Source organism: Saccopteryx bilineata, chromosome 1 (genome assembly GCF_036850765.1).
Source record: "Saccopteryx bilineata isolate mSacBil1 chromosome 1, mSacBil1_pri_phased_curated, whole genome shotgun sequence".
Taxonomy (NCBI): Eukaryota; Metazoa; Chordata; class Mammalia; order Chiroptera; family Emballonuridae; genus Saccopteryx; species Saccopteryx bilineata.
In genome coordinates this window covers 242,441,661-242,685,744 of record NC_089490.1, presented here as the reverse complement: position 1 = coordinate 242,685,744, position 244,084 = coordinate 242,441,661, and the positions used below count along the sequence as shown (strand labels likewise).

Genomic DNA, 244,084 nt, shown 5'->3' with positions numbered 1-244,084 from the left:
TGGGATTGCAAATTGGTGCAGCCACTGTGGAAAACAGTAGGGAGGTTACTTAAAAAAATTTAAATGAAACTGCTTTGCCTGACTGGTGGTGTTACAGTGGCTAGAACATCGTCCTGGGATGCTGAGATGCCAGGTTTGAAACCCTGAGGTTGCTGGCTTAAGAGTGGGCCCCCCAGCCCTGGCCGGTTGGCTCAGCGGTAGAGCATCGGCCTAGCGTGCAGAGGACCCGGGTTCGATTCCCGGCCAGGGCACATAGGAGAAGCGCCCATTTGCTTCTCCACCCCTCCGCCGCGCCTTCCTCTCTGTCTCTCTCTTCCCCTCCCGCAACCAGGGCTCCATTGGAGCAAAGATGGCCCGGGCGCTGGGGATGGCTCTGTGGCCTCTGCCCCAGGCGCTAGAGTGGCTCTGGTCGCAACATGGCGACACCCAGGATGGGCAGAGCATCGCCCCCTGGTGGGCAGAGCGTCGCCCCCTGGTGGGCATGCCGGGTGGATCCCGGTCGGGCGCATGCGGGAGTCTGTCTGACTGTCTCTCCCTGTTTCCAGCTTCAGAAAAATGCAAAAAAAAACAAAAACAAAAACTTAATTAAAAAAAAAAAAAAAGAGTGGGCCCCCCAGCTTGAGGTTGGGGTCATTGGCTTGAGTGTGGGATCACTGACATGATGTCATGGTTGATGGCTTGAGCCCAAAGATCACTGGCTGGAAGCCCAAGGTCGCGGGCCTGAGCAAGGGGTCACTGGCTCAACCTGAGACCCTCCTGGTCAAGGCACTATGAGAAGCAATCAATGAAATGAACAACTAAAGTGATGCAATTAGAGTTGATGCTTTCCATCTCTCCCTGATTCTGTCTCTCTCTTCCTCTCTCTCGCTAAAAAAAAAGAGAGAGAGAGAGAGAGAGAGAAAGAGAAACTGCCTCATGACCCAGTGATTCCACTCCTGAGTATATCCAAACAAACCCAAAACACTAATTTGAAAGAATATATGCGCCTCTATGTTCATTGCAGTTATTTATTTACGATAGCCAAGATTTAGAAGCAACCCAAGAGTCCATCAATATACTAGGGGATAAAAAAGCTGTGGTACACATACACAATGGAATATTAGCCATAAGAAAGTGTCTGCCTGACCTGTGGTGGCACAGTGGATAAAAGCATCAACCTGGAATGCTGAGGTCACAGGTTCAATACCCTGGGCTTGCCCAGCAAGGCACAAGAAGCAGCAACTACTACAAGTTGATCCTTCCCACTCCTCCCCCTTCTCTCTCTCTCTCTCTAAAGTCAATAAATAAAATCTTTAAAAAAAAGTATGAAATCTTACCATTTGCAACAACATGGATAGACCTAGAAAGTATTATGTTAAGACAAATATCATATGGTTTCACTTATGTGTGGAATCTATAAAACAAAACCATCAAACAAAACAAACTCATAGAGAGAACAAATGGATGGTTGCCAGATGGGAGGGGGTTGGGAGCTGGGTAAAAAAGGTGAAGGGATTAACAAGTACAAATTGGCAGTTACAAAGAAGTCACAGGGATGTAAAGTACAGCATAGGGAATATAGACAATAATATTGTGATCACTATGTATGTTGTCAGGTGGGCACTAGACTTATTGGTGAATCACCTCAGTGTAAAGTCATATAAATATCTAACCACTATGCAGTACTCTAGAAACTAATATAATATTGTATGTCAACTGTAAACAAAAAATTACAAAGAAAATGTTAAAAAGAACAAACATGGTGGTGGAGCTCTGGGTAGTCTCTGGTGCTGCACCAAAACAAGGTCATAACTTTGGAGATACTTTTTATGAGAAGAAACTAGAAACCTTCACCTCTTGTCAATTTTTGGTATTGTATTAAAGGATGTTATTATCTGAAAAGGCTATTAAATAGTCCTCCTTTTCCAACGATGAACCTGTGCAGTGCTGGATTTTTCATATACTTTGACCAAAACAACATATGCAACAGGCTGAAGGCAGATGCAGGTATGAGAATTAAAGCTGTCTTCTGAAACGTTAAAGAGATTTGCAAAACTAAAAAACAATGCTACTCTTTTCACTAAACCTTTTGGAAAATAGGTATTTTTATCAACATGAGTTATGTTAGTATAAAAGGAGTCATTGTAATTTAAAATAACTTTTCTCAGTTTTAATCTTTTTCTTTTCAGTTTTAATTTCTAACATGATAAATATGAACAGATAGAGCCACATAACAAAAGCTCTTCAAGGCCCTCAATAATTTTTTTGTGTGTAGAAAGAACAAAAAGTTGAGAATTGCTACTTTAGGGAGAACGATATAAACCCTTCACTTACCAGATCTAATCCTCTCCCACATTACCCTTAACAGCTTCCCTCTCACTTCACAGCCTGTAACTTCACAGTATAGCTCCTGTCACCTGTCTTCTCCTGATGCAAACATTCCCTTGTCTTTCCAGAGTATTAGCATTCCTAGGACTTTTGTGTTTTTCCTTGTAGACCCGAATTTCTGTCTAGTCTTTCCCTTCAGCCTGAAGATCACTTGCATTTCCTATAGTATAGATCTGGCAGTTTAATTCTCCCAGGGCTCATTGACTGAACTGGATCTCTAATTCACCCTCATCTTGAAGGGTTTTTTGTTTTTTTTTTTGGTATCCCTTATTCTCAGGCAAGGTCTTTATACATTTTTATTAAAAAAATTTTTTTTAACTTACTGATTTTGGCAGGAGAGGAAGAGAGGGGGAGAGACAGACAGGAACATCGATCGACCTGCTCCTGTATGTACCCTGTCCAGGGATCAAACCAGCAACCTCCTGTGCTTCAGGGTGGCGCTCTATCCAACTGAAATATCCAGCCAGGGCTTTTATTTTTTTTTAAATTGATTTTAGAAAAAGAAGAAAGAGAAAGAGAGAGAAATTAGTTTGTTTTTCCACTTATTTATGCATTCATTGATTGCCCTGACTGGGGATCGAACCTACAACTTCGGCATATTGGGATGACACTCCAACCAACAGAGTTACCCAGCCATGGCTCGACTGACAGTTCTAAGCTACGCAGAAATCCACCAAGACTACTTTTCCCTTTTGGGAATAATGTCTTCTGATTCCTTTCCTTATTTCAAAACATGGTTATTCCTCATGGGCCATCCTCCAGATAAACCAAGGAGAAAGTCATGTTATCCTCTATGTGAATACCTATCCAGGAAAACTTGTCTCAATCACAAAATCTTACTAAAAAAATTCACACCTGTTCTCTCTTTATTAAAATTTAAATAATAGCCAACCAAAACTATGTGACCAATTTAAACATCCTTAACAGTTCTACAAATGAGGCTACTTCTCTCCTTCCATTCTCATTACTATCACCCTAGCCCAAGTTGTCATCTTCCACATGGACCCTTCTGGCCCCTCTATCCAATCACTGTATAGATTGTGGCCAGTGATCTTTGAAAAATGTAAATCTGGTGCCACAAATGCAAATCCCTATTCCACTTCCACCCATCTTAATTTCCTTAATGACTCCTCATTGATCACAGGATATTCTTAACACGGGCTCCAAAAGCAGGATTTGGTTCATCTATTGTATCGTCTTCATCATTCTACTTGTTTTGCACTATTCACAGGAACTGTGAAGCTTCTAAAGGTGAATATGCTCTTTATTTCAGGGCCTTTGCACATGCTGCAGCATCAATTTGCCATTTTCCTTGCATCCTTTATCTGTTTTCCCACCTCAGACTCCAGAGCTCAACCATCCTGTCCCTGTGGAATACACTGCTGGAAGCAATTAAAAATCCTCCGTGGTTCAACCAACATTATTTGGTATGTTACATGCCAGGCTTTACCTGAGGACTAGTTTCACTTGGAGAAGGTCTTTCTGCCCTGCCCTAGCCCTCCAGACTACTTTAAGTGCAACATACTCGCATGATGTTACTTGCACTTTCAAACACTCATTTCAACTGTAATTTAATAACTGCATAATTGTGTCTTTTGTGGTTCATCCTCTCACACTAGAACACAAACCTATTGCTGGTGGGTCCAGCACATTTCATCGCCCATAGTAGGCATCCAGCAATCAGTTGTCAAATGACTCAATTTGCAAAAACTTAAAAAGGAAAAAGAAAAAAGAACCACTATCAATACCAAGTGATCTGCAAGACAAACTGTTAGAATGAGAGGAAAGAATCTAGTGTTTTAAGTTCAGGAAAGGCATGTAGACTGTAGCTTGTGAGTCTGTGATCTCTTCAATGCCAGACTCAACCTTCTCACTTTACTAATTCATTCCTGTGCTCATGCTCTGCCCTTGTTCCCAAAACCTCAGAAACCCCACAATGCCTCCTGACTTCATCCTCCAATTCCTCCACTTCTGCTACTCGCATTCTACTTGTCTTCTACTTCATGGAGACTCTGAACCTTGATCCTTCCATTTTTCCTTAATTTAGCCCCTTCAGTGATACTTCCAACACATTTCCAAGGCTGGCTCAATGACAAATTACTGTTCTTGTTGTGTAGCTGAGCCGTATGGAGAAAAATACTATCACACAGTTTGGCATCATCACAATTCTCTACATTGTAGACAGTGGTCCTTCAGCCCTGAGCATGTTATACCCAATTTAAAGCCCTTCCAAACGCTATCCAGCATTTCAGTCCTCTGTTATCTTTCTTCCTGCCTGACCCCTCTCCACCAGGATTTTCATTCATTTCTCAATGTAACCACAATCTGGCTTCCCTCTCATTCTCACCAATACTGCTCTCCCTAAAGGTTACCATTTACATCCTAAATGGCAGGATCAAGCATTTTTCAGTCTTCAATTCCCTGTTACATTTCACATGTTGCTCTTATCTCCCTCTTGAAACTCTCTACTGCCTCAGGTTTCCCCTCCGCACTCCTCTTATCAGTTGTTCTGTCTCCTCCACAAACTCATTTTCCTCCAACTGCACCTTCAGTGTTGGTAGTCTCCAAGTCCCCCTCTGGCTCTGTGCCACTGACTCTCCAGCTTACATGCTGACGAGTTCAGCTTCAGCTGAAACTACTCCTGAAAGCACCACGCTTGTGAACGTTCACTTTCTGGACAACCCACAGGTACTGACTTTCAACGTATTTGAGAGAGCCTAGTCACCCAAAGTAGAGAAACCTGACAGCTACCCTTGATATCTTTCCTTTGCCTAATTCAGTCAACTGTCGATCCCTGGTATTCTTATTTCCTAAATAGATCCGATCTGCAATCTTGCCATCTTCTCTTTATCTCTACCACCATCATCATCCTGGTTCAGGCTCTGACCATCTCTTGAGACTATTGCATTCTTACCCTCTCCTCAACGTCCTCAGATCTTCTCTACAACAGCCAGAGTGAGCTTTCATTAATCCTTTCTTTCAAGTTTTTCTCAGGCTTACACATTAAAATTTAAGTTCTCAAAATCGTATACTTCTCTGTACTTGCTCGTTTCACCTTTTGATACCGCACTACCCACTCTGCGGCCTCCACACATTGCTATCCACTTTCTGAATCCCATCCCTCACCTCCCCACCTGACCAAACATTCTGATGATCCAAATATGCACAAAAAATAATTACAAATATTTTTAAAATAAGCTCCTGCAAAACATGCTAAGTGATTTTATTTACCAAACTTCATATTACACTTATTTAAAAAACACATGGCTTCAGACTGTCTTCTGACTTCAGGTAATTAATACTCTTTTCACCAATCCAAGTTTCAGCCTTCCACATCAAGCCAGGTAAAATAGAGGATAAAAGAAAATAGAACACATAAAATATTGCATTTTACCTCTAATTAATCAAACAGGATAGTAAGCATCTCAAAATCTGAAAATATAAAACTGGAGCTTTTGAAAATGTGTAAGAATTATAACATTTAGCCACTAAGTGGTCTACATACAGTCAGATCTTAACAAGTGACCAAGTAAGGATTGTGCAGATGAAATTTTCCTTGTAGAGCAACTCATCTGGGAGCTCAGATCCCGAGGGTGCGCTTGGCCCTGGTATTAAGTAGGTATGTAGGTTGTAGATATCAATTTACCTCTTTGAGCCTCAATTTCACCTTAAAAAGCAGCTTTTGGCACTATGCTGTACACCTGAAACTAATACAAAATAATACTGAATGTAAACTGTAATTGAAAAATTATTTTAAAAGGGAGTTTAGACTAGAAGAATTGCTTAACCTGTAGTCCATGGATTTCCAAGTCAAGTTCTTCATAGAACTGGGGTGTGAGTGACCATGAATGTCTTGGAATTGTATGCCGTTCTGGGTACAAATTTGTCGTTTCTTAAGGAGAGATTCCATGGCTTTCCTTTGATTCTCAAAGAGGATCATGAAACTTACTATCATGTGATTTCTAAGCTCCTTCATATTATGATTCTATACAGTGGGCAAAAGTAGGTTTACAGTTGTGAGTACATGAAACAGTTTACTCTGCATTATCTATTATTGTATTATTTTCCATAAGAACAACTGTAAAGCTACTTTTGTCCCACCCTTAATTTTTTGGGCAATTCACTATAATAAGTTTAGCTTTCATGAGAAACATATTACTTTTTCCTGTTCTTTGTTCCAGGATCTAAATCTTTTAAGATTAAGCTCATAACTTATTAGCGAGTTATAATCAAGACAAACTTAAGACTGCCATTTCTTAGCAGAAGAAAGGCCAGTGTCAAGGGTAAAGGCACTAGAACTATTTGATAGAAGAACAAAAAATAACTTAATTTCTAAGGTTCTAAGTGACTGACCAAATTAACAAAGGGCCTGGCTGGATAGCTTAGTTGGTTAAAATATCATCCAGATACAACAAAGTTGCAGGTTCAATCCTCAGTCAGGGCACATACAAGAATCAACCAATGAATGCATAAATAAGTGGAACAACAAATCAGTTTCTCCAAAATCAATAAATTAAAATTTAAAATAATACAGTCATAAATACAAACATAAAGGCAAAAATTTCATTAAGAAACTGTAATGCCCAGGAACTATAAAATAAAACCTATAGTCCACTTGCTTCAAGCAGAGGTAAACAGAAATTTCTAACAGATCTTGAATCACAGAGTAACCTGTTACATGTGTTTCCTTACTTTAAGTTCATCTCCAATTGCCTGCTTGACATTTGCCAACTAAAATTCAAAGGATTAAATGTTTATCACAATCTTTCTGAAAACTGAACCTACCTCACTTCATTATATCCATAATGGTGCCTCACCTCTGTTATAGTTATGCAGGCTTAAGAACAAGACTCTCTTGAGTTTGCAAGAGAGACAATGTCTCTCAAACCTACAATAAATTAAGGTAATAAAAATGATTACAAACCAAAATAACTATTATTCTTCTATTTAAAATCAACCATTTTCTTAAGAATCCAAGTACAAACAATTCAGGTTTGTTTTTTGTTTTGTTTTTTACAGAGAGAGAGAGTCAGAGAGAGGGATAGACAGGAACAGACAGGAATGCAGAGAGATGAGAAGCATCAATCATTAGTTTTTCATTGTGCGTTGCGACACCTTAGTTGTTCATTGATTGCTTTCTTATATGTGCCTTGACCACGGGCCTTCAGCAGACCGAGTAACCCCTTGCTTGAGCCAGCAACCTTGGGTCCAAGCTGGTGAGCTTTTTCTCAAGCCAGATGAGCCCGTGCTCAAGCTGGTGACCTCGGGGTCTCGAACCTGGGTCCTCCGCATCCCAGTCCGATGCTCTATTCATTGTGCCACCTCCTGGTCAGGTCAATTCAATTTCTTCATGAAAAATTGGCAAAGAAAAGGCAGATGAAGAAATCTATGGGTTAAGACCTAAAGAAAACCTCCAACATTTTGAGAAAATTGAAAATTTGAACACCTACTATTTGGTGTCAAGTATTAAAGATGTATTTATAGATGAAATAATATGATGTCTGAGATTTGTTTCAGAAAAACATGAGGGTGAGAGCAAGCGATATAGCTCAAAGCAAGCTTGGTAAGAAGTTCAGATGACTGAAATTCAGTGATGGGTATGGGGTGGTTACATAAAAAGTTAAAATAATTTTACAACTTCTTTATTTATTTATTTGCATTTTTCTGAAGCTGGAAACAGGGAGAGACAGTCAGACAGACTCCCCACATGCGCCCGACTGGGATTCACCTGGCACGCCCACCATGGGGCGATGTTCTGCCCACCAGAGGGCGATGCTCTGCCCATCCTGGGCATCGCCATGTTGCGACCAGAGCCACTCTAGCGCCTGAGGCAGAGGCCACAGAGCCATTTCCAGCGCCCGGCCATCTTTGCTCCAATGGAGCCTTGGCTGCGGGAGGGGAAGAGAGAGAGAAGGCGCGGCGGAAGGGTGGAGAAGCAAATGGGCGCTTCTCCTGTGTGCCCTGGCCAGGAATAGAACCCGGGTCCTTCGCACGCTAGGCCGACGCTCTACCGCTGAGCCAACCGGTCAGGGCAATTTTACAACTTCTAATGAGGAAAAAAAATAATTGTGTGTATACTGCATCACTGAGCAATCAAGCCATATGCTAATTGAGTCTTACAAAGGAACGGTGGGTGGGTGGTACGCAAAATGCACGGGGATTTTATGACTACTTGGTCAAGAAACTGTGCAAACTGGAATGTCTGGTCAGTGATCTTTCTATCATACCGTATTTACATTTAACTGTATCTCAGACAGGACCAATAGGACAAGAAATGCATTAAAAAAATTTTTTTTTCAGCTGACCAGGCGGTGACACAGTGAAGAGTTTCAGACTGGGATGTGGAAGACCCAGGTTTGAGACCCCGAGGTTGCCAGCTTGAGAGCGGGATCATCTGGTTCGAGCAAGGCTCTCCAGCTTGAGCTTAAGGTCGCTGGCTCGAGCAAGGAGTCAATTGGTCTGCTGTAGCCCACAGTCAAGGCACATATGAGAAAGCAATCAATGAACAACTAAGGTGCTGCAACTATGAGTTGATGCTTCTCATCTCTCTCCCTTCCTGTCTGTACCTATCTGTCCGTCTGACTCTGTCACAAAAAAAAAAATCTTCAAATACATAAAAATGTAAATTTTTGTAGTAAATAATAATTCCTATGACAAAAATTAGCTAAGGGACTAAAAAAAACAGTTTTAAAATAAGCAAGGCAAACAGTAAAAGGTTCAAACAAACAGGAATTTTGGAGGGTAAAAATTACTATCAAGTGTTTAAAATTACACAATTTAAAATGGATGATCTGATGGGTTTTATATTTGAAAAATTAATGTTTTTCCAGTTTATATCAATATTTCTGAAGATGCAGGCCAGGTGGACATTGGAATAGTAACCAGAATGAGTTTTGTGCAACTAAAAGTGGTGTGTGGGGAGGGACAACCACACTTGCCTAGTTAAGCTTCCTTCCTAAACATGATAAATTTGCTTCCTGTTCATAAAATCTACATTGCACAAAAATATTTGACTTACCTGCATTCATGATAAACTACAGTCATCAAAAATTGTCTGTGTGCTTCAGTTGCCTGCTAACAATTGAAATACTCAACATTTGGACACAGTAAGCTATATATTATGTCTCTAAAACTTCATAATTTCTTCTTCTAGAGATTACTAAATTCTGTTTACTGCATTTGTATTTTTTTTTAATTTTTTTTTATTATTCATTTTTAGAGAGGAGAGGGAGAGACAGAGAGAGAGAAAGGGGGAGGAGCTGGAAGCATCAACTCCCATATGTGCCTTGATTAGGCAAGCCCAGGGTTTCGAACTGGCGACCTCAGCATTTCCAGGTAGACGCTTTATCCACTGCGCCACCACAGGTCAGGCTGCATTTGTATTTTTTTTAATATGGATTTTTTAAACTTCCCATTCTGCCAAAATAACAATTTAAATAAGAAAATACTAAACTTTCATATTAATATATTGAGGTACTTGGAAATTTTTATATCAAATATAGCGTATCTTCTTTTCACTACAAGTCAGTAAAGATATGGTTTACTACAATATCAATGAACTAAAAATTAAGATTGAACTTTGTAAATCTCCCAATAGACCTGAAAAGGCTGATTTTGTATATTTGATGGCCAAAGCCTTAATTTTATGTTAAGACCCAAAATATCATTTTAAGATATCTATATTTTGAAAACTTTGGTTTGTATTTTTAAAGGTTAAGGCTTATGAGTTCTAGCAATATTTGGCATACTAATAGCTAAAATATTGCAACTTAATGGAAAATTCTTAAACACAGCGATTCATTTGTGATCATCTATGACACAACTTTACTACTACTGAGTGCCTACTTCCTAAAACTCACTCTAAATAGGAATCCCTAGTATATATACTTCAAGGATCCTGCAGGAACTGGTGGTTTACTTTCAGTAAGGATTTTCTCCTTTATCCTTGATGTTCCACTGGCTTAGAGTAGTGAGATGCGATTACTTCAAATCCAAATTTAAATCTCTATTATAAGATTTACAAGCAAAATACTGACTCTTTTTAATCCTGTTTTCCTTATCTACAAAATAGGAATAAAATATTTAGTAGAGTTTTTATAAGAATTAAATAACAGAAAGTATTACATGTTAGGCTCATGGCATTAAAAATTGGCTTTTTTACCCCATCTTTGTTCTTTAATATTTTATATGCTGAACTCTATATTCTTGTATTTTTTCTAATTAGTAATTTACTCTTTGATAAGTCGTATGGTTTTCATAATCCACCTCAAATCCGTTGCTGATAAAATAAACTCCACGGGGGAAAAATCCAATCTAGTTTTGTCCCACAGAGTTCACAGTGCAAAAATAAATATTATCATCATGACATCACTAGAAATAAATTGAAGCATACAAGGAATAAACTATAGTTTCTTTTTATATCAAAACGTACTCTTGAAAATGTGTTTGGCACAGTGCTAAATCATATATAGTTAATACTAAATATTTCAGGATACAATAAAACCCTGGAGTTAATTGTTTACACCCTCTTATGGGAATGAAAATAATAGATACCAATTATTCAGAAGTCCGCCTATACAAAATGTATAAACAATATTTTATGTTTCGCTTGGAAAACCAGTGATATAATAAATTTTACATAAAAGACTGCAAAATAATATAAATGGATTTAAACAGATCTTTACAATAAGAAATTCAAATGGAAACAGACAAGTAACAAAGAGAAGTAAAAAAATTTATTGCAGTATTCACTCCACCAGTTACCTGGGGATCCCTTTTCTTGTATTGTTTTTAGGGTGACCTAATACATCAAAATCTACATTTACAAAAACTCCTTCTGCAGATAGGTCATAGATACTGCATGCTTTTTTTTTTTCAACAGAATAAATTATATATCCAGGAGACTCTGCCATTTTACAGCCTGGAAAAAACAATGCTTCCCTGGAAACTGGGCTAAGCTAAAGAAAGCCATCCGCTGCTAGGTTAAACTCCAAGAACACTTTATTAAGAACATTAACAGACTAATTTCCAACATTCACTTGTTTATTTTTTAAACAGAAAGTTTTTTTTTCCAAGATATAAACAATTTTTGTTAAACTATAATACAGTGGGAGTAAAAATGAACTGAGAATCTGTTTCTGCTGCACAACAGCGAAGGGAGCTCCCACAAAAATGTTTGCCCAACATTTCCTTCTCTTGTTCCTGCATCCCAGGTTCCATTCTTACTCTTCATAAAACTGATATTTTTTTGCCAGAATGTTGATATTTCAAGTTTTTCTGCCTTTTAAAAAAAGTCCTGTAAATTTGGCTGCGTGTACAAATTCATTAGCTGGAAGTCCCGTCCTTGGCGGCATACAGGGATCGCAAAGTCTGAACAACTTTATTAGTCAGCTTATTAGCACTCGTTAGAGCAATTTTTTTGTAAATAATGTCTGACTCTTTAATAGTGTCTACCCAAGGCACCAGTTTGCGGCCATCACGGCGCTTAGCCTCAGTCCAGGAGCCACTGTAGGAGCCTGCCATCCACTGAACACTGAAGCCATTGCTGGTTTTCTGTACTACTCTTGCAATTTGTGGTCGATCTTTGTACTTTGGACAGCAAATAGCGATGACATCCATGACGTCAACACTTTCATTCATCTGTGCTGCCAACTCCGTAGAGTCTGAATTTCGTTTTGACCTTCTCAATGACTAAAACATTGGGAGGGGGGAAAAAAGACCAAGTGTTATACAAAATAATTTTAGTGAAATTATTGTTTTTATTGCTTTAATCCCTTGACGCGGGGAGTTGGGATTTCCCAGCACACTTCCATTGCCGGCAATGAGATGCACCGTGACCGCCAGCGCCAAGGGGTTAACATATACTTGTAAAACCATAAAACTCTTAATTTGTACCCGTGTCTTTACTCTTATTGATATATAAAATTATATATACATATGAACCATAAAGCTACATAAAACTTATCAACAATAAAAAAGGATAACATACATTAATACAATCCAAAGAAAAATTAATAACCCTTTATGCTGAATAAATCTCATGTTTTTTTTCTTTTTTATTGTCTTTTATGTTAAACTTTCTACAAAAGGAAGTATAAATGGTTAAGTAGAGAATCTCTATCTACAAAATGTTTTCTCTCATAAGTATGACATTACTTGGTGTACATTTAAAAGACTGACATGTATAAGCACATAAAAATCATTTTACGTAATACGCTGCGAAATACGTTGACTCCTCCTCCGCCTCACCCCTGAAGTGCCTCCTCCTCTATCCTCCCCATCACTTTCATCGTCTTCTGTCTCTGCTGCTGCATTATTTTTAGGGCTGCCTCCTCCAAGCAGCGAGGTAATTGCTTTGTTTCGAGCATTTGTGCTAGCTGACACCTCCCCTTCTTCTTCCTCTTCATCAGGGTCCAGATGTTCCATGAGAAGTTTGAACTACAAAAATTAGATATTAATTTAGAATTTTAAGTAGATCTTTCAAACAAGACTGTCAAATCCCTAAATGTATGTATTCTTTTTTAATTTTCCCCCTAAATTTTTTCTATGGCTGCTGTTTGATATGGGTAGAACATGCTTTAGGTATTGTTCAAGTCAGAGGCTGGCAACGATTTTCTGTAAAGAGCCAGAGAAAATATTTTTGGCTCTGCCGGCTATATAGTCTCTCTCACAACCATACAACTCAGCTATCGTAGTGTGAAAACAGCCACAGACAATACATAAATGAATGGGTGTGGCTGTTTCAATGAAACATCATTTACAAAAAGGCAGCGGGGGCCAGATTTTGTCCAAGTCATCAAGTAACCAGGTGATTAATAAATAATGACAAACGTTTTTAAATTTTCTGCTCCATTTGCTCTCTGCCAACATAAAAGGATACAAGAAGCAATGGATGTTGAAAAATCTTAATGAGAACTAGAATAATTTTCAACTTCAAGAGTAAGATTTGCAGCCTATGAATCATAGTAAAACCATTGTGCAGGTTTCATTCTTGGTCAAAAGAAATTTATTATTAGTTACGCTGAGCTACGTGCTTTAAGTACAGTAAAAACTTTATTTTTACTTTCAAAACAGTCTCTAAAAACATTTCTTTAAAAAATTAAATTTTGTGGTGAAATACACTGAACAAAATTTACCATTTAAAAATTTTAATCATTTTAAAGAGTTCAATTAATTCACTGGCATCACGTATACTCACAGCGCGTGGTAAAAATACAGTGCAGTGGGTGAAATGGAAAGGCAAGCTTAGAGTAATTCCTCAGAATCAGACCGGGAAATAATCTTGACAGTTCACGACGCTTGCTTTTAATGGAAAGGAGGATAACTAACACCCTCCCGAAATGTACTTTTTAAAAAAGCCATTATTGGAAGAAAAAATATTTTGATGGTACCACTCACATCTAGATACTGTTTTACTATACTCCTCTTCACATCTTCAGTGATTTTGGAATTAGCCATATCACTCCGCAGGAAGTCCAGTGTTTGCTTGGGATGAAAATGAACTCCTGTTTTTCGGTTTATCGCTTTATCATATACTTTTGCAGATTCAGATGGAGAATATTTCTGAATTTTACTGTTATGGGAAAGCAAAACCATTAACTAACACATTTTCAGGCATTTACATTTAAATTGCTTCTAGTTAAAGTTTATTTACTAATAATTAAGGTTTTTGTCATACAAATTTTAACCAGTGAACTTGTACACAAAATAAGTATAATTAAAAAAAAGAAAGTAAAGACATGAGTCAAGATTAAAAAGAGGAAGAATCTCTTGTTTTCCTCAGCATTTGTCTTGGAAAAAGGCATCATTTAAATGAAAGTAGTTTCTCACCACTATGTTTTAATACCATGATTGTGATTACAGAAGTTTTAATATAATATTACCTAACTGGTTTACTTTCTTCTACCTTTCGTCCAACAATTTATTTCCTACAGAGCCTCCAGCAGGATTGTTGACAAACCTGCTGCACAGTAACAACTCTGCTTTAAAATGTTTCAGCTCCTTAGCACTACCCCCAAACCGTATAAAGTTTTAAATTACTTCGCCTACATTTAACATCAAAATATTTGTCACAAAAATCTGGATTATATAGCTTCTCCTGAAAAAGTGGAAGCTGTGACCTCAGCATGCCCCTTCTCTTCTATTGCAATAAGCTGATGAATACCTAGATGATATCTTAGCTCTTTCCAATGTGCCTCTGACATTCCACCAGGCCACCTTACTCATTTCATTATCAGTCTCTCACGAGCATCTGACTTTGTGATTCCTAATGTCAGGTTCAGGGAATGTGGAAAATGACCACACTTCCAAGAGTGCAAACAGAAAAGAGATACCTACAGTGACTGATAGTGAAGAAAACTACAGAGCATTCACAGTAAGTAGTTCATACTTTTCTATCTCTTACTTTACAGAGTACATTAAAAACTATTGGTTCTGTCAGAGCTCAGCCTAATTGGTCTGCATCTATTCTTCATTCATAACTCTTTGAAAACTTAAATTTACACTCTAGTTTAAGATTAGCCTAATTCTCTAATAAGATCTTTTTAAAGAAATCAACAAAGTAAGTCCTTTAATTTATAATGCATTATTACCAAGTAAAGGAATATACATTTTTCCTGTTTGATAACAGGACCATTTTTAATATTAAAATAAGCATGCAATCAAAATTGGGTTTTATCCCTGGGTAGTTAGCTCAATCGGTTAGAGTTGATCTGAAACACCAAGGTTGTGGGTTCAAGCGCCAGGCAGGGCACGTATGGGAACAGATAGATGAATGCACAACTAACTGGAACAACAAAGGAAAGCTTCTCTCTCTTTCCTCTTTCCCCTCTATCTCTCTAAAATCAATCAATTTAAAACAATGGGTTTCATATTTTTTTATTAATTGAAAAAGTTTTTTCTCCCCCTGCTTACGTAACCTTACCTATCAGAAAATCCACAAAGATTCTTCAAATGTTGTTTTAACATCAGAAGTAACAAAATACCCTGGGAGACATTTGCAAATTCAATTAAGGGAGCTGAATTTTCTGGCAAACATTTCATCACCGAATTTATATCATCTTCTGAATCAGAGTCTGAATCGGAATCCACACGTTTCCGTGACTTTCGCGACCGGGACACTTCCTCTTCACTCTCGCTGGACTCATTTTCCTTACTAGGTGATGATTTTCTCTCTTTCCTTTTGTCTTTTACCATAGACTGAAAAAAAAAGGTGAAATTATTTAAAATAATTCTGTTTAAAAAATAACAAACAAAATACCATTAACAATCCACATATGCTCCATTCAACAGCTTCAAACAGCATCCTCATGCTAATATTTTACATAATGAAACTTTCTGCCTTTCCATAAACAACTTAGAGGTGTAATCTTTGAGGGAAATACTAAGTTCTAAGACTAAAGAAAATCATATACAGTGTGTCCGTAAAGTCATGGTGCACTTTTGACCAGGTCACAGGAAAGCAACAAAAGACGATAGAAATGTGAAATCTGCACCAAATAAAAGGAAAACCCTCCCAGTTTCTGTAGAATGATGTGGCAGCATGTGTGCATGCGCAGATGATGACGTAACACCATGTATTCAGCGGAGCAGCCCACGGCCATGCCAGTTGAGATGTGGACGGTACAGAGGAAAGTTCAGTGTGTTCTGTGGCTCACTAAATTAGAATCCATGACCAAAGTGCAACGTGAATATCGGCGCATTTACAACGAAGCACCATCACATAGGAATAATATTACTCAGTGGGATAAGCAGTTGAAGGAAACCGGCAGTTTGGTGGAGAAACCCCGTTCTGGTAGGCCATCAGTCAGTGATGAGTCTGTAGAGGCTATACGGGATAGCAACCTAAGGAGCCCTAAAAAATCTGTGCGTGCGTGTGCTTGACAATTACACCTAAGCAAGACTACAGTTCATAAGGTGTTAAAGAAATGTCTCTATTTTACGGGGTACAAATTACGGCTGTTGCACGCTATCAAACTGGCGGAGAGACCCACACGATGCACATTTGCTACAGATATGCTTCATGAGATAGACAATGATGCAAGATTTTTGCAGAAGATTATGTTTAGCGATGAGGTGACCTTCCATATCTGTGGACATGTTCATCGCCATAACGTCCGAATATGGGCTGCTGAACATCCTCATGCACACGTTGAGTACGAATGTAACACCCCTAAAGTGAACGTGTGGTGTGGCCTGATGCATGATAAGGTGATAGGCCCAATTTTTTTCGCGGAGCAGTCTGTAACGGCAAAGTCCTATCTTGACATGTTGGAATTGTATGCAGTGCCACAATTTCCAGAACGTGTCATCTTTCAACAGGACGGTGCTCCTCCACACTACGCCACCATTGTCTGTGAGTTTCTGGATAGAACATTCCCCCGGCAGTGGATAGGCAGGGGTTCTGTCAAGCCATGGCCACCACGATCCCCGGATCTGACGCCCTTAGACTTTTACTTTTGGGGTTATGTGAAGCAACATGTGTACATTGAACGTATCAATGACATTAATCACTTAAAACAGAGAATCACAGACGTTATTCACTGTTACATCAGACGTCTTTATCCGTGTGTGGCAAGAACTTCACTATCGTTTGGATGTGTGTAGGGCAACAAATGGAGCCCACATCGAACTGCACTGAATAGGTATGAAACTGGGAGAGTTCTCCTTTTATTTGGTGCAGATTTCACATTTCTATCGTCTTTTGTTGCTTTCCTGTGCCCGGTCAAAAGTGTACCATGATTTTACGGACACACGATATAGGTATAATCCACTCCTTCTACCTCCCTATTCCCCTAGCCCCCAAATAAAACTCCTTCTAAAATATCATTCAAAAGGAAAATATTTCTTATAAGAAAGTAATGAAATAAAGTAAGTTATAAAAGTATCAATTTGGTATATAGGTAAACCGATATAGAGGAAAAGCAGTAATTATAATTTAACTGGGAGAATACAACAGGCTTGAACATTCCCAGCTTTTATTCAAGTTCTCCCTTCAAGAACTTCTCAACAATAGGCAGTTTTTCTTAAATACTTCAATTTTGTTTCTTTGTATTTGATGAAACTGTTGTCACTTAAAAAGAAGCAGTCAGCTGGGTATAAGAGGGGGGAAAGACTAGATTACAAAGCAATTATTCAAAATGCAACTGTTAAACAACAGGAGAAACATTTACAAGCATGCACACAACAGTAAGGGAAGTGAGATAAGATAACAGGATGGCTGAAGTTCCTGGGAAAATTTTAACTTCACAAACTTCGATGTGCATATTAAATACCTAGGGATTTTGTTAAAAATGCAGACTCTGTTTCAGCAAGTCTAGGGTGGGGCTTAAAGTTTTACAGTTCTAATCCTTAGGTATTAAAATAAAATAATCTTCCTCATTCACTAGTTTGATTAGGCTGACTTTTGAGAACTGTGATTTTATAAAATGAGATCTACTTGTTTTGTCAGGCACATGAAAAAATGTACAGGATGCCAACGATTTGCCCAATGCTATACTGGTGCTTTTACAATTAAAACAATTGTATTTCCTCTTAAAAAACAAAAGACAAGACATAGAATTTATAACAAAGTTACTAAAGTTTTGGGCACACAATATATCAACTTAATTATAATGCTGGTGTTCAAGGATAAGGAAATCAATGGTACTGTACACTTCCTGTGTTTCTTTATAACTAATCTATCTCTGTATCTTCCCAAGTGTACTACTGTAATCTACAGCATTACCAGATTTATAGGATAGCAAGATACTATAAAATGGAGTTTCAATGAACATATGAATGGACACTAAACAGTTCAAGTCAGTGCTAAAAGTGAGAGAAATAAAAAAGTGGGATGGCTTGTCAACAGAGCAACCCACAGACACACGGAAGTATGTATATGATCTGAAATGGAATTTCTTAATAGAAATGAAATGGCAACCCACTGCCTCTCTCCAGTTCAAGCACTGTCCAGATTTTAGTAAGTTCACTTAGAAAGATTTTATATAACTGTAAAAATAATAAAAAGAACAATCAGAAACAGAATAGTGAAAATAGCATGTCTGTACTTTGACAGATACACTAAGAAAAGTAATGTGTGTAACTTACCTCCTTGAATGACTGCAGTAGGTTACTACCAGAAACTGAGAGTGTAATGTCTATATGATGCATTATAAACAACGGCTCTTCTTGTGTCTGGTATGGAAAACAGGCTAGATTGTCTGCTATATACAAGAGCATATTCACTTCTGTTTTCTGTAAATTAAAAAAAAAAAGTACACATGTTTAGTGGATTATCTAGAAATCCATCAAAAAAGTCGTTAGAAAAAATATTACAGGGCACTTTCAGTTAATGTTTCAGAGAACAGGGGTGGGTGGAGGGAGGAGGAACAGAAATAAATTTTATAAGAGAATCTTACTCCTATTTTAAGAGAGTTCATAATGACTTTATCATAGATAGTACCTCAAGAAGGAAAGAGGTGAAATTTTTTAGTGTACCCTAGTGGAATTTCCTCTACTCTTATAGAGCATATGGAATCTTCATGATAAATCCATAGCACATCAGAAAGCATACATGTAAATTCATAATTATTGTCACTGTGCTTCTAAGAGTTGAACCCAGTTAACTGGAGATCAGTTACACAAAGTTACTACTCTGCCCTCAGAAGTAAGTGATAGGTATGGTGCTAACATGTGGGTTAACTACCAAGTTCATAAAACCTGTCAGTTTGCTGTGCATGTGTAATTCAGAACATCAGAGCCTTCTGACGGTGCCATTACAGTTTCACATTAAAAAAACTCAGAGGTATGCAACATTTAAAGACAAAATTATGGTTACTACCACTTGTTTGCTTTAAAAAGTAACAGACCATTAGCATTTTATGATCATACACAACATAAACTGAAGGACATGTTAACACTTAAGTTCCTTTAGAACATTTATAGCTTAAAAAAAAAAGAGCAATTAAAAAACACTCCCTCCTACCATCTTTATTGTCCTGCCATCCAAACAACAGAAAACCCAACAGCAGCAGCAGAACAACAAAAATCCCACAGGACAGACGGAATAAACCTGCTATTATATTTATGAAACTCTAGCTCTATTCTTTATTTTTAAATATGTTTCAACACTTACAGTTAAAGTTGGGGAGATGCAGATGGAACACTACCTCAGTTTCTAGTTTTAACACTGTTAATTTATATATGTATCTTTCCTCCTAAAACTGAAAATGATCGACACTACTCTGAATAAACCTTTTAAAAACCTCTGAAATTCTTCAACTTTGGCCACAAAATAAGTCCTACACTGCTCCTTCCAGGTCTGGCCTACTACTCTTTAATTAAAGTCATGCTTTTGTGCCTCCCTGGCTTGAGTGTTTCTATCCACCAAATACCCATCCTATTTTTTCTTACTTCATATTCCCTTTGACTTCTCAGTAGTGTGAACACTATTATCCACCTTTCCTTAAAGCTTCCTTCCTTAGTTTTCTCTTCCAAGCTCTTTGACTATTCCTTATCAACATCCTTCTCAATCCAACTCCTCTTCAAATTGCTTTTTAGGAATAATCCTATTATTATTTCAAATGCTCAGCACAAATATATTCCAGTTATCCTCTGACTATTCTTCTCATAGTTGTATTTAATTTATTCCTCCCTCACAATGTTTCTTTCCTTTCCTACTATCCATTTTTTCTTTCCTATTGTCATCATAATAGATGAACACATTATCTCCAATGTGAACATAATTCTCAAACATTTGTGTTCCTTAAATATTTTGTGTTCCTCACATTTCTTCTGCCCTTTCCTTCTGTCCATTCTTTCCTTTCTTCCTGTCGCCATAACAGATTACCTCCAATGTAAACACATGCTAAAATCTCTTCGGCACTTCCACTGTCTATAAGATGCCTCACTATGATCTTTCTGCTGCAAATAACAACCTATTATTTCCCCCATATTCTTATCTTTGTACCCATATTCATGTTTTTACCCTTGCCTTAAATAGTAGATCCATCTCACCTACTCTTCCTAAGTCTTCAGTAATTGGTTCTCCCTCCGACATTCTTTATTGGAAGTAGTAGGAAGAAAGCACTGCCTGAGAGCTGGAGTTAGCATCTCACAGCACAAGCTCATGACATACAGCAGTATCACTGACACAAACCACCTGGCACCCAGGGTAAGCTAAAGGATCTGCTAACTTTAACTGTTAATTATTTCCTTTATTTTGTATCCTATATACTCAACTGGAGGTAAGATCCAATATTGGATACCTAGTACACTATCCCACACAAAATAAAAGCTTAGCACTGATATGATGGTGGCAGTTATTAAATTATATCCCAATTATGTCTGAAACAGATATCTATAAGATTTATCTTCTAGACTCTATGTTGGCACATACCATTTCTGACCTATTTACTATTTTATGTTCATCTCCTAGTATAATGGCTGCCAAATAATCGGTGCTGCATAAATATTTGTGTATAATCAATGAATAAATTAAGAAGTAAGCTTAAAGAATAGGATGTTCTATTTTCTTGGCTTATGGTTCTGGACAATACCACTTATACAACAGCCCAAGGGTCAAATCGTAATTACACAAATGTGGGCTCTTCATTAAGGAAGTTAAGTTGAACAAGAAGGAAATGTCAGCAGCTAAAATCCTAGAACAGTTATTCTAACAATATTCAAGTTAGATAGAAATGAGTAAAATTTCACCTTATCTATCCATCCATCCATCCATCCATCCATCCATCCATCCATCCATCCATCTATCCGTCCATCCATCCATCTATCTATCCCAAAGTGATAGTTCAGTGATACAGTTTAAATATATGCTTAAAGGAACTGTTATCTACTTTAAAAGATACTCATTATGAAGATATAATTATACTTTATCTCTCACTGTATTTATTCCCATGCAAAATTTCCTGTTCAATATTTACTGTATACCTTGTAATAATTAACACAGAAGACTCAAAGAAATACAATTTAATATTTACTAAAACTGTAATATTTAAAAACTGGTGACTACTTTAGGCATAAAATTTATAAAACATTTATTTCCTTAAAATAATAGTTTTGTGCTTACTGCAGTGTCATCAAAGAGGTTGAGTAAAGAAATGAGAAAGGCGCGTCTGTGTTGGCGGTTCCCACGGATCATGGAGTAAAGGTGTGAGCACAGAGCACTAGAGGACTCGTCTTGTCTGAAACCCCTGACAGCATCTTTTTGGCATGTGTTGATTGCCTGTTGTACCTGGTAAGACATCTTCATACCAGCCACAGCTTTCATCTGAAATCAACAAAAGCCTCATTTTTATCATGGAAATTACAAGTCAGATTAAAAATGTACTTTGAGTAGTATAGTCTAAGGCTAACTCCATTAGTTGGTTTTGTTATATAAATAAGATGATCAGAGAATCCAAGTGCTGGAAGAACATCAGAAATCATCTATTGCAATTCCAATTTTACAGAAGAAACACTCAGGACCTGGAAGAGCCACTACTCATTCCTGGGGTCACATGGCAGGGACTCGAACCCACGTATGCCAGTGTGTCCACTATAGTTTTTCAACCGAAAGTCTGCAGACTGATCTGTTAGAAATCTCGTGCCAGTCAGTGAAAAAGATTACAGACCCAATAATATTAGTCAAATTCGCTTATATTCAGGGTGATTTCTGCCTTAGTGGTCCCTTAAATAATTCTACCTTCAGTAGTCCCCAAATGTAAAACAGCTGAAAACCACTGTGCTAGCTCTAGCTCAATCTTAAGAGTGAATTTTAAACAAGAATAAACATCTTGGGGGACAAAATCAGTTAAATGCATGTTTAAGGAAGTATGAAGCAAAGTATTTTATTCTAATAAGAATATGGGCAGGAAAGCTACCAAGTAAGTGGCTTACTAAAGAAAGATGTTTAAATTTAGGTTATACAATTTAAAAATACATACATGAATGAATCCAGCATATTTTTTGTCTATTTCCACAAGCTGCTGATCAGCCTTGTTCCGCATAGCTGGTTCTGGGTCTGTGCCCATCGCAATTAAATATGGTACACACTGAAAATAAAAATATGGGATGTTTAAGATAGCACAGTAGTAAAAGCTCTATGTGTATCTTTACATGTTAAAACTTGCTGTATATCTGATATATGAATTTAGTTTTATAGGCCTTTAAATGTCATATTTTAGTGTTCTTTTTAAAATGATTAATCTTCCTTAAATTTAGCTTAAAGCAAAAAACAAAAATCACTGGCACACAAGCAAAAATACTGACAGGAAATTTAAACAATTTCAGTGTGAATTTAAGGTGCTTTAAACATAAAGCTCCCCCACACTAAGAATATCCATTTAAGACTATGATATATACTACAAATGTGTAATGTAATAATTTTTCAAGCTTGACTAAATTTGCTATGTAAAGATAAAACAGAGCAGCCTGACCAGGTGGCACAGTGGATAGAGCATCAGACTGGGACACAGAGTACCCAGGTTCAAGACCCCAAGGTCACCAGCTGGAGCCCAAGGTCACTGGTTTGAGCAAGGGGTCACTTGGTCTGCTATAGCCCCCAGTCAAGGCACATATGAGAAAGCAATCAATGAACAACTAAGGTGCCACAATGAAGAATTAATGTTTCTCATTTCTCTCCCTTCCTGTTTGTCCCTCTGTCCATCACACACACATACAATATATATATATATATATATATATATATATATATATATATATATATATATATATATATATATATATATGATAAAACAGAGCAAAAGTTAATGTGCCTTCTATACTCAAAACTTTTAGGAAAATATAAAAATTTCCCTAAAAAGTTGATTTTAGATATGGCTTCAATGACTGGATAGCTAGTGTTTGGTAACAGCCATATTTACTGTACTCAAGTCAAGAAACACCACTAGTAAATTAGGTGAATATGAGTCAGACAGCAGGGGGAGGACGGAAAAACAATGAACAAACAAAAAGAAACAACTTAAAAAAGTAGACATGGCACTGACTAAAATGGGTGAGCATGAATTAAATCCTGAATCAAAGAGAGAAAGTCCATTCAAGAATATTACTGGGTAAATTGGCAAAATTTGAAAATAGACTATATATTAGATAATAATGTATCAATATTAAATTTCCTGAATTTGATTACTGCATTATGGTTCTTAAGAGAATGTTCTTATTCTTAGAAAATATACCGGTTATACTAAAGTGTTTAGAGGTAGAAAACTGTGATATCTGAAGCTTACTATCAAATAATTCAGAAAAAACTCTATGTATGAAGAGCAAGAGAAAAGCAAATGTGGCAAAATCTAACAAATGGTAAACAGAGGTGAAGAGTATAAAGGAGCTTACTGCATCACTCCTACAATTTTTTATAAGTAAAATTTAAAAGAAAAAAATTTAAATGTAAATAATAAAAAACACAACCACCTGAGGCCATTTAGAGTATCAGTGTCTAAGTATTTAAAAAATTCGAGTCTCAACATACCACTGTACACTTTATTAGGTGATTTTGATGATGATAACCCTGAGTCATGAAATACAGGATAAAAAAATGCTGTTTAGCATGCTTCATTAGTGTGCCTCCTTTCAGGACACAGGGAAGAACACAGCACATTTATATACAGCAAATTTTAGAAAAAGTTCCACAAAAAAATAGCCAAAATAAAAATCTTGAAGGGTAAGAAGCTTTGGTTATCTAATAAACTCAGTCCTATAGCTATGACATTCTCCGGAGCCTGTCAGATGTACACCACATCAGCACTGGCTGCCAATCCTTAGTTATACTAACAGGTCTTTATTACATCATTTAGTCCTCACAGCTATGCTCGAGGCAAGGACAGATAGTATCTCTAGTTTACAGATGAAGGAACTGAGCTCAGATTATATAATTTACTTCTCTGTGGATTATATCCACCCAGTTTAATAGTTAGAGTACACTCTTTTCCTAGCTAACTCTCGACATTACATGCTATATTGGTTCTTTGGGATAAGAGTCAATACGAATTAAAACAAATCTAACATCCCTATTTAGAAAATTATTCCGCGTACATGTTCGGCTAATATAAACTGGAAGTTTGTTTAATAGAGACATTATAAATATGTGGGTATTTTGCAGTAATGACAACCTAAGAGACAGACTAAAACTTGGACTCAAGAGTTTAGAACAAAAAACAAAAACAATCCCCAAACCAAAAAACAACTAAGAGGAATAGAGAACTACTTATCCTCTAATCACAATGTCATCAAACGACAAGCCTGGCTCTCCTAGTAAGTTCTGCTTACTAAAATGTACTTACCTGAACTGGATGAATAAGACCTTGGTTCAGAGTCAACGCGATGACATTTAGGGCAAAGTGGCGTACACTTGACTGGGTGTGAAAAAATGCCTCAAGCACCTGTTTGAGGTAAAGCTGCATGATGGAACTGCTCATCCCTGAGGAAACATCACCCATTTCTTTCAAATCTTCCTGTTTTGCAACTTTCTTCCCTATGAAAGGAAGTAAACATATTAAGAAAATGTATACTAAACTGTACTTAAATATACCAAATTAGACTATAACCCAAAGCACAAAATATTATAGCTGGTGCTCTGGCTCAAAGGCTCTTAATCTTTTTCTCTTTTTTTGGGTTTCTGTTGGAGGTCCCTTTGAGAACCTAAAGAAAACTACAATCCCTTGCCTCCCTCAAAATGTTCATGTCTACACACATGTTAAATTCTAGAAACTATTTTAGGGAGTTTATGAATGCCCATAAGGCTAGCTACGGCCTTAAGGACTTTTGAACTGAATTCCTGTATCTACTATATAAGGACATGTGGGTATCTGGATAAACTATGAGCCAGAGCATTCGTAACAGCAGCCACACTGACATAAGAAATCACTCTCACTCACAGTCTCTGTCTGCCTGCTGCATGCGTGTGTCCTCTTCCTGCAAGTAGGTCTGGAGGTTTTTCAACACTTGTATCTTTAAATTTACTGAGGAGTTCTTATCAGATAAGATATTATTATACAGATTTTTCACCTCTTGCTCAAACATTAGACTTGGATGCTGAATAAAGGCAAATCCTAAAGGAGAGAGAAAAAAACCTCTTGACATATTCATATTAAAATATAATACTCAATAAAAATGTTGATAAATTATATAAAGAGCTCCTTATTTCAAAAATTAAAACTTAAAAGGACTGGAAGAAGATACTGGTGGCCTTACCTAGAGAAGGATTAGAGGCGGTACTTCTTTCCCCAGGAATTAAAAACAAGAAAGTGCATTTCAAAGGAGAATTTCACACAAGAGGAAACCTTGAGGAGGGAGCAGGGCCTAGTGGCTAGGGGGCTGGATTAGGAGTCAGGAGTCTTGGGTTCTATTCCTGGCTCCACCACTGACTTGTAGTGTGACCTTGGGTGAGTCACATAATCTCTCTGTGCCTCAATTCTCCATCTGTAAAATGGGGACAATAATATTTACCACCTACCTACCTCAAAGGGATGTTTTCAGGATTTAAGAGGTAATGTCTGCAAACATTGTTTAGATCCCTAAAAGAAGGTACTATATCGGCATTATTTTAAAAATATATTGAAATATATCCATTTGATAAAACAGTAATTCTAAAGTAAACTAAAGCTAAAAATACCTTCCATTTTTTTTTTTTAAATTTTGAGAGTACATTTCTTACAGCTGGAGACAATGAAAAACAAAAGAGGGGTTTAGGATAGAGAAAGCAACAGGAGAGCTTAGGCGAGGCTGCCTTAGCTCGCTAGAAAGACAGAGACAGGTTCTGGGGAGGAGCCCATGGCGAGGTGCCGCTGCCCGCTGCCCACTGCTCCCTGGTTGCAAGTCTCGTAGGGACCCCTTGAGTTGAGAAGATGCATGCCTGAAAGGGAAGGCATGGGATGGGTGTGCTCCTGGGAGGAAGAGTTCACCTTCCATTTATTTCTCATAGATGTTATAATGGAGCTGCAAAGATGAATTCTATAACCACAACTTAGTAGCAAAATACTATTATGCATGTTTATTTGTATAAAATGCTTATTTATGTAAGATAAAATGAGTATCTTTGATGATAGCAAGTATTACTAATTCCAAATAACAACTAAACTCAAAGCATAGAGTGATCAGATAACTAGCCCAAGGTCACACAAGATAACTTTGGCCCAGGCAAGATGTCTTTCATTAACTAGTCTAGAAGTACTATTTTTCTGGATGGTATTGCTTCTTTAAGTTAAATTTACATATAGTTGATTCTTGGATAATGTGTGTTTGAACCATGTGGGTCCACTGATACGTGCATTTTCCCCCTCAATAAATATACAGTGGACCCTTTGTATCTATGGGTTTTACCTCCATTAATTCAACCAACCACAAGTCAAAAAACAGTATTTTCAATTGCAGAGGGGAAATCTCTGAATGTGGAGGGCCTGCTGTATGCACTGCTCTATGCCATTTCATATAAGGGACTTCGGCATCATGGATTTTGGTATCTAGGAGGAGTCCTGGAACCAATGCCTCATGGATGCTAAGCAACAATTAAGTTTTGGGGGAGTCAAAAGTTATATGTTGATTTTCAAATGTGTAGGGGTAGATGCCCATAACCCCCATTTTGTTCAAGGGTCAACTGTATTTGTTCTGTGAATTACTATAATAATAACACTATTAGTTTTGCCACTTTATATAGTATATGTCAGGACTAACTATTCAAAAGTACAGATTTGGCTTAAAGGTAATACTGTACCAATATAATTTCCTAATAAGTGATATCTAAATTTTTACTATATTTGCTACATGTAACTTTCTGAATGGGTAACAGGAATATAGTAACAAAATTTAAATTTATTTAAAGAAATCAAACATTTAATAAGATTTGAGTAACTCAATCTTATTAATCATATTAGTTCAAAAGACTAATATAAATGATGCTCCATGCATATTAAATTCTAAACCTTGTTAATGCTACCAAAAGAAAGTTCCAAAGTAAGCTATTAATTATTGAGAAGTTTACAAGTATTTGCACAAAACAAAAACCTGGATAGAATACTCTTCTTGTATTGCTTAAAGTGCATTCAGGTCCTTTAATGCTATCTCTTTCATATTTCTCCTATATTCTAATGTCCTTCCAGATAAGCCACAATCCCTAACTTTCTGCAAAGCCACACATTCACTACATCTATGTTCCTGGAAAAATAATATGGGACAGATAGATATACATCCAAACTGTTTCTTTTGGGTTGGTTACCAGGTGCTTCTATATAAATAAAAGTCTGTGTAGACTGGCCACTATCTTAACTAGAAGAGGCAGGCACATATAAGGACAAAGCTTTGCAAAGAAATAGAACAATTTAAAAAACATGCAAACAAACAAACAAAAAAACATGCAACAGCAAAGTAGACTTTGCTTGGGTGGAGGAAGCAAAATGCAGTGTGTAGATGGTATTATACTGACTTGTACACCTGAAACCTGTATGGTTTGGAGAAGCATGTCATCTCAGTACTGTAAGTTAAAAAAAAAAAAAGCAACAGCACAAAATTCTCCTAAATTATTTATCTTGATCCAAGTATTTTAATGAATGTTCTTATGAAACCCTACAAAGGAGGGGAAGGAGACAGTATTGTCATCTCTATTTTATTAATGAGGAAACTGATTAACAGAGAAGCTGTGTGACTTGCTCAGTGTCACCCAGAAAGTCACTGGCTGAGCCAGGAATGGAATCCAGGTGTTTTAAACTCCAGTCCTATATTCTATACACCAGATCCTACTATGAACAGAAACATATTTAAATCAACAGTTTAGACTCACAATATTTTGTAAATTACTCAACCTCTCAAACAACTAAAACTATGATGAAATTTAGACTTAACTTACCTAGACCAATGATGGCTTTTGTTTGTACTTCTTCATCTGAATGTTTTGTAAAATACATCAACAATTCAAGTACTTTATCCTTTATGTTAACCTAAGTGGAAAAATCCGTAGTATAAAGAAGAGTAACTTAGATGAGTTTTCAACTATATAAGAAAAAAAAAAAATCTAAAAGCAAACAATGAGAATTCCCACATGCAAACTTTACTAAAGCATAAGTCACCCATAAGTTTATAAATCTATAAATTTTAGAATTGTGACATTCAAAATAAAAGTCTATAAAATAAAACAAAACAAAACAACAAAAATACCCTATTTTTCTCTCCATAAGATGCACTCCTCCCCCCCAAAAAAGTGGAGGGGAAATGCCCATGCGTCTTATAGAGCAAAAAATACGGTATTTTATTAAATATTTTAACACACCATTTGGTTCAGAGTGTTTTTTTTTTCTTATTTTCCTCCTTAAAACCCTAGGTGTGTCTTACGGAGCGAAAAATACAGTAAAGGTCTGTGACAAAGAAGCGTGTGTCAGAATGTAAATAATGTACTGCTTCCCTCGCTGCAAAAGTGAAGAAAATCAAGTCAGTTGCTGACCTGAACAGTGTGCCTATTCTAATGAAGCTGGTATCAGTTGCACACCCGTTTCCTCTTATAGACCAGTAGCAAGTTCACAGCTCAGAAGCCAGTCTGAGGACCAACAGTATTGGGAGCAGCCCCATCCAGCTCCTTAACCCAGACTAACGCTGCCTTCTTATTGGATCATTATAGTCATTTTTTGTTCACAGGGTCACATAGTTCTATTTTATTATAACATACTGAATAATTAATATTAAAATCTTTACCTTACTGTTGCCCTTAAAATCTTCCATATCAAAATCAAAATGCCGACACAGTGCTCCAACAGTGAAAAGGGATCTAAGAAGTGCTGGTTTGTTTGTTAGAAGTGAAGTGTTATTTGGATCTTCTTGGTGCTGACTTTTTAATTTTGAAATGGCACCTGATAAAGGAATATATATTTACAATAAACCCTTAATCCTTGAATTGTTATGCTCAAATAATTATTGTTAATGAATTACAGTAAGAATTTTACTAATGGTTCTACATAATTAAATATGTCTAGAATTACAAGGACACTCCTTAGAGCCTAAGAGAATTAATGTAAAAAAAAATTTAAATTTTGTTTTACATAGTTGTCAGAAAACTTACCAACATTTACTTCTGAGGAGATATATTTTTGAAATAATCATATTGGGTTATTAAGAGAATGCAAATGATACTAGAAAATACTGCTTTTGAGAGCAGACCATAGAGGACAATCACACTTCTTTCAAGTCCCTAGATCTACCCTTTATCAGACGCATTATGGACATACTGCAGACTCTAGCAGAATAATTTTAAAGCCCAGGCATTGAACTTACCATAGTATCTATTGAAACAGGCCCATACAAATTTAAAATTTTGTGTCACTTTATTTACAACTGCCCCAAGACAGCTCACACAATGTTGTACTACCTAAAAGATATAGAAAGGTTACTATTTAGACAAAAGTTAAAGACAAAGGTAAAAACATATGATTAAGTTATCATGTGTGAGTTATATACTAATCAATATAGAGATGCTTACAGTCATGCCATATTTGATGATCAGCTTCATCAGATCTTCTTCAATAGTGGCAAGGAAAGTTTCACTTGGATGTTCCATCAGCGGTACCACCAGCTCTAGGATTTTTGCAACATTGCAGATAACCATGAAATCATTTTGTGTCTACAAGGATAAAATTAGTGCTTTATGAATATCAAAATCTAAAAAGAAAATATATACAGTTTTATGTACTTGGGAATTGAAGTATTAGATATGTAAAATTTCACTTAAGAAACAACCCATCAGAAAATGGCTTTTCTAAGATATGGGGGGAAGAGCCTTAGACAGCTGTCAGGAACTTGGATTCTAGGTATGCCACTAACTTACCACCTGATTTTTGGGTCACATAATCACAATGTTACAGTTACCCCCCTCCCCCAATGCAATACAAAGCAATTCTGAACAAAGCTACAGAATTTTACCAAGGCGGTTACAGTTTTTGAGTTAGTGTTTTTCAAACTGGGCTATGTTAACCTAGTAGTTCTCAATTGGGATTAACTTTGTCTCCCTAGGAAAACTTGGCAGTATCTAGAGACATATTTGGTTGTCACAGAAAGGGTGTGGGGAGTCCTAGTGGCATCCAGTGGATAGGGATCCTACAATGCTCAGAACAGATCTTGACAACAAACAAGAATAATCTGGACCTAAATAAATGTCAGCCGTGCAGAGGCTGAGAAGCCCTACTCATAACAGATGAAAATGTAGTCTCCTAAATCTAGGTAGAAGGCTTTATTTTAAAACTTACAGTACTATGTTAAAATTTTTTTGACGTTTTAAAACTGATTAAAAACCAGTTTTTAAAAAAATTGGTAAAGCCTTTTTTCCGAATATAAAGGCATTACTAGGATTTACAGTAAAATGTCTCCCACCTCTGTCCTTTTAGTCACCCAACTCCCCCAAGATCACCAGGGTGTTGTTTTGTTCTGCAGAGTAAGGCTTTCAACATACGTCTTTATCCAGCTACCACTCCTTATTCTTAGCCAGAGCTTACCAACACTCATTTTGGATTCTTTGAGTTTATCTCACTGGTTAAAAACTTTCCCACCTTACATTCATTTAAGTATACCTATGTGATTAATATAAAAATTGGTAGTGTGAACACTTTAAGTAACAGAAATCCTGTCATCCCTGCCATCTCCCACTCCCACCCCCTTTAAGCAATAGGGGACAAGTTAAAGTGGTTCTAGGGATAGAAGAGGTTTTGTCAAATAAGATAAATTCATTTGAGAATCACTACTAAAATTTTACTTTTTAAAACAATATAGTAATTTTTTTGAAACTACTCAATATTATTGGCCTGGAAAACCAAGTAGGAGAAGTATATAAAAATTTAGGAGAAAAAAATTGAGATGGAAATCATGAAGGAAAAGAACAGGAGAATATAATATTAAGAAGAAATATTTGAAATGAATATAACAAGATGTTTCAATATCTAAAACATTTAAATTTTTAAAAAAGGCCCACAATTCAAAGGTAAATAGGCAAATGATATAAACAGTCAAATCAAGTACAACTGGTTAACATCAAAGAAAGATCCTTAACCTTCTTGGAAATCAGGAAAGGGAAAAATGAAGCAACAGTAAAACCTATCTTTACACTTGTTAGACTGGCAAACAGTACAACAGTGACACAGACTGTCATGTACTGGTTTCCAAAGAGGCTATAAAACATGTCTACCAGCAGCCTGGCAAGATTTATTTAAAACCAAAACCAATTTCCTCAACTTAGGAAGTCCATTCCTCAGAATCTAGCCACCTCAGCCCCCAAAACAGCGCCAGAATTTAAAAGTACAGTTGAGGCCCTGAACGGGAAGCTCAGTTGGTTTGAGCATCATCCTGATTCACCAAGGTTGCAGGTTCAAACCCCAGTCAGAGCACATACAAAAGTTAATCAATGAATGCATAAATAAGTGGAACAACAAATCTATGTTTCTCTCTCTCCCTGCTTCCCTCTCTAAAATGAAAAAGAACAGTTGACCCTGGAACAACTCAGGGGTCAGGGTGCCAAAATATCTGCATACAGCTTTTAAAAAAGATTTGGTTGGAGAGACAATTTCAAGCATTTTATTCAAGTTAACCCATTTCATTCAGTAACCTACCACATTGTTCTTGGCAGGCACCAGTACGACTACTGTCATTATTTCCCGTGGAGAGGACCATGCTTTTTAAAAAACAAGCTGGTTTCCATTATGTTTAATTCTCAAGTATTCTGCCTTACCAAAGAGCAACCCTTAATCAGAGGAGAACAGAGGGAAAGACTGAGATGTATAGAACTTGATCGTCATGAGAAACAATTCATAGTCCATAATCTTTCCGGGCTATGCTTTTACAAGGGACTTTTGGGAAGGGAAGGGGGCTGCTTCTCATAAATGCCTGCTTAAAACACACAGCATGCCCCCAGGCAAGCGACGTGAGCCAGTGGGCTATGAAAATTGGTAAAGCACGTCATACCTGGCTATTTAGTCAGGGAGCTGATCTCTTTTCCCTTAGACCAGGGGTAGTCAACCTTTTTATACCTACTGCCCACTTTTGTATCTCTGTTAGTAGGAAAATTTTCTAACCGCCCACCAGTTCCACAGTAATGGTGATTTATAAAGTAGGGAAGTAACTTTACTTTATAAAATTTATGAAGCAGAGTTGTAGCAAGTTAAAGCATATAATAATAATTACTTACCAAGTACTTTGTCAGATTTTTGCTAAGTTTGGCAGAATAAATCTTTATAAAACAACTTACTATAGTTAAATCTATCTTTTTATTTATACTTTGGTTGCTCCACTACTGCCCACCATAAAAGCTGGAACGCCCACTTGTGGGCAGTAGGTTCCAGGTTGACTACCACTGCTTTAGACTGTCAAATAAAAGTGACACCGGCCAACACAATAGCTATCCGTGTGAATGAATCAGAATTATACCTATATTTTTGTCAGATCATCAAAAGATATATTTTTTGGTGTCGCAGAATTTTAGTAGTTTATGTGTGCCACAAGATAAAAAAAGGTTGAAAATTGCTGCCCTATTATAACATGTAAGGAAAATCAGGCCTCTTTCCTAGAGAACAAACGGAATCCTTACGGCTCCTGGAGGTGACAGAGTCAATGGCCCTCCTGCCTTAGTCAATGGTAATGAGGTATAACGAGGTGGAGGGAGGGAGAGAGGTGGAGGGAGGGAGAGACGGTAACCAGCAGATGGTTACCCATGGTCTAGCATCTTTAGAACAGGAATATCTGTGCTGGAATACACCAGAGCTGAAGAGAGACGTCTACAGAGTCTGGGGAAAGAGACCAAGAACAGGAAAGTATGAAAAATGTACAGGTTTCCCATCGGAGGGCCCACAGAAAGGTGGTGCTACCAGTCACAGATGGTCTTGTGCTTCTCTTTGAGACAAGGGCACACTAAATGGGTTCTGCAGTTTTCACATAAAATTGGAATGATACCAGAAAGTGAAATCAAAGTCCTCCGCCCCCACTGTTCTATAAACTCTGACAGAACACCTGTGTATAAGGCAAGGGGGCAGGTGCCACAGGAAAAATAAAGCTAAGATGTGGTCCTGACTTGAAGGAGTAATATAGCAGTGGCCATCAGACTCCTACACCCTACAGAGCACTGTGCCCAAGGGGCTATGTGGAGGGAAGGCTCATTCTGGCTGGCAGGATCAGGAAAGGCATTCTCCTATTCTCTTTTCTTGGGTGTCAACATGTCCTTAAGTGCCTTTATGTGACTGCTTAGCCTGCCTGGCTCCAGGCACTTCCTTAAACTACCTTCCTTATTTTTCTTGGTAGTGTGAGAAATGGAAGCTTGAGAGGATAAGAGCTGGCCTCACTGGTGCTAATGAGTGTGGAATTGATGTGTTGAGGACATGTCACTTCTTGGTTCAGAAAGGTGGGAAAATTCTTGGGAATGGAGAGCTAAGAAGGTGGTATGGGTAAGATTGTTAGTCATAAGGTGGGAGCAAAGGTAGTACAAGCAAACTTAGTACATGGCTTAAACCAGATGATAGGGAGATAGCACCAACACAGCCAAGGACTTCAAAGGAATCTGGAATCTGTCTGCCAAATAGGTTAGTCTGCAGAATTGGAAAGCTGAAAACTTAGTATCTACTCAAGCTCAGACAGAGCATATGAAATAATGAATAACTTAGAGGGTCTTAAATTTCCAGAAAATAGAAAGATGGAATAAACACAGCACCCCCCAGAAAAGGTGGGTTGGAGGTCAAAGTGGAGAGAAAGCATTCGGATCTCTTCTTAAGTTTGTTTTTGGAGTCTGGTCTGTAAACAATCAAGATGGAGAGGGAGGCTATCCCAAAGAGGAAAGTCTGAAGGAACCAGAGTAGTTCAGCCGACCATTTATGATGCCTTTAGACTTGCACAATACCATAGCCTACAAGGACATGACACAGCCAGGCAAGCCAATGCCCATTGTGTAGGAGGTATGATGATGGTCCACCTAAGTAGTGAGTGAAGGGGCCTAGGGGCCCTAGGGTCTGATAAAGAATACTCTGAGGCCAGAAGACAACTGATGGGTAACAGCCAAAGGAGAGGGTGATAATGGTGAACCAGAACGGACTGCTTCTCTGGAAGTAACCTCATCGTCTGCTGCCATCCCTATCGCTGCAACACGTCCCTGGGAATGCCTACAAAGAGCTTGTGACTCTCTAAAAACATAACTACAGTTGGTACTTTACATCTGTGAATTCAACCAATGGCAGTTGGGAATGAGGAAAGACTGCTTTAGATTCATGGTTGGTTAAACAGACAGATGCAAAATCTGCAGAAACTAAGGACCAACTATTTATTGGAAAAAATCCACCTATAAGTAGACCCATGCAGTTCAAACCTGGGTTGTTCAAGGGTCAACTGTCTATGAATAGGAATGTTTATTAAGGAATTATTTGTAGGGGCAATCAATAGGAATCAATGTAAATACTTGTAAAAATAAGAAATGGTTAAATAAACCATAGGACATCTATAAGATGGCTACTATTGGATACAGTTAAAAGAACGAATTAGATATATGTATCAGGTGATTTGAGATAAGTGAATAAAAGAAATGTGTAATATGACCTGATTTTTAAAAAACCTGTCAACCACGTATATATTTGTGTCTACAATTACAAAAACACGGGTAAAGAATGTAAGGTACTACAGGTTGCTTCATCTGAGACTCGGAGGAATAGATGGGGACAGGATATAAAAAAAAAATTGAAAAAGGCATTTGTCATACATAAGGTAGGCTTATAGAAGCCCCCCCCATCTGTGGTTTCACTTTCCACGTTTTCAGTTACCCAGGGTCAACTGCAACCCAAAAACATTAAATAGAAAATTCCAGAAATAAACAATACATAAGTTTTAAACAGTGTGCCATTCTAAGTAGCATGATGAAATCTTGTGCTGTCCTGCTCCATCCTGCCCAGAACATGAATCATTCCTTTTGTTTGGCATTACTATGACATATACACTCCCGACCCCCACCGTTAGTCACTTAGTAGTCATTTTGATTTATCAGACCGACTCTCCCAATAACCCTTAATTTACTTAATAATGACCTTAAAGTGCAAGAGCAGTGATGCTGGCAATTCGGATATGCCAAAGAGAAGCCATAAAGTGCTTTCTTTAAGTGAGATTCATACAGGTACAGGAGAAAGCAGAGTGTAAACAGGGTTTGGTATTATCTGCTGTTTCAGACATCCACTGGGGTTCTTGAAACATGTCCCCCACAAATACGGTGGACTACTGTATTTATACAAAACTTTATATTTGTGTGAATGACGCATGTGAATTCTATACGTTTAAAATGCTTAGTACATATTTAATACAAAACAGAAAAACAGGACAGCTCTATACTTACACTACATTTAGTGGTAAGGTATGGCTGCATAGTCATGGCATGTTTAACCATGAGCTGGGGTCTTATTTTGCTGAATAAGAACAAAGTGGTTATGCAAGCTACCAATCTTCCAGAGTTCACACCTTTATTGTCAGAGTCTGGAAAGACAAACAAGAAATAAGACACTAAAATATGAAAAGGCAGTGAAAATTATACAGACTATCATTGAAATTACTCAGTATTATCCCCTGAACAGATTCTATACACGCCTCAATATAACTGGTTAACATTTGTTATACTAGACTTCCTGCACTTCACTTTTTGTCATTATAAATTACATATATTAAGAAAAAAGGACAAAGAGGCTGTGTGACAGAAGGCAAGTTCTACCCTGAGGGGAGGAGGACTGCAGTTAAAGAGTAGAATGAACTTTGGGAAGTGTAGGGACGGGCTTCTGGGGATAAACATGGTGTTGGTTATATCTACAAATGGATGAAAGTGGATATGGGAAAGTTAGCAACAGGGAACAAAACAAATTTAGCTGAGGTGATACTGTGTTTAATAATACTGGGAAAATGAGATGCTGAGGTAGTAGAACAATGTTAGAAGATGGGAGTGGGAAATTAAGAGGCTGGACCAGTGCTACATTAGAAAGAAAAACAAAATACTGTTCAGGTGAGAGGAAAATGTTGCTAGTTAGGAGATACAATGGGACAATGGCAAATTAGTTTTTGGAGGAGATTAGAAATTTTTAATATTAAGAGACAACAGTATCACCCTTAAAATCTATGATAGGGAAAACAGAACAAGGAGATAAAAAGAAAAAGAGGTACACATGGAAAATGAAAAAAAAATTAAAGAAAAACTACATAAAAATATAGAGGATATCAACAACTTCTTTAGGTACCTCGGTAAGAGGCAGCTTGCCCCCGACACTGGACACTGACCGAGGCTGACTACTGTTCCTCCTTAGTCTACCTCAGGCAATGGGACGTAATGGTAATTTTGGGTGCTTTAAGCAATAGATATCAATTATGACTTTTATAGTTTTATATAATTATTTATACTTTGATTAATAATTTCAGACTTGTCACTGACAAATAATATAAAATATTACTACTTAAGGAAGTTTAAAAATAAAAATATTAAGTTTTCTAGCTCAAGCAAGATTAAGCACATTTTTATATAACAACTATAAATGATATTAAAAATGTACTAGAAATCTTTTAAAAACTTTTATAATAGTTCAAACAATTTCATTTTGAGAGAAAATTTGTAGGAATTAAAAGATATCAACTGGTTTTTGGATGAGTGCAATTTTATTTCTGTTCACTATGACATCTAAAATTATATGCCATTGAAAGATATGTGAAAACTATGAGGCTTATGCTTTTATTATACTGCTCTATATAATCTCAATCAACCTTAACAATACAATCAAGGCTGCAACATCAAACAAAAAACAGATTCCATTTAAAAGTGAAGTAGTTCATTATTAGGCTAAGCCAGAGCCAGAGGCAAAAATGAGAAATGTGCGAAAGTATTTTAAAATACCTTATAAAATCAACTTAATGACCAATATATAAAATGTCTTACCAGCTAGAGATTCCTCATATTTAAGAATGTGCTCAACTAGGTTATCAACAAGTTGAGTACAAGCTTTCTTCACAGGTTTATATGAGGAATCCTCTTCGGACTTCAACAACTATATATGTATATATATAAAAAAAAAGATCCCAGTATAATTATTCATTAGGCAATAATAATAATAAAAACACATTAAATGTGTCCATAAGTAATAAGCTTTTCAATTTGTTATTAACAATACTGAAAATGCAATAAACAAAAATATAAAACAAATGTTTAAAAATAACTTATAAACCAGTAATTTCTAAATACTTTCAAACAATTTTAGTATGAAATATTTAAATTGCTATATGTAGGTCCTCAGGTAGGATATGAGAGAAATGAGAAAGGTGACTTTCTTTTAAGAATACCATTCAATGTCAGTTGCATCATTTTAAAGAATTATAATTCCATTCCTCATTACTCCAAGAGTTTTAATGTCTCAAAAACCTATATAATGGGTTAATTACATCTTTTATATAAAAGATGTAACTATATCTGAACTACACCTTAAATCTTGGAATGATAAAACATAAGGCTTGATTTCTCCTGTGTTTTCCTTTGCCAAGTTATTAATAAATAATGTTCGAAAAGTGTTATGAAAAATGAGATAAGAAAAAGAGATGTCTAATTATATGCAAAAAATCTCTCTGAAACAGTCCCCCCCCTAAATTCCAACCAATCCAATCTTTTATAATCATAGGTAGATAATGGTAAAGTCATCTGAGGCATATTTATTTTGTTAATAAAGATTAGCTTATACAATTCTGGGGATACTAAAGAAATGGAAATGTGTATTTGATTTCTGTGAAGAGTTCCATACTTTCCAATGTGACTTTCTATAATGATGGAAATGTTCCAGATCTGTGCTCTCCAATATGGCTACCCTGAGCCACATGCAGCTACTCAACACTTAAAATGTGGCTAATATAACTGGGGCATTAAAATTAAGTAAAAATTCAAATTAATTAAAAAAACAACATATGTGCTTAGGGCTAGAAAGCACACTTTAAGATGCATGATGACTAAACCAACTAATAGCAATCAGAGTAACATAACACATGCTGAACCCACATCAAACTTAACAAAGTAAATGAAAGCAGAAGACTTGGATTTACCCAGTTTCAACTCTGAACAGCAATTCTCTTTGTCCTACTCCATAACTTAATTCCTTAAGCAGTTATTAAAATTACATGCTGGTCTGGTCTTTTTCAGCCAGGAGTATAAAACAATCCTCTCATCCCTGATTTTTACATTTTCTTCTCCAAGACATCAAGTATACACAAAAGTATTAATCATAAATTATAGCCTGGCCTGTGGTAAGGCTGTGGACTGAGCATTGATCTAGTACACTGAGATTGCCAGTTCGAAATCCTGGGCTTGCCCTGTTAAGGCCCATACCTCAAGCAAGGAACAACTAAAGTGAAGCAACTATGAGTTGATATTTCTTGCTTCGCCCCTCTCTGTAAAATCAATCAAAATCTTTAAAAAATGTGGTTCATGACACACCATCAATACTGGTATGTGCCCCATCATTTACTTAATGATACACTGTGAACCTAACTCAAGAACAAGAATATTTCCAATAATTTATATTTCCCAATGTACACCTTCCCTTGTGTCATCTTTCTGTTTCACTTTCAAGGTAACCACAATGAGGATTTTTGCCATTTCTTTGCTTTAAAAACTTTGTCTAAGCTGTATACCATTTATAGTCTTGACTGATTTTCAACTTTGTAAAAGGTGCCATACTGGATGTAATCTACACCTTTTTACCTTTCTCATTCAACATTGTATCACTAACTGTAATCCAACTGCATTTTACCTGTTTTCACTACTTTACAACAGGCCATTGTATGTCATACTGCAATTCATTTATCCATTCTTCTGAAGTCAGGTTAACTACAATTTTAGTGATACAATGAACACTCTTTCATTTTTCTTCTGGCAAGATTCTACTGGATATAGTATACATCGCAGCAGAATTGCTAGGTCATGGGACATATGAACTTTCAACTTTATGAAATAATGCTATTTAAAAAAATTGGTTGTAATATTTTCTCAACTAGTAAGTGTTTAAGATATGCAATTTAATTAATCTCTTCTGCATCATTTATCATCTGACTTTTCAATTTTTGCCAATTAGGTGGGTATAAAATGTGGTCTTGATGTGTATTTTCCGTATTACTAATAAGAGTGAACACCATATAAGCCATATGTGCCATTTCCTCCATAAATGCCTATTCAGTACTCTTCCCTTACTATTGGTAAGTGAGGTGTTCTGTATATCTTCTTAATAATGGTCATTTCTCAGTTACTTACATCAAGTATCTTTTCTCAGTTTGTGACCTCTATTTTTACTTTCTTTAATATGTCTTTTGATTTTTAAATGTTCTTCACATTAACAGTAAAATTTAACAATCTCTTTTTAAAGGTTAATGGCTTTTGTGACTTGTTTAAAAAATTCTTCCCTCCAAAAGTTTGAAAATATATTCACATATTATTTTCTCCTAAAAGTTTTAAAGATTTTCTTTAACATATATGGCACTGATTGAGTTGCAGCAGGAATCAACTAAAAAAAAAAAAATTCCTATAGATAGCCAATTGTCCCAGCCCTATTCACTTAAAATCCTCTCCCCCCTAATCCTCTCCCCACTGCAGTGTCACTTCTGTTTGGTAGTAAGTACATCCTATATATGTGGAGGATTATTTCTGGGCTTCCTCCCCTGTGCCATTAGTCTACTTAGTACCATACATTTATTTACTTATTTTTTAAGTGAGAGGAGGGGAGATAGACAGACTCCCACATGGGCTCCAACTGGGATCCACCTGTTCACTCCTGTCTGGGGCTAATGCTCAGACTAACCAAGCTATCCTCAGTGCCTGAGGCTTATACTTGGACCAATTGAGCCAGTGGCTGTGGGAGGGAAAGAGAGAGAGAACGGGGAGAGGGAGAGGATGAGAAGCAGATGGTTGCTTCTCATATGTCCCTTGACAGAGAATCAAACCTGGAACATCTACACACTGAGCTGATGCTCTATCCACTGAACCAACAGGCCAGGGTCACCATACATTCTTAAAATGAGTTTAGGATCCTGTCTTTCCTTCTCTTAAATTTTTTGGAAATGTAGATGTTAGTTCTTCTTTAGTACCATAAAATGTAATTACTGTGATGTTTGGTAAGGCAAATCAGTATTCCTGCATTTTTCAGAAGTAACAGCTCTTTGCTTTTCCATACACATTTTATAATCACCTTGATATGTTTCATGAATATTTTTTGTTCTGGAATTTGATAAGACCTCTTTTAACATTCTCCCACTTAACATAACTTTCATTTTTAGGTTCTGTATTTTATTCTGTCATATGTTATTCCTAGTTTCTTAGAAGTTATCATGTCAGCAGATGGCAGAATTCCCATTTTGGCTTTTTGATTTGTGAAGTGACAGTGGGCAAAGGCCAAGTAGAAGCCACTACAACTACTTCTATCTAGGAATATCAAAAGCAATACTGCATTACTGGAGAGACTGCCCAGATTAGTTCTACCATTTAGGACCTGAAGGATACATCTGCAGCCTAATGGGAAGTTCCGTATGATCAGTTAACAGAGGAAGAGAAGACTTGGGCCTGGTTTATGGAGGGGTCTGCACAATATGCAAGTACCACCTGAAAGTGGACAGCTGCTGCAAAACTGCCCCTTTCTGGGACATCCCTGAAGGACAGTGGTGAAGAGAAATTCTCCCACTGGATATAACTCTGAACAGTGCACCTGGTTGTTTGCTTTCTTCTGAAGAAGAAATGACTAGATGTGTAATTATATGCTGAATCGTGGGCCAGGGCCAATGGTTTGACTACAAGGTCTGGGACTTAGAAAGAACATGATTGGAAAGTCAGTGACAAGGAACTCTGAGGAAGAGGCATGAGGATTAACATCTCTGAATGGGCAAAAAAATCATAATGTTGATTCTCCACTTGAATGTTGATAGTTCACAAAAGGATGACCTTGGCAGAGGAGGAGTTGAATTATCAAGTGAAGAGAATGACCTGTTCTGTACTATAGATAACATCTCCAAGGACATCAGCCACTCCTTTTGTCACTTAATGGGCTCATGAACAAACTGTCAGTGGTGCCAGGGAGGGAAGTCATGCATGATCTCAGCCAGCTGGACTTCTCCGCTTCAAGATCAACCTGGCTACGGCCACTGCTGAGTGCCCAATATGCCAGCAGTAGAGACCAACATGGAGTCCCTGATATGAAACCATGCCCTGGGTGATCAGCTAACTACCTGGTGGCAGTTTGATCATACTGGACTGCTTCCATCCTGGAAGGAAAGTTTTCGGCCATTATTGGAATAAACATTTATTCTGGATACAGATTTGCTATCCTTACAAGTAATACTTCTGCCCAAACCACTACCTGTGTGTTATATGTATGTATGTGTTCACATACACATACTAACAATATTATTTAGTCAACGAACAGAGTTTGGTGCATGTATTTGAAGCGATTTTATGTAATACTTGGAAGTTTCCTTAGGAAACCATATTCCATGAATTGACAATCAATGTTATAAGAAACTGACCCACAATGAAAATAATAAAAATGAGACAAATCTGAAACTGGATGGAATAAAATGTGTGTATATGAATTCATGAGAAATAGTAAGTGCACTAATTATTTCTGACTCAATTCCAATAACCCCGGTAGTCCATTCTCTATATCCTTCCTTGCTTCTCTTAAAATCTATGTATACATTGTTGCTATAACTGCTGAGTACTTACGTCTCTGTCACAAATATTTTTTTCATTTTTTTAGCATTTACTTTTCAGCTTTATCAATAAATAAGCAACACAAAATATTGTAGATAGTTAAAGCTTACAACATGACAATTTGATATACATATATATTCAATATTATGATTACCAAGATCAAATAAAAAATCCATATCTCACAGTTAACTGTTGTATATGTGCGGTGAGACTGCTTAAAGATTAAAAAATGCCTTAAGCTTACCATGCTTTCACAAGGATAAAATCAAAACCAAAACAACAAAACTAATAAATTAACAGCATTAATTTAATGTTATCCAGCATATCATTTTGGATAAATTGCAGCTCACAGCATTAATATGACCCCATAATGACAATCAGTCAATCACCAAAAAAAGGAGAAAGAAAAAGAATGGGCTTGATCAGAAGTTCTAAGGCATCTTGTTTCTGCTTTTTCTGAGGATCGCGCTATGAGCCCATATAACCTTGCTTGTTGTTTCTGATTTTACTGAGAGCAACAGAAAAAGAACGATCTCATCCCCCTACCACTGCCTCTGTCCCTAGATGCCCCTATCTGTTAACAATGGAAGTTGTCTGTCACATATATTTATATAAATATTTTTGAGTTTTCTTTCTTATATTAAACTCTGCTACTGTAATGATTGTATCACAAAGTCACAATGTCATCCATCGGTAAACTAAACTGTTGGCAGAAACTCAAGTAGGAAAGAACGGAGAAAAAGTTGAATGACAAAAGAGGACTAGAGGGTCAAGATATAAAGAATATAAAAAAAACTACTACGGTTTCGAGATTATAATCTAGTCATCTTTCTGTTTCTCACTTGCCAATAATACACAGGAATGTTATCTTACATTCTTTTTATTAATACTAAATAATAACATTTCTGACAGCTACATTTAATTATCAGATGAAACATGGAAACAAAGCCTTCTACAAATTACAATGTCCTCTTTGGAATGGCTGACATAAATATAATAAAGGTGTTCATAAGGGTCGATAATGTAGATATTTGATTTAGAAGGGAAGTGATACCAAATATGTCATGTAAAATCCTGACATGAAAGGTGATTTATGAAAGGAGTCTAAGATATTACCATAAGCTGAATAACATAAGGGAACACCATGAAGGCATCTTAAAAAAATTTTAAAGTGCCTGACCAGGTGGTGGCCCAGTGAAAAGAGCGTTGGACTGGGATGCCGAGGACCAAGGTTCGAGACCCCGAGGTTGCCAGCTTGAGCGCGAGCTCATCTGGCTTGAGCAAAATAAAAAATGCTCACTGGCTTGGACCCAAGGTCTCTGGCTAGAGCAAGGGGTTGCTCGTCTGCTGAAGGCCCGCGGTCAAGGCATATATGAGAAAGCAATCAATGAACAACTAAGGTATCACAACAAAAAACTGATGATTGATGCTTCTCATCTCTCTCCGTTCCTGTCTGTCTGTCCCTATCTATCCCTCTGTCTGACTCTCACTCTGTGTCCCTGTAAAAAAAAAAAAAAAAAAAAAAATTTAAAGCAACACACTGCTACACATCACCAGAATGGCTGAAGTTCAAAAGACTGAAAATAACAAGTATTGGTGAGGATGTAGAGCAACAGGGGCATTTCTGATGGAAATGCAAATGGTTCAGCCACTATGGAAAAGCAGTTTTGGTAGTTTCTCACTTACATGACCCAGTAATGGCATGCAGAGGAATTTACACAAGAGATATGAAAACACATCCACACAACTTGCACATAAATATTCATAGCAACAATAATCATAACAGCCCAAACTGGAAACAACTCAAGAGTCCATAAGTTTGTGAGGAAATTATGATGCTACTGATACCATTTAGCAACAAAAAGGAATAAAACACTAATATACTAGTAACATTCTCCTAATTAAGAGATGTCAAACACAAAAGACTATATGCTCTATGATTTTACGGAAATAAAGTTTTACAAAAGGTACAATTATAGTGACAAAATGTAGACCAGTGGTTTCCTAGGGTCTGGGTGAAGGGATCACTATAAAGAAGCACAAGAAAGCTTTTAAGGGTGATATTCTATATCTTGCTTGTGCTGGAGGTTATACCACTGTTATACAATTATTAAAATTAAACTGCATACCTAAAATTAGTAAATTTTTTTTTTGTATTTTTCTAAAGTTGGAAATGGGGAGGCAATCAGACAGATTCACGCACGTGCCCGACCGGGATTCACCCGGCACGCCCACCAGGGGGTGATGCTCTGCCCAGCTGGGGCATTGCTCTGTTGCAACCAGAGCCATTCTAGCACCTGAGGCAGAGGCCACAAAGCCATCCTCAGCGCCTGGGCCAACTCTACTCCAATGGAGCCTCAGCTGTGGGAAGGGAAGAGAGAGACAGAGAGGAAGGAGAGGGGGAGGGGTGGAGAAGCAGATGGGTGCTTCTCCTGTGTGCTCTGGCCAGGAATCGAACCCGGGACCCTTGCACGCCAGGCAGACAGCCTACCACTGAGCCAACCGGCCAGGGCCAAAATTAGTGAATATTTTTACATGTAAATTATGCCTCAAAAATTTTTGGTTGTTAAAAAACACACAATTAAATACTGTTTTATTACTAAAAACATTGTTAAAAATTTAAAAGTAAACAGAAACAAATGAACTTTGCTAGATAGTATATAAATTGTTGACATAATCAAGCAGATAACGTTATTTCAAGATAGACTTTTAATGGTCTTTTTTCTTTAGCCTTAAAGAAAAGAATAATAAAGGAGAATCTCATAATCTTAAATGTGAATTAAAAATATCCATATATAAAAGTAAAAATAAAAAATATAAAAAATTAAAAACAAGAAAAAAACCAACATAAATATTTATATTTACCTAAAAAAATACATATTTTAAAAAGTCCAAAGCTCTCCCTGCCAGTTGGCTCAGTGGTAGAGCGTCGGCCTGGCATGCAGGAGTCCCGGGTTCGATTCCCGGCCAGGGCACACAGGAGAAGCGCCCATCTGCTTCTCTACCCCTCCCCCTCTCCTTCCTCTCTGTCTCTCTCTTCCCCTCCCGCAGCCAAGGCTCCATCGCTGAGAATGGCTCTGTGGCCTCTGCCTCAGGTGCTAGAGTGGCTCTGGTTGCAGCAGAGCGACGCCCCAGATGGGCAGAGCATCGCCCCTGTTGGGCATGCCAGGTGGATCCCAGTAGGGTGCATGCAGGAGTCTGACTGCCTACCCATTTCCAACTTCAGAAAAATACAAAAAAAAAAAAAAAAAGTCCAAAACTCTGATAACCCTTAGCAACAAACATCTACAGCACCCAGATTATTCTCATTGAAGGGAACTAGGGTTCTTTGGAAAATGGCTGACTTCAGGGTTGGAGAGGAAATGTATAAAACAAGTTTGGGGCATTTTGTTACTCAGAAGTTACTCAGATTACAAAAGAGTAATTAGGTTGTATCAAAATGATACCAGAACACCTTGAAGGGACTAACAATGGGCAAAGATGAAATAATCTGAGCTTCATACATATATAATTGCAATACATTAAAATATGTCGAAGAGAAAAAAATCTATTAGTTCATACTGCTATTAAAAAATGAGAAAACTGATAAGTCATCTATGAAAGATGACAAGGAAACTCATTATTCTGAAAATCAGTAAGTAATGGAAAAGAATCAAGCATTTCCCCTACATTTCCTGTACAAACTATATTTCACAGTAATAGATAATTTATCAGGACAAAATTCCCCTTTAAAAAGAATCCCAGCTAATTAATATGAAACAAATAAAATAATTAGGAAAAAAATCAGTATTTTGCACTTGGATAATGATAATTTAAAACCAGTCCTGAATGACTTTATAATAGATGCATCAGGGTGACAACACCTAAACTCAGAGATTACTGAAAATAGGACAACCAAATATTATGTGCGTCCTAATGTGATGCAATAACATTTATCATCACCTGTGAAATACTACTGTCCCTACTGTCAAAACTGAACTTCAATATTATTAAGCCTTTAGATCTAAGAGGGTACAGAATAAAATAAAAAAAAGGTGGTAGAAGAACTTAAATGACACCAGAAGGAAGAGATCTATGAAATCCAGAATGTAGAACATTCTACAGAAAAACATGTAAGTGACATGAAAAAAAGGAGGTATGAGGAGTCAACTATTATAGATAATGACTTAAGAGCTATATTAACCAAATCAACTTCAAGCCAGCTATAAAAATATATTTTTGAGACAATCAGGGAAATGTGAATAGTTGACTATTAGATACTAGGAAATAATTTATTAATATTTTGATATAGATGACAATGATATTGTTTTCTGAAGTAATTTATGTTAGAGAATGATACTAAAGTATTTATGGGTGAAATGATATAAAGTATGGAAATTGCTTTAAAAGTATTAGAGCAAAAAAATTTAAAAGATGGGGGAGGGAAAGAGATAAAACAAAATAGGGAAATGCTGATAATTTTTGAAGCTGGGTGATGGGTACTTCTATCTATTTAAAAATTTCTGAATAAAAATGTATAGGGAGATAAACATTTCTATTTATGAAGGTAAAAACATGAATTGTGGTTTAATTCTGTACTAATACAGGAAATTCTACATGTTTTATAATATGCCAAATAATGTAAATACATATGCAATCTGTATGTCTATTTATAGGTCTCATGTCTATCATTTAGATTAAAGGGATAAAAAATAATTATCTGGAAGGGAAGACAGAATTTCAATTACTGATTTAGAAACTTACTTACAATAAGTAACTGAATAATGGATTAAATAGGGATATAAACCAAAATATTCAGTCTAATATATTGAAATATATTGTCTCTACCAAAAGGCAAATACTTAAGAAATAACCGAAAGGTTCTATTATATCATAAAGTCTACAAAGAACTTCTATTATATTTCATGTTATCTGTTATTAGGAGTCAAAATAACACTCACGTTTTGAAGGAGTTGCTCAAACCAGTCATATCCAGTATCTCTGCATGCTGCAACCTATGGGGGAAAATATGGTGAATTTATTCTGATAAAAATATACTTTTGTTTGGCTTTAGCCTTAAGTATATAAATGCCTCATCAATGCCCTCAATTAAAATTTTATTTTTAAAGCAAACTATTATTTTTAGTAAGAATTTTATTATAAAAATATTTTAGAAAACATTAAAAAATTAGTGTAATGTGCTACAATTAAATGTGGTATTATATTTTAATTTTTCATTTTTATTTTATTTATTCATTTTTAGAGAGGAGAGAGAGGAAGAGAGAGAGAGAGGAGAGACAAGAGAGAGGAGAGACAGAGAGAGAGAGAGAGAGAGAGAGAGAGAGGAGAGAGAGACAGAGAGAGAGAAGGGAGGAGGAGCTGGAAGCATCAACTCCCATATGTGCCTTGACCAGGCAATCCCAGGGTTTCGAACCGGCGACCTCAGCATTTCCAGGTCGATGCTTTATCCACTATGCCACCACAGGTCAGGCTATATTTTAATTTTAATTTTAATTTATTTATTTAGTATTTTTCTAAAGTGAGAAGTGGGAAGGCACAGAGACAAACTACCACATGTGCCCAACTGGGATCCACCAGGAATGCCCACCAGGGGGCGATGCTCTGCCCATATGGGCTGTTTCTTGCTGGCAACTGGAGCCATTCTAGCACCTGAGACAGAGGCCATGGAGCCATCCCCAGTGCTGCGGCCAACTTTTGCTCCAATGGAGCTCTGGCTGCGGGAGGAGAAGACAGAGACAGAGAGAAAGTAGAAGGGGAGGGGTGGAGAAGCAAATGAGCGCTTCTCCTGTGTGCCCTGGCCGGGAATTGAACCCGGGACTTCCACACGCCGGGCCAACACTCTACTGCTGAGCTAGCTGGCCAGGGCTTGGTATTATATTTTAAACAATAACTTGAATCACACTCTGTCAGAAAACTCTAAGGTCTAGAACAATAAAAGTGAGAATGTTTGCTTCATACTTCCTTCTACATAGCAAGTCTAAAGATATCAGTGAAACAGATAATCATGTAATTGATAATATAAAATTTCTTATATTCAAAATATGAAGTTTTGTGGGTCAAAAAATTTATAATTAACATGATGCAACTAATCTTAACTCATGCTTTCTGGAAAAGGAATTGCTATCTCATTTCAGGTTGTGATCCTTTGGCTATTACTGCATCTATCCATCATCCACTTCTTTACCACTCAGGTTTCAATCACTGGAGAAATTTGAAGCATTTCAGTTTTGGTGCTTAAGTCAATGAATGCCAAAAAATGGGGCTTCAGAGGAACACCAATCTCATTTTACTTGCATGGGGAAGTAGTACTCAATGTAGAGGTTAACCAGATACCTCATTATTGCCCTTCCCTTTGTAAAATGGGGTAGATCTCAATTAGGTTAGCACCCACGGGGACCATCCCCCTGTTGCAGTCTTCTTACCACGTCAGTGATGTTTAAAATTTTCCTTGTCATTGCTTCTTTGTCATTGTGTGGAGTTGGAGTAAACCAGAGTTTTTGGAATGTTTCATTTACTAATTTCTAGAAGAAAGAAAATTTCAAACTAAGTAATTGTAACAATTATGGTAATATTCTCAATCCCATATTCTATTTTTAAAGCCTAACACAAGGCTATAAATAATCAAAACATAAGCTACTGGGAATTTTGGGTATGAATTTCTCAGTTCTTAAAAAAAAAATCACCAATTTGTCAAAATTATAATTTGTTTTTAACTTGGTAAATATTTTAAATGGGTGACACTATGTCTAGCCAAGAACTTCTGTAGGATATATACTCAAATTTTTTTAACAAATGAAACGATATTTTTACTAGTTTTGGTGAAGAAGTTATTTAAAATAACCAAAAAGAAAAAACAAAAACAACCCCCCTCAAACACAAATATTTGGATAATCATGTATATCTAAATTCACTAATAAACTCAGGATTAAACTTTTAATAAATTATTTACTAATCTAGAAAACTAAGTATATACGATGTGAAAATCAAAATAACTTTAATTTGATAATAAGTTTCCTATATATAATGCAATCCCTAAATGACAAAATATTATAATAGCTGAATTTGTTAGAAAATATCAATTTTCTTAATACAAGATCTAGAAATTAATATGTATCAGTCTTTTTCTTGACTTCATAATGTAAAAATATTGATTAAATTGTAACGTTCTATATATAGGCATTGGCAAAAATAGGTTTACAGTTGTAAGTATATAAAATAGTTTATTTTTGTAGTGTTAATTATTGCATTATTTTTCATATAAGCAACTGTAAATCTATTTTTGCCCACCACTATATTTAAATCAACGAAGTCTAGACATAATAAACATTTAAATTATTTAAGACATTAAATAAAAATGATTTTCAAAGCAGTCAATGTTTTATCTTACCTTAATGCCCTCTTCATCATTAACTCTACGAATCATTTTTACACACATTTCTGTAATTTTTGGAAATGTTGGTTGTTCAATACAGATGTCTCTTAGAATCTTTATTACTCTTTTTCTGACGCTGATACCAGTATCCTAAGAACAGAAAGGTATTTTTAAAAGTAAAAAAATCGATATGCCTATGTGTATAAAATTTGATAAAAATAGAAAATAAATACCAATAAGCAGTATAGTCACTAAAACATGGTAAATATGGTCTACATATTTCTTTTTTACATGCTTTTTATAATATGGGTTATTTTATTATATTGTCCTTATTTTAAAATAAGCTATCCAATACATGAAGAAATATTAAATAGCACTAAACACAATACTAGAGTATAAACTTGCCAAAATTAAATGGGGTAGCTAACATAAAGCTTTTAGAATAGTGACTGGCACTTAAACAGCATATGAAACACTTTAACAAAAATGTCAAACTTAAGTATAATCAAATCATGTCATTATCTTGTGGTTTATAAGAAATAAAAGAAACAAAAGAACAAATTAAAACAATGAGGAACAGCCTGACCAGGCGGTCGTGCAGTAGATAAGAGAGTCGGACTGGGATGCGGAAGACCCAAGTTAGAGACCCCGAGGTCAACAGCTTGAGCACAGGCTCATCTGGTTTGAGCAAGGCTCACCAGCTTGGACCCAAGGTCGCTAGCTTGAGCAAGGGGTTACTGGGTTTGCTGAAGTCCCACGGTCAAGGCACATATGAGAAAGCAATCAATGAACAACTAAGGTGTCACAACGAAAAACTAATGATTGATGCTTCTCATCTCTCTCCGTTCCCATCTGTCTGTCCCTAACTATCCCTCTCTCTGACGCTCTGTCTCTGAAAAACAAAACAAAACAAAAAAAACCCCAAAAACACAATTAGGAATAACAAAACTGACGTGGTCAATGTCACAGTGGAAGTGTATAAAAGAATTACAGAATACACTAAAATTTAGAATATTATCAGCAAATTTAAGGCATAATTTTTGACTAGACTGTTTTTTTAAAAAAGCTAGAAAGAAAATTTCTTTGTCCAACTTTTGAGACAAATGAAGAATTTGAATATGAACTGACTACTAGATAATATTTTGGTTGGTTGAGATAATGGTTTCTGTTAACAAGGGCCATATCCTTATTTTTTTGAGACTTAAGCTGAAATATCTAGGGGAGAAGTAGAAAAATGTTTTAATTCAAACTAATTTAGCAAAAAATATAGACAACACATGGTGATGGATACATGGGTTTTCACTGTAATATTTTTCTTTAACTTAACAAATTTTCATAAAGAGTTTTCAAAATAAGTAAGCACAAAATACTTATTGTGTAAAATTGTTTTCATTATTCATTTTAGGAATTATGAAAATATTGTTAAGATATATTGCTAGTGCATATGCTGTCAGAGTTCATTAGCTGTGAGAATCCTGTTGGTTCTGGCCTTCACTCCTGAAAGATCGAGACATTAAAAGAGGAAAAACTCTTCTATTCTTTCCCTAAATTTTTCTTTCATCAAAATTTTATGATAGTTGAGGCTCATTATCTATAACTCTCAATAACATTTTGATATTAGGCTAAAGGTAGATAAACTCTTATCACTGCATGTGCCCAATGCATCTCTGTTGAGTTACAAAAGAAGTCAATATGCCTGCAGTGGGTGGTGTGTAGATTCCACAGATGTCTAGTAATGCTGATGTTTCCTTTTATATTCCAGGAAAATGCTTCAGGGCCAGAGAAATCCATGACATACAAGAAAATTAAGTATCTTAGAACAGTATTTAATTTTTCTCTTAAGACACAAATAATGTTCTGGTTTAACTTGTTTTTCATAATTCAGCTTTAAGGAAACATGCAGATACACATAAAGAATTCAAAAGTATTGTCAGGTATCAAAGTTCTGTACTTAGATCTCACTGAAATAATTCTCCCCATTTATATACATATAATTACTCCAGACTCCTATCCAAAATATCTAACTATGCCATGTAGTTCCTACCATTTACTTACTATACACTGACACAATCAAAAGGCAATAGTAACTGAAAAAAGGAATCCAATTTTCACCAATGATTTGTTTTACAATATTGAGCAGCCCGTCTCTTGAAATATGCCTGTTAGAAAGCTGCAATTTCACAGATTGGATAATATAAATATATAATCTGATATTTACTTTTCTAGATTAACATTTTATAAAAGATGTGGTAGTACTAAGAAAACCAAATTATATTCATGAATCACAATAAAAATGAGAAAACAAACCAATATTCTTTCAATCAGCATATCGTAATACTGCTCAGCAAGCTGAGGCCGACAAAGGACAAATCGACCCAGTAATTCTACTGCTGCTTCCCGGACACTAGTAGAATTATCCATCAATCGTCCATGAACTCCACGCTGCATATCAAGCTAAAAACAAATAAAGAAAATATAATTTACACTCAGTATTTTAACTTGAATTTTAGTACTTTAATTTGAATGAAAAACTCAAATATGAATCATTGGTGCTCCTCTTTACCCTTGCTAAGATACTGGGGTCTACAGCAACAACCTCAGATAAACACTTCATGGCTTTTGTTCGAACGGCAATTGCATTTTCACCAAGAACTCGAAGGATCTGCCAAGTAAAATTTGACATTTTCAAAAATTATAGAACACATAACACTTAACAAAGTATAGCATGCAAAAGAGCAAAAGAATAAAGATACTGTATTTATCTCCCTTTAATTTTTACTTGAGTAAAAGACCTCACTTATTGTTAACACAGAAACAAATGCTCCTTTCATAATCTTTATCTGTTCTCAGTAATGACCAGATATCACATACTACCCCACAAGTATCCAGAATTAGAAAAATCAATATCATTGTATAAGGACTTCCAGGCAAGCTCACCTGTGTCAAATAAATATCAAAGCTCTGGGCAAACGGCCTCATAGAGGCCAAGTATCGAACAATCAAACAAGCATCATCATAGTCCACAGTATCTGAGTTCATCCTACAACAAAAGTTATTAAAATTTTATTTTTTTGGTAAAGAAGGTAAATAAATTTCAAAGAGCTGAGAAAGTGTTTTCTCTCTGAATCTTACTTTAATGTGCTGAACTGAGAAGGTGTGGTTTTGATAATGCTTCTAAGAAACTTTTTCCGGTTTTCAGCTCGATGCATAATTTGACCCGTTGTCTCAACTTCCTTTGCATGATGTGCTCCTTCAGATGATTCCTCATCTTTCTGTGATTTCATTGCTTTTTCTGTTTCCAGAGTTGTGTCACGGAACCACTGGGCTATATAGAATTTACGAGAAAACTGAAAAGAAATTAGGTAAAAGACGTGAGTTTGATGAAATTAGAACACAATCAGAAATACAAATATTAAGGTTTATTTTAAAACAAGTTCCATCAGATAATACCAAATTTTAAGAAAGTTGGAATGTCAAAATATATAAATAAAAATATTATTTTACTTTGTCCTGTTATAAGGATATCAAAGATAATTTGATAAACACAACTGTTTTAAATCTACAATATTACTATTGACTACTCTACTAAGGACAGTATCACATGAGCCAGTTAAATTAGATTATGTGTCAACTAGAAAGTCTAGAACAAAAGAATAAAATGCTGAATGTAGAAGACTAATTATTTTCAAAATTTCAACTTCTTTAAGAAATACAAATCAATTATTAAAATATTTTAATGCTGACTCATAATATGTTCATTTCAATGATTGAAAACCTTCAGTAGTTGGCTTAATAAATAGCTTAGTTATCTCCAATCTCTTTATGTTGCATTTCCCATCAGTTAAAATTAAAGTATCCCAATATATGCAAATTGTTCACTAATATAGCTAATAAATTTTACATAGGAACCCATTATATTAATATTTTTAATACTTAATACAACATACACAAAATAAAATATTAAAAATAAATATACACATAAAATTCTAATACTTTCTTTTTATATGCTAACAGATCACCTTTTATACCACCTGGACCAGGACCATGCCCATTGTGACAACCAATGATCTAGCCCAGTCTCAAAGATAATCTACAGAAGGATTTTCAAATATTTCCCATGTCACACAATTTTAGTATACTATATCTGTACCAGAATTCCATATAGCAATCTATAACCATTCCCTTCTGTTTAGATTATCAACTATCCTTTTGTTTCAAAAATCGATATTCCAAACATTTTTCCTCTTCATAATATTTCCTAACATTCTTTCAGACCCAATTTGAATAAACATGCGGTATTTCAAAAAAAAGTGAAAAGAATCCTACCACTAGCGAAGGATCTGTCTCAGTGTTTTCATCCAAGTAATCAAGCAACGCTTTTTGTAATTGTTGAATTTCATCTTCTCCTCCTGAAACCTGTAGAATAAGTAAAAACAAAAAGGTACTAAGGCTTTTTTTTTAAAGATTTTTACTTGTTTACTTTAGAGAAGGGAGAGAGGGAGAGGGACAGGGCGAGAGAAAGGAGAAAGAGAGAGAGAGAGACAAGGGGAGGAGGAGGAGCAGGAAGCACCAACTCCCATATGTGCCTTGACCAGACAAGTGCAGGGTTTTGAACCAGCAACCTCAGTGTTCCAGGTCAACGCTTTACCACTGCACTACCACAGGTTAGGCTACTAACATACTTGCATAAATTCCATAGTTGTAAACACAAATATGATGGAAAAAAACCTAATAAATGACAAGAATGAAAATATAAGTATAACAAACTAAATGGAAGAAACAGAAAAATACTATTTTTGAAAAACACATTATTACATTGATAGCTGAAGTTGGCCTTTATTTCTATGAACTACATGTCATTTTTTGTTGAGGAAGCTCATAAGTAGCTGACATAAAAATCAGAACAACGTGGCCCTGGTCGGTGGTTTAGTGGCTAGCACACTGGCCTGGTGTAGACTTTTCTGGGTTCCATTTCCAGTCAGGGAACACAGGAGAAGTTACATCTGTTTCTCCCCATCCCCTCCACTCACTTTCTCTTCCCCTTTGGCAGCCAGTGGCTCAATTGGTTCAAGTTGTGGCCCCAGGTGCCGAGGAGAGCCTCAGGTGCCAAAAATAGCTCTGTACTCGAGCATTTGCCCCAGATGGGCTTGCTCAGTGGATCCTGGTTGCGCGCACGTGGGAGTCTGTCTCACTATCTACCCTCCTCTCCCCTAAAAAAGACCAATGCATTAAATCCTCAGAGGTAGAAAGGTCCTAAATACTAGTCTTCTGTTTGGAAAAACAGACACCTCAAAACTTCGATCTAGTAAATGGAAACTGTTATTATATGTATTGTTATGTGTTAGTTTTCTTTGGGATATTATTTTTTCTTAATTCTGGAAGAAAAATACTTTTATTTATAATAAACACACAAAAAATTGTACTTTACTTCATGTAGATATTAACTATACAATGAGTGAGCTATTTACTTGATACAGGAGCAAAAAGAATCTTTAGGTCCTGTCAAGAATAATAAGAATAATACAGATAAACTAACTGTGAGGTGACACTCATGTCTACAGCTTATACAGTAGCCTTGCCATGTGAAATGCCAAATATATGATTTAGAATATATCTAAGTGTGTAGAAAACAAGGATTAGAATAATGCATTTTCTAGGAATGGTGAAATGGATACATTCAGAAATTCATTATTGTACTATAAACTATAACACTGTAAACTTCCAGAAGTAATTTGAAAGTATGTCAAGAGTCATAAAATATTTACAAATGACTGCTACTATCTAGTTTTATAGGCTATCTACGTGGCCATATGTGACAAATAAAGGGTCCTGGGTCTACTCTAAGAAATAATAAAAGTCACCTAGTACCTAGATCTTGGTTTCTAAATTCCCATTTTCCAATAAAAGAAACAAGCAGTACTTAAAGAAATGGCCATTTCCAGGGCTGTGACAAGAAAGTAAAAGATGAGCCTGAAACATCTCATTATGCCACAAAGTAAGAACGTCCTCAAAGAGAGATAGAAATATATAAAAAAGATACAAAAGCCAGTTTAAAGGGGCTCCCACTGGTCAAATCTTGGACAACTTGAGCATTAAAATAATGATAGAAACAAATTATAACTTATTAAAAAAATAGGAATGTATTATATTAATGGCAATCTCTTGCTTTTAATAATTGTATTGTGGCTACAAAGTAAGAGTTTTTATTTGTAGAAAATATACTTTAAGTAGTGGTTCTCAAACTTCAGCATTCATTAGAATCACAAGGAGAGTATATTAAACCACAGACTGCTGGGTCCACCCCCAGAGGTTCTGATTCAGTAGGTCCAGGAAAAGTCCTGAGAATTTGCGTTTTAACAAGTTCCTATATGAGGTTAATGTTGGTGCTACCTGTTTAGAGAATCACACTTTCAAATCCAGTGGTAATAGAGGCATTATGTCTGCTCAAATGATTCAGAAAAAGAATACATAGATAGATACACATGAAAGTATATTTTGAAAAAGAATGATAAAACAAATGTTATCAGTTGTTAACAATGAAGGAATTTGGGTAGAAAGTTTACAGGAGCTCTTTGTACTAATCTTACATTCTCTCTGTAGGTTTAAAATTATTTTGAAATACAAAGTATATATAGTAAAAAAAAATTAGATGTGTTTTTAATGGCCAGCATGGATAAGGTTATGGACATTAAAAAAACAAAAAACAAAACAAAACAAAAAACAGTAGAAAAAAAATGAAAACAGTTGTATGTGATAGGATTCAAGACAATTTACCTACCAGTTTTCTTTTTTTTATTATTATTATTATTTGTATTTTTCTGAAGCTGGAAACGGGGAGGCAGTCAGACTCCCGCATGCGCCCGACCGGGATCCACCCGGCACGCCCACCAGGGGGCAATGCTCCACCCATCCGGGGCATCGCTCTGCCTCGACCAGAGCCACTCTAGCGCTTGGGGCAGAGGCCACGGAGCCATCCCCAGTGCCCGGGCCATCCTTTGCTCCAACGGAGCCTCAGCTGCGGGAGGGGAAGAGAGACACAGAGAGGAAGGAGAGGGGGAGGGGTGGAGAAGCAGATGTGTGCCTCTCCTGTGTGCCCTGGCCGGGAATTGAACCCAGGACTTCCACATGCCAGGCCAATGCTCTACCACTGAGCCAACCGGCCAGGGCCTAATTTTCTTAAGTAACTTGTATTATTACTGCCACCTCATCCATACTTAAAGTTTAAGTGTATCAATAAAATACGCCTGACCAGGTGGTGGTGCAGTGGATAGAGCATCAGACTGGGATGCAGAGGACCCAGGTTCAAGACCCCGAGGTTGCCAGCTTGAGCGGTGGGCTCACCTGGCTTAAGCAAAAAGCTCACCAGCTTGGACCCAAGGTTGCTGGCTCGAGCAAGGGGTTAAGAGGTCTGCTGAAGGCCCGCGATCAAGGCACATAGGAGAAAGCAATCAATGAACAATTAAGGTGTCGCAACGCGCAATGTAAAACTAATGATTGATGCTTCTCATCTCTCCGTTCCTATCTGTCCCTATCTATCCCTCTCTCTGGCTCACTCTGTTCCTGTAAAAATCAAAACAAAACAAAACAAAACAAAACAAAAAAACCACAACTTTCTTCCCCCTAACATGAAAACTCTCTCATATAATAAAATGAAAATCCTCCTCACCTTTCCCCACTATAAAAAGATACACAACATTCAAAGGTACAAAACAATTTGAACGGGTGTGAAAAATTATCATCTCAAGAAACTAAAGATTTAAATAAAACTTTGTCAAACCAAATATAAAATATCACACATAACAATGGTTTCTAAGCAAACAAAAGCAAACTAAGCATATATGTAATTTAAATGTTCCTGTTAGACATTATAATTCACCCAAAGGTGTTAATTTTCTCGGTAGGGCTTTTCAAAAGCCTACTTTTAAAAGTATAGGTCTTATTTGGAATCTATAAAATGAAATGCAACATTGACATAAGAATACCTAAAGAAAGTACTAAACTATTATGTATCCCCATAAATTTAATCCTTTATCTGAATACCTGTTTTAAAATTCTCTCTATAGACCCTTGATCCATTTTGCTTGTGACAGCATCTTTCCTCAGCCGGGCAGCAACAGTTCCAAGGTAATCAAGAGATGCTACTCTTAAAGCCATTTCTGTTGACTTGTTACTGAATTGATGAACCTAAACATCAAAATAAAGCAATTCTGATATAGTTTAATCAGTTTATAATAGCATATTTTTAATAGAAATTTATCATATAAATTCCAAATCCTTGCTGTATTGTCTGAAATATAAACTTTTTCCTTGGGATACTTTTCCATAAGATAACTGCCTTTTGAGTTTCTGAAATCTTAACATTTTCATTAAAATTATAGATTAAACCTCCCTAAGAATACAGTCACTTTCTTTAAATATGGGCTACAGACTCAACTGTTTATTTGTAAAAAATGGGATATAACAAAGAATTTCTTAGGTTGAGTTCTGATGCCTAAGATCCATGATCTTGGTTCCAGAATAATATTAATATATTTTCCAGTTCAAAGAAAGTAAGGTCCCAACTGCTTTATAACAATTTGTATTGTACAAGTAAGACCAAATATAGTTTAAAAATAAAAACAGAAATCACAGAATTTCTTTGCATTTCTCTATTGTGCTATACGAGGACTAAAAACGTCATGTTTTTAAAAATACTCTTAAAAATGACAGAGTTTATGTTCATCAGTTTCATGCTTTGAAATGAATAACTACAATAACTTATGACTTGGTGTTGAGATGCTTTTAATAATGTAAGACTTCCAAACAAAAAAAAAAGAAAAGAAAAAAAATTTCTAAAGCACTATTTTCTATGTAATGAAATAAAAGCACCAAAAGTCACATTTCAGTTTTCTACAAAGTACTCGCAATATTGTGTAAAATTATGCACATGCAAAAATAGAGATTCAATGGTCATATTTCCTTACACATTTTTAAAGAATTCATCATCTGTGAATCAGAGTACATCCTCATTATGTTGTCTTCTAGTAATCTAATAATCTTTAAATGCTATACTCTTACCAACAGTCTCCCTAACAAACTAAGGAGTAGTTCAGCAGCTGGCCATTCAGGCTTATTGACTGTTGAAAGAAGGTCTTGAACAAAATTTTCAAATAGTGGTCTGTAATCTTCTTCACCTTGCTTACTACCACATCTGTTCAAAGATAAATAATGAAAAGGCTGTGAACTTAGGTGACATGTCACCCAACATAACTAAAATTTCACTAAGTTTTCTTTTCTCTGTATCTAATAACAAGGTATTAGGAGAGCACATAAAAATTTGGTTTAAAATGGATCAGTTTCTCAAGTTTCATTTCCCCCTTGATATAGGGAGTTCATTTATTGACTGGTATTAACATTACTTTCTGGCAAATACAATATATTTTCTTAAATGATTACTGTTTTTCTCATTATAAGGTTACCATAAATTTTTAAGAAGGCTAAAAAGCTCTTCCCACAACTTTCCTATTCAATTAGAATGCACCAAATTTACTGGAAAAAAATTATAGAATATCAATCTAGTACATTAAGTTTTGGAGTAAAACATAAGTTCACAAAATTTTGTATTTTTAATATTTGAAGTCCCTCATTTTAAAGATCAGGAAATCAAGGGCCAGGGATTATGGGAGAAAATTGGATTGTTTTACTTAAAATAAATAAAATATTCTTTACATTGGTGAAAAAATTGGCGTATGTTACTATACTCACTTTTTAAGGAAGATAGAAAGGAAGTTTTGGGCTGTTCGCATGGCTGTTTCGTAAGAGTTGGTGATGACAACATCTTGGTCAACCTAGATTGAGAGAAATACATTTATACAGATGTAAGGAATACCCAGCCAATAAAAGCTAAATTGCTAATGCTATGTTATTTCTCAATATGGATAATATATTTAAACACTAAAGTACTTAACTATTCTTTTATATATAAAAAGAAATGTGCATAATTAGCATATTTTACATATTTCAATACTTCATCAAAACTAAATAAAAATATTGAGTTCATAATAATTTATTAAAATATGTAGGAGTGGCAAATGTGATTAATAAATACAATATTAATAGTTGCCTACCAAAATCTAGGCCAGAACAACAAGTTGTTTGAAAATACAAAAACAATACAAGCTCAAAATTTATAAAACATTGGACTATAACAGAAGAAAATTCAACTCCTTCATTAGAAATACAGTGTGTCCGTAAAGTCATAGTGCACTTTTGACCGGTCACAGGAAAGCAACAAAAGACGATAGAAATGTGAAATCTGCACCAAATAAAAGGAAAACCCTCCCAGTTTCTGTAGGATGATGTGGCAGCATGTGCGCATGTGCAGATGATGACATAACACCGTGTATACAGCGGAGCAGCCCATGGCCATGCCTGTCGAGATGTGGATGGTACAGAGGAAAGTTCAGTGTGTTCTGTGGCTCACTAAATTCGAATCTGTGACCAAAGTGCAACGTGAATATCGGCACATTTATAATGAAGTGCCACCACATAGGAATAACTTTACTCCATGGGATAAGCAGTTGAAGGAAACCGGCAGTTTGGTGGAGAAACCCCGTTCTGGTAGGCCATCAGTCAGTGATGAGTCTGTAGAGGCTATATGGGATAGCTACCTAAGGAGCCCTAAAAAATCTGTGCATGAGCCCACATCAAACTGCACTGAATAAGTATGAAACTGGGAGAGTCTTCCTTTTATTTGGTGCAGATTTCACATTTCTATAGTCTTTTGTTGCTTTCCTGTGACCGGTCAAAAGTGCACCATGACTTTACAGACACATTGTATAAAGGATAGGATATAAGCAGTCAATTCAAAGTTTAGGAAACCAAAGGGGAATAAGTACATGAAAAAACTCACTATTAACCAGGAAAATGCAAAATAAAACATGGTTATCTTTTCACACTGACCAGACCAGGTCAAATAAAAAAGTAAGAATGTAAACTAGAACACCACTTTGTTAAACTGACAAGTTCCAGTAAAGTTGTATGTATATTATGATTTAATATTCTATTTCTAGATATATGTAGAGAAACTCTTGCTCTAAATTTTGATATGGTTATATGAACTAACCCATGTCAAAAAGAATTTGGTATTATTTAGTTATAGCTACAACAACAATGTTGAGTGAAAAAATTAGCTATAAATATGTCAGTATATCACTTATGTAAATTAAAAAAACCCTCCATATCAAATTTATGCCGATTAATACATAAATGTAAGGAGTAAACACTCTCATGATACTTGTCACTGATAGTAAGAAAGGGAAGACTAGAGAGAAAGTAATGGGATTAGGAGAGGAGGGAGAAACAAGAGGGACTAGACATTTTTGATATGAAATTTTCACTTAATTATATATTAGCACACACATATATATATATCTGAATATAACAAATAAAATTATCTGTTTCTTTTGAACTTTTTTGAATCAATATTATAAAACTTGGAGAAATTATAAGCATATAGTGTGTAAAAGCTACAAACCAACAGCAAATTTTAACTATGATTTACTTAACACTGAGGACATAAACTCTTTTTATTGGTGAATCAATTATATTACAATTAGACATTATGCATTAATACAGATATTACATATGATTATAATATTCAGTTTCACATTCAATATCTGACTTGAGTTTTACAAATTGGTATGGTAGGTTCATTAGGTACTATCATCCCATTTCACAGATAAAGAAACAAACTCAGATTAAAATGATTTGTGTATTTCATCACTGATACATATAATAGAACCAGACCTCGAGTCTCCTTAAATGTGGTCTGGTGCTCCATAAAGATTCTAAAGCCCAGCCATGAAGCTCTAAATAAAAACTTCAGTTTTAAACCAATGGCAAGAATATATTTGATCTTTCCTATAAAAGTACAGTTATAAAACTCACAAAAGATTTCTTACTTTTTTATTTGAGTCTTCTTCTGAATTAGAGTCCTTCTCTGATGATGGTAAGTGTACTACACACTGAATTAATTGTAAAACCAGTGCTGTAACCATCTGAATATACATAGGCTCACCATCCATATCACTACTGTTTAACCTTTAATGGAGAAGAAAATATTTAAATCATAGAATAAAAAGAGAATTTTATTTTTCATGTCATCTATAATCTGAAAGTTTCGGGATGCTTTCCTTACCAATACTTCTTAGGCATTATCTTTAGTATCTATTCTAACAGCATCATGTCTGATTATTATTACAGTGTTATTATTATTATTTAAGTGAGAGGAGGGGAGATAGAGAGAGACAGAGTCCTGCACGCACCCCAACCAGGATCCACCCGGCAATCCCCATGTGGGGCTGAAGCTCAAATCAACCAAGCTATTCTCAGCACCTGAGGCAGATGCTCAAACCAATCGAGCCACCGGTAGTAAGGGGGGAACATAGAAGGGGAAGAGGAAGGGGAAGAGAGCAGACAGTTGGTCACTTCTCATGTGTGTCCTGACCTGGCATTAAACCCAGGACATTCACATGCCGGCATGATGCTCTACCCACTGGGGTAACCAGCCAGGGCCCATGTCTATTTACTTTTTTTTTTAATTTATTTTTTTTGCATTTTTCTGAAGCTGGAAATGGGGAGAGACAGTCAGACAGACTCCCGCATGCACCCGACTGGGATCCACCCAGCACGCCCACCAGGGGGCTACACTCTGCCCACCAGGGGGTGATGCTCTGCCCCTCCAGGGCGTCGCTCTGTCGCGACCAGAGCCACTCCAGTGCCTGGCAGAGGCCAAGGAGCCATCCCCAGTGCCCGGGCCATCCTTGCTCCAATGGAGCCTTGCTGCGGGAGGGGAAGAGAGAGACAGAGAGGAAGGAGAGGGGGAGGGGTGGAGAAGCAGATGGGCGCTTCTCCTGTGTGCCCTGGCTGGGAATCGAACCCGGGACCCCTGCACGCCAGGCTGATGCTCTACCACTGAGCCAACCGGCCAGGGCCTATTTACTTTTAATAATTAAAAAAAACCAACCAACTAAATCCCTATGCATTCTTAGATAATTAAAACAGTAAAAAAAAAAACCCCACAGCATTTAATGTGAATTTCCATACTCTGTGTACTGCAGATAAAAAAATTATAATAAAAAATATAAAAATCAAATTCTAAATCTTTCATTTGTAAGCTATTAAAAAAACAAAGAAATTCTTTCACATGCTGATAGCTTTTCTACATGCTTAACAAATAGATATTTATTCATCAGTATACCATTAGTCTAAAAATTAAGATAAAAATATTTTACAGAAGACAATTTTGAAAGCAATCTAATTTTATATATCAGATTGACACATTTAATCACTCAGGAATATTATAATCATAGTTATAATAATGATGATGATTACCTATAACAACAAAGACAATAATGCTGACCACAGTGGTGAATAACATTCCTTAGTTACTCCATTCTAAGATTCCAGAGCATTTAATCTTCATGTCTACTCTCTATACTGCTGGTAGAGCAATCTTTCAGCTCTCTTACAAGACCAGTATTGAGCAACTTCCTACTAGATAAAGAATTAAGTCCAAGTTCTTTAGTAAGGCTTATAAAATCCTTATAACTGCCTCTGACTCTTTAGAGCTAATTTCCTATTGCTCTTCTCACAGAACAGTGGTGGTGGTTCTTTTTTTTAATTTTTTTTCCTTTAGTTACTAATTTTAGAGAGAGAGAAAAGGAGAGAGGGTGGGGCGTAACACTGATTTATTGTTCCACTTATTTATACATTCATTGGTTGATTCCTGTATGCGCCCTGATTGGGGATTGAACCTTTGCAAATTGAACGATACTCTAACCAACTGAGCTACCCAACTAAGACTGGATAGTCCTTCTTAAACCAGGAATGATTTTGCTTTTCAGGGGACATCTGTAAGTGTCTAGAGAAAATTTAGTTTGTCATTCACTGGAAGGAAGAATGTTGCTCTTGGCATCAGGTAGCTGGAGGGCAAGAATGCTGCTAAGCATGTTACAATGTACAGAACAGCCCTGCAGAACAAAGTATTATCTGGCCCAAAATGTCAACAGCATTAGGACTGAAAAACCCTACCATAGATCTTTGAGAATCACTGAACTTCAAGTTTCCCAAATGTGTACTGTTATTCCAGACATCTAAGCTATTCTTCATTGTTCTTTTACTTGATCATCAAAATAAAAAATTAGAAATGATGAAGAATATATAATGGCTACAATATAAAGGGAGTTCTTTATTATACTTGGCCTTTGTTATAATTACCTGAAGTTCCTTAAACTCCTCTTGCTGGTTGGTAATCTTGCAAGTGAAGTAAAAATTTCTTCCAAAATTAATTGCCTATGTTTTTCATATCTTGAGAATACCTGTTTAGTAATTATAAGATTCTAAGTAAGTTTGTTATAATTATTTGAAAATAAAACAAAAATGATACTATAATATAAAAACAATCACCATTTAAAATGAAAATGTTTTTAACATCTTTAATAGCAATGACTGAGATAATCTAATTTTCTATCATTATATTCTTATGAAGTCAGAGTATGAAAAGACAAAATTCAAACGATTTTAAACAATTCTCACTTTATAGTAAATATAATAGAATTACTAACTGAAATAATTTTAAGTATTTAGAAGTGCTTAAAATCTAAGGCACACTAAAATAGTTCTTAGTTGAAATGAATCTATGGAAAACTAGAATCTGCATTAATTTTTGCAAGTTTGAATGAAATGACATCAATATCTTTCTGGGGGGATAAATAAAAATAGAAATGGATTATACTTACTGCAGTGACTAACTTAATGGCACACAATTGCAGTTCACTGACATTTTCCACAAAAAATGGTGTTATTCCCATTGACGATACCTGTGCGCACACACAGAACAATTAGCACACATCCTTAGTTGATTTCAGTAACATTCTACTTTACCAAATGATAACACCTTAACAAACACTGGAAAACACTGAGAGGGCATTTCCTTTCCCCTCATCGATCGGCATCTAGTTCCTTCGCTGAACCCTCTCACCCTCAAACACTCTATCTAGCACATACCTCCCTTCACAGCTGCTACTCCTCTAATCTCCACCTTGTGGATGGATAATGTTACAACAATAAAAAGACATACAAAAAAATTGCTGCCATTCTGAACAAAAACAGCCTGAGATATTTTAAAGAAAATGATATTTTATCTTTCAAAGAATTGGGAGTATAGAATTTATACCACATTCATTTACCTGTCTTCCATACAAAGTGTTTCTTTTTAAAACTTCCCTGGAATTTATTTTAATTTAAGATACACTCTGCATGAAACATTAACACAATGCTGATATTATATTACCAACTGAGCAAGGTTATCCGAACTCAATTAGACCCTCCACTCTTATATCATTTGGTCTATAAATACTAAAAAGTTTCAAAAAACTTACCTGAAGAATTGTTGTGTCTGTAAGAAGTTGTATCTCTAGCAATTCTGATAAGCTGCTGACAATGTCACAAACTTTATTATAAAGCATTACTATTACTCTCTGTTTATGCGTAGAACACTTTGCCCGTTTTGCTTTTGAACTTAATAAGCCTCCTAAAAGAATTCAAAACAAGGAATTTTAAATTCTTGTATCTAAATTACTTCATCTTTATTTCTATATTTATAATTGTAAGGTTAAATTATAAGATAGGAAGATTATATTTCCCTTTAAGTTAATTTGCAATTATTAAATAGATAACTAAATGTAGGTTATTAATGAACCAATTTGTCCTCCTCTCAACTATAAATATATATGTTAACTATTTCATTGCTTAATTATAAAGGTTAGAGATTAAAAAAAAAGTATATCCTGGATCAATCCATTTTGTAGATAACTGGTATTTCAAGAAAAATTAAGGTGAAGTGATAAATGAAACCAGAAACTAGTCTAAATTTTTTCCCTGACCAATTGAAATTACTTTATTATACATAAGTAGGTACTAAAGAAATAACTGAACAAGTACTGGATTAACTAAAAACTTTACACTGTAATTAAATCAACAGCAGTGTTTATTATTATAATCCATTTAATTTTCATGCCATTTTAAGTCACTGCATTCTGACCTATCCAATATGGTAAAATTATATAAGTAATTTTGATATTATACTCAAATACTACCAGTATAAAAGGTCAAACTAACCTCCATGAGGATCTAATCTGTAAACAGGATCATACTGAGGATAAAGTGTATTCTGCAAATGAAATTTAGTGTATTGTATAACTCTTTCAATTACATCCTCAATATATACAGCTTTTGGCATATTAGGGGATGTCATAATGTTGATAGTTGTAAGACAGGCATCTGCTGATTTTGTAACTCTCTCCATAATTAGGTCTCGCCACAACCTTTCTTCTTCTTCAGTATCATTATTCTATAAAACAACACATTGTTAATGAAATAGAAATACACAAACTTATACCTTAAAATATAAAACAATAAATTATGATAAATCCGATTTTCATGAGTGGAAAACATAGTAAGAGTTTTTATATGTGTATATTCTTTAAAAAACATTAGGAATGAAGTACAAAATATATATTATTTGTTTCAACACAATATACTGCTTCCTAATTTCACCACTAGATGACACTCCAATGACAAAATTATACAATAGTTACCTTCACCTGTGTACTTCATCTAAATCTAAGATTTTAACTACAGACAATAACTGTATACATAAAAATAATTTTATGTTTGAGATAGAAACATTATGATAGTAAAAAACTATAAATTCTGCTTGCTGTTTGAGAACAAAGCAAAAATTAACAACAATAATGAAAGGTAGAGACTTATTTAAAAGTAGTATACAGTGTGTCCGTAAAGTCATGGTGCACTTTTGACCGGTCACAGGAAAGCAACAAAAGACGATAGAAATGTAAAATCTGCACCAAATAAAAGGAAAACCCTCCCAGTTTCTGTAGGATGATGTGGCAGCATGTGCGCATGTGCAGATGATGATGTAACACCATGTATACAGTGGAGCAGCCCTCGGCCATGCCAGCTGAGATGTGGACGGTACAGAGGAAAGTTCAGTGTGTTCTGTGGCTCGCCAAATTCGAATCCATGACCAAAGTGCAACGTGAATATCGACGCATTTATAACAAAGCGAATACGAATAACATTACTCAGTGGGATAAGCAGTTGAAGGAAACCGGCAGTTTGGTGGAGAAACCCCGTTCTGGTAGGCCATCAGTCAGTGATGAGTCTGTAGAGGCTATATGGGATAGCTACCTAAGGAGCCTTAAAAATCTGTGCGTTAGCCCACATCGAACTGCACTGAAAAGGTATGAAAGTGGGAGAGTTTTCCTTTTATTTGGTGCAGATTTCACATTTCTATTGTCTTTTGCTGCTTTCCTGTGACTGGTCAAAAGTGCACCATGACTTTACGGACACACTGTAATGTTCCTCCATCATTCCTAATACCTGTTTTTCAACAACCATGTATTTTTTAAATTGAGATTAAAAGCAATGATTAGGCACACTACAAAAAACATAATTTATTTTCCCTTTTTTTTTTTACAGGGACAGAGAGAGAGAATCAGAGAGAGGGATAGACCGACAGAAACAGAGATGAGAAGCATCAATCATCAGTTTTTCGTTGTGACACCTTAGTTCAGGGGTCCCCAAAGTACAGCCCGCGGGCCGCATGCGGCCCCCTGAGGCCATTTATCCGGCCCCTGCCACACTTCTGGAAGGGGCACCTCTTTCATTGGTAGTCAGTGAGAGGAGCATAGTTCCCATTGAAATACTGGTCAATTTGTTGATTTAAATTTACTTGTTCTTTATTTTAAATATTGTATTTGTTCCCGTTTTGTTTTTTTACTTTAAAATAAGATATGTGCAGTGTGCATAGGGATTTGTTCATAGTTTCTTTTTATAGTCCAGCCCTCCAATGGTCTGAGGGACAGTGAACTGGCCCCCTGTGTAAAAAGTTTGGGGACCCCTGCCTTAGTTGTTCATTGATTGCTTTCTCATATGTGCCTTGACCACGAGCCTTCAGCAGACAGAATAACCCCTTGCTCGAGCCAGCAACCTTGAGTCCAAGCTGGTGAGCTTTTGCTCAAACCGGCGACCTCAGGGTCTCAAACCTGGGTCCTTCTGCATCCCAGTCTGATGCTCTATCCACTGAACCACTGCCTGGTCAGGCCATAATTTATTTTCTAAAATGAGTAATCCAACACCTGAATGAAGACCACACTTTAATTTACCCATCAGCAATATTCATTACAATTGTGAAGGGGTGCCTTTTTTTTTTTTTTTTGTGGCAGGGACAGAGAGAGAGAGAGGGACAGACAGGGACAGACAGACAGGAAGGGAGAGAGATGAAAAACATCAATTCTTCTTTGCAGCTCCTTAGTTCTTCACTGATTACTTTCTCATATGTGCCTTGACCGAGGGCTCCAGCAGACCGAGTGACCCCTCACTCGAGCCAGTGACTTTGGGCTCAAGCCTTGCTCAAACCAGATGAGTCTGCGCTCAAGCTGGCGACCTCAGAGACCTCGAATCTGGGTCCTCCACATCCTAGTTCAACGCTCTATCCACTGCGCCACCGCCTGGTTAGGCGTGAAGGGGTGCTTTTAATCTACCACATCCTTAGTTATGAAATATTAACTTTATCTAGGAAAACTTATATATGCATAATTTTCCAAGTTTGTACACTGGGGAAGAAAATAAAACAAATGAAATCATATAATACTTAACCAGAGAGGGCTTCCTAATCACTAATGCCTGAAAAACTTGATTGCCTTTTTCCTAACTGCAGCTTTCTTTCATTTTACTCCTTACACACCTACTCAAAATAAGATACGGCAGCTTTTCTTTGATACTAAATTGCTGTTTGGAAGAGTCAGATAAGGAGGTTCATCCTTCACGCTAAACAGCAGACTGTCTGCAACACATTAAATAGTGCTAAGGTTTTCAGGAATAAAAAAAAATTAAGACTGCATCAGCCAGCTCTCCAGAACTCTAGATTCTTGATATTTATCACAATTTCTTGCTAAAATATTTTAAATAAAACTTGTAGACTAAATGTGGAGTATGTTGCTGCTATAGGTTTTTTTAACCTCTTGTTGCTATGATTCAAAAACTAATTTAATTTACAGGGGACATTGGAAAAATATAAATATATTTAACAAGCCATTGAGATTATTTTCTACATTTTTTTATTCCATGTAGATGACTCAGCAATCCTGTGACTTCTGAAAACATCAAGAACATAAAACCTCATGACATAAAACCCAGTGCATGTATGAAATACACATAGTATGTATTTACATATGAAAATGGAAGTAAATGTATCAAAAGTGTTAATAGTAATTTTTTTTTTTTTTTTTTGCATTTTTCTGAAGCTGGAAACAGGGAGAGACAGTCAGACAGACTCCCGCATGCGCCCGACCGGGATCCACCCGGCACACCCACCATGGGGCGACGCTCTTCCCACCAGGGGGGCGATGCTCTGCCCCTCTGGGGCGTCGCCATGTTGCGACCAGAGCCACTCTAGCGCCTGAAGCAGAGGCCACAGAGCCAACCCCAGCGCCCGGGCCATTTTTGCTCCAATGGAGCCTTGGCTGCGGGAGGAGAAGAGAGAGACAGAGAGGAAGGCGCGGCGGAGGGGTGGAGAAGCAAATGGGCGCTTCTCCTGTGTGCCCTGGCCGGGAATTGAACCCGGGTCCTCTGCACGCTAGGCCAACGCTCTACCGCTGAGCCAACCGGCCAGGGCAATAGTAATTATTGATGGATGAGAATATGGACCTTTTTGTGTTTTATATGTTTTGGAAAGTTTTTAATATAAATACACTATTTTTAAAATCAGGCTTTTTTTTTTTTTTTTTACAGAGGCAGAGAGATAGACAGGGACAGACAGACAGGAATGGAGAGAGATGAGAAGCATCAATCATTAGTTTCTTGTTGAGCATTGCGACTTCTTAGTTGTTCATTGATTGCTTTCTCATATGTGCCTTGACCATGGGCCTTCAGCAGACCGAGTAACCCCTTGTTGGAGCCAGTGACCTTGGGTCCATAACGGTGAGCTTTTTGCTCAAACCAGATGAGCCTGTGCTCAAGCTGGCGACCTTGGGGGTCTCGAACCTGGATCCTCCCACATCCCAGTCTGACGCTCTATCTACTGTGCCACCGCCTGGTCAGGCGAAAATCAGGCTTTTAAAAATAAAAAATATTCATTAACTTAAAACCTTCCCTAAGTTATATTAACCCTTTGAGGAGTACAAACGTTCACGTACGTTCTCGTGCCTCCTGACCATCCAGAGTACAATCAATTTATTTTAAAAATGCGTAAGGAAACATTAAAAAAAAAAGGCAGCCCTGGCCGGTTAGTTCAGTGGTAGAGCGTTGGCCTGGCGTGCAGGAGTCCTGGGTTCGATTCCCGGCCAGGGCACACAGGAGAAGCGCCCATCTGCTTCTCTACCCCTCCCCCTCTCCTTCCTCTCTGTCTCTCTCTTCCCCTCCCGCAGCCAGGGCTCCACTGGAGCAAAGTTGGCCCGGGCGCTGAGGATGGCTCTATGGCCTCTGCCTCAGGTGCTAAAATGGCTCTGGTTGCAACAGAGCAACGCCCCAGATGGGCAGAGCATCGCCTCCTGGTGGGCATGCCGGGTGGATCCCGGTCAGGCACATGCAGGAGTCTGTCTGACTGCCTCCCATTTCCAACTTCAGAAAAATACAAAAAAAAAAGAAAAAAAAAAAAAAAGGCAAATGTATGTTCTTCTTGTTTCCCTAAATTGGTCATCAAACAAACATGATTTTAAGTTAATAAAACTGTAACTGTAACTAATCATTTTTTGAAGAAAAAAAAAGCCTCACTCCCAGGGGTCAGCGAGCATGAAAAAAACTCACTACTCAAAGGGTTAAAAATGCCTATAAACATCAATGTTTCTATTCATTAATTAAAGAGAGAAGATAAATTTGAATGAACATATATTTTGAACAGCTGCTACAATAATAGGACGGCAGATCCCAGGCAATGTACTTTAATCTGTTCATTATTACACCATGTTGCTACAGTTTTTGATATATATACATACTAAAATGTGGTAACAGTTATGGCGAACATTACTGAGACACTATTAAGCACTTTACATGAATTGACTTATTTAATCCTTTCAACAACCATTTGAGCTAGGTATGAAAATGGCATACAAGAATTAATGTTTTATAATGCACTAGGAAGTAAACATAAAATTTGTTATTTTTCCAGGGAAGGTCAAGAAAAAGAATTATCATTTCAGAAATGAAAGAACTTTTTAAACACACTCATTAACATACTCAAAGAAGAGCATAATGTTAAGATTAAAGAACAGTCCTATAAATTATATGAATTTACATTTGTCATTATTATTCTGATAATGTATAAAATTAAATTTGAATTGCTAAAAGTGCAACTCTGGCAGCAATACTTATAAATGTAACTAGTAAATGGTAGTAATGAGCACAAATTAATGAAATTTGGAATTTTCCTTATGAATCAGACTTCCTATGAAAAAATTTATATCTTAACAATAGTAAAGGGTAAAATGAACAATATAGATCTTAAACTTACATGATTTAATAAAGTGGAAAGCTTTGACCCATCTTGAATATTCTTCTCCAAGATATTTAAGACTTTCACAGTTTTGTCAGTAGAAAGCTAAAATAGCAACATAAAGTCTTTTACCCATCATTGGTAAAAGTGATAAATTATACAAGAAACATTCTATACAATTATCCCAATTAGGCTAGGGAGTATATAATACTACCACCCTCCTGAAGAACAAAAAACTTTCCTACTCAAGTCTGAATTGTGCAAAGAATTAATCACTTGTTTAGACAGAAGAGCAAATCCACGTTTCTAACTCAACTCTTACTATATAACTAGTCAAGATAAGTGTGCTCTGATACCTGGTCCCTATTTCTGTGCCAGTGACACTGAACATGCATGTGAAACACACACACACAAGATTTCATTTGTTATTTTGATTACAACAAGACTTCCATACTATAATGCTACTCAGCAGATGTCTTAAAACCCATGATAGCATTTTTCCTAAACAGAAGCATAAAATTGAAAATGAGTTACAAATGTAAAATAATATTGTTTTATTTAAAAATATTTATTATTTTAATATCTCCTATTTCATTTACTATAAAGATTCTTCCTCCATTTAAAAAAATTAGTCAATTTAGAGGTTCTGCCAGGAAGCAACTGTTATTTACATTCTTTGATTGAACAGGTCTCCTCTTAGACTCCTAGCATTCAGCTAGAACTCTCAACCGAATCAGCCAGAAGAGTCAAATGGGAGAATCAACAGAATAACTGACTCAGGTATATTTATTATTCATGCAGGAGTATTGCTTTAGACAGTTTCCCAAAAGATTAAACTACTGACACCTTTGGTAAACCTTTGATGCTTTGAAAATATTCAGCAAATTCACCTTTGAAACAGATTATTATTAGTTACATGTAATTGTGGCACTTACAAATTAAAACCTAAGATTGGCACTGGCATCTCAGAAAACTAATGCCATACCATATATAAAAAATAAATCAATATAACCTCACTATACCATAGTAATATCAATGTAAACTAATAGCACATTAATTCTTGGTTAACTATGTAATGTCTGTCTTTAAAAATCAAACTCATGGGAACTCATCTGCACTGTTGGTGGCAATGTAAACTGGTGTAGTCACTACGGAAAAAATGTGGAGCTTCCTCAAAATATTAGAAATGAAATTACCATACGATCCAGCAATAATATATTCTGAAGAAAATGAAGACATTAATTTAAAAAGATATATGCACCCCCATGTTCACTGCAGCATTATTTATAGACACCAAGACATGGAAGCAACCAAAGTGTCAAATAATGAATAGATAAAGAAAATCTGTTTGGAAACTTTATTTGCGTATCAATCATATGCAAATGAGTGGAGGCTCATAGAGATGATGGGAAGCAAACTCAACTCCATGATGCTGTTACTATTGTTTGAACTTATTATCAATGAAAAAATATCCTATTCCATTAATGAAATGAGACTACTGAGCAACAGAGAGCATCTATGAAGGACAAATCACAAAAGTTAATATAAAGCCTACAGCAATGAGACTATGGACTTAAAAGTGCTGAAACCGTAGCTTTACTCTTTTACCAATGTAATTATTAAAGCAAATGTCAAAGAAAAATTTAGTGTTATTTCTGCATGTAAATAATAAAATTTTTGAGACAGTGAAAAAATTAAAAAGTGAAGAAGTCCAGGCCCATGCTTCTTTCAATGCAATGATTTTCTTTAGAATAATTTGTAACATATTTCTTTAATTTCAAGATTTCTTTAAGAGAAACTCAGACTCTCAGAAGGAACTATGAATTTTCTTTTCATTATTATCAATTTTATGTAAACTTTGCAAATTTACTTTGAACATTTTAATCTCAAACATTAGATAGTAAATAAATTAATAAATTTTACTTTAGTGAGGTACCTTATCCATAATACCCATTGCTTTAATTTTAGCAGATTCGCTGCCGAGTTCATTAAGCTGATGTTTTCCTAAGAGGAGTTCCTGAGGAATTTCATCATCATCACCTGAAAAACCAAACCAAACAAACACAAACAGTTTAGGAAAAAGAAAGCTCAAAATAGTAAACTTTTTAATAAAATTTCTAAAATACACACAAACACTTATAAAACAAACTAACCAACAACCTAAGAGGCCACTGTAAACCTCAATCAAACCCTGAATGAAAGAGGACACTGATTAAAATTGGGAGATCTAAGATGCGAAGAGGAGATAAGTTATCTTATCTTTGCTATTTTGGATAGACCATCAACCAAGCACTCTGCCCTAGGAGGCTGACCTGTACAGAGTACATCAACAGTCTCCCATATCCTCTGGCTTCTGTTTGGGTTCAGCCAAGAGGGTGCCCTATCAGAAGATCAAAGAGAAGGAGAACAAGGTCAGGGTATTTATATCCCTGACTTCTTTTTTGCAAGGTCTGCTTAAGCTGCCCATGTCCTCTGACCAAAAGGTTACTGCTTCTGTCAAGGCAACTTGCTCTACAACTTTTTCCCCCTACTGAGTAAGTTCTGGTAAGTTCTCTTTACCCATGTTCCTCTGGGTGTAGAGATGGTAACAGTTCCATGCCTGTAAACCCTGGGTTCCGGCACTATTCTGCCCCCACTGTTGTAATTGGTTTCTTTGTAAGTAATTCCTCCTCAAATTATCCTCATTTGAGAGTGCCATATGTCTTCCTGTTGGAATCTTAAATGACACGGAAGACAAAGGTTTCTCAGCACAGAATTGGAAAGTTTTAAAAATGAAGAACTGATACTCCAAATAATGGGGAAACACATTATTGATACTTAAGCAAATAACTCGCACAAAACAAATATTTTCAAAATAAATGCAAATATATCTTTTATGGCATTTTCACATAAACACATATAAAAATTATTGTATGCCATATAGCTTTTGTATAAATTAGGCACAAGTGTTTGTACTGGCTGAAGGTGGCATAACATTGAGAGTAGTTCTAAATACTGTAAGCAGTATTTTTACATAAATTTAACATTTTTATATAGTTATGATCTTTACATATGTAATGATATGACTATTACATTAATTTTATTGTATTGGTTTACTATTCTATTTCCTATTTTAAACTATGTTTTACAGCAGGTCCTTGAATAACTTTGTTCTATGCAATGTCATTTTGTTATTGAGAAAAAAAAATTGATTCCTGGCTGCATCCACTGTGGAGATTGCATGCTCTCCTCGTATCTCATGTTTTCTCTGGGTACTAGAGTTTTCTCTGACACCCCAAAGCTATGCATGTTAGGTTAATTGGTGTGTCTACATTGTCCCAGCCTGGAGAGTGTGGGTGGGTGAGAGTGCACCATGTGATAAAGGGCATCTGTCCGGGGCTGGTCCCACCTTGCATGCTAGGCTACTGGGATAGGCTCCGGCCACTCATGACTTTAAACTGGAATAAACAGATGGGAAAATAATTGTCTTACTGGTTTTTATTAATTTTTCTAAAATATACACATAGCTCACATTTTTGGGATTTTATTTAGAAATTTGGTGATGTTTCTGTGACTAGAAATATGCAACAGATTTTAATTCTTTCTCTATCAATTAATCTCTGATAAAACTGGTTTCATTATATACCGTTTCCTTGAAGTTGCCGTTTCCAAGAACCTATTGAGAACATTAAGTAGGACCTAGGGTGGTTAAAGCCGGAGGCTGGGTTATTTCTCTTTCTATCTCCAGCACCTAATATACTATTAACAAACAGTAAATATTCCATAAATATTGCTATTAGAATAAAATGCTTAGAGGAATGGGTTATTTCTGCTCACGTTAGCTTCCCTCATCTAGGGCCTAGTTAAGTCTCATCTGCGTAAGGCCTTCCTTAATTATTCTACTTGTGGTAGCTGCACTTCCAAATACTGAAGAGACTATTATTACTTAACTAATTTATCACTTGATTTTTATACTCAGGTTTTCAGTTTTTGATAATATAGACTAGACTTGACTCCACAACCAGATTTTAAGTTTCCTGAAAGCATAGATTATGCCATCCTATCTACTAGCGTAATTGGCAGAAAGCTAGACACAAAGGTAAATAAGTGTATTTTAAACTGATTTTATATTTAGAGATAAATAAGTGTATTTTAAATAATTTTACCAAATGCTGTAAAATCCATATCTTCTAAATTATCCAAAATATTCTCTATTGAGGCTGTGAATCTCTTAAAAGTTGAAGAATCCATCATTTCTGCAACACAGAAAAAGAAAGTTTATTATGTCCTCATTCCAATTAGAAAATGGAAGTTGGAAAATATGAATAAAAACAAAGGAACTTAAATGTTACCTTCAGGTGTTAGTTTTGGTTCATAAGCTTTCCTCTTCTTCTGTTTTTCTTTTTTCTTCATTTTTCTAGCAACTAAAAAGAAAAAGAAATACTGAAATGCAGGAATGACAAAATATTTTTGTGTTTCTAGTTTCTTCCATTAATCAAATACTAAAACAATAACCACTGCCAATTCAAAATAAATATATACTCTTGTCTTGATTAAAAATTAGGAGTTGTTAATTAAGTTGTAAAAGTATCAAATATTCTTCCGAATTAAAGCCCTAAATGTAAATTGGCGTATGTAAGAAACCCGTTGACACTGAGAATTACCCTCACTAAGGCTGGGAGGAGGAGAGTAATCTTCCATGTCAGAATCTGATGGACTTCGGTTTCGGTAACGACCACCACCCGAACTCCTTCTTCCTTCATGAGCGTGGCCACTTCTCCTATGATCCCCAGAGCTTCTTCTGTCACGCTCTTCATATTCCCAAGCTTTATCATCATCTTTTTTATGCCGTTTCCTAGAGGCTAGAAGCAAATCCCCATGACAAATAATTTACCTCATTTAAAAAGATCATTCAAACTTTTACAAATGAACCACATGGGGGAAAAAAACCTACATTGTATGGGACTAGGAAATTCTGACTCAACCTGTTTAATCAGAAATATAAATTAAGGTGTAGAAATTATACCATTTATTTTAGCCTTATGTATCTAGAGTTTAAGATTTTTACATGAACTCAGTTTGCTAATATAGATATAAATATTGTGATAATTAAACCACAGCGCTCATTTCAAAGAGGTATTTGGTATCAACAACACAATCTAAACTTCAGGATTAATTGAGGCATGTAAAACAATCTTTATCTAGGATTTGGATGAAAAACAGAAATACCTTAAAACATTTGAATTCTTGAAGGGGAACAGAGTCTGGAGGAAAAGCAACCTTTGAGAAAAGTGTTGCAGAATATGGGTAACCATGTGTACAATTAATTATCAGCCAAGTTAAGCCCACAACTTAGCTATAAATTTAGTAGACTCTAACAACCTAATATCACAAGCCTACATACAGAGATAGAATAAACCTGAATAGTTGTAAATACTCATATATATTGAATTCAGGTCTCCAACAGTATGCTTGTTTAAGCCCAAGAAGAAAAGCATACAAGCTTATGCGTGCTACATAAGCATATTTATGAATGTTACCTTGAATCTGCTAAAATCACCAGCAGGCAGAACTGGCAAACACTTCATCTGACACATCAACTCTGATCCACTAGTGATAGCTGCCTAGAGCATTGTGTTGAGAATTAATTCTGAGCCCTGAGACAAAGCATCGCATTTCAGTAAGAAACACTGATTAGAAATGTCTGGTCACTGAATGCTGGAGGGTGATACAAAAGACAAATATTTATCATACCTGCTCTAGGGTGTAACACCACCAAGTTAAAACCAGGATAGAGAACCGATGTGTCCTACGTCTTGGGATCATACACGTATTGTTGACAATGAAATACCTTCTAGTCTGTCTAAATTTGACAACCTTGTTTTCTTGTAACTGGCTTCTAATCTGACTCCTTAACTGTGATCAATACTCCAATACCTAAGACAAAATTCTTGCTTGAGTCCTCTAACTGGTTGATATTTAAGGATGCCAACCTCTGGCTCATGCACTCTATCTAGGCTTGTACCCATGTCCTTGTACAGACTATCAACATCTATACCTTGGCTATTTTACCCTTACATGCCACCCCAGCTATTACTATTCAATAATTTAGTTTGGTTTCAGGTTTTGGACCCTTCTGTCTAATACACTGATAGTTAGACAGAAAAAATAATTTTGTTTCCTCTTCTTTGTGGTCCTAGGCTTGACAGAGCAAGAAAGTTTATAAAAGGACAAATGCAAATGGATATACTTAAACCTTCATGATTAGGCACAAATGTGACTATAAAATATGTGAGGTAGAGGTAGGATTTCCTCCCCTTTTATGATTAGGGTTCTTCCCAGTCCCTTCTCTTAGTGAGGGACTGCCTTATACATAAATATAAATAGGGTGTACATGTGTGTGTGTAAGAGAGAGAGAGTGAAATAGGTCATTTATAGAATCCATTCACTACATGTTTTTTTCAATAGGTACTGAAATATCTACCAAATCTAAGAAATAACAATTAACAATCAAACTTGTTCACAAAGTATTCTATGATCTCAAACATGACCGACTCAGTCTTTTTGAATTTTAATTAATTTCATAAGACACCTATTTCATAGAATCTATTCAACTCTATGAGAAAATGCTTGAAATATCTTATAGTTGTTAGTAAGAACATACAATATGCTGAACATACAATATGTTCAAAAGTACTGGTGGTACTTTTTAGGCATTGGAAACTTTTGTTAAAATTCATTAAACTTGAGGCAATTTGGATGAAAATTAGAAAAAACCCTACTTCTATGATACACTGTGTGTTGCAACAGGCTATCAGGAGCCTGGCTCTTTATGGCTAGTTTGTTCTTTCTCTGTTTCCCTCATTACCCTGGAAATAGGGGAAGGAGCTTAATAAAAGGTAGGGCAAAAGCAGGGCTAAAGTTGTTTGTACGAGAGTTTGTTCTTGTATTATTATCAGAGTTTGTTCTTGTATTATTATCAATTATTGTATTATTTTCCATTCAAACAACTATAAACCTACTTTTGCCCCACCCTGCAGAGAGGTACGTAAAGTATGACTTGGGAGTTGTCCACCCTCCCTTTATGAATCTTCCCTGTCCTTCCCCAGACCTTACATTTGCTATGCTTTCTAAATTTGAATGGCCTTTCAAAATTACCCGCCCATCCTTCCCCACTCCTTGGTTTTAGATTGTTGGGAAACCAATTTGATTAAACTGTGGTAATATTTTGTTTCCCTTCTCTAAGCAGCATAAACTTGCTACGTGTGTATGTTCATACTACTACATTTTGTATTGCGCTGTATTTTCATTATATTTTTTCTTATGGCATAATGACAATTTGGTTGTTTGTCACCTATCAATTGGAATTTTTTATCACTCACATCAGTGACCTAGTGTTGACTTTTCTGTATTACTTGTACAGAAATAAAGCAAACAACAACAACAAAACAAAAACAAAAAAAGTCCCAGGAATCTGCTCTAAGATCTCTATAAAAACCCAGAGAAATTTCTCTTATTTTTAGCAGGGGTTAAAGACCAGGTTCTCTATATACTTTTCAATACACTTGGGCACAGATATAATGGGATCCAGAGCTTTAAGATGTGTTCCTTAAGATGAAACAATAGCTCTCATAAAAGAAACAAGAAAAAGAACAGTGGCTGCACTGACGACAAACATGAGCATGTGTGTGGCTCCCTTCCTATTTTACACTTCGTGGGCATTGCTGATTATACTGTCTTTTTTACTCAACTGTGAGGCAGCTTCACAATTCTCTCCAGCGCAGTAATGCCGGCACACTCTCAATTAACTACTAACTGGAGTTGAAGTGTAATTAGAAATCAATCTGCAATTAAGAAACTTTTCTTTTTTACCTATTCCTTTTAGAAATGGCTGATGTATTAAGGGCAGAGAGGAAGAATGAGGAGAGGCATGTATATAAAGGGGAGCGAGTTTCTGCCTACCAGACTTCCTTTCTTTTCTCCCTTTCCAGAGCATATGTTCCCAAATGACCAAAATATTTGATTCGATTATAATAAAAGGTATTAACTTTAGCCATTGATATATACTGCACATAAATACATCTCATGATAATACAAATAACAATTATACATATAAATATGCCAGGTTAACTTTGCTATATATTTTATTTCAATCTTAAAACTTTGTTCAGATTTGTTCAGTATTCATAATCTACCGCTGATAGTTCAAGAGCTCACAATTTTAAGACGATCAAAGTAAATGAACATTGATTAAAAACTTTGGAGGAGGTGAAGGGCTTCCATCAGCAATATACATTTAAAAATGACAGCATGCATCTGTCCTTCCTGCCCTTGCTTGTCACACCTCAATCTATGGACACTAGGTGGAAAAGGTAGAACACACTGGTGGTCTTCCCACTTCTTTTGGTCATAATGACTAAGTCAGTTGGCACACAAGTGAAGATCTCCCATAGTCTGTTTCCACTGAATGCCGTTTAAGTCAAACAAGGCTGCTGACCCCTCTTGGCTAGGCTCAATTCTCTTGCTCCAGAAGAAGGAAGATAGGGATAAAAGAGAAGAACTTTTTCAGTGGACCAGTAGGAAGACAGGCGAGGTATAGCAAGTCTAGTGCAAAGACAGGTGATCACAGTGTTGTAGAGAGGTAGCTGTGTAGTGAAGAAGCCAGCTCTGGAAAACAGTGAAACAAGGGAGGAATTCCAGGACACAGCTGGGCAAAAAGGAGAAGCCAGGTCCAATCCATTCACAATTTAGTGATAGTAGGTTTTAAATTATTTTTTTCACCTGGCTATCCCCTACGTGTCCTTTAAGACTCAACTCAAGTGTCACCTCTTCCAGTAAGCGTTTCCTGAACCCCCAGTATGATTTCTGATGCTAATCCAATGTGCGCCCACATCACCCTGGATTTACTATTATCACTATACTACAATTGTTTACATTCCCTCCCCCCATTAGAATGACAGCTCTTCAAAGATGGGCCACATCTTATCTGTATTTTAATTCTCAATGTTTAGCACATATACCAGAGTAGGAGCTCAATCAACGTCAGGTAAATGCATAGAGACATATACATGTTACTTGACACTGATTATAAATCATTAAAAATTTTTTTCTTGGTGCCAACTGATCTCTTTTTTCACATATTTTTAAAGTATAAAAAAATCTTGCTATATTATTAAGAATTAAATCACTGTACTCTTTGCTAACCCAAAAAATTATAAATGACACAAACATATCAATCTGCTTTTTAATTCTAAAGTAACAACGGAGTTACATTATACTTACATTCAAAAGTTTCATCACTATCATTATCTTCATCTGAACTTATTTCAGCATATTTTGGCTTTTCATTAACTGTGCTACGCTTGCGTTTATTCATTTTCACACGTTCACAAAGTGGCATGGTGGATTCAATTTCTGCCAGGAGTTCGGGGGGTAATTCTTTCAACACTGATTGATCTATACTACCTATTAATGAAAGGTAAGAAAAAAATGTCAACATGAAGATAAAAGGGAAATTTTAATTAAACTGCTACAATAAAAATAAAATATATTTATAAAAGTTTTATAAATCACCTTTGTATTTTAATAAAACTTATTCACGTTTATGACTATGTCTTTTTCTTTTTAAGCATGTGCAAGAGAGAAAAAGAGACAGACAGACAGGAAGGAAGAGAGATGAGAAGCATCAACTTGTAGTTGCGGTGCTTTAGTTGTTCAATGACTGCTTTCTCATACATGCTTTGATGGGGGAGGAGAGGTTCCAGTCGAACCAATGAACCCTTGCTCAAGTCAGCGATCTTTGGACTCAAGCCAGCGACCACAGGGTCATGTCTACGATCCCACAGTCAAGCCAGAGACCCCATGCTCAAGCTGGTGAGTGTGTGCTCAAGCTGGCTACCGGAAACTGGGTCCCCAGGTAGATGCTCTATCCACGTAGTTCCACCACCTGGTCAGGCACAACTGTAAGTCTTAACCCTAAAGTGATAATGCAGTTTTTATACATATTTTAAAAATGTGCTAATAAGTTATTATCATCAATTTTTGATATAATACCATCTGAAAAAAGTTTCTGAAACTAGAGATCCACTAGCATTCTCAAGTACATTTATGGTTGGGGGTATATCTCATCTCTTAGTAGCACCCAGATTTGATTTATAGAAATCTAAAGCAGCTATTTTAAAAGTATTGCTATCCTTTTGTATAAATGAGAAGAACTGAAGGATACTTATCATCTCCTTTTCTTCCTCCGTGATTTTGGTGGCTGAGTATAGTGGCTGGAACAAGAGTTTAAATGCTTTTACCTAACAATAACTATTTGAGAGGCATGATAATGCCTTTAAGTATTAAGGAGAATTTCCTCAAATAGCTAAAACAATAAATACATTTAACTAAAAATAATAGAAACATGAAAAGTAGGACAAATAGAACAAAAATATTTTAAAATATAAATGTCTATAACCGAAAATAGTAAATTCAAATTTGTTATGAAATAAGTTCATTTTCCCATGAAAGAATAAAGACAGAATTAATATATATATTAACATAATAAAATAAAAACTAACATAATACTGCCTAATCCTACAGACAGATACATAAACACACAAACCGCTGTTATGAAGAAATAAATTATTAATATCCTGTTGAGAGCTAAAAAATAAAGTAGAAGTAGCAAAATCTATTTTGAGGACAATATGTTCTTGATGAGTATTAAAGATGACAATTTTAACTTTACTTACCCAAGTAAATCTTTAAATACAAATATAAAAATGATGTCTTACCTGCAAAATTTTAGGAATTAGGAGCAAAGAATACCATACTGGTTTACAGCAGAGAATTTTAGTAACTATAATCAACATTCAAATGATAATGTGCTTATATAAAAAAATAAAAATAAATCATGAAAAAAATGGGTACTGATTAAGACAATTTCAAAGCCTCAAGAACATACATTTCTAGTAATATAAAACTAATTAATCTCAAATAACCCTTTTGTATTTTTTATGAACTTTTACTCAACATCATGAAGAAGTTATTTTAGTAACTTTTAATCTTCCAGCCTTTTAAGGACATGTACAGAAACAATTTTACCCAACAAAGATGTAATAATCATGACTGGTAATCCAGTCATCCCTCGCCATATTACGGTTCACTGTTTGCGGTCTCACTGTATCACAGATTTTTTTTTCCGTATTTTTCCGAAGCTGGAAACGGGGAGGATCCCGCATGCGCCAGACTGGGATCCACCCGGCACGCCCACCAGGGGGTGATGCTCTGCCCATCTTGGGGCATCGCTCTGCCACAATCAGAGCCATTCCAGTGCCTGAGGCAGAGGCCACAGAGCCATCCTCAGCGCCCGGGGAAACTTTGCTCCAGTGGAGCCTTGGCTAAGGGAGGGGAAGAGAGAGACAGAGAGGAAGGAGAGGGGGAGGGGTGGAGAAGCAGATGGGCGCTTCTCCTGTGTGCCCTGGCCGGGAATCAAACCCAGGACTCCCGCACGCCAGGCCAACACTCTACCACTGAGCCAACCAGCCAGGGCCTGTAGTGCGGATTTTTAAATTGTATCTATCAAATTTTGTATCATGGATTTTCCGTTGTATTGTGGGATTTTGTGGTATATAGGTATTTTTATATATTTATATTTTAATTATTTTTGCAGTAAAATAAGCATTTTATAGCCTAAAAAATAAAAAAACAATATAAAAATATTAATTAAAACATATTAAAAGAATATTAAATTGAAATAAAGCCTTAAAATATACATAAACAATTAAATATTAGGTCGCTACTTCGTGGATTTTTGCCTATTGCAGGGGGTTCTGGAACCTAACACTCACGACAGACGAGGGAGCACTGGTATTCCAAAACTCCATTGCTGAGAATCCTGACATACTAATATTGAGCATAAATTATCTGTGTAATTTTCAAAACATATAATATTTCTTTGTATTGGCTTTCTTAATTAAATTGTCATCTATCAGTGAGGTCCACTTTTTAGAATATTGGTAGAAGTAAAAAAAAAAAAAATCAATTTTAGCTTTGGGTTTGTCTGTTTCTTCATTCCCAAGATAAACACACTCCAATCTCATTTAAAAACCCTTAATGTTTTGAATACCTCTGATTAAATAAATTTTTTAATGGAAGAACCATGTCTTCTAATATATATTTTTCCTTTGCCACATGACCTATAATAACTACGCACGCACGCACACACACGTGTATATTTATATATGTATATGGTCAATAAATGCTTCCTGATTCCTAACTTTGTGGTTCAATTTCTTATGTTCACTTACAGATATACATCCTGTATAGTTTTTGATTTGCTGTATTTTATAGACAAATACATTTCCAATATTTTTTTAAAATAGAAATCTTTTTTTGTACTACCAGAAACATTATAATCTTTTTGGTTTATAAACTAGGATAACATAAAGTATTTGGCCTTTGTGAAATTTTTTAAAAAGTAGATTTACCTAACTGGTTATGTTCTGCTTAAATTCCCATTCACAAAGACATAATGACTTGATAATAACAATCTAGGAATAAAAGTATCCTGCAGATTAATATACAATAAATAAAGGTTTACAGTATGTATTGGTACTAACACTCTCTTTACAGTGGTTTATTATATCCCTAGAGCAAAGACTCTGCTCTCTTCTCTCCCTCTTTATTTTTTTATTTTTATTTTTCTGTATTTTTCCAAAATGAGAAGCCGAGAGGCAGGCAGACAGACTCCCACATGTGCTGGACCGGGATCCACCTGGCAAGCTCACCAGGGAGCGATGCTCTGCCTATCTAGGGGCGTTGCTTTGCTGCTGCAACATGAGCCATTCTAGTGCCGGAGGTGGAGGACGTGGAACCAGCCTCAGCACCCAGGCCAACTTTGTTCCAATGGAGCCTTAGCTGGGAGAGGGGGAGAGGGGGAGAGGGGGAGAGGGGGAGAAGGAGGCGGGGGGTGGGGGGAGAGAAGAGAGGGAGAAGGGAAGGATGAAGAAGCAGATGGCCGCTTCTCATGTGTGCCCTGGCCAGGAATTGAGCCTGGGACTTCCACAGGCTGGGCCAACGCTCTACCACTGAACCAATCAGTCAGGGCTCTTCTTTCCCTCTTTAAAAAAATATTTCTCACAATAGCCAACCACAGAAAACTTGTGTTGTATATTAGGTAAGGCAGGTATCAAACTGTGGTCAGTTTCTTTATTATAGTCTACTTTCCTTTATTCCCCAAATTAAGAAGATCAGATTTAAGAGGTACACTATTCTGTAGATTTTAACCTCCGTACAACTTTGAAAGTTACACTAAAATAATTCAAAAAGCAAATGTTTCATTTCTGATGATGACCCAATTTAAAGAAATCCAGCAATGGTTCATGTCTCTCAGTGTACTACTGTCCTTCAAAAAGGACCCTGAATAGAAATGTCAACCCACATCTATGCACTTTCTGAATTAACAACATCCTTTTTTCCTTTTTATAAAACACTATAAAGTGATTCAGCCACATCCTTTCATTACTAAGCATAAGAAAGAAAATGCTTGACTTTCCAATACTCACACTCAGGGTCTTTAACACATCATCAAGGATCAAATAACTGATTCAGTTTCAAGAGAAATGAATAAAAAGCAAGTACTTCAAATGATCCTTATGACATATTTGGTTACATTCTTTTCCCTGAATTAGAGAATAATCCTTTAAATGAACCATAATGTCTCACTATTGATTAGATGATTTTAGAGATTATTACTTGCTGAGTTATTTATTCTTAAAAAGTTCAGACTGTTAAAAAAAAAAGTTCAGACTGTTAGTACTTTGTGATTCTCTCTTACCTAATTTCTCCCATCCCAACTATCTTTTTTTTTTTTAATTTTTTTTTTCTTTTTCATTTTTTCTGAAGCTGGAAACAGGGAGAGACAGTCAGACAGACTCCCACATGCGCCCGACCAGGATCCACCTGGCACACCCACCAGGGGCGACGCTCTGCCCACCAGGGGGCGATGCTCTGCCCATTCTGGGCGTCGCCATGTTGCAACCAGAGCCACTCTAGCGCCTGAGGCAGAGGCCACAGAGCCATCCCCAGCGCCCGGGCCATCTTTGCTCCAATGGAGCCTTGGCTGCGGGAGGGGAAGAGAGAGACAGAGAGGAAAGCGCAGCGGAGGGGTGGAGAAGCAAATGGGCGCTTCTCCTGTGTGCCCTGGGAATCGAACCCGGGTCCTCCGCACGCTAGGCCGACGCTCTACCGCTGAGCCAACCGGCCAGGGCCCAACTATCTTATTCTTTAAGTCAGGTGTATGAATGCCATAATATTTTAAATTATTTGCTTGAGGGCTAATGCTATTTAGTCACAATTTTGTGAGGTATCATTCTTCCAGTATATGTAGATAAATATTCCATTAAATATAGTATGCCTCTATTTTCTGGTTTTAATAAGGCTAAAGAATACATTTACTTCTAGATGTGCTAAATTTTAGCAATCATTTTGGGTTTGTATTATAAATTACTCATACTAGCACATTAACAAGATTATTAAAACCAGAGCCATCAAAAACATAAAAAGTCCCAAAAATCACTGATTTGATATCAGTGTTTTTTGTTTTTGTTTTGTTTTGTTTTTATGGAAAAACAATCCTGAGATAAAAATAAACCATGCCAGCTAATGAAGTCTTCAGGACTGAAGCTTCAGACAATGGAAACCAGTCATGTTCAGAAATAAATCAAGAAAACTCATATAAACCTCAATTATAAGCCATAAAAAAATCTTAAAGAGGCATAATGTAATTCAGTGAGAATTCTTTCAATAACCTACCCAATATGACCAAGGAACAGCATCAAATAAACCTTTAACTTCAATCAGGGACAAAAAAAATTTCAGCAATCTGCCCCTCTTGTTACCCCGAGTTAACATGGTTTGAAGATACCTATTTTTTGATGCAATCAGTCCCTAAATGCAAGCCAACGTTTTTATTTGAAGCCACTAATAGAAAGAGTATCCAAGGAGTAAAAACTGCTGATGACATAGCCCTAAAAAAGGGTAACATTTATGAGGCAGAAACACAAGGAAGCAACCTCAAGAGAAACTGAAAGATTGTGGGGTTCCACTACAAGAAGAGGACACTGAATGCTCACATGGATTCTACGTAGAACCCAAGGTTACCTAACTGGATGGCAGAACTAGAGGAAAAGAGGAAGACCGTACACAGGGGACCAAAATTCACACTGAACATAGGAACAAGGAAGATTGACAAATAAGAACCTTGACCTCAGAGGAAGGCTTTGACATGTATATTTAGCAATTATTTGAAAAAAGCAAAAACAAACTAGGAGAAAGGAGACAGCATTTTCTGATGCTAAGGTTCCTTGGCAAAGTGAAAATTAAGGAACCCAAAATTCATATTTTCTACAATAGATGTTAACAGGGCAATAAGAGAGGGATACGTTTATGATGGAGGAGGTGGAGGATTTAGTTAGGAAAGAGAAAAGGTAAGACAACATCTTCTAGAAGAAATGAGTCAGGAAATAGAGAGGTTTCTTTTCTTTTTGTTTTGTTTTGATGGTTTAGGATAAATGGAAGTGATGTAAAATGAGATAATTTAGTAAAAAGTTTGCCTTGCCTGACTAGGCGATAGCGCAGTGGATAGAGCATCAGACTGGGACGCGGAGGACCCAGGTTCAAAACCCTGAGGTTGCCAGCTTGAGCATAGCATAGGTTCATCTGGTTTGAGCAAGACTCACCAGCTTGAGCCCAAGGTCACTGGCCTGAACAAGAGATCATTCGGTCTGCTGTAGCCCCTCCCCCCCCCCCCCCCCCCCCGGGTCAAGGCACAAATGAGAAACAATCAATGAGAAACTAAGGTGCCGCAACGAAGAATCAATACTTCTAATCTCTCTCCCTTCTGGTCTGTGTGTTCCTATCTGTCCCTCTCTCTGTCTCTGTCACAAAAAAAAAAAAAAAAAAAAAAAAAAAAAAGCCTTAATTTTGGTAAAGAATCAGAGACCCCAGGTACTGGTTAGAAGTCAAATAATGCTTGTTCAGAATTACAAAACCATTTAAAATTTTTTTTAAAAGACCAGCAGTTAATTCATTTGTGGTAGGTGAGGGGTGGTCAGTCAAATCAATCTACAGTTACTCTCTTTATAATACACTTTGAGAAATATTCCTGAAACTAATGCAAAGACTCATTATATAATCAATAGACACCATTATAACCTAAGCACTAGCCAACAATTTTCAAGTTGCAGGTTGTAACCCCTAAGTAACTTGTGAAATCAATTTTGTGGGTCTTGACTAGCAGTTGTGTTTAAAACACAGTGAAAATATCAGTGTTTTACCAGTATTAAGGGTAGGTATTATTATGTGTTTGCATGTATTAGGTCACGAGACGCATTTTATTTATGTTAGGTCACAATAAAAAAAAATTGGAGTCACTTGACTGGTGGTGGCATGGATAAGAGCATCAACCTGGGACGCTGAGGACCCAGGTTTGAAACCCTGAGGTTGCTGACTTGAGCATGGGATCATCCAGCTTGAGTGTGGGATCATTGAAATGATCCCATGCTCAATGGCTGAGCCAAAAGTCGCTGGCTTGAAGGCCAAGGTTGCCTCAGCTGGAGTCCCTCACTGCCTATCTCAAAGGCACACAGGAGAAGTAATCAATGAACAACTAAAGTGCTGCATCTCATCTCTATACTTTCTTATCTCTGTCTCTCTTAAAAAAATAAATTTGGAGTCTTTTAAGTTTAATTGTTGCCACTTCTCTCAAAATAGGAGAGTCAATTCAAGTTGAAAAAGACTTTCTAGGTTAATCTAACTCAATAATGTGTGGGCTTAAAACAATGTTTTTTAAGCTATAGGCCAATGAAAGATAAACAACAAATTGAGTAATATACCTGTACTCAAAATTAATCAAATTGATTTTTTTTTATTTATTTATTTTTTTATTTTATTTTTTTTATAATTTTATTTTTTTAATGGGGTGACATCAATAAATCAGGATACATATATTCAAAGATAACAAGTCCAGGTTATCTTGTCGTTCAATTATGTTGCATACCCACCACCCAAAGTCAGATTGTCCTCCGTCACCCTCTATCTTGTTCTCTCTGTGCCCCTCCCCCTCCCCCTTTCCCTCTCCCATTCCCCCCTCCCCCCCCCCCCCCCGTAACCACCACACTCTTATCAATGTCTCTTAGTTTCACTATTATGTCCCACCTACGTATGGAATAATACAGTTCCTGTTTTTTTCTGATTTACTTATTTCGCTTCGTATCATGTTATCAAGATCCCACCATTTTGCTGTAAATGTTCCGATGTCATCATTTTTTATGAGTAGTATTCCATAGTGTATATGTGCCACATCTTCTTTATTCAGTCAAAATTGATTTTACTCATTATAAGTTGACACAATACTGACTACTTTGTATCAGAGAACTTAATAATCAGTGCCTGTAATTCTGACATAAAAGTTGCCAATGTTATGATTTTGAAGCCCTATGACAGTAAAATCTTGGATTACTCAGAAATTACTCTTCTATTTATCTCTGATGTAAATCTTTCTTTCTTTCTTTTTTTTTTTTTGTATTTTTCTGAAGCTGGAAACAGGGAGAGACAGACAGACTTCCGCATGCACCGACCGGGACCGGCACACCCACCAGGGGCGATGCTCTGCCCCTCCGAGGCGTCGCTCTGCCGCTACCAGAGCCTCTAGCGCCTGGGGCAGAGGCCAAGGAGCCATCCCCAGCGCCCGGGCCATCTTTGCTCCAATGGAGCCTTGGCTGCGGGAGGGGAAGAGAGAGACAGAGAGGAAGGAGGGGGGGGGGGTGGAGAAGCAAATGGGTGCTTCTCCTATGTGCCCTGGCCGGGAATCGAACCCGAGTCCCCCTCACGCCAGGCCGACACTCTACCGCTGAGCCAACCGGCCAGGGCGTAAATCTTTCTAAAAAGCCTTGCAGCCATCTTTTAAAAACAGGACATCTTGACTCATAATCATTATTATAAAGCTCAAGTTTTCCATGATGCATTTATACTGTAATACCTTTAGAAGTTTACTGCTATGCATAAGATTGACTGAGACGATATGAAATGATCCAAGCATTGCTTCTGAGTTCTGTAGATCTACTTGTAATTTGCTGAAATGAGTATACTCACACTTTGCCAAGGGTGTAGAAAATATAACACACAGCCAACAGTATTTAACCCTTTAACCCATTTATACTATTTGTGGAAATTTATCCAAAGGACATTTGTAGAACAAAAGCAAAAAAGCTTAATGAAGAAAGATGTTTAGGTCAGTTTTACCTATTGTAACATCAAAATGTCTAGCAGGGGAATACAAGTGTAGATGACATTAAAGATAATTATGAACTAACTATATTGATCCACACAGATAGTAAATGTAGAGAAAACAATGCAAAATGGTAAGTATAACATGTTGCATCTAACTATTTGTAACAGGAGTTGAAAGAAATAAGTGTTAAATATTATGCTAACTTAATAGATAAATTTTCCTTTGGCCCTGATCAGCAGGCTCAGTGGGTAAGCATTGGCCCAGCAAGAAGATTCAATCCCCAGTTAGGGCACACAAGAGAGGTAACCATCTGCATCTCTCCCCTTCCCTCTCCCCCTTCTCTATCTCTCTTCCTCTTCCCCTCTGGCAGCCAGTGGTTCCATTGGTTTCAGTGTCAGCTCCAAGCGCTGAGGATAGCTTAGTTGGTCAGAGTGTCAGCTTTAGGTGCTAAAAATAGCTTGGTTGATTTGAGCATCAGCCCTAGATCCAGGTCTGGGCACATATGGGGGATCTGTCTTAATATCTCCCCTCCTCTCATTTAAAAAAAAAAGATTAATTTTCCTAAAGAAATACAATATTAATTTTAGGGAAATAAAATATTGATTATATGTGAGGGATTGTGTGTGAGGGATTAGTGGGTTTTCAACAGAGAAAGATGAGGTGGAGTGATGAGGGAAGAGTGGAAGATGTAGGACAGGAATAAAGATATAGGAGTTGGTAGCCAGAATAAGTTTTGGGAAGTTTGAGTAGTTTGCTCGCAAGAGAACAAGATATTTAATAGGGAAAATAGGTAAGCCTGGAAAAGTAGGTAAGGCTCTTACATTAGTCTTTCTGAGGAATAATGGAATCAGAATGTGCTTTAGAAATGTTACTTTAGCAATAATTTATGAGGTGATTTGGAAGGGTGAGACATTAAAAAGGAAATCTTATAAGAACTATTTGATTTGTCTCTGTGAAAAGTATGAAAGATAGCAGTATGAATTTAACCATTTTGGAAAACTGTTAATGTCACTATTATATACTTATATCAAACTTCAGGAAGAAATATTTAGATTAAAATACTATTAACTATTTAACATGTTAAAATTAAGTAGAAACAAAAAAAGGAATCAAGGACAATAAAATTCACATACTGATATTTGATATTTAAGCATTTTAATCAATCTCATCAAGTATTAAATTATATGATTAGGCCCTGGCTGGTTAGCTCAGCGGTAGAGCATTGGCCCGGTGCGTGGAGGTCCCGGGTTTGATTCCCGGCCAGGGCACAAACAGAAGAAGCGCTCATCTGCTTCTCCACCCTTCCCCCTCTCCTTTCTCTCTCTCTCTCTCTCTTCCCCTTTGGCAGCCAAGGCTCCATTGGAGCAAAGTTGGCCCAGGCGCTGAGGATGGTACCATGGGCTCCACCTCAGGTGCTAGAATGGCTCTGACTGCAGAACAATGCCCCAGAGGGGCCGAGCATCGCCCCTTGGTGGGCAGGCCGGGTGGGTCTCGGTAGGGAGCATGCGGGAATCTGTCTGCTTGCCCCCCACCCCGCTTCTCACTTCAGAAAAATAATAAATAAATAAATAAATAAATAAAATTTATGATTATTCTGACTACTGTTATACTAGGCGAAATGTGTAGAGAATTTTAGCAATATCTGTCTTAAAATATTTTAGAAAAAACATTTTCTAACAATGTGAGGAATGGCTTATTTTTTATTACATTCTTACTACACATGGCTGAAAAACAGTGTTTAATTTTTAGCTAATCTAGCTTCACCTCACTTCTTCTACACTGCAGTAAAAATTAGCCAAATTTTAAGTTCTCTAAACTTATTGTGCTTTTTCCTTCTGCCTTCCTATTAAAAAATAAAACACACGATCCTCTAATGCCTTTGTATTCACACAGCACCCTTTTCCTTAAGAACATAACATGCTCACTGCATCTTTAGTTACTTATAATATCCTTGAGTTCATAAATTTGATAAAGTCATAGACTATTGTGTCTACAGTATCTAGCACATTGTACAGAATGTTAAAGATGGCCAAAAATATTTACTGAATGCTTAGTGTAATGATTAGAATTTGTAAGAAGAAACTTTACAGCTTAAATAAAATTATTTCTTAAATCCTGAAAGTAGTTCTTAGTTGTTTAATATTAGTAATTACAGAAAAGTTTAACCACAAAATGAAAAGTAGAGAAAGAACTTCATAATTGACATGTGAGATGTATAAAATATTTTATTTTATTTATTTTATTTTTGTCAGAGAGAGAGAGTGTCAGAGAGAAGGATAGACAGGGACAGACAGACAGGAACAGAGAGATGAAAAGCACCAATCATTAGTTTTTCGTTGCGGGTTGCAACACCTTAGTTGTTTTGTTTTTTTGTTTTTTTATAGAGACAGAGAGAAAGTCAGAAAGGGACAGACAGACAGGAATGGAGAGATGAGAAGTAGTCAATCATCACTTTCTCATTGCACATTGCGACACCTTAGTTGTTCATTGATTGCTTTCTCATATGTGCCTTGACCATGGGCCTTCAGCAGACTGAGTAACCCCTTGCTGGAGCCAGCGACCTTGGGTCCAAGCTGGTGAGCTTATTGCTCAAACCAGATGAGCCTGCGCTCAAGCTGGGGACCTCGAGGTCTTGAACCTGGGTCCTCGGCATCCCAGTCCGAAGCTCTATCCACTGTGCCACTGCCTGGTCAGGCCGTATAAAATATTTTAAAAGCAATTGAAATCTGTATTTATTTGTTAAATATTTATATTCAATGCATTAATTATATATTAATAATTTAATATATAGCCCCCTACATGTAAATAAGTATTACAAATATTAAATATCCTACTAAATATTATATTTGGCTAATTTCATGCTACCTTGATAAATATTGGATAGGAACTAAAAAAATAAAACTGTCCAGATCAATCTTTTCATATACGCTAAGATTCTTACATAGAAGTGGGAAATGCAAATTTTATGTCTTATTTGCCATGGAATAAACAATCTAGTTATCATATCCACCTATATAAAACTTCGACTTTATATATCTGTATTAGGTTCAACAAACTACAACCTATGGGCTCAAATCTGCTCCACCACTTGTTTCGTATATAAAGTTTTATTAGAATACAGTGACAGAATAATTTACACATTACCTATGGTTGCTTCTGTACTACAATGTTAGAGATAAGTGTCCCATAAAGCCTAAAATATTTGGGTCTTTACAGAAAAATTTTGCTGACCTGTGCTCTATAACATGCCATATTTTACTTAAAAAGGAACAAAGTGCCACCCACCTATATATAACTATGTAAATTATGTAGCTAAATTCTGTAGAGTTCAGGTCACTGCAAATTTGTTTATGTAACAAAGACAAAATACCAAGGTTTGGATTATAACAACTGAAAAAACACTGTAACAAATGAGGTGGGCAAAAGAAAAGATTTTAAGAAATATCTGGTTTTAAGTACCACAATTTTGATAGTGACATAGCATTTTTATCAATGCGCAGCTATCAAATCACTATGAAGAAAAACTATAAAAAGAAATGTGCTTTCTAGGAAGTCTATTATGTAAAAGGCAATTTACTACTACTTAATACAGAAAGTAGGAAGGAGGTATCAAATGGTTTTTTCCTTGTATATACAGTGAGAAAAATCAAAGACAGAAGCACAACCTAATTTTATACCTCAAGGAATAAAAAAAAGAACCAAGCCCAAAGTTAGCAGAAGTAAGGGAAATAACAAAGATCAGAGCATAAATAAATAAAATAGACTAAAAAGAGCAATGAAACTAAGCTGCTTTTATAAAATATAAAGAGCCAAAACTTTAGCTAGATTTACCAAATAAAATAAAATAAAGCTAAAGAGAACTTAATATTGCAAATGAGAGAGGAGACATTAACACTGATACCACATGAATAAAAAAGTATAATAGACTATTATGAGCAGTTATATACCAACAAATGGGACAACCTAGAGAAAATGGATAAATTCCAAGAAATATACAACTTACCAAGTTGAATCATGAAGAAATAAAAAATCTGAACAGACCAATTACTAGGAGACTGAATTAGTAATAAAAAACCTCCCAACAAAGGCCAAGACAAAATGTTTCCAGTAGTAAACTTTATAAAACATTTAAGGAAGACTTAACACCATTTCTTCTCAATCTCCCCCACCCCCAAAAAAAAAGAAGTGGAGAGAACACTTTCATTTTATGAAGCCAGCCCTCACAGCAAAACCAGACAAGGACACTACAAGAAAGAAAATTACAAACTGAAACCCTTGATGAACATAGATTCAGAAGCCCTAAACAAAATATTGGCAAATCAAATCCAGCAATGCATTAAAACGATCATATACCATAATTTAAATGGGATTTATTCTAGGGATGCAGGAATGGGTTAATTCTGCAAATCAATCAATGTGATATTACACTAAAAAAATGAACAGAAATAATATGGTCATATAAATAAATGCAGAAAAACCATTTAACAAAATTCAAAATCCACTCATGAAAACATCTCTCAATAAACTGAACAGAAGAAACAAACCTCACCATGATAGAGACTGTATATGACAAGTCCACAGTTAATGTCTTCTTACTCAATGACCAAAAGTAGAAAGCTCTTCCTCTAACAGGCGTCCCCAAACTGCGGCCCCCACTGCACTTCTGGAAGGGGCACCTCCTTCATTGGTGGTCAGTGAGAGGACCACTGTATTTGGCAGCCCTCCAATGGTCTGAGGGACAGTGAACTGGCCCCCTGTGTAAAAAGTTTGGAGACCCCTACAAGACCACGAACAAGTTAAGGATGCGCAGTTTAGCTATTTTTATTAACCAAAGTATTAGAAGTCCTAACCAAAGCAACTTGCCAAGAAATAAAGTCATCCAATTCAGAAAGGAAGAAGTAAAATGTCTTTACATGCAGATGATATATTATATACAGAAAATGCTATCTTCACGCCTATCACCACTGCAGCATTATTTACAATAGCCAAAATGTGGAAATAACTCAAGTTGTTTAGTCCATTGATGAATGAATGGATATAGAAATGTGGCACATATACAGTGGAATATTCTTCAGTCACAAAAAGGAAGGAATTCTGCCATTTGAAAAAACACAAATGGACTATGAGAACATTATGCTAATTATGTCTATTTCTACAGATAAGAAAACCTTACAGAAGCTCTGTCCTCAGGCTGGCTTGAGAGATGAAAAGTAAAGGGAATACCACTAGAAACTTGAATATATTTAACTTTTATGAAAAAATTTCTGCCTAAAGAATCTCTTTAAATTAATATCAAATATCTAATAAGCAAATTATAGACCAAAATAATTTTATGAATGAAAATCATGGATGAAAATTTTCAAAATATTACTCTGAAATCACACTCAACAACAGCTAGGTATATATTAAGCCAACTTCTATAATAAATATTCTCCAAATATTTCCTAAAGGTATCACTGCTAATCAAGTCTTTACAAAATTAAAAACTTAAGCTTTTGCAAAAAGTATTTTATACAACTAATCAAATGAACCAAAATAAAATTCTGCAACACTATTAAAAATTCTGAATATTACAATCACACATTCTTTACCAAGAATTCCTCAACTTAGGAATTGATAAACTATGTCAACTATTCACTCTTAGAAACCTTACTTTCTCTCAAATTTATAGAAGGTTAGAGTCCTAAACATAATCCAACTAGACAGTTCAGTGCTACATACAAGGCAACTAGCTAATGCATTTTAGTGATCAACATTTGTTGGGTTAACTGCCACAGTAATAACTGAGGTGAAATAAGTGCCACTAATAATGACTACAATCATTAGCTAATCAAATAAGCACTATAGTTTAAATGCCATAAAATCTCAAATACCAAGTGGCATGGAATATTGAAAATAGTGAGTGATGGCATTGATAATGGCATACAAATTGGAAGGAAGTAGAGGAAGGAAGTAAAACAGGTTCCATTGGATATTAAGCTATTTTGAGACACTCTGTAATGTAAAAAATTAAAATCAAATTGTTCATGTGTAATTACAGATACTAAACTGTTAATACTTTTAAGGCATGTTGATGATAATTAACAGCCTTAAAGATTTTATAATTTTAATTTGGAGACATACTATACATTAGGGTATATACTAAGATAATATTCTTAGCAAAATATTTTAACAATAAAGATATTTTTACAGCCCTGGCCGGTTTGCTCAGTGGTAGAGTATCGGCCTGGTGTGCAGAAGTCCCGGATTTGATTCCCGGCCAGGGCACACAGGAGAGGCGCCCATTTGCCTCTCCACCCCTCCCCCTCTCCTTCTTCTCTGTCTCTCTCCTCCCCTCCCGCAGCGAGGCTCCATTGGAGCAAAGATGGCCTGGGCACTGGGGATGGCTCCTTGGCCTCTACCCCAGGTGCTAGAGTGGCTCTAGTCACAACAGAGCGATGCCCCGGAGGGGCAGAGCGTCGCTCCCTGGTGGGCGTGCTGGGTGGATCCTGGTGGGGCGCATGCGGGAGTCTGACTGTATCTCCCGGTTTCCTGCTTCAGAAAAATACAAAAAAAAAAAAAAAAAAAAAAGAAAAGATATTTTTACATTTAATATATTTTAACAGGCAGATATTTCTTAAATGTTAAAGGTTTTATAAAAGGCTGTGTTTGTTCTCCACCTCCATTCCCCCAGTTGACAAGAAACAAGATGATGATAAAACACTGGGATGATGATAGAAGCAAGAGAATAGAACTGATACTGAACCAATCTTGAAATAGTTACAGAGCAAAATAAAGGAAAAGGGTAAAAACTAAACAGACATGAATATGAGTACATCTCCTCTGAATATTAATAAAAACTAGGTAGTTGACAGGGTAAAAGAGTTATTACAAAGTTTAGGGAACAGAAAGTAGAAAACTATGTAGCTTTTGAGGTAGGATGGAAACTTAAGGTATGAAAACACAATTTTAATTTATACATGAAAGCTTTTTCTGAACATAGGGGTAACAGTCTCTATTTGTTACATAGGCATTTAATAGGCTCTTATTATATTATATACCATGTGTTATGCTAGGTACTAGTGATATACACAAATCCCCACAGAAATCAAGTCACTTTACAGTTAATATGTTCACACAAAAGACAAAAATAGGCCCTGGCCGGTTAGCTCAGTGGTAGAGCGTCGGCCTGGCGTGCAGAAGTCCCGGGTTCGATTCCCGGCCAGGGCACACAGGAGACACGCCCATCTGCTTCTCCACCCCTCCCCCTCTCCTTCCTCTCTGTCTCTCTCTTCCCCTCCCGCAGCCAAGGCTCCATTGGAGCAAAGATGGCCCAGGCGCTGGGGATGGCTCCTTGGCCTCTGCCCCAGGCGCTAGAGTGGCTCTGGTCGCGGCAGAACGATGCCTCGGAAGGGCAGAGCATCTCCCCCTGATGGGCGTGCCGGGTGGATCCCGGTCAGGTGCATGTGGGAGTCTGTCTGACTGTCTCTCCCCGTTTCCAGTTTCAGAAAAATACAAAAAAAAAAAAAAAGACAAAAATAAGTAATACACACAAGGAGTCATAAATCTATACCCTTCCCTACCATTCAAATATCAGCTGAAAGCATGTTCACCAAATTTCAAGTTACTCTAAAGAATAAATATTTCAAATATAGACATCAGCTAAAATACTTAAAAGGATGAAATTTTATGGCTCTTCTAAAAATGAAAAATCTACCAAGAATTTTAGCCCTAGGAATTAACAGCAAAAGTATCCCAGCAATATTCAGTCTAATTCCTTTAGTTAAAAACACCAATATGTCAGGATAGGTGATTTTCTGTGATTCTCCAAAATATCCCCGAGTAAAATGTATTACAAAGGGTCAAGAATGTACAACTGTGCATGTAATTTTTAAAAGTCCACAATACTTAACACTGCCACTGCAAACTTAGCAGCAGAGATGTATAATAAACCAAAATTAATGCATTACTAAAAAAATACTAGATGTGAATTTTAAATTACAAAGCCAAAATATATCTACATGAGATCCTGAAATGAATCTAAGCACTGAAATAATATTTTTGATAAAAGGTCCACTTATAATTGCAGCTATATTAATAATTGTGGGTGTGCATACATATGCATGCACACAAGACACTCTACACTAACAGGCAGACACACCCAGATAGCCTACTTACTAGACCATATCAAGTGTATATATTTGTGTTAAAAGTACTGTACACTTAGGAGAAATAAGGATTAGTACTAAGAAGTTTACATTCACAGGCAATGAAATTACATGTGAAAGAACCATGGGAAATAATACAGTAGTTACTATTGATAACTAAGAGCTATATCCATTTGTTGATGTTCAGGTGTAGAGGTTCTTTGTTAAAACAGAGTTTAGAAAGCAAGGCTAGCATAAGCTGACAGAGGGCAGGGTAGAAAAAGATGGTCCAGATCAAGGGGACAAGAGGGTACCACTTTCCATCTTTCCATCTGACCTTTCTAAAATTGTGTAACTATACTCTTTACTGAATATCCATATATACCATTTGCAAACTTACAGTTGAAATGTTTAAATACAATCTTTATCTAAAGACAACAAAATTCTACTGTTAGCCACCACATTCCAACAACCTTTTATATAAACAATTATGAAAATATGCACTCCAGTTAGATAATAAAAGCTATTAAAGATGAAGTCTTATCTTTTTGTACTTCTAACTGCAAATTTAAAATCTGAAAGTTTCATTAAAAGAGTACAGATATTAGTTATTCAAAGGCAGTCCTTTTCATTTTTTGAAATAAAAATAAAGTAAAAAATAAATGTTTAATGAAAACCAAATCAGAATAAAAAGATTACTCATGACAACTCACTTTTTTTGAATAGAGTTCTTAGTAGTGACACAATGTTTTCAATAGCTTTTTCTGATAGACAAGGCACAACAGCATTTTACAAAAATAACCATCACACCCTCTATACCTACTAATACACTGCAGTGCTATACAATACAACTTTCTGTTATGATGCAAATGTTCTCTGCATTAATAAGGTAGCCACTGGCTGCATGTAGCTAGTGAGAATGTGAATTTTAAATTTTACTTAGTTTAAACTAATTTCAATTTAAATAGTCTAATAAAGCTAATGGCAATCATATCAGATAGCATAATTCTAGAGTTTCATATATTTATTTATAAGTATAAATCTAAGTTACTTAATGAGCTTATTTCACAGAATTAGAAATTAAAAATCAAACTTTCCCCTCTATTGCCTTAAGAATGATGTCTCAATCTATTTATATTACACAGGCTAATAAAGGAGTATATAAAAGAACACAAAATTGTATTTTCTCCATAAACTGCCACTGTATTTTCAGCATTTAAGAACTTTGTTTATCCCTAGGAAACAATACTACTCACTTAAATAACTGGAGAATTTAACTCAACAACCATGCAAAAAAACACAAAAACTCAGACAAACAAAACTCTCCCCAAACTAATCATTTAACCCAATTTGAGGTAAATACTATTCCCTGTTACTTTTCCAAAAGAGCAAAACTATAGATTTTAAAAATAAAACATCTGTAAATTACGACCTCGCCCGCAAAAATAAATAACCTCTTACATAACTTTCTAAACTACATAAATTCAAACCATTCATCAATAATTAACTCAGATATAGGTATGTAAGAAAATAGTACTGAGACATTGCATATTCTTTAAAACTTTAGAACAAGGTTTTTGTATAACAAATTAGCTTAAATGAGATATTAAAAATTAAAATTCAATTTATTACCTCATTATAGAATGGAATATTTCTAGTCAAAATAACTTTTTAGAAAGTTGTTAAATACAGCCATTCTAATCACTCACTTGATCAAAATGCAACTTTAAAAAATACTTAAAATAACTAAACCACAAAGGAACTTATCTCTCTGAACTAAATAGTAAAAATTATGACTATGGTGAGTAATTCAAGTAAGTTGGATAAAAAGAATTTTAATTGAGAACTTTTTATCTATATTACTGAAAAAAATTCACTATTATTTTATACAAATGTTATTTTCCATGTAGTAGTATTTCCATTTTTGTAAATTTCCATTTTTTATCCCTAAGGAAAACTGCTTATAATACAAATGACATTAGTATAATTATTCTTACCTTTATTTGACTTTGATGGCTTATTCTTGATAGCTTTAAGGGAACTTCGTGATTTATCCTCTCTATCCTTAATAAGTTTCTGAACATCATCCAAAGACAGTTTTTGCAGGACAACTACAGGCTTAGCTCCTTTATTTAGATCTTCAACTAATCCCATTTTTTCTACTTTGTCTTTCTGTTCTCCTTTCATTTCCATTTTTTTTGTCTCTTGAGTAATATTGCCATCTTTATCCCTCTTGATTTTTGGAATGACAAAATTTTTCAATGCACCAGACCTGCCACCCAACAAATAACTTGGAAATTCTGCCTTATTATCAGGGTGTGCTTTATTACTGTCTACTTTACTCTTGTTACCCTCTGTCCTTTTGTCATCTTTACTATTTGGTGATCTGAAACCAGGTTTATCAGGTCTTGATTTATTAGAATCTCCTTGTTTAACACGAGGACTGTCAGGCCTTGATTTTTGCTCTCCAGAAGATGGTCTTTCTCTCGCGTCCCCTGACTCATGTCTGTGTTTTCTTTCTAGTTTATCAGGTTTTGAACCATCAGATTTAATGCCATGTTCATTTCTACTAGAGGATCTCAATGTTTCTGGTCTTCGAACCCTAGACTGATCCCCCCGATGTCGGTCTGATTCACTTCTGTCATCTGATTTTTGTTTACTATCATGGTCACGTCTTAGTGATTCAGATATAGATCGTCCATCAGGTCTTTGCTTTAAGGCTTCAGCTCGTTCTGATTTTAACCGAGGTGAATCAGATTTAATATCCTGTTTATGTTTAGACACTTCAGGTTTCTTCTCTGTTGATGGCTTTCCAGGATCCCTCCTATTTTCATGCCTATGTTTTGGTGTTTCAGGCCGACCTTCACTTTTTTGCTTTGGAGTTTCAGGTCGGCTCTCACCTCTCTGCTTTGGAGTTTCAGGCCGCCCATCGCTCTTTTGTTTTGGGGTTTCAGGCCGCCCATCACTCTTTTGTTTTGGGGTTTCAGGTCGGCTCTCAACCTTCTGCTTTGGGGTCTCGGGTCTTGACTTTGCTGTTTCTGATCTACCATTATTTTGTTTGTTGTCATTTGGTTTTGTGTCAGGCAGTCTGTTTTCATTCTGTTTAGGCTCGGGTGAGGGGTTCTCATTTTGTTTGGATTCCACAGTTCTCTCATTCTGTTTAGGTTCTTCTGTTTGTGTTTCAATTTTAGTTTCTGACTTACTTTCACTTGACTTTGTCTCCATCAGTCTGTTTTCATTTGGTTTAGATTCTGCCAATCTACTTTCATTTTGTTTTAATTCACTCTTTGAAAGCTCAAGATCAGACTTTTTTTTAGGAGTCTCAGGATGGTTTTCTGGTGTAGATTTAAGATTTCCAACAGTATCTTCCTGAAGAACAGAAATAGGTGCATCATTACACTGTTTGATTTCTTCAGGCTTTTTTATGGAGTCTGAATCCTGAGTTACAGAAGCCTGAGAGTCCACTCTTCCTGCCTGATGAAGATCAATGCTAACCATTAATGCTGGCCTTGACCCATTTCCCGTAGAACCCGTCTCCTGAGAAGCTGGTCTATTACCTCCTGTAGCACCCCCAGCCTCCTGTGGGTAAGAATCTTGTTTTCTTTTTTTCAAAGGCTTATCTGAAATTTAAAGATAAATATTCAGTATCAGTAATAGACATATATTCTTATCGTCTTAAAAAACCATATGGACATGAACTATTTTTTAAAGTCATAATGTTTCTTTAAATGTGTTGAATGCAAATGTCATGCATATATAAAATAGTAGGCAAACCAAGGTTTGAAGAAATATTATGCTTGTTGTATCTTAATAAATATTAGTGACTATAGTAAAAAGAATTTAACAGCATAATTGCTGAGTATATAAATAAGCCTAAGAATATAAAACAAATGGAACTTTTAATACATTAAATACAAACATATTTTTGTTTGTATATGTTAAAGACGAATAAAATTCTTTATATTGTCTATAATGTAACCAGTTATAAATCATCTGTTATCATTTATGATCATTTTAACCTTTAAACAAAAACTACAAGGAGCCTAAATCTGCCAATATACTACATAGAAAATATAAACATTACAATGTTAGAAAAGTATGGAAAAGAATAAAACCCAAAAGAAAATAGAAACAATGGCACTAAAGAAAAACGTGAGGAAAGTAAGAAAAAAATAGTATTATGTTATTATCCTTTGATCCAGGATTCAAATTCTTCAAGGTATCAACAGCACAAATGGAATTTAAAAGGCAGCACACAAGTACATTTACAATAAGGTAACACTGTAAGTATGAACACGAAAGCATATTAGGACTTTTTAGATAAATCCTGTCTTAAGCAACTTGCCCTAGGGAAAAATGCTTGGTCTCTTCAATGTAAACTTCTAGAGATCTCTCTCTTGGCCTCAGTAAGAAATGATTTACAGCAGTGGTCTCCAACCTTTTTTGAGCCACAGACCGGTTTATTGTCAGAAAATATTTTCACGGACCAGCCTTTAGGGTGGGACGAATAAATGTATCACATGACCGAGACAAGCGTCAAGAGTGAGTCTTAGATAGATGTAACAGAGGGAATCTGGTTATTTTTTAAAAAAAACATAGTTCAGACTTAAATGTAAATAAAATGGAAATAATGTAAGTTATTTATTCTTTCTCTGCGGACTGGTACCAAATGGCCCATGGACCGGTACTGGTCCGTGGTCTGGGGGTTGCGGACCACTGATTTACAGTATTCTGAAATGTAAAGACAAAAATACACACAAACACAAACCCATCACCAAAATAAAAAGTCAAGGAACTCTGAACAGCTATGTATTTCTGTGTATGATTCCACTTGACTTAGAGGCTGTGAGGTCATTTTCTGTAAATCTTTAATTAGTTCTTGGGAATAATTACATATAGTATCTTGAGATTTTCCTGCTTTAATATATACTTGCTGAATTGCCTGGCTATGTTTTAAGACTCATTTTAAATAATTTTTACAGGAGAACCTCTAGATTCTCTAACATATCCACTAATGTGATATAATATCATTTAAGTAAAACAGTATGACAAGCATAAAGTCAAACCAGTTACTAAAAAACAGCCCCTTATTAAGAAATCAAGTTTTTAAAAAAAATCTTTAATGGTAATGCTGCTTTTATAGACCAAAGTTCCATCATTTTGTTTTTTGGTTAATTTAATTTAATTTAATTAATTTATTTATTTATGTATTTTTTACAGACACAGAGTGAGTCAGAGAGAGGGATAGACAGGGACAGACAGACAGGAACGGAGAGAGATGAGAAGCATCAATCATTAGTTTTTCATTGTGCGTTGCAACACCTTAATTGTTCATTGATCGCTTTCTCATATGTGCCTTGACTGCAGGTCTTCAGCAGACCGAGCAACCCCTTGTTGGACCCAGCGACTTTGGGTTCAAGCTGGTAGGCTCTTGCTCAAACCAGATGAGCCCGCGCTCAAGCTGGCGACCTCGAGGTCTCGAACCTGGGTCCTCTGCATCCCAGTCCGACGCTCTATCCACTGCGCCACCGCCTGGTCAGGCCATCATTTTGTTTTTAAAAAAGTAGTTCATCCAGCTTTAAATCTAACCAAATATTACTAAAATTTGCTTCAGATGTAATTTTATAGAACTAAGTCATTCTGCTTCATCAGTTATTCAGACATCAAATCTATTATCACATATACTCTAGTTGCAAAAGAGCTAAATGATGTAATAATAATAAAGTATATTATTAGACCATTTCTCTAGTTAAAACTAACCCAGTAAAAATTTATATAAAGGTTTTTGCATCAATAGCTTAAAAAAAAAAAGGACTCAATAATAAAGTAATGCTTGTGGATTTTTATTTCTGAATGTTCTGCCACATAAAATAATGTTTATATTTTGCCATAGGGCACACCAAATAATTATTGCCTCATAAAATGATGCTTTATCATATTATACTTATTCCTTAAACCTTTATGACAAAAATCTAGAAATTTAAATAGTATAAATTTTTTTATATTTTTCAAAAATATGCTTTGTGAAAGTTATTTTGGTAACCTAAGCACACTCAAGAACTGTAATGACATAGATCTCAGGCATCTGAATATTTCTCTTAAAAATATCTGTGGTTCACCCTTTTATTAATATGAGCAATCTGTCTTTCAGGAAAGCATTAAAATATCTTGAAGGCTAACTTTTAAAGAATTACAAACTATGTAAGCATTTACAGATCATTAACTGATTTAGCAAATAATTTCAAAGAAATTATCATTTTTGAGTTATCTTAAACTATAGATGCTAGATTTATAATAAAACAAAATCATTTGCACAAGAGTAATGTATTAAGACTTATAATCTGTTGCACTATGCTTAAAATATTGCTAAATAAATAGTTTCAAGTTTTCAATTATCGAAAAGTACTGTATTTCCCCATGTATAAGACACACCCTTTCTCTAAAAATTTGGGGTCTAAAAACTGGGTGTGTCTTATACAGTGGTTGTTTTTTACTTGCATTTCCTGCTTTTTTATGCAGATGAGGAGTTGTATGAATTTTTTGATGATTAAAATGAGTTCAATAACTTTATGTAATACATATCCCCCCCCACCTAAATTTCGGGTCCCAAAATTAAGGTGCGTCTTATACAGGAGAAATATGGTACTTCACCTGTTCTGTAACCAGGAAAAATTCTATTACTGTTGCAAGGATTCTTGGATACGTTAGGAGCATGCCAGTTCTAATCTATTTGATCAAATTAAGTTCTAACATGAACTTACTCCTCTTGTGGCTCTGAATTTGCATTGATCACTTTTGCCTTTCTACTTTTATTACCTGTCTTTATTACATCATAACCTTTACCTAGTGATGGAAAGCCATTTCTATGAGAAATAATTTTAATATTTGGGAAACTGATTATCTCCAAGCTCTATTTAGCATTGGGAATCATAAGATTAACTATGAGAATGCATATATTCCTGAAGAAAATGCTTACAAAAAGATATAATCTCAAAACCAACACTTGTCATCCAGGTGCTAATATTCTGAAATTAAGCCCTTAGAGAAATTCTGAACTTGACTATACTTATAAGAAACAAAGTATATCACTTGCTTAAATTGACTATAAGTGATAACTGAAAACACTTAAAGTAGAAAGCACAATAATTGTACACATAGTAGACAATTATTAGAAATGAAAATGTCCCACCTCTAAACCACAGTACATTTAACAGTGGTTCAGTGCCCCTTTCCTGTTCAAAATCCTAGTCTCTTATTCCAAAGAACAGTAAGTAATAATTTACTTCTTAAAAGGGTTACAGTGCAAGAATATTGCAACATTACAAAAAAACATTAGTATAGCTAGGCCATTCCTTATACTTGCTAACATGGAAAGTGGACCTTGGGAAAAGATGAAATTAGGCAAAGATAAACAAAGAAATCTCTCTTTGACAAAAGGAAGCAGGAATTTTCAGGACATGATGGAGATATTAATATCTATGCTAGGTTATTCCAGAAGTAAAGATGAATAGCCTTTAAAAATTTATGTAATTACAGATGTTAGAATATGAGCAAAAGACTGAGAAAAGGTCCATTAGGAATATTATAAAATATTAAGTTACAGAGAGTTAACCTATCAGTATATATAAAACTATTCAAAGAATGGAAAACAGGACAAAGGGAAATAAATATCCAGCAGCCAGAAAAGTGTATTCTAAGTGCGGACAGAGGTATATTAGGTTCTACCACAGCCTGGGTAAAATATTTCTTGAGAGTACTCTATTCCTTTTCTCAAATTCTACAATTATCAAATAACTGGATTTCTAGTCTTACAAGGTACAGATATTTTATTTCTGCTCTATTGAAGGGAATGCTTCTCTTGTAACAAATGAATCTAATAGGAAACAAGCTCAGACCCTAGAGTAGAGCTCTCAGTAGATCAAAGTATTCTTGTTTGCTCCTTATCACCACTAATAAAATAGGTATAAAAAAAAGTTCTCAGTGTCAAACCCTAGAATATAGCAAATATCAATTTTACAATTCAGTCCTAAAATGTAGTGGTTACTAGCGATAAATTTTCAAAAATTATTTCATCTTTCAAGGACTAAAAACTACCACTTCAGAAGATTTTGCTTGTATTTATGACCTCACCTATATAAGAATCTTGGAGCAACATAGCAAACATTTATTTCTAAAATCTCAAGATAACTGCTTATATATACAACACTATCCCATCACACAATGTAGAATCTGAATACAAATAGACAAAGTTCAAATCAACGGTGGTACCTATATTCCAAAGGTTTTCAAATAAGGCCATGAAATAATGGGAACATGATTTTCAGAAAACAAGTTAGAAATGAGAGCACTAATTAAAGATGAGTTATTGGTATAAAATCAGTTTGCTAATAGACAATTAGACATATTTACTATCCTTATTATCATTCAAAGTTTTAAAGGTAAAAACTTTGTTTTCAACAAATGTGATACAATAAATGTTCAAGAAAGTTAAAAAATAAACCCAGAAATTCACCATTTCTTCTGTTTTTATTCCTACTAATAATTTTTAAAAATCATACTGCTTTTATAGAACACAATTTTCCAAAGCACAGACTAAAATGTCATGCAAAAATTCCATTCTCAAGGCAACAAATAATTTCCTGGTCAAGAAATTACAATTTTACATGTTTCTTGCAAAACTGTCATAGGATTTAGAAATTTGTAGTATTTAATATTATCACGAGCTGAATAACATTGCTCTCTTCATCTGACATGCACTTCCTTCTAAAAGATGTTAGAGGAAGGGGTACATTTTGGAACCTGCACAGTATATATATTTCTTGAACCCCACACCACTAATCAAAGAGAAGGAAAAAGCAACACTTTACTTCATCCTTAACATCAATGATTTAGTAGTTTTAAAAAAAATCCTAGTTCCCTAGCCAATAAAATGAACTTCTGGCAATCTCATTATTTGCATCTAACTATGATTTAGATATTTAGCAAACACTGTAATACAATTAGTAAATACAGTCTATTTTTTCAATAACATTAAAAAAAGGTATGATAGACAGAAAAAATAATACAAATCTTCAGCATGTTTCTTAGCATGGGAACATAATTACTTAGAAATGATCATTTTGTCACATATGAACAAAATCATATATAAAAATGAGTTCTTCCCAACATTCAGTTAGTTTTATTTTATAATTACCAAGAAAATATGAGACTTGCATATCAATCTAGAATATTTAACTATAAAATTAAATCATAAAGTATGCTTTGGTTTGGATAGTCAAGTATGTATATCTATCCATAGAGATAGCAAATTCATAAATTATATTACTAAGTTTAATCACTGACTCATCAGTCTCTCTTAAAATAATCAAGAACTTAATAAGGAGCTACTTTCACTTGATTGTAATTATTTATAAAGCAGGAATAAGACCCAGAAATTCATAGAACATGTGTCTTGATATTCTATCCTAGTATACTAGCTAGAGAAAAGGAAACACTTAACTGTAATTACAAACAAAAGATATTTGATACTTCAGTTTTACTATTTAATATTAACTTAAAATTCATTTCATAATTTTCTTTACTGAAAAAGGTCACACAATTAAGAGATGGCAGGAGTAAAATAAACAAGTGAAAAATCTAGTTGTATTATAAACATACATACAAATTTTTCTTAAATATACTGATTCAAAATAATTCTATAGCAGTAAACCTTGTTTTGGCAGGAAAAAAAGGTGATGATGCAAAACTGTATTAACATAACTTGTTAAAAATGCACATAATATAGAAATGCTAATGTTCACTTTAGTAAACAAGCAGATAAAAGCACATGGTACATAACAGGTGATGGACCTGTGATCTAGAATTACTGAATCTCAGTTGTTTCAGATAAAAAATGAAATTAAGAATTTAATTTGAGGTCTGAGCACTAGTAACAAAAATATTGAAGAGCGAACTAGAGAATTATTAAAAAAAAGAGGAAAAAAAGAGTAGCTTAAAAAAACTTTGACATTATAAATCTATATCTGCCCAGAGTAAGAAGCTGTAGTAATGAGATTTTACCTTTATCTTGAACTTCCTTTGAAAAGCGCTCCCTTTCAATAGCCGATTCTCTCTCTATTCGCTCAATTTCAGCCCATGCGTCCAATTCCACTTCATCATATATAGGTCCCTGTTGTGATACCTGTTGCTGATTCTGTACCACAGAAGTCTGGGGTTGTTTGGTAGCAACTGCAGTGTTCTGTTGTAAAACAGGCACTTGATTTGCTGGAAGGAATGCTGTTTGTTCTTGCTGCGACAAACACTGAGCAGCATTTAGTGGGCGGTTTATATCCTGTGGAGTAATGGGTGTTTTTGAAGTCTGTCCTGGGTACTGCACATTAAAAGGAATATCATTTTCTGAAACATTGCTATTTTCCATACCAGAAAGCATATCCTCTTGCTGGTCCATGTCTGAAGACCTTACACGAGAAAGTCTTAATGTGAGTTTAGTAGAGTCCTTGGATGGAGAACTAATGATATCATACATTGCCGCTTTCTCATTCTGGTCTTTTTCATCCTTGCCTAATTTCATTTTCTTTTGCTTCTTTTGTTTTCTCTCTGGAGAATCTAGCAAGATATCTGGTGGAACATCTCGAGGTGATGAACAAGGTAGAGGTTGAGATTGTAGGATTAATGGTGGTCTTGACCCTAGAAAAACAATTCAACAGGCATGAATGAACAGTTGTGCTAGTTTTACATTTTCTTATACTGTGATAGAAATAATAACAGTACAGTGATGTTAAAAAATAATTAGGAAATTATCAAATCCAAGTTATTTTACAAAATATAAAAAGAAAGCCTCAACATCCCCCCCCCCCCATGGTATGTGAGCTTGCTGGGCGATGACCCAAGTTTGAACTGAAGTATGAATATCATTTTTCAGACCAGTATTATATCTATTTTTATGCCAGTATAATATAAATACTTAGCTTAAACACAGCAAAAGCAATCACTGTTTCTAAAGATGACATGACACAATTATTCTGGGCATGATGATCTCTATTCTTTCACTGATCATCTAGAAAAACTAAAATATCTGAAGTAAAAGTCTGTCAAATTAAAAAAATAATAAATTAATCCTGCCGAATACCTCACATACCTATTTGTTTAAAAAAAGAAAGTGGGAAAAATTACAATTCTTAGTTTTTGTTTACTTCACACATGACTGGTAAAGTACTGATTTATACATTTATGTGGTCTTCTCTTTCTCCCTCTACTTACCATCATCCATATACTCTCTTTAGCTTGTTAATCCTTTTATTAGAAAACTATGCAAGTCCAGCAAATTTCAAGGCTTAATGAAAATATCTTCAGCCTAGATCCCATTAAATTAATAAATGCTATATGATAGAAGGAAGTGTTAAAAAAAACCTAGTGAACGCAAAATGTCTCCTAATTAACTAGCTGATAACAGAAAGTAGCATCAATATACTTCAGAAATAAAAAGCATAATTATATCTGAGTAATATATACAATATATTTCTTTTAATTAGACTGTTTATTTAAAAATTTAAAAACCCATAGGAAACTATAAAATTTGGTTAAGATGCAGTGCTTTATTAAAAGAACTTAAACCTAAACTTGTTAAGGTTTTAGTATTTATTTATTTATTTTTTTTAATTTTTTTTTTTTATTCATTATAGAGAGGAGAGAGAAGGGGAGGGAGAGAGACAGAGAGGAGAGAGAGAGGAGAGAGAGAAGGGGGGAGGAGCTGGAAGCATCAACTCCCATATGTGCCTTGACCAGGCAAGCCCAGGGTTTCGAACTGGCGACCTCAGCATTTCCAGGTCGACGCTTTATCCACTGCGCCACCACAGGTCAGGGTTTTAGTATTTAAATATATAAATATTTTAAAGTGGTTTTCCATGTGACATAAATCTGTACTTTCAATTAGCAATGCTAATATACTTAATGTATGATACATAAAAATAACTTTTTAGAGAATAAATCTATTGGATAAAGTGTGATAAAGATGATAATAGAACTAAAAAATATTAGTTTGAAGTTCTATCAATAGTGTTTTTGTATGAAGCTTATATAGGACATTTTTTAAAGAAACAAAACTAACATTTTTGGACCACTTATTTTGTGTCAGAGCTTGGACAAAGTACTCTACACATCAATTCATTTAGCTAATTTACAAAAATCTTGATGAATATTTTATCATAACTATCTTGCAGAAAGGACCATGAAGCTCATAAAGGTTAAAACACTTGTTCAAGATTATATAGCTAGCAAACCTGAAAAAATTAAAACCAGATTTGTCTAATGTCTGGAGTACAATACACCATATTGCTTTTGTATATAAAATTGATGTGGCATATTATATATACAGTATTTTAGATAAACTTCAAATTACAACAGTTCACCTAAAAATCAAATTAGACTGATGATTCACTCAGCCTTCAAAACTAACTGAAACACACCTCATGAACAGAAGTAGACTTCTGATAACATGTGCATCAAGTTGTTTGTTTTAAAGTTTTTTTTAAATCTAAAGTTATTCCCCCCCTTCCCTCCCTCCCTTCCTTCCTTAAAAGTTAAGAGAAAAATGAGCTGATTTTCTAGATCAACCAGCTCTCCCACTGTTATTCTTCCCTGGCAGTCTGAATAACTTCTCATCCTGACAATGCTTGTGAGCTAACCTACAAATAGAGTTACTCTGGAAATTGTTCTCTCTATCAGAAACTGGGTTATTTTAATCTCTGAAAATTTAGAGAATTATAAAATTTGAATAGCTCATAAAAGTTCAACTTCTACCTCATAAACAATGTCCCTGATCAAAGAGCTTCAACAGAAGCTTTGAAAAATATATCTTTACATTAATAAGAGACAGACCAGTCCATGTTTCAGATAGCTATAATCAGAAATTCTCATGGAGAGAGAAAACTTATTATCAGCATAGTGCAATTAATTACTGGCCAATTCTTTAAAGCGAAGTATAACATTCTCTTCCAACAAACATAATTCAAATCATCAGACTTTAATTTTAAGTACTTAAAAATAAAATAGTCTAACTCTGGACTTAAATTCACAATTCTGTGAACCTATTATACTCAGAAGACCACACAGGTCCTTTGGTAATTCTAAGATAGAATAAAATTCATGTCCTTAAGATAGCACTACATAAGTTGTTAGAAAAAATAAAAACTAATGACTTAAAGAAATTAGGGAGGGTCCGTGGAAAATCATTCATTAACTTAGAACTTGAAGAATAGACAGAGTTTTAATAAGCAGAAGTGAAAACAGATGTAAGAGATCTGGGGAGGTAATATAAAAGGCCAAATTTGATAAATGACTACCTAAGAGGTTAGAAGACTTTAAGATGATTCAGGACCGGGATAACAATAAGAGACACAGGAACAGTAGAAAAAAATGAGAACAACTTTGAACATATATTTGAAATATCAGCTAGATATGAGGACATTTTGTCTGGAAATAAAAAATTACAAGTTAGAAGATAGGACTAGAACCAAAAACATTGATTTGGGAATCCTGCTTGCAGAATAGTCAAGAAAAAAAGTATAATGAAAGTTTAGTAAAGAAAAAAAAAATTTCCGGCCTTGGCCAGTTGGCTCAGTGGTGGAGTGTCAGCTCCGCATGTGAGTATCCAGGGTTCCATTCTGATCAGGGCACACAGAAGAGACCATCTGCTCCTTCACCCCTCCCCCCTTCTCTTTTTCTCTCTTCCCCTGCTGCAGCCGTGGCTTCATTGGTTCAAGCACACTGGCCCCAGGCTCTGAGCTTGGCTCAGTGGAGCCTCCCCAGAGGCACTGAAAAAGCTCAGTTCTAAGCATATCCCCAGATGGGCAGAGCCTCCGCCTCAGCCCCAGCCAGGGGCTGCTGGGTGGATCTACGTTGGGGCACATGCGGGCTCTATCTCCCCTCCTCTCACTTGGAAAAGAAGAAAAAAAAAATATCCATGAAAGAAGTAGGAGAAAAACAGGTAGATTAAATGTTAAATAGGTTTTTTAGGGGGAGGGGAGACAGAGAATAGAGAAAGCTGATCAATAATTTCAAGTGTATAAGTAAGGTAAGAAATGTGTGTTTTATAAAGACCACTGGATTTATCAGTGAGAACAATACTATATACACATATCTAAAAACACATCACTAATTCAAAGAAACGTAAAGATATGTTTTTCTTCAGCAAGTGAAAAACAATAGAAAATAGTTTTTGATATCTGCTTTAAGAAGTCTGAGTTGTTGACTCAATCTGAAATGCAAACTGCTGAAGGAAACTTTAGTTACAATAATACCTTTAGGAGTTCCATCACTTCCAGCAGGGGAGCATACTGGCTGTGGAGACCTCAATGGGAAAGATGCAGCGTTCCTCAATGTTGAAGAATCTCCATCCTAAGAATAGAGTATAAAATTTGTATCTTGAAAGATAGGAGAGGTTTTATAGAAATCTTAAAAGAGAACCAATAAAAGACATAAATTACTGACAGGTAAAGTGTTGGTACCAATTCAAAAGCATAATTCTTCTGCACTTTCCTGTTTTCTTCGTGGTATATCTTAGAAGAATTGAAATTGTATCCAAAAGAATCAACAGCCTACGCATGGCAATGAATAAGAAAACTGGTATTACTAGTGCGCTCCACTATTGTTTGCTGTTTTCTGCAAAAGGAGCTGTGAACACCCTACCAGGCTGTAAATGTCTCGAGGGCAGAGTCCACTGTCATGGGTGGTATTTCCTCAGATACATGTAACTTATGAGATAATACCACCAAACCAAGCAAGACAAATTTCTATAATGCAGAATATTTTAATAACATCAAAGTAACATTAATTTCAGGGGAAAAACTTTATACAGGTCATAGAGGAAAAAAGACCAAGTAGTAATAAGTAAACATTCATTATTTAAGAGAATATTTTTGTATGAGCATATATTTAATAATGAAATTATATTTCATTAAGAACCTAACCCTCTAGAACAGGGGTTGGCAAATTTTCCCATAAACTAACAGATAATAGAGATTTTAGGTTTTCTAGACTACATACAATTTCTATAACATAATGTTCTTTGTTATTATTGTTGTTTTTAAACTCTTTGAAAATGTAAAAACAATTCACAGTTTATGGGTCAGACTACTGGCCAGTTTACCAACCCCGCTCTAGACTAAGCTCTGTGGGTACAGGAACGGTAATGTTCATAGCTAGATTCTCAGACCCAGTATAAGTATAGTACTTGGTATAAGGTAGCTATCCTTTTTGTGGAATTAAATACTAGGCTCTGAGACAAATATTAGACTCTTTTATTACCTTAATGACAACTAATATATTACATACGTCACTTAGCCTGTGCACCATGTGTAGGTAGTCATCACTTGAGCCATGTCTAGGATTATCAGCATGATGATTAGCTGAACTGCCAGACAACGGACCTGAAACTTTATTATCATGTATGTTTCTCAAACCACCTGCAACAATGGGACTTGATACCGATGCTGAAATTAATAAGAATAAAAAGAGATATATAAAAATAGACTGTTAACATGATTTAGAGGACAATAATTGTTCAAATATTTTAAGCATACAGAAATTACAAAGAATAATATAACAAGCACTCATGTACTAACTATCCAGACCTTAATCATCTTAGAACGTCTCATCTTCAAAAGCTTGCTAGAACTTGTGGATAAAACTGTCTCAGAATGTTTTACCCTCTCCCCTCCTTTTAAGGGAGATAAATTTTAAACTATAGAAGGAGGTATATGTATTTTAAATTACCACAGATATTGTGAAACTGTTCTCTAAAAAGGTTGAACCAATATATACCTCTATAATAACTGTGAAATTCAGCACACTTGTTGATAGTAGGTATCATAAAGTGTTTACTAATCTGATAGATATAAAACTGAATTTCATTTTAACTTGGATTCACATCTCTTGAATTGTGAGCCAGGTTGACTATATTTTCATATATATATTAAACCCTTCTGTATTCAATTCGCTTTTCTTTTTCAGTAAAAATTGTCTGTTTATTTCTTTAGTCTACTTTTGTCTTCTCTCCTATTAGACAAAAATTTATAATTAATCTGCTTTTTTTCATTTCTGGAATGCAGGTTTTAAGAGTGCTTAGAAATGAGGCCTTCTCAACTCTAAGTCATTTCCAAAAATTCACCCATGTTTTCTCCTTATAATTTTATGACTTAAAATATTAACAAACATGTAAATAGTTTATCTATGTAGATCATTTGTGCTCTAGATGATCTAGGAATCCAACTAAAATATCAAAATGCCTAGTCAATCAATCCATCATGATTTATTAAACCATTCATTCTTACACAATGATTTTAAAATGCCATCTTCAGAATGACAATTAAACAGAAATCACCATTTTTCAATGACCAGTGTAAAAACAGATGAAATGAGAATTATTATTGGATGCTAAACCCTTTAGGTAAAAGACTAATGGGGAACAGGATATTCATATGATATCAAAGTATTCCTCTTCAGATTACTTCCTAATTGCAATGGGGAAAATAAGTACTTACACAATGAAGAGATGAAGCGGTCACCAGCTAAATACCACTAATACGGGGACCACAGGACACTATTTATATGCTTTCTGAGGTGATACAGTATAAAGTGTACATTACTTAGCCAGTACTCTTGCCAAAAATATATAACTAGGCATTAATAAAGCCTTTAAAGATAACTACCAGTTCACAGAAAATATAGAGAATATATGAGCAAATTAACAACACTATGAGGAAACCAAAGTCTAGAATATGACATATGCTACAAAAACAAAGGTAGCAAAAACTTTTTTAAAAAACGAAAATTACTATCATGGGGGAAAAGATTTAAATACAAAATTCAATGCGTAAGAAACAAGGTTAGATCATGCTTTGAAAAGAAGACAGGTTATAAATGACATATTTGGTGAAAACGGAATGTAGACTATATATTAAATGATACCATGTAACTGTTCTTAATTATTTTAGGGTAAATGATTATAGTTGGTGTTTACATAGGAGAATTTTCCTTTTTATAGCAGATGTATTTCAGGGCAAAGAGTCACAATGACTGATGGTGAAGGGGTCGCTGTGCTAAGACATCAACTTTTCTGCGTGGTTAAATTTTTTATAATATAAAGTTGAAAAACTGTTTTAAATTTACCTCTCACATATTCTAAATTCCAATATATGTGTGCCTCATTCTGGATTCTTTTCTGTCCTAGCTACCTCTTCGTTTGTTCCTTACCACAGTAATGTTTCCTAAGTATAACAACTTTTATATCTGAATGGGGTCAATCCCTGAGTTACATTTTTAGTTCCTCAAGCCTCTGAGAATTTCCAAGAATGACACATTACTGAACAGGCACTCAAACTATGTTTCTCTTTTGATTTTGTGATTTCCACTTATTCTTCTGAAAAAGCTGGTTTTATCTTGTTAAAAAAAAGTATTTAGAATCTCATGTTTGTTTTTTTAATTTAAACCATCTTACATAGAAATGTTTGTTGACAAATAACTTTACAGTGTTTTAAAAATTATAAAGCAAAGAAAATAATTTGCTTGGAATAACAGATATTCCCTTTAAACAAACAACCCATTTTCTTACCTTGCTGCATCTGGGGATGTGTTGTATAACTTGAAGGATGGGAATATGGCATGTATCCTGCAGGACTTTGTGGGGCATATGGACTAGGCACTGGGCTATTTTGTTGTGGCATAAATCTGTTCCCAGAGCTTGTCTGTGGTGGCACAAACCGGCTAAAACCCAAAATCCAAAAAAAACCCACCAATATCAGGAAATGGAATAAATATGCTATTCCTTGAATTTAATTGTCATAAAATTCTTAATTTATCTAAAATAAAACCTATGCAAACAGAAAATAAAATCTGAAAAATAATCATAGTAAAAAATCATTCACAAATCATAATCTAAGTTACACTAAACAATTTATTAAAACTGAGATAATTCATTTATTTTTACTTGCATTAAAGTTTCCGTCTGTTTTAAAGTATACAAAACCATACTGCCCAAGTTCTACTCTATAAACTTTATTTTTCTCAAACATGTTGGTTACTTTAACACAATCTTTTGTCCATATAAAATTAAGTTACTAAAATGATAGCTACTTCAATCAGTATACTAGAGTACTCCCATATATAACATTTTAAGGGAAATGTTCATATGGGTTACTATTTAAAAGTAAGCATTTTAATTTCTTAATTACATATAACTCACCATTACCTAAATGTAGGTATACAATGTCTATTCACCACAGAAAACAATACTTAGTAAAATAATATGTATATATATATAGATATATATTACCTGGAGGGGCTATGTGAGATAGTGGTTTGTTGATAATTGGAAGATGCAGGACTACTGTGCATGGAATTCTGAGAAATTTTATATTGAGACATCATCATTCCTAAACAACACACATAAGGATAAACATGTTATTTAATGGTAAAGTATCCTTCAAATTATTTATATCAATTGTTCTTTCACAAACATTCAAAAGATCTTTGTGTTTTCTTTTTTTGATAAACATATTCATTTTGAAGAACAAAATGCAGAAACTGCTGTAAAGTTCAAGTACAACCAATTTGACCAAAACGTCCCTTTACTATATAATCAATCTAGGAGAAGAGATAGAGATTTAAATATCTTAAAAAATTTTACTTGCTTACTAAAAGTCCTATCATTTAGTCTTAGAATTAAAAAAAACTTTTAGCCCAGTGGGCAGACACCGGCAATGCCCATACCTGAACGCTCTAGGCAGCAACAGCAGAGGGGGTGGAGGGCCTGCAGACAGACCACACCTAAACAACACAGAGGCCACACCCAGTGGACTCAACTGGCCAAAACCTTCTTTTACACAGAAAAAATGAGAAAGCAGAGAAATGCAACACAAATGAATCGAGAGAAATCCCCAGAAAAGGACCTGAATGAGTCAGATATAACCAAATTACCAGATGCAGAGTTTAAAGTAACGATTGTTAGGATGCTCAAAGAAATTAGAACAACAATAGATGGTCATTACAAACACCTAAATAAAGAGATAGCAAATACAAAAAAGGACATTGAAATAATAAAAAAGAATCAGTCAGAAATGACAAATACAATATCAGAAATGAAGAAAACAATGGAAGGAATTAAAAGCAGGATGGATGAAGCTGAGAATCGAATCAGCGAGTTAGGGACAAGATGAATAAAGGTACGGAAGCAGAGCAGAAAAAAGAAAAGAGACTCAAAAAGTCTGAGGAAACTCTAAGAGAGCTCTGTAACATCATGATGAGAAATAACATCCACATCATAGGGATTCCTGAAGAAGAAGAGAAAGAACAAGGAATAGAGACTTTGTTTAAACATATCATAGCTGAAAACTTCCCTCAATTAAGGCAGGAAAACATCTCACAAGTTCAAGAAGCACAGAGAACTCCATTAAAGAGAAACCCAAAAAAAGCTACACCAAGGCACATCATAATTAAAATACCAAAGCTAAGTGATAAAGAGAAAATATTAAAGGCTGCTAGAGAAAAAAAGACTATCACCCACAAAGAAGCCCCTATAAGGATGACTTCCAACTTCTCAACAGAAACACTTGAGGCCAGAAAGGAATGGCAAGAAATATTCAAAGTAATGCAAAACAAGAGCCTACAACCAAGACTTCTTTATCCAGCAAGGCTACTGTTTAACATTGAAGAAGAAATAAAAAGCTTTCCAGACAAAAAAACCCCAAGGAATTCACTACAACCAAACCAAATCTGCAAGAAATGCTAAGGGGCCTATTGTAAACAGATCAAAGGAGAAAAAGAAAATAGCAAAAGAGGAATACAGTTTTAAAGAATAAAATGGCAACAAACAATTACATATCAATAATAACCTTAAATGTAAATGGATTAAATGATCCGATCAAAAGACATAGGGTAGCTGCGTGGATAAGAAAACAGGACCCATACATATGCTGTCTACAAGAGATAAGCTTTAAAACAAAAGATGCATATAGACTGAAGGTAAAAGGCTGGAAAAAAATATTTCATGCAAATGGAAATGAAAAAAAAGCTGGGGAAGCAATACTTATATCAGACAAAATGGACATTAAAACAAAGACTACAGTAAGAGATAAAGAACGTCACTACATAATGATAAAGGGAGCAATCCAACAGGAAGATATAACCATTATAAATATCTACGCACCTAATACAGGAGTACCTAAATATATAAAGCAGACTTTGATGGATTTAAAGGGTGAGATCAACAGCAATACTATAGTAGTAGGGGATTAAAATATCCCACTAACATCAATAGATAGATCCTCAAGAAAGAAAATTAACAAAGAAACAGCTGACTTAAATGACATACTAGATCAACTCGATTTAATAGATTATCTTCAGAACCTATCACCCTAAAGCAGAATATACATTCTTTTCAAGTGCTCATGGTACATTCTCTAGGATGAACCACATGTTAGGGCACAAAAGCGGCCTCAACAAATTCAAGAAAATTGAAATTACATCGAGCACTTTCTCTAATCACAATGGCATGAAACTAGAAATCAACCACAACAGAAAAACTGAAAAATACTCAAACACTTGGAAACTAAATAGCATGTTGTTAAATAATGAATGGATTAACAATGAGATCAAAGAAGAAATTTAAAAATTCCTAGAAGCGAACAATAACGAGCATACATCAACTCAAAATTTATGGGACACAGCAAAAGCAGTCCTGAGAGGGAAGTTCATAGCATTACAGGCATACCTCAAGAAGCTAGAAAAAGCTCAAATAAACAACTTGACCCTGCATCTAAAAGAACTAGAAAAAGAACAGCAAGTAAAGCCCAGAGCTAGTAGAAGGAAGGAAATATTTATAATAAAGATCAGAGCAGAAATAAATGACATAGAGGCTAAAGAAACAATACAGAAGATCAATGAAACCAGGAGCTGGTTCTTTGAAAAGGTAAACAAGATCGATGAACCTTTAACCAGACTCACCAAGAAAAAAAGGGAGAGGACTCAAATAAATAAAATTAGAAATGAGAGTGGAGAAATAACAACTGACACAACAGAAATACAAAATATTGCAAGAAAATACTATGAAGAAATGTACGCCAAAAAACTAGACAACCTAGATGAAATGGACAAATTCCTTGAAACATATAATCTTCCAAAAATTAATCTAGAAGAATCAGAAAACCTAAACAGACTGATTACAACAAATGAGATAGAAACAGTTATCAAAAAACTCCCAAAAAAGAACAGTCCTGGGCCTGATGGCTTCACACGTGAATTCTACCAAATATTCAAAAGGAAGAAAGACTTCCAAGTTCCTTTTATGAAGTGAGCATAATTCTGATTCCAAAACCAGGCAAAGACAACACAAAGAAAGAAAATTATAGGCCAATATCCCTGATGAATTTAGATGCAAAAATCCTCAACAAAATATTAGCAAACCGGATCCAGCAATATATGAAAAAAATCATACACCAGGATCAAGTGGGATTTATTCTGGGGAAGCAAGGCTGGTAGAATATTTGCAAATCAATCAATGTGATTTATCACATAAACAAAAGGAAGGAGAAAAACCACATGATAATTTCAATAGATGCAGAAAAAGCATTTGATAAAACCCAGCAACCATTCATGATCAAAACTCTCAGCAGAGTGGGAATACGGGGAACATACCTCAACATGATAAAGGCCATCTATGACAAACCCACAGCCAACATCATACTCCATGGGCAAAAATTAAAAGCAATCCCCTTAAGATCAGGAACAAGGCAGGGGTGCCCCCTTTCACCACTCTTATTTAACATGGTCCTGGAAGTCCTGGCCACAGCAATCAGACAAGAAAAAGAAATAAAAGGCATTCAAGTTGGAAAAGAAGAAGTAAAACTATCATTATTTGCAGATGATATGATATTGTATATAGAAAACCCTAAAGTCACAGTAAAAAAAACTACTAGACCTGATAAATGAATTCAGCAAGGTGTCAAGATATAAAATTAATACTCAGAATCAGAGGCATTTTTATACACCAACAATGAACTGTCAGAAAGAGAAAATACGGAAGCAATCCCTTTTACCATTGCAACCAAAAAAATAAAGTACCTAGGAATAAATTTAACCAGGGAGATTAAAGACTTGTACTCGGAAAATTATAAAACATTGATAAAGGAAATCAGGGAAGATACAAACAAGTGGAAGCATATACCGTGCTCATGGTTAGGAAGAATAAACATCATTAAAATGTCTATATTACCCAAAGCAATTTGCTTGGGTAATAATAGAACCAAAAGAGAACATGAATAGCCTCAGCAATCTTGAAAAGGAAGAATAAAGTAGGAGGTATTACACTTTCGGATATCAAATTATACTACAAGGCCATTGTACTCAAAACAGCCTGGTACTGGCATAAGAACAGGCATATAGATCAATGGAACAGAACTGAGAACCCAGAAATAAACCCACAGCTCTATGGACAACTGATATTTGACAAAGGAGGGAAGAGCATACAATGGAGTAAAGATAGCCTCTTTAATAAATGGTATTGGGAAAATTGGACAGCTACCTGCAAAAAAATGAAACTAGACCACCAACTTACACCATTCACAAAAATATACTCAAAACGGATAAAAGACTTAAATTAAATGTAAGCCACGAAACCATAAGTATCTTAGAAGAAAACAGGCAGTATGCTTTCCGACTTCTCTTGTAGCAATATAGATATTTGCCGATTTATCTCCACAATCAAGTAAAATAAAAGACAGGATAAACAAATGGGACTACATCACACTAAAAAGCTTCTGCACAGCTAAAGACAATAAGAACAGAATAAAAAGACAAACTACACAATGGGAGAATATATTTGACAATATGTCTGATAAGGGGTAATAACCAAAATACATAAAGAACTTGTAAAACTCAATACCAGGAAGACAAACAATACAATAAAAAAAATTGGCGAAAGAAATGAATAGACACTTCTCCAAAGAGGACATACAGATGGCCAATAGGCATATGAAAAAATGCTCAACATCACTAATCAGTAGAGAAATGCAAATTAAAACTACAATGAGATATCACCTCAGGCCAGTTAGAATGGTGCTCATCAACAAAACAACACAGAGTAAGTGCTGGCGAGGATGTGGAGAAAAGGGAACCCTCCTGCACTGCTGCTGAGAATGCAGACTGGTGCATCCACCGTGGAAAACATCATGGTGATTCCTCAAGAAATTAAAAATCGAACTGCCTTTTGACCCAGCTATACCACTTTTAGGAATATACCCCAAGAACACCATAGCACTGTTTGAAAAGAAGAAATGCACCCCATGTTTATGGCAGCATTGTTCATAATAGCGAAGATCTGGAAACAGCCCAAGTGTCCGTCAGTGGACGGGCGGATTAAAAAGCTTTGGTACATATATACTATGGAATACTACTCAGCCATAAAAAATGACGACATCGGATCATTTACAACAACATGGATGGACCTTGATAACATTATACTGAATGAAATAAGTAAATCAGAAAAAACTAAGAACTGTATGATTCCATACAGAAGTGGGACATAAAAATGAGACTCAGTGACATGGACAAGAGTGTGGGGGTTACGAGGTGGAGGGGAGGAGATTGAGGGGGTAGGGGCACGAAGAAAACCAGTTAGAAGGTGATGGAAGACAACTGGCCTTTGGTTGATGGGAATGCAGCATAATCAAATGTCAAAATAACCTAGAGATGTTTTCTCTGAACATATGTACCCTGATTTATCAATGTCAACCCATTAAAATTAATTTAAAAAAATGTTAGAGAAAAAAAAAAGAACTTTTAGAAGTCATTTATCTAAGCCCCGATCAAATATTACACACATCCTTCTACAACAGGCCTTTGGGTGATTTTTTATTAAATGGAATACTTTATTAAATGCACCTCCCACCCTTCGGAGCTTACTTAATACACTATTTGTTTCACTGTAATTCAGACCTAGGTTTTTCTTTTCAATTTTTTTTTATTACAGACCTAGGTTTTTACAAGTACTTTAGGGCCCAAAGTTTGAGCTGCTCCCTGATGCAAAAGAGAATGCTCCTATTTTTCCCACAATAATTTTTGCCACATATTAAGGATTAAACAAATATTTGATTAATAAAAGAAAATGTGGGGTAGCTCTCAGATTCTCACATTTCTTTTTAAGCTTTACATTGTTTCTTCAATTGTTACATACATGGCATTTAGTTATATGGGAGATAAGAAAATTCAGTTATTTAGATACTTTAAAATTAAAGATAAAACCTATCATTAACCCTGAACCTTCTTACAATATGCACAGCCAATCTTTTTGGGAGTTTCAAGCATCATATTATATTCTCAACCTGCTATTGATATGAAAAGGGCCTTTCACCAGAAACATTCAAACAGAAGTTACATGTTCATTTGCCGGGAACACTACAGAAGAGATTCTAGCTCTCAAGACAGTGGCTGAATGAGATGAGGGCTTGAAATCACCTCAAAGTCTATAAGTAATACTAATGTTGTTTTCCTTCATCTCTAAGTTCCAAAAAATATAACTAAAATGATTTGTATAATATTATTAAAGTTTCTCCATGTGTGATTCACAGTTACACCCAGCAAAGATTACCTTTAAAAATTTTAAAGCCAACTATCACTTGAAAAATGCTTAGAAAAAAAATCACAACGTGCAATTGATTTTTATTTTTATTTTTTATTTTTTTGTATTTTTCTGAAGCTGGAAACGGGGAGAGACAGTCAGACAGACTCCCACATGCGCCCGACTGGGATCCACCTGGCACGCCCACCAGGGGCAACGCTCTGCCCACCAGGGGGCAATGCTCTGCCCCTCCGGGGCATCGCTCTGCCGCGACCAGAGCCACTCTAGCACCTGGTGCAGAGGCCAAGGAGCCATCCCCAGTGCCCGGGCCATCTTTGCTCCAATGGAGCCTCGCTGCGGGAGGGGAAGAGAGAGACAGAGAGGAAGGAGAAGGGGAGGGGTGGAGAAGCAAATGGGCGCTTCTCCTATGTGCCCTGGCCAGGAATCGAACCCAGGTCCCCCGCACACCAGGCCGACGCTCTACCGCTGAGCCAACCGGCCAGGGCCACGTGCAATTGATTTTTAAATGCTAGTTTATGTTTTGACAAAGTAGAACATGGAGAAATCTAATATTTTTTACTAAAAATATAAGTATATATGTAGTATGGAACACAAAATATGTGACAAAAAGGTCAATACCCTACAAAAAATGTTTTATTAGATGTACTACCCAAATTAAATGTCTGAAAATATAAGTTACCAAAAGGTAGTACAAATAGCCTTGGTAGACTTCCTTTATTCTATTGCGTATTTACACATATCATCCTATACTAAATGCTCCTATCCTATTAGTCTTTCTTCCATTCAACAATCTCTCCATATTTTCTTCCATTCAGATCTGTCTCCTACTATTGCAATCCCACTTATTAGTTCTGGTCAAGATACAGTCTTGCCTTTGATTAGCTCAAGGTGAGTTGGGCAGAGGCGATTCTCTTTGGGGAGTGCAATAACTATGCAATTGTCTTAAAAACAAACTCACATACAAATAAAATCAACAGGTAATACTATTTCAAAAACTAGGAGATGAAATGGGAAGCTTCATGGAGGTGTTTCCAATAAATCTAGCAATATTCTTGAATATAACTAATCAATTAAGTTAAACCTTCTTGAGTTGTCTAAACTATTGTCTTCTATTTTAATCATGATAGCCATGCAAGTACTTGGGCTTGACAAATTCATTAAACTTCAGACCAGAACAATGCTTCTAACTCAAAGGTGCTTCTACTAGTGGTCAGCAAAGTCATTAGTCAACAGAGCCAAAAATCAAAAGTACAACGATTGAAATTTCTTTTGAGAGCCAAATTTTTTAAACTTAAAAGGTAGCACCCGCACGTGGTATTTTGTGGAAGAGCCACACTCAAGGGACCAAAGAGCTGCATGCGGCTTGCAAGCCGCAGTTTGCCAACCAGGCTCCTTGACTACATAAAAATTATACCCCTGTTGAACATCGTATTGTCATGACTTTGATAATATTTAGTATAAAAAAGTTTTTCCTTAATAGAAGTTATTATAAACCTATTTTTCCATTGCTAAAGCAACAGAAGCATTAAACTAGTTACTACATAACCATAAATGTAATTACCACCAATAATGAAATTATCCTGGCACAATTATTTATACATGTACTGCATGTTGAAAAGCTCTGCAAATATTTTTATTATTTGATTAATGAAAATACTTCTTTCAAACCAATTATAAGATTTTCTAAAATTAAAAATATTCCTAAAGGTCTCTGAGTAGACTAATACATTCCAAAATATCTAAAATACACTTTATACTTTGTCTAATTTTGAAGAAAATTAAGTTTGAGAATATTAACATCCATTTGGTTTCTTTCTTATTCTTGGCTTGATTCAAGGTGTCAATGCAGCATTCATAAACGATAGGCTTGTTAAAGGAGACACTTCAATTTAGTTACTACGTGTTAAACAAGTTCCGATATAGACCCATTAAAAATACACTACAAAATTCAATTATTATGAACCTCACCACTTTGTACATATTTGTTCTGCATACTTTTCTCCCTGAAAACGTTAGGACTCCTTGCCAGGACAGCCTGCAACAAGACTGGGATGTCGCCTTCTGGATCATCACTGCCAAGGTTATCTTTCAACTCTCTGGAATTGAAAAAATAAACATAAAAAATTAAAAGACATTGATTGGTTAAGAATTTTCTACTCCACATTAGTTAGATAGCAATTCACTAGTAAAATTCAGAAGAGGCTGAAGCAGAAAATCAAGAAGACGACTATGGTATAAAACCAAATCACACAAGGATGTCTAACAAGTGGATTTTGGAGATGTTATTCCTGGAAGAAAGAGTTATCAAAATGTCATAGGAGGGTTTTTCTAAGGATAAATTTTTTCCTCCCCATTTTATTTTAAACAGTAAAAAACCAACCCAAAACATATTTTATGGATCTATGAGTTTAAGAATGTTCATATCAATTTCAAAGTAGAAAAAAAAGTCTACTCTAAATTATTCAAAATAACAGAAAGGTATAGAAGTGATAATTATGATAATTATGCATAGCAGTCGATATTTGGGCTTGGAATATATTTTCTCTTTTACATCTGAATATGAGTTAGTCATTTCGAAAATGTCCTCTGAATGAAATATTATTGCCCTATTAGTTAAGACAAGACACAGAGGTTATATAATTTTTCCATCTTATATTCTTTTCTCAAATAAAGTCACGAGGAAGATAAAACCCCAAGTAAGTGGTTAAGGACAGTCACAATTTCAAAAAACCTGAAAGTAAATAGAAATTAAATTCATAACTATGGAAGAGAAATGATAAAATTAAATCTTTTTTATTTAACATGTCACTATTCCACTCTTTAAATCTAACAAAAAAGACTTATAGAGATGGTGCCCAGTGATAAGATTCAATAAATTTCTGAGGGCAATCTTAAAGTAGCTCTCTATAAAATAAATCATAACTGTGTATGTATTGTTTCCCTTTATCTCTTAAAATAGTTGGTGAAAACTATTGATTAGGTGCAGGTATAACAAATGATGTAATATTTAGACACTTGAATTTCTGGAGTGACAAAATATTAGTATTTTACTTCCTTCTGATTTTAACTAATCATTCCTCAGCTTCTCCAATCAGTAAATTCACATTCAGTATTTCGATTCAGTCATCAGCTTTAACAATGGTCCCAAAGTATGTACTGCATCTAATGGCAAAGACCTGCCCATTATAATGTGCTTTATTCTCATTTCTCTAAATAATGAATCTTTAAATATATGTAAAAAAACTAAAGGATGGAAAGATACATGAGTACTACTGAGTGGTGAGATGTAAAGGGATAAGATGTGAGAGATTTAACTTTTTATACACTTTTGTGTTGTTAAGATACATGTTCTGCTTTTGCAGTAAAAAGTAAAATTTTAAAAGTATGCTCGTGCAAAAATTTAATAAACTAACTATATAATTTAAGTTTATAGTACTTTAAAAGTCTACTGGGCCCTGGCCGGTTGGCTCAGTGGTAGAGCGTCAGCCTGGCATGCGGGAGTCCCGGGTTCGATTCCCGGCCAGGACACACAGGAGAAGCACCCATCTGCTTCTCCACCCCTCCCTCTCTCCTTCCTCTCTGTCTCTCTTTTCCCCTCCCACAGCCAAGGCTCCATTGGAGCAAAGTTTGCCCGGGCGCTGAGGATAGCTCTGTGGCCTCTGCCTCAGGCGCTAGAATGGCTCTGATTGTGGCAGAGCAATGCCCCAGATGGACAGAGCATCGCCCGCTGGTGGGCATGCCGGGTGGATCCCGGTAGGGCACATGCGGGAGTCTGACTGCCTCCCCATTTTTAACTTCAGAAAAATACAAAAAAAAAAAAAAAAAAGTCTATTGTGTGAAAACACACGTCTTTGTTCAGATTGTACAATAAATCCTGGGGAAAATTAGCCCCTAGTTTTATAGTAGCCTTTCATGGAGTCAGTCTTGAGATCTTTTATTTCCCATGAAAAAGCAAGGGAGCCTACTCCAAATATAGCTAGCAGCAGCATCCCTAGTGGCTGGTAATTCTGAACACTCACACTACATCAGGAAAACAATAGACACCTTCAAGAGCAACTTTAGACCTCTGCTCAGATCCTTGTGATGAATATCTCAAGATTATTCCAAAAGTACTGAAAAGATCTTCATAGAACTATATGGGTCAGAACTACTGTCTCAAAGTAAATCTCTTACAATCTCACCACAGAAGGCTATATTCACTTAGATATTGATACATTTTAAAAATAAACTCTGTATCTAATTTTTCTGAAATTAAAGCAAAACCAGGAATACTGATTTGCTTAGTAAGAAAAAAACTTTTTACTTGATTTTAGCTTGTACTTACATGTGATCTGTTGATACCTGGTTGAGGCTATGGACAAGCTGTGAAACCAAATTATCATCCCTACAGGACAAAAGGCAATTCACCTCTTCTGCTATTCGTGTGTTAAAGAGGAGGCTCTTTGTAGTTGTAGCAGGTAAAGGAGATGGAAGAGGCAGCTGGTTCAGGACTATTTGGAATAAAATCAGATTATTAGAAATTGAGTGACTGTAATAATTCTCTTTAGTACTTATATATATTTTGAAATTAAAAGTTATAGCCTGACCAGGCGGTGGCGCAGTGGATAGAGCGTCGGACTGGGATGCAGAGGACCCAGGTTCGAGACCCCAAGGTCGCCAGTTTGAGCACAGGCTCATCTGGTTTGAGCAAAAGCCCACCAGCTTGAACCCAAGGTTGCTGGCTCCAGCAAGGGGTTACCTGGTCTGCTGAAGGCCTGCGGTCAAGGCACATATGAGAAAGCAATCAATGAACAACTAAGGTGTTGCAACGTGCAATGGAAAACTAATGATGGATGCTTCTCATCTCTCTCCGTTCCTGTCTGTCTGTCCCTGTCTCTCTCTGACTCACTCCCTGTCTCTGTAAAAATTAAATTAAATTAAATTAAATTAAAAAAAAAGTAAGTTATAAATATCAAAGTGACATATTATTTTTCCAATGTGACATATTAAAAGGCAATCTTTCTCTCTCCCAACAAATCCCAATTAACTCTACAAAACTCCTAAAATGGGTTGGGAACCTATGGCTTGCGAGCCAGATGTGGCTCTTTTGATGGCTGCATCTGGCTCACAGAGATATCTTTAATAAAAAAATTAATAACGTTAAAAATATAAAACATTCTCATGTATTACAATCCATTCATTTTCTACTGCTCATGTTCATGGTTGTGGGTGGCTGGAGCCAATCACAGCTGTCCTCTAGGACAACACCAAATTTTTATTGGATAATGTGTAATGTACACGGGTCGTTGTATGGCTCTCATGGAATTACATTTTAAAATATGTGGAATTAATGGCTCTCTCAGCCAAAAAGGTTCCCGACTTCAGTTTTAAAACATCACTTTGATCATAACAGATTATACTACTCTCAGAATAAAACTTAGCCTCTTTATATTCATTTTGATTTTTCATATCTTAAGTTTTTAGTAATTTAGTAAGTAGCCAAAAAAGGCTAAAAATAAGGAACTCCTAAAAATTGAGAATACATTAATTTCATTTGTTTTTGTTTATAAGACTTATCAGAAGCACTAGCACTCTCAAATAAGTAAACCAGAAACAACACCTGACTCTTCACCAAATAGATAAGTACAGTAATATGCTTTTTAAAAGCTTAAGTATATATAAATAGCTCACTTTATCAGGAAAACATTCAGAGAATAGGACTCTGGAGGAAGAAGAGTATCTAACAATTTTTTATTTACGTTATAAATTCCTAAATAATTCTTTCCTCTTCATTCTATTCTAAACAGGAAACAAAAGAACAGAAATATTTGACGGTACTTTAAATTCAATTATTTAATGTCTTTTCATAAAATGAAAATTTGTTCCCTTGCCTAAACTAAAAGTTAGGAAAGTTAACTAACATGTCTTTGTTTTAGGCTTAATTTCTTACCACCTACACAGTATAACTATCATGCTGCTCAGCCCCATGCAGCAATAACAAGTTTTTTTATTAATAAAAACCCAGGAACCCTGGTTGGTTGGCTCAGTGGTAGAGCGTCAGCTGGGCGTGCAGGAGTCCTGGGTTCGATTCCCGGCCAGGGCACACAGGAGAAATGCCCATCTGCTTCTCCATCCCTCCCCCTCTCCTTCCTCTCTGTCTCTCTCTTCCCCTCCTGCAGCCAAGGCTCCATTGGAGCAAAGTTGGCCTGGGCACTGAGGATGGCTCCATGGCCTCTGCCTCAGGCGCTAGAATGGCTCTGGTCGCAACAGAGAGCAACACCCCAGATGGGCAGAGCATCGCCCCCTGGTGGGCATGCCATGTGGATTCCAGTCGGGCGCATGCGGGAGTCTGTCTGACTGCCTCCCTGTTTCCAACTTTAGAAAAATACAAAAAAAGAAAGAAAAAAAAACCTCCAGGAAACAAATTATTATTTGCTGAGATAATGGGGAGGACAAACAAAAAGAAATCCCTCGCACTGTATCTGATTTTGCACTCCAGCAGGTATATAAGTTTATGCCTTACCAATAACAAAGGGATAAAATTAAAAAGTTTTAAAAGTTTTCGTACCTGAGTTAATCCTGACCCTGCCAGCCACTTTTCAGTTACCTCAGACTTCATCAACTAGGTTGCTACTTCTGTACCTAACCTCAAAGCTGTGGTCTGGTATCTTTTTTGCTCCCTGCTAAAACTATACCGCTCACAAAAATTAGGGGATATTTCAAAATGAGTATGAAGCCATAAAATATCCCCTAATTTCTGTGAGCAGTGTAGCTGGAAGCTAACAGAAAAATAATTGAAGGACAGTGAATACAGATAAAAAACATTTCTTGAAGTTATTTTCACATAGCTCCTTTCTTAGAAAGCACTAAATCTTTCCTACTGCTACACAAAGAACAGTATGCCACCTCCTCACCTTCTATACTTCCTTTTCAATATTATTCTGTCTCTATTTATCCAGGCAGTATGACATGGGACAAATATTGTGGGTAGCTCTTTACACCACTACCCAGGGACAGAGAATTAGAGTTGCCCACCAAAACAAGAAGTCCCTAAAAAAAAAAGTATTACACTATGTAACTCTCAAAAGAATGAGACAATATTTTTTTAAACTTAACTGTTCAGAGTAAAAAAGATTATTGATCATCAGGCTATCAAATTTTCTTCTTTGAAGGCCCGTTTCAGTTACCATTTCTATAAATATTTTTTGTGTGTGACAGAGACAGAGAGAGGGAAAGACAGGGACAGACAGGAAGGGAGAGAGATGAGAAGCATCAATTTTTCGTTGTGGTATTTTAGCTGTTCATTGATTGCTTTCTCATATGTGCTTTGACTGGGGGGGGGGGCTACAGTAGACCGAGGGACCCCTTGCTCAAACCAGATGAGCTCGCACTCAAACTGGCAACCTTGGAGTCTCGAACCTGGGTCCTCTGCATCTCAGTCTGACACTCTATCCACCGCGCCACCGCCTGGTCAGGCTATAAATACATTTTTTAAATTTTTATAAATGCTTTTTGAAAGGTCCATATTAGTTCCAATATGCAAACCAATGCTTCTTCAATTTTCATTTTTCTTAAGGTTTGGTCTAGTCTTCTTTGGTCCATACTTTTACATTTATCCCTTCATCATGTAAGACCTTCAAACACATTAGCTACACTTCTTAACTGGTCCTTTGGATGAGAAATAAAGTAAGGTCTTAATTATTAGTAGTTAATTAAAGTAGACCTTCACATGTATACCAATGAATCAAAGGAATAATGGTGTTTATCATTCAGAATCTAAAATCTTAAATTTTTTGTTATACTCTCTCTAAAAGTCATTGTTAACACAGTGTAGAACATAAATTAGATAAATTAACCAAACTTACGGTCTGTGAGACTAGCAATCCCCGCAAGAGTAGTAATGGGGACATGGGGCATATCCCCATTCATCCTGAAGTTCTGGAATGGTGGTGCCTATAAAAGTACTTCTTAGTTCAAGTGCCAGCTGTCATTACTTCCCATTTCCCAAACACTGAAATGAAAAAGATATAATTATTTATAGTACAACAAATATATTACTATTAAGGAAATGCTTATAAGATATAAAATCTCCTGATTTTCTTGTTTGTTCAACTTATTTAAGAAAATAGCCATCGTTCATATAGTATTTACCAAATGTTAGTCACTGCAAATTGCTTTGCATATTAACTCATTTAGTCTTCACAATAAACAAGTAAGATTGGTGCTATTATCTGCATTTTACTGAGAAAATTAATTTATAGTGAAACTTAATGTAACTGTGGAGCAAAGATGCTCAAGAGTCTGTGTTATCAGCAGGTTCTGATATATTATTAGATAAGGCTACTCAATTTTGATAAGCATTATAATTCTTTTCCATATCATAAATACATTAAAATCTAGATTCAACTCACCTAACTATGTCTTTCACAACTTTCCTTCATAAACCATCCTCTCTAATCAAGCTGATCAAATTCTCTTGAATCCACCTTGTGTTTCCTCACTGTCATTTCCTAATACATCTTCCTACCTAGGTAGCCCATATACACTTTAGTCTAATTCCTATACTTCTTCAAGATATACAGCTAGTTCTTACTATGTCCTGAAACTCCATACAAATTCAGCTAAAAGTCATGCTACCTTTGATCTATCCTGAGTTTTTAACATTTATTTCCCAATATTCTTTGTAAATAATTAAAATTTTCTTTCTGATCTATTTTTTGGAAATGTGTATTGTTCTTCCTATCACTGCATGCTTCTTATCAATCAATCACATAATCAATATATAAACACATCTAGGACAGAGAAAAGCATGTGTTAACATTTTAATGTTCCTATACAATGCCTTAATAGTTTATCAAAGATATGGCCTTAAGTAATAAGCAAATAGTTGATAATCCACATCAACTAAGACAGTGATAAAATAGAAAGATGAACTGTAATTTTCAGTTTAAATGTTTCTAGTTTTTTGAGGTTGTATATGCCTGTCAGTCACTTTTAAGAGACTCTCTTTAGTTTTTTTTAGTTGGAAACTTCAAAACAGTAAAATAACTTCTAACTACTTTTCCTCAAACACCTTAATAGAACTCTGCAAATAAGTCCTTTTAAAGGAAAAGGTATACATGTAGTCCAAATTAAGCATTTTCTTTTTCCTCAAACACTTTTACTATGAATATAGGATATATTGCAAAAGTTCACAAATATATATACGATATATATATATATGTGGTATGAGAGTGAGCATCCACAGAACCACCATCCAGAAGGCTAGCACTCCAGTTCCTTCCAGACGTAACAACCATCCTGTACTTTTGGTAATCATCTTTTTTTTCCTTTAGAATTTAATGACATTTTAGGTACATTTTTTTTCTAGTAGCTGGACAAGGAAAAAACACCACTTTCCTTTGATGAATGACTGACACAAAATTGGCTATGAGAAGTCCAGTGAAAGGAAATGGCACAGGAAAGAGTACAGAAAAGATATCCTTTGGCTCTCCTATATTTGTCCTTTCGTTTCACTGTAAACTTTACTCTTCAAAGTTATTAATTGGATTCTTTAACCATTACTAAAGAAATTTAAGGAAACAATACATACTTAGCAATTGTTTATGCTTAGTAATTGTTGGAAATATTGTAAGAAAATTATATACATAAAAGCATAAAAACACCTTGTTTTGTACTGTTATACGTGTAAATTGCTACACTCAATCATATTAAGTAACAAGTAACCATGTTTAATTATTTAATTCAGAAGATAGGAACCCATAACGAACATATGCCGAAGGATTCTACTGTGGGCTTATTATGTTTTCCTAAATCCGAAGTAACATATAAAGCAGACCGAACCCTAGGCTGGAGTTTTTCAGACTAAAATTGATTTACATAATTAGTTACCAAATATGAATCTGAAGATTAATAAACCTAACCACATCCTGTGCTTTTCTTAGTAATGTAATGAGACATTTGAATACTTTGATGTCAACTTAAAACTGGAGGAAGGGCGGAAGGAAGGGAAGCAACAATGCTTCTTTGATTTAAACTGCTTTAAGTGTGGACTGAGTAGATAATTACTGACGTATCTTTACACTTCATTGCTGAACTATGCTGATTTCATTGGAATCCAAGATTTTGAAGAACAGTAGAAAACTTCAATAGAAATGAAGTTATAACTTTTGCTAAAGTCATAGATTTTGATGAATATGAGTAATCTGTGGAAATGTTGCCTTATGAAGGAAGGTGACCAGAGTCCATCAAAAAACAGCAGACCTGCCTGACCTGGTGGTGGCGCAGTGGATAGAGCGTCGGACTGGGATGCAGAAGGACCCAGGTTCGAGACCCCGAGGTCGCCAGCTTGAGTGCGGGCTCATCTGGTTTGAGCAAGGCTCACCAGCTTGGACCCAAGGTCGCTGGCTCCAGCAAGGGGTTGCTCAGCCTGCTGAAGGCCCGCGGTCAAGGCACATGTGAGAAAGCAATCAATGAACAACTAAGGTGTTGCAACGCGCAATGAAAAACTAATGATTGATGCTTCTCATCTCTCTCTGTTACTGTCTGTCTGTCCCTGTCTATCCCTCTCTCTGACTCACTCTCTGTCTCTGTAAAAAATAAAAAAAAACAACAAAACAAACAAACAAACAAACAAAAACAGCAGACCTAAATTCTAAAATGATATATACATCCCTAACTAATTAGACATGGCATTTCTGGCTCTGTATTGGGCAAGCTTTGGTCTCCCTGGCTCTGTGAAAGCACTGACTTTCAGGAAACTGCTGAAACCCAAGCTGGAAGTCATTACCTTTGGGAAACAATGTGTCCAGAATGAAATGGTAACCAAATGGAAAAGATTATAATGAGTACTTTAGAACTGTCACTTAAGGCAGTGCTTTGCATAAAATCTGTGAATGGTGACCAATTAGTGGATTATAAAATAAATTTAGAGGGTTAAGATCAACACTGAGAATGATGGAGGGGATAGATATATAAAGGTGTATTACACATTGCTTTGTGAATCAAGGTAAAATGGCTTTCGTTGTGAGTCACCAAGGCAAAGCAGTTTGAAAGTTGCTGATTGACAGGAATGGAAGAGTGAAGAAATTAGCCCACCTCCTAAGTGGTGATAAGAATGAAGTAAGTGCCTGTGTAAAACACTACTTACTGTAAGTGATCCAGAAAGTTAACAGTGTTACTGCTAAGTAAAAAACACACGTTTGGGGAACAGAAGGAAAACATAGGTGAATCAGGGAAAAGGGGTCTTTCAGTACAAATGATCCCTACTTCTGAACTACTATAAATTTTTATTTGAAATTCTAGTATATATTTCACCAGAATATTACTAATATATATAAAATAGTCCAGTGCATACCTATCCACAATTAATTTCAAAATAAGTTAGCTGAAATAAATACCAGCAATAAAAGGTAAGAAAAAAACCTAACTTGTAAATCTCTCTCACACACATTCACTCACACACACACACACACACACACACACAAATGAATAAATCATTTATAGACTAATTTTAGAATGGCTTGAGGGTTAATTAAATAATGCTTAATTAGTGGAAGAGATTATGGTAAAATCTCATTTTAGCTCATTCTAATGAGTCTGAAGGGAACATCTAAATGCCTGCCAAGATTTTTTTTTCTTTTTTCTTTTTTTTTTTTTTCTTATATTTTTCTGAAGCTGGAAACGGGGAGAGACAGTCAGACAGACTCCCGCATGCGCCCGACCGGGATCCACCCGGCACGCCCACCAGGGGGCGATGCTCTGCCCCTCCAGGGCGTCGCTTTGCCGCGACCAGAGCCACTCCAGCGCCTGGGGCAGAGGCCAAGGAGCCATCCCTAGCGCCCGGGCCATCTTTGCTCCAATGGAGCCTTGGCTGCGGGGGGAGGGGGGGGGAAGAGAGAGACAGAGAGGAAGGAGGGGGGGCGGTGCGTGGAGAAGCAAATGGGCGCTTCTCCTATGTGCTCTGGCCGGGAATCGAACCCGGGTCCCCCACACGCCAGGCCGACGCTCTACTGCTGAGCCAACCGGCCAGGGCCCCTGCCAAGATTTTTAAAGATTCTAGCTCTTTGTTCATTTAACTTCACTTCAAAATTTATGATTTCTTCAAGCAACTAACTAAAAGAAATGCAAATAAAACAGCACTGATAGTCATAATAATAATATCCAAATTAGGAGACTCTGGATTAAAAGACACTCATCATCTATCTCAGGGGTCCCCAAACTTTTTACACAGGGGGCCAGTTCACTGTCCCTCAGACCGTTGGAGGGCTGGACTATAAAAAAACTATGATCAAATCCTTATACACACTACACATATCTTATTTTAAAGTAAAAAAACAAAATGGGAACGAATACAATATTTAAAATAGAGAACAAGTAAATTTAAATCAACAAACTGACCAGTATTTCAATGGGAACTATGCTCCTCTCACTGACCACCAATGAAAGAGGTGCCCCTTCCGGGTGTGCGGCGGAGGCCAGATAAATGGCCTCAGGGGGCCGCAGTTTGGGGACCCCTGATCTATCTGATGGTAATAAACTTTCCTGGACAGCTGCTTTGAATATATAGCCAAAATATGTGTGTAGCCTTGTCTCAACAATTTCATTTTTCTTAGTAGTGAAAAACTGGTAGAAATGATAGCTAACATTTATTGAGCACCTCCTATGTAGTAAAAATCAGTTATAGACACTTTATGTGTTCTCATTTAATCTTTAATAATCCAGTTTTACTTAATGAGGAAACCGACATACAGAAAGGATAAGTAACCTGCCTAACGTCATACAGGAGTCAAAGTCAGGCTGTCTGGCACATGGACACTTTACATAAAAACTAAAATATTATTAGTTTTACAGTATTGGTATAAAAAATGTTACATCCATGAAAGGTTACTATACAGCATTTAAAAATCACGTTGTACAATAAATCAATACAGATGAGAGGAAAGGAGACAATCACAACATAAGTCAAGGAAGAAAGACAAAGCCTGTCTGGGTTTGAATCCAATCTCCTTTACTTACTGTCTAACCTTGAAAAAGTTCCTGAGTCTCTTTGTACCCAAGCTTCCTTATCTCTGAAATATGAGATGGTAATATTACTATTTCTAATTTTGCTAAACGGATGAAATGAGTTGATAAACGTAAAATACTTAAAACTGCACTGGGCAAGTAGTAGGGGTCAATAAAGTGAACATCTACTTCTTATACACTTTCTTCATCTTGCTCTTGTCTGGAATGTTAACTCAAATATTTCATATGTGCAGATATGTTTAATTCTTTTTCTAATTCTAATATTTTACAGCTTTACTGAAATATCAGATTTAAATGAATGTTAGTAAGATATACCATATAGCTATAAAGAAGGTTATGCTCTTTATACAGAATCAGACTCCTCACTTCACAACCGTATCGAGTACTTGGTTCAAATTTTATGGTACCTCCGGTACTCTTCTACTTTCTTCCTGACCCTGACTACATGTAGTAAGCAAAACTCCTGAAGAAAATCAATCTTGGGTAAGAGATAATAGTAAATAAGTAAATATCCTGTATGTTTACAGTATGTTTATAACTTCTCAAAATTGGCATAATGACATTTTAATAAATAAATCTGGTCAAGAACAAACCCCCAATATATGAATAATGAGATAACTGTACACTAAATGTAAGATATCAATTTGGTAACTTTTCCCACAGTAAATATTCAGTCTGCCTTAATTTAATTACTAAAATTACTTTAAAATTCTACTTTGTTTTTCTCCAGAAAAATCTGCTTCATCTTTTATTTTTACATAACTAAAGCATTTTCCTTTCACTTAATAGTTAAAATAGTTTTTTATTTTATTTATTCATTTTTAGAGAGGGAGAGAGAGAGAGAGAGAGAGAAGAGCTGGAAGCGTCAACTCCCATATGTGCCTTGACCAGGCAAGCCCAGGGTATCGAACCGGCAACCTCAGCATTTCCAGGTCGACGCTTCATCCACTGTGCCACCACAGGTCTAAAATAGTTTTTTAAATGTCATATTAGCTTAGAAAAACAGTTCATCCAACCCCATATAGGCACTCCTGAGTGACAAACAGCACACAAGAGAACACACTATGTTTCTATCATCTTTAGCCCTTCAGGATAATGCATCCAATGTGTATTTTATGTCACTGTGTCAGATATCATGCTAGGCAAGCAGAGTGTAGTGGTGAACAAGATGGAAACAGCTTGTACCCTTTGAAATGTGAGTTTGGCCATGGAAATGTGGTAAAGAGGGTACATCTTCCAGGGGGCAAACAGGGAAAGAACCATTGACTTAAAATCCAAACCAATTATACTGCGACTATTTCATGTTTTAACAGAATAAAAACAAAACAAAACAAAACAAAACAAAAAAACCCTGCCAAATCGATCTAACTCACCTACCTATCAACAAGACAAGTAGTAACTAGGGTTGGAGAGGTGGAGAAAATAGAAACGCTAACACTCACTGCTGATAGGAATGTAGACTGGTACAGCTACTACGGAAAACAGTATGGAGGTTCCTCAGAAAATTAAGGATAGAGTTACCACGTGACTCAGCAACCCCTCTTCTGGGTATCTACCCAAAAAATTTAAAAACATTTCTTTGCATATATGCATCCCTAAGTTCAATATAGCATTACTCACAGTGGACAAGACATGGAAACAACTGAAGTATCCTTTGACAGAGGGCTGTATAAAAATGTGATGCATATATACAATGGAATACTACTCAGCCATGAGAAAAGATGAAATACTGTCATTTGTGACAATGTATATAGACCTTGAGAATATTATCGTAAAAGAAATAAATCACACAGAAAGAACTAAGAACCATATAATTTCACTCATATGTGGGATAAACAACTGAAAGCAATAAATGAAAAGAAGAACAAAATTCATAAGATGTACACAACAATATGGTAGTTACCAGAAGGAAGTGGGAGGTAGAAGGTTAGGGGAAGTAAAGGGTATAGGGAGTCAAATAAATGATTTGACTTTGGGTAGTGGGTACACAATGCAAAATATAGATCGTGTATCATAGAAATGTAATGTACGCTTGAAACCTATATAATCTTATTAACCAATGTCACTCCAATAAACTTAATGTAAAAACACCAGATTCTTAAAATTCATGAAAATATATGAAAGATATATTGCTAATTAAAAGAATATCAATGTGTAAAGTTCAAGCCCATTCTTGTTTAAAATACATTGTTTACCAAATAATCGTCTCACCATGAAAAAGTTTCTTTAAAAATATATTTTCACACTGATAAGTAAAGACACATGCAGCCCCATGTTTATTACACCATTGTTCACAGTGGCCAGGACATGGAAACAACCAAAAATCCCATCAATAGATGACTGGATAAAGAAGATGTGGCACATATACACTATGGAATACTACTCAGCCATAAGAAATGATGACATCGGAACATTTACAGCAAAATGGTGGGATCTTGATAACATGATACGAAGCGAAATAAGTAAATCAGAAAAAACCAGGAACTGCATTATTCCATACGTAGGTGGGACATAAAAGTGAAACTAAGAGACATTGATAAGTGTGGTGGTTAGGGGGGGGGAGGGGGGAATGAGAGAGGGAAAGGGGGAGGGGGAGGGGCACAAAGAAAACAAGATAGAAGGTGACAGAGGACAATCTGACTTTGGGTGATGGGTATGCAACATAATTGAATGACAAGATAACCTGGACTTGTTATCTTTGAATATATGTATCCTGATTTATTGATGTCACCCCATTAAAAAAAATAAAATTATTATAAAAAAAAATAAAAATATATATTTTTTCAGACCAGTAACAATGACTGGGGGAACGTATTCTGGGATTTGGGGGAGTTCACACTTTTGTAGTATTTATGTATTACTCAAAAAATTTTAGAATATTGATTTATAATTCAGAGACACAATTATATAAACTATGTATAAAAGTAAAAAACATTAAATGAGTCTTCTTATAGTTGTTTCCATTTGTACAAAAATTTCTCTGGGATAGTCAAATAGTTATATCTAAAACTTATACTATGAATCTATTGTATGAAGGTACTGTACTAGTTGCTAATAAAGACTAATAGATATGCAGGGTACAATCACAAACACTTTGGCCAGAGCATAAAGCCAGAAAGGTGAATTGGAGCCTACAAAGAAGTTTGTTATAAAACAGTGATCTTTTTCCCCCCATCTTTTTTATATAAGGGAACATAAACTTTCAGTAAGACTAATGTAAGAATGATAAGGAAGATGGGGTGGTAAAGAGAAAGAGAATAGAGGCAGAAAGTTGTTGGAAAAAATACTGCAGAACTGACATATAATTCTGGTTTGATTTTTGGACTCATTTAGATTAAAATGCCAATGTAACGTATAGTTGGAGATGTCTAAAGCGGGAAGTTGAATATTCCAGAGCTGACAAAAGTGGTCAGAACTACAGCTGGATATGGAAGTGTTCATGGAAGACTGTTAATAATGAAATTACACTAATAGATGAAATAACCAATAGAGAAGATTACAAGGGAATTATTTTCTTATTTTCTTTTTAGATTTTCTTATGTGTCAGACATTAACATATACCTTTCCTTAATTATATCAAACTAAGAGGGTTGTGAAGATTATCTCTACTTCACAAATGCAAAAATGAAGGCTCAGAGTTTATATGCACATAGCAGAGCTGGGATCTGAACTTGGACATTTCTAACCAAACATTTAATCCCAAATATTTCTGAAGGACATAAAGTTAGGAAACATCTACATTGCTATGACAGAAAGAAAAACCAATAAAAGGTAAAATGTTCTTTAGCTAAATGTTTGTGGTCCTGGCCAGTGCTCAGTGGATAGAGCATTGGCCCGGTATATGGACTGTCCGGGTTCAGTTCCGGGTCAAGGCACACAGAAGAAGCTACCATCTGCTTCTCCCTCCCTCCCTTTCTCTCTGTCTTCTTTCCCCCTTCACCACCCACAGCCACTGGCTCAATTGGTTCGAGCATGGCCCCAGGCACTAAAAATAGCTTGGTACTCAGCATCCCTCCCAGATGGGGTTGCCAGGTAAATCCTGATCAGGGTGCATGCAGGAGTCTGCCTCACTATTTCCCTTCCTCTCACCAAGGGGGGGGGAAAAAAAAAAAAGGAAAACCTAAATGTTTATTCAACATCTTCACAACTAGTGACTGACCTATTCAATACTAGAATATAAATGTCTAGATAGCTAGTTCAGTATTCTTTACATGTTGTCACCTTGTGTGATTATGAAATTATTGTTATTATTATTTTGTATTTTTCTGAAGCTGGAAACGGGGAGAGACAGTCAGACAGACTCCCGCATGCGCCCGACCGGGATCCACCCGGCACGCCCACCAGGGGGGATGCTCTGCCCATCCCGGACGTTGCTCTGCCGCTACCAGAGCTACTCTAGCGCCTGGGGCAGAGGCCAAGGAGCCATCCCCAGTGCCCGGGCCATCTTTGCTCCAATGGAGCCTTGGCTGCGGGAGGGGAAGAGAGAGACAGAGATGAAGGAGGGGGGGGGGGATGGAGAAGCAAATGGGCGCTTCTCCTGTGTGCCCTGGCCGGGATTCGAACCCGGGTCCCCGCACGCCGGGGGGGGGGGGGGATGCTCTACCGCTGAGCCAACCGGCCAGAGCCATGAAATTATTTTTATAAACTGAAAATTTATATACCTAGACTATTTAAGTAAGTAACGCTTCTCTTCCTTGGTAATGTTATTTTTTGTGTGTGTGAAGAGGAGGTCTAAAAACTGGTATCTTTTTATTATCTGTTTGAATTATATTAAATAGGATAAACTGCTTCAAATTCTTTTGGGAAATAAGTGGAATATATAAATCCTAAATAGTTAAATAAGTAAATAAATAAATCTATACTGTACTATTTACTATTTTAAAAAGGAAACAGTGACTCCCTAGAGACTGGAGTCCTCCAGCAGAATCCTTTCACTTTAGTCAAGCTATCTTCAGATTCTTTTTTGCTGCCTACTATTCAAGAGCAATTTTCTTTAGGACACTTCAAATAATCTTCTTCAAATCATAGCTCAAAAGCAAACAGTTCTCGATCAGCTGCACTGTAAAAGTCCACACTTCTTAAAAACATTTCTACTTCTCCACAGTTCTAAATTATTCACATTAAATAAGAAAAAAATGCAAATAGAACAAATTTTAAAGCTCTCTTTGGGCACACACTTTGCTTTTGGAACCCTAAGCTCAGTGCTGGATATTAATAGTGTGTGTGTGTGTGTGTGTGTGTGTGTGTGTGTACCAATAGTGTAGCTATATTGATATATACAAATTATGTAAAAGAGGATATATTGGGTTGACAAGAAAGTAATTTCGGTTATATACTGTGAAATAAAACTCATTTTTAATACAAAGAATAAACTTTAATCAATTATACATTTTCCATTTTATTCAATGACCTTTTGCCATCTTTCTTGCAGCTTCATGATTCCGTGCTCATAGACATTTTGGACCTGGGGAGGCAAGGCTGGTACAATATTTGCAAATCAACGTGATTCATCACATAAACAAAAGGAAGGATAAATACCACATGATAATATCAAAAGATACAGAAAAAGCATTTGATAAAACCCAGCACTAATTTATGATCAAAACTCTCCGCAAAGTGGGAATACAGGGAGCATACCTCAATATGATAAAAGGTCATTTATGATAAACCCAAAGCCAACATCATACTCAATGGACAAAAAAGCAATCCTCTTAAGAACAGGAACAAGGCAGGGGTGCCCCCTTTCACCACTCTTATTCAACATAGTTCTGGAGGTCCTAGCTACAGTAATCAGACAAGAGGAGGAAATAAAAGGCATCCATATTGGGAAAGAAGAAGTAAAACTTTCATTATTTGCTGATAATCTGATATTATACATAGAAAACCCTAAAGTCTCAAAGAGCTACTGGAACTGATAAATTCAGCAAGGTGGCAGGATACAAAATCAATATTCAGAAATCAGCGGCATTTATATATACCAACAACAAACTGTCAGAAAGAGAAATTAAGGAAACAATCCCCTTCACTATTACAACCAAAAAAATAAAATACCTTGGAGTAAATTTAACCAACCAAGGGAGTTAAACACCTGTACTTGGAAAACTATAAAACGTTAATAAAAGAAATCAAGGAAGATACAAACAAGTAGAAGCACATACTATGTTCACGGATAGGAAGAATAAATATCATTAAAATGTCTATACTACCCAAAGCAATATATAAATTCAATCCAATTCCTATTAAATTACCAATGTCATACTTCAAAAATATAGAACAAATATTACAAAAATTTATATGGAACCAAAAAGAACACAAATAGCCTCAGTAATCTTGAAAAAGAAAAATAAAGTGGGAGGTACCACACTTCCTGATGTCGAGTTATACTACAAGGCCATCGTACACAAAACAGCTTGGTACTGGCATACAAACAGGCATACAAATCAATGGAACAGAACAGAGAAACCAAAAATAAACCCACACCTTTATGGACAATTAATATTTGACAAAGTAGGTAAGAGCATACAATGGAGTAAAGACAGTCTCTTTAACAAATGGTGCTGGGAAAATTGGACAAATACATGCAAAAAATGAAACACCACCACCAACTTACACCATTCACAAAAATAAACTCAAAATGGATAAAAGACTTGAATGTAAGACATGAAACCATGATCGTCTTGGAAAAGAAAACATAGGCAGTAAACTCTCTGACATCTCTGCAGCAATATATTTGCTGATTTAATTCCACGGGCAAGTGAAATAAAGGACAGGATGAACATATGGGACTGTATCAAACTAAAAAGCTTTGCACAGCCAAAGACAATATGCACAAGATAAAAAGACCACCCACACAATGGGAGAACATATTCACCAACACTTCCGTTAAGGGGTTAATAACCACAATCTACAAAGAACTTGTAAAACTCAATACCAGGAAAGTAAACAATCCAATCAAAAATTGGGCAAAAGAAATGAATAGACACTTCTCCAAAGAGGACATACAGATGGCCAATGGTCATATGAAAAAATATTCAACATCACTAATCATTAGAGAAATGCAAATTAAAACCACAATGCGATATCACCTCACACAGTGAGAATGGCGCTCATGAACAAAACAACACATAACAAGTGCTGGTGAGGGTGTGGAGAAAAGAGAATCCTCCTGCACTGCTGGTGGGAATGCAGACTGGTGCAGCCACTGTGGAAAACAGTATGGAGATTCCTCAAAAAACTGAAAATCGAACTGCCTTTTGACCCAGCTATCCCACTTCTAGGAATATATCCTAAGAATAACAAATCACTGATTCAAAAGAAGAAATGTACCCCATGTTTACTGCAGCATTGTTTACAATAGACAAGATCTGGAAACAGCCCAAGTGTCCATCAGAAGACGAGTATATTAAAAAGCTGTGGTACATATATACTATGGAATACTACATGGCTATGAAAAAGAAGGAAATCTTACCCTTTGCGACAACATGGATGGACCTGGAGTCTATTATGCTAAGCGAAATAAGCCAGGCAGAGAAAGAAAAATATCATATGACTTCACTCATATGAGGAATCCAATGAACAATGTGACCTGAGGAACGGAAGAGAGGCAGAGAAGGGGGTTAAAGAGTCCAGAGGGAAAGGGGATGAGAGGAGGGGATCAAATAAAGGAAAGACATTAGTGAAAGTATATACACGTAACACAGAGAGATAGAGAGCAGGACAGTAAATCATGGAGGGAAGGGGGGAAGGCAGTGGGGGAGGGGCAAAGGGGGTATCAAGGAGAACAAGGGAGGGAGGAAGAGAGATATATTTGGGGTTACACTTGTAACTATGTAAAGATAACAAATTAAAATAAATTTTTATAAAAAAAGAAGTTTTGGTCCTTATCAGCAAAAAACTGAACCAAGTACAAATTAAGGTCATCATCATTTGTGAAAAGTTTTACCATTCAGAGTTTTGCAAACTTTGAAATAAATGGTAATTAGACGGTGCCAGGTCAGGGCTGTATGGGGGATGTGACATCACTTCCCAACCAAGCTCCAATAATTTCCCATGAGTTACTAAAGATGTGTAAGGTTTTGCATTATCATGGTGGAACACGATTCCTTGGTGATTTGCCAATTCTGGCCATTTTTCTTTGATTGCTTCATCCAGTTTCATTAGTTGTTGACAGTAAACCATCTGAATTGATCATCTGGTTTCTTGGAAGCAGCTCAAAATATACAACACCTTTTCAGTCCCACCAAATTGACAGCATGACCTTTCTTTGATGCAATTCAGCTTTAGATGTGGTTTGTGCTGGTTCATCACACTTGGACCATGATCGTTTTCGAATGATGTTACTGTAGATGACCCATTTTTCATCACCAGTGATGATTCTTTTCAAAGAAGAGTTGGTTTCATTGCACTTGAGATGCATATTGCAAATACTGATTTGTTGTGTTAAGTGAATCTCTTTCAATTCATGCAGAACCCAAATATTGAGCTTCTCAGAGAATCCAAGACATTTTAAGTGATTTTCAATTGTGTGTGTGTGATATATTTAACCTCTCTGCAATCTCTCCAACAGTTATATAACAATTCTCTTCAATTATGGCTTTGATTTGGTCATCATCAACTTCAGTAGGCTGACCAGAATGCTGGTCATCTTTGAGTGAAAAATCTCAAGAGAATTTTTTAAACCAATTCTGACATGTGCATTCTGTTATGCAATCAACACCATAAACTTCGCATATCTTTTTGTGAGCCTCAGCAGCTTTCTTTCCTTTATGAAAATAAAAAAGTAAAATATGCTGAAAATGTTCATTTCTGCACTCCATGTTAGAATTGACCCTAAAATAACAGCTACAAACAAAATTATGCACAACTTGCTTCTAAAGTAACCTAAATGTGACTGATATCAAATTTCAAAAGGAAAAAACCATAACACTGACAGAAGTCCTTCAAAACAATTACGCTGTGACAACTGAAAATACTTTCTTGCCAACCCAATAGTTACATTATTGAGTAATATAATGAAGAGAAAAAGTCGTCACTAATAATAAATAAAGTTGAGATTTAGGATATCTCAAAAGCAGTTAAAGTATATGTATGTCTATTAAGAAATAAAACAATTAGTAAAACTTTATATTCTATAATCAATTTTTTGTTTGTTCTTACTTATTTCACATACATCTTTATACACACCAACTTTAACAAAAGTTCCCATCATTTAAAAAGGATCCAGCTGATTTCTAGTTAAATTGACTTGCAAAGGTCTGCAGAGTAATTATATGATGTCTAATCATAACAAAATACACAAAACTAGTAAACTGCATCAGGAATAAAATCACACCGAACCCTAGAATTTGATTATTTAAAATCTTTTTTTACAGAGAGGACACGGCAGATATTTCCAAATGCTGCTTTAAATTATTTGGGTTCCTACTACAACTCCCCACCCTCAAAATTTTCTCATCTTTTTTTAATTTCTTTTTATAGAGACAGAGAGAGAGAGTCAGATAGGGACAGACAGGAATGGAGAGAGATGAGAAGCATCAATCATTAGTTTTTTGTTGCGACACCTTAGTTGTTCATTGATTGCTTCCTCATAAGTGCTTTGACCACAGGCCTTCAGCAGACCAAGTAACCCCTTGCTTGAGCCAGCGACCTTGGGTCAAAGCTGGTGAGCTTTTGCTCAAACCAGATGAGCCTGCACTCAAGCTGGCGACCTTGGGGTCTCGAACCTGGGTCTTCTGCATCCCAGTCTGATGCTCTATCCACTGCGCCACCGCCTGGTCAGGCTCACCTTCTTTTCTAATGTAAAAGAAACAGCCTATATGCAGCCCCAAATAAGGCTGAGACTGTATCTTAAACACCATAAGACTATGTATTTCCTATGTAATGGTATCAGAAATGCAAAATCAGTGATTTTATTTCTTTCTAAATGAGGGTTAGGTCTTAAATAACTGTAACACTTATATGTATAATTTTCAATTTTAGACTATAGCATATTTGATACATAATTTAATCTGAGATATAAAAGACTTTTATGTAAAATTACTGTTAAGTCCACAAGAAGGCACACTTTCAACTTCTGTAAAATTTTTTAATCCCCCCCCTTTTTTTACTTTCCTAGCAAAGGTTGGCTAGATTCTTCTGAATTGATTATCCAAAACCATTTGAAAGTGACAGAACCAAAAGTCTGTCATTTTTTTGTTGTTGTTTAAATACAGACAGGGAAACATTAATTTATTTTTATAGAGTCAGAGAGACAGGGACAGACAGAAAGAGAGATGAGAAGCATCAATTCTTTGTTGTGATACCATAGTTGTTCAATGATTGCTTTCCCATATATGTCTTGACGGGGGTGGGGGGGTGGGGGGGAGTGGCTACAGCAGAGCGAGTGACCCCTTGCTCAAGCCAGTGACCTTGGGCTTCAAACCAGCGACCATGGGGTCATGTTTATTATCCCACACTCAGCCAGCAACCCCATGCTCAAGCCAGATGAGCCTGTGCTCAGGCCAGCGACCTTGGGGTTTTGAACCTGGGTCCTTCCCATCTGACGCTCTATCCATTGTGCCACCGCCGGGTCAGGCAGGGAAACTTTTTGGATACATACAAAATATAAGAAAAGCATAGATACACCAAGACTTCTACATTCATATTAAATTATAAAAGTATGTAATAGTCTTATCAGCCATCTTTGTTCTGTTAAGCTATTTGGATTTTCACATTTCACTGTGTTAAGGATATTCTCAAGAAACTCTGACTTGGCCCTGGCCGGTTGGCTCACTGGTAGAGCGTCGGCCTGGCGTACAGAAGTCCCGGGTTCGATTCCTGGCCAGGGCACACAGGAGAAGCGCCCATCTGCTTCTCCACCCCTCCCCCTCTCCTTCCTCTCTGTCTCTCTCTTTCCCTCCCGCAGCCGAGGCTCCATTGGAGCAAAGATGGCCCGGGCGCTGGGGATGGCTCCTTGGCCTCTGCCCCAGGCGCTAGAGTGGCTCTGGTCGCCCCCCCCCCCCCCCGAGGGGCAGAGCATCGCCCCCTGGTGGGTGTGCCGGGTGGATCCCGGTCGGGCGCATGCGGGAGTCTGTCTGTCTCTCCCCATTTCCAGCTTCAGAAAAATACAAAAAAGAAAAAAAAAAAGAAACTCTGACTTGACTGGTGGTGGGGCCGAGGGATGAGCATTGGCCAGGACGCTGAGGGCCCCAAATGGAAACCCTGAGGTCTTCAGCTAGAGCACAGGTTCACTAGGTTAAGTGCGGGCTTACTAGCTCAAGCGTGGCATCGTTGACATTATCCCAAGGTTGCTGGCTTTAAGCCCAGGGTAGCTGGCTCGGCTTGAGCCCCCTAGCACAAATGTGAAGCAATTATAGCAACTAAAGTGAAGCAATTATGAGTTGATGCTTCACATCTCTCTCCTCTCTACCCCTTCCCTTCCTGTTGGAAGGAAGGAAGGAAGGAAGGAAGGAAGGAAGGAAGGAAGGAAGGAAGGAAGGAAGGAAGGAAGGAAGGAATGGAGGGAGGGAGGCTGGGAGGCTGGGAGGGAGGGAGGGAGGGAGGGAGGGAGGGAGGGAGGCAGGGAGGCTTCAAGACAAGTCAGTAGAAAAACAGAGAATATGTTTCAGATACTACAGGAAATTCTTCCAGTTGAACAGGTTAAGATTGTAATTAAACTAAAAGCAAGTGAGAAAGTGTACACACAGGAGACATGAAAAAAAATGTTACGCATAGTCTGCAGTACTGATCTTTTTCTGCTTTAATCCACAAAAATAGCATTCCAGCAACACTCTCTCCTGCATCATCAATTTTCCCTTATTGGTTCATCCCAATCAGCATATAAACACCTATATACTGATAACTCCCTCTATTCCCACAAAAACCAAAACCAAATATCCTACCTTGACTCTTTTTGCCCCCTCCAACAACTGCTTAATTTTTCTGCTACCTTTCACAGCAAAATTTCTTCAGTTGTTTATATAAATATTTGCCTCCAGTTGTTCTTTCTTTTGAAACTATACTGTTTTTACTCTCATCATTCCACGACATGTCTTGCCAAGGTGAGTAATAGCATTTACATTGCTAAATGCCAATGCACAAACCTCTGATTTCATCTGATTTGACCTAGCATTCAACACAGTTGATCTATCACTCTTCAGTTTGAACAATTGTTTTCCAGAACCATATAATTCTAGTTTTTCTTCATGTAACACTGACTACTCCTGAATCCGATTTTAGATCTTTCTCATCTGCCTGTTCTCACTCTGTTGTTCACCTCATTCAGTCTCATGATTTTAAAATACTGCCTGTGTGACGACTCCAAAATTTTTATCTCCTACTGACCTCTCCCCCATACACTGGACTCATATATACACCATCAACTCAACATCTCTGCTCTAATATCCCAGTAAGTACAGGTCTAGAGTAGAGGTTGAATAACCTCCCTGGTGACTTCTTAAAGTATAATTTCTGTGCTTTAGATAAAAATTCTGTATTAGATAAGTATTTTGCAAATATTTTATCCCAGTCTTTTGTTTCATTTTCTTAACATGTTTTAAAATTTCGATGAATTCAATGATCCATTATTCAATTATCTTTTATGGTGGTGATGGGGTGTGTAGAAACTTTGTGGTGTGATGAAAATGTTCTATATCATGAAGAGATATTAGTTACAGAAGTGAACACATTAGTCAAAATACAGTTAAGATTTGTTTTTCAACATACATAAATATTACCAAACTCCAAAAAACTGTAAAAATAATGATACTAATTAAGCAGTGGTTGGAGAATGTGTAGAGGAATAGGTGAAATTAAAATGACAGCATGTTGATTATTGTTGAAGCTGAGTGATAGACATAGGCATTCATTATACTCTTCTGTTTACTTTGCATGTACTTAAAGCTTTCCCTAATAAAGACTTTTTTTAGAAAAATGAGGGAACTTTTGAGGGGTACAAAGTATTGTCTCATACTAAAGTCAGCATTAATTAAAGTCTTCTATTTTTTTCAGATCTATTTCTGCTAAACCATATGCTATAGAGTAAATAGTGATTTTCTGTGACCAGAATATATGATAGCTGATTTTTTTTTATTTATTCATTATAGAGAGGGGAGAGACAGAGAGAGAGAGATAGAGACAGAGAGAGAGAGAGACAGAGAGAGAGAGACAGAGAGAGAGAGAAGGGGGGAGGAGCAGGAAGCATCAACTCCCATATGTAATACCAGGTAAGCCCAGGGTTTTGAACCGGCAACCTCAGTGTTCCAGGTCGACGCTTTATCCACTGCGCTACCACAGGTCAGGCCAATAGCTGATTAATTTTAAAAGACCCTAAAAGAAATTACTAAAAATAGAAAATTTATGTCATGTTACATGGGACTTTTATTGTTTAAGAAATCTAAGTAAAATGGGGGTATGCAGAAAAGGGATGTAAACAGAAAGGTTTCTCAAATAATGTTTTGACACAATTAACTATTACATATAAACACAAAAGCACATTAGACTTAAGATAGAAATTAAACACTTTCAATTTCAATCAGAATACTGAATTGCCTGTACTTGAGGAAGTAGTTTAGCTTCTCCTTACCAGTACTGATATTAAGTATGCTTATCACCGGGTGATAAAATATTTAAGTGACTAATTTCCTTCTTCTTGCTTATCTAATTTCCTGATTTTTTATAAAGTAAACCTTTATATATTCACTATTACACACTTAGCACCTAACACCAAAATAGGACTGTCACACAGCCAGTATTGAATATACAATGGGTAAAACAAAAAACAACCCCCCCCAAAAAACAAACATGGTAATATCCTCATGGAGCTTAGAGAGTCCAGCTGGAGTAATACCATAAATAATTACCATGCAACATGTAACTACATATTGTGATAAATTTCATAACAATAAGAAATTATACTTAGCACCTAATATATATCTGGAATTGTTCTAAGAAATTTATATAGTTAATTTCATATTCATTTATACTTTATTCCTTTAATTCACATTTACACATTTTAATTCACTTAACCCATATCCTATTAAAAAGGTACTACCACTATCTTCACTGTAAGATAAAAACTGAGGCATATAAAGGCTAAGTAAGTTGCCCAAGGTCTGATTTCAGAGTTCTTGCTCTTAATATTCTGAAGTCTTTGCTCTATTCCCAATAAAAAGAACAGACCATTTTGGAAGTTTATGTTGGGGGACAGAATGCCTCATTAAGAAAATCGCCTGAGTAAGAGTTAGGTAAAAGGGGAAGAAGAAATAGGGATGGCAGGGAACAGCGTTTCAAGTCTCTAAAAAAGGGCACAGCCAAGAACAAGGTGGAAGGTTACATGGCAGTACATAATGATGGACTAACACAAGCTCAGGGAGAAAAGGTACTAACAAGTTAGCATGGTAGGCCAGATCAAGAGGCTTTCTAGCCTGACTGGTGGTGGCCCAGTGGACAGAGCATTGAACTGGAATGTTGAAGACCCAGGTTTGAAAAACCGAAGTCACTGGCTTGAGTGCAGGCTCACCAGCTTGAGTGTGGGATCATAGAAATGATGCCATCATCACTGGCTTGAGCCCATAGGTCGCTGGCTTGAGCAAGGGGTCAGTGGCTCAGCTGGAGTACCTGTCAAGGCATGTGTGAGAAAGCCACCAATGAAAAACTAAAGTCACACAACTATGAATTGATGCTTCTCTCTCCCCCTTCCTTCTTGCCTATCTGTCTCTGTCTCTCTCTTCCCTGCAAAAAAAAAAAAAAAAAAAAAAGAGGAAGCTTTCTAGTTCGATTCAGGACACTTAAAGAAGTCATCTACTGACTCTTTAAATACATATCTTTGCTACTAAACAGGGCAACTAGAATTGTTTAATTTTGAATCTACTTCTCCCTTTTCACAAAGACTGTATAGACTCTTTAAAATCAGTGTTTATAGACTTAGGCATAGCTTTAAAATACTAAAAGGAATAATGGTTTTACACAAATAAAATATGATATTGCCTCAAAAAAACTTAAAAAAATAAACCTAAATTCTAAATAAAATATATATACATGGGTATTTATGAAATAAAAACATGTTCATACAAAACCTTACATAAATGTTCATAAGCAGTTTTATCTGTAATAGCCCCAACAGGAAAAAACCCAAATGTTCTTCAATGTGTGAATGGTCAAACAACTGTGATAGAGCTATACCTTGGAATACTACTCAAAAATAAAAAGAAACAAATTTTGACACACGTAACAACTTGGATGAATTGCAAGAAAATTACAGTAAAAAATTATAAGGTTACATATTGTATGATTCCATGTATATAGCTTTCTTCTTGAAATACCAACATTATAGAGATGAAGGGCCAATCACTGGTTGCCAGGGGTTAGAGATGAGGAGTACAGTTTGTGGCTACAATGTGACAGTACAAGGGAACGGTGCTTGTGTTGATAAACTGTTCTGTATGCTATGTGGTTAGCAGTTAGCTACATGCAGATAAAACTTTATAAACACATTCACAGAGGGCCTGCACAGCTGACTAAATCTAAATTAATTCTTGGACTGTACAAATATCAATTGTCTAGTTTTAAAATGTAGAATTATATACAATATTACCTTTGGGGGAGGCTGAGTTAAGGGTGCACTTCACAGTCCTATACTTTTTTTTTCAAGTTTCTATGAATCTACTTTAAAAAAAAAATTTTAAAGCATATTTAGTCTGTGTTATATGCAGTATCTAATTAATTCACATTACAGGCTTTTTTATTAAACAAAGTTAAATGTTCAGGTTAGCTAATTTAGAAGTTATAGAGGAATTTATAGGCAGAAAGTTTTTCTTAAAATTTAACTTTTACTCTGGCTGGGTAGCCCCGTTGGTTAGAGCGTCACCCAGATACACCAAGGTTGCAGTTTCGATGCTGGGTCAGGGCATATACAAGAATCAACCAACGAATACATAAGTAAGTGGAACAAAAGATGGCTGTTTCTGTTTCTCTCCCCTTTCTCTCCCTCTCTGTCAAATCAATTAAAAAGAAAAGACATAAAATTTAATTTTTAAAAACTTTTAAAAGTTATTAAAAAATTTTTAAAGTTTTTTGAAAGGATTTAAACTTTTTAAACATTTCTTTAGGTTAAGGAGATAACTTTTAATTTTGATATAGTTTCAAACTTACCAAAACACTTAACAAAACTACCATATAAATACAGATACTTCTCCTATGAAGACAAACAATAAATAAATATACGAAAAGATGCTCATCTTCACTTGTTATCAGAGAAAAGCAAACCAAAACTACAATGAGATGCCACTTCATACCTATAAGATTGGCTATTATCAACAAGACAGGTAATAAGTGTTGGACAGGCTGTGGAGAAAAAAGAACCCTCATTCACTGCTGGTGGGAATGTAAACTGGTACAGCCATTATGGAAGACAGTATGATGGTTCCTCAAAAAATTAAGAATAGAATTACCATACGACTCAGCAATCCCTCTACTGGGTATCTACCCAAAAAATTCAAAAATACTGGTTCACAAAGACACATTCACTCCCACGTTCATTGCAGCATTATTCACAGTGGCCAAGACATGGAAACAACCAAAGTGTCCCTTGATAGAGAACTGGATAAAGAAGATATGGTACATATATATAATGGAATACTACTCAATCATAAGAAGAGATGATGTATTACTATTTACGACAACATGAATGGATCTTGAGAGCATTATACTAGTGAAATAAGTAAATCAGAAAAAGCTAAGAACCATATGATTTCACACATAGGTGGGATGTAAAACTGAGACTCATGTACATAGATAAAAGTGAAGTGGTTACTGGGGGAGGAGAGAAGAAAGGTGGGGAGTAAAGAGAGACAAATATAAGGTGACAGGAAATGACCTGACTTTGGGTGATGGGCACACAATGCAATTAACAGTCCAAATGCTATAGACATGTTTACCTGAAACCTATGTCCTCTTATTGATCAGTCACCCTATTAAATTTGATTTTCTAAATAAAAAATATGAAAAAATAATAAAATGTAAGCTTAAGAAAGAATGGGAGGAGAGGAGTAAGAGTGAATATAGACAACTTTTGTAAAGGGGAGCTGAGAATTTGGTCAGTAGCAGGAGAATCAAGAGAAGAGTTTTCATCTAAAATAGAAGAAATAACATTATGTTTGACTGCTAATAAAAATAATCACATGAAGAGAAAAAGACTAAAGATACAGCACAGAGGGGAGAATTACAGGAGTGACACCTCTGAGCAGGCAAGGGAGTGAGACCCCCATAGTGAATAGGAAGGAGGTCTGGCTTTAGGAACCTGGACATCTATAACAGATTAGTTATAGAGACTGCTAGGTAGCTCGGTAAGTAAATGCAATGCCAGGTAGTTTTAACAACTCTCTTCTGATTGCTTCACTATTCTATAGTTATAGGAAGTTCATCAGCTAAAATGAAAGATAAAAAGGATGCTGGAGTTTAAGGAGAGGAGAGAAAGTATGCAACAGTCATCTAGAAGAGAGTGAAAAAAATCAAATAAGTGTGTACAATTACTGAGAGCATTAAGGGTACACAATCATTACTTTAAAGTGAGACCAGTCGTCATGGTATCACTATTTTTTTCCAGTCCCATTCAACTACAAGAGTGAAATTTAATCCTAGTTGTAGTTTTGCCAAGACAGAGAGGGACAAAGGAACTGAAGATGTATATAAGGGTGTGATTATCCGCATCCCAGTCCGACACTCTATCCACTGCGCCACCGCCTGGTCAGAAGGGTGTGATTATAACTGACCTTTGAATTTAAGATATAAAGAAAGAAACAGGGATATCAGGGTGAAGAAATTCAGTATTACAACATTCAATACTTTGTTTCGAATAAATCCTTCTATCCTGCAACAATTTAATTGGCTTCTATAACTCTTATCTTCTCTCTTGTATCTTACTGGTTGACTCTTCAATGATTATACTTTCTCATTATTTTTTCATCATTTCTCAAGTCTAACTACCTGCCCCTATGTATACTTTCTCCAAAATTCATTTCCATGGCTTCTGAAAGAGTTGTATAGCTTTTGTATGTGAGAATGCACTCATGATTCTTCACTGGCACTACAAATTCTTATAATACCAATGTGTCCATATGTACTGACATTCAACAAACATTTCCCTAAAGTGGTAGCACCTCAAATAACATTTCTAAATTGAAAATCACTTCCTATAATCTTATGATTTCTATTCCTGCTCCCATTCATTAGCAATCCAAACGCTCAGGCTACGAATTTCAAAAAAAAATCTGTTGTTATCTGTGTCACTCATTTTCAACCTTTTGCTTTTCATGGCACACATAATTACTAACAGGCTGTGACACACCAAAATATACTATATTATATTTTTTGCTGATCTGACAAAAAATAGTTATAACATTCATTTGCACTGAATGCCTATTGCCATTTTTTAAATTTGACAACCTACAGGAAATGAGGTTGGTGTTCCTGACTAAATAATCAGGTATTGCATGTTTTAAATTATTTTTATTTATTTATTCATTTTAGAGGAGAGAAAGAGAGAGAGAGAGAGAGAGAGAGAGAGAGAGAGAGAGAAAGAGAGAGAGAAAAGGGGGGAGAAGCAGGAAGCATCAACTCCCGTATGTGCCTTGACCAGACAAGCCCAGGGTTTCAAACTGGTGACCTCAGCAGTCCAGGTCGACGTTTTATCCACTGCACCATCACAGGTCAGGCAGGTATTGCATGTTTTAAAAAACTCTTGTGGCACACCAGTTAAAAATCACTGATCTATATTATTAGTCAATTCTTCCTTTCATGTTCTACTGCTCGAGTCCTATTTTAAACATCTTCCCATCAAGATCTGGATTATTGCCTGACCAGGCGGTGGCGCAGTGGATAGAGCGTCAGACTGGGATGTGGAAGGACCCAGGTTTGAGACCCCGAGGTCGCCAGCTTGAGCGTGGGCTCATCTGGCTTGAGCAAATCTCACCAGCTTGAACCCAAGATTGCTGGCTTCGGCAAGGGGTTCCTTGGTCTGCTGAAGGCCCGCGGTCAAGGCACATATGAGAAAGCAATCAATGAACAACTAAGGTGTCACAACGAAAAAAACTGATGATTGATGCTTCTCATCTCTCTCCGTTTCTGTCTGTCTGTCCCTCTCTCTGACTCTCTCTGTCTCTGTCAAAAAAAAAAAAAAAAATCTGGATTATTGTAATTACCAATTAACTAGTGTTTTTAAACTTCAATACTTCTTTCAGCTGTCTTCATAACGAGATGCAATAAATTGCCCTTAAACAACTATTTATATGATTTACATCCATAATTAACTATAAAAACAATATCTATGAACTTAATTCCAAAGCCTTTCTCCTTACATTCAATCTCCTCCTTAATTTATAGTTTTCTCTTTAATTATATTTTCCCTTATTCCAACATAAACTCTTCATTCTTGCCAGACTGGTTGTTTCGCCGTGCCAATACATTTTCTTATATTGTTCTTTTTCCTTTCTATATCTAAACCAATTCTATACATCCTTCAATCTCCACCTCTTCCTTAAAACCTTCTTCTACTATTTATTATACTTCACAATTTTTTCCTTTCATGACCTACTGCAACATATGCACCAAGTCAGTATCTGGCCACATATATTTGTTTAGTCATTTCAATAGCACCTTAAGGGCAAAATCTTGTCTCACTTTCATTAATTTTTCATTCCCCCCATAATACCTAGCAAAATGATGGTCATATTATTAGTAGGTTAAACTGAAATGAAAACAGGAGAACTTCTAGGGAACGCAGTAAGACCTTGAGTTAGGCCGTAAGAATCAATCATTCAGTAAACAAAGTTTGAAATTTGGTTGCTAAGTTCATATACTTAAGGTGATGACAATAGGGAATCATAATCAGACATAAACAGGTTATCTAAAAAGAACAATCATCACATGTAAAGCTTACATTAGCATCCTTAAGTCTGTCTGTTTTTATTAGAAAGGGAAACCACATTTTAACAGAGACCTATCAGTTAAACTCTAGGATTTCCCCCTTCCCTTCAATACTCTTATTAAAAAATATAAACTGAAACCCAAAACAGATCCAAAAAGCTTATAAAATTAATATTACTAACTTTTTATAAAACATAAATGCTGTATAGCTGAATAGTAAACAAGGGAAGTTAAGTAATAAAATCTGGTTGGTATCTTTTCTGTACTGAAGTGAATGAAATTAAGTAATTTTCACTATTGATTTCTGAAACCATAACTATGCTTATTACATTAAAAAATAAAATTCTTTATAAAAAATTACAATTAAGTTGACATTAAAAAACTTTCTACTTTCAGCATGTTATGGCTTTTAAATTTACAAACCTCCTTTTACTTTTTTTTTTAAGAGATAAGAGGGGAAGCAGAGACAGACTTCCGCATGCACCCTAACCAGGAGATCCACCTGGCAAGGCCACTAGGGGGCAATTCTCTGATCATCTGGGGTCCTTGCTCCACTGCAACTGGAGCCATTTTTTAGTACCTGAGGCAGAGGCCATGGAGCCATCCTCAGCGCCTGGGGTCAACTCGCTCCAATCAAGCCATGGCTGCAGGAGGAGAAGTGTGTGTGTGTGTGTGTGTGTGTGTGTGTGAGAGAGAGAGAGAGAGAGAGAGACAGAGAGACAGAGAGAGACAGACAGAACTGAGAGGAGTGGTGGAGAAGCAGATGGGCACTTCTCCTGTGTGCCCTGACTGGGAAATGAATTCGAGACATCTACATGCCAGGCTGATGCTCTACCACTGAGCCAACCGGCCAGGGCCCCCCTTCTTTACTCATGAAATCAGATTAAATTCTTATCTAAGATCACAGGCCAAAAATGAAAAACGTCTCTACTATCTGATCGGATGTCAGCCAACAATGGGTGAACAAGTTTTTAATTACCACTATGAAAATACATCAAATTAAAGATTATAATTCCCACAGACACTTTTTACCAAATAGAATCAGTGAATTTTGTTGGAAAAAGGATTAGTCTAACTTGCCTATTTCACATAACAGGAATATTGCATATTTGTAAAGTTTTTGGGAAGCAATGTAATGGGGAAATTGGGAGTTTATAACTATGTAACTTATATAATAACAGAACTCAATATAGCTTCAGAAACCACAGTTATCTAGATATAGAGTCTAAATACTACATGGACAATTACCATGGAAAACACACCAGAACTAACAATACCATTGCTTAGAAACACAGAATAAACAGAATTATCAACATAAAAAATTTATGATTATCTAGAACAACATTCCAGACAAATCTAGATTAACTTTTTATTTTTTAGAGTGAGAAAGAGAGAGAGAGACAGACAGGAAAGGAGAGAGATGAGAAGCATCAAATCATAGTTTGGGCACCCTAGTTGTTCATTAACTGCTTTCTCATATGTGCACTGATGGTGGGAAGAGGGGCCTCTAGCTGAGCCAGTGACCATGGGGTCATGTCTATGATCCCATGCTCAAGCCGGCAACCTCAAGGTTTCAAACCTGGGTCCTCAGTGTCCTAGGACAATACTCTAGCCACTGCACCACAGCCTGGTCAGGCAAATCTAGTTTAACTTTTATTTACTAGTACTATATTGAAATAAAAATTCAACTATAAAAGTAGATTGTGATAAGCCGAGATGCCTATTGTAATCCCTGCAGCAACCTCTAAGAAAATAAATCTTAGAAATGGTTAAAAAAAATCAACAACAAAATTAAATGTACACTAAAAGGCTATTTAACATAAAAAAAATGACCATAAAAGAATAGCAGGTTTAAATCACATTAAATGGAAATAGACTGAACATCCCACTCAAAAGACAGAGGTTAGGCTTGGCTCAGTGGTAGAGCATCAGCCCTGCATGTGGAAGTTCCGGGTTCGATTCCCAGTCAGGGCATACAGGAGAAGTGTCCACCTGCTTCTTCACTTGTCCCCCTCTCACTTGTCTCTCTCTCTCTCTCTATTCTTCCCCTCCTGCAGCCATGGCTTGATTAGAGCAAGTTGGCCCTGGGCGCTGGGGATGGCTCCATGGCCTCTGCATTAGGAGCTAGAAAAATGGCTCTAGATGCAACGGACAAGAGACCCAGATGGGCAGAGCAGCACCCCTAGTGGGCTTGCTGGGTGGATCCTGGCCAGGGTGCATATGGGAATCTGTCTCTGCTTCTCCTCCTCTCACTTTAAAAAAAAAAAAAAAAAAAAAAGACAGAGGTTAACATACTGAATAAAGTATCATGACACTGGCCAGTTAGCTCAGTTGGTTAAGAGCATCATTCCAAAACAACAAGGTTGCAGGTTTGATCCTTGGTCAGGGCACATACAGCAGCAGATCAATGTCTCTCTTTTGCACCCTCTCTAAAAAAAAAAAAAATCAAGACTCAAGGACATTATTCTACCAAAGACATTTTATTTTAGGCCCAGGCCAGTTGGCTCAGCAGTTGAGCATCAGACTAGTATGTGGATGCCCTGGGTTCCATTCCTAGTCAGAGCACACAGACAACCATCTGCTTCTCCACCTCTTCTCCTCTTCTCCCCCCTTCCTCTCCCGCAGCTATGGTTCAACTGGTTCGAGCACACTGGCCCTGGACACTGAGAAGAGCCCTGTGGAGCCCCGACCTCAGGTGCTAAAAATAGTTCAGTTGCAAGCATGGCCCCAGATGGGTAGAACATCAGCCCAAGATGGAGGTTGCCCGGTGGATCTCAGTTGGGGCACATGTGGCTATCTATCTCCCATCCTATCACTTGTAAAAGAAAAAAAGACATTTTAGATTCAAGGATACAAATAAGTTGAAAGTAAAATAATGGAGAAGATATTCCAAACTAACAGTTAGCAATAGGAAGGCTCAAGTGGCTATATTAATAGCAGATGAAAGAGACTTTGAGATAAAGACAAAGAAGAGAATATATCATAATGATAAAACGGTCAATAATACATTAGGAAAATCCAACATTTCTAGAAGTATCCAATCACACCTAACAACAAAGCTGCTAAACACATGAAGTAAAAACTGACAGAAGTGATAGAAAACCAGCAAGGACGTAAAAGACCTGAACAACACAACACTATCAACCAAGCTGACCTAATTTAACTTATATTTAAAGACTACTCCACCCAAAGACTATTCAGAATTCACATTCCTTCTTTTTTTTTTCATTTTTCTGAAGCTGGAAACAGGGAGAGACAGTCAGACAGACTTCCGCATGCGCCCAACCCGGATCCACCCGGCACGCCCACCAGGGGGCGATGCTCTGCCCATCCTGGGCGTCGCCATGTTGCGACCAGAGCCACTCTAGCGCCTGAGGCAGAGGCCACAGAGCCATCCCCAGCGCCCGGGCCATCTTTGCTCCAATGGAGCCTTGGCTGCGGGAGGGGAAGAGAGAGACAGAGAGGAAAGCGCGGCGGAGGGGTGGAGACGCAAATGGGCGCTTCTCCTGTGTGCCCTGGCCGGGAATCGAATCTGGGTCCTCTGCACGCTAGGCCGACGCTCTACCGCTGAGCCAACCAGCCAGGGGAGAATTCACATTCCTTTTAAGCACGCATAGAACATTCTCCAAACTGACCACATAGTATTAGGCTATAAACAAATCTAAATAAATTTAGAATAATAAAAGGATATTTTCTGAATAATAGAACAAAATTAAAACTTCGTAACAGAAACAAATCTGGGAAAGCCCATAAGTCAAAGAAGATATTAAAAAGGAAGTTGAATATTTCAAACTGAATAAAAATAAAAACATATCAAATGTTATGAAATAAAGCAGCGTTTATTGGAAAGTACATAAATTTAAATGCCTATATTGGAGGACGGGGAGTCTCAAATAAATAACCTAAGTTTCCACACCTTAAGAAGCTAGAAATAGCATATTAAATCCAAAACAAGAAATAATAGAGTACAATAAAATAAATGAAATAAAACTCAAACACAAAAGAGAAATGTCAATGACTTCATAAATTGTCTCCCTGAATAGAGTCAACAAAATTAACAAAACTTTAGTTAGAATGACCAAGAAAATAAGCAGACACAAATTATCAGAATTTGAAATGGAAAAGAGGAAAAATAATGATTCTTAAGTAATTAAAATCATAAGGAAATATTATGAACAACTTTAAAATAACAAATTAAGAGAATTTATGTTAAAAAGAAATCCTAGAAAACATCAACTACCAGAAATAACTACAAAAATTAGAAAATCTGAGTAAATCTAAAGCAAATAAGGACACTAATAAGCTACATATTAAAAATCTTCACACTAAAAGCCTAGGAATGATGGTTTCACTGATGGAGCTTATGAAACATGTAAGAAACAATTCATTCTATGAAGTCAGCACTATCCTGACACCAAAGCCAGGCTGAGAAACACAAGAAGATTGACTATATAGATCAATATCCCTCATGAACATAGATATAAAATTCCTTTTAAAAAGATTAGCAAACAATGCAGCAACATATAAAAAGGATTATACATTATGACCAAGTGAGAATTTTCCTAAGAATGCAAGGTAGGTTTACCATCCAAAAATCAATTAATCTAAAATACTATATTCATAGAATAAAACACAAAAACCTTATGATCATTTCAATAGATGCAGAAAAAACACGTAACAAAACCTAATATCCATTCATTATAAAAATGCTCAAAAAATTTCTTTAACTTATTAAAACATTGCTTAGAGAAAAAGATAAATAAAACATTCCATACTCATGGAACTGGCAGGCAATTCCTGTTAATACAGCAATTTTCCTCAAATTGATATATAGATTCAACAATCTTTTTCAAAATCCCAGCTGGCTTAAAAACAAACAAACAAAAAAACCAGAAACGAGCTGATCCTAGTTTTATATGGAAATCAAAGGATCTAGAATAGCATCTGAAAAAAAAACACAAAACCACAAAGTCAGAGAATTTACCCTAGTACAGTACATATAAAGCTACAGTAATCGAGAGAATGTGTAATTAGTTTAAGAATAGGTGTAAGAGTATCAATGAAGAGAACTGAGATTCCAGAAATAAATCCTTATGTTAGATTGATTTTTCACAAATGATAACAACAAATGGTTTTGGGACAACTGGATATCATATGCAAAATAAATAAATAAACTTCAACCCTATACCAAACATAAAAATTAATTCAAATGGATCAAAGAGCTAAATGTATGAGATAAAATGATAAATGATAAACAGGAGAAAATCTTTGTGGCCTTGTGCTAGGTAGGCAAAGAGGTCTTAGAAAACAAAAGCATGAGCCATAAAAGATAAAACTGATACGCTTGACTTCAATAAAGTTAAAAACTTTGTACTTTCAAAAACAACCAGACAATAAAAAGACAAGCCACAGACTGGTAGAAATATATTAGCAAATCATGTATTTGACAACACCCTTCTATTCAGAATATAGACAAACTCTAACAACTGAAAAAGACAACAAATCCAGTTCTAAAATGGGCAAAAGACTTGCTTGAATAGACATTTTACTAAAGAAGACATATGAATAGCTCATAAGCACAAAAACATGCTCAACACCATTAAACATTCGAAGTGTGTTAAAACCACAATGAGATACCACAACACACCCACTAACTTGGCTATAATTAAAAAGATAATATCAAGTATTGATGAGAATGCACAGAAATTGGAATTCATATACAAATGGTACAGCCATTTTAGAACACAGTTCGGCAGTTTCTTAAAAAATTAATTTATTGCCTGACAGGCGGTGGCACAGTGGATAGAGCATAGGACTGGGATGCGGAAGGACCCAGGTTCGAGACCCCGAGGTCGCCAGTTTGACCGCGGGCTCACCTGGTTTGAGCAAAGCTCACTAGCTTGGACCCAAGGTTGCTGGTTTGAGCAAGGGGTTACTCAGTCTGCTGAAGGCCCATGGTTAAAGCACTTATGAGAAAGCAATCAATGAACAACTAAGGTGTCGCAACGAAAAACTGATGATTGATGCTTCTCATCTCTCTCCGTTCCTGTTTGTCCCTATCTATCCCTCTCTCTGACTCTCTCTCTGTCTCTGTAAAAAAAAAAAAAAAAGGTAATTTATTGTAGGTCCTAGCAATTCCATTTTTGGAAATCTAAGGAAGAGAAATAAAAACATATGCCCACACAAAGACATGCCTGTGAATGGTCAAAAAAACATTATTCATAAAAGTGAAAAACTAGAAATGATCAAAGTGTCTTTCAACCAATGAAAGAATAAACAAAATAGAGTGTTTTGATATGATGAAATAACATTCAGCAATAGGAAGGAACAAAATATTCATACGTGTTATGCCATGGACGAACCTCTAAAACATTATGCTAAGTGAAAGGAGTTAGACGCAAAAGACTCCATGTCCTTTTATATGCAATGTCTACAAAATTTATAGAAACAGAAAGTAGAACAGTAATTGCATAAGGTAGGGGGAAGGGTGTGGAGTTGAGAGCTGACCACAAACAGGCTTGAGGGAGATTTTGGGGATTACAAAAAAGTTCTAAAACGGACTGTGTTGATGGCTGCACAACACCATAATTTACTTAACACCACTGAATTGTATGCTCCTAATAGGTGAAGTTTATATCATGTAAATTATACATCAACAAAGTTATAGAAATGCAGATATTACATTTTCCTAGGTCAGTATCTTTTTCTTAAAAAGATAATCATACAAAAACTTACTGTACATATTAGTGATATACTGACAATTTCTAGGAATTCATATACTATACAAACACTATGATTTGGTGGTATTAATTAGCTCTAAACTGCACTTGACAAAATTTCTTGTGAGAAATAAAAATATCAATCATGCAATTTAAGCAAGCTCACACACTGTCACCTGCAGGTAGTGAGACCATTTCACTTAGCCTAGGATGGCAGTTACATTCAATGGAATTACAGGGGTCTTTGGATTACAACACAGTTCCGTTCCTATGACAGTGAAGTAACCCAAATTTCAGTGTAAGTCAAAACACAATCTAGCCCAAGGGTCTCAAACTTCCGGCCAGCCGAACAATACTGTACTGATTTTTTTTTGTTTTCAACTGCAGTGAGAAAAGTGTTGCGTAACAGTTGCCTTTTGTAGACCTAGTGTGGCCTGCCAAATGGCTGTGATCTTGCTCTGCGGCCCACATGCTGAGTTGAGTTTGAGACCCCTGATCTAGCCTAAGTCACTTACCTATCCTAACAGTTGTAAAATCATAATCTAGAACATAAAAACACAAGCCACAAAAAAAGGAAAAGGACATAAATATACTGTGCTGTACTGGAGTAACAGAAAAAAAAAAAGACAAAAAATGAGTGTAAAAAAGTATGACGCAAACAGTGTAAGCGGAAACATTCATGTCTCAATTTTTTAAAGATTTTATGGGACTGAGCATCGAGACTATTGTAACTAGAGGACTCCGTGTATCTTGTTTGGAATAGAATCATTGATACATAAGAGTAGGAAGGCATCTTATAAATAATCTAGTCCAATCCCTTTGTTTTACATGAGAACAAGCAAAAAGATAAAATGATTTGTTCAAGAGCACACTTTGAAAGTTAATTGCAGAACTTCCTGTTTCCTGACTTTCCTGCTCTTCTTCTACATCAGGGGTAGTCAACCTTTTTATACCTACTGCCCACTTTTGTATCTCTGTTAGTAGTAAAATTTTCTAACCACCCACCGGCTCCACAGTAATGGTGACTTATAAAGTAGGGAAGTAACTTTACTTTATAAAATTTATAAAGCAGAGTTATAGCAAGTTAAAGCATATAATAATAATTACTTACCAAGTACTTTATGTCGGATTTTCGCTAAGTTTGGTAGAATAAATCTTTATAAAACAACTTACTATAGTTAAATCTATCTTTTTATTTATACTTTGGTTGCTCTGCTACCGCCCACCATGAAAGCTGGAACGCCCACTAGTGGGCGGTAGGAACCAGGTTGACTACCACTGTTCTACATGATAGCTTGATTGAAAGAAAAAAATGGTACAAGATTATAAAAAACAATCAGAGGAAATACCCAGGCAACAACAAAGCAGATGATTAATTTTTTATCCTATTAACATATCTCTTGTAGCCCCGAAGCTGGCATTTTATATTCTCTCAATGCTGGCATTTTATATTCTATTAAAAGAGAACTTTTTACACATTTATTATCTCATTTAGTACTCAAACATCCTCATGAAAAGAATTACCTTATTTAATAATTGGTGAAATTGAAGTTCAAAATAATCAACTTGCCCTAGAAAGCATGTAAATACCAGAAATTTAAAAACTAAATTTATTTGATTTCATAGCCCATGCCTATTTTTCACACTTTAAAGAAATGATTTCCAAAACAATTATTTCAATAAATACTGTTGTGCTTACATCTCCAACAAATAAAAATTATCTTTTTTAGAAAAGTCACAAAATAGACACTTAAAAAAGATAGATTAAAAAGAATATATATCTAGAAGTTCTAATTTTCTTTGCCCAATGAGCTAAATTATCTTGCACTCTCCCAGTGCCACCTTATCGCATCTTTCCAGTACACATAGACCAATCTGGAAACCACTGTTCTAGATAGTACTCCAGAAGTGAAGACCATTCCTCTTCTTTGAAATTTTATTCTGTTCTTAACACTTAAGAGCTTTAATTCCTAACATCATCAATTTCTCTACTAAATTTATTTTTCTATTCTTCCTCTCTTCTATTTCTAGACTCTTGAAATGAAAAACATATCCACTTAAAACCTGTAACAGTCCATCAATAAAGCTGGACATTCTCAGTTAAAATCAGGGTTTTTAAATAACTATGAAGAAACTACACAAAGAATTGAAAACTATAATGTTTCTGTTTTCTGTCAAAAGGTTTATAGTGTTTACATAGGAAAGATAAAAAACTTATGTAAGAAAAAAGGAAATGTTTTCATAATATTAATATTGGCTTTTTAATAAAAGCAGCAAGTAATCTCTGAACCTCACAGAAAATATAAAATTTTTGTTTGAGCTTAATAAAGATCATTGAGACAATTGTTGATCGGTGTTGAATGAAACAAGGAAGGTAGCAATCAGATTGCAGTATATGCTTCATTAGAATTCAATGACTCTACAATATGCTTCATTACAAGTTTGCTGTAAAATACTTCTATCTAGCTTAAAATGCTTAAATGTTGCTGGCTTTGAACTGCCTTTTACCAACATGAAGTGCAATTCAATATATAGTAAAATCCTGCTTCGCAAATTCAGCTTTTGCTGTCCAATTACTTCCAGATGTTAGAATCTTTCCTTTACCTAATCAAACTTGTTCTCTATAAATTGATGCATAGTCACTTCATTATAAACCAGTGTTTCTCTTCCCAACCAACTGTAACCTTTTTAGGGGTAGTATCATCCCGACTGAGAATGGATGTTCTAAAATATCTTTCACAAAACTGTATTATAAAGTCACAGGAGTCAATTTTTAAAAATAACTTCACAAAAAGAAGATAAAGAAAGCATATTTTTATTGCTTAAGAGAGTTATCTTCTTGAATGAATCCCAGTACTATTTTCAAGACATGAAACAGACAAAAGCAAATTTGGAAAGAAATGAAGTTGGTCAGAACCGGCATTCAAAGAAAGACTGGGAACTGCAAAGGACTCAGTGACTGTAATATTTGGTGCTAATTTCACACAAAATTTGACTATAAAATGTGTAGACATAGCAAAATCAAGACAATTATAGTAAAAAAGGAAGAAAGGAAGTGAAAAAAGGAGGAAAGGAAGGGAAAATAGGGAAAAGAAAGAAAGAGGAAGGAAGGAAGAAGGGAGGGAAGAAAGGCGGAAAGTAAAAGAATGGAGAGAACGAAAGACATTGCTGAGTAAGTTCTAAAAGCCAAAAATCACTGATTTTTAGATGCCTCTAACCACTTGATTCCAATTATGTTACTTCTGTTTGTACTATAATTATTTCTACAGAAAATAGAAAATAGCTTTATTAACAAAGTAGTTTTAATCTATGCCTGATAATTTTTATTTGGGTTAATATTATATAAGCAATTAGTTATCAGCCATCTCAAAAGAGATCTTCATAGGCAACTCCAATACAGTAGTGCCAACGTGATCATCCTGCTCTATCTACTCTATCTTCAAATCTTCGAGTTATTCTTCTAAAACTCATGTGTAATCTCATGCTACTTCCATATTAATGCATACTTCTATTTCTGCATTTGTACCCTATTGTAATTATTTATGAAATCTGAGTTTCATGTTAAATTATGAACTACTTGATGGCATGGACATTATCATTTATCTTTATATTTCCAGTGCCTATTATAATACCAGACTGTTTTACATACGGAATAATAAACATTACGCTTAAGTGTTGGCCTGTTAATAAGCACTTTACTACATGTACGTGTGTGTGTATATGTATATATGCACAACCAAACTGACTTTTCAAAAATATTTTTCTAATTTCTATCAAAATAAGATTATCTGATCAAGAAAAGCTCTTTTCCTTATGTTATCAATGTTTACAGCTATTAATATTTGAGGCACATAGATGTACTATTAGAGTAGGGGTTGCATATGCAAATGCCCACACTGGTCACAAAATCATTTTAAATAAGTAAAAGCAAAGATGAATATATAAAACAAGAGAAGGAAATGGCAATCTGGTGACTGAATGCCCAAAGCAGCAACTCCACTGGCTTGTAGCCACTTGGGAATTCAGATCATATGGCTAGATCTTTGTATTTAAGAGAAGCTAGCTATCTGCCCCTCCCCTGCTTTTTTCTTTGTAATTTTTAAGATGGATTTCTGTATTAAATCTTGGCTACTTTTATTTCCTTCTTTTAAAAGACAAAACCAAACCAAACAGTGTATGGGCCAAGGAAAACAAATTTCAAGAGGTGTTTGGCCTGTAGGGCATCAGTTTGTGACCTCTAAAAAGACTTTGCTTCAATTGATAAGGACAGATTATTTAGTTTGGTTCAAGGAATTTGCACATTGCTTTGACTTATCTGCTTTTTGCCTCCTTCCGCTGGCTCCTATCAATGCAACCCTTTCAATCTTTCAGTAGGATGCAACCACATCGGCAAGTCTTCTTGTGTTCAACCTGAAAAGCTATCCACTTCCTCACATGTCAACCACCCATTCCCCAATTTCATATGCTGTCTAGTTCCTACTCTGCTCATTGCCTCAGTGAAGTATTCCACAATCTTTCCTAGACTAGATTTTGCCCTCTGTTCAACATATCCTCAAATACAATGTTCTCTTCCCAAAAGCAACTGTCAAAACTATAATGAACAATTCCTGTTACTAGTTGTTTTATAACTAATTCTCTCCCTGTTCTAAAAGGGAAGAAAAAGGGCATATTTTGTATATTACTGTATTCTAATCAAGCATGACATGTGATTGGCATCAATAAATATTTGATGAAGCAAGGAATAAAGGGTCATTTCCTACTATCACATAAAAAAATGAAGTTGTCAAAGAGGAAAATTTAAATTTTGTCCTGAGACCAAATGGGAGTTTCACTTTTAAAAAAGTATATTCTTTATTTGAACTTCTGTATATCTCTTTATTGAAATTGTTAATTATTTAGTCTCTTTAATCTCCCCAGATCTGTTTAGTACTAAAGAGATATATTAAATCTCTACATATGCACATATATATGATTGTGTTTTGTCAGTGTCTTTACATTTCATTTTTTTTGGTTTTTTATGTTTAGCTATTTGTTGAATTCAAAAAAGTTTGCCTGTTGTATTTTCTTGACAGACTTTCCTTTTATTTACCCACTTACCCAATGGTCTCTCTTGACCTCATAATTGAGTAGTTTATCTTCAGTTTAACTTTTAGTTCTACTCTATCTGGCATTAATACTGCCATTCCTGTCTTTTTTTTTTTTTTTTTTTTTTACTTTCTTTCACATTCTTAGTCCAACTCATTATTTTTATTTCCTCAACTACTTTATTCCTTTACTCTCCCTTGGTAATTTGTCTCAAATTTTAAGCATCATATATGCTAATAATTTCAGGACCTCTCTGCTGAACTCCAGATTGGTATATCCAACATTTGGATATCTAACAGCAACCTCAAACTTGAATATTTTTTTGTTTTGTTTTGAATAAGAGAAAGAGAGAGAAACAGGAGGGGAGAGAGATGAGAAGCATCAACTAGTGCTTGCAGCACTTTAGCTATTCACTGACTGCTTCTCACAGGTGCCTTGACTGGGAGCTCCTGCTGAGCCAATGACCTCTTGCTCAAGCAAGCAACCTTGGAATTTCGAACTTGGGACCTCGGCATCCCAAGTTGACACTCTACCCACTGAGCCACCACCAGTCAGGCTGACTTGAATATTTTCACGAGTTCCTCACATTGCTGTTCTTCACACCAGAGATTTCAGCAACATTCCCTATTTCGATTAAGGACAACTTATTCTTCCAGTTGCTTTGGCCAAAAATCCCGGTATTATCCTTGACTTCTTTCTTACCCCATTCTCGGATCATGAACCTCTACGTTCAAAACATATCCTAAATTCAACCATTCCCAAGCCACTTTCCTCCCTCATGGCTTCTTAATTGTTTTTTTTTTTCTCTTGCTATTTCCAAGCAATTTAACAAAGCAGTAATAGATTCTGTTAAAATATAGATCCAATCACGCCACTCTTCAGATCAAAATCCTTCAATAACTTCCTATCATTCAGAATAAAAGCCAAAATCCTTAAAATGGTGTTCAAGTTTTGAATATGAATTATATTTCTTAATCAGAAACTTGCATTGATATTCTTTACTCCCCTCAGTAAAATGCTACCCTATACCTTATTTTAGGAAACATAAGCTATGTTATACAATTAATGAGAAAAGATACGATGTTGGCTCAGAAGCTAAGAAATGAAGAAGAAATTCTTTATCTTTCCTCAGATCTCACACATCAACTCTTGAACTCAAGACGTGAGATGAAAGCACATGGTTTTATATTGTCAATCATAAACAAATATTATAGAAAGAATTTATATATTTAGAGGTAAAAGGTTTATAATTCTAATATTAATAAAACCAACTCCTTTTAAATCAAACCAATAAATGAGTTCCAGGAAAAGATCAACTTCAATTACAGCTGCTCTGATTCTAACAATAATTGTTTAAATCTGTTCAGAATAGAAAAAATATAAAACTATTTGCCCTCACTACCACCAATTCATTTTTCACTTGAATTTACACAATCTAAGATAATTGCTGTGATAAAGTGGGAGATTAAAACCGACCACAAATTCTTTCCTTGTCCTCACACTGAAGTGTAGTCTAATTTCCCTCCCTTTGAAACTGGGCTGATCTCAGTGACTTTCATGACAAATAAGAATTTGAAGAAATGACCTGGGATTACCAAAAACTAAGTCATAAGAAACTTTTCAGGTTTCAATCAATATATATTATATTACACTCTCTGGGAGCCCTGATCCACCATGTCAAATGTCCCTGTTCCATGAAACAGCCATGGTGGTGATTCTGGGCTCTGGTTGATGTCCCAGCTGAGCCCAGACTTCTCCACTAAGGTGGCACTCATTGGGTGAAGCCACCTTTCACCATACAAAGAAAGTAAAATACCTCCATGTAATCTTCACCAACATTCCATGAACAAAACTGAGCCCTACCTGAAATTCCTTACTCACAAAATTGGAAGACATACAAAAGTGGTTGTTAGTTTAAGTCACACTAAGTTCTGAGGTAGTTTGTCACACAGAAACAAATAACTGAAACATTCAGCACATTTGTATTAAACTGCCAACAAAGAAGTTTTCATTTCAAATTTAATACTACTACCTGTATTTTCCTTCTCCTCTAGAAACTAATTTTATCTATTATTCTAATACTGTGTCCCATTTTATTCCTTAAGACTTAAATGACAACATATAACTACTTTAACCCTTATCTTTTCTATGATTATGATAGCAAGTTTCAATATGTAATAAACTATCTTAAGGTTTTTATAAGCAGCAAAAAAAATCATAATCTCATTTTGTGAAAATCTTGTACTCTGAACAGTTTAAAATTACAACAAACAGTCAACTTCTCATCAAATACTTAAAATATTTAATGAACTGAAGCATAAAGATATGACTTCTATCCAGAAAACGATTTATATATGATTAAGAGGAAGTAGCAGTACTGCCCTGGGTAGAAAGAAAGGGAGTGATATACAAGTAAAATAGAAAAAATATTAAATAAAAAAAAACTCAGAATCTACTGTCATAATGCTATCTAAACAATTTGTTTTTAAAATTTACCTGATACATTAAAATGGCCAAAATCCAGAACACAGAAAACACCAAATGTTGGTGAGGATGTGAAGCAACAAAACTCTTCTTCACTGCTGGTGGGAATGCAAAACGGTACAGAAACTTTAGAACACAGTTTAGTGATTTCTTATGAAACTAAATACACTTTTTAAAAAAACTTTAATTTACTGTGTTTACACAGATTCTAGGGACCCCTGAAAGCATCCCCTTTTCCTGTATTCCCCACAACAACTTCCTTTCCCCCTTCCCCGCAACGCCCTCCCCTTTTCCCTCCAGGATTAGCTTTATTGTTCTCTATAATGTTGTGTTATATGTGTATAATTTCACCTATTTCTTTGCCTTTTCTGATCCCTTCCTATCATCCCCTTTCCCACTGGACCCAATGATCCCACCTCTGTCTCTATTCTGTTCCTCAGTTCATATTGTTCATTGGATTCCTCAAATGGGTGAGGTCATATGATATTTTTCTTTCTCTGCCTGGCTTACTTCACTTAAGATAATAGTTTCCAAGTCCATCCACGTTGTCGTAAAAGGTAAGATTTCCTTCTTTTTCATGGCCCTATAGTATTCCATTGTGTACATGTACCATTGCTTTTTAATCCACTCGTCCACTGACGAACACTTGGGCTGTTTCCAGATCTTGGATATTGTAAACAACGCTGCCATAAACATGGGAGCGCATTTCTTCTTTTGAATAATTGATGTGGTGTTCTGAGGATATATTCCTAGAGGTAGGAATGCTGGGTCAAAAGGCAGTTCCATTTTTACTTTTTTGAGGAATCTCCATGCTGTTTTCCACAGTGGCTGCACCAGTCTGCATTCCACCAGCAGTGCAGGAGGGTTCACTTTTCTCCAAATCCTCGCTAGCACTTATGTTGTTTTGTTAATGAGCACCATTCTGGCCATGTGAGGTGATATCTCATTGTGGTTTTAATTTGCATTTCTCTAATGATTAGTGATGTTGAGCTTTATTTCATCTGCCCATTGGCCATCTGTATGTCCTTCTTGGAGAAGTGTCTATTCATTTCTTTTACCCAATTTTCGATTGAATTGTTTATCTTCCTGGTGTTGAGTTTTACAATTTCTTTATAAATTTTGGTTATTAACTCCTTATTGGAAGTGTTGACGAATATGTTCTTCCATTGTGTGGGTGGTCTTTTTATTTTGTTCATATTGTCTTTAGCTGTGCAAAGCTTTTTAGTTTGATATAGTCCCATCCTTTTATTTCCCTTGCCCGTGGAGATAAATTGGCAAATATATTGCTGCAAGTGATGTTGGAGAGCTTATTGCCTATGTTTTCTTCTAGGATGCTTATGGTCTCATGACTTACATTTAAGTCTTTTATCCATTTTGAGTTTATTTTTGTAAATGATGTAAGTTGGTGGTCTAGTTTCATTTTTTTGCAGGTAGCTGTCCAATTTTCCCAACACCATCTGTTAAAGAGACTGTCTTTATTTTACTCCATTATATGCTCTTACCTCCTTTGTCAAATATCAATTGTCCATAAAGCTGTGGGTTTATTTCTGGGTTCTCTGTTCTGTTCCATTGATCTATATGCCTGTTCTTATGCCAGTACCAAGCTGTTTTGAGTACAATGGCCTTGTAGTATAACTTGGTATCAGGAAGTGTGATACCACCTATTTTATTCTTCTTTTTCAAGATTGCTGAGGCTATTCATGTTCCCTTTTGGTTTCGTATTAATTTTTGAAATATTTCTTCTATATCTTTGAAATATATCATTGGTATTTTAATAGGAATTACATTGAATTTATAAACTGCTTTGGGTAATATGGACTTTTTTTTTTTTCATTTTTCTGAAGCTGGAAACAGGGAGAGACAGTCAGACAGACTCCCGCATGCGCCCGACCAGGATCCACCCGGCACGCCCACCATGGGGTGATGCTCTGCCCATCCTGGGCGTCGCCATGTTGCGACCAGAGCCACTCTAGCGCCTGAGGCAGAGGCCACAGAGCCATCCCCAGCGCCCGGGCCATCTTTGCTCCAATGGAGCCTTGGCTGCGGGAGGGGAAGAGAGAGACAGAGAGGAAAGAGCGGCGGAGGGGTGGAGAAGCAAATGGGCGCTTCTCCTGTGTGCCCTGGCCGGGAATCGAACCCGGGTCCTCCGCACGCTAGGCCGACGCTCTACTGCTGAGCCAACCGGCCAGGGCCTAATATGGACATTTTAATGATGTTTATTCTTCCTGACCATGAGCATGGTATATGCTTCCACTTGTTTGTATCTTCCTTGATTTCTTCTATCAATGTTTTATAATTTTCCGAGTACAAGTCCTTTACCTCCTTGGTTAAATTTACTCGTAGGTGCTTTATCTTTTTTGTTGCTATTGTGAAGGGGATTGTTTTCTTAATTTCTCTTTCAGACAGATCATTGTTAGTGTATAAAAATGCCTCTGATTTCTGAGTATTAATTTTATATCCTGCCACCTTGCTGAATTCATTTATCAGGTCCAGTAGTTTTTTGACTGAGACTTTAGGGTTTTCTATATACAGTATCATATCATCAGCAAATAATGATAGTTTTACTTCTTCTTTTCCAATTTGGATGCCTTTCATTTCTTCTTCTTGTCTGATTGCTGTGGCTAGGACTTCCAGAATTATGTTGAATAAGAGTGGTAAAAGGGGGCACCCCTGCCTTGTTCCGGATCTTAAGGGGATTGCTTTTAACTTTTGTCCATTGAGTATGATGTTGGCTGTGGGTCTGTCATAGATGTACTTTATTATGTTGAGGTATGTTCCCTGTAATCCTACTTTGCTGAGAGTTTTTATCATAAATGGATGCTGGATTTTATCAAATGCTTCTTCTGCATCTATTGAAATTATCATGTGGTTTTTCTTCTTCCTTTTGTCTATGTGTTGAATCACACTGATTGATGTGCAAATATTGTACTAGCCTTGCATCCCCAGAATAAATCCCACTTGATCATGGTGTATGATTTTTTCATGTATTGCTGGATCCGGTTTGCTAATATTTTGTTGAGGATTTTAGCATCTAAAATCATCAAGGATATTGGCCTATAGTTTTCTTTCTTTGTCTTTGCCTGGTTTTGGATTCAGAATTGTGCTTGCCTCATAAAAGGAGCTTGGAAGTCTTTCCTCCTCTTGAATTTTTTGAAATAGCTTGAGAAGTCAGCAATCATACTCCCTGGTATTTACCCAAAGGAGTTGAAAACTATGTCTACACAAAAACCTGAACATGGATGTTTACAATAGTTTTATTCATAATAGTCAAAACTTGGAAGCAATCAAGATGTCCTTCCACAGGTGAAAGAATAAAAAGAAATGAGCTATCAAGCCATGAAAAGACATGGAGAAATCCTAAACCCACATTGCTAAGTGAAAGAGCCAATCTGAAAAGGCTATATTATACGTAGTATGATTCCAAATATAAAACATTCTGGAAATGGCAAGATTAGGGAAAGATCAGTGGTTGCCAGCAGTGCAGAGAAGGGAGAGAAATGAATAGGCAGAGCACAGAAATTGTTTAGGGCAGTGAAAATACTCTGTATGATATTATAGTAATGTATACAGGTCATCACACCTTTATCCAAATCAACATAATGTACAAGACCAAGAGTAAACCCTAAGGTAAATTATGTGCTTTGAATGATTATGACGTGTCAGTACAAGTTCATCCCTGGTAAAAAAAAAAAAAAAAAAAAAAAAGCACCATTCTGGTAAGTGATGTTGATAATAGGAGAGGCTATACATGCCTGGGGGTTGGGAGTATATAACAAACATTTGCATCTTCATCTCAATTTTGTCATAAACCTAAAACAGCTCTTTAAAAGATTAAATTAACAACCAAATATGAAAATTTAAAATGACACCACATTGGTGAATGTGAGGGAATAGAGAGCAAAGAATACGAATATAATACACATATACTTATTAATTATGCAAGTCAATTATTCTTGATCTTTTGAGGTCCTGTTCTTTATGTGAAAAATGGAGATAGTTCCTACAACCTTGAGTTTTAGAGACAATGTACACAAAACACCTTGCACAGTATGGGCCATCAGTGGTGGACAGAAATTCAGTAAGGATAGCTTTAAGGCCCTATCTAGTTGGCTCAGAATAGAGCATCAGCCTGGTGTGTGGAAGTCCTGGGTTCAATTTCCAATTAGGGCACACAGGAGAAGCGACCATCTGCTTCTCCATCCCCTATCCTCTCTCTCTCTCTTCCCCTCCTGCAGTCATGGCTCAAACGGTTTGAGCAAGATAGCCCTGGGTGCTGAGAGGATGGCCGCATGGCCTTGCCTCAGATGCTAAAATAGCTCAGCTGCTGAGGAACAGAGCAGTGGCCCCAGATGGGCAGAGCATCACCCCCTATTGAGCTTGCCAGGTGGATCTCAGTCAGGGTGCATGGGAGAATTTGCCTCCCTGCCTCTAACCCTCTCACTTAATAATAATAATAAAAAAAGGCAGCTTTAAAATAATTACTAGTATTATTAGAAAAGCATAACATATTAAGACTTACAGCAATAAAACAATAAACAGAGTTATATGGCAACCAAATTAATTTTCTCTAAGGTGTAACTAACATAAAATGCTGTAATTATTGTCACATTCACTTAACTAGTATTGAGCACCTACTATAATTCTCAGGTAGGTACAGTGCTACCGTAAGAAAGGCATAACCTGACAGAAGCATTTTAGGGAAACTCAGCTGTAGTCTAGGTAAATCTTTTTTATTTTTTTTCCATTGATTTGAGAGAGAAAGGAAGGGAGAGAGGACTGGGGGGACGGGAGTGAAAGACAGAGAAAAGCATCAACTCGTTGTTCCACTTGGTTGTACACTTATTGGTTGTTTCTCATATGTGCCCTGATCTGGGATCAAACCCAAAACCTCAGCAAGGCAGGACAAGGTTCTATCCACTGAACCACCCCACCAGGGCCTAGTTTATGTTAATCTTAAGGAATATAGTAGATGATCATAAAAGTGGATTTTTTCATTGACAAAATTGAAATCTTCATGAAAAAGTGTAGTTACTAAAAATCAACATAAAACCCAAAAATTTTAATTAAAAGAATCAATTCTCATCTGCAAAACTTAGAACTAAAAAGTCAGCAAAGATGCATTTATCAAGTGTTCAAAAGTGGTAAGGTTATTGTGGAGTGAGCCAAAGGAATTAAGTCAGGTGAGATCTTAATTTTCACAGTCAGGAAGGTTAGGCTAAGGGGATGATGAAGTTACTAAAGTAACTGAGTTATCAATGAACTGGATTTAGAAATGGGTATGAGACTGAGAAGAAAATATTTATAAATGATACCTAGCAAAATGAGCAGAGCAGGAGATTAAAACAAATTTAGAGATAGAGTGTGGAACACTATGTTCCTGTTCTGTTTGAACAGAAGAAAAAAAAGCAGGGAATTTGACTGGAACACAGGGAAATGGACAGATAACAGGATACAAAACTTATGTACTTTCCCTTAGCTCAGCCTCAAGCAGAATAACCTTCAAGCAACATGGAATACTGGCAAGAACAGGTTTTAATTCCACCACTTATTAGTTCATGACTGTGGGTTATTTAGCCTCTTTAAAGGTTTCCTCAGACATAAAATGAGGATAATAGTACCCAACCCACAGTTATTTTAAAGAATGAAATAATGTTTATAAAATCAATGTAGGAGACATTGATAAAGATTATTAATAGCTTTGAGATGCACCATGACATAACAGAAATGAATGTATTTTAAAATAATTTATATTAGGACTATTGATAAATAGCATCACTCATTGAATACTTTCTAGATGCTAGGCATTTGCTAGTTTACATAAATTTAAATCTTTACTAGATTCTTACCTGATAGGTATTAACTTAAATAACTGCTTAATAACACTGTAAAATAGTTTTCTTTAAAAAATGTAATTACTGTCTCTTAGCCTGATATTAAGAATATAAAATATGTAAGATTACATTAGCAAAGAGACCGGTATATTGGAAGTAAGCAGTCAAAGAAAAAGGCCTTTGGCAGAGGGCTCAGGAAATATCATAGAAAACTGAAGCAAAATGAAAACATCTGGGGTGGGGATTGGGAATGAAAACCTGGAAAAGGAATATGAGAGATGAGAGTCTAAGAAAAAAAATCTATTTATTAGCTAGAATGGGGGTGTTCTGTTATAGCTAATAATAACAGCAGCTAATGTCTGCTATGCATGTTACTAGCTGCTTTATATTCATGTTACCATTTAATTTTCATAGCAATCTTGCAAAGCATCAAAAATGTATTAATTTGGATGTGAGCACAGTAAAAGAGTATACAAATGCTGTATAAGGTTGCATACCTGAAGTTTATATGTTATTAACCAATGTTACTCCAATAAATTAAAAAATTTACTGAGTACCTGCTAAGTGCCAGACATTGTAAATACAACTATATAAAACAATACTGTCCTGCTCTAACCAGCTTGCAGACTATTGTAGAAACTGAACCTCTTTTCAAAGGAGTTAAGCAATTTGCCTGAACTCACACAGGTAATAAGGGACAGAGTGATCAAATCTAAAACCCATACTCTTAACCACTACACTTATTGCCTCAACACAATTAAAAAATAAATTCTAGGCTCAGTGGTAGAGTGTTGGCCTGGCGTGGAGTCCCGGGTTTGATTCCCAGCCAGGGCACACAGGAAAAGCGCCCATCTGCTTTTCCACCCCTCCCCCTCTCCTTCCTCTCTGTCTCTCTCTTCCCCTCCCTCCCACAGCCAGGGATCCACTGGAACAATGTTGGCCCAGGCACTGAGCATGGCTCTGTGGCCTGTGCCTCAGGCGCAAGAATGGCTCTGGTTGCAACAGAGCAATGCCCCAGATGAGCAGAGCATCGCCCCCTGGTGGGCATGCCGGGTAGATCCTGGTTGGGCGCATGCAGGAGTCTATCTGACTGCCTCCCCGTTTCCAACTTCAGAAAAATACAAAATAAATAAATAAATAAATAAATTCTATAATGCTGACAACCTATAAAACTACAGGAATTTATATAGTGTTTCCTCAAGAAACATAAAAACACATTATTTAAATATTTAGATAATTTATAAATAAATAATTTAATTCAATAATATTCGTGCTAACTGCAGTTGTAAAACTTAACAGCTTAAAAATTTGAGTAATTAGTTCAGAAGAAAAATAGCTGTTATCCAAAGCTAATATCTATAGTCAGAGTTCTTTATTATCTGATCTAGTCTGATTAATCACTTATGCAATCATATAACAAATAAAAAATCCTAAAGATGAAACAATAATGGATCTTTGTGGAAGGCAAAAATGTGAGCAGAAAAATCATAACAATGCCATCTATAGGACAATTAGTAGAATGCAGTGAACTAACTTGGAACTTGCAAACATAATTCTTAATCACCTTCATTATAAATTTATAGAATGAAATTTAATCATCATGAAAGTACTCAAAACTGGGTATTACCCTACACATTATAATACCAGAAATTGGCAGGGCTCAATTTGTAAGTGTCATATAATACTATATATAAAGTTTTTACAAATAATTGTGAACACTTTCACAGCTATCAGTTTTAACTAGGTCTTAGCACTTAATGTATATCCTCTTAGACTTAAATTCAAGCCAAACAGTTGGTATCTAATACAGATTTTAACACAGAAAGGCAAAACAAGTGAAGACTAAACAGTAAGTTATAAGTAACACTTAAGCCTGCAGGAAAAGCTTCTCCTAGACATGAAATTTTACAAGAGTATTTACCAGAATACCTAAGCTGTAAAGTAATATAATTAATTAAATACTGTTGTGTTTCAGGTCACTAAAAAAAATATGAAAGCGAAAAACTGGTCAATTTCTGAAAATAATCTTGAAAAGTAATTTTTAATAAAAACTATTAACCAACAAAAATTAAAAGTACTTAGAGGTGTTAGAAAAGATAGCTGTAGCTCATATCTACAAACATATTGCCTTGCCCTATCATCACTCACACTTAAAATTCCCTTTTACCAAAAATAAGGTAAGGAAAGGCAAACAAATGTCTACGGGTTTGCTTTATGACATTTCATTTATTCTCTCAACAAAATTTCCATGGTACATAAAATTATCAAGTTTAGGCATAACAATACTATTAGATAAATTAGGTAATACACCATGTATTTCCCCATGTATAACACATACCCTTTTCCAAAAAATTTGAGATCTAAAAACTGGGTGTGTCTTATACAGTGGTTGTAGACTTTTTTACTTGCATTTCTCGCTTTTTTGCGCAGATGAGGAGTTGTATGAATTTTATGATGAATAAAACTTGAGTTCAATAACTTTTTGTATTTTTTTTTCAAATTCCCAGCCCTGCCTGACCAGGTGGTAACGCAGTGGATAGAGCGTTGGACTGGGATGTGTCGGACCCAGGTTCGAGACCCCAAGGTCGCCAGCTTGGGCGCGGGCTCATCTTGTTTGAGCAAAAGCTCACCAGCTTGGACCCAAGGTCGCTGGTTCGAGCAAGGAGTTACTCAGTCTGCTGTAGCTCCATGGTCAAGGCACATATGAGAAAGCAATCAATGAACAACTACGGTGTCGCAACGAAAAACTAATGATTGATGCTTCTCCTCTCTTTCTGTTCCTGTCTGTATGTCCCTATCTATCCCTCTCTCTGACTCTCACTCTGTCTCTGTAAAAAAAAAAAAAAAAAATCCCAGCCCCCAAAATAAGGTGCATCTTATACATGGGGGAATGCGGTATATAGGTAAAACCAACCTCAGAGATATTACCTGCCCTACTTCACAAAATACAGAAAGTCAAATTCAAGAATTTTTGGAATACAACTTAATATAGGTTTTATAATACTGTGTTGTAGTCCCAAAAAACTACAGTAAAAAAGCTAGGGTGACCCCAGAGCATAGACAGAAGTGTACTTGATACTTTTCAGTTTATACTAGGTTATAGTACAATACTCCTTTAACGGCCAAAGGAAAATCAAACTCGAGTTGTTTTACGCATGGATTCAAAAATTTCTAAGAATATATTCTCAAAAATGGGTAACCTCAAAATAAAACTTATAACTTGTACTATAAATAGCATAATTTTCCTTATTCTGAAATCAAACTAACGTAAGAAACAAGAGTTCTTTACAATTACAAAAAAAATTATAATAAAGATCTAATTTCTAAAAAATGAGTCAAAATCCATGATCATTATATAAAAAAACAAATGGGTAGGAAATGGGCAGTAATAGAAACTAGTTATACATAAGATGGGGCAAAAGTAGGTTTTCTGTGTTTTATGTACTCATAACTGTAAACCTACTTTTATCCCACCCTGTATTTAAAGAACCACGAGGAAATACATTGTATTTTAACAATAAAAGACTAATTATTTCTTGTTCCCCTTTCCTAATAATAATTTATCAAAACAATATAAAATTTAAAAGTTTTTACGCATTAATCAATTCTGTACTGGTCATAGTTGTCTTGAAAAACTGGCATTTTCATTTAAATAACTTTATAAACTACAGGATTTTACTCTGTGGTAAACTAGTTGTCCTTCAGCTAACTGAAGGTAAACTGAAATTCTGGCTACATTTTTTGTGAGACTACAAAAGTGGGGAAATAGTGAAAATGTGAACTAATCCTGGTAAGTTCTCAAGTCCTAAATAATCAGTTTTGATTCTAAAGTGAAATAAACATCAAGAAAATGATCATGAGCAGGAGAATGAGTATTTTCATGGAATGGCAAGGAAAGCAGCAGGCGCAGTATTACAAGATTGTTCCAAGTAGAGAGACCTTAACTTCGCTTTGGTGTGACTGTCATAACAGGATGTTATCAGACTATTACGGTTCTAAAGGTAATTTTGCTAGTTTTAAGATTTTAGCCTAGATATTTATATCTCTCACTTCCATTTTCAAAAAAGTATTCCATCCAGAAGCAATATATACCTATGAAAACGAGTGTCTCTTGGTAGGTGTGAATAGGTAGGGAAGCACTAAAAGTTTAGCTAAGAGAATTCAAGTATAATTATTTGGTGTTCAGGAAAAAATAAGGTAATCTTAAAGTTTTAAAAAGATGGGTTAAACCTGACCCATGGCAAAATGTAATTTATAGACCCTGAATGGCAAGATCAAAATAAGAGCAAACGGTAACTTTGCAACAAAGCAAAAAATTGAAGTGGAGAGCAAAGTAACTATGGCAGCATCCAAAGACACTGGGGAGTACAGATCTCTATTTCTGAGTCTGGGTATGACTTAAACATCCTCAAAGTATAATTATGGTTAAATCTTCTGATTAAACATTGTGATTTACATTTTTTCCAAAGGTGCTAAAGAGTAGTGAATACTTTAAGATGAAAGAATAAGCTCAGTCTGAAAAAAAAAAGAAAGTATAAGAAACTAACAAAAAGAGATAAAATCCCAGACACAGATTAAAGATGCCAGTGAATGAATACTAACATAATGCAGTCACATACTATGTAATGACAACGACTGTGTTCTGAGAAATGTGTCATCAGTCAGCTTCATTGTTATGCAAACATCATAGAGAGTACTTAACATATACCTAGACCAGGGGTCCGAAACCTATGGCTTGCGAGCCAGATGTGGCTCTTTTGATGGCTGCATCAGGCTTGCAGAAAAATCTTTAATAGAAAAAAAAAATAACGTTAAAAATATAAAACATTCTCATGTATTACAATCCATTCATTTCCTACTGCTCATGTTTATGGTTGCGGGTGGCTGGAGCCAATCACAGCTGTCCTCCAGAACAACACCAAATTTTTATTGGATAATGCCTAACGTGCACAAGTCATTGTGAGGTCAGGAAATAAACTTCCCTCCTTTTAATCAAGCAGTCAGCTAGCTAATTGCAGAAACCCTTTTGACGAAGAAGATGGCTAAAAGAAAAAATGATGAGGAGTATCATACTTTTCAGCAGGAATGGACAAGGAATTCGCCTTTGCAGAGAGAGCAGGTTCTGCAGTGTGTCTAATATGCATTACATTGATGAAACGGTCAAATATAAAGCGGCACTTCAACACACGCCATACTACATTTGCATCGAACTATTCAGCAGGGGACAGCAGGAAGAAAGCATGTCAAGAGCTACTGTGCAGAGTGCAAGCTAGTCAGCAGCAACTCTGTTTGAACCCAACAAGGTGACTAGAATTCGGCTAGTTTTGCTGGTGCTTTAGCAACTGTGGGAAATGGAAAGCCAGTCACAGATGGGGAGTATGCCAAAACATTCATGCTTGCTTGATGTTGCCAATGAACTTTTTGATGACTTTTCAGATAAAAACAAGATAATTAAATGAATAAAAGACATGCCTCTGTTGGCAAGAACTGTTCACGATCGTACCATCATGATGGTAATCAAATTGAGGCAACACAAGTGAAGGACATAAATGCAGCACCATTCTTTTCTCTCGCTTTGGATGAATCAACAGACGTAAGCCATTTATCCCAGTTCAGCGTGATTACAAGGTATGCTGTCAGTGACACACTACATGAGGAAAGTCTTGCTGTTTTGCCTATGAAAGAGACAACAAGAGGGGAGGATTTATTCATGTCTTTCACTGAGTTGACTAAAGAAAAAAATCTACTGATGGATAAACTAATTTCAGTGTGTAATGATGGTGCTCAGTGCATGGTGGGGAAAAACAGAGGATTCGTAGCGCTTCTTCGTGAACATGAAAAGAGACCCATCCTAAGTTTTCACTGCATCCTACATCAGGAGGTGCTTTGTGCTTAGATGTGTGGTGAGCAGCTTGGTGAGGTGATGTCGCTGGTCATTTGGGTGGTCAACTTCATTGTTGCCTGAGCTTTAAATGATCATCAGTTTAAAACACTGCTGGATGAAGTTGGGAATAATTATTCTGGTCTGCTTCTGCACAGCAATGTGCGTTGGTGGTCAAGAGGGAAGGTGCTCAGCCGTTTAGCGGCTTGTCTGAGCAAAATCTGGACTTTTCTTGAAATGAGAAACATCAAGCATCCTGAGTTAGCTAATAACTGAGTGGCTCCTAAAGTTCTACTATCTCATGGACGTGACTGAACATCTGAACCAGCTCAATGTGAAAATGCAAGGCATTGGAAATACAGTCTTATCCCTTCAACAAACAGTGTTTGCACTTGAAAACAAGCTGGAACTCTTCATCGCTGACATTGAAACAGGTCGTCATTTACTACACTTTGAAAAACTGGGAGAGTTTAAAGATGTATGCACAGCAAGTGACCCTGCTCAACATCTTGATCTCCAGCAGCTCTAATCTCCTGCAGTCATTCAAAGCGCACTTTGGAGAATTTCGTGAGCCACTCATCCTTATAAGTTCATCTCCCATCCACATGAGTGTGCAGTGGAAAGCGCCAACCTGAGTTACATCCCCAATGTCTCCATCAGAGATTTTGAGCTACAAGCTGCTGACCTGAAGGCCTCAGACATGTAGGTGAATAAGTTCAAGTCACTGACTGAAGATTTGGAAAGACTAACGTGACAGCAAGCAGAGTTGACGAGCAAACACAGGTGGGGAGAAATGAAAAAACTTCAACCCATGGGCCAGCTGATTGTCAAAACTTGGAACGTGCTTCCCGTCACATACCACACACTGCAGCGTGTGAGTATTGCTGTACTGACCATGTTTGTCTCTACGTATGCATGTGAGCAGTCTTTCTCACATCTAAAGAGCATTAAGATCAACCTACGATCACGTTTAATGGATGGAAGTCTCAACGCCTGCATGAAGCTTAACCTCACCACATATCAACCAGACTACAAAGCCATGAGCAAAACCATGCAGCACCAAAAGTCGCATTAATGGTAAGAAGTACTTTATTCATCACTGGTTAGCAACAGCATAACAACGCTATTAAAAAGAATTCAGAGACTTATTGTACTTTAAAAGTGTTGGTCTTACATAAAATGCACACATTTGCTTGTATTTAGTGTTAAACATATTATATGACTCTCACGGAATTACATTTTAAAATATGTGGTGTTCATGGCTCTCTCAGCCAAAAAGGTTCCTGACCCCTGACCTAGACGGTACAGCCCACTACACATGTAGGCTATGTGGTAAACCACCATCACATATGCGGTCCATCATTGACTGAAACATTATGTGGCACATGATTGTATGCTGTGTCTATTTTTCAGAAGAGACACAAAACAGTCTTTTAATTACCATTTGAGAACATTGTTTCTTGTTTTACATTAATGTGTTCTGTATCATAAAAAAGATTATAGTCAATAGATTCCCAAGTTCAGGCTAATAAAAAATTAAAGCAGCAACTTTAAACCTATCCAGTCAAGTGTGAAAAGCTGAGGGTCATATGCGTCCTCAAACAATGTGCTCACTACTCATTCAAGGTCTACTTGTAAGATTTCACCATATCCGAGTATCATCTGTGCACCATTACTTAATGTTTTTCTTTAAAATGCTCTTTGTTGAAATGCTTGGAAAAAATGATAGGATGCTTATAAACTGCCATCATCACTTTATGCCTCCCTAGACTTTGAAAACATCTGTATTTGTGCCACTTGACAAGTTTTTTTTCTTTTTTTAAACTTATTTTTACCCATGAAATCAGGGGCGTAATGTGCAACAGCTATATTCTTTTTGATATTTGTATCCCTTATCCCATCCTATCTGATGTAACAGCTGATGAGAGCCCGTATTCTGGAAATGACAAAATAGTACTAATATTAAAAGAATAAAACAAGCTTTAGTTAGTTTCAAATGTAACAATGCACTTTACCCAAAGTTTCACAATTAGGAAGTGGCAGAGCTGGGACTCAAACCCAGAAAAGGTGGCTGCAGGGTCCAAGTTATTAACCACAACACAATATGAACTCCTGTCACAATACATTTTAGAATTCACATGATAAACAAGAATACCAGACAACAATAAGATTTACAAAATAAATTTAGATGATATCCAAAATAGTTCTGTTCAGCCTGACCTGTGGTGGCGCAGTGGATAAAGCGTTGACCTGGAAATGCTGAGGTCGCCGGTTCGAAACCCTGGGCTTGCCTGGTCAAGGCACATATGGGAGTTGATGCTTCCAGCTCCTCCCCCCTTCTCTCTCTCTGTCTCTCTCTTCTCTCTCTCTCTCTCTCCTCTCTAAAAATGAATAAATAAAAAAAAATTAAATGCAAAATAGTTCTGTTCAAGTCTGTACTGGGCTTAAAAAAGTGTTACTTAAGCCTAGTGTTGATGGTGACACCTTTATGTGATACTTAAAAATTCTATTCTTGTGAACACTGCAATGAACAAGAATCTGTGTGTCAATGTCATCAGAGGCTTTTTCATCATGCATATGGATCAACTGCTATGGTAGAAGTTGAGGATTCACTGCTTATGTAAACAAATGTACTTCAAATGAAAATATCTAGTTTCCTAGGCATGCACTTGACACTTAACAACTTAGCTTACTAAATCAAAAGCTCTTTTTCGATCGCATTAAGTACTGTAAACTTCATCACAGGATGTATTAAATAACATGCTTGTCAAATAAAAGTGAAAATAAAGCTTATAGAAGCACATGGTGAAAAAAGAGAAATAAAGATAATGTAAGATATAAATATATCAATGTGATACTGTTATTCTGAAATTATAGGTTTCTTATTTTTTACTTTTCCCATTGTGGGGAAATTGTGCCCAAAATTTTTAAAGCTTTTTGTGAAACACTGCTATTAATACCTTGGCATTTCCAACACAAAAATGAAGAGATGGCTTTATTTGGCTAGGTGTTTACTTGTATTTTAGAAAGTTAGTAGTCCGTTTCTTCCCAACTAAAGCAGTGATTTAGTACATAACTTTGAAAATGCTGGTCCAGAAAGACAAATTAAAACATCTAAATGACCTTGTAATAAAGAAGAAAACCTCCAGAAGGCAATAATCTAGGTTTATTGGAAACTTCAAATTTGGATCAAGTGTACTAAGGTAAGAAACTTCACTAACTTTCATTTTCTTCAGGATATAGATGATATTGGGAAAAAAACAAAGGAGAATTACCACAAATGAAATGACACTGATAATTCATTTGCAACAACTGAGTGCAGTCATTCCACATATTTTTTTCCACTGGAGATAATGATGTGGTAAAGAAATGGACACCAGATGCATTTCCTTTTAGTCTGTGTGCTAGCAATGATAATAATGATGAAATATGATTTTACTGACTTATAAGCTAACAGACGGTTCCTTAGGGAATCTGATATAAATGCAAACAATTTCTGTTGTGTTCAGTTAGCCTTACTTCTGGAAAAGATAAAGGTAGTTCCGGAGATCCTTCGGTATGTGTTACCACATACTACTATGTGAAAAGTTTTCTATCATTCTTTGTATATCAAAACAAAGGTCAGAAACCATTTAAATAAGAGTAATGTTAGGGATGGCTCTCTCTCTCTCTCTCTCTCTCTCTCTCTCTATATATATATATATATATAAATACTCTTTGGACTATAATTGAACAGAAGTTAAAGTTACTGAGCTAATGAAATGTTTTAAGCTAGTATACCTTTGCATTCTTAATATTAAAATGTTAGTTCTCGCCTGACTGGGCGGTGGCGCAGTGGATAGAGCGTCGGACTGGGATGCGGAAGACCCAGGTTCGAGACCCCGAGGTCGCCAGCTTGAGCACGGGCTCATCTGGTTTGAGAAAAAAGCCCACCAGCGTAAACCCAAGGTCGCTGGCTCCAGCAAGGGGTTACTCAGTCTGCTGAAGGCCCACGGTCAAGGCACATATGAGAAAGCAATCAATGAACAACTAAGGTGTTGCAACGCGCAATGAAAAAACTAATGATTGATGCTTCTCATCTCTCTCCATTCCTATCTGTCTGTCCCTGTCTATCCCTCTCTCTGACTCACTGTTTCTGTAAAAAAAAAAAAAAAAAAAAAAAATGTTAGTTCTCTTTCTTTGATTCTAAAGTTATAATTGAGCTTCACTGTTTTTTCATGTGAGTATTATTTTTAAAACAAAACTTTCATCAAGAATTACTGAAGCAAGAAGACTCTATTGAACCTGTACTGACCCCAGAGCTCATCTGATAAGAGCTTTTGGCATATAATTTATCTATTTTGATAAAAATAAGTAGTACAAAGAGTTAGTACAGGGATCAAATCAAGTGAAGAGTTTGGTTAACTAATTTTATCTGTAATAGATTTAGAACAAACATCCTAAGATTAAATATTCAAAATAAAGTTTTCTGACTGCAGCTCTAGCTAAAATTTAAGCAATAGAAATTAATTTCGAGCTATATTTCAAATATACTATATGTTACTAAAGTTTGTGTATGTTTAATCTATATGGACATTTCAAATGTGTTTAAGGTAAACAAAACATTTTGGATATTTGTTCAGAAATACATTAAAATTTTATCTCTGAGAAATATCAAAGAGAATGATTACAAATAGGGGTATATACCAGTGGTTGATGGATCAGACTTTGAAAAACACTACCAAATGCTATTTTAAATGTAAATAATGTAAATTTTAGAAAGAAAAATAAAATACTTTCTGAGAAAAAACCTTTTTAAAAATCTCAAGAAAGTTTTAGGTTAAACTGACATTTAAAAGTAGCTACCATTAGGTCCTGGCCAGTTGGCTCAGTGGTACAGTGTCAGCCGGTTGCTTAAGTGGTAGAGCATCAGCCTGGGGTGTAGAAGTCCCAGGTTCGATTCCCGGCCAGGGCACAGGGGAAAAGCACCTGCCTGCTTCTCCACCCTTCCCTCTCTACTTCCTCTCTGTCTCTCTCATCCCCTACCATAGCCAAGGCTCCATTGGAGCAAAAATTGGCCCAAGCACTGAGGATGGCTCCATGGTCTCCACCTCAGGCGCAAGAATGGCTCCGGTTGCAACGGAGCAACACCCCAGATGGACAGATCACCACCACCCCCTGGTGGGCGTGCTGGGTGGATGCTGGTCGGGCACATGCAGGAGTCTGTCTCTCTGCCTCCCTGCTTCTCACTTCAGAAAAATACCCCCAAAAAACGTAAAAGAAAAAGTAGTTATCATTAAAATTAAAATGGCAAAGCAAAATCTCAAAACTCCTCCAGCTCTCCAAATGATATACTCTGTAATTTAGCAAATTACTAAACTTCTCTCAAATTCAGTTTACATTTACTATATAGTTTGTAAGATAATAAAAATGGGTTATGTGAGAAATAGTTAATATAAATATAATAAGCCACTTCCCAGCACTAAAAGTGATTAAAAATTTTTTTCCTGCAGTTTATAATAAGCAGAATTATGGCAACAGTGGTTTTAAACCCATAGGTTTAAAAACTACCTGTCTACACTCAATATTTCTTAAGATGAACTACAAAATATGACATTTATTGCTCAGCAAATATCCATGTGCTCTCCACATGTCCCAAACCCTTACCAATAGGGCAGGGTTCTGGTTAATGGTTTTTGAGTGTAAATACTCCGGTATCATTTCATGGCTAAAATATTTAAGAGTTGATGGAAGACTCTCTAGCTCTTTTTTGCCTCCCTGTGATGGTCGATGTAGAGATCTAAAGTTCCAGACATGTAGTTACACACTGTCAGAAACTCCATCAGTCTGGCTTCTCGACCTGTGAGCTGTCAGAACAGATCTCTTCCCTGAGAAACTGTTGGATAGGTAATATGAGTGAACATACATCTTAGTTGTGGTAAGACTAGTGGTAACCCATCCTATTCTAATGCAGGGTTTACTGATAATAGATCATAATAATTCTGGTCCATTTACTTAGTAAGCTTAGTTTCAAGAGAAGAACTCAATGATAAGCCAGCTGCTCTACTGTCTTAACTACTTCCCATAATCAATGAAGGAAAGCACAAACATGTAATAAATACAACCTTATTCAACTTTTAAAATTCAACCATTCTAAAAGTGGGAGATATCACACTTCCTGATATCAAGTTATACTACAAGGCCATTGTACTCAAAACAGCTTGGTAATGGCATAAGAACAGGCATATAGATCAATGGAACAGAACAGAGAACCCAGAAATAAACCCACAGCTTTATAGACAATTGATATTTGACAAAGGAGGTAAGAGCATACAGTGGAGTAAAGACAGCCTCTTTAACAAATAGTGTTGGGAAAATTGGACATCTACCTACAAAAAAATAAAACTAGACCACCAACTTACACTATGCACAAAATATAAACTCAAAATGGATAAAGGACTTAAATGTAAATCGTGAAACCATAAACATCCTAGAAGAAAACTTAGGCAGTAAGCTCTCCGACATCTATCGCAGCAATATATCTGCTGATTTATCTCCACAGGCAAATGAAATAAAAGACAGGATAAACAAATGGGACTACATCAAACTAAAAAGCTTTTGCACAGCTAAAGACAATATGAACAGAATAAAAAGGCAAACCACACAATGGGAGAACATATTCGACAATACAACTGATAAAGGATTAATAACCAAAATTTATAAAGAACTTGTAAAACTAAACACCAGAAAGACAAACAATCCAATAAAAAAAAGGGCACAAGAAATGAATAGACACTTCTCCAAAGAAGACATACAGATGGCCAATAGACAAATGAAAAAATGTTCAACATCACTAATCATTAGAGAAATGCAAATTAAAACCACAATGAGGTACCACCTCACACCAGTCAGATTGGCGCTCATTAACAAAACAACACAGGATAGGTGCTGGCGAGGATGTGGAGAAAGGGGAACTCTCCTCCACTGTTGGTGGGAATGCAGACTGGTACAGCCACTGTGGAAAACAGTATGGAGATTCCTCAAAAAATCAGAACTGGAACTGCCCTTTGACCCAGCCATCCCACTTATAGGAATATATCCCAAGGACACCATACCACCAACTGAGAAAAAGAAATGCACTCCCATGTTTATGGCAGCATTGTTCACAATAGCAAAGATCTGGAAACAGCCCAAGTGTCCATCAGTGGACGAGTGGATTAAAAAGCTGTGGAACATATATACAAAGGAATACTATGGGGCTATGAAAAAGAAGGAAATATTACCTTTTGCAACAATATGGAAGAAACTGGAAACTATTATGTTGAGTGAAATAAGCCAGGTAGAGAAAGAAAAGTATCATATGACCTCACTCATTTGAGGAATCCAAGGAATAATGAGAACTGAGGAATGAAATTAAGACAGAGGAGGGATCAAAGGGACCAGAGGAAAAGAGGACAGAGAAAAAGGGGATGATAGGATAGGATAAACCTGAAAGGAAGGGAGGAGGGCGGAGTAGGAAGGAGGGCAAGGGAGATGTTGAGGGGAAAAAGGGGGGAGAGGGGATGCATTCGGGGTGACCCTAGAATCTATGTAATCACAATTAATTAAATTAAAAAAATAAAAATAAAATAAAATTCAACCATACTAAAAAAATTTATTAAGAAAACTAAACACTTTATAAAAATACATTATCAGCCTGACCAGGCGGTGGCGCAGTGGATAGAGCGTCAGACTGGGATGCGGAGGGCCCAGGTTCGAGACCCCGAGGTCACCAGCTTGAGTGTGGGCTCATCTGGTTTGAGCGAGGCTCACCAGCTTGCACTCAAGGTCACTGGCTTGAGCAAGGGGTTACTCGGTCTGCTGTAGCCCCACAGTCAAGGCACGAATGAGAAAGCAATCAATGAACAACTAAGGTGTCGCAATGAAAAACTGATGATTGATGCTTCTCATCTCTCTCCGTTCCTGTCTCTATCTATCCCTCTCTCTGACTCTCTCTCTGTCTCTGTAAAGAAACAAAAAAATTAAAAAAAAATACATTATCACATAACTAAAAAACCTCATAATACAAAATCACTTTTCTTTAAATTTTTTTTTTTTTTTTTTTTAGATTTTATTTATTCATTATAGAGAGGAGAGAGAGAGAGAGAGAGAAGGGGGGAGGAGCAGGAAGCATCAACTCCCATATGCGCCTTGACCAGGCTAGCCCAGGGTTTCAAACTGGCAACCTCAGTGTTTCCAGGTTGACACTTTATCCACTGCGCCACCACAGGTCAGGCAAAATCACTTTTCTTTTACACCTTGTTTAATCCCTCTCTCTCTCTACACACACACACACACACACACACGCACACGCACACGCACACGCGCACGCGCACACACACACACAAAATCTTTTTGTATGCTGAATCACTTGAGTTAGTCGAATTAAGTCACTTCACCCTAAGGACAAAGGGCATTCTCCTACACAATAAATGGTACAGGGCATATTAATTGGTCATTGTACATAAACCATTACAGTTTAATAAATCCTCGTCAACAGGACTATCCTCATCCAAAGGGGATCTCTTAATCTCCGTGTTACCAACCTCCGTGAAACCAACAACCCGACGACACCACATGGTAGCACTCTTCTTGCTCTGGGCCTATTAATCGTGGGGGTTTCTAAACTGGGTCTCCTACACAGATTTAATGATACAATTATCTAATAACAGCCCATACTCAATCTTCTCCAATTATCCCAACACAATGTCCTCTAAAGGGGCAATCCAGGATCATGCAATCAATTAATCAAGGATCACACTGTATTTGGTTATCATGTCTCTTAGTCACTTTTAACACAGAACAATTCTTTAACTTATGTCTTAATCTTTTAAAACATTGATAATTTTGAAGAGTTAATGCCAATTGTTTTGTGGCCTTCCACACTTTAAGCTGTTTTTCCTCATGACTAGATTCAGGTTAAAAGAGATTGTTATTATAATTAAAAAATTATAGACAGTAACTCATAACAAATCTTGGCTAGTGAGGATATCACAGAATCACTGAAAAAAGAATGGATTTTTAAGAATTTACAATACATACTCTCCAGAGAAAATATTAACCACTCTTACTTTGGACCTACATGCTGATGACTCTCATTTCTGACCTCTTCCTTTGCTTCTCCCTTGAGGCTTATATAACCAACCAACAGCTGGACATCTTCAACATGCTGTCTTACAGACAATTTAAATTTAACAGGCTCAGAACTCATCTCAGCCACAAAACTTAATGCTACTCTTCTTCCTGTTATATTATTTCTTTAGCTTAAGTATCAGCACTTCATCCAACCTCTAAGCCTAGTCAAGACACTTCCCTCTACCTTATCACACATCAAATAAAAACCAAAAAGACATCAACTTAATTTCTGTTTCTTAAATCCACTCTCTTCTATCCTACTATGCCACCATTGTTCTAGAACTTTAGCATTTCCCCCCCTAGACTCTTGCATACAACCTAATTGGGTACCATCTTCCAGTCTTACTAATTTTAGATATAGTTTCCTCATTGTACCAGACTAATGCATTTAAAACTTCAATTTGGTCAAATGACTCATCACCTCTTAAAATCCTTCAATAGTTTCCCTTCAAAAACCAAATCAAGTTCAAACTCAGCATCACTTATAAGGATTTACAAAGTTGATTACTTATCTACGTCTCCCCTCGTTACTTCCTAACTTGATGCTCTTTTTCAATTACGCTGCTTCACTAACTTTAGTCACTGAATATCATTGTAATTTTTGCCTTTTTCCCCTTGGGCAAAAGAAAATTCGTGCAGGTAGAAGAAAAATGACATCTGAAGTTCATTAACTTTTTCCTATGTAAATTTAACAACAAATAGTTTGATCAGGAAATACTGTATTTGCTTATTTTCTACACTATGTGCAAGGAGTTATATTAAGTACTGTGAGAGATACAAGAAAAGTTACATGCATTCTGCTCTAAGAAGAGTTTTCAGTATAGAATGTAGTTTCTTAAAAAGGTACACAATATATGTAAGTAGAAAAGTACAAGGGTCATAATCAAGAGCCAAAAAAATTCAGAGGAGGAAGAAATTATTTCTAAGTGGGAATGTCTGGAAAGAAATCAGGAAAGATTTCCTAGAGGGGGTGGCAGTTGGCAGCCCTGAAGAATATTATGAGAGATTTGGGCATAGTGTGAAGGACACAATCATAGTTATTGCCAACTCACTTTCTCTAAGGCAACAATTTTATTTCTGCTGCAACACACATGAGGAATATGACACATTCCTCGAGTAACAATGGCTCATTAAAACTGATCCTCAAAGGGAGAATAAGTAGTAAGTGGGATACCATCACAGAATTGGATAAATGTTGTCTGGTAAAAGTCTCTCCAAGTGCTTCGCTGTCTTTGCTACTTCTTCTAGAAATCTCTGTTCTTAAGAGGACACCTGTTCAATTTCTAGCAAGCTTCTCCAGATTCCTAGAGTCTTCACACAATGCTAGTCTTAGACACAGATCAAAATAATAAAATCTTTTGTTCTTCTATGTCAGCTGAGAATTTCTCAAAGAGAAGATGAATGGCATCAAAAGAATAAAACAAACCAAGAACTTATAGACATTAAAAAAGCAGATATTATTTTTTCTTTTTTTTAGATATTATTTTTTCATAATAGAAATTCTAATTCTAAGAAGGAATAAATGGTGATGGAAGACTTGACTCAGAGTGGTGAACACACAATAAAATACAGAAATGATAAATTATAAAATTGTACACCTGAAACCCAAATAATTTTATCAATGTCACCCCAATAAATTCAATTTAAAAAAGAAAAGAAAGAGAGAAGTTCTAATCCTAAAATACAACTCACCATGAAAGCTCTTCCCATAAATATATCCATTGTAAATCCTGACTATAATAATGTCCTCCCCTCCAGGAAGAGTTTATTTGTTTACAAAGTGAAGAGGTATAAATGGCAAGAGCAACATTTTTGTCAGGGTATACTGTCCACAGCTGGAAATACATAGCACAAAGCTGTTTTTCCAAGTACATTTAAGAAAAAGAACCAACACAGTGGTTACCTTGAGATACCAATTTAATTTGTTCTGTAACCGAGCTCATAAGTCAATCAACTCATATATCAAACAAATTTTTCTCATTTAAAATAACTGAAATAGATTTAATCCGTTCCAGCCCTGTGAAACATCCCCAAACCATCCTAAATTATGAAAAAAGACATGTTTTTAATTAAGAAACACACATGTATATTTTACCAATGCATAACAAAATATATGAAATAAAAGAAAAAAGTGTTATTTAGTACTGTATTCTTACCTTGGAGACAGACAAGTGCGGCTAACAGAGGTGAATGGTAGAGGAGGAGGGAGAGAGGGAGGGAAGAAGAGATGCAGGCACTGTAGACATGTAAACTAAAACTGACTGCACTTTCTTAACACTAAATGTAAACTAAAACTGCATTTTCTTTACCTTAAACAAAACTAAAACTGCACTTTCTTTACTTAAAATGAAATCACAAAAACTTAATTGTAAAAAAATGCACTTTCTTAACTTTAAACTTAACCTAAGCTTAACATTACGTATTTTTTTGTTTTGTTTTTCTATTTTTCTGAAGCTGGAAACAGGGAGAGACAGTCAGACAGACTCCCGCATGCGCCCAACCGGGGTCCACCCAGCACACCCACCAGGGGCAACGCTCTGCCCACCAGGGGGTGATGCTCCGACCGGAGCCACTCCAGCGCCTGGGGCAGAGGCCATGGAGCCATCCACAGCATCCGGGCCATCTTTGCTCCAATGGAGCCTCGGCTGCGGGAGGGAAAGAGAGAGACAGAGAGGAAGGAGGGGGGGGTGGAGAAGCAGATGGGCACTTCTCCTATGTGGCCTGGCGGGGAATCGAACCCGGGTCCCCCGCACGCCAGGCCGACGCTCTACCGCTGAGCCAACCAGCCAGGGCCAACATTACGTATTTTTCATTTAAACATCACCTGTTTCTGCCTTTTTGGCTGCACTTTCGGCATTTTCACTTGCAGGAGACTTTTGAATAAAAATATATCCAAAGCGGTTTGCTTTTGCCTGCCTTTTAAAATGTTACAGAAATGTGACAGACAAGTGTCATTAAAAAGTGTTGAAGCAGGACCAGTTGAAATTTTTTCTGGGTGTTTCTTTTCAATGAAACTTGAAAGCTTCTCCCACATTGCCATCATGTCTTTAATTTCACTTGTAGAAATCACTTCCTCCGACTCTACCTCCTCCTCACTACTAATCTCTTGCAGAAGCTCCCTATGTTGCATCATCTGTAGCTCCTTCAGCTCCTTAGTTGAGTTCCTCCTCATGTTCCTCTATGAGCTCGTTTACATCACCCTCATCTACCTCCAGACCCATCGACTTTTCCAGGGACACAACCTCCTCCAACTCTTCTACTTCGGTCTCAGTCTCTGGTTCGAATTCTTTGAAGTCCCTATCTGCAACAACATCTGGCCATAACTTTTTCCATGCCGAGTTCAAGGTTCTTCTTGTAACCTCTTGCCATGCCAAGTCAATAATGCGTAAACATATCATGATGTTGTAGTGATCTTTCCAAAACTCTCAAAGGGTTAGATTTGTATTCTCAGTCACCTCAAAGCAGTGGCAGAATGCTTTGTGTAAAGCTTTTTAAAGTTGGAAATGACCTGCTGATCCATAGGTTGCAAGACTGAAGTCGTGTTGGGTGGGAGGTAGAGGACTTTCATAAATTTGAACTCATCGAGAATATCATCTTCAAGATCAGGTGGGTGGGCTGGAGCATTTTCAAGGATTAGTAATACTTTCATTGGGAGTTTATTTTCTTGAAGATATTTCTTCACTGCAGGACCAAAGACAAGATTTACCCATTCAATAAAAAACTGCCGCGTAATTCATGCCCTAGCATTGGCACGCCACATAACCTGCTGTTTTTCTTTAAGAATCTTGTGAGTCTTAAAGGTTCTAGGATTTTCGGAATAATACACTAGCAGTGGTTTTACTTTATAGTCACCACTAGCATTTGCACACAATGCAAGGGTCAGACGGTCCTTCATAGGTTTATGGCCTGGCAGCTTATTCTCCTCTGCAGTGATGAAAGTCCTCTGGGGTATTTTTTTCCAAAACAATCCTGTTTCGTCACAGTTGAACCCTTGTTGGGGGATGTAGCCTTCCTTTGCAATAAGCACAGCAAAACGTGCAATGTACTCCTCAGCTGCCTTAATGTCAGCACTTGCAGCTTCACCATGCCTCACCACCTAGTGCAGGGGTCCCCAAACTACTGCCCGCGGGCCGCATGCGGCTCCCTGAGGCCATTTATCTGGCCCTCGCTGCAGTTCCCAAAGGGGCACCTCTTTCACTGGTGATCATTGAGAGGAGCACATTGACCATCTCATTAGCCAAAAGCAGGCCCCATAGTTCCCACTGAAATACTGGTCAGTTTGTTGATTTAAATTTACTTGTTCTTTATTTTAAATATTGTATTTGTTCCCGTTTTGTTTTTTTACTTTAAAATAAGATATGTGCAGTGTGCATAGGGATTTGTTCATAGTTTTTTTTATAGTCCGGCCCTCCAATGGTCTGAGGGACAGTGAACTGGCCCTCTGTGTAAAAAGTTTGGGGACCCCTGACCTAGTAGATGCCAGATCTCTTGAAATTTTCAAGCCAGCCGTGACTTGCCTTAAATGTATCTTCTGCTGCCTCTTTTGAGGTTGATGGTTCTTTCTTCTTCAAGTAGCTGTAAATAATATGTGCCTTTTCGCATATTACACTCTCTGTCACTGTATCTCCTGTCAGCTCTTTTTATCTTTCACCCACACCAGCAGAAGCTTCTCCATTTTTTCATAGATATTTGTCCTTAATTGGAACAGAACTGTAGTTCCTTTTGCTGGATTTGCGCTTTTGATGGCATCCTTTTGTTTAAAAATGGTACAGGCCCTGGCTGGTTGGCTCAGTGGTAGAGCGTTGGCCTGGCGTGCAGAAGTCCCGGGTTCGATTCCTGGCCAGGGCACACAGGAGAAGCGCCCATTTTCTTCTCCACCCCTCCCCCTCTCCTTCCTCTCTGTCTCTCTCTTCCCCTCCCGCAGCAGAGGCTCCATTGGAGCAAAGATGGCCCGGGCGCTGGGGATGGCTCCTTGGCCTCTGCCCCAGGCACTAGAGTGGCTCTGGTCACAACAGAGCGACGCCCCAGAGGGGCAGAGCATAGCCCCCTGGTGGGCGTGCCGGGTGGATCCCGGTTGGGCGCATGTGGGAGTCTGTCTGACTGTCTCTCCCTGTTTCCAGCTTCAGAAAAATACAAAAAAAAAAAAAAAAAAAGAATGGTACAAACTGTAGATGTATTGTGGTCGTACAGCCTTGCCAGTTCAATACTTGTACAGCATGCTGATATTTTTCTATTATTTCTTGCTTTACTTCTATCGACATCATTCTCTTCTTCTTCTCACCACTGTCCTTTACACTCACTTTCTTCAGCCCCATGATAGCCCACAAAAAAGGTTAGTAAAAAATGCAAAAATGATGCAAGAATGAGTACAGTGCATGAGATTCGACTTGATTCAGCGGGTAACACATGAGAAAGAACGAGATGCTGGTGTTGTGCTGCCGATACTGGACCTGTGCGCCAATGCGCCAACTAGCGGCAGCTTCCCGAATCACACTACTCGTATCTTGGAATTTCGCTCAGATCTCAAACAAAGATACAGACTGAGTCGCAGCTCATATCTTAAAAAAGTAAATGTTGGTCTGCTCGTATCTCAAGGTACCACTGTACTATCATAGAAGACATTATCTAACATGGAAATGGAATTGGCTGAAGCTGAAAGAAAAAGACCAGTTTCACAGGCTACTGTAATAATCTAAGCATAAAGTAACGAGAATACAAACTACAGTAAAAACAGTAAGAACAACAAAGGAATATACAGGAAAGATATTTTACAGGTTGGACCCAACAACTGAAGTGAAGAAAACATGGAAGGAAAGAGAGAAATAGTCAAATATTACAAGTTTTGAGGCTTGGGTGAAGATAGTGCTGTTTATTGCCCTATTAGTTACTAGATCATTTTCAAAGATGTTTTGTGTAGAGATTCAAGAGGAATGCTTTTCTATTAAGTGCAATTGGGCTGTATAAAGGAGGAAATGAAGGTAAATTATGGAGGAACCAACTCTGTTGAGAAGAATAAAGAAAGTATTATGGTCTCTTTCTCAATCTTTGATAATCTTGGTTCTACTTTTTAATGTATTTGTGTAAACAACACGAAAAACCCCCTTCCATGCCTCATACATACACATGAATGTACAAAAAATTCTTATTGCAAAACTGGAACCATACTAATCATATTGGTATAATTTTTTTTCTTTAATAATATATTGTTTAACAATTTATCCATCCTATAGAGTCTCACTTCCTTGAAAAAACATGGGTATACAGTATGTATGTACTGTAAACTATTTAACCACTCTATATATTCACTTAAGTAGGTGGGATTTTTTTTTGTTGTGGGTTCGTTGTTTTTCAAATTCTATTTATTTATAATTTGTTATCAATAATACTGCAAATGAACTTCCTAAAATGTGAGTTTTTTATGCCTTCCAAGATTTCTATAGGCTAGATTCCTTGAAGTGGTGCTAATGAGAAATGGGCATGTGCATTTTAAATTTTGATTGATACATAAGTGCAAAGTGCCCTCCAGAAAGATTGAGGCAAGTACTATCTTTCACTTTACTAAGCCATCAATTATCAGAATGAAAAAGAAGATCCAAATGCCTTCCATTTGTTTCCCTAATACACTAACCTGTAATCCTTATCATTCATGTCCAAAGTGAGATTTCAACCTAAAACCTGTAACATGTAATTAACATCAAAAGAAAATAAGAAAAACATCAAAAGAAGAAAATATGTTTTTTAAAAGAGCTAATTGGTGTTCTTCTAGATACTAGATCAACACGTTCTTAATGAAAAGTGGTACTCATCAACACGTGCAGAACACCGTGAGGTTATTTTTGGTATTTGTAATAACTGAGGGTTGCAACTGGCAAAGTGGGATACTAAACCACTGAGCAGTCCAGTATAATGTCTTGCCCAAAATGCCAACAGCACTTATCCACCTCTGGTTGGGAAATATGGAAGTAGGTAACTGAGGTGGGATACACATAAAATAACAGCTTTGTGAATTATTTGCAATAGTATATGTTTCTTTTCCTTTACCTCCTTACCTAAGGTAAAGTTTCAAGTTTCTAAATAGCCTGATTCTGATTAACTACTTCTGAAATTAACTACTTCAGAAATTCTCTGCTTAAATTTTTTTATTATTGTGGCTCATAGGTACAGACAGTTCCTCTTTTTTGCTGTCCAAGATTTAATGTTCATGTTTTACAGTGGCTATGCTACTTTGGATGCAGCCTTGGACACTGAAAAGAAACTGAAACCAGAATTTACAGATTATTTTCTAAAATATGTCCAAAGTTCTTCAGTCACTTTTGAAGTAATATTTTTAATACCTTTCTATTTCTTAAATCATAATTTCCTTCTGATTCTAATACTATGTTCATTATTTAATACCTGGTCAATAACTGTATTATACAGAAGGTCATCTTAATAAATCTTGAATAAAAAATGTTGGCATTAACACTAGAAAATTTAAAAGCAAATCTCAATGAAGACTGGTTTTTGATTTAGAAAACTTATATAGGACATAGCCTGAAGAAGGCCAAAAACAAATAAAACCTAAACACCCATAATATATAAAATGTGGTTCTCTTACTCCATAGGCAGAGAACTATCATCTACGAATTTAATTCAGACATACTTGATTTTTCTTTTTTAGGTAAAAGACAGTCAGCAAAGTTAAAATACTTTAAAGCTTTTTCTTTTATTTTTTTCATATCTGAATTGTCAGCATTACTAATCTTGAGGTTTAAGGCTATTTTTAAGGAAAGTATGGGAGAATACTACGCATATTGTGGAAAAGCTGGACAAAGGATGGATTCATGCCATAGGCTGGGTAGTGTAAGATTTTATCACACTACTCAGAACAGTGTGCAATTTAAAACTTTTAAATTGTTTATTTCTGAAATTTTCTATATAATATTTTAGGACCGTGGTTGATTGCGGGTAACTGAAACCACAGAAAGCAAAACCACGGATAAGGAAAGAAAGGGTTTCTGTTTATTAATAGTTTAATGAAATGCCTGTGCACAAATATTGTAGCACTATCTGATTTACGAACAGTCCTTTTCTTATCTCCACTGAATCTCATAAACAATCCCAAGTGGTATGTGTAAGAGCAGACATAATTGACTGATACCCTGTATTTAAGGATTCCAGAATTTAATCTAATATACTCTGTTCTGTATTCAAATTCTTAAGTAACTTGTTCATTCTTAGACATCTTGGGTTATCTATGATATATCTTTTATTAAGTTTATTCCTCCTTTCTTAAAAAAATGTTCCCCTAAGGATAAGGATATCAGAGAACTTAAAAAAACTTGAGTAGTAAACTTGAGATCAATTATTAACACTACTGAAAGAAAGTAGCCTAGAGGAATGATTTTTCATAATCTAAGTAGTCTAAAAATCACCGAGCTAATAACAGTAATTAACAGAGGACAATATTGAAGTAAACTGCCTCAACACTCATCTACATGTCTATTTTTACCTTGTTTGTATGCATTCTTTCAGCTCAAACATTTAGAGAGCACCTAACATGCCAAAAACTGTACTTAATGTTGAATTTAAATGAGATGAACAAGACACAGTATTATCGCAGCCCCCCACCCTGACCTATCAAGGATTCCCAAGCTAGGGAAATCCAACATGATATAATAGGTATTATAATAAAGAATAAAGGGAAAAAAGTGAAAGAATAGAAGGGAACAAGAAATACTGCCTAAACGAGATTAAAAAGTCAACACAGAAAACATGGAATTATGTAGGAACTTGAAAATTGAATAGGAAGTTGCAAGGTGCCCTGCCAAATATAGGGAAAATAGTAGTCCAAGGAAAAGGAGTAAGTCATGCAATGCAAATAAGATTTGTATGGATTCCCACTAGAAGGTTCATAGCTAAGACTAATGAATCAGTCTCACAACCAAATTTATTCACTTAAACTAAGGATATACCAGGTGCCTGGCACTTGCATAATACTCAAATATGTTTACAGTGATTGGCAAACTCATTAGTCAACAAAGCCAAATATCAACAGTACAATGATTGAAATTTCTTTTGAGAGCCAAATATTTTAAACTTAAACTATATAGGTAGGGACATTATTATTAACTTAATTATGATGGAGTACTCTTTATGGAAGAGCCACACTCATGGGGCCAAAGATCCGCCTGCATGTGGCTCACGAACCACAGTTTGCCAACCAAGGAATAGGAATAAAGCAATAAACATAATATTAAGTTCCTGACCTCAGGAAGCTTAGAGTCTAACTGAATTAAGGGAGAGCATGCATTCATTTTAATTATGGCAACTTTGAATTGCTTATAGGCTTTCCCTCTCTTATCTCCTCGGTGAGTCACATTCTTTTTAAGCATCATTTGTAAAGTGGGAATAATAGTATATGTATACTTCAAAGGATTGTGGTGAGGATTAAATAACAGAAAATATTCAAAACAGTGAGCTCAATAAATATGTATTAACCATTACTGCCATTACTATTATAATTGCTAAGAAGTCAACTAAAGGTGTTAGCAAAGAAATTTTCTGTTTTCTAAATTTCAAAGAAGGAACAGAAAGGATTACTTTCTATTCATTCCTTCTAGATTCTATAAACAAAATATGAGAAAAAATGTTACTAAGCAACTAAAACATTAAGTACCACAAGTCTGTCATCATGTCCCCCCAAAAAGGGTACTAAAAACTACACCTGATTGGCCCTGGCCAGTGGGCTCATCAGTAGAGTGTCAGCCTGACGTGTGGAAGTCCCAGGTTTGATTCCCAGTCAGGGCACACAGGAGAAGCGCCCATCTGCTTCTTCACCCTCCCTCCTCTCCTTCCTCTCTATCTCTCTCTTCCCTTCCCGCAGCCAAAGCTCCATTGAAGAGAAGTTGGCCAGCATGCTGAGGTCAGCTCCACGGCCTCTGCCTCAGGCACTAGAACGACTCCAGCTGCAAGGAACAACACCCCAGATGGGCAGAGCATCGCCCCCTGGTGGGCATGACGGGTGGATCCAGGTCAAGCGCAGGCAGGAGTCTGTCTGACTGCCTCCTTGCTTCTAACTTCGGAAAAATGCAAAAAAAACAAAAAACAAACCCCAACGACCAAAAAACCCACAAAACTACACCTGATCGGCAAAGTCTCTGATGATACAATCTAAAATTGATTTTACTTGAGTACTACCAGGATTTTAAACTGTGTACACGTGTACTTAAGTAATATTTGCCCTGGCCAGTGGCTCAGCAGTAGAGTGTTGGCCCAGTGTGTGGAAGTCCTGGGTTCGATTCCTAGTCAGGGCACACAGGAGAAGCACCACCTGCTTCTCCACCACTCTGCCCTTCTCTTTCTCTCCCCTTCCCCTACCTCAGCCATGGCTTGAATGGTTCAAGCAAGTTGTCCCCCCAGGATGGCTCCATGACCTTGCCTCAGGTGCTGAAGTGGCTTGGTTGCCAAGCAACGGGGCATCATCCCATAGAGGGTTTGCCTGGTGGATGCCTGTTGGGGCGCATATGGGAGTCTGTTTCTCCTGACCTCCCACTTAAAAAAAAAAAAAAAAAAAAAAGCAGTAATAATCACTAACATGTAGAAAGCCTTAATTCACTTTGGGCCTAAATTATAAAAAAATTAAAATTAAAAATAAGAAGTTGATATACACTGGAAAGGATGCTCTAAAGGGCATGAAAAAAGAGACTTGCAGTTATTGACAAAGACAAAAAGAAAAAAGATACATTAAAATGAAAAAATAAATAATCATAGAAATGGTGACTCAGGCTTCAAACTGAAAGTTAGTTCAGAAAATCAGGAGCCAAACATGTCTCTGACCCAAGATTTAGAAAACAATCTTTTGGAGATAGTCTATTATCGGTTATTTTAAACTTATTAAAAAATTCATTGTTTTTTTAAGTGAGAGGAGGGGAGATAGACTACCACATGCACCCTGACCAAGATCCACCCGGCCACCCCCAGCTGGGGCTGATGCTTGAATCAACTGAGCTTTCCTCAGTGTCTGATGAGAACAGAACTTAACAGTTATTTTATTCTCAACTTTTACCCGTCCTCTCTTTAAGTTATAACTTCTTGTCCTAAAATTATTCAAGGAGCTCTCCCAGGACTCCCTCTTTTACAAAGTCTATTACCTTTTGGACCCAAAGCTTGACTCCATTGAGTTTCAAGAGCCAACTTTCCAAAGCAAGGACACCAAAGGAATGTTTGAAACCACGACAACTGAGTAATATAGCAATTTAAAAAATGGGCAAATACTAAATTTGATTTCCAAAAGTAAAGACTTGAGACTTTTTGAAGTAAAATAAAAATTCAATTTAAAAATTCTGCTTTAAATCTTATTTAACACTTATTTATAGTTTAAGGATCCAAGGAGTATAATGAATAATATCAATCTGGGTGTAAGCTCCTCAAAGGGATTGGAAAAGCAGTATTAGTAAAGCAATTAAGAGTTCAAGACCAAATTTAAGAATGAAAAAACTTGGGTTCAAATTCTCCTTCCTTCTTTTTCAAGCTGTATAACCTTGACTTCTTAAGTTTCAATTTCCTCACCTGTGACATGCAAATGCAATCTACTCCCACAATATTTTTTTCTTAGTAAATATAACAGATAACATGTATAAAAAACTTTTGATAAATGTTAGTTTTAAAAGGGGGGGGGCACGAAGAATTCCCCTACTTATTTTTATATCTATTATAATACCTGAAGATTAGTGGTAAGGACAACATTAATGAGAAGGGAAGCTAAAATTTATTAAATAAGCACATTTTAGGGTACTTTTGCACTTATTTAATCCTTGATGATCAACAGAACACATCAAAAGCCAACTAAAGTATACCCCTTAGTTTTCCTGATTGCTAGTGGGACTGGCTCAATTCCAGGTGCAATTCTGACTTAGATATAAAACACAGGCTTAATGACTAATAATTCATTATCACTGTTTCCTCCTTTGTTCTTAATCAGCAGATATATCTATTTAAATCATAATTTTGTCTTTATTATCAAAATTCAAGTTATTAATTTTGCCTCTATTCCCTCTTACCCGCCTTCTTGTTATTTTTTATCCCCTTCTGGACAACTCAAACTTTTCAAATGGACTACTGAAAATCAGTTATTGAACAGTGGAAAATGAAGACTTTAGAAATTACTGACTAATAGAATTTATGTTGCATCCATATACACACATTGTTAGCATAGGCATTTATTTATTCCTGCAACAAATAATTTGAAATGACCTTTACCATAGGTAATGCACATTGCTTTATGTACTAAACCACAATTCCTCAATTTTTAATCGAACGCTACAGCCAGATAGCATACATGAAAAGTCTGCCATAATGTTACAACTTTTCTTCTGAGTTGTCTAATCTTACTTCTCATATGTGCACAAGTTTTTTTAAGGCACAAAATATTGGACAAATAGGAAAAATGCCATCTTATAATTATTGTTGGCAGGTAGTATTTGGAAAGCTGGAGAAAGGCAGAATGAACCTTACTGAAGAACAAACATAAATTATCTCTAGGAAAAAAAAAAAGAGTATGACTTAAACCAGGGTTAGTCAACCTTTTTATACCTACCACCCACTTTTGTATCTCTGTTAGTAGTAAAATTCTCTAACCACCCACTGGTTCCACAGTAATGGTGATTTATAAAGTAGGGAAGTAACTTTACTTTATGTTGGATTTTCGCTAAGTTTGGCAGAATAAATCTTTATAAAACAACTTACTATAGTTAAATCTTTTTATTTATACTTTGGCTGCTCTGCTAACTGCCCACCATGAAAGCTGGAACGCCCACTAGTGGGCAGTAGGGACCAGGTTGTCTACCACTCACTTAAACTAATAAAGGAGTTCAACAAGATTGCAGGATACAAGATCAATATTTAAAAATCAACTGTACTTCCATACACTAGCAATGAACAATCTGAAGATAAAATTAAAACAATTTTATTTTCAATAGCATCAAAAAGAATAAAATGCTTAGGAACAAATTTAACAAAAGAAGTACAACACTTGTACTCTGAAAATTACAAGATATTTTCAGTGAAAAGAAATTAAGACCCGAAAAATAAAATAACATCCATGCTCATGGATTATAAGACCTAAAATGGCAATATTCCCCAAATTAATCTATAGATTAAACATAATCCCTATTAAAATTATAGCTGTCTATTTTGAAGAAATAGTAAAATGACCCTAAAGTTCACATGAACATGCAAGATCCAGAATACCAAAACAATCTTGAAAAAGATTAAGTTGGAAGACTCACACTTCCCATTTTTAAAACTTACTACAAAACAAGACTGGAACTGGCTTAAGGTCAAACACATAGATAGATGGAATAAACTTTGAGAGTCCAGAAATAAACTCTTATATTTACATTCAAATGATTTTTTTTTTTTTTAGATTTTATTTATTGATTTGAGAGAAAGGGGTGCAGGGGAATGTAGGGAGAGGAGCAGGAAGCATCAACTCATAGTAGTTGCTTCTCGTATGTGTCTTGACAGGGCAAACCCAGGATTTTGAACCAGTGGCCTCAGCATTCCAGGCTGACGCTTCATCCACTGTGCTACCACAGGTCAGGCTACATTCAATAGATTTTTAAGAGTTGCCAAGACGATTTCAAGAAACAGTGATGACACAACTGCATAGTTACATGTAGAAGGTTGAAGCTGAATCCCTACCTCAAATCATATATAAAAAATTAACCTGAAATGGATCAAAGACTTAAATATAAGAGCTAAACCTAGACATAGGGTATAAATAAATCATCACGACCTTGGAGTAGGCAATGGTTTCTTAAACATGACATCAAAAGCACAAGCAACCCAAGGGGGAGAAAAGATAAATCAAATATTATCAAAATGAAAAGTTCTGTGCCTCAAAAGACACTATCAAGAAGATAAAAAAACTCACAGAATGGGAGAACCATACATCTGGTAAGGAACTTGTATTCAGAATATACTAAAAACTTACATTTTTCCAAAGATATATACATGACCAATAAATACAGTACATGCAAAGATGCTCAGTATCACAGTTGTTAGGAAAATGCAAATCAAAGCAATAATGAGATACTGGACACCCACTAGGATAACTATACTCTGATGACAACATGTACTGGTGAGGATGGAGAGAAACTGTATATCTCAAAAGTTATAAATAAAAATGTAAAACTTATGTAGCCTCTTTGGAAAACAGTTTGGCAGTTCCTTGAAGAGTTAAACATAAGCATAGGACTTAGAAATTTCACTCTCATGGATTGACCTGGAGGAACTGAAAACATATGCCAACACTGAAACTTGTGCACAAATGTTCATAGCAGCATTATACACAATAGCCAAAAGGTGAAAACAATCCAATTATCTATCAACTGGCAAAAGTTAGATGCAATGTGGTATATCCATACAATGTTTTATCATTTGGCCATAAAAAGGAATGAAGTATTGATACATGTTGTGACTGAAGCCAGATATAAGAAGTCCACATTGTAAAATTCTACTTATATGAATAAAACAAAAATCTACTTATATGAATAAAACAAAAATCCAGAAGGTGGATTAGTGATTGCCAAGGGCAGGGTGAAAGAAGAATGGTGGGGAGGGAAGAAAGGAGCCTGGGGTTCCTTTTTGGGGGTGATGAAAATGTTCTGGAACTAGACAGTGAAGGTGGTCACACAACTTTGTGAATATACTAAAAACCACGGAATTTTACCATTTACATTCCAAAAGAATGAATTTTATGGTTTGTGAAAATGTGAGGTATTTTCCAAACCTTTTCAATGTAATTCAGATAAGCACATACCCTGCCCTCAAAGAGCTTACACTCTGAGGAGATAATACAAATAATGTGAAAATGAAACAAAATAAACCATAGCTTGAGATACAATAAAGAAAATGTGTCAGCATATAACTTATATAACTAATTCCTATACACAGGAAGAGATCACATGAACTGGTGCAGGAACAAAGTATGTATTATAAGCTTTAAAAAAAAGCGCCCTGGCTGGCTGGCTCAGTGGGAGAGCATCGGCCTGGCATGCAGGAGTCCCAGGTTCGATTCCCGGCCAGGGCACACAGGAGAAGCACCCACCCCTCCCCCTCTCCTTCCTCTTTGTCTCTCTCTTCCCCTCCCGAAGCTAAGGCTCCATTGGAACAAAGTTGGCCCGGGTGCTGAGGATGGCCCCATGGTCTCTGCCTCAGGCGCTAGAATGGCTCTGGTCGCAACAGAGCAACACCCCAGATGGGCAGAGCATCGCCCCCTGGTGGGCACGCCGGGTGGATCCCAGTCGGGCGCATGCGGGAGTCTGTCTGACTGCCTCCCCGTTTACAACTTCAGAAAAATACAAAAAAAACAAAAAAAAAAGCTAGGTGAATCTGATATGCTCACCTTCCCTCTAACACCACCAACCACACGTAAATCTTGACAGAAAGTAATTAAGATTTGGACAGATGGAGAAAAATGTTTTTATTAAAAAGTATAAAACAGGAAAATATAAAATGAGTTATAAAATATGGTGGATATATTTGTATATATTGTATATACAGTATGTGTGTATGATTGTGTGTGTGCTGTCATACATTAACAGTACAGTACAACACTTTTGGATGAATAACTTTGAATATTAGAGATGATTTAAATCAAGCTCCTTGTATAAACAGAGTTATTTGGGATACTCTATTTGATCTGTGTTATATAGCCAAGTTGTGAAGAAATACTTAAGAGTTCAATACCAGATGAAGTTGAGCTGATTTGATTGCTTTTTCTTTACTTTTTATAAAATATCTTTCTTTGTAATAATTCATTATAAATGTCACTAATTAAAAGATTTTAATTTAGAGATATACTTGAAAAGTATATTTTTTCATCACATCACAATTAGAAAGGTAGCTGTCAACTAATAACAATAACAAATATTTGCTGGGGACTTAACCTAAGTACCCAGCACACTTCTAAGCATTTTACATGTATTCAAAATATACAAAATAACGCAATGACTTTGGAGTAAACTTTGTATTTATTTTTATGTGAGAAGCAGGGAGATAGATTTCTTTCTGCATGCACCTGGGCCAGGACTGCACCCAGCACCCCGATGCTCAGACCAACCAAGTTATCCTCCGTGCCTGGGATCAACACTTGAACCAACTGAGCCACTAGCTGAAAGAAGGGAAGAGGGAGAGAAGAGGGAGAGAAGAAAGAGAAGAAAAGAAGGGTACAAGAAGCAATGGTTGCTTCTTATGTGTGCCCTGACGGGGAGAGAGCTAGGATGTCCGCACACCGGGCTAGCGCTCCATCCATTTAGACAACTGGCCAGGGCTGGAGTAAACTTTTTAAACATCAAATCACACTTAGAAATAGATCTGTCAGTTCCTAAAATTTTAATTTATTTTAAGTACTATTGCAAATTGGTACTTAATTATTTTACTTCAATTTTCTCAATTATTTTTATCAAATTCATTTATAGTATCTGCTACTCTTCTTTCTACAATTCATCTGTCCTCTCCAGTAGTATCCAGTAACTACCCTACATTCTTCATAAATGAACACATCTCTCCATTTTATTGCCATTTTTAATTCTAATTTACTAGTAAGTCCCCTCACAGTGGTTTCCTTGTGCCTTTATGCCTCACAGATGTTTTTTAAAATAGAGGAATTTTTAGGCAGCATGTAAAATTCAGAAAAGTTGAAAAAAAAATGAGCATCGAATGCCTCGACTTCATTACTGAGCACATGGCAATCATTCAATTAACCCTTGTGGGATGATTAAAAAGTTTAACCAACTAGCTAAAACAAAAACTTATAAACTGAGCTTACACCTCCAGCAAAGGATTAGAGTTTGAAAAAAATTCCTTAGTTGATTATATTTGCTTAGATGTACTTATCCTAGGAAAGCACTAATCTTCATTTTAAAATTATGACACCTGATCAGTTAGTTTGATCCCTTTATAATTTCAGGCACGCAATACTTTGAAAAAGCTATTGCCATTTTAAATTTAATATTCTAAAAGTAAATATTTATATCACACTATCTGACATCAAACTATATTACAAGGCTAGAGTAATCAAAACAGCATGGAACTGGCATAAAAATGGACACATAGATCATGAAATAAAGAATCCAGAAATAAACCCGTGCCCACCAGGTCAATTAATATATGCCAAAGGAGGCAAGAACATACAGTGGGGTAAAGACAGTCGACTCAATAAATAATGTTGGGAAAACTGGACAGATACATGCAAAAAATCAAACTAGACCACCTTCTTCCACCATATGCAAAGCACCAACTTAAAGATGTATTAAAGATTTAAATATAAGACTCAAAACCATAAACCTTCTAGAAAAACTTGTGTAGTAAAATCTGACATTTCTTATAGCAATATTTTTTCTGACATATCTGCTCGGACAAGGACAACAAAAGAAAAATAATCAAGTTTTTACACATCCAAGAATACCATCAACTAAACAACAAGAAAAAAAACACCACCCCACTGAATAGAAGAACATATTTGTTAATAATACATCTGATAAGGGGTTAATATCCAAAATATATAAAGAACTCATACCACTCAACACCAAAAAAACAAACAATCCAATTAAAAAGTGAGCAAAAACCTAAACAGACATTTCTCCATACAGGATTTAGAGATGGCCAATAGATATATGAAAACATACTTAAGACCACTAATCATCAGAGTTATGCAAATTAAAACCACAAAGAGATATCACCTCATACTAGACAGAATGGTTAGCATCAATAAATCAACAAACAAGTTTTGACAGGGATGTGGTGAAAAGGGAACCCTGTTGGTGGAAATGTGAACTGGAGCAGCCACTATGCTGCACTATGGAAATCAGTAGGGCCTGGCTTGTGGTGGCACAATGGGTAGAGCATTGACCTGGAAAGCTGAGGTCGCAGGTTCAAAACCCTGGGCTTGCCTGGTCAAGTCACATACAACAAGCACACAATGAACAACTAAAATGAAGCAACTATGAGTTGATACTTCTCACTCCATCCCCTTCTCCTCACTCTGTAAAATCAATAAATAAAAATCTTTAAAAAACAAAAACAAAAACCAGTAGGGAGTTCCTCAAAAAATTAAAAATGGAACTGTCCTATGACCCAGCAATTCCACTTCTGGGGATATTACACAAAGAAACCTAAAGCAGTAATTTGAAACAATACATGCACTCCTAGATTCATTGCAGCAGAATTATTTATAATAGCCAAGATATCGAAGCAACACAAGTGCACATCGATAGATGAGTGAATAAAAAAGAAGCCCTGGCCGGTTGGCTCAGCAGTAGAGTGTCGGCCTGGCGTGTGGAAGTCCCAGGTCTGATTCTCGGTCAGGGCACACAGGAGAGACAACCATCTGCTTCTCCACCCCTTGACCTTTTCTCTCTCTTTCTCTCTCTTCCCCACATGCAGCCATGCTTGATTTGAGCAAGTTGGCCCTGGGTGCTGAGGATGGCTCCATGACCTCGCCTCAGGCACTGAAATATACTGCTCACAAAATTAGGAGATATTTCAAAATGAATATGAAGCGATAATATATCCCCTAGTTTTTGTGAGCAGTATAGTTCAGTTGCTGAGCAATGGCCCCAGATGGTCAGAGCATGGCCCTGTGGGGGGCTTGCCATGTGGATCCCAGATGGGGTGCATGCATGACTCTGTCTCCTTGCTTCCCAGCCTCTAAGTAAAAAGAAAAAAAAAGAGGTGTGGTACATATATACAATGGAATATCACTAAGCCATAAAAAAGAATAAAATCTTACCATTTGCAACAACGTGGATTGACCTACAGGATATTATGCTAAGTGAAATAAGTCAGTCAGAGAAAAGTAAGTATCATGATTTCACTTATGTGTGGAGACTAAAGAAAAATATAATAAGCAAAATAGAAACAGACTCAGATACAGAGAAAAGCCTGATGACTGACGGAGGGAAGGGGTCGAGGGACTGACTGGAAAAGGTAAAGGGATTGAGAAGTACAAATTGGTAGCTAAAATATAGTCACAAGCATGTAAAGTACAGCATAGGGAATATAGTCAATAATAGTGTAATAACTTTGTATGGTGCCAGACGGGTACTTGAAATACCAGAGGGATCACTTTGTAAAGTAAATGATTGTCTAACCATTAGGCCTACATCTGAAACAAATACAAAATAATACTGAATGTAAACTGTAAATGAAAAATAAAAATTTAAAAATTAAAGTTAAAAGTAGATCTTTAATTATTTTGTAAAGATAATCCGTCATGAGCAAAGTAACACAGTTCTCACTAAAAGATCATATTATGTTTATGAATTCCATATAAAACCAACTAAAGAAGTAGTCTTGACTATTGATAAACAAAAGCACTAGTAAGGCCCTAGGAAGAGCCTTGTATAATAGAAAATGTCATACAAGAACATTTACTTTGTTATTCTAAATCCATAGTGATATTGTCAATAAGCTGGAAAACACAGCCTCAGAAAAAATAGTATTATCTTCTGGTAATTCAAATCAAGTAAGATTTTTAAAAAAATACATAGTATCTACTTTTAACCCCGATTTAAGACTGTTTTGAGAGATCAAAGTCAGCCTTGAAAGTAATTTTCAAGTAACCATTAGTAACTTACAACAATTTGACCAAACCACTAAATTTTTCAATATCCACTCTGTACAAAACGTGAAAGGTGATACCGTTTTTGGTAGAATGCATTCTTAATTCATAGGCAGCCAAGAGTGATTTAACTTGCATTGGTTTAAAAATTTATATGCTAATTCTAATTTGTATGCTTAATATCAAAACTATAGTAATAAACTGAGTATTATCTTGGACATTCTTAGTTGAGGTAATAAAGAAACCCTAGGATTTCAACATGGTTTTCAAGTTAAATTTTACATAGCCTTTTAAAATCTCAACATAGATTTATAAATATCTTTATGAAAATAATCCTCTAATAGACTAATTAATTCATAATTATATGCTTTGCCAAAGAAAAGCGTGATGTCTTCTGAGCTCTGAAAACCTCAAGTATTTAAAACTCCCATATCCACTGTACACCTGAATGCCCCACAGGTCAGTTAAACTCATCATATCTAGAACTGTATAATATAACCTCCTTCACTTCTTCCACATCCCCACTGTTCAATTTTTATGACCTTCTCCTCCTTTATTTCCAATCTTAACAAATGGAACTTCCACACTCCAAGGCCCACAGGTATGAAACCTGAGAATCAAGGAGGCATCCTTGACTCTTTTCATTCTTCATTATGCAACCTACCTGCAGGTAAAAACACCAAACTGTATCCAGGCTAATTCCTTACCATGTTATGAGCTTCCTCCTACACATTCACGCTGTTTTCACTGAGGATCTCATCAATGTCCAAATGGCCTCCCTAGTGTCCTTTTTTCTACCTACCATCATTACTAATTTATTTCTTGGCTCCCCAATGCCTTTAAAGTAAAATGTAGACTGCTTAAACGCATATATATTCCTCTGTAATTTGAACTCTGTCCTTCTCCAGCTTTTTGGTGTATTCCTTTTCCAGCCCTAAACATCTGCAGTTTCTATTATCGAATTGTTGCCCCAAGCTCCCAAGTGTAATTAGTGGCCTACAATACTTAGTTTATATACTATCTCGAGTCTAAATTAGGTGATTTCCAGTACACCTACTGTACCCTCTTTGTTAATCTGGATAATGAAACATGATTTTTATTTGTCTGTATTAGACTGTAAGAGCCTTGAAGGCAAGGTCTGAGTCTTTTATTTCGTCACTTCTAATGTCTTATGGGTCCTGAGAAATAGAAAACACTCGATGTTTGATGAACAGAAGACTGAATATGAGATCATGGCCATGCCCACATCATGCTAGATGTTTCATATTCCAAGTATTAAGACTAAGTGATAGCATCTATGTAAAAATTGATTTCTTACACACCACATTTTTTTCTTGCAGACTGAATATCCCTTAACTAAAACTGTATCACTAGGAACTACTCCCTTCTTTCATTTATCAAAATGCAATTTACTACATGAAGGAAGACATAAATAAAATGATTATGAAAAGATAAAACTATTTGAAATACATATTAAGAGCCATAAAAATGTTCAAATCTTGTGATTCAACTTGCACATATAGGATTCTCCTCAAAGTGAATAAAGCCCTCAAAGGGTTTTCTCTGTATATAAAGATGTTCCACTGCCACATTTTTGCACGCGCACACATACACACACAAAGTGAAAGTAAATAAAACGTCCAACAGTAGAATTACTAAAAAAAATTATGGTTCACCACTGACAAAATATTAGGTAACATTTTAAATTATGAAAACACTCTACAGGAAATTAGGGAAATCTTTACACTACAACCTTAAGAGAAAACAAGACAATATAAGTATAATTATACCATAAACATAGTATATATAACCATAATTATATTCATATTAATATTTTCACTAAAAACTTAATAAGAAAAATATTAAATATGAGATTATAGATATTTTTCCTATTTTTCAAATAGCATAGTTTTTCCACATTCTATAATTGAAAAAAAATGTCTTTCATGTTCTTAAAAAGTTTTAAGTTCTAAATTATATCATTTAGCCTTACTTAAATTAACATACCAGAAAATTATAGTTTTCAAGAAAACTAAGAGAATAGAGACTTGCTAAACTATGAAATTTTATTAAAAAAAACACTGAAATTTTGGTGGCTGACTTCTAGTTGAAAACATCAGAATCAATAAAACCATTATAATCAGTAGAGGTGACAACATGGTTCAACAGCTAGGTAAAACATTACAGATTCAGATAGTTCATCCCAAGACTTGTAAATTTTAAGTCATTTTAAACTAGTTCTTAGGCTCCCTAATCTGAATACCGAGGACATGCAATAGCACTATGACATACAATACACACCACCAACAATCAGAAAAGAATGAAGAACTATGTAATACCTCTCTCCCTTTCCCACCAATACCTCCCAACTCCTAATATGCATATCAGGTTACTTTAGCCCTGGATCCTACAAATCAGTCAAGCCCAGAGGTAATACCTAAAAACAGAAGTAAAGCTGGAATGGGACTAAAAGAGGAGAAAGAATTCAAAACACTTCTGCATACAGACCTTTCTCTTATCCAGCTAAGCACACCTAATTGTCCACATACAAATTAACTAAATTACACCATTTGCTTTAAATGCTATCTTACCTTTTCTGGGCTTCATGTTTTCTTTCATCTATTATACATGATCAATATTTAGCAAGCCATACTCCATTTTTTTGTCACCCCAATTAGCCCTATATCCCAGGACTTAATACAAATTTATTCAGTAACTGTTTGTAAGTCCTTAGGATTAAAACCCTTTTCTTAAAACCATGGTAATTAGCACCAGAGCAAAATATAGCAACTATTATTTCATTAGTTATAAACTCTAGACACAGTGAAGAAAATATTTACTGTTTTTCATGATGCCTTCCCCTCCAAAAATATTCAGGTTATTTAAACCAGTAACTCTAAGTAGACCCCTGTGTTCAAACTTGGGAATAAATAAGATTAACTTTGTATTCTGAGGAAAAGATACTGTAATGTCATATAAAGCCATAAGCAATAACTTCCAATTTTACAAACAAGTAGTAGTTACATCTGGCTCTTGCGTTAAAAAATTATGTATACCGAGCAACTGAATGGTATCATACTCCACTGCATTTGTTTCTTTAGTTTTTTGTTATCTGCAAGAAAAGTGAAAATGTTGTTGAGATGAACTTATTTCCACAGAATAGAAAAGTCAATGAAAAAACCCTTCCTTTACCTTCCCCTTGCTACATTCCTCTTTTCTTCTCAACTCAGACTCTGCTCTTGAATACATAAGCACAGTATTGAAATGAATGCGCACATCCATGAAACGCAGTACCCTAAAGTAAGGTATGGAAAGATAAAGGCTGAGTTCAAACTGTTCTAGCTGATATACTAGGCAGTAAGTCAGAAGCTCTAGATTTTAGATATAATGGAAATGTGTACAGAAGACAGTCACATTTAGATTTTAAAGTATGAATGTTACTGAAGATTACACTTTAATTTTAAATATCAGAGCTCGTGTGTGTGTGTGTGTGTGTGTGTGTGTGTGTGTATCCCATAGTATCCTAACATTAATTACCTCTAAATTTTTCTTCAAATGCTAGAAATTATTTCATGTGATAAATTTTATGTACATGACCATTCTCAGAATCAAATCAGAGGAGTGATGGATTCAAATGATATTCAGGGAGGTGTTGGAAGTATAGTGAAGGAAAAGATCAAGTAATATAACCAAGTTTCTAGCTTAGGCAACTAAGCTGATGGTGGAAACATTAACTTACTTCACATAGTTATAATAATAGTTTTCTTTCTTTTAAGGTGGACAGCATTAAGAGTAGGGAAGAAATAAAGGATGAGTTTAGATTTATATACTTTTGAATCTATAGTATTCATTGAACATCAGGAGGTGTCTGGTAGACAGACAGTTGGATCTAAAAAGAGAAATATATTCTGGAGATAGATTTATGAGTCATCAGTATACAGGTAGTAAGCAGATAAAAAGTCATGTTGAATAAACGAGATGAATAGGAAGAAAGAACAGAACGAAGGTTGAAAAACCACCTTGAGAATGCCAATATTTAAGGGGCAGGCAAAGAGAAGAATGGCAAGAGTCTACAAATGAGAGGTTAAATACATAAAGAAAGAACAAAAAGAGAATGCTATATCCCTGAACACTGTTTCAAAAGGGTGTGTGTGTGTGTGTGTGTGTGTGTGTGTGTGTGTATTAGAGGGGGGTATTCAAATAAACTGAGCAGAAAATGGCCCGTTCCTCGTTACCTGCCAGAGAGCACTGGTTCTATAACTTTATGATTAGAAGAAAGGCAATGACTGTTATTCACTATAAACTATGTTCTATTTTTTAGTACAAACAACAAACATTAAACTTAAAGCAAAATGTAAACACAATTTTTGGTAAGTTACTATTATACCAGCCCTCATTTCTTGTTCCAGTTTCTATGTGCTATCTATTCAAAATACATGATGCCACCTATTTTAATCATGATGAAAAAGAGAGCAATGTCTATTTTACCTGCTTTGTTGAGCATCTAATGTAACAGAATTAACTAATATAAATAAATGCTACTTAAAAATGTCAATCATAAAGTTTTTGGAGTAAGGGATAAAAACAAGCAAGTAAAATTATGTCCAAAAACAAAGCAGTCACAAGATCTGAGAGAACTATCTAAAGCTGTTCTAAGTATTTTTGACAGTGGTATCAAAGTTAAAGAGTATATTAAATTCAGTTTCAAAATTGAGTTACCAATAAACTACTAATACATGCATCTACATGGCTAAATCTCAAAAACGCTTATTCTAAGTAAAACCCGACACAGAAGCCTACATACCGTATAATTCCATTTATGCGACATTCTAGAAAAGACAAAATTGCCAGGACAGAAATTTGATCTGGTTGCCAGGGGCTGGAATAGGTGTAGGAAACTGATTACAAAAGGACAGAAGGAACCTTTTCAGGTTGATGAAAATAAACATTCCCTGTCTTGACTATGGTGGTGGTTGTAAGACTGACAGGTGCAAAAGTCATCAAACTGTATAAACCTAAAAGAGTAAATTTTACTGTATAAATGATAACTCATTAAGCCTTACTTAAGTCATCATACCACTATTTTAGTTGAATAGCATTTTTAATGTGCTATAATGTACTTCTCATTAGTTAGCTTATCTACAGTATTATACATAATACTTAATTAGCAAAGAAAATACTAACTATAATAAATCAACCTTAAGCTTAAAACAAGAAAGTAGATACCTTCCCTCTTCCATTAAACTCCAGTATCTTTCTCCCAATTCTGTGCCCCAAGACATGAAAACGATATAATCCTTACCAACAGCTAAAGAAACTGGTTTAAACTTTTCTTTGATTTATTTTTTATAGACATTACATATGTATTATTAAGGATGTATTCAAATAAAATGTTCTTACCTAAAAGGAGCCCTCAAGAACATCTATATGAAAGAAAATTATATTTTGAACTTAACACAAAACTATACTTGCCCTCACAAATCTTAGATTTAGAAATATGTATATCTTTAAGCAATATCATATAGCTTAATCCCAATTAATAAATTCAACAAAAATGTAGTGGATAACTACAACACAAAAATTTGGTCCTTGACTTGATATTTTGAGAAATAACACATTTGCAGAAGCAGGAATGCTATACAAATATACATTTTCACAGTTTATGTCAATGCTTTTCCAACAACATTTTGAACTTACGAAGATTTCAGAATTTGAGGCCTTTTAAACTGGTCTAGGTTTCCTCAAGGAAAAGTAGTATCTGCTGAATAAATATCTATGTATAAAGCAAACTGACACAGTTCAAAAGTGTCTTGTTTAAGGGTCAACAGTAATACATTATATGACCATGTACCTTAACAACACCTGTATTCCCCATGCCATGTAAAAATTTGTTTATGAGGAGATAAAGACTAGATGGATGTTAACAGTGAAAAAAAAAACACACAGATGAAAAGAGAAAGAGAAAAGGATAAAAAGATTAGTAGAGCTAAATAAAAAGTATATGTTATTTATGTCTTTCTAGATAACCTGAAGATAGGTTATAGTATAAATACTGGATTCCTAATTCTTGTCTCAAAACAGAATGATAACAGTAGCTTTTAGGCCATTACATTTTAACTTTCAACCTTAGAGTTTTGTTAGTCATAGGCAGAGCCCTGAGAGGAAAACATTAAGTCAAGTGCATCAATGTTTTAAGAACAATATAAAAAATGGGGTTTGGGGGCGTTAAGCCCAATTTACACCCATGTACAATTTCCACTTGCACATTACCAAGTAAAAATTGAATTGCATATAGCCTATATTCAAATAATCCATTTCTTTAGGTAGAAATTGGCAACCCACAGTCCTATCAGATCAAGAGAATTAAAGGCCCTGGCCAGCTGGCGCAGTGGTAGAGCACCAGCCCTGGTGTGTGGAAGTCCTGGGTTTGATTCTTGGTCAGGGCACACAAGAAAAGCAACCATCTATTTCTCCACCCCTTGCCTCTTGCTTTTCTCTCTCTCTCTCTCTCTCTCTCTCTCTCTCTCTCTCTCTCTCTCTCCCCTCCCCCTCCCTCCCTCCCTCTCTTCACCTCCCACAGTCAGGGCTCAAATGGTTCATGCAAGTTGGCCCCAGACACTCCATGGCCTTGCCTCAGGCACTGAAAGAGCTTGGCTACTGAGCACTGGAGCTCAGGCCCCAGATGAGCAGAGCATAGGCCCTAGACGGGGCTCGCCTGGTGGATCCAGTCAGGGCACATGCTAAAGTCTGTCTCTGCCTCCCTGCCTCTCCACCTTTCACTTAGTATATAAAAATATAAAAAATTAAAAAAAAAAAAGACAATTAAGGCCCTGGCTGGTTGGCTTAGTGGTAGAGAGTCAGCCTGGTGTATGAAGTCCTGGGTTCAATTCCCAGCCCGGGCACAAAGGAAAAGCACCCATCTGCTTCTCCACCCTTCCCCCTCTCCTTTATCTCTATCGCTCTCTTCCCCTCCTGCAGCTCCATTGGAGTAAAGTTGGACTCGGCCAAGGCGCTAGAATGGCTCAGGTTGCAACCGCGCAACGGCCCAGATGGGCAGAGCATCGCCCCCTAGAGGGCATGCTGGGTGGATCCTGGTCCGGCACATGCGGGAGTCTGTCTCTCTGCTTCCCTCCCCGTTTCTTACTTCATAAAAATAAAAAACAAAAACAAGACAATTAAAAGTGGTTTAAAATTCTGAAAGAGTTGCCAAGGAACAGTGCTGAAAAAACTCAGTGATGTATTGTGTTGCAAGTATTAATTTCAAGGACATTTTTGTTTTGAAAATAAAAAAACTAAACATATAGTCATAAAGATTAATATTTTGAGAGTAAACTATTGAGTTTTAATAATTCAAGCAGTTTTTAAGGTATCTAGGATAACTATTTTTAAGAACAGTACTCATATAAAACATGTATGCATTTCATCGGTACATAAGGACTAAGAAGTTTAAGTGATCCAAATATGTTACTTCTAACAGAAAGAAATCCACTATTTCAAAATGTCAGCATTCCTGAATGTGTCAGGAGGTATAAAAACACATAAAATTATTTTAATAAATTCATTAATGTTGCTAATTCCATGTTTCTGCATACTGACAAAGGTTTCCTTTCTGCCAAAGGGCAAATGCATACCACAAAAAAGTTTAAAAAGTTTGGTATAGTCATATTAAATGATAAGCTACACACATGTAAAATGGCAAAACAATTTACCTACATAAATTATGTTAAAAATGCAATGTATTTTTGAGTGTTTTTTAATGCTTAACATTTTTATAAAAAATAATTCAAGAATCACAATAATATGAACATAAGCCCTGGCCGGTTGGCTCAGCGGTAGAGCGTCGGCCTAGCGTGCGGAGGACCCGGGTTCGATTCCCGGCCAGGGCACATAGGAGAAGCGCCCATTTGCTTCTCCACCCCTCCGCCGCGCTTTCCTCTCTGTCTCTCTCTTCCCCTCCCGCAGCCAAGGCTCCATTGGAGCAAAGATGGCCCGGGCGCTGGGGATGGCTCTGTGGCCTCTGCCCCAGGCGCTAGAGTGGCTCTGGTCGCAACATGGCGACCCCCAGGATGGTCGCAACATGGCGACGCCCAGGATGGGCAGAGCATCGCCCCCTGGTGGGCAGAGCGTCGCCCCATGGTGGGCGTGCTGGGTGGATCCCGGTCGGGCGCATGCGGGAGTCTGTCTGACTGTCTCTCCGTTTCCAGCTTCCAGCAAAAAAAAAAAAAAAAAAAAAAAAGAACATAAAGTGGCTTTTCTATTTTTCTAAAACTATTTCACAGGTATAGCATGCATATATGGGATGGGGCAAAGAAAGTTTACAGTTATGAGTATGCAAAAACAGTTTATATTATTATTTATTAATTATTGTATTATTTTCCATATGAACAACTATAAACCTTTTGCCCCACCTGCACTTTAAAATTGTCCTAAAATTTTAAAATGCATTACACATACATTTTGTATATTATACATGGTGTAAGATAACAAGGTATTTTTTTAAAGGACTGCAATCAAATAATGTATTAGCTATAACTGCCGAAACATTTTAGAATTCCTCTTTTTAAATTATCTTCACAATCTCCTTATAAGCCACACATGAAAAACTCTATAATCAAGCCTACCTTTTTTATTAAAAAAAGAGGTATTATAAATCCTAAAATGGCAGTATGGCAAAATGGAAATAAGTGTTGGATTAGAACCATTGGGGCTGGAAGCTTATCTCTAACACTTTGCCAACTTTGCAAGTATTGAACAAGTTTCTTAACATAATGAGCCTCAATTTCCTTGTCTGTAAAACAAGAACACTATCACTAACCTCCAATCACGATACACAGTGTAGTGGTTAAGGTGGATGGGTAAAGCATGAACTCGGGAGCCCTTTCTCCACTTTCTTCCACAGCTGGTGACCTTAGTCATTTTATACGTATCTTAAGATAATAAATACAACCAAACTTACACTACAACTTAGAGAATTGGGAATATTCATATAAAGCCCCTGGCCCAGTTTCTGGTACATAAAGTCACTAATAATATTACATATTAAAATGTAAAACACTTAATACAGAGCCTGACAAGCATAAAAGATATTAGCCTGACCTGTGGTGGCGCAGTGGATAAAGCTGCGACCTGGAATGCTGAGGTTGGCGACTGGAAACCCTGGGCTGGCACAGTCAAGGCACATGCGCAAAGCAACTAAGAGTTGATGCTTCTCGCTCCATCACCACCACCTTTCTCCCTCTCTTTCCTCTCTCTAAAATCAATACAATCTTAAAAAAAAAAAAGCAATCAAGGACCCAATTAAGACAAAATAAAACACAGAAAAGTATTTAAAAAAGAAAACGATCTTACTAAATCTTAGTTTTCCTAAACTAAGTTCTAAATTACATTTTACTATCTCTAAAACTCAAATCTGCCTCTGAAGATAGACTTACTAGTAAGGATAAGACAAAGACTATCTCAAAGGCTCTAAAGGTATTCATTCAAGGAGTCCCATAAGGTTGTGTTAATGACAACAGCTCAACTGTACAACTGACTTAGTGTACAACTTTTCAATTAATGACTTTGAAAGCATCAGATTCTTTGGTTATATAAATACTGAAACTTTAAAAAAAGATCAGTCATACTAACTTATAGATTCATCTATTATATACTACAACTCGTCATACACATTTCTATGAATGAAATCACTTTCTAAAGATGAATTTCCCTTTCTAAAAACAGATGCTTTGACAATTTTGACTCAATATAAAAAACCTAACAGTAAAAATATCACAAATTGCTTAACTCAAATTTAAAATATAAGATAGTAAAGATTTACTGATTTCAAAAACATTATATACTATATATACATATATGAGATAATAGTTTTAATTCTATTTTAGTTTTCTGCCTAAAGTAAACAATTTCTTTGGTTACATTACTTGAAAGTATTGAATCAAATGAGCAATCAAAAAATAATATTAAGATTTTACTAAAACTAGAAATGTGGAATCCTAAATCCTTAAGAACACATATAAATCAGATTGATCATTTACTAATTATAAGACAGTGGGCAATTTTCTAACCTTTCCAGCATCAGTTTTGTCATCTGTAATTTGTAGATGGTAACTGTTCATGAGCTTTAGAGGAATTAAATGAGATAATACTATGGGGACATATTAAACATAATTCCAAACAAATAATAGGCCCTCAAAATCTTATCTAGTTGGCAGTGCTAGATAAAACAAAATAATCTGTACTAATAATAACACTTTGGGAACAGAAAGAAATATGCCTTAAAACATAATGATGATAAACAATTCATCAAAACTGACTCTAGATTTGCAACAAATAGAACAATATAGAAGAGAAATACCTAAAATCATTTTATTACTTACTTGGGAAAAAAATTCTGAGCACATAAAATACCCTTTAAAATTGTAATGATGGCCTTTAATGAAAAAAATATGGTGTTTAAAATTATTTTTAAATCAACTAGAAACACTAAAATTCCATTCTAGTAATTTTAGAAAATAGTATAAAAATAAAACTTTTGTGAGTCATTATGTATTGTTTATTACAAACAGAGTTAATTCACTTACATTTCTTAGGAGGGATAGAATATATTTTAAAACTCAATCAACCTCACAAGGTCAGGATTTCTAAAAGTACTATTTTCATACCAAGAAAATACAACCAAGAGACAGGTATCCTATCTCTAAAAGAAATAGGGAAAAGCACCTTGGACTTAGATAATTGAAAAAATCACAAATGGTTCTGTGCCAGCCCTAAGCAATACATAGCACCATGACCAGAGCTCAGATAAAATTATTAAGAATTAGAGAATCCCTTCTTCTCTCACTGACTCACTACAAGAATCTATACCAATCACATGGCCTATGATGTCAAGTTTATCATTAAAAAAATGGAAGTCATGCTGGTCACTTATTTCACAGGGAAATGAGAATATTTATAAAGGAACTCGGGTCACCTTGAAAAAGGACCAATCTAAAAATACAAAGAATAATGATAAATGACAACTGCTAAAAAGAGAAAACTGCTTAAAAAGTATTTCTTAAATGGTTTTCAAAGGCTATATAACACCATTACCACCAAAGCCAACTTAATATGCTCCAGATATTAAAATAAACTTCAACTAAATAGTTAATTACCAGAATTCTATAAAGTTCTTAGTAATTTCCTATTCATTTTATGGCAAAGAAATGTGACAAACAGAACTGAAGTGCATTTCTCTAGTAAGAATTTTTATTTACTTCAGTTTTCCCAATCACCTCATATGAAACTGAAATCTTGTATTTAAATTTTCAGAATTACTTACAAATTATGGTTTTTATAATATGCAATGAGGTGGGGAAAGTTAAATCAAACCATATAAAAACTTAAACTCGTTAGTTTTCTTTACTCTTGTATCACTAACTTTTACATCTTATTTTGAAAATGTAGAATTCCGTATCACAGTATGTCAAAATATAATACAGACAGGTTCAAATGTTTCTAGCATAGCATTTTGGTAATGGATGGAACTAAAAAAAATTAAATATGAAATTAGGAATCCTTAAAAAATACATGTTTGAATTGTGTAGTCCAACTCCAAATAAAGAAAATTACAAATTTTTGAATTGATCCAGCTTTGCTCATAATATTTTTTGAAATTTAATATGATCATTATGCAGAAAACCAAAACTGTATTTACTACCATATAGAAAACTTTCACTTTTCCTCCCCAAAGAGAATCTCAATCTATCTTCAAATATAATTTTTTTCTTTTCAAAGGTGGACAGTATTTTATAATGATCCCTACATTGATTCAAAATGCTTTTAAATAACCAATAAACAAATATTTGTGGCTTTTAAAAGGAAGCATCCCATATACCTTTCTAAAAACACTAACAATAATTACTTAATATTCAACTTTAATTTGATTAGCTAGATTTTCATTACTTTAAAACTGATTTCTTTACAAGTAATTACCGTATTATATGTTATTGGTAACTCTGCAAACTCAAGGAAATAGTAAATCATAATGTTGAAATTCCCTTTACCTATATTAGAAACTATTTCTCCACATACATAACTAGGATTGTAAGATTACTGTAACACTATGGTCGTCTCCTTTCACTGAATTAAAAAAAATAATAATGGAAATACAAGATTAACCACTGGTGACTATCCCAACCAATACAGGGAAGTAGAGCAGGATTCTTATAATCTCTAGAGAAACACAAATTATTCATTCCAACTAAGTTATCAAAAATTTAAAGTTCAAGCTTAGGTTTTATTATAGTTTTATAACGTTTTCTCCTTTAAAAGTAACCTTTTAAGTTAGTTGACCAAATAAAAAAATATTTTCAGTCTGCTTTAAAGATGTTTATGCTATCTTAAGAGCTATCAAACAATCTATATTACTTAGAGATCGCTAACTATGAACAATCAGGAAAATAAGATCTGACAAGAATTCACTTTCATTTAATTCCAAAGTCACTAGAAAAAAATAAGTCACATAAAAAGATACCACAGATGCAAACATCTGTGTAAGAAAGCTCCCTTTAAGTGTAAAACTCTGCAAGTTCCTTCTGTTGATAAAAACTAAGCAAGCAAGCAGAACTCCTTTCCATAACCTTTAACAGAAATCTGTTCATCCCTTGACATGTCTCCATATTTTATTTTATCTAAATAAAAGTTGTAAAGACAATTACAGGTTCATATAAGGGACTTTCAAACATTTACACTGGAGCCCTTATCTGCCTCGCCGAACCCCAAACCCTCTGCTTTAAACGTGAAGTGTTGCTCCCGTCTGCATTCTCTGCCCCCAGCAGGCATGCCCCCCACCCTGCGTAGGCCTGAGGCCCTGTAGCAAACAGTGTCTAACAGGAGCAGGCAGCACAAAGACAGGAATGGGAGATTAGTGGGAGGGAGGGAGGCCGGGATTGGGGCTCCGCAGGAGCTTCAGGCTTTTTAAAATTCAAACTGCTCCCTGACCAATACAAATCACGGACACGCTACTGACTACTACACGGATTTATAGCATTAAAACATGCCTGGTACGTGACAGCTATATTAACTTCACTCTTTTCAACATTTTTCCATACGTTTGCTGTAAGTGTGCTACAATTTATTTTAAGCAGAATACTAAACTCAAAAATAACCTTCAGTAAAGTTACTTATTGGACAATGACAATTCAACGAGACACACACAAAAATTCGAACCAATGTTAACACCCACCAGTAAAACAAGGGACTTTGTTGATCCGTGTTGCTGCATTTTAACCAATGAAAGTTTCCTTACCGTGAATATCACACAAAGTATCCAAATAGTCTAAACCCATGTACACTTATTTTTCAACGCAATTTTTATTGCTGGAAACTTGTAAACCGGTTGTTTCTCCTTTCTACCAACCTACGCCTCCATGAACAAGCTCAAAACATTTAACTTACCCTTGAACTAGAATTTAAGATAGAACTTACATTTTTCTCCAGCATTTACAGATACATTTGACCTATTAAAATGACACCTCTCTCATTACACAGTCAAACATCATGGGCACAAACAGCCAATGACAATCCTGGGACCTCAAGAAGATCTGCCCTGCCATTAAAGGATGGCACCTTCTACATTTTTTTTTAACCTCCCAGGGATTTTAAGCATAAATTAATCTGTATACTTAAAAAAAAAAAAGGTTCTACCTGTATCTCAGCACAATTTCCAAAACACTTAAAATAATTTTTATGCTTCTGCACAGTTAGATCAGGAAGTACCTTAGTCTTTCACGTCTAGTCGTTTAAAACTGTCCTTATATAACACAAACGTAAAGTGGCAGGGTAAACCAGTCAAGTACTTTATACTTGTCTTTGAATATAAAGTCCATGTGCAACAGACACTGTCAAACAACAACAGAAAAGCTCTTTTTATGGGGGGGGTAGGGAGCGGGGCATATGCGGTGTCTACCACACTATGGTTTTCTGTATTAAATATTCATGTGAACGACTGAATTCTTCTACAAAAGAAAAGTCTCGATTAACTTTCCAACGTCCAAACAAGTTTTCCACGGGGAAAGAATTAGCAGAGGATCCGCGTCGGAGTATTTACATTTGGTCTCACTAACTGAAACTACTTCCTCCCTTCCTGGGGTCACAGGGGGAAGAAGGGGGGTTGTTTGTTTCCCTGGGACGTTCCCCACTCCCGGACTGGGAAAGTTGTAAATATGGGGACGAGCGGGGACACGGCCGCTGCCCGTTGTATTGTTTCCGCCTGCTGGCTGGCGGCGGCTCCTCTCCCGGGCGAGGCCTGTCACCGAGCCGCAGCAGCCCCGCTCCGCCCGGAGCTCTCCTAATCCCCGAGCTCAAGTAGATTCCGCTGGCCCGCGGCCTGCACTCTCCGCCGGGCCTACGCCTCCCCGGGCGCCCGGCAGGAGCCGTCCCCGCCGCCGGAGCCGGCCGGGAGCGGGTACAAAAACGACCGCCCAGCAGGGCGGCTGCCACCGAGAGGAGCGAACTCGCGACTCGCCCGCGGAGGAGACCTGGGGCCGCTACGGGAGCGGCGGGGAGGGGAGCGCGGAGGAGAGACGCTGAGGACCTGGCGCCGCCGCCGCCGCCGCCGCCGCGAGAAAGAGCAGGAATTTACCTGGGCGAATCGGCGTCCGAATCCGCGGGGAGGCCGAGGCCGCGGTGGCGAGAGACTATAATCCGGGCCGGGAGGGGGGGTGGCTACGGCTCCTCTTCCGTCTCCTCAGTGCGGGGAACATGTAGAGCCGGGGGGAGAGCAGCCGAGAAGACAAATCGCGGCTTCTTCTTCCTCCTCCTCCTCCTTCTCCCACATAGAAACACTCACAAACAGCCGGCCAGGGGCCCGAGCTACCGGGGGGGCATCGCCGCCGGCCCGGGAACCAATCCTCCAGTCGGCGGGGGCGTCCCTCCCTGCGGCTTGCTGGTGTCGGGTGAGTCGGTACCGACGGAGGGAGGGGGGGGAGGGCGGGGGGGGAAGGAGCCCTGTGTGTGTCTCTCTCTCTCGTTCCGTCTCTCCCTCTCAGAACAAAATGCCGACCGGAAGTGCAGCTGCAGGAATGACTCCCTCCACCGGCGCCAAACACTAACAACCACCCCCTCTTCCCCACTCCACTTCCGCCGCCGCCGCCGCCACTTGGGCTCTGGTCCTCGGCCGCGCCGTGCCGCTCTGCGCCGCTCGGCGTCCGGGGCCGGCGGGGGTCGGCAGCGAGGCGGCGGCGCTCGCCTCGGCACCCTTCTCCTCCGCAGGGCGGCTGCGGGTGTCGCCTTTCCCTGTCGGTCCTGCGGCGCGGCCGGGCCGGCTCTCCCCGGTCTCTGTTTTCCCGGAGGCCGACCGGAGCGGGCGGCGGCGGCGGCCGTGTGCGTGGCTGGTGCGCCGACCCGGCCCGGCTCGCAGGCCGCGCTCGCTGCCCCCGCGGGTCGACATTAGCTTTAGGGCGCCGAGCCTGGGGCGGCCGCGGAGAGGACGCCCGCGATCCGACGGCGACGATGCATGTTTTAAATGGTATCCCTGCAGCGTGGTGGATGGATGGATCGTACACCTTCTCTCCTTTGGAGAGGCCGGACTTGAAGCCCGTCTCTGCGTTATTTCTGCGGAGTCAGAACGCAGCCCGTGGAGGTGAAGAGGATTCCCAGCTGGATCGAATTGGAATCGTGTTTGTCATTCATTTATTTCTGGAAATAGGCGGTCTTTTCTGAACCTCCTTTTTTGTTGGCGGTGGTTTTGGTTCTTCCCTAACTATCGGGATAAAGACCTGTAGGCGACGCTGTTGGAGCAAGTGGCTGGCCCGCGGCGCCCAAAGCGCGCCGGTCCGCGCCCCCCTCTAAGTGTGGGTGGAGCCGAGCGCGCGGGAGAGCCGCCCGCCGCGCCCCCGGCCACCCGCGACCGCGGGCCACGGGTGGGCCTGGGCCAGCCGACTTCAAACATCGCTTTCCTCGTTACATTTGAAACTAAGGTCCTGGACCAGGCTGGAATACAAATGTGATTCTGTGTAGCGTGCCATGCTTCTTGTAGTCTTACTGTAACAACGTGAAATAACTGTGCTTCCACGGCTCTTTATTGACTTCTGTAAATTAAAAGGGGGCCATTCTTCAGGTACAAAGTGCAGTAGGTAAGCGAGTTTTACTAAATGGGACGATATCTGTGTTATATTTTCATGAATTTAGTTAAATGATACCGTTAATTGTAAATGGGAGATTTTGCCTCCATTTTATTCCTTTTGTCTTAAAAAATTAATTGGAGGGTCTCAGCCAGATCTTGTCCCTTTTTGACCCTCCAACCGGCTTTGCATCTAGCTGCGAGTCAGAGCCTAAGCCGCGCTGGCAGCGTGGGGTCCCGCGTGCCTGGGGCGGGGAGGCGGCGCTTCGGTCCTCGCAGGCGGGACCTCTGCGTTCGCCCTGCCCTCCGCCGGACTCTGTCCCCAGGTATCCATAAGACTTGCGCCCTCACCTTCAGGGTCTCTGCTCCAGTGTCACCTCGGGTTTTCCGTGGACACTTTTTAACCTGCAAGTTCCTTGTCCCCCTTTTCCACTACATCCTGCAGGCATTCGACAGCTCTTACGTATTTATCTGTTTTCCCTAGTAGAACGTCAGAGTTTTTTAGGTTTCTGTAAATGGGCTTTCTAGAGGACAGTGGATTGGTCCCATCCTATTCATACAGCTTTGCTCTCTTCCTGAATCACAGACTGCGTTCATCCAGTGTGCCCTTTTTCTTGCAAAATACCTGCTCTTTTCACTAAATTAAAGTCTCTGAGAATTGGTTGGCTTACCCCAAATGCAGCATTACTTGAAAAGTTTATTCAGAAAATATTTATTGGGCACAAAATGTGTGCCACTTACAGAGATTCAAAGGTGCGTGTTTCTGAGGCCCTATATAAAGAAAGGAGCACATATGGCTGCTCTGGTTACTACTCAATTATGCTGTTAAGCAAAGCAGTGCTAGTGAGATTTACAGTTTCCTTCAATAGAAAAGGTTCAGTGAAAGCCGAGGTTAGGATTAGTGTGGATATTTTAATACACATTTTAGCTTGCTGTTCATTTACATTTACTTTATGACAGCACCAGGTATACCAATAAATTAATTGATAATAACTTTTGAAAACTATGAAACAAATTGAGAATTTTTATTTCCTGGTGGCTGGAGAGACAGACCTTTTAAATTAGAACAAGTAAGCATACCAGCAAACTAGAATCTGCAATAAGCTTTTGGCTATGATACTACAAATAATCATAATTTAATTTATGGAGTTTTTGGACTAGACGGTCTTGAGAGTTATAACCATCAAACAATTAATTAGACATTGTTTAGTAAATCCAACAGTCTGTTAATTATGTTTACTCGTTAATCTTTAAGAATAGCTTTAAGTCTTATACAGATGGCTTGGAATATGTTTTTCACTCAGTTTCAAAATAATAGAATTTCAGTTTGCCTAAGGAAACAATTATCTTCCTATATACTTTCATAAGTATTCCTGGCAAACTAATAATTTTGCATGTCCAGATAACCGAATTCTTCGCATTGTAGCATTTTAAAATTTTAGATACATATTTTTCAGTTTCTTTCCTCATTTACTTATTAGACACTTACTAAATGCTCATCAGTTTTATGATAGGCACCTCCTTTACATTAGTAAATGAAAATAGAGAAGGTCTCTGCCTTTAAAGATTTTATTTTGTATATAGTTTATACCAATATCTTCCAGATCATAGCATTAAAGAAATTGTTTCAAGGCATATCAGAATATGTCTTCATTAAATCAATGTGTTTTTGCTTAGCTAAATTTGAGTAGCCAAGTTGAGATCTTGTGTAGAATCTATTAATTTAATCTTAGTGTTGTCTTGATTTCATTGTCTTGTTTCTTGGGTTCTGTTTTTTGGAAGTTTTTTGCTTAATAATTATTTTTTTCAAACTATCCCCCCCTTTTATTTTTGCTCTTACATTTTTTTAAACTCTGTCTAAAATCAGTTGATTTATGGTGGCCTTCTATCCTTGATTTGTCCATCCTTAATTTGTAGGGTAGCCCAATAAAAGCCTGAATCTGATCTGAAATGGCCCCCGTGCTTTAAGTACTAAGTTAACAAGTATTCGTTTTATTTGCCAAGGATAAACCTGGACAGTCCCATGATCAATAAATTACAGAAGATTTAATATTTTAAAATGGATTTTTTAAGTATTAACTATTGAATGCCACCAGCAGTAATTGATTTTGAATTATTTTTATTGATAAAACTTATCTTTGAGAGAAATATAGTTTGTCATAAAATGATAAAAATAAAAATTTTTAGAATCTCACTATTTTATGCCCACCAGTTCTATCCTTTGTTAGTGATAAAATTAACTCTTACAGGAACATTTTCTTAAAATATTGTAAAAAAGAAGTAAAGGACATGCAGTGTTTGTATGTTTTGTAGATTTCAGAATCTACCAAAATTATTTCCTATTTAGGATAATTAAGTTACTTTTAGGATGACTTTTATCTTAAACTTTGATGAAGAGTTAATTATATGTAGATATTAATTTGAGGGTGAGCTACAAAAATATCAAACAATTTAACATTCTGTAAAAAAATTCCTACTTCAAGTTTTTAAAGTAAGTACCTTAGTCAAATTTGCAATAGTATTTATGAAGGTTATTCAACATATTTTATCTATTTTTGTTAAGATATTAGAAATAAATGGTTTTTCTTCTGGATGACTTTCTTGTCCTTCAAGAACAAGTTTTGTCCTTTCATTAATCCTTCTCACTTCTAAATGCATAGATTTTATTATCCATGCCATCCACTTATATTTATAATCCTTTGACTTTCCTATGTTATTGTTTGCATTTTTACACATCTAGGCTTTATATTCCTAAATCAAAGTGACCAGTTAGCTGTTATACTACATTACAAGTTTCATTGTGCATTGCAGAGAGTAGGGCCCTCTAAAAAGGCATTTCTGAAATATAATTTCAGTACAAAGTTATGTATAGTCATTAAATCTTCATGAAAATCTGTTCGTGAACCATAGAATTAAACTATGAATGTATTTTAATACTGAACTAATCTCAAACAACATTGATTTTTAAAATGTTTATTATTTATGAAGGAAGAATACCAAATCCATTAAAAACAGGCCCTGGCTGGGTGGTTCTGTGGATAGAGCATTGTCCTGGTACACCACGGTTGCGGATTCGATCCTTGGCCAGGACACATGAGAAGCAATGAATGAATGCACAACTAAGTGAAATGAGTTGATGCTTCTCCCTTTATCTCTATCTCACCCTCACCCCTCCCCTCTTTCTCACCCCCTCCTTTTCTCCCTCTCCTATCCCTCATATCAATGGAAAAAAATGTAAAATTAATTAAAAATCACTTAAAAACATCTAAAATAGGTATGAAGGCAGTGCATATGATGCTCATTTCAAAGCATCTCCTCCAGACCAGTGTTTTAAAATGAGGTCATATACCATTATGAATCATGAAATAAATGTAGTGGGTTGTGACTAGTACTTTTTATTTAAAATATAGAGGAAATAGAAAATCTAAGAGTACATAACAAAGGTAAAGTATTTTTTAATGAAAATTTCATTTCTGTGTGCATGTGCTAGGTGACCTTGTAATAACAGGTGTGGGCAAAAATAGGTTTACAGTGCTATGACATTCTTTTGAGTTAATAAAGGTGTTGTAATTAACCTGCATGTTTCCACACAAACAACTGTAAACCTACTTTTGCCCACCCTTGTATATTTCATATAGTGGATTATAGATAGGCCAGTAAAACCTGGTGTTTTGTTCTTTTTAATCTGCAGTTTAGTTTTTCTTTTACATTCTCCCTCAGAAAATAAAAAAATACTAGAAAGGTCTGCTTACCTGTGAAATAGGAATTTTAGGAGGTGCTAGATTTGGTAATTGGTTCAGAAAGATGATCTTAAGGTAAGAGTAGGTAAACTATATAGAAATGTCAAATATCATTGAAGTTCCGTGAGGAGGAATTATTTTCCTAGTGCAGCTAAATTATTGTATTTAGATTTATGACTATTTTCTTATTGATTTGTTGTAACACATCTAATTTCAAATGCCTGATACAGAAAAATAATAAAATGAGGCAAAAAAAAATTGTTTCTGCCTATTTCTTCCCACCTTCCATTCTCCCCCCCCCCCCCAAAGCTGGAAACGGGGAGGCAGTCAGACAGTCTCCCGCATGCTCCCGACTGGGACCGGGATCCACCCGGCATGCCCACCAGGGGGCGATGCTCTGCCCCTCTGGGGCGTTGCTCTGTTGCATCCAGAGCCATCCTAGCACCTGAGGCAGAGGCCACAGAGCCATCCTTGCTCCAATGGAGCCTCTGCTGCGGGAGGGGAAGAGAGAGACAGAGAGGAAGGAAAGGGGAGGGGTGGAGAAGCAAATGGGCACTTCTGTGTGCCCTGGCCAGGAATCGAACCTGGGACTCCTGCACACCAGGCCGATGCTCTACCACTGAGCCAACCCAGGGCCCCTTCCATTCTTAAAACAGGTGTTTGTTAACTAGTCAGAGGAGTGAAAAGCAAACTGTTACCTTTACATAGTATCATAAATACAATTTATTCCCTAAAAATGACTGAAACTTTTCCTCCTCTAAAAAGTAACATAAATTTTCAATAATGTTTTCTCTCTAGCCAAAGTAAATAATCATTTCTTAAAGGAAATAGTTAACTTTCATTTGCCATCCAACTCATTTATATATTTAAGTACATAACATTGTATAAAGAACTTAAAAGGGAAATTGAAAAAGGAGAAAATTGTGTACAGAATTTGAAAAGGCAATGTACTGTGTAAGTGGGATCTACCAAGCCGAAAATAAGATAGGAAGTACGTTATACTAAAATGTTTTAATAAATTTTAGACATTTCAATAAAATTTAAATATTTTATTATTTCAGTATAGATTTCAGTAACGTAATATTAGCAAATCTAAGAGCATTCAAGTCTTTTTTTTTTTTGGACATGTGCCAGCTTCCTTTCACAAGTATTTAAGACCTGGTTTGGATAAAACCTTAGCTAAACAAAATTTTCTAGGGAACTAAAATAATAGTCTCTAAGTAAATGATTGAAACAAGGTTTTTCCAAAGTATTTTTACCAATATAATATGAATTTAAGAAAGAAATTATATTACTAGCCAGCAGGGGGAGCCAAATTAGTCCTGAAAGGAGTACAAAGGAAGGCCACATGACTTCCTGTTTTGAGCTTGAGTGTTTTGGCAGCTGCACTCTGAGTTTACCAAAAAGACAACTAAAAGTATAGAAAGGCTAACAATGTATTAGATGTGGATAGGGTGACAATTTCAACTGTCAAAATCACCCTGCAGAAAGCGGACTGAAAGGAAACACTTCTGTTTAAGGACAGCCCAGAGGGAGAATATTTGGCATAAAAGAGAGTTCTTTAAAACCAAATTTTAAAAATTGAATAAGATACGCAATTAGTTATTGATTTTTTTCTAATATAAGTAATGAAATTTAGATGGATCAAAGCAAAATAATGTTTATCGACCATTAAGCAGGGGAAATTCAAGTAGAAGTATACAAGTGGAAATGTCTCATTATAATCTAAGATGGAAAACTATATAAAACAATATCTTAGAGCCATAATGAATCACTAGCCAGATATAACAGTGAACCATTTCTTAATAATTTCATTTTTATGTAAGCTGAAATTAGACTTTAACGGGGCATATTTTAAAATTACAAAGTTGATGCTAATAAGTAGATTGACCTTTCATTAAATTTAGATGCACTTTGATAATTTAAGAAGCAAGGAATAAATTATAATAGAAATTATTACAGTGAAATAGGTGAGATTTCTCACTTTAAAAATAAAATTGTTTTCACTACCCCTTGTCAACACAAAAAGTAATACCTATTTTGTGACATGTTTAGAGGAATATAGTGGCTAAATGGTAATTGTACTGTCAGCTTATTTAATATCTTCTAAGAGCATCAAAATGCCTGACAAAATAGTGAGTTGAAGTAAAATTATAAGAGCCGGGTTTCTGCATCAAAATAAAAAATGTAAAGGCCTGAACAATTTTAGGTAACTAAATTATGCTGGTCTAGCCCCGTACACATTGCAGCATTTATGAAAATACACCATCCAAAGCATAGAAGGACAATTCAGTCAAGTTTTAGCTACAGGTACATTTGCTTATGTGTGTGTTCATTCCAAAAAACAAAAAAATAAACTTTTAAATACCATCTCCATAGGACCTAGAGCATTATGAGCCAGACAAAATTTTTAAATCTTGTTGAATGATTTAATTTAATTAATATGTGAACAGTTATGAAAATTCAATATGCAACCCATTGAATTCAAGGACATGGTACTTAGAAGCAAATCATTCAATACTGAGCACAAGAATAGTAGACTGTAAATTTCTGTAGGTCAGTTCTTTTATAATGCTAGCTTATACTGACATTATATCTATATATATGGGTATCAAATCAATTAATCATGGCAATGATCTCCAAGAAGTAAAATTGATCTGACATCAATCCTGGAGACATTTTTATACCAAATAAAGTGGTTCAACCTGTATTACTACTCCTGATTATGTGCTTTTTTAAACAAGTTGTGATAAATATGAACTATCAGAATTGTATAAACAGCCTGACCTTTTTAATTATATTTTCAATTTTGTTCATGTTTCCATCCATTGAAAAATATAATCATCTTTTTAAAAATTCCATTAATAAGGTGGCAATACCTTTGCCCTGTACCTTCTCCTGATTGATATGCATAATAATGGGTTAACTCATAAAAGTCTAAAAAAGCCATTAACTGTCACCAAAGTCATTTTTTTTTTTTTTTACAGGGACAGAGAGAGTCAAACAGACAGGAACGGAGAGAGATGAGAAGCATCAATCATCAGTTTTTCCTTGCGACACCTTAGTTGTTCACTGATTGCTTTCTCATATGTGCCTTGACCACGGGCCTTCAGCAGTCCAAGTAACCCCTTGCTTGAGCCAGCGACCTTGAGTCCAAGCTGGTGAGCTTTTTGCTCAAGCCAGATGAGCCCATGCTCAAGTTGGCGACCTCGGGGTTTCGATCCTGGGTCCTCCGCATCCTAGTCCAATGCTCTATCCACTGCGCCACCACCTGGTCAGGCCCAAAATCAAAATTTTAAAGTCTATTAAATGTGTAGTATTTTTTTTTGTTTTTATCTAGTTTCTATTTAATAATCTAAGTTTGACTGTAAATGATAAACTCAAAACCAAACAAAGGAAAAAGAAAAAAGCACATACCTTGTCATATCTCAGAGTAAGGAATGATAATATTAGGAAAAGCACCAAAAAAGTGACTTTTTTTTTTTTTTAATTTTTTTTTTTATTTATTCCTTTTTTTAGAGAGGAGAGGGAGAGGCAGAGAGAGAAAGAGGAGAGACAGAGAGAGAGGAGGGGGAGGAGCTGGAAGCATCAACTCCCATATGTGCCTTGACCAGGCAAGCCCAGGGTTTCGAACCGGCGACCTCAGCATTTCCAGGTCGACGCTTTATCCACTGCGCCACCACAGGTCAGGCAAAAAAGTGACTTCTAGTAAACAAAATTGGAAGGTAAAATAAAGAATTTGGCTCTCCCTAGAAAAATTAAATACAAAATTTTAATCAGGCATTTATACCCACACATGAATACTGTTTTTAACACACTTTTAAAATCTGTATATGTTCTTTAAAACAGCTCCAAAAACCAAACTGCTTTAATAGTCATGTTTCTAATTTATCAGCTTCTTTCTCTTACACTATTAAATTTTGTACCTTTTCTAAAATCTCTCTCATAAGTTTTCTTGGTGTTGCCTTCATCCTAATTCTACCATCAACATCCATTAGCTTTCTACAGTATATTCAGGTTCCTCATGATCATATCCAGGCAAACTATGTAACGTTTGCTTAATGTAAAGGGACATAGCTTACATCAGTGGTCCCCAGCCCCTGGGCCCCAGACCGGTACCGGTCCATGGGCCATTTGGTACCATTCTGCAGAGAAAGAATAAATAACTTACATTATTTTCGTTTTATTTATATTTAAGTCTGAACAATGTTTTATTTTTTTAAAATGACCAGATTCCCTCTGTTACATCCATCTAAGACTCACTCTCTTTTTTTTTTTTTTTGTACTTTTCCGAAGCTGGAAATGGGGAGGCAGGCAGACAGACTCCCGCATGCGCCTGACCGGGATCTACCCGGCATGCCCACCAGGGGGCGATGCTCTGCCCATCTTGGGGCGTCGCTCTGCTGCAATCAGAGCCATCCTCAGCGCCCCGGCAAACTTTGCTCCAGTAGAGCCTTGGCTGTGGGAAGGGAAGAGAGAGACAGAGAGGAAGGAAAGGGGGAAGGGTGGAGAAGCAGATGGGCGCTCCTTCTGTGTGCCCTGGCCGGGAATCGAACCCAGGACTCCTGCACACCAGGCTGATGCTCTACCACTGAGCCAACCGGCCAGGGCCAAGACTCACTCTTGATGCTTGTCTTGGTCACGTGATACATTTATCTGTCCCACCCTAAAGGCCAGTCCATGAAAATATTTTTTGACATTAAACCAGTCCGTGGCCCAAAAAAGGCTGGGGACCACTGGCTTACATCATGAATTTAGAAGATCTATAGTAGTACTTGACAATACTTCACATTGAAAATATTTTTTTTTCCTTTTTTTGTATTTTTCTGAAGCTGGAAACGGGGAGAGACAGTCAGACAGACTCCCGCATGCGCCCCTCCGGGATCCGCCCGACCGGGATCCAACCGGCACACCCACCAGGGACGAAGCTCTGCCCACCAGGGGCGATGCTCCGCCCCTCCGGGGCGTCGCCCGCCACGACCAGAGCCACTCCAGCGCCTGGGGCAGAGGCCAAGAAGCCATCCCCAGCGCCCGGGCCATCCTCCATCCAATGGAGCCTTGGCTGCGGGAGGGGAAGAGAGAGACAGAGAGGGGGGGGGTGGAGAAGCAAATGGGCGCTTCTCCTATATGCCCTGGCCGGGATTTGAACCCGGGTCCCTGGCACGCCAGGCCGATGCTCTACCGCTGAGCCAACCGGCCAGGGCCGAAAATATTTTTAATTTGAAGAATTTATTGCACATACAGGCTTTTTGTAAAAGTTTTTGAATATCAATTTTGTGCTAGGAGCTTAGAATTGAAAATGATTTAATTTTCAATCTTGTGCTTACATTAAATCTTATGGGCTTTAATTCTACCTATAATATTGCTGTAAAAAGATAGTTGTGAAATATGGCTCTTTAAAAAATACCCAAACACTGGTTTGAAAGTATTCTGACTATGATGTAACAAGTATATTTAATATAAGTACGACCTCTGAATAAATGAATTTCTAATTTTCTGTATTTTTCTATATTTTTAGAAATACTATTCCTAAAAATTCTATTTAAGAAGACAGTATGCTTCTTAAGGAGATTTTGAATTTGTATATCTAAAGTTGGGGGATAAATTGTTCCTATGAATGCACAACATTTTTATTATTGTTTACTATTACTATTGTTATAGATCCTTCATTCCATAAGCCTCTGCTCAACACCTTGGTACTGGAAATAGTGAATACAAATGAATAACCTTATATCTTCCCTCATATAACTCACAAGTCAGAGGAAGAGTAGATCAAATAAATTGAAAACAGCAAGATAATGAGTGTAAGTTGCATCAAAAGTGCTATGAAAGTACTAAACATACCTGGAGGTTTTGAGAAAAGCTTCACAGGAGAGGTTAAATCTGAGCAATAGTGAAGGATAGTTTTCCAGGCAGAGAAAGAAAGGAAGGATAGAAATTGACCCATCTAAAGAGGAAGATGAATATACAAAAAATATATATGCATGAGAAAGTTCCTTGTATTTCATAATCTGAAAATTGCTTTGGTTAGAATGCAGGTTAGATAAAGGGCCAGGGATCTGCCACTCCAGTACAAAGTTTGGATTTTACCCACACTTAACAAATAAAGAGTTTTACACCCAAAATAATATGATAAAATTTGCATCTTAAAGTAACTGCAAATTAACACTAAAAAGAAGTACATATTACATTAGAAAAGAATAGTGAAATTGTGCAGGACCTAGAAGATTCATACAATTTAGAAATATGTACACAACTGAGTAGTCATACTCTTTGACATAGTCCTTTCTCACCTGTCTTTTGGTGATAAGGCTGTATTACTTTTGTGATTTCAATTAAAAAAGAAAGAAGCGGCCCTGGCCGGTTGGCTCAGCGGTAGAGCGTCGGCCTGGCGTGCGGGGGACCCAGGTTCGATTCCCGGCCAGGGCACATAGGAGAAGCGCCCATTTGCTTCTCCACCCCTACCCCCTCCTTCCTCTCTGTCTCTTTCTTCCCCTCCCGCAGCCAAGGCTCCAGTGGAGCAAAGATGGCCTGGGCGCTGGGGATGGCTCCTTGGCCTCTGCCCCAGGCGCTAGAGTGGCTCTGGTCGCGGCAGAGCGACACCCCAGAGGGGCAGAGCATCGCCCCCTGGTGGGCAGAGCGTTGCCCCTGGTGGGCTTGCCGGGTGGATCCCGGTCAGGCACATGCAGGAGTCTGTCTGACTGTCTGTCCCCGTTTCCAGCTTCAGAAAAATACACACACACACACACACACACACACACAAACTAAAGGAAGGATGGAATGTGAGAAGAGGCTGGAGAAATGTGCATCAAGAAGAAAGTTAATCATTTAAGGGAGATGAGCTCAGCTATGGGGACAGGGCTGGAGAAGAAGAGGTAGATTTATTTTTTGGTCTTTTTGTTATTTATTATTGAATTTAATAGGGTGATATTGGTTAATAAAATTATGTAGGTTTCAGGGGTACAATTCTATAATACATCATCTATATACTTTATTATGCATTTGCCACCCAAAGTCAAGATTTGGAAACAGCCCCAGTGCCCATCAGTAGACGAGTGGATAGAAAAGCTGTGGGACATATACACAATGGAATACTACTCAGCTGTAAAAAAAGAAAAAAAGAGGCACTCTTACCCTTTGTGACAGCATGGATGGACCTAGAGAGTATTATACAAGTGAAATAAACCAGGCAGAGAAACACAAATACCACATGATTTCACTTATATGTGGAATCTAATGAAAAAATAAGTAAACTAACAAAACAGAAACAGACTCATAGATACAGAGAACAGACTAGCAGCTGTTTGAGGGGAGAGGGTAGGAGGGATGGGTGAAAAAAGTGAAAGGATTAAGCAAAGAAAAAAAAAGACACAGAACAGTGTGGTGATTACCAGAGGGAAAGGGGGTTGGGAGGGTAGAAGAGGTTAATGGTGAGGGATAAATGAGGTCAGAAGGAGGAGGTAGATTTAAAAGATAAAGTAGAATTGATGTGGTACAGCGGCTAATGGAAAATAGTATGGCAGTTCCTCAAAATATTAAGGCCTGACCAGTGGTGGCACAGTGGATAGAGTGTCAACGTGGAACACTGAGGACCTAAGTTCAAAACCCTGAGGTCACCAGCTTGAGCGTGGGGTTGCATGGCTTGAACATGGGATCATAGACATGACCCCATGGTCACTGACTTGAGCAAGAGGTCACTGGCTCAGCTGGACCCCCTCCCCCACCTCCGGTCAAGACACTAATGAAAATCAATCAATCAACAACTAAAGTGACTCAACTATGAGTTGATGCTTCTCATCTCTTCCTTCCTGTCTGTGTCTCTCTCATGCACTAATAAAAGAAAATTTAAGAATAAAATTGCCACATGACCCAGTAGCAATCTCTCTTCTGAGCATCTATCCAAAAAACTGGAAAACTTTTATTCACAAAGATATATACACCCCTATGTTCATTGCAGCATTATTCACAGGGGCCAAGACATGGAGACACCGAAGAAGACTGGATAAAGAGATGTGTACATACATACTAGGGCAGGGGTCCCCAAACTTTTTACATAGGGGGCCAGTTCTCTGTCCCTCAGACCGTTGGAGGGCCGGAGTATAAAAAAACTATGAACAAATCCCTATGCATACTGCACATATCTTATTTTTAAGTAAAAAAAACGGGAACAAATACAATATTTAAAATAAAGAACAAGTAAATTTAAATCAACAAACTGACCAGTATTTCAATGGGAACTATGCTCCTCTCACTGACTACCAATGAAAGAGGTGCCCCTTCCAGAAGTGCGGTGGGGGCCAGATAAATGGCCTCAGGGGGCCGCATGTGGCCTGCGGGCCGTAGTTTGGGGACCCCTGTACTAGGGAATACTACTCAGCCATATGAAAAGATGACATAGTGACATTTATGAGAACATGGATGGACCTTGAGAATTTTATAGTCGGCAAAATAAGTCAGAAAAAGCAAAGAACTATACATATTATTTTATTCATATGTGGGATATAAAACAAATTCATAGACACAGATCATAGTATGCTGGTTACCAGAAGAAAGGGGGTGGTGAGAGGGTGGGGGAGGGTAAAGAGACCAAATATGCAGTGACGGAAGATGATCTGACTTTGGGCAGTGGGCACACAGAGATGTACACTTGATTGAGACCTCTATGATCCTATTAACCTAATAATTTTAAGTAGAATTGAGGACTTCTTGCACCAATGATTATGTAAAGTAAGAGAAAGTGAGGCAGAGGAGGACTCAAGCATTACTGACAATTCAGGGTTAGTTCTCCAGGGGGTTAGTTCTCCAGATGGACTCTGGTGTCATTAAACAAGATAGACTCACTGGAGAAAGTGTTGGCTGAGAGCAGAGAGGAGTAAGAATAAATTTAGTCTGGGATAAGTTAAATTTGAGTTGCCTTTTAGATGCCCACTTAGAAATACCCAGTAGAGAGGTGAAAATACGTGTGGATATTCAGGAGACAAAGCTGAAGGCATGAGAGCCATCTTCATAAAAGTGATAGTGAAGCCACAGAGTTGAACCTGGGGAGAACTTATAAAACAAGAAAAAGCCAAAGAATTTTAAGGACCATTAAGAAAATGCAAGCTACCAAACACTGCTATAGTTTTATAATCCAACACTTTCTAAAATATTTGCAAAGAAACCTTTTTATTTATAAGACATTTAGTTAAATATTGTAACAGACACTTGACTCTAAAATCAATGGCCTATAAAATCTTATATCTAATCCTGGAAGTTATTCAATTACTGTGTCTTTCTCTTACATTTTACTTGAAAATGGGAGAGTAGTAAAACAGTTGATTTCTGAAGAGAACAGAAAAGGTTAATGACATTTTCTTTTGCAGCAGCAAATTGTTCTTAGTATTACATAACACTTACACCCATTCGGAATCTAAAAAGTTTAGTTACAGCTTCCAAACTTTCTAAGTAGTTTCTGACTACACCAGCATTAAGGTGTTGCTCTAATCCAATTTCACTTCTGACTATTCTTTCTGCTTCATTTAAATTATTCCTTCTTAACCCTGGCTTCTCTTACTACTACCCCTCTCATAATATCTATCCAGTCACTGGTTTTCACTCTCCTCACATATTTTGATTCTTGTAAGACAAGGGTAATATCACAGTCTTCCATCATATCAGGATAGAAATGAGTATTATGCAAAACATATATTCCAGAGATACCCATGTTTTTCTTTTTTTTTTCTGAAGCTGGAAACAGGGAGAGACAGTCAGACAGACTCCCGCATGCGCCCGACCGGGATCCACCCGGCACGCCCACCATGGCAACGCTCTGCCCACCAGGGGGCAATGCTCTGCCTATCCTGGGCGTCGCCATGTTGCGACCAGAGCCACTCTAGCGCCTGAGGCAGAGGCCACAGAGCCATCCCCAGCGCCCGGGCCATCTTTGCTCCAATGGAGCCTTGGCTGTGGGAGGGGAAGAGAGAGACAGAGAGGAAAGCGCGGCGGAGGGGTGGAGAAGCAAATGGGCGCTTCTCCTGTGTGCCCTGGCCGAGAATCAAACCCGGGTCCTCTGCACGCTAGGCTGACTCTCTACCGCTGAGCCAACCGGCCAGGGCCATGTTTTTCAACAGTAAACCACATTCAGAAATTCATATGTCTATAGGCCACATACATTTTATTTTATTTATAAATAAATTTTTATTTTAATGGGGTGACATCAATAAATCAGGGTACATATATTCAAAGAAAACATTTCCAGGTTATCTTGTCATTTAGTTCTGTTGCATACCCATCACCCAAAGAGAGATCGTCCTCCGTCACCCTCTAACCAGTTTTCTTTGTACCCCTCCCCCTCCCCCTCTTCCTCCTTCCCTCCCCCCACCACCCGTAACCACCACACTCCTGTCCATGTCTCTTAGTCTCGATTTTATGTCCCACCAATGTATGGAATCCTGCAGTTCTTGTTTTTTTCTGATTCACTTATTTCACTCCGCATAATGTTATCAAGATTCCACCATTCTGCTGTAAATGATCCGATGTCATCATTTCTTCTAGCTCAATATTATACCATGGTGTATATGTGCCCCATCTTCTTTATCCAGTCTTCTATTTTTTCTTACAGTGATTAAAAGCCTTTAAGCAAACTCTTGGCCAATACAGCAAGAATCCATAAAAAAGTAGTGTCCTTAACATGTTCACCAAGTCCAAGTTGGCCCCATCACCATGCCAAATCCCTGAGAAATGCAACCCAACCACAGTTCAGTCTGTTAGGAGCTGTCACAGGGAGCAGGAGTCCAGGAAAAGTCCATATGCAGAAAAAGTCCGCATGGCACTGGAGTTGTCACCATTCTATACTTTGCAGCTCATGTCCAAGTCCCAATGACCGCTGCTTCTAGCTGGTAATGATTCAGGTAGACTGGAAAAGCCATTGCAGCATGCGTGGATATGGAGCTTCTGTTCTCCTCTGCCTGGAGAGATGAGACCAGGTTACTTTTCCCTGGAGCTCTGCGACTGTGGCATGGTAAAGAGAACCTTGGGATACACTAAGCTGCGTGGCAAAGGTAGATTCATAATAGAAGTTGGCAAAAGGGGGAAAGAGAGCTCTAAATTAGGAGTAGGTCCCAGCCTGAAATATGAGTGGGGCATTGAGGTAGGAGGGATAAAGGAAACACTATATATTAAGCAAAGCAGCAGAAAATAGGACTATCAACACCCACAACAGAGATCTTTGAGGGAAGAATAAAAAACCTGACTATTCAGGCAAAACATAGTTAAGTGGCCCTTGTGCAAATGAGATCAGTTTACCTGCTTCTTAGAAGAAATACCTTAGGCTTGTCCACAGTGTTGTAGATGGGGCCGACGGCCCTGGGCACCTTCAGCCTTCAGTGGCAAACCCCATTTTTCTGGGCAAGGTTAGGTCATAGGTGGCTGGAGCAGGGCTGGAAGAGACTGAACCCTCCCTTAGAGGAGCGAGGGGGAAGCCTACCTTCCAGTGTCCCTGTTTCCTCACAGCAGAGGCATGTAAGCCTGGCAGGCTTTAGCTCAATGACCTTCCTTTCCACTATTGAAGGAGGATCCAGATGGCATCCTATGAGACCCCTTTGGGGCATTGGAGCCTTTAAGGGTGTATCCTAAAAGCTGGTAGTTCCCCTGATCTCTATTGGGCTTTTTCTGCCTCTAGGTATCTTAAAAGTCATGCTCAGAAGATCTCGCTGAGGGGTTTGAGGATCCCCATCCACCTATATAAATCTTTTCCATATATCTGGAGCTATTTGGAAAAAGACAAAACAGTGTTATTAGCTGGATCTAATAAAGAAGGTAGTAGTTTGCAGGCAAAAATGATTTGGTGTCTCCTGTTCATCAGCATTCAAAAGAAATGTAAATTTTTTTTTTTTTAAGTAAAAAGTATGATATGGTAGACCCGTAGGAGTTCCAGGATATGACTACCCCCTTAAAAAAATTTTTTTTTAAATTGACCTTAAAATGTTTGCTGAGTACACTTTAATAATACCTTAACTTTAAAGATTGTAAGCATGACAATATACAGTGAATGCTTTTGCTCCATATACAGGAGCATTTTCAGTTTAGCCAGTTTAGGAAATCCAATAATAGAACAATGCATACGGACAATGAGCTATAACATGCTTAGCAGCCTCTCCTGTTCTGACAGAGGTTACTATAGATCCAGAATATGTATCCACTGTAATGTGGACATACGACTGTTTGCCAAATGAAGGTATATGAGTAACATCCATCTGCCAAAGTTGTCCTGGTAGGGGTCCTTGAGGGTTAACTCTAAATGAAGGGGCAGTATAGGACCCCTTGGACAGGATTTCCCAATCTGCCGTGCTAGTTCCCGAGAAAGTTGAAACTGTTTACACTGGGCTGCAGCATTCTGGTGATGAATAGTATGAGACTGACTTGCTCGGTCTGTCATGGTTGCTCTATATAATTTTCTTTTGGGTAGCTTGATCAACAAGGGCATTCCTAGGCCCTGGCCAGTTGGCTCAGTGGTAGAACTTTGGCCTGGTGTGCAGGATTCCCGGGTTCGATTCCCAGTCCGAGCACACAGAAGAAGCACCCATCTATTTCTCCACCCCTCCCCCTCTCCTTCCTCTCTGTCTCTCTCTACCCCTCCCACAGCCAAGGCTCCACTGGAACAAAGCCACCCCGGGCACTAAAGATGGCCCCATGGCCTCTGCCTCAGTCGCTAGAATGGCTCTGGTTGCAACAGAGCAACACCCCAGATGGGCAGAGCATTTCCCCCTGGTAGGCATGCCAGGTGGATCCTGGTCAGGCGCATGCGGGAGTCTGTCTGACTGCCTCTCCATTTCCATCTTCAGAAAAATACAAAAAATAAATAAATAAAAGAAAAAATACAACAATAAAAAAAAATAAAGAAAAGAAAAGAGAAAAAAAAAAGAAAAAAAAAGGGGGGGGGCATTCCCTTGTGCTAAAGCTCCAAGGAGCATGAAGTGAGCTTGAGTATGTCCTATGAAACATGGAGCTCTATGTTGACATATAAGTCTTTGAAGAAGGAGGAACTGCTGAAATAGTTCATCAGCATTTGTCCCTAAGACAGCAGTCTTTATAGTGGAAACACCATAAGTAAATATTTGCTGTCTGTCTATACATTAAAGGGGGAATATGGCAAATGCTGAAAAGCCATGATCTTTGTGCCCCTCCCCTCCCCCAACCCCAGGCCACATACATTTTAAATCATAACAATAATAGAATTATATCCAATTAACTATTCAAAAGTATTTAGTATTACACTATCCAAATAGTATAATCAGCTTTATTCATATGATTATTGGCCAATTACTAGTCTGCAATCAATTTAGAGAAATCAGTGAGAATATTGTTATACAACAGACCAAACTTTGCTCAAAAACCAAGATGCAAAAGAATGAAGTTGTACCCATATGCAAATATTAACTCAAAATGGATCAATGACCTTAATGTAAGAGTAAAAACTATAAAACTCTTGGGGGGAAACACAGGGGAGATTTTTATTTCTTTGGATTTGGCAAAGGATTATTAGATCTGACATGACGCCAAAAAAAATGATTTCAAAATTAAAAACTCTGTGCCTCAAAGTACACAAGAGAGAAAAAAACACAGAATGGGAAAAATATTTGCAAATCATATATTTATATGACAAGGGATCTGCATCTAAAATGATTCTATGGGTGATGTACGCACAACACATTCAAGGCTTCAAATGCTACAGATATTTACCTGAAACCAGTGTACTCTTATTGACCAATGTCACCCCATTAAATTTAATTTTTAAATAAATAATAAAAAAGGAAAATAAAATGTATAAAGAACTCTTAAAACAATAATAAAGTAACAAGTAACACAATTTAAAAATGGACAAAAGATCTGAACAGATATTTCTCCAAAGAGGAAATACAAATGGCCACTAAGCAGATGAAAAAGTTCTCAACATTGTTAGTCACCAGGGAAAAGCAAATCCAAATAACAGTGAGTTACCACTTCATACCCACTAGGGTGGAGAGAATAAACAAGTAAGACAACAAGTATTGGCAAAGATGTGGAAATACTGGACCCCTCATCAGACACTGCTGGCGGAAATGTAAAATAGTGCGGCCACTTTGGGAAACAGGCAGTTCCTCAAGTGATTAGACATTTAGTTACAGCATGACCCAGCAATTTTACTCCTAGGGTATACCCAAAGGAAATGAACAGATATGCCCACACAGAAACTTGTACACAAATGTTTACAGTACCATTATTCAGAATCCACAGAGAGAGAAACAACCTCAATGTCACCAACTGAAAAATGTGTAAACAGAATGCAGTATCCATACAATGAGATACAGAGTGGGGCAAAAGTAGGTTTACAGTTTTTCATATGAAAAATAATACAATAATTAATAAATGATAATACAAGAGTAAATTGTTTTTTACATACTCACAATTGTAAACCTACTTTTGCCCCATCTGTATTATTTGGCCATAAAAAGGAATGAAGTAGAGATACATGCTGCAAATGAATGAATCCTGAAATCGTTTCGCTAAGTTAGTCACAAAAAACCACTTGCTGCATGATTCCAGTCACATGAGAATCCAGAATAGGGAGCT

At 36.5% G+C, this 244,084-nt stretch overlaps 2 protein-coding genes across 6 annotated transcripts; one reads left to right on the top strand and one right to left on the bottom strand.

The window, feature by feature from the left end:
- Positions 1 to 11,080: 11,080 nt before the first annotated feature.
- On the bottom strand, positions 11,081 to 224,586 carry NIPBL (NIPBL cohesin loading factor). 5 transcript variants are annotated; one of them, XM_066239927.1, is made up of 47 exons: positions 224,277 to 224,586; positions 129,838 to 129,983; positions 126,318 to 126,483; positions 123,962 to 124,089; positions 115,694 to 115,793; positions 114,974 to 115,125; positions 112,696 to 112,853; positions 111,663 to 111,759; positions 107,425 to 108,051; positions 99,363 to 100,985; positions 80,245 to 80,427; positions 75,633 to 75,824; positions 75,315 to 75,386; positions 75,129 to 75,218; positions 72,920 to 73,023; positions 71,002 to 71,088; positions 65,589 to 65,820; positions 64,850 to 65,001; positions 64,208 to 64,288; positions 63,687 to 63,787; positions 61,370 to 61,508; positions 59,172 to 59,254; positions 58,485 to 58,617; positions 57,468 to 57,611; positions 53,754 to 53,843; positions 52,560 to 52,774; positions 52,365 to 52,467; positions 51,991 to 52,089; positions 51,735 to 51,881; positions 49,443 to 49,577; positions 48,478 to 48,576; positions 46,996 to 47,049; positions 37,259 to 37,367; positions 35,684 to 35,820; positions 29,822 to 29,962; positions 29,617 to 29,710; positions 29,041 to 29,195; positions 28,202 to 28,292; positions 25,239 to 25,412; positions 24,645 to 24,835; positions 22,290 to 22,397; positions 21,434 to 21,634; positions 18,454 to 18,600; positions 15,290 to 15,564; positions 13,765 to 13,939; positions 12,616 to 12,804; positions 11,081 to 12,057 (listed from the first exon to the last, which is right to left on the bottom strand). In XM_066239927.1, exons 2-47 carry the CDS (start codon positions 129,899 to 129,901, stop codon positions 11,692 to 11,694), a joined length of 8,403 nt encoding a protein of 2,800 aa, XP_066096024.1. In that variant the 5' UTR covers positions 129,902 to 129,983; positions 224,277 to 224,586; the 3' UTR covers positions 11,081 to 11,691. The 5 variants fall into 5 exon arrangements, with proteins under 5 accessions (XP_066096024.1, XP_066095997.1, XP_066096007.1 ...); XM_066239900.1 differs by having other exon boundaries at positions 75,627 to 75,824; positions 224,277 to 224,412; XM_066239910.1 differs by lacking the exon at positions 224,277 to 224,586 and adding an exon at positions 183,118 to 183,216 and having other exon boundaries at positions 75,627 to 75,824.
- Positions 195,413 to 225,086, top strand: LOC136319490 (uncharacterized). Its single transcript, XM_066252736.1, has 3 exons — positions 195,413 to 195,449; positions 224,065 to 224,589; positions 224,683 to 225,086. The coding sequence occupies exons 1-3, from the start codon at positions 195,413 to 195,415 to the stop codon at positions 225,084 to 225,086; spliced, it is 966 nt and encodes a 321-aa protein (XP_066108833.1).
- Positions 225,087 to 244,084: the final 18,998 nt, after the last annotated feature.

Bases quoted from the DNA above. Each gene is read 5' to 3' on its own strand.
- NIPBL (XM_066239900.1), bottom strand. From the start codon at position 129,901: ATGAATGGGGATATGCCCCATGTCCCCATTACTACTCTTGCGGGGATT. The intron at 75,387-75,626 runs GTAATTCTCAGT...TTTTCTTTTTAG, and splicing joins TCCTCCCAGCCTTAGTGAGG to TTGCTAGAAAAATGAAGAAA. The intron at 49,578-51,734 runs GTTTGTTTTCTC...TTCTGTTCTTAG, and splicing joins TGCTGATTGAAAGAATATTG to GATACTGGTATCAGCGTCAG.
- LOC136319490 (XM_066252736.1), top strand. From the start codon at position 195,413: ATGAGTACAGTGCATGAGATTCGACTTGATTCAGCGG. The intron at 195,450-224,064 runs GTAACACATGAG...GGCGCCCGGCAG, and splicing joins GATTCGACTTGATTCAGCGG to GAGCCGTCCCCGCCGCCGGA. The intron at 224,590-224,682 runs GTGAGTCGGTAC...TCTCCCTCTCAG, and splicing joins CTGCGGCTTGCTGGTGTCGG to AACAAAATGCCGACCGGAAG.